The sequence below is a fragment of the Spea bombifrons genome, chromosome 7, assembly GCF_027358695.1.
Source record: "Spea bombifrons isolate aSpeBom1 chromosome 7, aSpeBom1.2.pri, whole genome shotgun sequence".
NCBI classification, from domain to species: Eukaryota; Metazoa; Chordata; class Amphibia; order Anura; family Pelobatidae; genus Spea; species Spea bombifrons.
The window spans coordinates 32,345,714-32,634,071 of record NC_071093.1 but is presented as its reverse complement, the minus strand read 5'-3'; the positions used below and the strand labels follow the sequence as shown (position 1 = coordinate 32,634,071).

The window sequence follows — 288,358 nt, the reverse complement described above, 5'->3', positions numbered from 1 at the left end:
TTGGCTCAATGCAAGAAAAACCTACACATTATCTGTTACTTCCACATGAGAAAGAATGAGTGGAAAAAAAATTGTGGATCATGAACAGAAAATTGTTAGCAAGGGAGGAGGCATCAGTCAAAATAGCATACCTCACAAATTTCTCCCCCAGAGAATCGGGACACCTATTGCAGAGCTTAAGAGGTAATCGCTACTCCGCATGCACAGTAGCACATACCCCTTGAGTTTACCGCTCATTCCGTCCTGAATCTTGCTGTTCTACCTAACTCTGAAAATCATGAGGTAGAGCTCGTCAGGAGAGCGGTATACAAGGGGGAAAAATGGGGCTGTCCCGTGCAAAACGGGACAGTTGGGAGGAATAGAATAGTCAGAGCTTGCGTGGGGCTTAAAAGAAACCCTTCTGCTGTGCGCGTTGCTCACAGCGTTTACTTACCGGTAACATTAAATATGTGCTGATAACAATTAACAAGCTAGATTTATAAGTTACATTTTCTGAACAAGCAAAATGTCTTTGCGTGCTATAATTAATAATTGCTACAAAATAATATGAACAAATTATTCAAAACAGATTAGTATTCACTCATACAATAGCAAAAAGGGTTCGGCTTTTATACACAAGAGCCTTTTTTCCTTTTTCGTTTGTTTCTTTGAACCCAGTTGGATTGGAGTATGCTTTATGGATTGGCATACATTTGTATCTGGCCATTCTTCCTAGAAAGGAAATAATCTCTCCTTCCTGAGCTTAGTTTCAGACTTGAGTTTTAGTGCGATGTAGGCAACATAATCCACGGATATAAAGTTACTAAAATACTCAATTCTTTGTGATGCTTCATTTTGACCAAGTCTGTTTACACATAATATTCATGATATAATATATATAATAAATGAATTCAAATGTACTTAATCGAATTTTCCACAAACTTTAAGTACTTTTACATTTTAAAGAAAGCAAGTTGTCATTTATTTGGCATTGAGTTCTCAAGATTTTGACACTTATGACCTCATCTTTGAACAACACATTCATATTGAGCATTCGGTTGACAAACACTTGATTTTCACACGGCTAGCCTTAATGTTAGTGTTAATTGAGTTTCATAGCAAGTAGTGTATCATATGACAAATTGGAAACAAAAGATGAAGAAGGCCATGTTCCAAGTATATAATCTAGAAGGTGTGAGGTATATTACACAAGAACTGGAAGTGCAAATATCTGAGACAGACCAGTCACACAACTGGATCCCAGTGTAAACATTGTTTAACTATATGGTGGAAGACACCATAGAAGAGGAGTGAGAAGTGGCAGAACTGAAGAAATTAGTCTTAAAATGTATTTTGAGGAACTGGAAACCAGGGGATAGCCTGTTAACCTGGGGTAGGCCATCCCATAGGAAAGGAGCAGCCTCACATGTGAGCATGTAAGATTGGCACAACAGACTTGCGAAGAGTGGAGGGTTTGCAGTTGGGGGAATTGCTATGAAGAGCTTTGTCTGTGATAGTCAGGAATTTAAATTGAATCCTGAAGTATACGGGCAGTGAGTGAAGAGACTGATAAGGAGAGAGGTGTTGGTACAGCAGTGGGTAAGGGAGATAAGACTGACAGCAGCATTCACGATGAATTGTAGACGGGGAAGATGAGTATGAGGGAAACCAGCTAAGTCTAGGTTTCAGTAATCAAGATAGGAGTATGATCAAAAGCTTTGGTTGCATCATACAGACCAAGTTTGTGAGGAGCTTGAAGATGAAGGCAGGATAAACAGCATCAAAAGTGGCAGATCGGTCCAGAAGGAATAGAGACTCCAGTGAGTTAACTGTTGGACACTTTTGTAGCGTTTTCAGTAGAGTATTGATGGTGTACAAATTGAAGAGGGTCAAGTCATTAGTGCACATCTGAGCCATTAAAGACAGCCCATAGATATTTGAAATCAAGCCAGTTTCCAAGCCATTAAAGCATGTTTACCTTCTTCTTTGGAATGAAGAAGAAAATGCTCAGATCTTAAAGTCGTGAAAGAAAAATTACCGTTCTTGCCCATGGTTAACACTTTTTCTTCATAACAGTAATTGAAAGTATTTTTACTGGTCGTCTTTCTGTTCATACAACTTCAAGAAGTTGTAGGGGAATCAATGATAGCCCCTCCAGTTGTCAGGCCCTTTATTTCATTTCTGAGGATCACTTGTGCTGTTGTGCATTTTCCTTTGCAGTTCAATTAAACTGATCCTATTTTTAATACCAACAAGCATGCCTAGCAATGTTCACGGTCAAGGAAGTATGTCCTTTTAGGAAGTCCAATTTTGGAGTAATATCCATTATTAAAGGACAACTGTAGTGGGGGGGGGAAAAGTTTCCTTAAATCCATTAAACACTAATAACAAAATAATAAATACAAGGATATAGGGAATATCTTTTTTCAGCTCCCACGCTCCCCATATAGCTTGCTGGACGCATCCTTATTGAATAACATATCAGTCGCATCCATGTATTAAGTGATTTAAAAGTCATGCACAAACTGGCTGCCACCAACAGACAACATGGCCACCGCTTTTCGTTGTAAAAGGGGACGGGCATCTTTGGTCTCATGAAACCAATATGACATTCAGTATGAATATCCCAAGCATGCTATATAGGGAGTATGGGACCTGGAAAAAGGTATTTCCTAAATCCTTTACTTAGCCATATAACCATATATTAAAAAATTATAAACAAACAATAGGTATTGGCAAGAGGCATACACAAGCAAAACATACAATGTCATATCTATACGAAGAGAGCATTTAACATATTCATAGATCAAGGGCTCAGAAGTATCACTGGTACTTTTGTTGAGTTATCTTCCATACATTGTGACCTTCTTTTGGTGCATGCCCCCCAACTGTCCTGATTTGGGCGGGACAGTCCCGATTTTGGGTCTCTGGTAGGGTGAGAAGAGAGCCGTTCTCACCTCAGGTGCAGCTGTGGGGGGCGCACAGCCGCCTGATCAGGAGCTGCAGGACTAGTTGGGAGATCACATTAGGGAGCGAGAGGCCTGTCACTTCAATAGCCTGCGCGTAGAGCAGGTATGCGTAAGGGCAGTGTATGTGTATATGTGTGTGTGTGTGTAAGGGCACTATACGTGTATATGTATGTTTATGGGGAGGTGTGTGGAAAGGCAGTGTGTATGGAGAGTCGTGTGTAAGGGCAATGTATGTGTATATGAGTGTTTATGAGCAGGTGTGTGTAAGGGCAGTGTATGTGTATGTGTGTGTGTGTGTGTGGAAAGCATATGTGTGTGTATGGACAGTTGTGTAAGGGCAGTGTATGTGTATATGTGTGTGTAAGGGCAGTGTATGTATATGTGTGTGTGTGAGGACAGTGTATGTGTATATGTGTGTTTATGGGCAGGTGTATGTAAAGGCAGTGTGTAAGGGTCCTGGGAGGGAGGCTAACATTAGCCTTTTTTAATAAAAAATGCCTAGTCATGTGGACACCTGGCTGGCTGAGCATCATGAGAATTGTAATTCACAGCTAACATCTACTGTTAACACGCTGCATTTTAGTCAGCACAGTCATGCATATTAAAAATGAAGAACACATCGAATTCCCATGTTGGGAGGTATGTTGGTGGGTGTGAGCGCATCACCATATTCAACGGCCCTAAACATCACAATAACATGTATGAAAGCAGCAGATATGCTTTGATGCATAACATTCTGTATATAAAATTATCTTCTAAATGACTTTCTCTGTTACATAAATAATTATCAATGCCACATGATCACATAAAACACCAGGGTAACCCCCCAGCCTTGCCTCTAACTATACCTTCATGCCTAGAGCATGGAATGGGTTAATCCGACAATTAAGAATGTGCTCCTAGTGCTGTTGGAGGGAAGTTGATGGTGTTGCTATCAGCCAAAAAGAAAATCTTGTTGCTAATATTCCAAGCAGTGGATGGAATTGTGGATTGCAAACTGTAGGATTCTGTTTTCAAGTCATTTCCCGTTTCCGCAGATTGGATGAGTACTCTGAGTCAATATAGACTTTTACGTAAAATGGAGGTGATGTCAAAAGTAGAAATTATATCAAAGGCAGAGAGAACGCTGACTCTAAAAAGGAGAAATTAGTTCCAGAAACATGACATACCTAGAAAGATGTGTAAAATAACCCTGTAATCCACATTTTCACAATTGGCAATTCCCCAACGCAGGGCTAAATGTCTTTACTGAAATTTGTCCCACAATATTTTTTTGTGTATTTTAATAAGATTCGCTAATTTTATGGGAGGTCTGACGTTCAAGGTAATTTCGGGGGAATGGGCAACATTATATACCTCTATCCTGTGGCACACTAAGGATGAAAAAATACAGAAAAAGAATGAAGCAATTGCCTAATTTATGCTGGTTCACACATTACAGCCTCTCAGCCTCGCCTAACAAACCTTCACTACTGTTTTTGGTAATAAATGGAGACACAGAGTGTAGAAGAAAAAAGAGGAGGAGGTGAGGGGATTCCCAGTGCTGAGCGTTTGGTACCTAATAGTGTTTAGAATAATTTATAAACCAACATTGTTTAACCTCTGTGCCACCAGAGGTCTCATTACTGGATTATTGGTGGACCCTCTGGTGTCCGTGAGCGAAATGGAAAAACGAGAGCAGCATGGATGTGGATGTCTCCTAACTCCTACAATGCTTAACCCCTTGAGAGTGATAAGGATGAGAAAACATAATGAGCTATGAGTATCTGTGCTTCGGAAGAGTTACAGAATAAAACCCAGTGGTGGGCGTCAGAGTGTCCCTAGTGTACTTCCTTTGGGGTATAACTACAGTATCTTCTTCCACCCAACCCCCTTTCAATGTGTCAGGCTGATGTTTTGCAGCTGGCTCCTGGACATCGGCCAGAGGCTGCTCCTAAACTTTGTGGATGGAAACTGAGACAGGATGGGGAGACATTGATGAGGAGGGGGAGCATCAAATTCCTAATTTATCTCTTCACAAAAAAGAAATAGTAAACTGAAGGTGAACCCGGACTCAATAACTCAACCAGGGACTAGAACCCAGTGTATAAAGTAGCTGGTCCACCTTTACTTGAGGTGATGCTATCTTTCACTAATGTATAGATGTGGCTAAAACATAAGATTTTACCTATTTATTCTACAAGCACAATCTCTAGTAAATAAAGAAATGAAAAGATACAGTTCCTTAAGTTCTCTACACATAAAGTGCAGTGAATTTAATCACCATGCAAGCAGAGCTCACTCACCAGCCGCACATGTATAGATTAAAAATATAAACCTGAACCAAAGTTAACACTGTTTATGTGCATTTGTTGGCAACATTGGCTGCTATAAAACCTGGGAACTCTCCAGGTTTGACCCAGACTCTCTGGGTGATTCCTGCTTTCCCTGGGTCTCCAGGTCAGTTTTTGGCTATGCCCTCTCCCCACCCTATACCTCTCCCAACTACATTCAAACTGAAGGTGCTTGGAGCTAGCCCTGCCCCCTCAGAACTAATCCCTAAGAAGAGGGAATGCTCCAGGTAGCCGTAGCATGCATGTTCCCAGGTATGGTTAAGGGTTAAGCATGTCTTACTTTCTTCTGTTTTGTTAAAAAGGCTAGTAAATGGGAGACCATGATTAAAAACAAGCATCTCGTTTTGGCCATTTCTAGTCTAATTAACCTGCAGAGTTTTGGGGGTAGTACTGCGAGTATTTGGGGGATAAACATCTCATGGCATATTTATCTGTATTAGAAATTCAAGCTTTTAGTTTGTACAGGATGTAGCAACAATGCAAGTATTTCTCATTGTGGAAGAACTGGATCATATTGCAGGACACTGATATCTCAGTTTGAAGATTTGACTTCACAGTCTGGAATTCCTTTGGCGAAAGAACACAGAAAAGCTCAAGCTCAATCGCTAGATTTTCGTTTGTGTCTTGTTTACAAACTGATGTTGCCAATAGGCTCAAAACAAATAAAGATAAAGGAGCTGATAAGATACATCCTAGAGATTTAAAAGGTGACACTGGCAATGTTAGGCATCGGTGTGACAGCTTTACGGGTGTTTACACATAATTTTCTGGCGATGCTAAGGTCAAATATGTACGGATGGTAAAATGTGTAGAAGGTTCCAAACCGCTAAGCCAAAAGACACATTCTACTATTTCATCTGGAATAGGTGATCTGTTTATAGGTTTGTTTATAACTGCAGCACATACTGTGAAGGTTCATAGGATCCTCGTGTGATGCTTGTGAGATTGTAATTGATTGCCAGATGCTTTTATAGGAACAAAAACCCATCAACAGAGCCCTTTGACAGGAGCGGCAGCTTTCAGGATAGATTCATGGATATGGAGCAGCGCTTCTGCACCTCTCTATCTGCGTTATTCTGGCCTCTCAGTGCACTTCTGCAAAACGTCGGAGCAATGTGGATAGCCCCCTTACGCTGAAGAGAAGTGGATGAAGAAAGAAGACACGGAAAGAAGCAGACAATGAAACAAGACAGAAGACAGAAGAACAAGAAGAGGCAAGAGAAGAAGCGGCGCTGCAGGATCGAAGACAGAAGACAGTCGGCAAGGAAGATAGGAAGACATTGAGAGAGAGTGATAATGGATGTGGACGTGGTTTCGGTGGGAGGTGGCAGTGTTTCATGGGTGGACCCAGGCAGCACAATGTCTTGGGTCAGCCCTGCCCATCAAATTTATAAGAGGAGTGAATAGGTAACACACTGGAGACAGGTTTAGACTTGCCATTGGACATATTGGACACATCCCCGATGGGCCATTGCCTGATGACCTCTCCTCCTACTGTCAGTCTAATAATGTAGTGTGTGACCACCATGCCCGCAAGCTACTCTTCACATATAACATGATAGTGTAAGGGTGCATGTACCCAGGAGTCTACAACATGCCTGCAATCTAGTGAATACTGGCTTTAAATTGCCAGGGCTCATTTTACATCCCCGTTCAGTTTTAACAGATGAGCTTCTCCTAGATTTCTTCCTAAAACTCAGTAGTAGAAACAAAGCATGTGTCACTGTGAGAAGAGGAGAAGGCTCTTCTAATTGTTCTTATGGGTTTTGGGGTTTCTGGAGACACAACATTTTTGTAAATACAAAAAATAAAATATATATATATTTTAATGTTAATTACCAGCAAGGAGTAAAATCTGTAGCTCCCTCCGTTTGCAAAATGGCAGAGTGCAGACAAATTAAATAACACCAGGTTTTGTGAAGGAACATGAGAAAAAGTAAAAAAGTTAAGCAAAGTTTGGTATGTTTGGTGTTTCTAAGGAATCAATCGATATTTTTTTTTAACCAAGTCCAAAATGATTTCTGAAACATGTATCACTCATTAGAGAACAAACTGATGGCTGTGAAAGATCCCTAAAAAGTGGATTCCAGAAGCAACTGTATGATCCCAACTATTGATATGGACTGGTATGTTGGTTATAGGGAGCCAATATAATGAGGGAAATTAAACATGCATTGACTGGGCATCCTATATGATCTGCCTTCAAATTCCATGTTTCTCTATAATATACTGTATGTAGGTGGCAAGTTGCTATTCAGACCTGAGGGATGAAATACTTATTCCAACAGCTACTGACATTCCAGCTGACTGATTTTTTTCCATCCCTGCTTCAGACAGAGAAGACAAGTCTTCTGTAAGTGAGATCAGATGAATAGTTCTTTACCATTCTTAGTGTGAGTGAGGGCTTGGACACTGAAGAGTGATCTGTCATAGTCTCTCAGATAAGATGCAGTTCAAACCATGTTTCTTAGGTTAACAGCTGCTTGTAGAAATAATTTAACTCATTCTGTCCCATAACGTGTACTGAATGTCAAAACAGTTGTACAATTTGATTCTTGCAGTAATATCTCACCAAGGTACATTTGTCTTTAAACCTAGATCTGGCAGTTCACAAATAGTTTTGATGCAGTCATACAGTGCATATTTTATAAGAATTTCCAGGTAAAGACAACATCCTAAAAACTGTTTGTCCAATAAGAGCGATTACCACAAAACTCAATAATTATTTTTTTTGCAAATTGCAAACTAGGTGGTTCCTGTATCAATAACAAAGAGTTACACGGCATAAAACACATTAAAGGGCTGTTGTACTAAGCTGCAATAACCAAGTTAAATCTTTGTAGTTCCTATGTCACTGAGCGGAGTGCATTTATCATACTGCTTTAAGTCACCTTACTGCATACAATCCGCATCACACAGTGGCATGGATTATTCTGGAGATGGACCCACAAGGACTGGTGGCAGGACATTAACCTTATGTCCCATTTCCTTCTAAGGTTAAGCCTTGGGGTAACTGTCGGCCTACAGGACTTTTGCTGGGGTAAATTATCATAGAAACTATGATATCATATAGGAATTATATCATTTTTGTCATAAGCCAGAATTGGGACAAGGAGAAAAAATCACAAGAGGAATTCAAAGGATAAAATGGGTTTAGTTCAAAAGAAATGGAGATTTCATGGTGATGGTTCAATGTTACCAACAAGCAAAGTTTTGTAGAAAGGAGGCAAAGATTAGATCCCGGTCAGTAATGATACTCGGTTTGGAAACAGGAGAAACCAGAAAGTTATCCACAGACAAGCAACTTGACTTGTTGACTGGGCAAATGGAATAGTGGGTAATTATAGGAGTTCCCCATGTTACGTAAAAGCTAATTTGAGCGGAACTTACAGATCATCATGTTAGGAATTACCTGATATTGAGTTGAAGAAAAACATGGAACCACTGAGTTAAAGCTAAATACACAAATTGTCAAAATACAAACTGTTACAGACCATTCACTCCAATGACAACTTAAAAGCCACAACTTAAAAGAGTTGGGACTAAACCAAGGCTGCAAAACTCCAGTCATTTGAGGGCCTGCAAACAAGCAATACTTTTTGGATATCTTAGCATGAGCACATGTATTATGTTCCATATTGCTCTTACAATAGGGTACAGTGAAAATTATTTAACATACGTTAAAACATACTGGTACAGAAGCAAAAGAGGGCATGGCTCTTGCGAGCTTAAAATCTATTTAGTGATTGGGGAGGTAGAGATACAGTAGGAGAGTACTGCTTGGGCAAGGATGGGTTGATTGTGGTGAGGGTGATATGGAGAACAATGTTGATGTAGCTGGATGGGCATCTCAATAAAAAATGCATTAAACTGTTGGTTTTCATTCAAGGATACAGAGAATTCCTGGCGTGTTTGCGGCCCTGGAGGACTGGAGTTGTGCCACCCTGGACTAAATTCACGGATTGTTGACATGTCCTTCTTCATTTCACCAAGTGCGATGTGATACAAAAACCAGCAGCAGGAAGAAGTATGATGGAGTAAAGAGTTTGTAGGTCGAACTGGTGTTTTAACTTTTGGGGCCGCATGCCGCCATATCCCGGCACGCTACATCATAACGGCACGCAGCACCTTTTACTGAAGTCTATCGAGAGTAAATAGCTCAGTTGGGCAAATCAGAGATCTCTCTTGTAACCATCCCATTGTTCGGCTGGGCACTGAATATCTTGATCACCCAAGAGAAACTGCCTCCCTAGGCCTGGGCCTAGTCGGTCAAAGCCGGGACCCGTCACTGGGTCGAAGTCACATTTCTAGCATACAGGAATTGAAGAGGCTCCTTTACATTAGATTCAAATCTAACTTCTTTAAACTAGATTCAAATCCAACTAAAGCACACAGACATTTATTAAGATGTGATATATCGGAAACTATTTTCTCTAATTAATCATTTTCTCTATCTTCTTTAACGTTATCTTCAATGTGTACTGCATTCTTACTACAGCATATTATAGGCAGCTTTCTAGAGGCCCCACAACCTTCCAATAAAAATTCCTTTAAATTCACATTTGAGTTCCATTATAACTCCTCAGCGCTTTTACATAACGTTCTATATTCAACAAGATCTCGAGCCAAAAGAGCAAAGACTCATACTACATCTGCCAAAGCTTGCTTTTCAGATAGCTTCCCCTTCACTCTTACTTGCAGAGAAAGACTCAAAAAGTGAGATTTGGGACATTTATCGAGTAAAAGAAATGATAGCACTACATGGGAGCAAAGGATACTTCTCATCATGAGTGTCACAAACATCTTCCAAGTTATCCATCTTCCAAGTTACCCGTACTGTATCCAGTGTTCTGTAGTCTGACTAAATGTAAATGAGTAAATCCAAACCACCTGGGTTTTTCTGCCTGGCTAAGGCTTATGGAAAGTTTGTGAAGGAAAAGTGGTTTGAGGGTTAAACTTACAGTTAGTGACATCAGCTTGTGATAGGAGCCAGATGGGAGCAGTTTGGGAAAGGAGAGGGAGGGCAGGTTTGGAGGGGGAGAAACAGGGCAGGTTCAGAAGGGGAGAGGGAGGAATTTTGAACTCTGATTCTATTTGGGCTGGGATTGTAGAGGACTGGATTCCCCCCCTCTCAGCTCCGAGCTGCTTCCTTCTATTCCAGCAGCTGAGCCCTTCATCACTCTCTTTGCCAGAACCAAAGGAAGCAAGGAGACCACTCTGCCCTGCAGAGCATCTAAGAAGTCCCTGGAGTAGAACATGACTGGCACACGCGTGTGAGGCTGACCAGTTAGCGGCTATCACTCCAACTCAGGGGTATGCATGGCGGGGGGCACTGGGTTCACTTATTGGAATTTAATGGGTAGATCATTTTATGAGGAATATGGTTTCAATAGGACGATGCATGTTTTGTGAAAAGCTATGTTTTGTTGCAATTCAAACCCAAGACTTCATACAACAATACATATAATAATAAACATTCAACTGCATAAAGATGCATGGTAATTGATACGATTATATACATTTTATGCAGAGAATGCCAAGTAGTTTCTTTTTTTCTTTATTCTTTTTTGTTAGTTTGTTATAATGACATAAAATGTTATTGAGTAATGTAGGATGTTATATGCTATATACTATTAAACAGTGCTGTCACGGTATATAGCAATATGGAATTCTGTAACATTCAATGCAGGATAATATATTTTTATTCAGCACGATAGAGGCAGGGTGACAAACTATTTTACAGTAACATAATGAATGGCGTAGAGATATTCTTATTTTCAGATGCTATATAGAGGGATGCTCAGTGATATAGATACAATAGATACATGCAGAGAGATGGCGAGCAATATAGCTTTATTTATTTCCATACAGAGAGATGCAGGTAATATACTTATCGGATGACCTTTTACGAGTGTTGACCCAGAGACTTGTGAAATATTAACCCTTTAATAGCTCACCCTGAAGATTCTATGGTAGCGGCTCTGTAATGGGGGTCACCAAATGGTTCACCAAATGGTTCTAATGACAGTCCTTAAGTGGTCTGAATGAGTTCACATGCATTCAAGCAGGGATTTCAGAAAATACAGTTAGGACATCACATTTCTCAATGCTTTGATAGCAGTGTAAAATAAGAAGCAACTGGCTCCAGACTGGCCATTCTGCCCCAATTTTAGACGCTGAAATTGGGACAGAAACTCCGAGGCTCAGGGTAAAACACCGTTGAGTTACGGTCAGATATATATCTGTATTTCGTTTTGTACAGAGAGAATCGTTAATTGATTATTTCTATTTGATCTATTACAGTCATTATATCTGGATAAATCTGACATTGCTTTTTCAGTTAATATTTGGTGCTGCTGTATTCTTCACATTACTCTGGTGATGAATGGAGATAAGTACAGAGTATGCCAATGTTGATCTTCCTTTATTAGAATTAGCTTAAAATTATACTTAATGACCAATAGGTTGCCTGATTGTGATGGGAGTTATGGTACGCCTCATTGTACACTGCTGTGGAATATGATGGTGCTATCATGATCTCTTTTCACCTAACAAGGTGCCATCTATGACATCTGTTTTTGCTGTATGTAACTTATGGTTTAAGGCAGTAAGATCATTTGTGAGCTATAATGACATGGCCAATGTAGTGCCAGCTTTCTGGTTAGATCTCGAGACATTTGATGCACATTTAATGGATCTGGCTCCCGCTATAATCATTCATTCTCACTTAAAGGTGATTGATTGGTTAATTAACTTGCTATGTGCCTGTCCAATATACAAGCGGTAATAAGTGAAAACAGAAACATACTTCAATGAAAGTAACCAGATACAAAACCCAACATAAAAAAAATGATAGAATCAACATTATATGTTTAACTTGTCTGTGCTTTATAATTGCCTAAGCCTGTTTAGGAATTTTATCAAGGCAAACTATAAGAAAAAGTTTAATTTTCACCTTTCGCATACTCCCTATTCTCCAGTGAGTATGATGCATGTAGACACACAATGCACTGGCATACCCCCAACATTTTGCATGTCCAAATAGGGACCCCTATGTTTGGGGGTGTGGCAGGAGGTGGGGCCAGCTGCAGAAGTGGGCAGGGAGAAAGCGCGGCTACCTGCCCCCCTTGACGCCTCATGACGCTAAGTGGGAGCCTCAATGAAGGTACTGCTGCAGGACATGCCTGCGTTGATTTTGCGACTCCTTCGGTTAGTGAGGGGAGATCAGAGATTCTTTACAACTGATTCATGCTACCCCCTGTCTACAATAGCAGGACATTGAGGGGGCCTCACAGGAGAGCTGGACAGAACCCTAAAATTGTGACTGCCTTGCAAAAACTAGGACTGTTGGGAACTATGCACTGGTTACTAATCAAAAGTTACTAATTATCACTCACAGGTATACAGATGGAAATGATATCAGTAATAATAATTAGCAAGAAACTTGATATTAATGTATTAAAGAGCACCAGAACTATACACTTGCAGCATTTGGAATGGCTACAGAGGGGCAGTTGAATTGGTATGAATAGGTTGCCGATCTCTACCAAGTCTTTTTATGTGACTGTGACCTGTTGGTAGCTACTTATGCTAAGAAAGCTATTTAGAAAAAATCAGACTTTTTATTTACAGAATCTGAATCACAATTAGACTGAGTATTATGCTGTTTCCAAATACATAATTGTGTCTTTTAAGGCTGTAGAACTGCAAGATACAGAACAAATATCTTCTTATGAAAAATATATAATTATATATATGTATTTATATAATAGTGTAATGTTGAAGAATCGTTCTACAGAATATAGGCTTCTTCTGAAAATGAAGAAGACATTTGAATTTAGTTGTGTCGCCGTATAATCAGGTACAGATGATGTTCCCTAAAAAATATTATTCTGTGTGAACACTCTAGCGTGTGTGTTCTGTGTATTGTATTCTGGGAAACACATTTTGTACACAATTTAGAAGTTCACATTTGTAAATACTACGTTATATATTGTAATGACCTTTTACTTAGTGTTTCCCTCCTCCCTAAAGCCCGCATAGTCTACATGTTGTATTTAAACCAGTTGTGACCCTGGCCACTTCTTGGCTGTACTCAATTATCGAAGGAAATGTTTATACCAACTTTATAAACATTTCGCATTATACGCTGTAGGAACATGAAGAAAGATAACTTGGAAAAATTAACTGTCAAGAATGCATAAAAAGGATTAATGTTTCAAAGGATTAAGGATTTTTGTTGTTTCGTTCTATTTTTTTTTGGAGCGGTTAAGATTTTCTCCACTTTTTGCTAAACTGACAAGTGTAGAAGGCAGCAGCTTCCCATAAATGGAGCGTTTTCAGTGGCAGAGAAAGGCTGGCATCTGAATGAGGCGTTGCAATCCCATATCCCAGACACCAGGGTAACCCTATCATTGCGGGGACAATATGTCACTCTTTTATTATAAACTGCAATTGTTATCATTTTATTGATACTTAAGGTTTACGGCTTATTGAGCTTATATAGCTCACTGCTCCATCTATACGTCTTCTTAATGGTTATTATAACCATTTCATGAAATGTAATATTACAATGACATAGTAGATGTAATGCTTAGAAATGATCCTGCAGCAGCTATGTACTAAAGATAATATTTCACTACCTTGGCAACTTTCACAACACAATCAACATCTGGAAATAAGCAAGGCTGTGTATTAAGAATGTCATTATCAGTTCAAACCAGCAGAGGGCAGCATCTCATGCTGTAATCTCCCACTGGAACTACTGGGTATTACTGGGTACCCTGAACACGCTTTTGTGAATATGAATGATCTGTAATATACAAACTCTAAGTCAAACTCTGGACAGTAGTATTGGGGTTGATATAGAGTATGATTACAGTAGCCTAAACCTTTTTCCAAAGGAAAATAGGATCATTGTGGCCTGTTAGCCACCTTTAAAAGCAGCAGGAGTGACCATTTGTAGATTGGAAACAGTAACAATGCCAATCATCTCCTTTGGAGCCTTATTTTCCAACTAATGTAAAGGTAAACCTTTGAGCTTTGTGACAACTAAGTTAAGGCTGTGGATGTGTGATGAAGTGGAGCTATTAAAAAGTGTGGTGGTGATAGATGAGGGGGATAGAGTAAGTGAGTGTGTATGTGAGTGTGTATGTTTGTGAGTGTGTATGTGTAAGTAATTGTGGGTGATTGTGTATGTGTTTATATGTGTGTTAGTGTGTCTGTTAGAGTGTATATGTGTAAATGCGTCTTATATGTGTTATTTACCAACAAGGGTTGGGGGCAAGGGAAGAGCGGGCCACTCGGCTTTACCTGCCCCAGGCTAGACAAGATGAGAGGCTACAGAATCAACTACAGGTACATGTAGTCTCACTGTGGCCCCTGAGTCTGATAAAGCAACTTGATGTTTTGTTAGTCATTGACTACATTGTCTATCTTAGCTCTGTCCCTCGCAATTGTCCCAGATCGGTGGGCAGCGTTGAACCCATTGTGAATATAAAACGTGTTTTGCTGTGGCATTTTCAAATTGATATCTGTAAGGTTCTGAGGTTATGTTATTGTCATTGAATTTCTCTTTACTGGTGAAGGTTTTGTTCTTGTGTTATAACATGGTTAGTACATCTTGTTGTTAACATCACATTTCTCCCTTGATTTCTGACCTAGTTTTTGGAAGTATACTCAACCATACTAACATAGCAACCATATGAATAATACTCAAATATACCAACCACAAAAATACATTTTTACATTAATTTGTTGTCTAGGCGCAATAGTTAGGGCATCTCAGGGTGCTCTGATATAACTGCATGACTACGTTGGATGGAACTATTGATATATGTTATACTTATCTATACCTAAATGTAAAAAGTTATTTATCAATTTAGTGATTATCTGTAAATAATATACTTAGATTTTATATATCCCCTGCCGCTACCATCACAATGTAGACTGAACACATTGAGACTTTCATTGTAGTAGTAAATGCCACCATAGGGATGAATGAGATTCAGCTCTTCTCCAGATGTGAAGGGAGGGTGTCTATAGGATAAGCTGACCAGATCATTGAGTGCTGGTATCTTGACAAGCACAACTGAGATGTTTTATGAATCCCTCAGAAAAAATGGATGCTTCCCATTGAATTCCATCACACACTGCTCAGCGCTGGATATACAACTGGTAAATGCACATACAGTTTTTGTAAAACATGCTCATCAAAGGAAACGGTGAGGCCACCATGATTTGTTTAAAAGAGAACAGTCTGGATATTCCCACAGTACAGAAAAGGAAAAGACATTGAATATGATAAACTTCTGAGTGTGTAGTGCATAGCCCCTCTCTAAAAAATTTTTCCAATACTTCCAATATAATGCCTGATGGAAAGCATTTTTCAGGGAGTCATTGAAGTCCTTAAACCTAAGTACATATTTCTTTACTTAAGTGATCAGCAGACTGTCAGTAAAAGGAATACTTAGATGAAGGGAAACCACGACTAAAGGGAAGAGGTATATATGAATGGATGTGGGATGGATACTCATTGTATGCTATGTCTTTTGAGAGAATAAATGAGTTTCATTGGCAAAATGGGAAAAAATCTTTAAACATATACCTTATGCTGAAAGATAAAGGAGCGCCTGATTAACATTTACAGTATATTTCCAAAGAAACAAAGCTTAGTACAAATACATCACAGCACCTCGCCAACGTATGTATAACATGATAAAGGTTTTCCAGCTGCAGTCCCTAGCAGACCACCATGCTTGGCTTAAAGGGAATTATTACTTGACATTTGTGAACATTTGAAACACATGTATTTGTGACTTCCCTTCTAATGTGCACATAAATACTTTCTCACACCCTGACCAAATGTTGCACAAATGTTGGAAACAATTTTTTGCTGGGAATGCAAATGATGTTCATGAGTTCATCCTTGAATTGACTATGTAGTATTAATGCCCACCCCTTACTAATGTATCTGCAAGAAGGGGTGAGCTGGCCCGGCATAATGCATAATTCAATAGGTTATGGGACTTTCAGGACCTCACACTGAGTATGGTCCATACAGGACCGTCCAAGCTATTTTGGGAGTAGACAGATGAAAATGTAATTAAACTTTCCTTTCATCTCCCTCTTTATTGAATGAATCCCATCATACATTACCAGGAATTAATTTAGTTTTTGCAACGTGGGGGCCCATGTACCCAGCAGGCAGGCACACACCAATTGGGAGGTACTATTAGCCACTGGCCCAGCGGTCATTTGCCCAGCTTGCCCAATAGCCATTTGCCCAGTGTGCCCAATGACCAGTCTGTAGGTGGTTTATTCTTTTCACTGCAAACCCAGGTACATCCTAGACATTTTGGCAGAATTTAGGGAGCCCGCTTTGGGAGCAGGCTAAACTAAAGGCATGGAAGAACAGTGATCAGTAATACCGGGGAAAAGAATGGAATTAATTTATATTGATGTGGTAAGAAGAAATTACTCTGGGATAATAGGATGGAAATGTCCCCAGTAGAGGAAATGAAAAGCCATTGTGTAATAGTGTCTGTCCTCCCCTCAGCCCCTGCTGAGTAAATGGTCCCACAGTAAAGACCCAGAGACACATGTGCAATGCATCATCTGTGCCGATGAACAGCTGGGCCCTGTTAACATGCTCCTTATTTCTTTGAATTTGACATTCTTCAGAACTCCTCATCTGCTCGGCACATTTCATCCTTGTCTATAGCCCTATGTAAAGTAATTAAACATGGACAAAACAGATGAGGCATGACCTGTGTACCCATAGAGAAGGAAGATCAAAGCAAGGGTGAAGCCATGGAAAACAAGAAGATCTGTCAACGTTATTAGTTAACTCTTTCCAAACAATAATGATCTCTTCCAATCATTTATTAAGTACTTCAGTAGGACATGTTCAATGATGGTGAGGTACAAGGATATCTGGAATACAGGGAAACATAGCTGAAAACTCTTGCCATTTTTAATGTCTGCCCCTTGTCTTAAATGTACATCTTGACCTTTTAGTATATATAGTCCATTCAGTGACTTTCAGAAAGATCACACAAGGTTGATAAGATGGTGGCATGTTTTAGGGACAATCTAGCAACTGTAGAAGGCCATCATTTTCTTCTCTGCAATCGACAGACACCACACCTTACTATGTACTGGATATACGTGTATGGAACCAAGACGGCACTGCGTGAATGAACTCAAATGTCCTGCATTTTGAGTTTCCTAATGTAAATTACCGTACTAGGAACACAGTTAATGTGTCAATGTGATGTCACACCGATGTGTTTGTACACCATAATCAACTAATTGACCGATTATTTATTGGCAGCTAAAAATGAATTTAGACCCAGTATCTCCTCTAAAGACATGCTGGGACATTTGTTTGTAGAAAGCTACCCTGGAATTTGAAAAAGTGAATTTAAGGATAACAGTCATGTGGTGATTTCATTTATCATCGCAGAGGCAGTCAGAAGCAGTGATTAAGGATCGAGGATTGGTAGCTTCTAGACTGGCTGAGCAGTAAGAGTCCAGATAACCAGTAGGACAAGAGATTCTTCATTCTTGCATTAGGGTGGCCTGTATTCCCACAGTGTTTATGTTATCCATTATAAAATAATATTAGTCAGAGTCATTTTAATTATGGCAAGAAGAAAGAGCCAGATGAGCCAGTGGTTGTTGTATCTTCTGTATAAATATTTCCTTTCCAGCTCTTTTTATATATATATATATATTTACTGTTGATTTAACAGGTCAGGAAAGGTTAGTCTCTGTTTACACAAAGAGGGATTCACTGGAGATGCTCGGCTTAGTTAGAAAAACAGGCTTATTGACTGCTTTAGTTCTCTGCACGCCTCACTAAAAAACTATTAAAGACCTGAAAATGCTCAAGATTGGGCCCTGATAATCAAAATATCGGTGCATTAACCCATTGTAAGGATAACAGACCTCTGTTTCAATATATGTCATACACAAACTTTAGTTGCTAACATTCATGGGCTGTATAGCAAGTATGAGAACAAAACGGATCCAGATCGTACTCCTTGTGGCCATATGTTGAACTGAAAATGCTATTTTAGTTAAGCTAGAGGTGATTAGCCCAAACACATAGAGATAGAAGACAGGAATCTTGTTTGGTGATACAGAAACAAGGATAGGCAAAATGTCCATGCAAGGGCACCAGTGTCAATGGCAAAGGTTGTGAAGGTCCATAGAACATCATTAAATTGTCCACCGCAAACTCCAGTAATTGTGCACCACAGACTCCATGAGCAATGTTGGAGCCTGCCTCTGTACAGAAACATTCTATTCAAATTATGATCATTCCATAGTTTTTCTCACAAACACTACTTATTTTGTGTGGATAAAAAATACAACATCCAATGCTCTGGAAGATTTTGGAGTAATATGTCACTTTCCATGACAATGTTGTCTGCACAATGCTCATTTATTTGTGACAAATTGACTTTAGTAGTCAATAATTCTATAACTCCATGAATGAAGTTTAAATCTTTCTTGCGCAACTTTCACACTGGAAGTACTACAATAGAACCAGGCCTAGCAAATATCATTTTGTTAAGGAAGATGTCCCATACAGCCCCACCAACAAAGAATAGATTTTAAAGAGTACTCCCAATGAAATCATGAGACCCTCTGGAAACCTCACCATGGCCAGCACTGAACTGGCTGGGGGGGGAGTATACTGCACATGTGTAATAATAACAATGAGGTACGTCCTGCTGGGAGCCATGGTTCGATAAAACAATGCAATTAGTGGGGATTCTGATTAATTCCTTCTATTCATTTAAGAGGAAAAAATCATATCATGGCTGGAGTGTCCCCTCAAGATGCGGGATGGTTGTTGGGCTTTCAACTGCCATCCCCTGTTGAATAACTTAATACCTTCTCTAAAGTACAGGAGTACAGGACAACACACAAAACAAAGGACCATGGGGACCAATCTTCTTGCCAGGTTAAATTACAAGACTGGGACTCACTAAGCATTTAGTCGCTATGTTAACTCACAACAAAATATAAATGTTTTAGATTGTCTGTCTTACACACTGTAAACCATATTTCTATCTCATTGAGAGTAAACATAGGCAAGCAACAAACAAAATATGGTCTGTTCTTGATTATTAAAACACAAACACATTCTTATAGTGAGATGTTCTTTGTTTAATGCATTCCCTATGTAATTACTAAAATATTTCCATTTTATGTAATTAATTTTTTTCCTGTGTGTACATTCTTGGATACCCACCCAGATTGTGGTACTAATGACACATTCCAGCCACTTTTTTTGTATTTTCCGAGTACTGTAAAGGAAGTTCTGTAAATTATTATTCTGTATGGAAAAGGGCTCTAATTGCCCCATACTCTGAGGACATTTCTAATTTGAGAGGTGTGAAGCGTCTGTGCTGGCATAGAAAGGGACTGAGGTAATGTCCTACTTTAGCACACAGGCTGGAAAGCAGGCTAAGTGGCCCAGTATAGACGTGGCACTTAAGGATGGTTGAAATCGCTATGGTATTTAATACACAACCAGTGCAGATGTCAAGAACATTAAAAATAATTGGCTAGAACATCTAGGATATTAATACAGAATGACATGTGTCCAAAGTGTACAATCTTTAGCTTCATATTTGCATTTTACAGTAACATGTTGTAGTGAGTTGATGTTTTCCCTAATTCTTTCTAACATTGGATCTATAGTGTTAGAATCATTCTATAGAAAACATAAGACTTCTGGTTCAACCCATGTGCTACCAGACAAGAGGATTTATTCCATGGTCAACTAAATGTTTTAGGAAGTATTTGTAGTAAGTAACATCAAGGACTTTATGAAAAGGGATTCTGGTATAAAGTTTTAAAATGGGTCTTATTACCACAGCATCCAATGGAATGGGCCACCCAAGAGGAAGATTCCAATTGTTGCTATGGAGATAAGACTAATATAAACCGTTGTACCAGAATTTCTTTTAATACATCATGCCCCCTCAACTCCCATCACGTGAACTTCTTCTTTCACAAAGCTTATAACTATACATGCAGAGAAGATCTCCTCATTTGTTTCATGTCTCTTAAATTAAAAAAATGAGCTCATGCCTCCTAAAATAAAACCATATTATAAGGTTATCCTGAGGAAGGACGTTCTCAAAACATTTATTTTGTCTAACCGTCACATATGGTTCTCTCTGTGGGTTGACTCTCCCCAAACAAAATCACTCCACTTAAAAATTAGCTTAGTTACAATCAAATGTTCTTTAATGAGAAACAGGCATTGTATGACCTCCTATAGCTGCAGCAATTCACAGTAATTTTAAAGCATGTTTTGGGAATTAGGAAACTCACAAAAGGTTTATTGTTGGTATTTATTAGCAAACAGCAACTCCAATGTGACAGAATCAGAGAGTGCTTAATAGTAAAGCAGGGACATATACATGAAGGCCGCGATTAACATAAATCTCTGGAACTATAACAGGAATGATGGATGTTTATTGTAAAAGTAATGTTACCAGAAAACATAATCGTTCCAAAATATTATCCTAAAGTATTGCCTGGTTTTGGAGATGCTTGGGGTAAACAAATCTAGAATCTAGAACCTTTAGGGATATAAAATGGTTTTATGATCCACCCATATAGTTTCCACAATTATGAGTACTACTAAATAAAATCTTAGCGTTAAAGAGATTTCCGCCTTACCATACCTTCGTATATTTCGGCAGTGGAAGATAAAAGTACAGAAAGAATATGCGCATTTGACAATACCCGTCCACTGCAACATTTTAGTAAAATGTCTTTTTTTTCATCCTTAATTTTAGTTTCAAAATTTGGTGCTCTTCAACATCACTTGGCAAGATGAGGGAGCGTGGCATCGTGCCGTTGGTGGCTGTATTGTGTCTTGTGCTCTCAGGGATGAACAGAGTGGATGCACAGGAAGGTAGGTGTGAAATTATATGACCCGGGCCTGAAGAAAGGTAAGGCAGGGCTGTGGAATAACCGTAGAAGAGCTGAAAATCGGGATTTGCAATGAGGTGCGGAGAAATGCTTCAAAAACCGGATTTAACCACCAAGTCCAAGAATCTGTTTTACAAATCTAAAACCGTGTTCCATCTGTGTTAATTAATGTCAGACTGTTATCTTTGCCTGCAGAGCCATACAGAATAACTATGCAGCATTAGATGCTATCAGGCAGATCTGAAGGCTCTTTTAGCAAATGTGTGCTATAGGCGGAATAAGAGGAAATTAAGAGTAAGTGAAGCCTAAGAAGAGTAATCTTCTTGTCATGAAAGGCTATCAATCAGAAAGAATGATCCAATAAAACAATTATGAAATGCACACGTCTGTGCGTCTAAAGTCTGATTAGAAGACGACCTTGAATATAAGGGATATTTTTCAGAGCATCTTATAATCGAGCAAATGCGGTACATGAATTACGGTGACTTCATATATTTTATTGCATAAAGAAAATCATTCAATACATAAGGGTAAGGAAGTTAATGCATCAGCCAAATCATGACCCAAATCTATGACTCCTTGGTTTGAAAATATAGCATCAGATCGATGACATTTTCTTGTGAAACAACAATAGACATAAAACTCAGTAGATTATGTGGATTAGTGGATTGCTATGACAATACATTAGTGTGCTTCGACCAGACTCAAGGTGATGCCAGATGCAGCATGCACTCCCTTGACTTGCTAATGAATTTGTAATTCCATGATGCTACATCTCTGTAACACACAACCCTTTGCCATGGAGATTACATAATTCATGAGGTTCAAGAGAGAACATCCAATAGATGCAAATTCCACCCAAGTGCCTTGCAGATGGTAGGTGTCCCATACACTTCAATCATGGCCGACATCAGCTAATACCTTTTAGCTGTCTCAAGATGCATGTTTATTGTGAAAAGCACCAGTCTGTTCCATTGTTGTCTACCAAAATATTCTCTGTGATGGTTTTTTGCATTTCAAACAGTGATGACTCTGATCAGAAACCAACCATTGATCACTGCGCAAAGCTAGTGTCCACATTTACTAATTTCATTAAAGTATTTAATTACAATTGCATATCTTTTGATGAGTAAGTAGAGTATAATTAGATAGAAATTGCACACAAACCTATTCTAATATACATAGCATATTAACTGATATATAACTTTCTTGGATTCTCGATCATTGTTGGGCACCATGTAGCCTGTTTTGGAGAATGCAGTCCTATTAACCTTCAGTTCATCAGGTAGCTGATTTGGGACTTGTAGTTTATCCAAAGCATGTGTCCATTAATCGGAGTAAGCTGATAGCAGTAATCTTGTGGCTGAGTCGGAGGGTAATGGTTTGGCAGGAGATGTGTTTTGTCTTGTAGTTGTAAATCCCATTTTAATTCAGCGGCGTACGGTAATTGCTATTCTGAGTTTCCGATTTATTAACAAGTAATTTATACATGATGAGCTCAAGTAAATATTGCAAGCTCTGAAATTAGCATGCAATCACTGTATTGATCATGGTTGTTTCTGATTGGTCATCACCGGTATTGTCATTTATGCCTTAACAAGATTCTGCATTAATTGGTTGAATAACTGCCTTACCAGATCTAATTTCATTGTTTATTGCGACAGATATAGTATTTTACAGAATAATGTACTATATATATATTTAAAACACATTACAACCTTTAGTAGCGCTGTAAAGTATAACATTGTAATTTAATACTATGGTTATCTAAAAGTGACCAGGTTATCTAGCAACCGATAGCTCATAATATAAACCTTTTAGCCAACATACGGTATTATCCACTGTAAACTAATTTAAAATAAACCTTTAGAAGTAACCCAAAGGACCCATTTACTACAATGTTAAATGTTAAAACCATTGAATACCGTAAATAAATGTAAAAAACAAGAAAAAAAAACATATAAACCACTAAAAAAATATATTTTTAATTATTAAATACCTTTTATTAATACATTTATTGTTATCACTCTCTGGTTCTGTGAGTGTCTCTCTCAGGAAAATGCTGTAGATACCTGCATTAAAGCAAAATCATGTTTCATGCATAAGAGAGGATTTGTAAATCTATACATACAGTAAACAAATTACAATAAATACTTATTATCCTGTTTTAAGTAAATAGCCAATAAGTGATCTGGTAACTCCTATCCAAACAGAATGCAGAACGCTGGTTTTAAATGTCACTGGTATGTAATGTTATATCATTTTTGTTGTATGTTGTGGCTGTTGAGGATATTTTCCGTTTTAGCTATACATGCTGTCATCTCGTTCCTGCTGTTAGCTACATCCTATAGCTATGGATCATAAGCTCAGTGTCCATTTTATTCTGAGAGTAGACAACAGCTAGAGGTTTCAGAACAATAATGTTTTCCATCTCCATTTTTAGAAATACATGACAATGCGTATAGCCAACAAATAGGATCAGCATGCAGTTTAAGGCCTCTACATACATTGGCCATACCATTTAATATATAGAATTATTATTCATTACAAGACTTTGGTCATTTTCACTGATCCACACAATCACCTTTTAATCAGAAACACTTGTTTCAACATCTTATTGCAGAATGGAAAGCATAGCATTGGACCTGTAGCTAAGCAGGAACTGGCAATGCACATTATAATATCCTCAGCTTCTACTGCATCATGTTTCTTAATGAGTTTTCAGAGAAACATGTATACACTGTACATCAGCATGTTACCACCGCACTTAAATTAACCCTTTCAATGTTTGCATTTCTTTTTTCCTCTATTCTTTTTTTTTCTTCCACAATCCTAAATCCCCACCACAAAAAACTTAACTGTTCCATCAAACAATACCAGACTCTGCTGACCTGGTTATCCTCATTGATGGCTCAAACAATGTTGGAGGCAATGATTTTGCTGTCCTTCGTGACTTCTTGGTGAATTTTGTCGAGAGGCACTTTGAAATAGGAAGAAGTCAGATGCAAGTGGCAGTGGTACAGTTTAGTGATGATGTCAAAATAGAGTTCACCTTGGATGAACATTCTACCAAAGATCAGCTCTTAGAAGCTCTGAGGAATCTACGTCCCAGTGGTGGGGAAGAGTCAAACTTGGGGGCTGCCCTTGAGTACGTGGTGGAAAACCTTTTTACCACTGCCGCTGGCAGCCGGAAAGAAGAGGGAATCCCCCAGTCCCTGTTGATCATTACTGCTGGTCCATCCACTGATGAATTCATAGAAGCATCCAATAATTTGAAACTTAACAACGTCTTCACATTTGCCATTGGTGTGGAAAGGGCAGCTACCACAGAGTTGCAGGATATTGCATCCCATGGAAGCTTTGTATTTGTTGCTCCCCAGTTCCAGTCGCTGGGTGATGTGGAGAATCAGCTCGCCACAAACATTGCTCTGGTAGCTCAAAGGACCATAGTCCTAGAAGCCCCAACCACTAGGATTGAAGGTAGGTAGGAGTCATGATGGGACCTGGAGGGAACAGTAGCATTGCGATTGAACTTCATCATGAAATGCATGCTGCTCTACAGACCTTGGATCAGCTGAGCTAAGTGGTTAATTTCAGTACAAGCAGTGGAGAGCGGAGACTCTGAGGGCCACAGCTAACCAATGGCCTGTTAATATAGCTGTAGAAAAATTAATTTGCCAGACAACATGCTACATACACTCTATCCGGTCCTTACCAACATGCATTTGTTGTATACAAATGCAAGGAAACAAACATAAGAAGCTCAGAAAGGATTTAGTCAGTGTGAATAAGCTGTCCAAGGTCCCTTCGACTACTCTAGACTCCCTGTTGTCTACATTGGGAATTGCATGTTAAAACAGACACACATTTCTGAAAAAAGTCTCCATACCTTCAACTCAGAAGAGCCCATGGGGATATTACTCCTTTGCTAGTATATTTTCAAACAATATATATTTGAACCCGTTATAGTTCCTAGTATACATTCAAAATAAACATCAAAAAGCCGTTTCCTCACAGTTTTAGGGGCTTTCTTCAGGGAAAGTCGCTGTTATTATAGTGATGCTACTTTGCCAGAGAAGATTTTTATGTAAATTGAACTTTTTTAATTCATATTTTGGGGATTTATATGCTTGACATAGCTATCTTTCAGGTGAAGTTACAGATTCTAATTATATTTATTATTTTGCAGTTGTTGAGGTGAACAGGAGAGACATAGTATTCCTGATTGATGGTTCCACTGCTATGGGAGCCAGCAGCTTTGCGGCAGTTCGTGAGTTTCTCATTAAAGTATGCAACAGGCTAGAAATTGGCCCTGATCTCATTCAAGTTGGATTGGCGCAATATGCCCGTGATGCCAGGCCTGAATTCTACCTAAACACCTACAGCAATAAGAAGGAGCTGGTGGCACAGTTAAAGAAAGTGAAGATCATGAATGGTGCACCAATAAATACGGGAGCTGCCTTGAACTTTGTGCAGGCAAATTTTTTTACTCCAGCTGCAGGAAGCCGCAAGGAACAAGGTGTCACACAGCTCTTGGTCCTCATCACTGGAGGACAGTCAAGAGATGACATTGTCCAGCCATCTCGGGAGCTGAAGGAGGCTGGCATTCTTACCTTTGCTGTAGGAGCCAGAAATGCTGATCTAGCAGAGCTTGAGCAGATTGCTTTTGTTTCCTCTCTGGTTTTCCAACCCACAGATTTCAAGACAGCACCTCTACAGGGTATAATGCCTTCATTTCTGACGCCTTTGAGAACACTCTCCGGTGCTGTGATCATTGAAGGACCAACAGAAGGTATGCCACTTTTTCTCTGCCTTCCATTAATAATCTGTGGAATGTAAAAATGATTCTGAATTGAGTTATATTTTAATTCAGATTTCTAAATCATCATGGAATTAGATTACTCAGGTCTAGGCTAGTTACTCCAGTGTGTGACAGAGTGTATGCAGTTCTACATATGTAATCAAATGTTTCAATAAGATGAATTAATGATGATTGCCTGTGCCAACCAACATTGTTGCTGATAATATAAGCCATTGGTTGGCCTTTAGGACCAGACTTGAAGACCACCACTGAAATGTTTAGCAAAACAAATCATACCCGTACATGAGCAAAAAAGCATAATAATTAGGAGTGTTTTAATCACAGTCTTACAGACCTTGTGACAGTCTAATTACACGTACCACAAAGTAAAACCTTTACTTAAAATGCGTATTTTTATACAAGCAAGATATGTACGTTTAGGATATTATCAGCCACAGCAACTGCTCATTAGAAACAAATCAGTTGGGGTATATCTCTAACAACACTCACGCAAAAATAAAAGTAAACAAAGATGGAGAATATCTATATATGCCATCAAAAATGGTCTCCCCCAACAAAGTTTTCCATACATTTCAGTTATGTCCAGATACTTCAATGGACTATCGTAAAGTTAAAGCTTTAAGAACTTGTGACAACATGCTGGCCAGAAGTAGCACACCGTACAAATGAGTGCTGACTGCATCTGTCACATTCATTGTACATAATATCTTTATTTGCAAAATAGAGTTTTAGTTTATGCCTAAGTGTACCCCTGATGCTGACATATCTTTATGAAGCCCTCCTTGCAGTACCTTGCTCCTTGTTAGTCTAATATAAAACATGGATTTCCAAATGTGGGAAGGTTGTGGTTGAACGATGCTTGGATGAGCCATATGACAAATATAAAAAGACTTAAGTTTGAATACGGAATTAAGCAGGGGTGGGAAAGAACCTAAACGTTTAAAAAGGTGTGATAGTATTTCACCGTTAACATATTATGTAGCAAAATAGACAAACGGCATGAAAACAAAACTGAAACATGCAGCATTAAGATTTCCTTTCCTCTATCCTCTGTCTCTTTTATTGTAATTTCTCTCAATCTTCTCACATCTCATCTAACTAGTTCCAACCTCATCATTTGTGATATTTTGTTCTTGTAAAAATTGCACTAAAACGGAAATTCCATTTGGGACATAGTTCTCCAAAAAGTTGCAAAAACATTTCAACAAGATTTATTTCTAAACGTTATAATGTGGAAAGTATGCGATAATATGGAGAAACCAAAGAAAACCAATTAAAAGAAGAAATATTGAACCAAAATCAAATCAAACTAGTGGTCCATTGGTATAATGCTTACCTCACATGGTTCTTCCACTTAGATTAAATACCAAATATAGCCAATATACCAGTACTAAATATTCTGAAATGTTTTTCATTGCAAGAATAGAACATATTAGCAAAAACAAGCATAAACAGCTTAATGTCTCTGGAGCAAAATGTAATAACACATCGTTTTCTAAATCCATGTTTCATTCTTAACTCATGAACACCTGCCCATGTTCATACATTAGATTGTAAAGTGTCAGTGAAACTATGGTAATCCTATACATTGTGTATTGACATTTTTTACTGTATAAGTACATGTGATTACAATATCTAGTAGATGAAAGTACTTCTCCTTCACTGTATTTTCTAGACTCCCTTTCCTCTTTCTGTACGCATTCTTAGCTTTATGTGTCTACGTTGTGTAAACACATGGATTCATTCATCTTGCTCTGCTGAATTTGCTGTGATGTCATGTTTATTGTTTTCTATATCCTCCACCCTACCACTTACAGTAATAAACCAAAGAGATATCGTCTTCCTATTGGATGGGTCTGTCAACGTTGGAAATGCAGACTTGCCTTTCGTGAGGGACTTTATCATCAATTTAATTAACAAGCTGCATATCGGCCCTGAAAGCACTCGAATTGGCCTTGCCCAGTTCAGTGACACTGCTAAGACTGAGTTCTATCTAAACACTTTAACTTCAAAATCTGATCTTGTGTCCCGCGTGGGGCAGCTGAAACTCATGGGTGGGGATGTCCTGAACACTGGGTCAGCTCTTCAGTCCATCATTCAAAACCACTTCACAAGCAGTGCAGGCAGCAGGTTGAATGAGAAGATTCCACAGCTCCTGGTCGTTCTGCTGGCTGGGAAGTCCTCAGACAGCATTCAGGCAGCTGCTAAAGAAGTTTTGAATTCTGGTGTCCTGACCTTTTGCATCGGGGTGAAGAATGCTGATAAGGCAGAACTGGAAACCATTGCGTTCAATCCAGACTTGGTTTATGAGATGGAGGCGTTCAGTTCTTTGCCTGGTTTTAGTCAGCAGATGCTTACACCTCTTTCAACGTACGCTAGAGAAATTACAGACGTGACAGGTAATTCTCTGCTCCCTCCAAGTAGTTTTGTCTGTTGAGTATGGAGGCCTCTCTGTAGATCAAGATGTTTAAGATTATATCCCATGAGTAAGAGTCTTTAAGTCAGACTTGAAAGTGTATAGTACAACAAGTTAAAAAAAATAACAATAAATCAAACCAATTTTTAAAAGCAACATAAAACATACACCTAGGTTTAGCCAAAAGTAGGTATCCTAACTTCCAGAAAAGTGAGGCTTGGTAAATAAAACTTAACTATTAATTAATGTTAGAATTAAAAGCATAAATAACCATCTTATCAGATGTTTTACTTAGGAGATGATGTAATGTACGACCTGCAGTAATGCAGTAGGGAATCTACTGTACCTAAATTGATGAAGAGATGAGTCAAAAATAAATTAAATACCCTGGTATCTGCAAATAGACATCACAGAGTACGCCCATACCCTGTAACATCTATTTGCAGGTATCAGGGTTACTTTTGTTAAAACTACAAATGAACACCTCATTTGATATGAGAGACCATAAAAATATGAATATGTCCCAGTTATCCTGAAGCCTAATCTCTCATAAAAAGAATCAAGTATTTTCTGATTGTTGGATTTAAAATTCAATTGTCAATAACATACTTTTTCTTCAAAGTTCAAAGAACAAGGGATTTTCTTGTTTAATTTTCTGTAGATATGACACACTACTGGAGGTTTTGTTGGCCTACAAAACAGCTTCTTTGGATAAAAGTATCAAAAAACACAAAATAAATTACAGTGGTAATAAAGCTACTTAATCAATGTACAACTAAACCCAACATTGGAGTCAGTATTTATTACCTTACTGAAGATGTAATGACTGGTTGGAGACTATGTTTACAATAATCACAGCTCCTTGGGTTATGGTAGTTGTTAAAGAACAGCTGATGGTACTTGTCCAAAAATCAAACACCCTGGTTATCTCAAAATATGTTACTGATTTACTCCAATTTCTCCTGTTTCCTTTCTATAGCTGATCAAAGTGCAAAGAAAGATATTGTGTTCTTGATTGATGGCTCAAACGATGTCAGGGCCAGTTACCCATCATTTAGGAGCTTCATTGAGAGAATAGTGGAATATCTTGATGTGGGTGTGGATAAAACACGTATTGCAGTCATCCAGTACAGTGATTCTGCCCAGCCTGTCTTTTATCTAAACACCTACTCAGACAGTCAAGGCATGGTGAGTTCCATCAGAGCCATGGCACCCATTGGAGGATCTTCACTGAACATCGGTTCTGCTTTAGACTTTGTCACCAGGAATGTCTTTGTGAGTTCTGCTGGTAGCAGAGCAGCTCAAGGGGTGCCGCAGTTCTTGATCCTGCTGACAGGCGGCAGGTCCAGTGATGATGCCAGTCAACAAGCCTCAATTCTTAGAGCTGGTGGTGTCGTGACCTATTGCATCGGAGTTGGCAGAGCTGACCAGGCAGAACTGCAGTCAATTGCCTTCTCTCCTGATTTTGTTCTGTTTGTTCCTGATGTTGCACAGCTGCAGACTGCCTACCAAACAATCTCCCAAAGAGTAAGCCAGATAACCAGAAAGGAAATTCAGACTATGGTCAGCGCATTGCCAACTGGTAAGGATAATGAAAATGATGTTTGTATTAGGATTGCACTTCTTGTGTAGACTGAGAGTAGTAAAACTAGTAATACCATGCATTCTTTTCACGTTTTAACCTTGATCAAATGTTTATCCCACATTACATTATCTACAGTTTGTAACCAAGCAGGCACAAAGTTAAATACAATAACTTAAATACAAATATTAGTGAAGTAATTTAACTATTTGCTCTGTTGGGCTACATTGAACTAATCAGACAGAGCAGAATCAGGTTCCAGCAGAGCTGAGCTCTTATTATTATTTATTATTTATTGTTTTATATAGCACCATCAAATTCCATAACGCTGTACAATGGGTACACAGGAAATACCAAGTAGTATGTAACATTACAATTTGACTTACAGAAACAACAGGTGAGGAGGGCCCTGATCAAACCAGCTTACAATATAGAGGGAGTTAGGGTGTATTAGACAATAGGTAAAAGGTGCCATTGCTAGGGATGGACCAGCCACACTTCTCTTTATTAGTTGTATAGTCACCACTGCTCTTGATATAAGTAAGTGTGTACTACTTCCTAGTAATGTTATTTGATACTTGAAACTTTGGACTGAGCGTTAACCTTAGCATTTTATCTGTATTTTTACAGTTAAAGAAAGCAAAAGGGACATCTTATTCATCATTGATGCCTCTAGCAATGTAGCTGGTAAATTTCCATTGGTACGTGACTTTGTACTTGGAATCATTGAGTCCCTCAATATTGGCCAAGATGACACCCGTGTTTCTGTGGCTCAAGCTGCTGAGAATGTCAAAGTGGACTTTAAGTTCGACTCATTCCCTTCCAAGCAGGAGGTTGTTAATGCTGTAAAAAGGATGAGGTTGAAACCTGAGAAAAATTTCAACATAGGTGCAGCTCTCGAGTATGCCCACGACAACCTCTTCACGCCAGAGTCTGGCAGCAGAATTCTGGAAGGTGTCCCACAGTACTTAGTTTTGCTGTCTGCGAGTCGTTCAGAGGATAGTGTAGAGGCACCAGCAGCCAAGCTGCAAAGAGCAGGTGTGGTAACGTTTGCCATCAAGGGTTCTTCTACTGCCGATGCTGAACAATTGGAGAAGATTGTCCTGGCCCCGCAATTTGTGGTCTCAGCAGATGCCCTGACAGAACTGGCCACAATTCAGCCACAATTTACTTATCTGCTGAAGTCTGTGGAAAAGCCAACAGTAATTACTTGTAAGTACCTAAATCTTCAAATAACAAGTGGTAAATATATATACACAAGCTATATGAACAAGAAACATTGAACCATTAAACAGTTTTCCCCATTTGATTTAACTGTGTATTTGACGAGGAATTTACAGATCTCTGGTCAGATCTCACCTAGGGTATTATGCACAGTTCTGGAGAACCCCATCTCCAGAAGGACATTGACATATTGGAGAGAATTGGTAAAAAAATTGCAAAATGTTTGCAGGATAAAAATGATCAGGGAAAATTTTGGGATCTTAATATATATAGTTTCTAGGAAAGAGGGGTGAAATGTAATTTCAAAGATTTTAACACTTAAAGTGATTATTAAAAAAGAAAGAATTGAAATAATATTGAAATGGTTTATGTTTTTGTCCTGTTTTGTTAAAGATGATATAAACAACAGAAAAGATATTGTTTTCCTGCTTGACGGCTCTGATGGTGCCAGATCTTTCTTCCCATCGCTCCGTTCATTTGTTCAATCTGTCGTGGACCGGCTAGATGTGGGTCAGGATAAGACACGCGTGGCAGTTGTTCAGTACAGTGATTCCGCCAGGCCAGATTTCTTCCTTAACACCCATTTCGATCGTCAATCAGTCGTCAATGCTGTGAGACGCTTAAATCCAATTGGAGGTTCTCCGCTGAACACAGGCAGAGCTTTAGACTATGTTACCACAAACGTCTTTACCCCTTCAACTGGTAGTCGGGCAGATGAAGGAGTCCCACAATTCTTGATCTTGCTGACCACTGGCAAGTCAAGGGATGATGTTTCTGGACCAGCTAGAGCACTCAAGAGTAGTGAAGTTGTTCCAGTTGCCATTGGTGTCAACAGAGCTGATGTGACTGAGCTGCAAACCATCTCCTTAGTTCCCGATTTAGCCTATTCGTTCTCTGATATTACTCAGCTGGGAAATGCATACCAAACCATCACAAGCAGAGTGTCTGAGCTTAACAGAGGACAAATAGAAATTCTGAAGCAGAGTGTCCCATCAGTGCCTTCCGCAGGTAAGTCTTTCTATGGCCAAAAAATCTCTTTGGACATGCATAATGCAGAACTAAGAAGGTTTAAGGTTTTGCAAAAGCTAGAAAAAAGGTGGCCCAGATGACCCGAATGGTAAATGGAGAATTTGTGACAGTGACATTTTTTCTTTGCGTGTACTGACCCAAAGCTGCTGATAAACTACATTTTATAAGCTTTAAGTCAAAAATCCATAAAACACTTGCACTGCTATAAAAGCTGACAGTTCAAATAAACGTGGCAGCATTAGATCTTTAATTGTCGAGAGTGAATTGAGAGAAACTCATTTTTGTACTAATTACAAAATATACAATGGACATGCGTGGTATTTTGAACTGTTGTTCATCTGTTCTAATTCTACAAATATATTTGTCACAGGAATCAAGAAGGATGTGGTGTTTCTTGTTGACGGCTCAAGGGAGGCCACTCGCGACTTTGACAACGTAAAGGAGCTAATCAGAAGGATTGTTGAAAGAATGGACGTGAGTACAGACAACACAAGAGTGGCTGTTGTCCAGTATAGTGACGATGTTAGGGCTGATTTCGTTCTGAATGAACATTCCACCAAGGATGAGGTTCAAAGTGCAGTGAGGAATCTGAGACCCAAGGGAGGTAATGTTGCAAACACTGGAAGAGCACTGGAATATGTTTCAAGGAACATATTCACCAAGCCTACTGGAAGCAGAATAGAAGAACAAGTTCCACAATTTCTCATTCTTACGTCATCTGGTCCTTCTGCTGATGATGTTGAAGAGGGTGCAAGACAGATTAAGGAATCTGCCCTGGTTCCATATTTCATTGGAAAGAACATAAATTCAGAAGAGGCCAGGAAGATAACTCTGGGTCAAGAGTTTATATACCCTGTGTCCTCATTCCGTGAGTTGCCCAGTTTGGAGGGGAAACTTGTCACATCTGTCACCAACCTAAATCCAGAACAGATAACCTTAATCTATGAAAGACAAGTAACACCTGGTCAAGGTAAGGAATATTCTGTTGCTTGGTTGAATTGAACACATATCTATGCATTTTTGCCTAAAAAGGAATACTAAGAAATGAATGAATAAACCAAAAGTGAACCCAGAACAAATGGTTGTTACCGACTGCTAATAAAGTCACACTAAGTAAAGACCGTTATAAATGCATAGTGTTAGACTGGGCATAATAAAACTGATAATATCATGCTTTGTTAAAAGTTCCATGGGAACAAAATGTAGCGCTATGGTTTAATACAGACATCTGGAGACACTAACTAATTTGGCACTTGTCTTGGCTTTCATACCTACTTCATCAGCTTTGAAGATGTGAGTGAGTGAGTTGGTGGACTATGCATCTCTCACGCTAAGCTAAGATTAGATCCAAATGTCAGAAAGGCAGTGTTAAAATGGAAAAAAATGTTTTCATTTTAGCCCTTGAAACTAATCCTAGTTATCCTAACTTTTTTCAGCAAGTCACAAACTGTCTTTGATAACAGGTTTCTCTTAGATGTGATACTACCCTTTCAATGTTTTCAAGGCATATAGTTTAGTAAAGGCTACTAAAAATCTAGATTATCTGAGACTATTTTCTTAGTCTGTTGACTTTTAGTATGACTTGTCTTATAAATGGTGCAAGGCAAAAGTGACAGGAGTACATCTAGAAGAAGGAGGAGGTATTATTAGTAAACTCAAGAGCAGTTAGCAGTTTGCTTTTTACTTGTTGTTTTAAGGCAAAACATCTCATACTTGGAGTGTACTAAAAATGTGGGCATTCTAGTAGGCAGTGCAGGGGTAAAGAGACCCAAGAGACCACGTTTTTCTTTTTGTGATGTTCTGTTTTGCATATTGTTAATGTTTTGAGCTTTGCTATTATTATATTTATTAAAAGGCACCAATAACTTAAAAAGCCCTTGGCAAAGCTCATGATTAACTCAAATTGAGACTAACCTATACATAAGGTAAAGAAGGAGTCCTAACCAGCGGTATCTATTGGTTAGGTGCTATTCTAGGCCTGGCCCAGGGCAGCAACCCACCTCCCTAGCAGCCACCCTCTCAGTGTGAAATGATGTCATATTCGAGTGCTCCTTCTTACAAAGACCTCAGATAGCAGTTTAGCAGCTTAGTGTAAATGGGAGACCCCTAATTTCCCCAACCAGCCCCCTGAGCAGCGGCACACATAGGAGCCAGATTTCCCAACTGCCCCAGGCCTAGTTGGTTCAAGTACACCACTGGTTCCAAGTCCATTCCTTGAGTACCACCAGTGGATTAATTATTACTGGATAATGCCACCTATGTGTATCTGAATTAGTCCTGAACATTTGTACTTTTCAGAGTAGCTGACCCCTGGAGTTGTGGTTTTTCTTATTTGTTGTTTTTTTTATATATATCTCATTAGTACCTGATGGAGAGAGACGGGATATAGTCTTCTTGGTTGATGGCTCTACAAATACAGGATCTGATGGACTGGTGCGCATTCGAGACTTCATATATAACATTGTACAGAACTTGCCAATCGGAGCTAATAAAGTCAGAGTTGGCGTGGTTCAATTCAGTAATGATGTCTTCCCAGAATTTAAGCTAAACACCTACTTAAACAAACCTAGCATGCTCCAGAACATCCGCCGCTTCCGATATGTTGGAGGGACACCTACAAACATTGGGAAAGCTCTGGACTACGTTATAACAAATCTGTTTGTAACGGCTGGTGGGAGCAGAATAGAGGAAGGAGTACCACAACACCTCGTGCTTCTGACTGGTGGAAAGTCACAAGATGATGTGAGGAGTTATGCCAGACTTCTTAGAGATGCCAATATCAAATCCCTTGCAGTGGCAACCAGTAATGCTGACAGGACAGAGTTGGAAACCATCATTTCTGATCCCCGATATTTATTTACCATCAGAGAATTTACTGACCTTCCTAGAATACAAGATGTCCTGCTTAGGTCTTTTGAAGGCCCAGTTGAGCCTACTTTAGCGCCACCAGAAATCCCATCTGTTTGTAAGTATCTTTGCTTTGTTTCAGCACTGAAATAGCCAATATAAAGAATATGTAGGTTTACCTATAGCCTAAGGATTATCAAAATGACTAATGCTGCTTTATAAAACATCTACAATGGTCCAGTTCTTTAGGCCACACCACTAGACATACAATAGTGGGACGGAGAAAAGACACAATGGCTATTGGGATTTTAAACAGGAAGAAAGGGTTTGCAGGTTTCAGTTAATTGTGATATTCATTAATCAGTATTATTCGATTTTGAGGTTGAACATCTCAAATGCAACTGTAGGGAGAGGCATGTGGATGTGCAAAGTAAGAAATACAATCAATAAATCATTCATGTGTACAAACAGGGCAGACAAGATGAGCCATATGTTAGTCCCACCTTAAGTCGAATTATGCATTTACACTCAACGGCAGCCACAAAAGGGCATTTATTTTCCATTTAAGAAAACCATGTTTTAGCTGCGTACTGTAACTACACAAACTGCACACTAGACTCTCTGCTATATTGTTAAAAAGAAAACTATTGTATCTGTAACATTTTCTTTCTGTTTCAGCTGGGAGGAAAGAAGCAGATATTGTATTCCTTGTGGACGGATCTATTAATTTGGGAAGAGATAACTTTAAGGAGGTTCTTCAGTTTTTTTCTGGCATTGTAGATGCTATTTATGATGAAGGAGATTCCATCCAGATTGCACTGGCCCAATACAACTCTGATGTGACCGATGAATTCTTTCTGAAGGAATACACAGATAGAGACGCCATCATGGAAGCTGTAACAAAAGCTGAATACAAGGGAGGCCGCGTAGCCAGCCTCAGCGCAGCCATCCGTCACTTGCAGGATAAACATTTTGTACAACCAGCAGGGAGCAGAATTGGAACTGGGGTTCCGCAGATCGCATTCATAGTCACCGGAGCTAAGTCAGTTGATGAGGGTCAGGCTGCAGCTTTGTCTTTGGCAAGTAAAGGTGTTAAAGTCTTTGCCATTGGAGTGGGCAGCATTACCACTGATGAAGTTTCAAAAATATCAAGTGATGCACCAAGCGCTTTCCGAGTGCCTAATGTCCAGGAACTGTCTGAACTGAATGAGCAGATCCTGATTACCCTTGACACTGCTCTGACTACTAAACCATCTGTTTTGTGCCCAAGGGGAGATGTTACTAGAGGTAGGTAAAATAGTGGCTTCATTCCAGTTGGCATTCATTACAGAATGGTGCAGATAGCCTCATATTTTATTCTGTATAGCCCAAGCATATAATGTCCACAGTGTGTGATTAGATATAATGTTCTCTACTTGACCCAAATAAAACAGTTCACAATTAATATTTGAATGAGCCATGTCCATATACATCTGTAAAACCATCATTTAATATAGGATATCTAACAAAGCATTGATTAGCCAGCCCTGTTAGAATCCATTGCTCCATATGGACAATCGGCAGGGAGTGTTAACTATAGAACAGGTGTATGTATCATGCAGTTTCCCATCCTTTCTGATAAAATTGTATAATACTGAACTAATTTATCAATACCGCCTATGTTAGTAAAAGTCATCTCCTGTAGAGTGGTGGGTTTTTTCAGAACTGTAGTCAATTAGTAGCTGGAGAACACAGAACTTCATAAACATGATTATTGGAAAGACGATAAAAAATAATTTGAGATTACCCCAAATTATTATTACCCTCTACCCCAACCTCACTTTGGATGTGATTTTATTTTAAGTATACATCTAAATAGTTTCCTCGTGCCCATATTACCACAAATCATATTTTGATGACCTTTAAATGCCTATATTACTCTTATTTTCAAAAAATACACATTATGCTCTTAAAACTGTACAGGAAAAAAACACTAATCTAATTTTGCACCCAATGTTTATTATTTGAGAACAGTATAATTTGTGACCATGAATGTAAATTAATACAATGTTTCATTGGTTGTAGACTGTAAATTGGAGGTGATTATAGGATTTGATGTGTCTGAAGTCATCCCCGGACAAAATATCTTCTCTGCACAGAGAGGACTGGAGTCTAAATTGAGGCAGATCCTGGAACGTATCTCTAACATGCAAAGCATTAGCTGCTCTGGCCAGCAGAAACCATCAGTGAAAGTTTCCATCTTGGCCCAGGGCAGAACAGGAGCAGTGGAAGCGTTTGACTTCTCAGACTATCGTCCAGAGTTGGCTGACAAGCTTACGGCCATGGGCACTCGTGGGCCATTTGTCCTGACGGACCGGACACTGCAGACATACCTGGCAAAATTCAAGACCGCTGGAGATGATAGTAGTATCAAGGTGAGGAGCTGACACTTTCTGCTTTGTTAGCACAGTGTGGCACAACTCCAGGCCTCAAGGGATTCAAGCATGGCCACATTGTTTACTACCACACCTTGAGCACATACATCTCATATAAAATAATGAGAATAATAATTCTGTATAATGTTGACATAGCTCTTGCTGTAAAACATACAAGCATTTAAAAAAAAAAACTTCCAGAGACTAGACTGCAAATACAATAAAGATTTTAGGATGCCCATATAATATATTCTGAAAAAATATTGTACTAAGCTATTATTTTGTGTACAATTTAAATATCCAGGACAATTTTATGAAATATCCTTGTGAATATGTATTAATTTTTATAGTTATTAGCAAATTCTTACCTGATTATATGCACAGACAAGACTAATCTTCTTGTTTTCTAGGTTTAAATGCTGAGTATGGTTTTGGTATTTTATATGGAGCCCTGTTGGAGCAAAATGGAACTCAGCGGGACCTAAACATAGCTTTTAGTCATGTATATATATGAATATGCACACAAGCTTTCATGTAATGTTTGCTTGTTGTATTTTGTCATCCATGACATGATTTTCTGGATGTTCCACAGGTGGTTATTCATATGACAGATGGCGCGGACGCAGGAATGGCTGAACTACAAGAAGCATCAGCAGTTCTTCAGGGTGCAGGTACGGAACAACTGTGCATGGCGCTTTCTACGGGACGTGAATACGATCTGGCATGACACTTTATTTTTACTGTTTCTCCATTTCACAGGTGTAAGGGCACTGCTATTTGTGGCACTGGAAAATGCTCAGAAATTTGATCAAGTGATGCAGTTAGAGTTTGGCAGAGGCTTTACATACAACAACCCACTGAGACTGAACCGAGTGGATCTGGATTATGAGATCATAGAAGAATTGGTGAGGCAATGCTACCAAAACATCAAAAAACGAAGTCAATGTTATGAGGCTATACCAGTTAAAATCGACATGCTAGTTCACATCCAGTATATTATCAAAGTACTTGAACAGACTAGGCCATAGCCATGACCCTTCGTATCAACTAGCGCACACATCTCAACAACAAGGAATTACTGAAAAGTGTGTTTTTTCCTACTTACTTTATCTGACAATCTTCAACTTTTGCAAAAAGTTTCTCATGTCTTGTTATTACCACTTGTAATAATAGGTCTACAGTCTAAAATATACTCAAATTAATCTTTACCTATATACATAACTAGTTTTTTCCAGACTAAGATGAAAGTGGTCTTCCTTGCAGGATAACATTGCAGAGAAAGGATGCTGTCATGTGCCTTGCAAGTGCTCTGGACAAAGAGGTGACATTGGAAGTCCTGGCCCCTTTGGGCCAAAGGTAACTTTTAAGATACATTTCATGAAAGTACTCTGTGATGGGTGGAATTGTTGGTGATCATTGGTGAAAGTTAAAATGATTTTGTTGTGTGGTTTGTGTTCCATCTGGCTTTTAATAACTCATTGCTCTACCTGAGGTGGGATGGGGACGTACGTGGGAGTCAGTGGAACTGGGAAGTGAGTGGTAGATTAAAACACAGCTCCGGAAGCCTGTTAATCATTTGTTTGCCTCTGGGGCAAAACTAGAGTACTTCCACATTTAGACTGCGTGGAGATAGTAATAGTGCTCAAAGTACTGAGGTAACATCCTTAAGTGAGTCCAGTGGTCACTCAATTGATGATGAAACTATGTTATGTCCTTCCATTTAGGGTGTTTCCGGCCTTAAAGGTCACCAAGGATTCCCTGGTGAAGAAGGAGGACCGGTAAGTTTATTTATATGATAAAATGTTAGGGGTAAAAAAACCTGCCCCTCCTTTACCTACTTGCACATGCACATCTCCAATTATTTTCAGATCTTTGCACTTCTTTTCTCTCACATTTCTGGGTTTTTTTTTCATTGAAACCCATTAATATATTGGCATTTTTATTTTTTGGTAGGGAGAGCGTGGACCTCCTGGCGTCAACGGAACTCAAGGTTTCCAGGGCTGCCCAGGGCAACGAGGGCCAAAGGTAATCGTCATCTTACTAATTTACTATTTTGAATAGTTCATGTGCTTGTAAACAATTATTTTTCTGTGTCTTTAACATCATGAAGGTAATATAATGTTTCCTCTGTTATTAGGGATCTCGTGGATTCTCTGGAGATAAGGTAAGATGTATTTTAGATTTTTAATCCTAAGGTTTTCCCCATTTAAGGTTAATGAGTTAAGATAGCAACACCCATCATTGCTGTTTTGTTACGTAGAATTTAATGAATGTAATTACGTAGAATTTATATTTGTAACCCTTAATAGGAGAGAGTAACTCAAATTGTATATAGTTCACCCAACTTACTTAATATTTAATTGACAAATCTTTTTGAATTTGTATTTTATTATTTAAAGAAGAAGTAGGTATTATAAACAATTGAAATACTCAGTCACAGCACTTGCTATCTTTGAAGCCACAACTCCAGGCCAAAGGTATTATCCACGAACGTTATTTGATAGGCAACGAAGGTTATTGTTTAGGGTTTTGGCAAAGTACTGGTCACAGCTATAGCCACCTGCAGGCTTTTTGAACCACATAACATTTCTCAGTGTTGTGTACAGTAAATGCATAATTCACATTAAGGTCAGGACCCGTTGGAGGAGCCCATTTTCCGGAAGAGACCGTGTGGCAACTGCCTGGTATTTAGTGGGACTAATGTTATTCTGTACCTCCCAGTCCTGCCACCTTTTGACTCATGGCTATTACATGGCTGGAACCACAAAATTCAACCATAATGATATATTGAAAAAAACCAACAGTTTCCTACACTAGCCTGAGAAACTCGCCATTAACCATTCTTTACCACCCACTGGTTGAGGCTTTGTAACATATATAATTAAGAGACATTCCACTATAATTTGGTTTTCTTCCACATTTGACTTTGAGCCAGTTCTTTATCCTGTACTGTAGTATAGAATTAAAAAAAACTTAAATCCATTCTTTTTTTTAAAAAAAAAAAGTTAAAAATGTTTTCAAAATGAACACTCAAGCTTCTACAGTTCTTGCCACTAAATTCCTCATTTAACACCTAAAGTTCTTGTGCAAAGAAAATAATAATTAATACCATAGCATAGCATTTATTGATTGCCATGGTGATGAGACTCCTTATCAAACTTTCCAGACACTTTGAGATATTTTATTTTCGAAATCTCTTGCATTGTGCTGTTCCTTTTAGTGTGGTTAAAACTAATCAATTATTGGATTTCTTCAAAGGGTGAAGTTGGAGAAATTGGCTTGGATGGAATTGATGGAGAAGATGTAAGTTTTCCTCAATGCTTTAAACTGAACTGTGATTCACTTTTAAATATATGTTACTAGGCCAGACCACCCAGTGTTTAAGCATTCTAGAAAATATAATTAAGACATGCGTCCTGACACCAGTTGAATAAGCTTCTGTTTCTAACAAAGAATATTTTGCCAACATTTCACATGATAACGTTTAATTTAGAGCCGTATCTGGCTTTCTGTAGAAGGTGCTTGGGAGAATTAGTAACGTTTGGACTAGCGAGATACCTACTGTTTATAGCACAGTGAAAGATTCTGGAAGACGTTAAAGAGATAACAAGAAAGGTCGGGAAACTGGAAGAGCAACATGTACAGATCAAGGAACAGGGCGTAAACATTATGTCGGACAAAAATATCAAGCTTTATGAATATTGGCATCCGCACAAGACATGATTATTATCACAGAAAGCTGCGTTTAATACTATGTTTTCATTAGACTTAAACCCATTATGGAAATAATAACCACTGTGTTTCAAATGCTTAGGGAAAAAGAGGAATTCCTGGACCTTCTGGTGACAGAGGAAGCCCTGGATCACGGGTAAGTTCATCTTTTATATTACAGTATATTGATGTTGACCAACGAAAAAGCGCTTCCAGTGAAAATACGATTTCATTATTTTTTTGTTAACTTGTATAAGTATGCATCATGATTCTTTCTGCTAATAGGGTGAGAAAGGCTTGAAAGGACATAGAGGAGAGAGAGGAGACGCTGGACTTCGAGGCGATCCTGTAAGTAACTTGTGGAAACCCAAGATGCGGCAGCATCTTTATTTCTTTACATATTTGTTTAAAATAACTGTTCCCTTGCAGTGGTGGTACAAGTACGAGATTTCAAAGGGATAAGTGCTATTACTTAATTCTTGATGGAGGTGTTTTCCATCGCACTTTTTTTCCCATCATACCTAATTTTACTTGGCAAGTATTCTCAACAAAGACTGTTACAGAACTGTTGAACATGTCTAAAATATGGAATAGAAATGAAACAAAGGGATATTTTTGTAGCTTAACTTGACTTTAATGAAGGGTAAATTTGAAGTAGCACGGGTGAAGTTGAGCTAGTCCATAAATATACATCGTTACCCACATCAGTAAAACAGCAGATGGCTACATAGAATGACTCCGCCATAAAACTCATTCAGTATTTGTAGGTCATGAACGTTTTCTCACAGCAATACATAGAATGTGATGTTATTAAGCTGTGTTAAACTGAAGCTAATGTACTACTGTGTGAGGCTCCACATAATTACATAGGGATTTAGCAAGGTTTGGTCTTTTTGGAATAAAACCCTTAGTCAATGTAATTTCGTGGTAGATAATTCTGCGTGAAATACATCATATGAGCACCCATTAGGATGGGAACGTTCTGTTGTGTGTTTGGTTTTAAATATACTATTATTTGTAGCTATGTCCATTTCCTGCTTTTTCAGGGTGAGTCAGGCACAGACTCAACACAAAGAGGGTCAAGAGGACCAAAAGGAGAAACTGGGTCTGTGGTAAGTTCCTCTAATCACTTGTTGTGCTGGTCTACTTTGAGGGGAAAGTGCAATTTTGTCTTGGATTAAGTAAAGCTGCTATATCGGATGAGGATATCACTGGACTACCAGTGGACTTTCAAGGTGGTCCTCAGAATGTTAGTGAAATGGTTAGGCTTGGTATTACATTAAAGCTGTCATTGAATCTATTTATCATATTTTTGGTAAATGCACATGTTATGCAATATGTAGGTGGTCCATTGAAACCTGTGCATTTTAAGGGATGTTGTGGCATGCTAGAATATGTAGATATTATTATTAACATTTGCACATGCTTGTCATTATCAGGGAGAGCCTGGAAGAGATGGTCCAGTTGGAGCCCCAGGGGGACCAGGCAAAACTGTGAGTATTTTATAAAATGCACAAACTGATCAAGAATTCGGCGAAAATTGTTTTGACTAATGTGAATAATGATTAAATTAAAATTTGACATAATGTGAATTATGATTAAATTGGTGTCTTATTTAGAGTGTCCGTGTGACCAAATACAGGGGGCACACAGTTAAATTGTTGTGTGATCTGCTACCAATTTTGATGATGTCTTAGTCCATTTAATGTTCCCTGCACTTTGCATTGTCTGTATTCTTTTTCATCTTCCTAGATAATTCTGTGTTCATTTTTTTTGCTAGGGTCCTGTTGGCAGAAGGGGGCCTCCAGGGGTTAAGGTAAGTGTTGACAAAGATGCACTATGGACATATTTACAAGCTCTGAAAAATGTTTTATCTATAAAACTTTGTATTCTGTTTTTATGCTATATCTTTTTGTTTTTTGACAACCCAGACCCTATTTAAAGACAGATTTGGAAATGGGGGTTATGTAAGGAACACCAAAACATAGAATCTGATAGCAGAACCTGATGTCTCCATTCCGTTGCATTCTCTAATCTGTTTTTATCTTTGTACAGTGACTATTTCACTATTATCATAGTGTATCATAAATGTGTACTTCTCAGCCCCAACCTCTAAACCATATTGTATATTTCAGGGTAATATAGGTAATGCTGGCCTTGCAGGTGGTATTGGTGAACTGGGACTCAGAGGACCACAGGTACTGAAATGTAATTTTATGGTTAAAATAACTGCTAATTTAATGCAATCTAGATATTTGTGTCTTACTTCATCATGTCTATTGCACACAGGGTCCACCAGGACAACAGGGAACTCCGGGTACACGTGGAGAGCAGGGCAGCCCTGGGCCAAGAGTAGGTCTAAAAAGCTCTTTCTTTCATGGTGATTTAAAATATTACTAAAAATCTGAATCATGCGGACCTATATAGCTAATAAATTACATAATCAGCATCCCCTTTTTGCCATAATATATAATATAATAATACATAATACATAATATATCATATTTTGCTATATGGCCCCATCTGCAATTTAGAGTCTACATATGTACTCTCAAATGTAATCACCCCATCTTTTTCATGGGGGCATCATAAAAGATCATGGCATAATCATAAACCAAGTTCTAATAAGCTTGTGTGTCTAATGTGGAATTCAGTTATTCCCTAAAAGAACTGGGGTGATCGAAGGGATGATAAAAAAAGGAAGACGGTCCAGATGTTTTGCATTCCAAGACGGATATGTATTGTCTTAGAACAGATGAGAGCTACACCATAATGAGGTTGATAAAAGGACAGCGAGAAGGAAGTGTATATTTTTTGTAAGACAATTCTTCTCTACATTCTCATAGGGACCAGGCGGCACTCCTGGAGCTCCTGGTGATCGTGGCCGAATTGGACAACTTGGACGCAAGGTTTGTATCCAGTTGGCAATACCATCCCCCTCCCACACTCTTCCTTCCAAGCAAAAGATATATTACAATATTTGTTTGGTATTTTATAAAGACTGTAATATTTGGGAGAGTTCTTTATTACTGTTTTAGAAACTATGACCATACAGTGGCATACTAAAAATACAAAGAAATTTGGGAGTCTGTTACTCTTTTCCATCATTTGACAATTAGTCACAAGGGTTTAGGAACATTTATTATAGTCATATACTGAAAACAACAGCCCTACTACATTCATTAAGCACGACGGTAGCAGACCCATTAGCAACATAATGCATTGGTAGACAGGTATGTTTTAGCTTTGTGTTTGTTTTATGTTTCTTATTGGTTTTAAAACTTAAATATTACCTTTTGCCAAATTCTGAAAATGCCTATATATTTCATGAATTAACTTTCAGGGTGAACCTGGAGATCCAGGACCCGTTGGATCCGAAGGACCTGCTGGCCCACGAGGAGAGACAGTAAGCAGATTTCATATGCTTTATTGCTATGCAGGTACTGTTCACATATCCACACAGGGATTTATGCAAGTTCTAATGATTCTGTATGAATAACTCAAGAAAATTCACTTAAAGCATAGTTGCATATAAAGGAGGGATGTACACCAGATTAATTATATAGAGACCCGCACTACTCAAAGGACATTATTCTGAATTTCAGGCCGTATTCCATTTAAAGTTTAATACATTTGATTTTTTTTTAGATCAGTTAATGCTTCCAGAAAATGGAAAACAATCTGATCACGGGACAACAAGCTTTTTTAAACATACCATAATGTGCTAAAATATAAATTACCAGCTTTGTAATGTGTGTCTTTATGTTTAAAGGGGGACGATGGGCGGGATGGAGTTGGAAAACCAGGACTTAAGGGCAGAAAAGTAAGTAGAGATGTGTCCTACTGTATCTGGAAGACCTGTGCTCTACAAACCACATACAACTATCCACTTCGTGTTATCTCCCAAGAGCCTAGCAGACTGTCTGAGGTCTATGTGTAGCCCTCTCTGGCCATTAAAGATTCCCATGAACCTTATTGCTTGTACATTCATGCTATAGTGCTAAGTGTTAGCTGACTGATTTTTCCTACCAACAAGCATCTTTAGCATAACATTTTTTTAATGTTAGGTAAATTGATTTTTAGTAAAAATAAATAATACAGATTGCAATTAGTGCATGGCCGGGTAAAAGTATACTATAAAATTAATATATCCGTATCATATCAATGCCATCCACTATGAAAAGGATTCACACTGCACTTTCAATTGTGTTCTTTTCTAGGGAGAGACTGGATTCCCAGGATACCCAGGATCAAAGGTAATATTTAGTAAATGAAAAAATAATGAACTTAAAAAGTTTTTGCCACTCTAAACTTAACTTAAAAAAGTTACTAGTACAATTATTGATATTGTACTACTTTTTTGAGCTAGTTCAAATATTTAGCTGGGTATTTACTCAAAGGGATTAAGGATAGTTTGGGTTCTACTTGTTTGGATCTATGTTTTGTAGATATTGCTAACATTTGAACCCTCTACTTGGGTGGGAAGGATTTTCAGTGAAACTTGTCTAAATTGACCACCATGACGATATAAATAAAGGCCCAGTGTCTGCCATTTGTTTAATTGCCCTTTGAACAAATCACTAAATCCTTCAGCACATAATAACATGAATAGATGATATATATATATAGAGAGAGAGAGAGATAACAAATACAATAAATTTCCACGCATTAACAGCATTGCAATTACAGGGAGATCCTGGCGACAGAGGAACAAATGGAGAGCAAGGACCTAAAGGAAACAGAGGCCGTAGGGTAAGTGATACGTCACGAAGCAATATGAGAACCATCTACGCTGTACAGGGTTTGATTTTGCCTAACAACTGTATTGGTGAAATTGGTGATTACCATGCATGGCATTGTTGCTAGTGATCATTTCAGGCATCTCCATGCAGGATTGTGTAACGTCCGAACTGTCATTTGTTTTACATTAGGGCAACGCGGGTGATCCTGGTATACTCGGAGTAAAAGGAGACCAAGGCTATCCCGGGCCAGTGGTAAGTTACCTTGCTTATAGAGGTGGCAGCGTTTCATGAACAGGTCTCTTTTTATTTTTCTTGGCGTGTACCGGTAATTACGAGCATTGAAAGATGTTTAACCCCTTAAGGACAATGGGCGGTCCCTTAACCCATTGAAAAAAATGCATTTTGAGCCCGTACATGTACGGGCTTTGTCATTAAGGGGTTAAGGTACTTCATTAGTGCTTTTTCACTCCAGCATCACTGTATCCAGTTGGTAATACCATCCCCCTCCCACACTCTTCCTTCCAAGCAAAAGATATATTACAATATTTGTTTGGTATTTTTTTTTAAATACAGTAAAGGCACAGCCTGATAATTACCTGATCAGTGCACCAAATCTGCCAGGGAACAGAAACACCTTTCAGCCACTGGCATGTTAGATGCCTGCCAATGACAGCGGTTACCTGCATTCACCTTTATGACTGGGTTCATTTACAGTGTCAGTAATGGGCAAAGCTAATATGCTTGGTATTGTGCTGTACAAATGACGTAGGTAAACTGACCATGGTGCAGGTGAAGCACAAGCCAACCTATCTCTGGGGGGCCCACTGATACAGGTGGGTGTTTATGCTGGCCTGCGATCGTTCCTTCATGCTTGAGTTCACACTGGATGTCCCAATAGTATTGAGGAGCAAGTTATAGTTTTTTCTTTCAGTGCCTCTCTAAACTGGAATTTAGAAGGAACTGTCCCTGGTTTCAAGTTATGCATTTGTTTTATGAGCACATATTGTCAATATTTAACAAATTGCAAAAAAATATCTTATTTTTGGGATAAGGCAACTCATGGTAAGAGGGCCTTTAAGCTCATCATTTCAAACGAGCATGTGTCCATGAAACTATGATGTAAAAAGAGACATTTGCTAACCGAAAGAAAATGTGTTATTATTTTAGGGACTGAAGGGAGAGCGAGGAGGCTCCAGGGATGTAAGTATGAGAACCTACTTTATTTTATTTCTGTGTATCATCATCTCTGACAATTTCTCACACGCCTTCATTTTTGCTTCAGCAATGTGCCTTGGTGAAGAATATAAAAGATAAATGCCGTAAGTACCTTTAGCTTTCTCTTAAACCCAAGTACTACTGGTTTGCAGGGTTTTTATTTCAATAAAGTATCCAATACTCATATCAAATACATGGGTATGCGTCTAAGATGTACACCTCCAGGCCCCAATGTAGGGTTTCCACCTCCCTAGTTCATATATATTTACACACACACACACTGCATGTAGTTGCTTGCCCAGATAGGAAAGAACTTCATGTAGGTCCTTTACCATGGCATCACTTTAGACAGCCACCTTGTTTTCATATGCGGTCCAGCTTTGCAAACTTCCAAGCATTTCAGTGGCTGTGGCCGGAATCATGTCTAGTAGGTAGGACTTTGTTTAGATATATATGTAACTTCACGACCTATTCAAAAATGTTCATTGGTAACAAGTATTTTGCCTGCACACATGCATTTATAAACATATACGGTTAATGGGAGGTCACAAAAGCAGAAAAGACAGATGGTTGAATTGAAGGTCCCAAGGATAGACTGTCCCACCAAATGCTTGAAATATGCCAAACATATATGTCTATAAAATAAAATTCTATTAGATCCTTATTTGATGGTCTGAGTTCACAACATAGAATGTACCTGACGTGTCACCTGTTCTGCAGCCACTACAAATGAGATTTATTGATTTGTATGCAATGTACAGTAATCACAGAAAAATGTCTTCCTATAGAAAAAATAAAATAGAGAGAAAAATATTAAGAGATAAAATATATTGCTAAAGAAATCCAAAGTTCCAACTATGCCTGACAGTATTTATGATTAACTTACTTCATCCCCAGTTCACGCAAAGTATTCAGACATGTCAAAAGCAATAGTATTTGGTGCTTAAAAAACAGATGTTTCACAAATCTATGTTTTAATTCGTCATGACTAACACATTCTCTCCTGCTTTCTCCTTACAGCTTGCTGTTATGGTAAGTGAATTCAAACACCTCCATTGTAGCCATAAAGCTAAAACCAAGCACCATTTGCTTAAAGTGCAATGTTTAAGGGCACCTGGAGAAACTTTTAGACCTTTCTCAATTCATCATGGTAAATCTTCTACCAATGCTTGGTTCCCACTTCACCAGTTCCCTGCATAAAATGTTTCTGATGTATTAATTCATTGCAATGGAACTTGGTTTAGAAATACAGTAGGATTGTATCACAACCAAGTTCAGATTCAAGCTGAAAGTAGCCCATAATGTTAGCACTGGACTTTGCAAGCTGAGCACTAACAAGAAATCCTACAGATCTGATAAAAAGGGTTTCAAGGTGTGTTTAATACCTTAGTTATAATAGTAAGAAAGCTACCAGGTTTTCTGATAATTAATAGTCTTGTTGTTATATGGAAGCCAGCAGACCAGTTGGGGAGATGCTATTTTTTAGACTTTCTGGGCTTGCCTCTTAAAAACGTTAAATGTGTACACATAGCTACAGAAAGACGATCTCTTTGGGAAGTGTCCAGACACATATAGTAACATTTTTAATTTCTCCACAGGTCCCAAGGAGTGCCCTGTTTTCCCCACTGACCTTGTATTTGCTGTGGACATATCTTCTGATGTAAACCGCAACCAATTCAACAATATGAAGCAGTTAATGCAGAGGGTTATAGACCAGCTATCCATTACAAATAGCAACTGTCCTAGAGGGGCCCGTGTTGCAATGCTAACCTACAACTCTGATGTCATAACTGAAATCCGCTTCTCAGATGCTCTGAGGAAGCCTGCACTTCTTGAGAGAATCCGTAACATGCAGATCACGCAAACAACCAAGCAGCGCAACCTGGAGAATGTCATGTCTTTTGTGGCACGGAATACATTTAAAAGGGCACGTGGAGGGTTCCTGATTAGAAAGGTTGCAGTGTTCTTCAGTAATGGACCCACAAGAGCATCTCCGCAACTTAATGAAGCTGTACTGAAACTGTATGACGCTGGGGTTTCATCTGTCTTCCTTACCAATAGAGAAGATAGGCCGTTGACAAATGCCCTGCAGGTAAGTTCAGCGATGAATTTACATTTCAGACACTACTCATGGAAGAATGTTGGACTAACTTAATAGATTGGTTCTTATATATAAGTAGATATGTACAAAAGAGAAATGGATACTTGGCTTTATAATTGTGCTGTCACTGCAAGGCGAAGTAAGAAATAAGGTTTGTGACTGATTGTGTTTCTGTACCCCTTAGGTCAATAACACTGTTGTGGGCCAGGCCATAGTGCTCAGTGCTGGTGCAGCTCAGTTTAATGCAACCATTCGCAGAGTTTTGGCATGCCATGTCTGTCTGGGTAAGTGCTATTTTTTAAACACTATTTAAAACAGACTATTTAATCTTAGCGTTTCTGATACTACTGACTGAGAAGGTTAAAAACTGCACAACTTACTGTTACTTGCCCTTAGCTTGTTACTTTTCTTAGTCTCTTCAAGTTGGTAGAAAAAAAACTCTTGTGTTCAATCTTCTTTTCATAGATGTATGTGAGCCTGATAGCTCATGTGGCGTTAGTCCTCCTAGAGGAGACTTACGTCTGAGACGTTCAGCTGCCACTGATGTTGATGTGGACCTGGCCTTCCTGCTTGACAGCTCTGAGTCCACCACACCAGCTCAATTTGCAGAGATGAAGAAGTTTGTAGCCTATGTTGTTGGTCAGTTTGAACTTAGCTCTGATCCCAAATCTTCACTGCACCATGCCAGAGTCTCTGTGTTCCAGCATGCACCATATGAGTACCTGAGTAACAAAACCATCCCACCTGTGCAAGTAGATGTTGGGCTAACTGAATACACCTCCAAAGAGCAAATGCAGACCTTTATCCAAAGTAAGATGACCCAGCTTTATGGAACACGAGCACTGAACAGTGCCATCAGATATGTAGTAGAAAATGTGTTAGACATTGCTCCTAACCCAAGAGCCATGAAGGTCATATTCCTCATCCTAACTGGAGAAATAAAAGCTGACGAACTTAAGCAGCTACATCAAACAGTCGTTGAAGCCAAATGTAAAGGCTACTTCTTTGTTATTCTAAGCGTGGGGAAGAAGGTAAATGCTGGTCAGTTGTACACTTTGGCCAGTGAACCTCATGATGTTTTCTCCAAGAAGGCAGACAAACCATCTGAGCTGCATGAAGAGACACTGCTGAGATTTGGTATACAGCTACCAGGATTCATTAGCAGTAAGTATTGGGAAAGAATACTTCCATCATTCAGCTGTTTTAAGAAGAATGCTCTAATGTGTTCCATCAAAATTATATTAGGGACATCATCATGTTACTACGTTCATAATCTATTATAACTTTAACAGATTACTCCATGGTGTTTTTTTATTTTATTGATTCATAGGTGAGAATGCATTCCATCTCTCTCCCGAAATCCAGAAGCAATGTGATTGGTTCCAGAATGACCAGCCAGTGAAGACCTCAGTCCAACAGAATGAGAGTCTCGGAGATCTGTGAGTTCAAGCATTTATATTATGTGTTATGAAACATGTTCTGTAGTAGCATGCATACAGAAAGCAAACTAGTAATTTATGGTATTATACGCAACAGTTTTTTTTCCTAATAAAGCCTACATTTATTATTTACCTTCATTTATTTGGTAGACTTAATGGTTTATCTAAATAAAAAGGCATTAAACTGTACGATTATAGTTTCCCTTGCGTTTGGATCCTCACACATATTGCCCTTTAGATGTGACATTTGGCTGCTCAGTCTTTTACTAAAAAATATTTTTGTAGGATTGGAAAAGTTTAGCTCCCAAATATCACTATATATTTTGAAGGGCAACCCCCAGTGGGTTTCTCAAGCAAAAGAAGGGCTGAACTGGTCTTTCAATACCCACATTGTATATGCATTATGCACAATCAGCTAAAAGTTTCTTGTATAGGGATATAAGGGGTTTAAATGCTCCTCCAGACTCCTTCCCTTTATTGAATATAAAATTATATAAATAAGAAGAAGATAGGTCATGGGGTGATACCAAGCACTAACCTGGGAAAAGGTCCAACAAATTCAAAAGCTGTTTGGTACTAAACTAAATTTCCTGAATCTTTATGCTTTAGCACAGGTGGTCTGAACTGAGACTTTATTTAAATAATGTTTATTTAAATTGTGTAATTTTTAGCTATATATTTGTGAGAAGTTGATGACATTGAGAGAAATCCCCTTAATGAACCAAAAACATTTTAAAAATTCCAAACTGTTGCCAAATTGTCATAATATATGTGCATTCACTATTATGTTTCTACTTCAGAACACTCACAGCTGTAGTACCAGATGAGATGATGTCCAGTCAAAGGCCCGAGGTTCTGACAGTACGTACAACCACAGAAGCACCGGCAGGTAACTCTACATATAACAACCTTCCTCTCTTTGTTGTCAGGTAATGCATAGTCATGAAAATAATCCAGCTTTGCAGACCAGAAATATCCCCAGATTCAAAACAAATTTTATTTTCAAAGGAGTGTAAGTGGGTGTTCAGAAATATGTGATCTGCAACTGATATTGATTCTTTACAAAACAGTACTCTATCACCTTATAATTTAGGGTATTTTTAGATGTCTTTTAACATTAAAATACAGCTTAAATATTATGCTTTCAACATTTAAGTCAGCCAACGGTTTACATTTTTTTAGAACTCAGGCAACCAAGTCACATTGGACCTTTTATGCCTGTAAGCAAAATGCAATGACATTGAAAGGTGCTGTGTTGAATGTAACATTTCACTTCTTCCTAAAGATATTACTTTATCAACACAAGATACAGGAACGTCAAGGACTGAGCTCCAGGTGTTGGATGTGACAGAGAACAGTGTACATTTGAGCTGGGCCAGCTCAGATCCCAATCAACCTCACCTCTATGATCTAAGTGTGACATCTTTGAGTAATCAAGCCCTAGTCCTAAAGCAGAATGTCACAGGCACTGATAGGATCATCGGAGGGCTAAAAAGTGGAGAGCAGTACCAGGTCACCATAAGTGGGCACCACCAGACTCTTGGGATGGTCATCTACCAAGCAACATTCAAAACCAGTAAGTATCACCGCATCTTCAGGGTCTAATAATTGAATCCAGTAGAATAAATAATTAAACACAACATGCAAATAATATTACTCAGACACAACAAGACTGTGCCACCAATTAACTGTGATGAGGTTTCATTACTTATTTTGTCTATCCTGCAGGTAATCCTCCACCCAAGCCAGTAGCTGTAGATAATACTCACCTAGCTGGGAGTACAGACCCACTGGACAGCCCCGAAATAGGTGAGAACAAATAGTCTAGGTTTTAAAAGAAAGATGACTGATTTTCACAGATAGTAACATTGACTTGGAAACAAAATATTTTATTCTACTGTAGTTTTAATGAGTACAAGGTCTGGCTTCAGACTTACAAACAATATGAAACCATTTTGACTATACACATTCTAATAGGTTCTATAATTTCATGTTAATATGAATCTTATTACCTTTATGACTTAAAGATAGGTAAGGGGTCTCAACATTAGGAGCCATTCCCTTCACACTTTAAACAGTACATCTTAACTCCAGTTGGGAGCTTAGTGCATCTTCCTTCTTCTAGACTTACATTAATGCATTAATGTTTTTGAGCAATACATCTCATAGCTCTATCAATAATACTGCATTACAATATTTTAGCAGGGCTGAAAATTCCATATGTCAAAGTAATGATCTTGCATTTAGCAAATAAGTCTAGAGTGTCGTACTATTCTTCTATGCTCAGCTATTCTTCTATAGTATGGCACGGTGCTTCTGGGGGTGAGGGCACAAGAACCAGGCTTAAGCAGCTGGAATGTCCTTGTGGTGCCCTTCCAGACCCAAGCAGGAACCTGTGTCTCCAAGGGTGTATTGGTTGTTGCAGTGGTTGGTTCTTCCACATTCACTGTATGTTGCTTACTAAAGGGTTAATATTTTGTAACATCTCAGGGGCAGCACTTTACAAACCTACATCTCAGGTATGGCATTGCTTTCTTTCCAGCAGCAGGGGGGTAATGAGTCCAGCCCCCCCAACCTACAAGCAGCCTGCTTCTGCTTCTCTTTAACTGCTACTTTTAACCATCTGCACACTCTCTGAAATTCCGCTTTAACAGATCCTTGTGGGCTAGATCTGGACATGGGCTCCCAGTGCAAAGATGTTGAGGTTAAATGGTTCTTTGACAAGACAAACAAGATTTGCACTCAGTTTTGGTATGGTGGGTGCAATGGCAATGCCAATAAATTTGACACAGAAGCTGAGTGTCTCAGCAAGTGTCGAAAGATATGTAAGTATCATCTGTTTGGATAAATCCTAATACTTTTTTTCCTTACTCGTAAATTGCACTTTTTCATTCTTAACCAAACACATTTCTTACTTCTCAGCTGGCACCAATTTGCAGCCACCAAGGACCACAATAATAACATTTTATTTCAGGGTTCTTTTTAAACCTTCTGTAAACCAGAGATCATAGTTGTCATGTCCCGGCCACATCATCAGCTTATAAATGCTGATTATTTCCTGAATTTCCACACATTTCCATCTCTATCCCTTTTCAGATGTATATACATAGTTATATTCATTTAAACCAGCCTGTCAGTTATTATATTGAATCTGGGTACATTAATATATCTTAAGCTAACTTATTTTCTACGCCATGTTACACTCTTAGAGTTGTGTTAGATAACATTACACAGACACTGGGAAGAAAGCTGTCTTAGATACACCTAGGAGACGCTACCCATCCATGTCGCTAACATCATCATTTACTCGGTGTCCTATGTACATGCATAATTTCAACAATAAAACCATTTGTAATTATATAAATATTGGGAAGATTGATATTTTTTCAAATTAAAACATTGTGGAGGATTCTATGGGGTTTTTATAATGATAAACACAATGTGCCACCTTTTCTTTCAAGAATATGGCCTGATTGTGTGTCAGTTTAATGTGTGAAACAAGCCGAACAGAAACATGGCTGCCACACATGCTTTTAGCACCCCTTTCTTCCTCATTTCACCTCCCACCGTTTGGCTTTAAACCCGTCTCTTAAGCTTTTGTTTTCTTAATCTTCATTATTTACCATTCAACTAGTGCCTCACATATTACAACAACTATGTCACTTCTACCTATGTTCCTAGTTAACGTTAGGCCCCAATGTTTGTATGTATGTATATATACATATATATAATACTGTATATATATACATACATATATATATATTGTTCACTAGTTTAGTACATTTTGGTACAGAACATATGAATATTCTGAATAACGAGTCAACAGAGATTACATTTCAGTTTTTGTTCCAAGCCAGCTGCATTATTTTTCTTGAATTTTCTTATTCTTTTACTAACCATTTTTTTTCATTTCTTCTAGATCAGTTGGTGCCTGGGGTTTAGTTCAATCACCTAAATATAAACCTTAAATATTGTGACATATTTCCCTTTTTTTTTTTTTAACCATTATTTTCCAGTCTTTAAATCATTCTGACTTTACCATGCACTAATTACTAATTGAATACATTTATTTTCCTCGACAGTGATCCAGAAAACTGTTCGGACACCAGCTTCAGAAGAGAAACAACTGCCAGGTAATTACTTCAGACGCTCATCAAGGAGGGCAAAGACTTCCAAACTACCCAGAGACAGGAGGCATCCACTACCCAAAGATCGTCCTTTTATGAAACGGACTTTAAAAAAAAAAGATTTAAAAATCAACACATTGATGGATCTGGGTAAAGAACCATCAGTTACCGACTTAAACCCTTAATGTTTCTATATCCGGATACTCAGGTCACCAGACTACTCCTGTGTATAGTCACAATACCAATTGTTCTACTTCCAAGGTTGAGATGTTAGCAACTATGTGATTTTAGGTTTCTTCCATCATTTATAAACAGTACCTTAAATAATCCACAATATTAAAGAAAGAAAGTTTATTTCCACATAAGCAGAGACTCAATATGCTAGGCAGTTTGGCAGTTTCATGGAGTTGGTATCCAGTAGTTGGCTGGCATAGTTGATTACAGTAATTTTTTGGAAGACATACGCATCAAGTAACTCTTGTAGGAAAGGTCTCTGATCTATCTGCAGTGTTAGTGGTAAACAGTTGTGATCATATGTCTTAACAAAGAGGAAGCTGTTGATCGTCAAGCGTGTTACTGAAATTCTGAAGTGTGCGCAACTTAGGACTGCGCGCACAATTCCCAAAAATCCTCCAAGACCTCTTCATGGTCCCAAAGCTGGGAAAGAGTTAATGCAAAATCTGCTTTCCATTTTTTTCTTTTTTTTTTGGAAGTGGGGGAGACTTCCTTTGTTTCTGTCCCAGCAGAGTATTCCCAAGGAATTGTTTCAGTAAATACAAAACACATATGTGAAAAAAATCTGTAGCTTGTTTTCGCAAATATTTCATTAAAATGATTCATGGATCTGTTTTCAGTTTTGGTCATGTAAGCTGGTCCCAAACAGATGCAAACTCAATAAAAAAAAAAAAAAGAACAAAAACGATAATAAATTAAAGCACATGTGATGTATAATACTTGCGCCATTTGTAAAAGCTTCGAGAGAGAAGGCTTCTCAGATCTCAGACATTTTCATTGCTTAAAGAGAGGCAGGACATTTTATTAACACTAGGTATTAGTCGCTAAACAGGATCACATACATGAAATGAAACAATAATTCTAAGGTTCTAAGGTTGTGTTAACTTTTCAGGCTTATTTAAAGATTTTGCTCATCTGGTATGAAGACATTTTGTTTATGGAAGGTCCAGACTCCGCTACCCGGAGACATTTATAATACAGCTGAATCTATATATTTGGCCTGGTAGATGTAAAAGAATGAAAAATGACATTTAAATGCTATTTAGGAGTTCCATAAAAAGTGATCATATAAAGGTTTGTTTTTACATTGGAGTAATATAGTGGTAAATTATAGCTACCTGGCACCTTCCAAAGCTCCATGATCCAAAATGATATATATAATCGAGATACAATATTATCTCAAGAAAACCCTTGATTCCTTTGATGTTGTAAACTAAGTGAAATATAAATTTCTTTGGTAGAACACACAATTGTTGGCACCAGTATATTCTTAGTCAATAACTGTTTTTCATGTATTCACTTGGCTCTTTATTGTAAATTCTTGGCATAGGTTAACAAACCAAGATAACCTTCAGACATGTATTAAACGACAGATCATGGAAATCAGTGAGACCTATTTGTATGATAAGAAACATTTGTAAAAATAATTGGATGGTTTTATTTTCTAAACCACACAATTGTAAGTGAAGACGAGAAGAACCATTTCAAGCACAGTTAGTTTCTCCTGCAAAAAGTGTTGGTTTGATCAATGAGAAGACATTCAAGAAGTCAGCGTATTTTAGAAATATATTTTGCTGGACCAACTCTGCCTTAATTGCAAGAGAAACCATAATGGCTTATTTATTTTAAATGTCCCCATTCCACAGCTCTGTGGGAAATGATGGTGCTTATCAATAAATAATGTTTCAGCTCACTGACATACGTACTTTTTAATGAAAAATCTCCTTCTCCCAACAACCTTATTTACCTAACTTTTTGTATGGGTTAGTAAATATTATAACACAAGCCAGGAAGGTGTGTGATATGACATAGTATAAACACCATAACAAGGATATGAGTTCAAATGCATCAATGAAAAGGCTAGCACCATATATTTTACAGATTAAATATGGTTTTGGACAAAGTGCAGTTGTACAGCAATCTCTACTTTCCCCTTGGAAGTAGTTGAATACACTAGCGATATGGGATATCTGGTCTATGGGTGGACAGAACCAGTGCTGGCACATAAATAAACATTCTGGTGTTAAGATCTTTTTATACAGCTATGCCCCTTCATTTAAAGATGAGTTATTTGATCTGGAATTATATATATTTTCTACAAATTACCTGGTCCCATCGCATAAAGAGCCATTAAGCCATATCTACGTATTATAAGAGTCTATGAAAGCCAGAAGCATATGTCAGGGTTCTCATTCAGTTTAAAGCAATATATACTGTAAGAACAATCCCACCTATGACATCATCTTTCCATCATGGATGTAAACTATAAAATGATGCTTGAACAATCTTGAAATTGGACCAGGAACATCCTAAGCATGTTTTCTCATCTATAACGGCTACGTGTATGAATATGTATTCATACATATGTGTATTTTATAGCATATAGCCCTCGGTATACACACAATACAGATCATCCATATAAATAATGGTTGCATCTTTTATAATGAAGAATAAATCCCTCCCAGTACCCTGTAACTTAAGATACATATATATAAATCCATATACCTCAATGTACTCTGGAGTCTTTTTATATAGAGAGCCAAGGCATTACGCAGAATATGTTATTACTTACACGTCTTCATTCACATATGTTACTGGCCACGTATGGAGAAAGTACCTTGGCACAGTAACAGCTAACACCTTAAACACCGGAAATGCGTGCATCGGTATTCCAAAACTATGCGTCATCTGCCGGTCAGGCATTCAGATGCCAAAAGTATATTTTTATTGCCTAAGAGATAAAACATTTACATAACGAGCCAAAACTAGATTAAAACCAGGCCTCGCTGTATCAGATTTAGACTTGAGATGGAATTTCTTTCTTTATGGTGAAGGCAAATTTTGGATCAAATCACCTTTGGGGAGTGTCCATAGCAGTCACAATTTCAAGGATTTATGACAAAGTGGAACGTATTTGGTTTCAGTAATCAAATTGATGGGAATAACAGAGCCAAGTGGTAATCTAATTGAGATTATGCATTAGGCACAGAGTTACCAAGCATATTAATAGTGTACTTCTTGTAAATGTCGGACGTTTTGGCTGCGGAGCCCGGCGGTGCTATTTTCTATGGGGTTTTTTGGTCTTTTTAAAAAGAAAAAAAAATCATCTCCTAGCTTTTCCTAGGTCAGAGCTTTTTGAAAGTGAATAAACAAGTTATCGATTGTTAGATTTTCATGTGTTGTAAACTAGAGTGAATAGATTAGGTCATTTGCAATTTAAATACCTGATCCTTTATTTATTTGATGGGGAAAAAAAACTTGTAGTCTATAAATTATTTGTACTTTATCTATAAATGAAGGGGATACATATCTGAAACTCCATGGCTTTGATAATTAAGAATAGAGGTTCCGTCGGTAAAGCTTTGTACAATGTCTAATGCCCAAAAAAAATATGAATTTGTATTTTTATTGAGTGTGGTTTTATATTGCTTATAGGTTTAGAGATCTGTAATTTGCAGAAAGAGGAGGGAACCTGCAGGAAATTTGAACTGAAGTGGCACTATGACAAAGAAACCAAGAGCTGCACCAGGTTCTGGTATGGTGGCTGTGGAGGCAACGCTAACCGGTTCAACACACAGAAAGAATGTGAAAAGACCTGTATCCCAGGTAAGAGCTTCCACCAACATATTCTCATAAAAGCTTGCGATCTAATGTGTCTGTTTACATCATCAGGATAGGTAGTGGGGTACCAATCACATGTAAGGGACTTTTATGATATAATCATTGTTTTAACCTTTTACTACTAGTATAAACCTAAGTTTTCCTTAGTAGCCTGAAGCCAAAAATGCTCACACAGCTTGTTTTCTGCAGCCGAGGCAGCCAAGTCCTTCCTTTGGGCAAGCAAGCAACCAAGAATTAAGAATCCCTATAAAAATACAAATGGTTTACAGTCTGACATTGATTAAAATATCTAAACAGGAATAATATGTCTGATGTACATTTAAAAATGTTAATTTAATCAGAGTAAATGGAACATTCATTTTTATAATCTTGAACTGTTTAGTTCAAACAAGTCAAATGTTTTTTTTACAGTCTCTCAAACCAATAGCATTATGGAAGTAAGGAGGTTTTTTTATTATACTAATTAGGATGATTTTCACAAACCATTAGTTTCATGAGACCATGAGCGGTCGGCTACCAAGTAGTCTTGTGTCTGAAATATACCAAGCAGTGGGTAGAGTTGATCTTAGTTTAAGTTCATTCTTCAGTGCCCCATGCTTGAAAACCATGTAATGACTTTACTGGCTGCATATTCCTCTCTGGAAAACCAGGATCACATCCATCATTCTCATCAGTTATATTTTTGTGTGGGTATAACAAATTCTTTAGTTAAAATAAAATTAGTCTGAATCATTGTTAGGAGATGACTCATTAAACATATTCATACATGAGAAAATAGGCTTTATTTATGGAGGCCAAACAGAAGCCAATGTGGAGGAATGAAAGCTCCAATCACAGTTTCCTTTTCTAAACATTCTAAACATACACATCCATTATTCCCTCTCAATCAAATTTTAATTTACCAGTCACTGCACTGCTCCTCTCACTTTTAATCACCCTCTTTTTTTTACTCTTTACAGTGCCTTTGAATCCCGCTGTGGTCTCTGCTATTGGAACATAAGGAGATCACAGAATTACCTCTCTTGGGGAGACAGCCCACCATGTACTGCCCCTCTTCTTACAGTCAACCCTAGCCAGCTAACCCCCTCCACTGGGTTAGGGGCTTACAGGATTTATCAATATGGTGCTAATTCTTCTGTGGACTTGGTGACAACTGCTGCTGGCATCTTAAACCCTTTCACTGATGGAGAGAGAGCAGCTCCACTCCCTGTTGCTATGTGGAGCAACGGTCGTTGAGTCTCTGCAACAATGAAAGGGTTACCTGGCACTTACATAGCAGCTAGTACTTTTAAGGTTTTACCCTTTCTTTATGGCACACATGCAACCCCAGCTGCCTATCCAAAAACACCTTACCCTTCTGAACAACTCCTGATGCCACCCTGAACTGCTTCATGTTTCAGCCTCTCCTTTCACTGCTCCATGCTCCAGAATAATATTAAGTTCTTCACTATCAGGGTGACTTACAAGTTGTGAGTTCCACTTGCAGTGAAAGAGTCAAGTAGAAGAATATTGAGATCTCCTATAGTATAAAGCACTTAACTTTCACATGCCTTCTCACCTGCTCAGCATTGCATAGTGAATGCACATGTCCTCGCCTTAAGCTCTACTGGTGCCTTGGAAAAAAGACCTGCCCTGCCAGTGTCTCTTGCAATGCACTGCACAGCTATGGATTGCAGGTATCACTGGCAAAAAAGGGTTTAAGCCCTTTAGGTTTTACCACTTTTTAAAATGTAGAAATTGCATTTGGTGGCCTTATGGCTCAGTCAATGCACTGCCGCAAAAGCCAATATAGAAGAATGCAACTTTTCTACTTTTGGGTATATTTTTTCTACTTTGGGGTTGGAAAGCTATAAAATTGGTAATGGGGGCATTCATGTTCTGATATGTTTTATGATTTTTTTAAATAAATGGAGTTGTTACAAAACATGTTTGAATAAAGGCTGAAGAGGTGTTACATGTCTGTGTCTTTCTTCCTTTTTAGATTTGCAAGAACTTGGTATTTGCACACAAAAAAAATTCAATGAAGCAAACACACTGGGGATTAAATTACTAGGCATTGACATAACCTAACCTGTATATGTAATACGGTACTAAGAAAGCACCATAGCATCTACCCTGGTGCTGACTGTACAGAATAGCAGATCTTCACAAGTTGGCTTGTAGAAAGTAATTAAAAAATGCATTTAACCCTTTAAGATCATGTGGTAGGAGGTGTTACCCCTAGATCAAATGTTCAAGTCAATGTCCGAGTTGACTTACCGGTAACTGGAAAATCTGTCAACACATGAATCCAAGATCAAGCCTATGAAGATGCAAACTTGTAGAGGACAAGAGTAAGGTCATAACATAAATTACAATGTTTTTGTGTATATGGGTCATTTACTAAGTCCAAAGACTGTTAGCACATTCCCCTGGTGACTCTGATTGTGTCCCTGATAGGAAAGACACAAGATAATTATATACCAATGGTTTAGGAATGTGAATTCACTACAACCTGGAGGTGAATCACTGCTCCTTGGCAGCATCCATACTGCTCTAATACATTAATGAAACATTAGATTTCATAATGGTGTTTATTTATCTAGTTGTACAACTTGAAAATATTACATTTGTACAGAAAAAAAAGTTAAAACTAATTACTGGGGATTGTTTGAGATTTAAGCTTCTACAAGATAACCCACAATCATGATGTGGAAAAAGTAGGGTGAGGCAATAGTTAATAGGGTGCAATTTTGAGGAAGAAAACAAGCTGTTTTAAAATGCAGAACATTACAAGGAGTGCAGGGCCTGAGAGGAGAAGGCTCAACGGTAATGTGAGAAGCAGCCGGCAGTGATTTAAAACATACTTTAACGTTTTAAACGTCCTTTAACGTCCTTACATACATGAAATAAAACAGGGGGCTATGCATGACTCATCTTTATTGAGGTGGACATTGTGAGGCCAAACAGATGGAGAAATTAATTTTAAACTTGAGATATAAGGCGTTGAATAGACCCATCGTCCTAGTGGTATGAAATGCGACTAAACTAATGTCCCCTGAGTCAGTGTGTCCAAGAGCTATTCTTCCCATGAGTCATGTCATCCTACACTTAGATTTGAGAACCTCAGAACTTCTTCCATGAGTCACTGTGTTTGTGGGTTGACAAGATGTTTGCTTCCTCAACCTACAAATGTACAAGAATGCTGTCAATAGAAATGGAGTATAATAAGAATCATATGTAGTAAAGTCAACCATGATTCCAAGATATATTCATTGTTTGAAAACCATTCCATGATACAGAGCATCTGTTGGTGGTTGTGTTAGTAGCCAAAAATCTCAGGTGATACAGGCTACCAAAAAAATGATTTAGAATGAACAGCTCACTTAAAAGGACTACCAAAAAATGTATTTAGAATAAACGGCTCACTGAAAGGACAAACTGGAGAGAATGGTATTGTCCAAGCAAATTCCAGAAGTGGAAGCAGAAGTGACACGGTCCTTTGATCAGATCAAGAAGGTCACAGGGGAATCACAATCTGATTGAAGCTATGCTTGTGTGACTTCCAGGTCATTATTTAGATTTAACCCACTTTATGCTTTAAGGCATGCAATGTCATCTAGAGAGTTGGTTAAGCATCATGGGATTTGTAGACCATATCCAGGAGACGCTCATGGGTTGTTTTCATCTAAATTTTAGGGTTACTCGACTACCTCTTGTCCCGGTTGGCTTATAATTGGCTAATTCTTTAATGTTACAGTTATTGTACTCAGCCAAAAGAAATCCTCAGAGATGGAAAAGTGAACTTTTTTAGTGTTTAACTCACGAGTGCTGAAAGAGTTAAAACTACACACGAGAAATAAAAAAAATGGGAATATCTGTGTGAGAGTTTGTTTAACATTAGAGAAAGAGAGAGAATGAGAGGGTGGAGGGGTTAAAAGGAGCTAATGGAAAACTGAAATGCTTTCCAAGATCAGCTTATTAAAAAAAGTAAGGCAGGAAATGGAGTTCTCTCTATACATTGTTATGCCCTTGTTGCTATGGAAACGTCTCAATAAAACAACATGATTTTCTAATTTTTATCCAAAAACTGTAAATCAGCTTAAAGAGTTGTGTGAACTGCTCTTTGCTGTAGAAATGTCCAGGGATATTCATTCACATCATTCAGGTAATCAGTACAATTGAAGAATAATAGACAAGTTCGCATTATACAACTAAATCCTGTATTTGTCCTACAATAAATTTAAATGCAAAGAGGCCCATAGCAAAGGGGGTCACAGGTACACTAGGCTTTCAGGCAAGACCATCCATTTGGTCCAAGTATGAACATAGGAAATTCCCAGGGCAGGCTACATGAAGCTCTCCCTATAGGGTCCGGGCTAGCGGCACATAAGGCTATTGGTATATGCATGTAGAGAAGGGCTAGCTCCAAACCGACTTTGGTGGGTGGTGAGTCGCAAGGATTGGGAAGGAAGTGGGTGTTAAATAGGAGGGGGTACCACAACAATACGTCATGCATGAAACGGGATGCATGGAAAACTACAGGGCAGTATTGATTTAGTTATACGTCTCTTCAATTACCACTTTCTAACACAACTTATTTATCACAACTTACCCCTACATGAAAACAGGGCCTAGTTGATTCATTAAACGATTCAAGTTTGAAAGAGCACAAACATACTGAAAATAATCAATATATTGCAAGAATATTTGATTTATATGTTACGTTATTAATTATGGTCTATTTGGTAGCCTACATTAGCATCTGAATCAAACGGGTTAGGTTTTCTTTTTGTTGAGGAGCATGATTTGTGGTGGATATATTGTTCGATGGGAGCCGAGAATATGAAAGTTAAGATAAGGTGGTTACATGTCATTTTCTATGCTATCAGATAACGCGGAATAAATAATTGCTATCTTCTATAAACTATCATTGTGCTATTTATAACATATATATATATATATATATGCCCCTTTTATTTGTGCCACCCACAACAATGTCAGGAAATGAGTCTATTCCTGCACGCCGTGTGGTTCAGCACAACAGACAATAATTGCGTGTATGGCTATCATCCCAGCACAGCGGATTACACACTATCAGTATCAGCTATCTCCCATAGTGACTAAGTGGCTTGTATCTCTGTGCCAAAGGATATTTAAATACGCGTCATTACTCTAACAGTAAATAAAAGAAAAATAATCAATAATGTGTATCGTTATTTCCAACACACGCAATACTTGGACTGCTAACTTTTACTGTAGAATCCCTTGACCCATTTACACATTGTGGCAAGCTATCGTCACAATCGGGCTCAGGATCCTACCCTGTGTCTCTAGAACAAGGCCTTTAACTTTGTTAAATCTCCAGACTATGGATATACGGTATGTAATTCATATGATCAGAATGTCACCGAGCCCCTGGCCACATTTTGCTCTTTATATAAATAGTTTGTTTTGGACTTGCGCTGCTGTATACAGATCAGCCTCTGTTCTTTGAGCAGAGGGATTATCTAATGTGGGAGTTTAGAATAGCATAAAACAGTAACATTTGTGTGTGACATAGGCATCCTGCGTTAATCTAATGATTTATTAATTGACCTCAGCCATGCAGTATTCTGTCCTTATGTCTATAAATCTCTAGACTAAGCAACCATAATTTAGTGTCAATTGTTTGCATCATTTCATTGTATTTTATCCTTTATTACCTCCAGAAAATTATATTAACTACAATAATGGGGTAGATGGTGAGGGGTATATGTTCACAGAATTTATCTCTCCACTCTTTGCATGGGACAGTCCCAATGATGGCACTCTATCAGACTGTGGGATTGAGATCCCGAATCCCATTGTCCCGCCCATCTCTCAGCAAGACAGCGGGATTCGGGATCTCAATCCCACAGTCTGATTTAATTCTACTGTGTCTGAGAACTCACTTCCCCATGATGCTTAAGATACCATACTGGCTGAGAGAGTCATGAGAAATGTAGTTTTAATTAATCTACCCTGCGTCTGCAGCATGCAAACTGTGTGTCTGCCCAGGCGGGGACTCTTCACCTGAAAAGGACCAGCTGCCAAAGTGAGGAGGAAGAGACCAGCGAGAGGGTGAGGAAGACAGCAGACCAAACCTACTGTTTCTTCCTCCCCTGTTGTTCAGTGGCCCCCCGGCCATGTCTATACTGCAAATGATACCAAACCTTAAACACTCCTTTCTAATATTAAAAGTTTTATGGCTCCTATTCAATTTGTCTCTTCCAGCATACTTGTACATCTGGTGATAACATTTTCCCTTTGTTCCCACATAAATACACCTAGGGTCTGCTGCCTTTTCCTTTTATTATTATAATATAATTTTACATTGAAGATGTATATGGAATGCCTTTTTTTAACACAAGGCATGGCATATAGTTCAAGTCACCAAAGCCTAAGGTACAGGTGTACCTGAAACCAATATTGTCCGTCTAAAATTTTACTAATAACATATATGGCATTAAGTCCAATTCTGACGCTAATCTTCATGAGGAATTTCAGTAGCTGGAACCTTGTGGATTTTAATGTTTTACTGTATTTTGCATCTGATAACTTCCCTATATTCTTAAAAAGTTACCAATACCACAGGTGTTATTTGTTTTCTCTTACCCATTTAGATAATTTCTGGGTCAAGCCAAACCAGGGGCAAGCCATGAACCCCCAGTTGTAGGGTGGTAGCAGTGTGCCACATAGAGCATGAGCTGTGTCAGTTGCACTGATGATGGGAGAGTGAGAGAGATAGCGTATGAACGTCGGTGTGTATTATTATTCAGGTCTATGGTGTCTGAGAGTGTGTATTTGTATATGTATGATGGTAGAGTCAGTATGTACTAGTGTATGATCTGAGCATGTGTTAGATATGATGTTAGCGTGAGTGTGTGTTACTGTATGCCATCACAGTATACATGTGTTAATGTATTTAATTGTTATTAAATGGTGTTAATATATGCAGTATGCATGAGAATAGCAGGGGAGTAGCTAGAAACCACAGGCAAAAATTGACCCCTGGGGTCTCCAATTTCACTAAGCAATATGTCCCACTGTCAGGAACTGGGTCCATACAGACGTCTGTACTGCTCCAAAGCGCCCAAGGATGGAGAAATGCAGGGATTCCACGTGCAGAAGCGGAGTTACAGAATAGGGCCTGGTGCAGGGCGACTGCACTTACCCGGGTGGTGAGCATCTAGGGTTGTGCAGCCACATACTAGCGCCCTGACATAGCAGCGGATGTTGTCCAGAACGAAGCAAAGTGATATCCTGCAGGCACCCTGGAGCAGGCATGAGACACAGCACTAGAATCATGTGCGGGATGCTTCAGGCTGGGAGTCTGAAAAGCTAAGCAGAGTACAGGAGAAACATAGCAAGCAAGGGGGACAGAGCAAGGAGCATAACAAACAAGGCATACATAAATACAGGACTATGTGATAATAATTGGGGATTCCGTCACATCATATGGCCATACTATGCTTAGCCCACCACTACGCCAAAGTACTCCAATATACGGTGCGTCCTAACGCTAAACCCTGCCTACAGAGGTACTAAACAAACCAAACATGAAATCTAAACACATATCAGAGAGACATACCTGTAGACTGCAGACTGAGACAAACACAACGGGTGGGGCACACCTTATAAAGAACAGAGCTGAAGCAAAGTGCAGAACTGGAATCAAGGAATCAGAAGCACAGAACAAAGCATATGGAAATCTACGAATGGACCACAGCAAAGGGGAAACTCTAGCAAGACGGGGGAACAAGAGAAGCAGCTCCGCAGCCTGAATGGAGCCTGACACCCACAGTGCCATCTTTACTATAAACAGCTTGTTAGCTGCACATTTGCCCCAAGCAGCTTATCAATGGCATCCTAAACCCCAAACATTGTATTTGTGCCATCTTTGCACCAGCTTGTCAGTGCCCCCAAACAGCTTATATATGCCATCATTGCCTTCAAGCAGCTTGTCTGTGCCATCATTGTTCCCAAACAACATGTCTGTGCCCTCTTTGCCCATTGCCCCCCTTACATCATATACTCTGGCACAAATATGTTAACACACGTACACAAATTACGCACACATACACATTCGCTTCTTACACACTCCGTCTCACCCCACTTACACATAAATGCTCACACACAATTACATATCTATGCTCAAACACACAATTACACATCCATGCTCACACACACACGATTACACATCCATGCTCATACACACAATTATAGATTCATGCTCACACACTCACACACACAATTGCACATTCATGCTCACAAACACAATTGCACATCCATGGTCACACACAACTACACATCCATGCTCAAACACACAATTCCACATGCATGCTCTCACACAAGTATACATAGGCATACATGCTTACATACATACATATATACATCAAACAAGCATACATGTGCCCGCATAGCAGGTGTTAGTAGACTATGAAGTAATGAGTATTTTTTTGAAGGCATGGGAGGGGGAGTTTGCACCAGTGCCCAATCATTATAAAGATAGCCCTGGCCAAGATCCATGCTACTTCTAATAGCAGACTGGGAATAAGTGATTATCTTCCTAAAATAAAAAAATAAACTGAACCAAAATTATGATAACCTTAAAAATTAGGTTATCAAAATGAAAAGTCATCAATCCCATGTGGACTAAGGGAACTATGTAGCACACATTTCATCTAAATGTAGCAGATATATAGTTACGTTACGTTATCTATATAGCAGAATTTGTATAGAGATTCACTGGCCCCTGTTTCAGGTTGGTTCTGTTTTATGAACATAGTTTTGCAGCGGTATTTTATATAAACTGGAGAACTTGGCAAAATTGTCTACTATATGGGTGTTCTATACTGTTTATACATAGTGAAAATGCTGGGATATGTTGCACACAACATCTGCTCTCCAAGCTTTCCATTTATTGTCTTTCTGAGGGCTGAGTGATTGATGGTGTCTTTATTTCAAACAGATTCCTGATGTTTTTTAATCTATGTTCCCTGGAAAATACTTTGTAATAGGTTGAAACGTTTACAGTACATTGCATGTTCTTACCACTGCCACAGGGTACAGTGAAGTACCAGGGCTGTCTTTATGTGACCTGGGACAAGTTCCCACCCATAACATCCCCCAGTCTAATAATGTCTGAATAAAGAAGTAGGGGTCTGTACAGCAGAGGACACAGACCTCTTCATTAATGCTTCAAGATCCACAATGCATAATGTCTAAAATTGAATTTATTCCCCAATACAATGAAGGTATCTCACTAGATTAAAAATGTGGTTGGTAATGAACGAAAGAGCAAAGTGGTAGCTCTTAGTTCCTCAAAGAATGGAAGTGGTCAGCCAAGATAATGATAGCTGCCGTCTGAAGATCCATAACCAGCGTGGAGCACAAATGTTCAAAATGGTCCTAAGCGTTTCACAGATGCCCTGTCCACTTCTTCAGGGACATGCACAAGTTTGTGATATCTTTTAGGAGACTATCATTTACTGTCACGTGAGCTTATAACATCTCTTTGACCCTTTGATCATATATATTTAATAAGGAAAGTGTAAACTGCTTTGAAAGCTTATGAAAGATCTTTGAAAGCTTATGTGACTCTACCTCTTATTCTATGAACACTGATCCACAAGGGTGTCACAAACTTCTACCTTCTCTTGGATATGAAATAGCTATTTCTGTATCATTTAAATTACCTGATATTTGCAACAATGCACAGTATGTGCTTATAACCAATGTTTTTTTTAGCCTAAAGGAATAAGTGCAGTATAATGCCAGTAAAATTGGCTCAAGCATATAAGGGCAAAATGCCAGTAAAATTTCCTCTAGGGCATGGCATGATCAATTATATTTAAGAGGGTATTTCTTTCTGCTGTGGCCCATAATGTCTCCCCATATTATCAACAAATCCTAATGTGTAGCCTAGGTCTCTTTGTGGTTCACAAGCTTCCCAATTATAGGAGAGGCTGTGTTTTCCAAATGATCTCTCCTTAATTATTATAAATTATTATAGACTGAAATGGACCTTTAAACATACTGAAATATGAAATGTAGAATTTAGAAAGCAGCTGCATTACGCTAAATCAAGTATTGTATCATTTATTACAAAATCACATACAGTTTATCAAGAAGACCAACTTTGAATGTAAATGACAATAAATATTTGTGAAAAATAAAATCTTCTGGAAAGAAAAATCATTACAAACAAGCTTTTAAAATATTAAATCATTTTATCTTGACTGGAGATGCCTCTCTCTATCTTACATTGAAACAGTGCTTGAGCATCCACCTTCCTTGCTAGAGTTCATTTAACTGTTAGCAAGGTAAGAGTAATAATTGATTGTATATAGGATTGTATATAGGATTTCACTCTTGGGATTTTCAGATGGAGAGCTATTTCTGGTGTCACATATGCTTTAGTGTATGCCGTTTATTGATGCCGGTGGCTCCAATTTTGGAGCAAAAACTGTTCAGGAACTCTTCTGTGTTTTTATATTGGTTAACATATCTCACAGTAGTGAGATATCCTATGTGGGCACCTGGATTTGACCTCATGGGACATGTTTATAAACGAGCAAACCTTAAGTTTGAAACGTAGAACAATTCCATGGGAACAAATGGCATGACCCCCTTTTATCACATTCCACCAGAACTTTTCATTGAAATATTAAATTAAACTATGGAACTGTGGACAAATGTTTGTTATTAGAATAAAACATATTCTATCTACAGGTATTACCAGCTCCTTGGATGGACTTTTGCCTGTGCAAAGTCATAGTAATGTAGATCTTCTGTGATCCCCAAAGCAGTTTTTATATTAACTCTTCTCTGGTGACCTTCCCATTCCTTGGTTAAACTTCTACACAACTATGTAGCATCCAACACTAAATATGCCTGTGTGAGGCTGTTTTGTTGTTAATCTCATTGTGGAAATAATTTGCTACATGCTTTCAGTCTGCTGGAGGTACAGACCACTCTCTGAGATTTTGATTTTTCATGTGTTTAGCCAAGTTATATCATAATTGGCTTCATTCATCACACTAACTAATCCCCACTCATATTTATTGTTACTGTAATGAACAAAAGATGATCAACTATAGCAGATCATCTAATATGCCTTTTACTCTAATGAGCTAATCTCATACATTTGTTTAATTTCAAATCATCACATATCAGTTCCAAATTCTATTGTAACATGATAGTCATGAGCCGGTACTTACTATTTAAAACACAGATTATAAAACCAGACAGCTGATTCGATTTAATAGTTTGTATGGTCTAATCCTGGTGATCCAGTATGAGAGAGTATTGAGATGTCTCTTCCTGAATCCTTAGCCAACTATGTCATGGTAATGAAAATAAAGCTAAATGTGGTGTCATACATGGTGCCCTTATCAGCTGTATGGACCACATGTAGCTGGCACTCTCATTCATGCTCCACTGCTAACTAAACAAAAAAGAACAGATTAGTTATTCTATTTAAGAGGAACTGCATATACCACTCACTGCAGAAAATATATTAAAAACACGAAATGTCTACATCCCAGGCAAGCATTGTAAAAATATTGATTTCTTTGCAATTTGTCTATACGTTGCCTATAAAAATCAACTATTTGTAAAATATTTAGGCCATTTGTTCCTCGTTCCTTAATAGGTTTGTACACCCTTAGTCTGTTCCAGTCCAGTAGTGCAAAAAGTCCAGACAGCAATTCCACATATGACATTCTCTAAACAAGACAGCGTTCTGCACCTTCACTGTACATCTAGATTTCATCTCCATCTTGTCTGGAAATTTCATAGAACCTTAAACGCCATCTCATCTTCATCATGTCCAGCAACATTTCATTACTCTAAATTAAAAATTATTTTACACAGTACCAGCTTTTGGTGCTCTGGGTGGTGGGATCTAAAAAATGCGCTAATAAGGAGAGGTAAAGTTCGGGCTAAAGGTGGGATCATTGTGGACAAATGATGGTGCAGTATTGGCAGGCAGTGGGCACAGTGCATCTGAATGATGTCTATCATATGAGTTAATGACATTTTCATGTGAATGAGAGATCTGTACAGTGGCGGTGAAGGAATGTATGATATTGTGCTATTTCTAAGCAACTAAACTACTGTAAGGAATTGTTGGGGTGTGAGTGAGCTAACATATGCTGTACTCTCCAAAATTGTGACTAGCTACTACTGCCAGTCAAGGACTACAGTGGAGAAGAGAAAGGCGTTATCAGCATCAAGGACTGTGGAACCTTCAAATGTCTGGCTTTCAGTTGACTACCTTGTTTGGTAAAGAGCAACACATTTATTATTATTAACCATGGTGCAGGGCTTGGCACTCTCATTCGTTTTTGAGTTTTTATAACCACAGCATGGAACAAAACTGCTAACAGTTAGTTAGCAAGTCCAGACTCAGGGAAAATATGTTTTCACTGTATGCACTACTAAATTCAAAATAAAAAGTTTAGATTTACATGTTCATAGCAGCTAACTAACCAAGAACATATACAAAATGTATTCTTGCCTGCTGTGCACATCTAGTGGTCATTATCAATTGGATTCCGTGTATGATGTCTGAAAGGCCAGTCTGGCACAAAGTGGAGAAGGCAGTGACTGGTTTATACTTTTAGTGCACAGTTGTTCCAAATAGCCCATGAGTAATGATCCAGTCCAGTGCTCAAGAGGTTAAATAATTGCCATCTGTTTTTAATCCGGTGAACTTTATAGAGACACCAGAAAGCCTTGGCTTGTCCCTCACAGCTTCCTTCTGCATAAATTTATCTCCCAGCGTTTGGCAGATCTTACTCTATGGTTTTAATTACTATTTTTTCCTATGAGAAGTAGGAATTTTCACAATCTGAACCCTTGCCGGGATTAGAAGAGACAAATGGTGTGACGCTAACACACATCTTTATGCAGTGCTTCAGTTATAATCCCATGTCTGGTAACTGTATCTAAGCAACGTCTCACTGCAGTATCTCAGCAGCAGAGCAACTGCAACAATCCAGCATCTACTCACTGCAGCAACATAATAGGAGAGTGTGTGTAGGTACTTGTAAGTGTACAGTGTTAGAGTGAGTGTGTGCTTGTCTATGGTGTTGGAGGGTGTGTGTAAATCGTGTGAGAGTAAGATTGTGTAAATGTGAATTAGTGTATAGTTTTTTAGTGTGTGTCACAATAGCTTTCGAGTGTGTGCTACAGTAAGTGTTAGCATGCGTGTGTGTCAGCCTCGAGTACCCGAGATAAGCCTAGGGTTAGAGGCCCCTGGCAGAGTAGAAAATAGGGAAGATGAGGAAGGAGGAGCAGGAAAAAGAGTACGTTTATGAATAAGAGTGAACATGTGTGTGTTAGCGTAGGGTGTTAGGGTAACTAGGTTTTAGAGCATGATTATGTGTTAGTATGTCTGTGTTAGTTATGAAGGAGGCTAAAGAAACACTGCACCATGGTCTGAAGTGAGTCTTGGTTACAGAAACCCAAATTGTATTAAAACTAATAATAACAACAAACATTTGCTTTCATATTTTGGTGTCTATACCCTCTGCAATTTTACAAACACAGATGCCTACGGAGTAGTAGATCCAGGGTGTGGCAGCATAGCCCTATCTTGGCTTCACTCTCTGTTCAGTAGTCAGCACTCTAGCCAACCATAAAATGCCTAGTGTGTATTCCCAGCATGGTGAGTCTGTGCCAAAGAACAACAGAGCCATGAACATGAGACACAAGTTCCCAGGGATCATTGGCATCTCACTTCTATCCATATTAACTGTTTTTAGGAGAAAATCTACATTGCAATTGCTCCTAACACGTTTGTGTGTTGAAAGAGTTTAGTACACAAATGTAAAGGGTGCAGAAAAATTGTTGATTTCTAAGTAGGAAGCACAACATAAAAGAGAACCTAGAAACTGGGTAGCAAAATGAAATGCAGAAAAAGACTGGGGAAAAAACTTTCAAAGAAGATATGCATAGATCATACAGTATGTGTCTTTATTACATTATGCCATCATGTCAGACAGAATGGGTAAAATATTAAGTTAACAAAAGATGAAAAGAGGTTTGGTTTTCCCTGGCTATACAATATACTCCCTTAGTGAATTGTGTGAAAGTACATATATTGGTTGCCTATGGGGCAATTAGTTGACTGCAAAGAATGTTGCTGCCTACTCCTGCATAAGACTTTGTGTCTTGCAAATATTGGGGTGATTATTTGGTCCCTAATTAAATATTTAATTAGCCAGTGACTACTTACAATTGCATAGTATCTCTAGATTGAAAGCTTGTTTGATCAGGGCTCCCCACGCCTGTTATTTTGTGTAGTCAAATTGTTATGTTATATACCACTTTTTATGTCCTATCTACCCATTGTACAGTACTACAGAATATGATGATCCTTTATAAAACAATAAATAATAATATTTTGAATCAGCAGAGAAACACTGAAGACATCCAGCTTTGTGGGAAAGCCCAGACAAACAGTCCTGAACATAGTGGCCCCAGATTTAACATCCAGGATCCCCAAGCAAACTCAAACAATGCTGGCCAAACATAGCACGGAAAGGACTGCATGGAACACCAATAGAGAGAGGCGTAGAGAGGATCCAGTCAGGTTAGAAGAGTTGATTCTATCCCTAAATGCACATGATCTTAAGCAGACTATGTTAATATGTGTCATTTTGGGCCTTAAGAGCAATATTTGGTCTCAAAAAGTACATATACTGCATGCTGCATACCATGTTGTTCATGAAAGTTAGATATCGATATAGTAGAGATCTTTTAAATTTACATTACCTGAAACAGATCTGTGTTCATTGAAAAAAGTGATAACCTGGCCGTGAGAACAAAATCTATCAATCAAATTACTTATTTTGGCTCCAAAACTAGTAATGCTAATCTCATAATTATTTTCAGGAATTGGGATTCTGGACAATCCCTTTGACCCTGATGTTCCCTAAGAGATTACATTGTCTGCCCAGAGTACAGGCTGTACATAGCACATAAAAATATCTTTATTATGGCTTTCCAGAGCACTCACTATACTTCATTTAATTAGTGACTCAGTGTTCTAAATTAACAAAGATCAGTTGCATTTAGACTCCATAATCTATCATTCACATGGGCTCAGCTTCAACAAGGCTGGCATGTTCTAATCCAAATTCTAATGCTTTGATTTATTTATTTTGTTTATCTATTTTAATTAGGTCTTTCTAGTTCTCTTTTTCAGAAATGAAATTGAGAGAATTGGACCGCGCTCAGCAATTGTCTTGAGTAAGACTTTTCACATTAATCTGAATGTTAATGGGCAAAGTCTCAGATCTGCCCAGCTTCTGGGTGATTCTTTTACTACTGTAATGCTGTCTGAATTGGTGTGTTTCTGACCAGCAGCTGAAATCCCTGTATTTATAGAGAAGAATTCAGAGCATCATAACTTCCCACCAATGGTGGTCACAGTTAAAATCATTTGCTACCATCAGAAAATCCATACAATAGAATCTTGGGCTATTGAAGAATTAATGTTTGGATATTCTAAGACTTTTATTTATTAAAGTGGGAACTTACAAGGGAGTTGCAGTTTCACCTCACCAACTTATCTGCCTTATGAAGGTCCAAGCTTATTTAGCTTCTGCTGAAGAAAACCTTGGGTTGTCCTTCATTAAATTCAGCTAAGGTGGGAAGGATGCTTGAACGTTACCTTTTTAACTTAAGTATGAATTATTCAGGACATCCTCTTCTTGCAGTAAAAGCTTGCCATTTGAAACTCCCACTTTAGAGCATAAACCTCACAGGGTCAGCTTATTTAGAAAGAAGCTGGTATGGATGAACGCATCAGAGGTTCACAGCAAACTAGATATAACTGTGCAGCATTCTAAACCCCTGTTAAGAATCATATATTGCGTATCCCACCCAGGAGAGCACTAAATAAGCAATATATTTTATGATTTTGTTTTTTTGTGGATAACACTTCCACATTCTTAATTTAGAGATTGTCAATGCATATAAATGCAGTCTTCACCATATGACTCTAGTGTGTGTGATCTAGGTAAGTGGTTTTCAACTGAGTTCCTCAAGAGACACTACCGGTGCATGATTTAGTAGTTACTATTCGATTAGGGGAATTAAAAGACTGGACCTTTGGTGTGTCTTGAGGACAAGTTTGGCAACCACTCGTCTAGGTACAGTAATCAACTCCCATTACATTATTTAATTGTAAATTTAATTTGTATAGCCATAGCAGATACTGTAGCACTTTTACAATCAGAGTTAATAGAATCATTTAATAGAGTGGGTGTATTTTGGGCTTTTATTCCACCAAAACACAGAAGCCACTTTGCCTTTTGTGGTTATGTGGTAAGACAGGGGCGTCCAACATGCGGCCCGCGGGCCAAATGCGGCCCGCGAGACCTCGAGGTGCGGCCCGCGTAAGATCGGCAGCCAGGGTAACCGATCTTATGCGAGCCGCACCTCAAGCCCTGCTACTTACTTGTGGGAGGGTCTTCTGGACCGTGGAGTTCACGTGACATCCTACTTCCTCTGTGCTTTAGCAGAGAAGGCAGAGGGAGGCCGCGCCCCCTGCTGAAGTTTGTAAGCGGCATCGAGGAGTTGCAGTGCAGGTAAGGGGGTGGGGAGGGTGTTTGAATGAGTGTGTGTGATTGAGGGAATGAATCTGTGAATGAATGATTATATGAATAAATGAGTGTGTGTGTGTGTGTGATAGCATGGATGTGTAAGTGCTGGAACCTAGGCATGATGGGACTGTGATTGCTGTTAGCAATCACACTCCTATCATGCCAAGTCAGCCAGTACATGCTGAAACCTGGCCAGCTGCCCCCCTTGTGTATTGATGCTGCCAGCAGTATGGGGTCTGCACTTACAGCCACCCTGTACCAGCATGTACTGGCTGACTTGGCATGATAGGAGTGTGATTGCTAACAGCAATCACAGCGAGCACAGTCCCATCATGCCTAGGTACCAGCATTTACTGGTTGCCTGGGTTGCCAGCATTTACTGGTTGCCAAGTCATATTGCTAATTTTGTCCAGTTGTGTGTTACCTACTTTTATTAAAAATGTGAGTTTTTATTATTATTTTTAAAGGTGGGTGTCATTTTCGGTTTTGGCTAAGGGAACCCTGAATGTTTTGGTCCAGAATTTTCATTTTAGTTCATCCCTAGAATAAATCTAGGGAATCCTGAATTTGTAGTCGCAAAACTTTCTAGGCCCAGAAATCAGTGAGAGGAAGAGTAAAGGTTTTGTGTCCTTTTACTTTATTTTAATCTGCATATTTTATTAAAGGCCATATTTTTTGTCACAGTGAAAAATGAGTGCGGCCCGCGCACGTATACAGTTCTGATGAAGTGGCCCACTGCAGAAAAAACTTGGACACCCCTGTGGTAAGATATAGCGTGGCCACCTAATGCATGTGGCTGGATGGTGAAATGCAGCTTCAACTGTATCCGATAAGGCAGCAGACCTTTAATCACATATCAGGCAACAGTTAAGGAAATCAGTATCTGTCTGTTTTTGTATCTATAAATAACTGATGCTCGCAAAAAATTGCCAACTAAAACTAGTCTGATTTTATTGCAATTAATATTTAACTTCCAGTCTTCTGCTCTGTCCAGCCGTGAGTAACAAAAATTGTAGACACACATACACTTGCGTTCTGTGCCCCTTGACACTATTTCTCAAGTAGCATGAAGTAAATTCTACGATAATTAATTTGAAAGTATGATATTATTCTGGTCATAAAACTAATAAACGTAAATATTGGATATAGGCGCTAGTCCATTGTGTCTTCATGTATCAGCATATAAGTAGTTAAGCGTAAAGCTGAGTGTAGCGTTTTTTGGCTGCTCTGGCTGTTTTTCCATGGAGAATCTGCCTGTGGTTTGGATCTGACACTGTGCTGGCTGGATTTTCAGAGCTACACACAGAGGAAGAGGAGACTGAGGGTGAGTAAGTATTTCTGCTCAATAAGCCAAGTACAGTGACAGGAGAGGGAGGAGGGAGCTGACAATCACATGAGAATGTGATGTATTCCACAGAGCCCTATGTGCTTGGCTCTTCCTAACATCCAGTACATTTTGCACTTCATTTTTCTAGTTTGTTTTACATTTAGTCATATATGAAAGAAGTTCAGACATAGTGGGGTATATGCAGGTATGTTTGCAGGTGCGAAAAACTTTTTAACTCCCTGATATCACTGTACATTATAAACCCCAGTAAGCTCCTTGCGCATAATGCATAGTTTAATACAATTACACATACACACTCATGCTAATACGCACTGCCTCTAACACACACACATTCATGCTAACACACATTTCTCTATATATATTGTACATACTCCCTCCCTAACTCCCCGATCCTCACTCTCTCCTTCCTTACTTGACTTCCGCTCTTACCCTCTCTCTCGTGCGGGCGTTCCCGCTGACGTCGGTGGGTGTCAAGACCCCACTCCCCGACCTGGAGGATTCGGGTCTTTACCCGGAGAAGCGGTGCTTCCGGTCAAACCCGGAAAGTTCCCAAGTATGGTTAGCACACTGGCGATCCCATATACAGAAGAATATTGACCTAATGGAAAGAGTTCAGATGAGGGCTAATAAAATGATAACAGAATCTCAATAGGCATAGCTTGGAAGAGAGAACTTAAAAGAAGTGAGAACTTGATGGAATTTAGGAAAGTATGGAAAGGAAGTCTATTTAAAATGAGAAATGACAGAACAAGAGACCATAGTCTGAAACCTCCCTTTAGAAGTAGTAGAGGGTAATACAGTGAGAGAATATGAACATGATAAGACCAAGGGCGTATTAAGGTCTGTACATCAGGAGAGCATTTCCCTACTGAAATACGAATGGACGGTTCTTGCAGAGAATCCAACAAACAATATTTTGGATTTTTTAATATTTCTTTTTAACGCACTGTATTTGTGAAGCAAAAAGGGATCAAACCCGTGTCATATGGAATAAAAACAATATTACACACAATGTCAAACAGAAGACTTAAACAAGAACCAGAACATGGGGAGGGTGTGTGTGAGGATTCTGGCTTCTCTTGGGATCTGTCTCAACATAAGAGGCTCGGCAGACAATCACTGCTCTATACTGACACTTGTCAGGCCGAAAAAAAGACATTACACAGAGCCTTTTGTCATACTGTATTGGTTCCAGGTTGTTGGCTGTTTGTCTCTTGTAATAATTGTATGTGGAACACAGCAGGATCTTTTAAACACCATTCTTGTTTACATAAAGATGTAATTGCTAAACATTTTGTGTGAAAAAGCAAGCGAACCTCTAACTAACCTTTAAAAGCAAATCTTTGGATTTATACAGTTTTCCTTCATAGGACCGGCTTTTTTTTTGGAAGGCTTGTTCCACATTCCTCTCCAAGAACTGTTCACAATTTTTCTCCAAAAAATTGCTAGGTTTGGGGAGCACACTATATTTTCTCAGAACAATATAAAATACCAAGAAAACACCTTTACTTTTGCATCTTTTTATTTATTTTCAATGAGACAGAAAAATATACAACTGCCAATACAAGTGTGGGTCCTAAAAAACAAGGTTCTTGATAACATCCACTATTGTAGCAGTTCTTAAAATGAATCAAAAGGAATGTCCCGGGACCCTGCCATACTTAAATATTTTTTTCTTTTTCACTCAAGGCCGTGGTCCGCATGTGAATTGAATCCTTTAGTCGTCACCAATTATTCCAGTAGACTCTACATAAGATTTGGCTGAACAAGGACGAAGTCTCTTTACCTTGAGTCGACCAAGATTTGTTAGCAAGTAAACCCAAACAGAAACAACTCAATAAAACAACATGCCCACCATAATGTATAAAACAAACAAACATATTTTTCACCACAAAACCCCTTCAACTATTTGCATAATTTTCTGTAACCATGTTTAAAGCAGATCAAGGGGAAAGTGTATGTTTATACCTTGTCAAAGAGTCTTTTTATTCATTATCTTAATTACAAGCAGAGAGATGTCCTCTTGACCCAACAGAACTTTGTCAACGCTTTCAGCATGTACTTGGACAGATAACTTAATTCCTGCCTCGCAAAATGATCCACCACCTTGCCAAATGTTAGACTCAAGCACCCTGGCTGAAGTAAACTTTTTGACAGAACGCCTGCTAAAGTCTTAAAGTCGCTATACTACTGGGTCATAATACAGCCCCAACAAACAAGGTGCCACCAGTATCATTGGATTGGGAAGGAAGAATTCTTCTCGCTGCTCAGCATCCTGAATCCACAAATTTAGCTAAACCATGGGTTAAGCGCTGGTTTATTTCTTTTTTTATAGTTTCTAATTCTCTTACAAGACAAAGAAACAAATGCACATATCCTGGTGAGTGGAAATAATTAAATTCTTTGGGATCCAAGGGGACGTATTCACACAGATGTTTCCAGAGGCTTAAGCACAGCACCTGCATGAACATCACTACTGGGCCTCCAAAGTGTCCCGTGGGACAAAGCACTTACAACATTGTTTTACAAAACGGAGGAGGCTGATAGCTCTGCTGGTCCCTAAAACCTAAAGGCTGAACATCAGAGAACAAAACTCATAAAAGGTTCCCATCAGAACAAGACCATCCAATTTAAACAAAAGTTGGAAGCAGGCAAAGTAAATCCCGAACGGTTAAAAGATCTACGAACAGTCAGTATATATAAAAACATGGGTGGGCCAGATTTTACTGGCTTTATTTCTCCAGGGATGGTTTCTGGGTGCATCATAAGCACAATATACATCGATATCCTGTTTCTTGTATTATTTTTTAAAGGTGCTCATCCATTTAGACAAAATCATAACTGCCCTGACTACTATGTTAATCAGATGTGTCGGTTTATCCTTTCCTCTAAACATTCAAAAACATAAAACAAATGACATGACACATGTTGGGTCACATAATAATTAAAGAGACACCCCAGCCATCATATAGAATAAATAATCAACATTTTATTTTAATATGCATTCTACTTTAGGGTCCTTTAAACTGATCTTGAAATAAAATATGAGGTAAAACTATTTCTGGGAAGGCTTTTGGCATGAAAGAATCCTGGAGAAATATTTAAAAATATTTATTTACGGGTATTACATGCTGCAGCAGAGTAAGTGGAACAGCACCTTTAAAAGAAAGATCGAACATGACACACACATCACGGGTAAGATGGGAAAAGCCTTTCTGACGTTTTTCCTAAAAAATGGTGGGCGACACGAGGGGAAAAAAATAGTCATAATATTGATGGAACAAGTAACTGTATAATTACAAGTTGGAAAACTGAATGGATGTAGCGGAGGCTGGTGAGGTATAAATAAATGTGTAGGAGCTGTAGGTCAATAATCCTGTAAAATAGACATTATTATACAAAACTCAATTTATTTTCACTTATTTTTAGCTTTGAGTAGGGTGCAATTTTCAGTAGAATATTGGAGTAGGTCTTCCACTCTTTCAATCTCCCTAAATCTTCATATGGATGGTATTTCTATATTTTTTCGTGGTAGCCTTTCATATGATCTGTTTTTTAATTCCTTAGATGCTGTTACCCCAACAACTTTCTTTGGAAGACATTAAGAATGGTGATTGTAAAAACAGGATCAAGAATGAGAATACAAAGGAAAAATTGAAACAACCTTTTCATATAATTTGGTTTCTAGAACTCAAATCCTGCATTTTTATAAATTATACCATTTACAATTAATCTTTGAGAACAGTGACTACAACGAGAAGGATTCATTCCAGGAAAGCCACCTACATACAGTATGTTTACCACCACGCAATAGGTGTTCTGGGAACTGAGCAAACCCTAGAACCAATGTTCCCTCTAATTTTTCTTAGGTGGTGTGCGCAGAAAATTTCTCTTGTGCAAAAATTTTCCCAGAGCCAAAATTTTGTGCGCACAATATGCTTCTGCAAATGTTAAATTTAAATTGTTATTTTTGGTACAGCTCGCTCATGGTTAATAACACTACATTATAGTGTGATAATGTAGTATTAGTTACACAACAGTATTACTTACTGTAATGTTTTTTTAAAGGTGAAATTCTCACTGCATAAGTAAATTATGAGCGAATCACGAGCGGAGGCTCCAGGCCCCATAAAGGATAAAAAAAAATTGAGAAAAACTGTTGTCCGCAGGGGCGTACCTAGAGTATTTGGCACCTGGGGCGGAACCTGTATGTTGGACCCCCACACACACTTTAAAACTGCATAGCTTCTATCATTAGGCAAACATTGACAGGGGTACAGCATAACTGTCATCATTATTTACTAAGGCAGACATTGACGGTGGTACAACATAACACCTATCACTATATACTGAGGCAGACATTGACGGTGTTACATCATAACTGCTATCATTATATACTGAGGCAAACATTGTCGGTGGTAAAGCATAACTGCTATCATTATATACTGAGGCAAACATTGACGGTGGTACAGCATAACTGCTAACATTATATAGTGAGGCAAACATTGACAGTGGTACAGCATAACTGCTATCACTATATACTGAGGCAAACATTGACGGTGGTACAGCATAACTGCTATCATTATATACTGAGGCAAACACTGACAGTGGTACAGCAGAAGATCTATCACTATATACTGAGGCATGCACTGATGGTGGTACAGCATAACACCTATCACTATATACAGAGGCACACATTGACCGTGGTACAACATAACACCTATCACAATACATTGAGCCAGACATTGACAATAATGCAGCATAACCCCAATCACTATATACTAAGCCAAAAAATGATGTGGTGTAGGCCTACCACTTTAGTGTCTACTATATATATATATATATATATATATATATATATATATACACACACACACTAATATATATATATATATATATATATATATATATATATATACTATATATATATCTATATAGGGATGCACCGAAAAAAAAAACCACTTTTATTAAAAGTAACACACCAAAATTAGACAAAAAAAAATCAATAAATATATATATATATATATATATATATATATATATATATATTAACAGCAATCACACTCCTATCATGCCCAGGCTCTAGCATGTACTGGTTGCTTGGACATGATAGGAGTGGGATTGTTGTTAGCAAATATATATATATATATATATATATATATATTAATATTATCACATTTTTCTGTCCAATTTTGGTGTGTTACTTTTAATAAAGGTGTGGTTAACACACCAAAAAAAAAAAAATATAATTGCTAACAGCAATCTCACTCCTATCATGCTCAGGCAGCCAGTACATGCTGGAACCTGAGCATGATAGGAATATGATTACAGCCTCCCTATGCCATGCTATTCCCCCCCCACACACACACTTACACATCCATGCTATCACACACACACTCATTCACAAACATTCAGTTTAAACTACAGCATAACACCCATCAGCATGGCATAGGGACACTTACTAATTCACTCTCACAGAATGTTTTCCTAATGTTTTTCTCTGTCACTTTCACTTTTCCTCCTCTTCGTTCTTCCTCTTCTGTGTCCTCTCCTTCCAGTGCAGTGGAGGCGGTGGGCGTGGCTTCAGTGCTGTGCGCCGGGGTATGACATCAAATCCCGATGCACAGCATCAGTTGCCGCGCATCGCAAGGGAGCACGATCGGATGTCTGCATTAACAGACCTCCCGCTCCCTTGATTTTTTTTAAGACGGTTAGAGGGAGATCCTTGATCTCCCCAACCAAGCTTGCTCCTCTAGCGACGGACATTACTGTCCGTCTCTGGAGGGGGTGCCGTGCGCCTTCGGTACGCTACTGGTTGTGCGGACAATTTTTGTTCGTGTCCGCTCCCTCTGAAAGCTATGTACCACAGCTTAGAGGGAACACTGCCTAGAACTCTTGTAATGTTCACCCTTTAATGGCCATGGTCAAGATCCTACATACTGCCAAAAAAAGGTTAACACTTAATTAAGTCACCTGCATTGAAGCATGGATATCAATCATAACATAATGGTAGCAAAAGTACGTGTTGGGAATCTTATATATAATTACAGCAGTGTAGAATAAGGAGACGGTTCCAAACTGTGTGACCCTGGGAATCTGACCCATTCAACCTGAAACTGGGGCAAAAACCCTGAGATTCAGGATCAAACCATAAGAGTTCCCAGGTATGTTAGTTTGACTGCAATGTGCATGCAGCATTAGGGCTCATTGCCAGGGATTACATTGAGACTTATTTGCATTGCATGGCAACTAAAACCTCTATAATACTAATCAACTGATTGCATCTTTATCAACATATAAAACAGAAAAGCTGCATTTTTTCACATTATTTTGGCTGCTTAGCAATACTTGCAATGATTTATTTACACATCCTCCGTCTGTCCATACTTCCTGATGTGATGTTTAAAATTCTCTCCTAAACATTCTGGCTAAGTTCTCTGTATAATTAAAACCATTTTATCAGACTCTCTCTCTTTTTTGGGTCAGAGGTTTGCAAAATGTCCGTGTCTGATTTAATTACAATTGATTTAATTACAATTAATTAGAGATCAACTCAAATTTGTGGAAGATAGATGCTGTGCCTCATCTAATTAGTAGAGGTTCATGGCCAACAATAGTATCTGTGTTTTTAGATATCTAGTATTATCTGTTTATTAGTTTGGTTAGTGAATGTACAGTATTACTCTTATCCTATACCAGGGCCACCAAATTATAAGGACACTCGAGCCGAGAGGTTGGTTTAACTGTCCCCCTTGCAAACTCGAGCTTGATCACTCAGCTCTTTCACCAGGGCATTGCACTAGAGCCCTGCGCGGGACTGCTTTTTTAATCCTGCTCCTGCTGATTTTTTGCCCAATCCTGCCCGCTTCCGCAATGTGGGTGTTCCACTCCCGCCACATTTGTGGCCAATCCCACCCGCTCCCGCCACATTTGCGGCTAATCAAGCCCACCTCCTTACCTGAACTGCAGATTTCCCGCGCAGTGCTGCAAGGCTGCTCTCGAGTTGCTCCCTCACAGCATCTCTTCTCTTGCTCCGCCCAGGAACAAGACGGCAGGAACAAGACGGAGTCACGTTAAGTGACGTCACATCACGTGACTCCGTTTTGTTCCTGGGAGGAGCAAGACAGGAGACATTGTAAGGGAGCAGCGCGAAGGCAGCCTTGCGGGATTACTGGGACCCGCAGGTACAGTGCCTGACCGCCCGCTCCCCAGCAAGTCCACCCGCGCCGGCAAGTTTTTTGGCGGGTCCCGCCAAACCCGCCTCTTAATGCAGTCCTCTACATTGCACTATTGGCAATAGGCCTCATTTCCTCACTAAGCCTCTTCCAATGATGTCATGCCGTCAGGTCCCCGAAGCACCTCCGCAGTCCCCTATGTCGGCTCTATGCGACATCCCCGTCGGAAACCAAAATGGCGGTCACGTGTATCGTATAGCCTCCACTCTGCCCTAACCCAAGATTGCAACCGCATGTGTAACAGGACACCTATACCCCCTTACTGCCTACAACTCCCAGACTCACGCCATAAGAACAGTGTCGGATAGCATTATTGGTCCACTAACACTAAGGAGGCATGGCCTACAACAGGAGTATCCTCTGATCCCTGTGGGGATTGCAGGAGAATCTGTAGCAACACCATAGCAACGCACACCTGAAGGTATTTTCTCTCAGTCTGTGATTACCAGCTGCCTATTTAAACCTGCTTGCTGCAGTACTCATTGCTTCTTCATTCTGGAAGCTTCCTATGTGAATTATCCTGTTACAGTCCTCTATTATTGTTATATGCTATTCCTGTGTATCAGACCACTGCGTGTGACCTTGTTTCTGATCCTGTGCTGCCAGCCCTGACCACTGCTTGTGACCCCGTTTCTGATCCTGTGCTGCCAGCCCCGACCTTTGCTTGTTTCCCCGACTCTCCTTTTTGGATACTCCTTGCCGGTACCTCATATCTGGACAATTATTGCCCTCGTGCACAAGTCTCACCCCCTCGTTTGTGCTTATATCATCATTCAACTGAGGCGGTGTATATATTTGCACGAGTGAGCTGTTTATCTTCCTGCATCTGGACTCCATCCCTGAAGGTAAGGGAACTCCGGCATTATACCTGAACAGGGAAGCTCTGGGAAGCCTCACCTGTGAAGTTCCTTTGTATGCATTTTTTGCTACAAAGGCAGGTAGCGTGGAGGCGTCAAAGGTGGAAGTGTCAGGAGTGGTCTGGGCCTACCGCCGCACAGACCATCATTCCAGGACTGTGGCAGCTGCCAAGAGGGCTCAAGGGGAAGCATTTCACAAAAGCCTAGGCCCTTTTGCCTTGCATGGCATTCCATCTCTGTAATTGACCTTCGCTATAGTCTGACAACAAGGCCGGTCTTGGTATTCTGGTGTAGGGTGACATGCTTCTTGCCCGTAGCCCTATCTGGTCTTGGACCAGCCCTGGCTAGCAAGAAGACACATCTCTGCACCCATGGTAAATATGAGCCAAGTATGCTGTGAAAAATGAAACCTTTATTAGCTATCCCTTTGATCGTTTCTGGCCAATCAAACCTATTCACAGTGTGTTGAGACACTAGAGACACACACCCTCTTTAAGGTTGATTGGAAATTCTTAATTATTGCCCTGGTGGTGGAAATGGACACTTTCAATGCTTTTACTATTTTCTTATAGCCACTTTCCATTTTGTTAAGCTCTACAACTTTTTGGTACTCATCACAGCTATATACCTTGGTCTTACCCATTGTGATCAATGCTTAAGGGATTTTGTTATCTAATATTTATACCCCTGTGAAACAGGAATTCATGGTTGAACAATTTCCTGTTCCTAGTCACCCAGGTGTACTAAAAATGTGAATATACTTCAAATATATTTTTCTCATATGAATTCAGATGGGTGCCAATAGTTGTGCCACACATATATTTAACTTTTTTTTTTATAAGAGTATTGTTTTTTAAGAAAATAATTTTTCACAGCATTCTTTCGTATTTAGCAAGGGTGCCGATATTAGGGGAGGGCACTGTAGGTTTTGTTGCAATAAACAGGATGGATTAAGTGAACTTCTCCTGCAAGAGGAGCTGAGTTGGTCTTGCATACTGCATAGGTCAAATAAGTGAGATGATATTTGAAAAAAGTATAGATGATCAAAGGCCAGCTGAACTATTTGTTCAGGAGAAGCTCAGTGGATTGGGCCATTTAAAATACACCAGGGTGTTGAGGTGTTTAAGCTCCCTGCACAATCCTGGGTTAGTTACACTAACCTCAATGCACGACGCACCCAACATACTCTGAGATGTGCCACAGGGCAAGCTGACATACAACTATAATGGGAACTATCAATTGTTTTCAGACTTATTGTAACACACAACTTCATTGGGATATTTATTTCATGTTCCACTGCACTGTAATTAATCATAAATATATTTAAAAGATTGCCATATGACATCTTAAAGCAGAGATCTACAAATCCATTTCTACACATTGTCTTTTGCACAGCCATGAACACAAAAAAGGAAAATATTACTTAAAACCTGATTAATGTGTCAGTGGTGTATAGATGTGTCATAGATGTGTTTAAATATAATTACCCAGTGGCAATATAATTATATACCATTTTCTAATGAATGCAATTAATTTAAAAGAATACGTTTCTTTTACAGACTTGAAGCCGGCACTGCCCTGTGGTTGCTGCTAATCAATCTTTCCAACACATTGTAGCCTTCCTCCAGAATCATTCAAAACCTCAAACTGGAGGCTATGGTATGACTCCAATTCACTCAACTGTAACCTACAAAATGATTCATCAGTTCCTCACAAACATTGCAACATAAGCAACACCCCAACCTCCAATACTGAGGAAAATATCAAATTATACCCTTAAAGACATTAGATAATTTGGATGCAGTAAAATATGAAAGTTGCTCATGGTGCCATTATAGGGAACTTCAAACACTTTGATATTTGTTTTCCAAAACCACCATAAGAAAGCTTTACCCAATATTTATTGGTTTACAATTCATTTTTTTGCAGAAAACTTCAAGGAATCAATCAAAATAAAGATTTATAAGTACTCATTGCGAAATCAATGTTGATATGATCTACATTATAACTCCACCATCTGCTGAGTTTCTCATATAATATTTTTGTAATGGACGCAATAACTTTATTTCCCTTTGCATAAGTAAAGATGCCCTAATTTAGCTGATTTAACCTAACCTTAAAACTTGCTAACTATATTCCTCAGAGGCTGTCCTCATATGGAAAAAGGGGAGGCAGGTGGTACCAGCAAATAGGAGTAGTCAGAGGTAGTCAAATCCTCACTTCCCACCAACCTAAGATCAAAGGAAGCCCTAGGGACCTGGTTACAATGCATGAACCTGCTGAACACCGCCATTATAATGGGAAATGATGCTCCTTCTCAAAAGCACTCAGTGGCTGCGCAGGCATGGGTGCATACAATAATAATCTTCCAATGATTTTAACACTCAGCTTTGTACATTAATGAACCCAGTGGCACTCTATTGACACACTATGTGGAGGCCCCTGCATGCTATCACCCACAATAAGATTCCTGAAGATACTACTGGCTACTAGTAGAACCCCTCTCCAGAAAAGTAAAAATACGTGTCTCTTAATTCACATTAATAGGGAGTGCATAACTAGTTAGCCTTCCAATACTAATAGAATACAAACCTTTCACTGTTCATTCAATGAATATGCCTAGATGCACAGGATTTTTGTTTGGTTTACAATACAGAGGTTTAATCCCAATAATAAAAATCCATATAATACAAACATATGAAAATCATAAGACTAACTGGAAAAAAATATCTGAGGGGTTATTTCTAATGCACGTTAGAGGGAACGAATGCTTTCATCCTCTTCCAAATGTAAAGGGCTCAGAGATAATTAATAAAGCGGTTACAGTTTATACAATGGCTGAGAAACATGTGAGACCCAGCTGTTCTCAGTGCAATTTAATGTGTTGTCTTCAAACAGCTGGTGAACCTATGGTTCTTGAAACCCACATCCCATTTTCTAGGAGTTTTTTTTGTGTATAAACGAGTTATAAAATCCCACACCAAAAATCAGTCACAATAATGTTCATATAATCTGCAGTTGATGCACTAACAAAATGGACTGAGCTTGTGTTAATCATCATCCATGCCATATGCTGAAGTTTAACACAATCACTATTCCCCAAGCATTTCATTTTGTAGAAGGAAAGCCACTAGGGCCTAAGGTAAGCATATGTCCAACATGGTATTTCCCAGTAATAGCATCACAGAAATCTAAATGCCAGAAAGGTCCAGGCCACCTCACCCATAATAAAGAATTATACCTAAGACTGCAACAGTCCAGGTCGGAAGAGCCCTTTCTAAACTACTTTAGGAGCGTGAAACTGAGGCTGCCTGCACGCTGTGCAAGCAACCAGACAGCAAGCTGAAGGAGAGGTAAGCAGGGGCATTGGGATGTATGTATGTATATCTGTTTGTATATATGTATGTATATTGTTCCATATGTACATGGAAATCTGTATTTCAAGTTGAACACTGCACATACTTAAGATTGTGTCCCACTTGCCTGGATTCATTTAACACTTAGTCTACTGATAAATGCCCAAAGATTTTGTACTGGTCATTTTATTCAATCATATTACCGGTAATCATTTTGCTTAACATGCATGTGAAGTAGAACAACACCTTTTAATTACTTCTTATGAATGTCACCACCTTTTAATTAGTTCTTATGAATGTCAATTTTATTTACTTTCATATACAATTAATGCTGAAATAAACCCAACATGTCTCTTCTAGTATTCTCATTTTTTCTGGTCCAAGAAAAAAATGGACTGAGTGCCCAAGAACCACAACAAACAATGATATGACCAAAGTCCAATGGCACAGCATCAGCCCAGACATACTGTTTAATGAATGCCCCCCACTTGAATATTAGCAAAGGAGACATTCATTAGTGCTCATTCACTAAAGGGGATCATGTTCCACCAGAAGCAATCAAGACGCTGACCTGGATAGGCTATTTATATTCCATGTGTCAAACCGCGAGGTGAAATATTCAACTCATCTGTAGTGAATAAACGTCATTAAACATGGCTCTATCTGGCTCATATCAAATAGTCAAGGTATGCTTCAAACCACTGTAGAAAGGAGAAAATCCAATTAACAAAACCATCAAAAACTGGGATTTTTAGTGATCGTGGTTGCAAATTGTATTGTAATACGATGTAACTATAGAAATGCACTGGCTGTATTGCAGCATTCTAAGTGCTACATATCTGATGGGCTATATGAGTATCTGCTCAGTGTCCAATACCAGCCTTTAGAGCTGGCTATTCAATCCTTACAACAGGTAATGTCACAAAAAAAACCCAAAACCAATCTTACACTTTGGTCAACGTAATCATAAGAATGAGACACTAAATGCACTAAACATGTTTTAATGGATCACATTGCTACTGAAAGCAGCACTGCTCCAATTTCTATGCGGTATGAGGTAACGGTGCCTGTGTGCTTCTACGGAAGTCTTATATCACAACCTGTGATGCCACACACTCTACGTTCCGAAGCAGGGGATTTAATTTGTTAAATTAGGCAGCAGTGAAATGTGGGTCCTGCTAAAAGCTCCTGAGGATCGAGATTACAGGGTTGTTATTAAATCAATCGTTCCACAATTAAGCAGTAGAGATGAACTTATCCAAGATAAAGTGGAGTTCTAGGATTCTGGCAAGGCTGAAAAAAGTCCAAAAAGACTTTTGTGTGTTTATAACATCAAATGCCCTTTGAGTACTAAGGAACATGAACTTTAATAAGATACAACATACAGTCCCTACAAAAATCAATTTTTTTTAGAACTTAAGCTTTGGTAACTATTTTTTAAGAAAAAATGCAGTATATAAATATGTATATGTAATGTCTTGACTTAGTAGAAATGGGGTTTGTGACCATGATATGTGTCGTTGTTCTGCTTTTCTTTTTGTTCCTTATTTTCATCTATGAGCGGGAAGGGTATGCTAGTTCTCTAGGAAAGCCACGTAGTCAGAGAGTCTGGCCAGCTGCTGCTCATTGTGGATCAGACAGTGGAGCTGAATCTGCATGGGGAGGAAAAAAAACTCACTTAGACTCCAGCACCTCCAGCAAAACTGTACGCTGTATTACTGTGCTTAATCCCCTCCTTTTACTAGATCTGCAGGGCTTTAGGAAAGTATGAACAGAATCGCAGACAGGGAATTGCCGCTCTGCTTCTAACCCACGAGAAGCTCGGCAACAGTGCAAGGGTGGTGGGTAGACGCCCTGTGTTATATTTAGCAATGGATGGGTGGGGGGTAATCAGGAGAGGATGTGACCTCATTCTTCATGATGTTCAGAAGTTTTTTCTTTAAAATAAAACACAGAGCCTTTCTAGCTTTTTTTACTTATGCATGGGAGGCTGTTAACTGAAGTTTTTTATATATATATATATATATATATATATACACATACATATACACACACACTATATGACCAAAATTATGTGGACACATGGCTATCATACCTATATGAGCTTGTTGGATATTTAATTCCCAAACCATGGCCATTAATATGGAGTTACCCCCCTCCCTTGCAGCTTTAATAGTCCCCACTCTTCTGGGAAGGCTTTCCACAAGATTCTGGAGAGTCTCTGTAGGAATATGTGCCCAATCAGCCATAAGAGCATTGGTGTGGCCAGGCACTGATGCTGAAACGAGAAGGCCTGGCTTACAATCAGTAGTCAAATTAATCAAAAGACTTGCGGGCGCGGGTGGTCTTGCTGGTGCTGCAGGCGGGAGCGGGCGGTCAGGCACTGTACCTGCGGATCCCGGTAATCCTGCGCAGTCCCGCAAGGCTGCCTTCTCGTTGCTCCCTTACAGTGTCTCCTCTCTTGCTCCACCCAGGAACAAAACGGAGTCACGTGATGTGACGTCAACTTCCCGTGACTCTGCCTTGTTCCTGGGCGGAGCAAGAGAAGAGACACTGTGAGGGAGCAGCGGGAAGGCAGCCTTGCGGGACTGAGCGGGAAATCTGCAGTTCAGGTAAGGAGGTGGACGGGATTGGCCACAAATGTGGCGGGAGCGGGCAGGATTGGCCACATACGTGGCGGGAGCGGGCGGGATTGGAAAACCCACATTGCGGGAGCGGGCAAAAAATCAGTGGGATTAAAAAAGCCATCCCGCACAGGGCTCTAGTTGGAAGCATACGATTGTCTAAAATGTTTTTGTATGGTGTAACATTATCCCTACCTTTCATGGAAACTAAAAAGCCTAAAACTTGAAAAACAGCCACAGACCACTAACCCTCCTCCACCAAACTTTACAGTAGGCACAATGCATTTGGCACATAACATTCTCTGTGCATTCGCCAAACTCAGATTAATTCATCGGACTTCCAGCGGCGGCATGCTTGGCCACCCCAGCTAACGCTTGTCATTGCATATAATGATCTTCAGCCTGTGTACACCTGCTCGGCCTAATCTACGGATTGTGCTGATGTTGCTTCTAGAGGCAGTTTCGTACTCTTTTTAGTGAGTTATGATACAGGGGTCAGGTAATTTTCCGCTGCTAGGTGCTGCAACCTAGCTTTTTAATGCAGTATGAAGATTCACAGTATTGTTTCTATATTGTTACTGCTACAATGCATTTGTTAGTTAAAATATAACTAAGTAAATAAAGCTACATGAGCAGTGGACATTATTTTTTTCAGCTACTGAGTATTGATACTGCACGTACATATAGATAGATTTGTGAGCTGAATTAATGCCAGTGAATTCTAGATCAGCAACAGCAGAGGATAAACAGCACCACCTGCCTGCTTTTTTAGATATTACAAAGCAAGAAGCAGAATCCGCCTGCTCCAAGACCCCTGAACAAAAGATTAGGGATTACAATAGAAGATTGACATGCACAATACTTCTAAAAAGCCTGACAAAACTTCAGTAGCAAGGAAACTATCGCTGACTAAAAAAGTTACTCCTGAACACCTTAGATTTGAGTAATAAATACACAACTCTATGGAATTGGGTGTTATGGTCCAAGCTGAGATTCCTGTACATTTACTTTAAAATAGTTGAGATTGTTTATTTTTATTCAGCCATCTCTGCCCATGCACACTGGCCTGTTTGTGGCGCTTGAAACTAGGATGCAATTCCACGGCTCTTTAACATACAAACAACAATTAAAGTCTTCCCAATTCTGCCCATCCACAGCTTACAGTATAAACACATACCTCCCAACATTTAAAAATGTGAAAGAGGGACACTTTTTTTTTAATCTCGCAGAACTCACCGATACAAGCAATTGCACTTTACAGTGCAATTGCTTGCATCACCACTTAAAACACATTTTGTTTTTGTCAGCAGTCATGCATATTAAATATAACCAACACATTGAAATGAATTCTCATGTGGCTCAGCCAGACATACTACGTCCATGATGCTGGCTGAGCATCATGGGAATTGCAGCAACAGCAGGGGCGTACCTAGAGTATTTGGCACCTGGGGCGGATCCTGTATGTGGCACCCCCCCCACACACACACACTGCATAGCTTCTACCATTATATACCGGCGCAGACACTGAAGGTGGTACAGCATTACTGTTATCATTATATACTGGGGCAGACATTGACGGTTGTACAGTATAAAACCTACCACTATATACTAAGGCAGACAATGACGGTGGTACAGTGTAATCCCTATCTCTATAAATTGTGCCAGACATTGACAATAGTGCAGCATAACTCCTATCACTATATACTAAGCCAAACATTGATGTGGTGTAGGCCTACCACTTCATTGTCTGGCTTAGGGATGCACCGAAACGAATTCTGGACTGAAACGGAAAATGCAGCATTTACCTGGCCGAAACCGAATATGACCCCCCTACACCATAAAAAAAATCTAACACTTTTATTTAAAGTAACACACCAAAATAGGTGTATCTATATATATATATATATATATATATATATATATATATATATGATTGTTAACAGCAATCACATTCCTATCATGCCCAGGCATAGCCAGATTCCAGGATGTACTCGCAGACTTGGCATGATAGGAGTATGATTGCCCTATCTACCCCTTCTCACTCCCTTCTCCCTATCTACCCCTATCCCCCGTCTCACTCCCTTCTCCCTATCTACCCCCTCCTAACTATCTACCCGCTCCCTCTTTGAAGTTCATTTACCTTTCAGGAGTCGTGCAGTGGGGGTGCAAGGCCTCTGTCTCCCAGCTCTGCAACTGTATGGAACAGTATAGAGTTTTGATGTACTTTAGAGCATAATTATATAATGAAAAATACATTGGAAATGGTACAGCATAACACCCATCACTCTCACACACTTACCAATCCACACATATACAAATCCACACATACACCAATCCACACATATACTAATCCACACATACACTAATCCACACACATACCAATCCACTCTCACTGAATGCTTTCCTACCTTTCCTCTTTTCAGCTCCTTTTCCTCCTCTTCCGGTTCAGAGGGCACGGACAGCGGTGGGCGCGGATTGCAAGGGAGCAGTATCGGAGGTCTTTAACAGACCTCCGGCTCCCTTGAGTGATTTTAAGCCGGGTTCAAGGGAGATCCCTTGATGTGGACTTTTGGTTGCTTATCGGAGCAATCACAAGGCTATCGGGGTAGGGGGTTGTGTTGCTGACATGTCTCAATATCGAGGCATGTCAGCAACACAGCTTATGCTTAGGAAGCGATTCCCATCGCTTCCTAAGCTGTTTTAGCCGGCGCTGCTGCAATCTTTGATGATCGGTGCGGCGGCCATTTTTCTTCTGGGGAGGGCTTTCCTCCCCGGATGCACGGGCATTGTCGTTATACACTTCTGCAATAGCTTTATGTGCTTTTAGTTCATTCTGTCCCTTCTCTAAAAAATGTTTGTGTTTTTTTTTTTTTTTATCTCCCCTGATTATCTGTACAATTTCTTATTCTACAAAATTGACCTCTCTAAATATTCAAAATCCATGTAGAAAAGTAACAACTTGACTTCTATATATGCACGTTAAGATCTACTTTTATTATAAAAAGTACATGTATCTATCCTCCTTCTTGTATATACACCAACGAGCCATAACATTATCACTTCTGACAGGTGAAGGGATTAGCACTGAAAACAAGATTATCATGGCGCCTGTCAGTGGGTGGAATATATTAGGCAGCAAGCGAACATAACGTCCTCTAAGTTGATGTGTTAGAAGCAGGAAAAATGGACAGGCTTAAGGATATAAGCGACTTTGACAAAGGCCAAATTGTGATGGCTGGACGTCTGGGTCAGAGCATCTCCATATCTGAAGCTCTTGTGCAGCGTTCCTGGTCTGCTGTGGTAAGAAGCAGTAAGTATCAAAAGTGGTCCAAGGAAGGGAAAGCAGCGAACCGGTGACAGGGTCATGGCTGGCCAAGGTTCATTGAGGCAAGTGGGGTGCCAAGCCTGACCCTTATGGTCAAATCCAACAGACAAGCTCCTGTAGCTCAAATTGCTTGGACAGTGAATATTGGGAAACCTTTGGTCCTGCCATTCATGTGTGTGTTACTTTGACATGTACCACCTACCTAAGCATTGTTGCAGACCATGGACACCCTTTCATGGACACTGACAAAACTGCCTGATAAGCATGATAATGTGCCCTGCTACAAAGCAAAACTGGTTCAGAAAAGGTTGAAGGAAAACAACAAGAAGTTCAACAATCACCTTGTAAGCTTCAATGGTTTCACTCAAATGCCTGTGAGGTAGTGAGGCATTTAGTGGCACCGAAAACCCAACCCACGGACCATGTATGTTTAAAAACTAAGCATTCCAGGGTATTTCAAATGCTGGTATTTTAACTATTTCCATGCACACATTTTACCACCAGCATTTATCAAAGTTTCAGTAATATTTGTGGTTTTTCTGTACAATATATCTTGAATGTGTGTGTTTTTAAGTTGTCCTAAAAAAACCCAAATGGAAACATCAGGAGTACATCTTGAAAGCCGTAACATTCAATGAAGGTATAAAAGAAAACATAAACATAGATAACATAGTAATGGCGCGTATTCGTTGCTGGCATATTAGTGACCACTATATACGAGAAAAATAAAATGTCAATAAAATGACAAAGTATTCCCATGTGTGTTTTAGACTTGAAGTTATGACATAGAATAATGTTAGTCAGAATGCAGGTTCCAATTTCAATGCTAATACACAATCGCACTATTTGGGTCCAGCATTTAACGTTATATCGTCATCCTTCCCCGTGTGTTAATTGGTACATGTGGTATCAATAGAACTAACTTTGTGTTTAACTGCCCGTTGCATAGGATAGATGTGTATATCAAAGCAACCATCTCACCGTCCTTTCTACTGGAATCATTTATTCCCCGGCCCTATGATTTATGTAAGCAGATGATACACATTGCAGAGCCTCTCGTCCCTCTCACTTTTCGTTTGATGAGACGTTAGCCCGTTTAGAATTAAGCTAAAAGGCAGTCTAAAATTTGCAGTCTACCGGGGAAGCACTAGCAGCGAAACACTGCGCGCCCCAGTGTCTGCAAGCACCACCCCCCGGCACACACGATGGTACTTACGCTTTCCTTGCATGCACTGAAAGCATTAGAACGGAAGCGACACCAACAAAATGGCTACCGTTGAAAGACGGGCATGTATTTGCACTTTGGTCTCTAGTAGTTAGAACAACTCTGACTTTGGATACATTGACAGGTTTGAACCCGGAAGAGGAAGGCCGGTGTCAGTGGTTCGAGACGGGAGGCCCTGTGGGCTTGCGGGGAAAATGCCAGTGGCCGTGATGGCGGAAAACCCGGTCTCCTTCCAGAGGTTGTTGGAGCAGTGCGAGGAGCAGGAACTTGAGGTGAGGCGTTTAGTGTTCCTTCATTATACGTAAGGGAGCTGGCAGGACGGCGGTTCTCTACCGTAGCTGTACTCCGGTGGGTGGCAGATCGGGAGCTATGGTTGCAAATCGGTGGTAACGCTGCTGATTTCATGGGCTGTGTTTAGATGCATTTAGCTACAGAATACTCTCGTTTGTATAGTACATAGTGAAGCGCTCTACGTCTTTTGTGTACGTTTAAGTGTGACATCATGTCTGGAACTGCGTTACCTCTAGTGGCATTAGTAGTTTTATTTTCTCTAGGTGATTCTGGGCTGATGTTATTTTTCTGTCAAGTGCACATATATTTACATTATGGTTTAAAACTGCATTATGTCTGTTCAGGCTCCAGGAGGTATTGCAACACCCCAGGTGTACAGTCAGCTTCTAGCGCTATACCTTCTACACAATGACATGTAAGTTATTCTTCCTAGCTCTCTGATATTATATGAAAGATACATCTATGCTGCAGCTGTAACGTACTAAATAATACACATCTGTGCAGCTGTTCTAACCATTTTATATTTTAAATATATTTTTTTGTTCTGGTTGTCTTCTGCAACTACTGATTGCTCTGCAAGCACAACATGATGACCCATGTTACATTCGGGGACATTAATATATTTCATGATGATTCTTGCTTCATCACATCTGTGAAAATGAGTATTGTGAAAATGAGTAAAAATATAAAAATGCTTTTGGAAATCACAATTTCTTCATTTTACAACATAACTCACAAAGATACAATTCATTGTTTAGATATCATTTTCTGTGTGGTTTTTATAGATTCAAATTGTGAGATGGCCGTTGGCAGGGCTCATACGGATTCATTAGTGAATATGTGTTAATGCCCTATAAATTCAGGGATTTCCCCACAGTGGTGATAAAGCTTATGTTCAGATTGTTTAATGTTACTACAGCCACTTATTTTACTGGCAGAAATATGCTAATGAGCCATTGTGTGTTCACTGAGGGCCTCTTTGTGATGTCACAGTAGCTGTGCAGTAGTCAGCGTGATTTCCACAGACCATTCCAGTCTGCAGTTAGTGTTTGGAGTGTGAAGTCGTGACTACTGCAAGACCCCCCATATCTGAATATAGATAGATTTAAGATGTGGAAAAACGTTAATATGGAAGAGGAGGAGATAGAAGAGAAGGAGGTGGAAGAGGAGGAGATTGAAGGAGACGAATTTGAAAGAGAGATGACCCAGAAGAGTGGAAGCAAACCTATAAGGAGGAGGAGCAGCCGCCGCTTATTCAAGCGAAAGCGACCGAATTCCACTATCAAACGGTTCCTGACCTTTGCCATGCCCATGTTCTGTCTTAGATTCCTTTTCAGTGACCCGAATGAATTTTTCATGACAAAATTCTTCCTTGGTGCTGGAGCTGGGGGTATGATTGGCACTGGAATCTACTTTTTGTTGGTACATCCAATGAATCTATATCAAGAAAATAAGATAAACCTTCTATATGGGATATCAGGAACCTTTGCCATCGGATGGGGTACATCTTCTCACTTTCGCTGTGCCACAATCATGATGGCACCAAATATTTTGGGCAAAGAAGGCCGTGCTTACCTGGTGATGTATGTACTGCAGTCTATTTTTGATGGACCTGTCAGCAACCTGCAGCATAACATGGAGGATGTTGCAAAATCCATTGGGTGCACGGTGGAGCTCCAGATAAACCACACAAAGTTGTCCTGGAAAGTTATTATAAACCCTTTCAGAAAGATAATTGAAGACTTGGTAAAAGGGGCAAAAGAACTTAAAAATGACACCAGCGGCATAAAATCTGTTTTTAAGGAGACAGATTCTGAGGTGCAGAGCTCTGAAGGCTATGATAAAAAGCTTGAGGAACAGAAAGAAAAGGAGACAAAAGAGGAAAACAAGACTCTTGACACTCTGCAGAAGTTCAACCTGAAGTCTATGCTGCGCTGTGAGTTCGTTATTGAAAAAGGTATTGAGAAATGCCGTGAGTGGTTTGCCAAGAAACATGACGATTGTATGAAGGCCATTCCCCTACCTGTCCTTAACCATCTCTTGTGCCTTCCTATGCAATTCAAATTTTTGTGCAATATCATGAATGTTGTAAATACATGGTGCAAGAAGAAGATCCCTATGGAAGCCAATTTTGGAACAATCTATGATAAGGTCAATGCGACTATGAATGGAATGGACGATGGCTTTGCTAGCAAAATAGCAATCGTTAAACAAGAACAAAGCATGTTTCTTGGCATGAACATTTCTAAAAAGGAGATCACAGAGGAGATTACAGAGACATTAGAGCAGAAGAAGTTAGGTATGAGGAAGGTTGGGTCCTTTGTCCGTGTTGTCATTTCCTGCACATTTGTTTTCATCTTTATCTCTGCCTACAAGTATTGCCACCAGTACAACACCAACATTAGGTTTGATAACGCCTATGTAACAACCTTCTTCAGGCAGATTGATGCTCGCAGGAGGAAACGGAATAAGAGACACCTTCTACCCCTGAGGAAGGGAGAGCGCAAGAGCTTTGTGTTTCCCTGGAATCCAGCGGTTCAGGACCTTGAGATGAAGACAACAATGATGGAGTTTTTCCAGTGTGTTCCCATGCTCACCTTCCTCATCTTAGCCTTAACTACAGACTGGATCCTTTATCACCTATTCCAGATTATCCGGAAACATTCGCACATCTCGTATGTGTTCTCCAGTCACCACAAACTGGAGGTCCTGGTTGGAGGTGATACTTTTATTTCCAAGATATTAAGGCGTACGATTGGTAACCTCAACAGCTCTTCTGCCACCATGCACCTGAGTAATAACACCATGTGTCTATTAAATCCGATTCGGATGTCAGTTGAGGGCTATCTGTGGTCTTGCCTTCCTGTGGTCGGACTCCTGTCGCTCTGCTTTGTCCAGGTGTATATTGGCCGTCTCCGCAGAGTGATTGCTGCCTTCTTCTTTCCAAAGAGAGAAAAGCGGCGCGTTCTGTTCCTTTATAACGAACACCTGAAGAAGCGGGCTGCATACGCAGAAATAAAAAGGAAACAGATCATCCGCAGGGCCAGAGCGAACAGACTTGGGCTGAAAAGCTTTGCTTCTACCCTGCACCGTTATTTGAGCTGGATGCGCCCGTTCATTCGCAGACGCTGTATTGTGTGCAGTTCTAGTGAAACCAAGGACTCGTATGTGTGCGAGATAGCAGACTGTGGCACAGTATACTGCAGGCAGTGCTGGAGAGATATGAAGCGCTTCTGTTATGCATGTACACCTCATGAAGACTCCGTCTCTGACAGCGAGAGTGATGAGGATGAATTGGAATGATCCCAGGAATTCCACCTGCATATGTTTACCACCTATATGCAATAAACATTCTGGGGTCACCTGGTGGCAATACAAAAACCAATAACAAATAAAACTAATTATAATTGGTATCTTATTTAGTGTTTCTGGTGATAGTGTTACACAAAAGGTGACGTTGCCACCTCAGCGTATTGCAATTAGATTTTTTGCTGTTCTGAGTTTCGGAGAGAAATGTAGACAAAGATACAATATGAGGAGAGCAAAACATACCAGCAACGTGTCCCAGTCCTAGATCTAGGGCTGCAACTAACGATTATTTTAATAATCGATTAGTTGGCCGATTATTTTTTCGATTAATCGGATAAAAAAAATGAATGTAAATTTTTCATTTATTTAAAATAATTTACTAAACAAATGATGTTAAATACAAACTTTGATAAAATGCATTTCTTGTCTTTATTTCCCAACCAGCCCCCCAATATATGCACATTTGAGCCCCAGGCTTGCTACGCTGCCTCCCAGACATGCCATGCTGCCCCCCCACATATGCCACGCTGCCTACCACAGCACTCCACGCTGCCTCCCACATCTGCCACTCCACGCTGCCTCCCACATCTGCCACTCCACGCTGCCTCCCACATCTGCCACGCCACCTCCCACATCTGCCACTCCACTCTACCCCCACATGCCACTGTGCCTGATACGCCTTATACCCCCTGAAACACCACTCCATCCTCCCCAGACATGCCACCCTGCCCTCCCCACATATGCCACGCCATGCTGCCTCACACATCTGCCACTCCACAATGCCTCCCACATATGCCACGCTGCCTCCCACATCTGCCACTCCACGCTGCCTCCCACATCTGCCACTCCACGCTGCCTCCCACATCTGCCACTGTGCCTGATACGCCTTATATCCCCTGATACCCCACTCCATCCTCCCCAGACATGCCACCCTGCCTCCCAGACATGCCACTTCTCTACCCCCAGATATGCCACTCTACCCCCAGATATGCCTTATACACCCTGATACACCACTCCGTCCTCCCCAGACATGCCACACTGCCCTCCCCACATATGCCTTATATACTGTATATGCCTTATACCCCCAGATATGTAACTTCACTGCCCCCAGGATTTAGATTCCCCTAAATTAACCCTAAACTCCCCATTAACCATCACTGCCCCTAAATTAACCCTTAACACCCCCTTAACCACAGCATCCCCTAAATTAACCCTAAAGACCCCATCAACCACAGCATCCCCTAAATTAACCCTAAACACACCATTAACCACAACTGCCTCAAATTAACCCCAAACACCCCATTAACCATAGCTGCTCCTAAATTAATCCTAAACACCCTATTAACATAACTGCCCCTAAATTAACCCTAAACACCCAATTAACCATAACTGCCCCTAAATTAACCCTAAACACCCCACTAACCATAACTGCCCCTAAATTAACCCCCACCTCCCCTAACTTTCAGTAGCCCAAATATATATATATATATATTACATACATATATACACATATATATATATATATACATACATACACACACACATACACATATATATATATACACACATACATATACTTACAGTTAGATGACACAGCCATGTGGTTCTGGCCTGGAGAAGGAAGGGGCGGGGCCAGTTGTCACAGTGATTACAGGGAGGGGGAGTAAGTAGGAGCTGCTGCTGTGAGACGGTGAGTCAGACTAAACGGATTATATAATGAGGGGGATTTTTCAGAGCGTTTGCTCTGAAAAAACCCTCATTTTCTAATCGATAATAATCGATTCAACTAATCGATAATGAAATTCGTTGCCAACGAATTTCATTATCGATTATTATCGATTTTATCGATTAGTTGTTGCAGCCCTACCTAGATCCTTTCTTCCCCCACAGTCCTTCTTTTCTAGGAGCTGAGAACGGTAATGAGGGTATCATAGTGTTCCAGAACAGAAATTGCCAATAGTGTGTATAGAAACAACAGAAACCAGAGAATTGGTTTATGAGATAGATTGTGCAGATATTTTCAAGTGCCTTAACAATGTACCTACATATCACTAGGCCACAGTCACATAAAATATTTTTAGCTCCATCTCGAAAACAAGTATCCCTCTCCTTGTTTAATTTGTTTACAAATAGTTATAGTTTGTGTTGGGAACATTGGGTAAATTTAACTAGTCTATCTACCGATATTTGTTTTTTAATATTTTTCTATGTGCCACTGTTAAATATCCCCATTGCATACCTCTCGGGTTTCCCATCTTCAGACACTGTACTTTGTAGCTGCCCCACTGTCTTAACTATTTTGTGCGGGGTCATCATGGCCAGTCGGGGAAATCCTCTAATCTCCACTGGCTGGCCCAGGGAGCTGTATTGGATATCTGTGTGTTGTGTTGCGATCAGGTGTGTATGCCCAGTTCTAGTGTAGCAGACCTGCTAAAGAGGCAGCATCAAGGCAGCTCTCCTTTCAGCGGTATAGTTCTAGAGCCATTGTGTGTAGTGCAGAGTAAGTGTGTGTATATATAAAAATATATATATATATATATGTGTGTGTATCTATATATTACACACAGAGCGTATTGGCCCGATTATAGGCCACACCCTAAAAGTTTGGTGAGAAAAGGGAAAATTTATTTTTAAAGAAAAAATACTAAGCAGAATGGTGAAACAGTATCTTATCTAATGAACAGGAATACGTGTATTCTAACATGTTTGGTATCTATTATGCAGTTAGTCAGCATAGGTTATATGCAAATAGCAACTTAACCCCTTGGCTGCTAAGCCATTTCCCACCCTGGTGCTAAGCTGGTTTTCGGCATTTTGGTGTATCTCACGTTTAAAGCGTTTCAAGTAAATTTCTTGGGAACAAACTATACAAACCAAATATTGTTTTTTTCAGCACACCCAGCAGATTCCAAATATACCATTTTTATATGTGTATGTCTCATTAGGTTTGCAAAATACAGCCAAAAATGGGAAAAAAAGTTTAATTTTTCACTTCCAACTCAATAAAAACTAGTTTGTAATGTTATTTTTCTAAACTCTAATATCAAAACCTGTGTTGCTAAATATTTGTAGTAGGTAAGCGGTCTAAAATAAACAGAAATTGAGAACAGTAGACTGTGTTTTTCTAATATTTTATTGCTAAAAGTTAAATTTATTAGACTATCACAAAAAGACATCTTTAAATTTAATGCATGGCTGCGACAATTAAACAGCTCTAGCTGCCCGGGATGTTAAAATATGCCAACAAAACTATATATTTTTAGAAACTACACCCCCAGCTGCAGCAAATGAGATCTTATTTGTATTTGTATCACAAATCTGACGTGCACAACAAATAAGTGAATATCACACTAATAAAAATTTTAAAAAAATAAAATTAAAAGCAACAAGTTCATTTATGTCTTGCGCACTCCAGGTTTGTCCTAGAAACACATGCAGCCCCTCATTTGATGCGTCAAGGGGTGTAGTTTCTGAAAATATATACTTTATGTACCATAATTTAACTTCCCAGCTGTCTAGAGCTGTCTAAATGCAGGCATCACCCCTAAATGTTTTAAGACAATTTTTTAACAAGATTCTCCAATCTGCCATTTCTGAAGTTAAAGTGCTCTAGACATCTGGGAAGTTAAATTAGGGTACATATAGTACACATTTCAAGAAACTACACCCCTTGGAGCTTCAAATGAGGGGTTACATGTATTTCTAGGACAAAAGTTGAGTTCACAAATAATGATGGAATGTGTCGCTTTGGCTAGAAAATATGTTTTTTCTAACTATAGCGGCATGTTCATTTGTGTCTTGCGCACTCCAGGTTTGTACTAGAAACACACGCAGCCCCTCATTTGATGCGCCGAGGGGTGTAGTTTTTGAAAATATGTACTTTTATGTGCCATAATTTAACTTCTTACGTGAGCAGTAATGCCACATCAAGGCTTCAACCCTAATTACTGACCATTCACACGCTTTTCATATCTCCATTCACTCGCAGAAGCACACACCATACTATCCGTACATTCACTCACAAAAGCACACACACACCATTCTTTCCCCTTACAATCCCAAAGAAATGATCGTAAAGGGAGAAATAAAATCACTTTTACAGCAAAAATAAGTTTTGCAAGGGGCTCCAGGGATGACATGGTTAACTTACGTACTACAGGCTAAACGGCTGATTTTAATAATATTTGCAGTTCATCAGGGTTTAAAAAAATTACCTTTCTCTACCATTGGCTAAATTTAACCCCATGATCAAAAAGGGAATGTGACTTTTTATAGCTACATGATCACTGTGGTAACATTGGCTACCACAGTGATCATTTAGCTAGAATACTTAAACTTTTTTTTTTTTTTTTTTTTAAGCTAAACTAGTTAATGTTTAGATAATTTAATTTGGGGGTCTCTGGGCAATTTTGATCTTTATTTATCTGCCTTTAGAGACTCCCAAATCATTTTTTTTACTTTTTTTGTACTTTTTTATTTTTTTAACATAATATTTTTATTTTTTTACAAGCATTATACCGTTGGAAAGGTGAAGCGATTACCTTTCCAACGGTATATGTTGGGGGTCTGTAGCTGCTTAGATGCCTGAGATACAAGCATCTAAGCAGCATGCCCCCATACCGTGAAAACGGACAATTGTCAGTTTTCAATAAAGTTGCGCGGTGACGTCATCGCGTCATTACGCGCGACGTCACCGGCCAGATCGGGTGGTCCCAGTGATGCCCTTCAATATGAGGGGCAGATCGCCGGGATAGGTGGTGATGGGGGTCCACAGACCTCCATCAAGGTAGGAGAGTGCTAGTGACGGCATGGTGCCGTCGTTAGCACCTGACTGGGACTGCTAGCGACGGCACCATGCCGTCGTTAGCAGTCAAGGGGTTAAAATGGCTTTTGGTTTTTCATGTGCACCCCCCTTAATTCATAATACACCTTACTTTAATTTCCTTCTGCCCCTTCCCTGATATGACATTCTGGTCCCTAGATATCCCCCCCCCCCTTACCAATGCACCCCAAGACTCCCTGGGCTCGACAAATCCTAGGTCGCCATGGCGACTGAGAATTTTGTCCTGACGCCTAGGTCAAGGACGTCCAACGTCCAGCCCGCCGGACTTCAATGTGCGGCCCGCGTGAGCAAGACCAGACTGGCCCTTGTCACCGTGCAGCACGGTGTAAGTAAGCCGGCCCCTAATAAAATTAAAGCGGTCTTACCACCTCACACCGTGCTGCTGAGTGGCAGTGCCTTAGTGAGGCTCTTCGTCCCACCTCTTTCAAGACTTGACGCTCAAGGGGGCTGGGTTCACAGAAGAGTTCTTTGTGACTGGGAGAGGATCTTCACATCGTAAAAAAAAGATAAATATATATATTTAAAAATAAATATATGTGTTTGTGTGTGTTCGAGGAGAGTGGGAAGGATTCCCTTGGGACATTAATTTTTGTTGTTGAAAATAAAACTGTTAGTTTAAAAAAAAAATCCTGGCTCCTAACTTTTTTTGCTGGCTCCTAGATTCAAAACAAACTTGTCAAGCCCTGATATATATATATATATATATATATATATATATATATATATATATATATATATATATATATATATATATATATATATATATACACACACACACACACACGTGCACAATCACTGGCCACGTAATTAGGTACATCTGTTCAATTGCATGTTAACACAAATAGCTCATAAGCCGATCATATGACAGCAACTCAATGCATTTAGGCATGTAGACTAGACTATTATTTTCATAATCGATTATTTTTTCGATTAATCAGGTAAAACAAACTATGCAAATTTTTCGTTTATTTAAAATAAAAACGTATCATTTACATTAAGATGTGCCATTAACACTTATCTCTTTATCACAATGGCATTTCACAATTTGCCTTATTTTACTGACATAATAATTAAAGCTATATTTTAACAAGAACCCAAAAAATACCAAAAAAAGCTTTACTAGTAAATATTCATGTAAACTATTTTTGCCCAGTTATGCGCACCTCACCCCCAGCTTTCCTCTCTGCCCCAGAAATGCCTTATACCCCTATATGCTACTCTGCCCCCATAAATGCCTTATACCCCCAATATGCCACTGTGCCCCCCCGATATGCCTTATAGCCCCCTATATGACTTTTACCCTTGATATGCCACCATGCCTCTGATATGCCTTTTACCCCTATATGTCACTGAGATGCCACTGTGCCCCCTGATATGCCTTATGCCCCCCCCTGATATAAGAAAAACTGACATCTCTAAAATAGGTATAAAAATATTGACAAAAAAATAAATACACAATACAATATAAATAAACTTACCAGTGCACCCCTAGACTTGTCCCCTGTGCTTCAGGCTCCCTGGTATCTAGTGGGGGCAGCCGGAGGAGGTCTGGTTTAGTAGATGTGATTTGTAAATCTAATTTTATATTTCTTACTGCAGCAAATGAGTGATTGTTTGGCAACTGATGCTTGTATGTTTTACCAGGAATAATGCCAGATATCTCTGGAAAAGAATACCACCTGCCATCAAATCTGTAAGTAGTGTGTGCTTATAGCTTTACTGTGCAAAACATACTTACTTTACTATAAGAAACGAATGCCCTATTTTTTATTTTTATTAGATAAAAAGATAAGCAGTACTGCAGCGCAGGGCAATACATGTACAGTACTACTTCAGTTAACGGAAAGCTCAAGAATACAGTAAAAGCCGTGTACAATTACAATTCCAGACATGGCACGTGTGGCTAGCACATTGGTGGAATCAGGGAAAATGAAAAAATGCCGGTGCGCTAAGCTAGTCTCAGGCTCAAATAATACAATCGTTTTTTGTATACATTAGTGGAATTGGCCTGGGGAAATAGGGAAGTGGAGTGGGTGAGGGGGTTGAAGGAGATGGAGATAGTCCTCAGCCTCTAGACTGTCCATCAGAGAGCACTCTCTCAGCATGCTGTGGATAAGCATGCGGCGGTCAGACTGTGACCTGCTCCCTCCTCAACACCAGGCGGTTCCTGACAAACCATAGAGCGTCCTTTACACAGCACACGAGACGCCAAGCGTTATCAATTGCGCAGACCTTCCCCGGCTGTCAGGGAGGAGACAACAGGTGAGGAGGGCCCTGCTCAAACGAGCTTACAATCTAGAGGGGTTTCGGGTGTATTACGCAATAGGTAAAAGTGCCGTCGTTAGGAATAGACCACCCACACTAGTAAAAGTATTGCAGGAGAGGGATTTAATTTATATACAGCCCAATTTGAAATGGCTTTTTAAGCAAACTATTTTAAATTCAATATGAGCAGAGCTTTTACTTTTTTATTCTTTAGGTATATCGTAGAGAAGGTAATATTTTGAGATGCTGCAGTCTGTAAAAGTCACTGTATTTCTTTTTTTGCAGGCCAATGCAGAGCTGGCTGGGATTTGGGAGGTGGGACAAAGGATCTGGCAGAGAGACTTCCCCGGAATCTACTCATCCATTGCTGCCAACCAGTGGTTAGAAAACATTCAACCAATCATGGAGGCTGTAAGAGGTATAGCACTGTTGTCCAGTGAATTCTGAAATAAAATTGAAAGTATAGGTTACTCCTGGTTTGTGCCTTTACATCAGGGCTCGACAAATCCCAGGCGCCAGGTTTTGTCAGCCTCTTACATCCAGAAAAAATTGTGGATGTAAGAGGCTTAGTCACCACACGGGGGCGCTGCTGCTGTCTGCCCAGGAGTCTGGGCAGACAGGACAGCCACTCCGAGCCCGCCCCCGAGCCTGAGATCACTCCCACGGAGTGATCCTGTAGGCTGAAAACGCGGTTGCTGGAAAAGCAGCACTTGTGTTTTCAGCTGCCACAGGCAGCTTCAGGGAAGGGGTTTGTGTGTTGATTGGGTCCCCACACAAGTCTGGGGACCTCACCCAACACCCCCCAGCTGCCTGATTGCTCCATGGGAGCGACAGTGCAGCATTAACCCCTTCAATGCCGCGATCGCTGCATTTAGGGGTTAATTCCCGTATTGGGGGCTTTGCTGCTGGTGGTCTGCCTGGAAGCCCAGGCAGACCAGCAACAGCAAAAATGAGCCCCCACAAGCCCTTTGATTCCTGTAGGTATAGAAGCCTACAGCAGTCATCAGAGACTCCCCCTGCAATGGCTGGTCTATAGACCAGCAATTTCTTCCCAGCTGCCAGAGGCAGCTTCAGGGACCGGGGAGAGGGTTCTTTGGTCTCCACATGAGTGTGGAGACCAGCCCCAACACCCCCCTGCTGCCTGATCGCTCCATGAGAGTGATAGTGCAGCGTTAACCCCTTCAATGCCACAATTGTGTATGACACATTTGTGGCATTGCAGGGGTTAACATTTGTCCCCACAAGCTTGTGGGGACTACATATCTGTCAATGCTGTGCTCCAATGGAACATCAGCATCGAAAGAGTTAAAAAAAAAAAATTAAACAAAATAATTATATGTGTGAAAGTTTAGACCATTGGAGAAAATTGCAGAAACCAATGTAAGTTTGGTATGCGGTTGACCCCAGAAGTGGCCAGTTAAATACAGTGTGAAGCAATGTTAATGAACACACTTCTCCTATATTATTTCTCTTTCTGTTAAATGCAACACGGCAGCGTGCCTTTGGCTTGGTGTCTCCTTTTATACCCAGGCAACCAGTAAATGCAGGAACCTAGGCAAGATGGGACTGTGATTGCTGTTAGCAATCACACTGCTATCATGCCAAGTCAGCCAGTACATGCTGAAACCTGGCTGGCTGCCCCCCTTGTGTATTGATGCTGCCAGCAGTATGGGGTCTGCACATCACCAGCATGTACTGGCTGAGTGATGGATGCTTACACTGTTTCAGTTAAAATGTGAGTTTCCTAGACTTTCAAAGAACACTTTATCAAACCTGAGGAATATATAGTTTTGATTATATTTCATTAATAATTGATGAAATATAATTAAAAAAAAAACATAGGGCTCGACAAACTCTAGGCGGCAGGTCGCCATGGAAACCACGGATCTCCCTTACAGCTCAAAACTAAGGTAGCACGTAAGTGTGCTCCCTATGTGGCATCGGGCATGATAATTGTTACTGTCAAGAAAAAAAATATTTATGGATTCCATATAGGGCTGCAACTAACGATTATTTTAATAATCTATTAGTTGGCCGATTTATTTTTTCGATTAATCGGATAAAAAATGCAATTTTTTTTAATTTAAAATAATGTAATAAAAAAACGTACAATTTACACTTTCATCTCTTTATTGCAATGGCCTCTCTCTATTCACCTTCTTATTTTACTGACATAATAATAAAAGCTACAAGAACCCAAACACGGTGTTTCTCAAACTAGGTTTTAATACAAAGTTATTAGTAAATATTAATTCATATGTTAACTATTTTTCATATTTAATAAAAACTATGAGAAAAAAAGCCTTGTTTAAATTTTTTTTATTTACCAAACTGCCCCCGGTTATGCACATCAGACCCCCAGCTTGCCACTCTGCCCCCATATATGCCTTATACCTCTTATATGCCAGATTCCACTATGCCCCCTGATATATGCCAGTGATATGCAACTGAGCCCCCTGATATACCGTTTACCCCAAGATGTTTTATGACCCCCTGATATGCCTAATATCGATATGCCCTAAACCCCCTATATGCCCTGAAATTCATAATACCCCCCATACACCACTATAACTCACCCATACACCACTCTGGCTCCTCCCCCTCCCATACACCACTCTGGCTCCTCCCCCTCCCATACACCACTCTGGCTCCTCCCCTCCCATAATCCACTCTGCCTCCTCCCCCTCCCATACACCACTCTGCCTCCTCCCCCTCCCATACACCACTCTGCCTCATCCCCCTCCCATACACCACTCTGCCTCCTCCCCCTCCCATATACCACTTTGCCTCCTGCCTCCTCCCATACTCCACTCTGGCTCCTCCCCCTCCCATACACCACTCTGGCTCCTCCCCTCCCATAATCCACTCTGGCCCCTCCCATACTCCACTCTGGCTCCTCCCCCTCCCATACACCACTCTGGCTTCTCCCCCTCCCATAATCCACTCTCCCTCGTCCCCCTCCCATACACCACTCTGGCTCCTCCCCCTCCCATACTCCACTCTGGCTCCTCCTCCTCCCATACATCACTTTGCCTCCTCCTCCTCCCATACATCACTTTGCCTCCTCCCCTCTCCCATACACCACTCTGCCTCCTCCCCTTTCCCATACACCACTCTGGCTCCTCCCATACTCCACACTGCCTCCTCCCCCCTCCTATACTCCACTCTGCCTCCTCCCCCCTCCTATACTCCACTCTTTCCTCCCCTCCTATACTCCACTCTGGCTCCTCCCACTCCTATACTCCACTCTGGCTCCTCCCACTCCTATACTCCACTCTGCCTCCTCTCCCCTCCCATACTCCACTCTGCCTCCTGTCAGCAACGGAGGCTCACAAGACACCAGGGAGCCGGGTAGAGAGGCAGCGTGGCGTATGGGAGGGGGAGGAGCCAGAGTGGTGTATGGGAGGGTGGCTCCCATACACCCCTCTTACTCCTCCCCCCTCCCATACACCGATCTGCCTCTCTACCCGGCTCCGTTACTGTCAGTGACTTTCACTGCAGCTTGATAGAAGCCACAGTGTAAGTGAAGGTGAGTAACGGAGGCTGTCTGTGCGATGCAGACACTCACAGGCTGACAGCCTCCGTTACTCACCTTCACTTACACTGTGGCTTCTATGAAGCTGCAGTGAAAGTCCCTAACGGAGCCGGGAGAGAGGCACAGTGATGTATGGGAGGGGGGGGGAGACGGAAGTGAGAGACCGGCCGACAGTGAGGGGAATCTAGGTCCCCTGCAGCGTTGTGGGGGATCTGGATTCCCGTGTTATAATCCGATCTCTGTTTGAGATCGGATTATTATAAGGAGGGGAGTTTTTCAGAGCATTTCAAATCAATTCGATTAATCGATGATGAAATTCGTTGCCAACGATTTTCATAATCGATGATCGATTTTATCGATTAGTTGTTTCAGCACTAATTCCATATATTGAACCAAATCACTGGAAAATGTGCTGAAATATAATAAAAAACATAGGGCTCGACAAACTCTGGGCGCCAGGTCGCCAAGGAAACCATTCCCTGGCGCCCAGTGTTAAGCAGGGCTGACATATTCGGTACCCTACGCTTTCCTGCAGGGGCATGGTATAACGGGGCTTATGTAACGGGGCCCCCCCTACAGGAAAGGAGAGGAGTCCACATTAGCGAGGTGCGTAGTTGTATACTACGCCTTGATTCATTTCATAGTTTTACAACTAAATGATTCAGTAGTCCTACTACTGATAAATGCCCAAAGATTTTGTACTCGTCATTTCATTCAATCATATTAATCATTTTGCTTAACATGCTTTAATTAGTTCTTCTGAATTTCAATTTATTTTACTTTCATATACAATTAACGCTGAAATAGCCCCAACATTTCTCTTCTAGTATTCTCGTGTTCTGCGGTCTCCGTCATAGAAGCCCTGGTCGAAATGCTGGCAGCAGATCCAGGTCTCTTGCAGCTCTGCTGGCAATCTTATAGTCAGACCTCTATTTAACTGAACATATAACAACCAAACAGCTCTGTCTATATTATTGCGTTATTTTTCTTGCAGATCTGCGGGGTATTCTCCTCTCTGGAAGCTGGGGAAGGTCTGCGCGATGCGCGTAAACAGCCTCAGCTGCTGCCTGCACTTTCGCCGGCGCTCGGTCATAGAAGCCCCAGTGGAAGTGCCGGCAGCAGCAGAGGTTACCAGACAGGAGGATCCAGGTCCCCTGCGGCGCTGCAGGGGATCTGGATCTTAGACTTGTAGTCGTCCTCGATTATAAGAGGAGGGGTATTTTTCAGAGCATTTGCTCTTAAAAAAAAAACAAAAAAAAAAAAAAACCCTTGTCTTATAATCAAGAAAAGATGGTATATGGAAACGGGTATTAGCTGGATTAATGTCTCGTCACAAAAATGAAAGAGATGTGGGAAAGAATATAGAGAAAATACACAGCATACAGTCTTGCTGCGATTCCCGTGACTGTTAACTGGTATATCTTTGTCTTAAGTCTGTTTTTTCTTTGTTTTGTTTTGTCTATATTTGAAAATGTATTAAAGATTATTAAATAAATCATGATTTGTCATTTTTCCACTTCTGCAATAGCTTTATGTGCTATTAGTTCATTCTGTCCCTTCTCTAAAAAATGTTTTTTTTTAATCTCCCCTGATTATCTGTACAATTTCTTCTTCTACAAAATTGGCCTCTCTAAATTTTAAAAATCCATGTACGAAGGTAACAACTTCTATATATGCACGTTAAGATCTACTTTTATTATAGTACATGTTTTTATCCTCCCTTGCTTATACACCAATGAGCCATAACATTATCACAGGTGAAGGGAATAACACTGATAAGATTATCATGGCACCTGTCAGTGGGTGGTATATATTAGGCAGCAAGCGAACATAACGTCCTCAAAGTTGATGTGTTAGAAGCAGGAAAAATGGACAGGCTTAAGGATCTAAGTGACTTTGACAAAGGCCAAATTGTGATGGCTAGACGTCTGGGTCAGAGCATCTCCAAATCTGAAGCTCTTGTGCGGCGTTCTTGGTCTGCTGTGGTAAGAAGCAGTAAGTATCAAAAGTGGTCCAAGGAAGGGAAAGCAGTGATCCGGTGACAGGGTCATGGCTGGCCAAGGTTCATTGAGGCAAGTGGGGTGCCAAGCCTGACCCTTATGGTCAAATCCAACAGACAAGCTCCTGTAGCTCAAATTGCTTGGACAGTGAATATTGGGAAACCTTTGGTCCTGCCATTCATGTGTGTGTTACTTTGACATGTACCACCTACCTAAGCATTGTTGCAGACCATGGACACCCTTTCATGGACACTGACAAAACTGCCTGATAAGGATAATAACGTGCCCTGCTACAAAGCAAAACTGGTTCAGAAAAGGTTGAAGGAAAACAACAAGAAGTTCAACAATCACCTTGTAAGCTTCAATGGTTTCGCTCAAATGCCTCGATAGTGAGGCATTTAGCGGCACCGAAAACCCAACCCAGGGCTTTTGAGGACATCTTTGAAGCCGATCAATTCGGTTTACCGCATCAAATCATGTATGTTTAAAAACTAAGCACCCCAGGGTATTTCAAATGCTGGTATATTAACTATTTCCATGCACACATTTTACCACCAGCATTTATCAAAGTTTCAGTAATATTTGTGGTTTTTCTGTACAATATATCTTGAATGTGTGTGTTTTTAAGTTGTCCTAAAAAAACCCAAATGGAAACATCAGGAGTACATCTTGAAAGCCGTAACATTCAATGAAGGTATAAAAGAAAACATAAACATAGATAACATAGTAATGGGGCGTATTCGTTGCTGGCATATTAGTGACCACTATATGTGTGTTTTAGACTTGAAGTTATGACATAGAATAATGTTAGTCAGAATGCAGGTTCCAATTTCAATGCTAATACACAATCGCACTATTTGGGTCCAGCATTTAACGTTATATCGGCATCCGTCCCCGTGTGTTAATTGGTACATGTGGTCACCATAGTCCTGGGGTGATCATTAATTGCCTTCTAAACTATGTTACATCAAGCGTCTGTCGCCATACAATATTCGGCTGATGTCCGGGAGAGGGGCCACATGAGGCAGCATTAAAGCAACATTGTTTGTGTAAGGAAAGCATTTATAGATCGCTTTTTACACCCATTTAAAGTCATGGCGTGCCTAGGATACCAACTGTCGCCAACAGGATGTTTTTCTGTGCTATGAGAGGTTAAACACTGCAATATTTTTAGTAACGTTTATTCTTTGGTTGAACATTGTAAATGAAGGATAATTGTACTCAAATATATATATATATATCTATGTGAATATATATACATATATTTGTATCTATGTATGTGTGTGTGTACACACACAAACTCCAAAGAGGTATCAATAGAGGTAACATTGTGTTTAACTGTCCGTTGCATAGGATAGTTGCGTATATCAAAGCAACCATCTCGGCCAAATTTATCTTCACCGTCCTTTCTACTGGAATCATTTATTCCCCGGCCCTATGATTTATGTAAGCAGATGATACACATTGCAGAGCCTCTCGTCCCTCTCACTTTTCGTTTGATGAGACGTTAGCCCGTTTAGAATTAAGCTAAAAGGCAATTTGCAGTCTACCGGGGAAGCACTAGCAGCGAAACATTGCGCGCCCCAGTGTCTGCAAGCACCCCCCCGGCCCACACGATAGTACGTAGTCGTACGCTTCCCTTGCATGCACTGAAAGCACTAGAACGGAAGCGACACCAACAAAATGGCTACCGTTGAAAGACGGGCATGTATTTGCACTTTGGTCTCTAGTAGTTAGAACAACTCTGACTTTGGATCCATTGACGGGTTTGAACCCGGAAGAGGAAGACCGGTGTCAGTGGTTCTAGACGGGAGGCCCTGTGGGCTTGCGGGGAAAATGCCAGTGGCCGTGATGGCGGAAAACCCGGTCTCCTTCCAGAGGTTGTTGGAGCAGTGCGAGGAGCAGGAACTTGAGGTGAGGCGTTTAGTGTTCCTTCATTATACGTAAGGGAGCTGGCAGGACGGCGGTTCTCTACCGTAGCTGTACTCCGGTGGGTGGCAGATCGGGAGCTATGGTTGCAAATCGGTGGTAACGCTGCTGATTTCATGGGCTGTGTTTAGATGCATTTAGCTACAGAATACTCTCGTGTATATAGTACATAGTGAAGCGCTCTACGTCTTTTGTGTACGTTTAAGTGTGACATCATGTCTGGAACTGCGTTACCTCTAGTGGCATTAGTAGTTTTATTTTCTCTAGGTGATTCTGGGCTGGTGTTGTTTTTCTGTCAAGTGCACATATATTTACGTTATGGTTTAAAACTGCATTATGTCTGTTCAGGCTCCAGGAGGTATTGCAACACCCCAGGTGTACAGTCAGCTTCTAGCGCTATACCTTCTACACAATGACATGTAAGTTATTCTTCCTAACTCTGATATTATATGAAAGATACATCTATGCTGCAGCTGTAACGTACTAAATAATACACTTCTGTGCAGCTGTTCTAATCATTTTATATTTTAAATATATTTTTTTGTTCTGGTTGTCTTCTGCAACTACTGATTGCTCTGCAAGCACAACATGATGACCCATGTTACATTCGGGGACATTAATATATTTCATGATGATTCTTGCTTCATCACATCTGTGAAAATGAGTATTGTGAAAATGAGTAAAAATTTAAAAATGCTTTTGGAAATCACAATTTCTTCATTTTACAACATAACTCACAAAGATACAATTCATTGTTTAGATATCATTTTCTGTGTGGTTTTTATAGATTCAAATTGTGAGATGGCCGTTGGCAGGGCTCATACGGATTCATTTGTGAATATGTGTTAATGCCCTATAAATTCAGGGATTTCCCCACAGTGGTGATAAATCTTATGTTCAGATTGTTTAATGTTACTACAGCCACTTATTTTACTGGTAGGAATATGCTAATGAGCCATTGTGTGTTCACTGAGGGCCTCTTTGTGATGTCACAGTAGCTGTGCAGTAGTCAGCGTGATTTCCACAGACCATTCCAGTCTGCAGTTAGTGTTTGGAGTGTGAAGTCGTGACTACTGCAAGACCCCCCATATCTGAATATAGATAGATTTAAGATGTGGAAAAACGTTAATATGGAAGAGGAGGAGATAGAAGAGAAGGAGGTGGAAGAGGAGGAGATTGAAGGAGACGAATTTGAAAGAGAGATGACCCAGAAGAGTGGAAGCAAACCTATGAGGAGGAGGAGCAGCCGCCGCTTATTCAAGCGAAAGCGACCGAATTCCACTATCAAACGGTTCCTGACCTTTGCCATGCCCATGTTCTGTCTTAGATTCCTTTTCAGTGACCCGAATGAATTTTTCATGACAAAATTCTTCCTTGGTGCTGGAGCTGGGGGTATGATTGGCACTGGAATCTACTTTTTGTTGGTACATCCAATGAATCTATATCAAGAAAATAAGATAAACCTTCTATATGGGATATCAGGAACCTTTGCCATCGGATGGGGTACATCTTCTCACTTTCGCTGTGCCACAATCATGATGGCACCAAATATTTTGGGCAAAGAAGGCCGTGCTTACCTGGTGATGTATGTACTAGAGTCTATTTTTGATGGACCTGTCAGCAACCTGCAGCATAACATGGAGGATGTTGCAAAATCCATTGGGTGCACGGTGGAGCTCCAGATAAACCACACAAAGTTGTCCTGGAAAGTTATTATAAACCCTTTCAGAAAGATAATTGAAGACTTGGTAAAAGGGGCAAAAGAACTTAAAAATGACACCAGCGGCATAAAATCTGTTTTTAAGGAGACAGATTCTGAGGTGCAGAGCTCTGAAGGCTATGATAAAAAGCTTGAGGAACAGAAAGAAAAGGAGACAAAAGAGGAAAACAAGACTCTTGACACTCTGCAGAAGTTCAACCTGAAGTCTATGCTGCGCTGTGAGTTCGTTATTGAAAAAGGTATTGAGAAATGCCGTGAGTGGTTTGCCAAGAAACATGACGATTGTATGAAGGCCATTCCCCTACCTGTCCTTAACCATCTCTTGTGCCTTCCTATGCAATTCAAATTTTTGTGCAATATCATGAATGTTGTAAATACATGGTGCAAGAAGAAGATCCCTATGGAAGCCAATTTTGGAACAATCTATGATAAGGTCAATGCGACTATGAATGGAATGGACGATGGCTTTGCTAGCAAAATAGCAATCGTTAAACAAGAACAAAGCATGTTTCTTGGCATGAACGTTTCTAAAAAGGAGATCACAGAGGAGATTACAGAGACATTAGAGCAGAAGAAGTTAGGTATGAGGAAGGTTGGGTCCTTTGTCCGTGTTGTCATTTCCTGCACATTTGTTTTCATCTTTATCTCTGCCTACAAGTATTGCCACCAGTACAACACCAACATTAGGTTTGATAACGCCTATGTAACAACCTACTTCAGGCAGATTGATGCTCGCAGGAGGAAACGGAATAAGAGACACCTTCTACCCCTGAGGAAGGGAGAGCGCAAGAGCTTTGTGTTTCCCTGGAATCCAGCGGTTCAGGACCTTGAGATGAAGACAACAATGATGGAGTTTTTCCAGTGTGTTCCCATGCTCACCTTCCTCATCTTAGCCTTAACTACAGACTGGATCCTTTATCACCTATTCCAGATTATCCGGAAACATTCGCACATCTCGTATGTGTTCTCCAGTCACCACAAACTGGAGGTCCTGGTTGGAGGTGATACTTTTATTTCCAAGATATTAAGGCGTACGATTGGTAACCTCAACAGCTCTTCTGCCACCATGCACCTGAGTAATAACACCATGTGTCTATTAAATCCGATTCGGATGTCAGTTGAGGGCTATCTGTGGTCTTGCCTTCCTGTGGTCGGACTCCTGTCGCTCTGCTTTGTCCAGGTGTATATTGGCCGTCTCCGCAGAGTGATTGCTGCCTTCTTCTTTCCAAAGAGAGAAAAGCGGCGCGTTCTGTTCCTTTATAACGAACACCTGAAGAAGCGGGCTGCGTACGCAGAAATAAAAAGGAAACAGATCATCCGCAGGGCCAGAGCGAACAGACTTGGGCTGAAAAGCTTTGCTTCTACCCTGCACCGTTATTTGAGCTGGATGCGCCCGTTCATTCGCAGACGCTGTATTGTGTGCAGTTCTAGTGAAACCAAGGACTCGTATGTGTGCGAGATAGCAGACTGTGGCACAGTATACTGCAGGCAGTGCTGGAGAGATATGAAGCGCTTCTGTTATGCATGTACACCTCATGAAGACTCCGTCTCTGACAGCGAGAGTGATGAGGATGAATTGGAATGATCCCAGGAATTCCACCTGCATATGTTTACCACCTATATGCAATAAACATTCTGGGGTCACCTGGTGGCAATACAAAAACCAATAACAAATAAAACTAATTATAATTGGTATCTTATTTAGTGTTTCTGGTGATAGTGTTACACAAAAGGTGGTAGTAGTAGAAGGTTGCAAGCTCATCCAGTGCAGGAAGCTAATCATGGATGAAAGGTTGTCCCCTCAGCGTATTGCAATTGTTCTGAGTTTCGGAGAGAAATGTAGACAAAGATACAATATGAGGAGAACAAAACATACCAGCAACGTGTCCCAGTCCTAGATCCTTTCTTCCCCCACAGTCCTTCTTTTCTAGGAGCTGAGAACAGATATGAGGGTATCATAGTGTTCCAGAACAGAAATTGCCAATAGTGTGTATAGAAACAACAGAAACCAGAGATAGATTGTGCAGATATTTTCAAGTGCCTACATATCACTAGGACACAGTCACATAAAATATTTTTAGCTCCATCTCGAAAACAAGTATCCCTCTCCTTGTTTAATTTGTTTACAAATAGTTATAGTTTGTGTTGGGAACATTGGGTAAATTTAACTAGTCTATCTACCGATATTTGTTTTTTAATATTTTTCTATGTGCCACTGTTAAATATCCCCATTGCATACCTCTCGGGTTTCCCATCTTCAGACACTGTACTTTGTACCTGCCCCACTGTCTTAACTATTCTGTGCGGGGTCATCATGGCCAGTCGGGGAAATCCTCTAATCTCCACTGGCTGGCCCAGGGAGCTGTATTGGATATCTGTGTGTTGTGTTGCGATCAGGTGTGTATGCCCAGTTCTAGTGTACCAGGCCTGCTAAAGAGGCAGCATCAAGGCAGCTCTCCTTTCAGCGATATAGTTCTAGAGCCATTGCGTGTAGTGCAGAGTAAGTGTATGTGTGTGTGTGTGTGTATATATATATATATATATGTGTGTGTATCTATATATTAAACACAGAGCGTATTGGCCCGATTATAGGCCGCACCCTAAAAGTTTGGTGAGAAAAGGGAAAATGTATTTTTAAAGAAAAAATACAAAGTGGAATGGTGAAACAGTATCTTATCTAATGAACAGGAATATGTGTATTCTAACATGTTTGGTATCCATTATGCAGTTAGTCAGCATAGGTTATATGCAAATAGCAACTTAAAATGGCTTTTGGTTTTTCATGTGCACCCCCCTTAATTCATAATACACCTTACTTTAATTTCCTTCTGCCCCTTCCCTGATATGACATTCTGGTCCCTAGATATCCCCCCACTTACCAATGCACCCCAAGACTCCCTGGGCTCGACAAATCCTAGGTCGCCATGGCGACTGAGAATTTTGTCCTGACGCCTAGGTCAGGGGTGTCCAACGTCCAGCCCGCCGGACTTCAATGTGCGGCCCGCGTGAGCAAGACCAGACTGGCCCTTGTCACCGTGCAGCACGGTGTAAGTAAGCCGGCCCCTAATAAAATTAAAGCGGTCTTACCACCTCACACCGTGCTGCTGAGTGGCAGTGCCTTAGTGAGGCTCTTCTTCCCACTTCTTTCAAGACTTGACGCTCAAGGGGGCTGGGCTCACAGAAGAGTTCTTTGTGACTGGGAGAGGATCTTCACATCGTAAAAAATATATATATATTTTTTAAATATATATATATATATATATATATATATATATATATATATATATGTGTGTGTGCGTGTGTGTTCAAGGAGAGTGGGAGGGATTCCCTTGGGACATTAATTTTTGTCGTTAAAAATAAAATCCTGGCTCCTAACTTTTTTTGCTGGCTCCTAGATTCAAAACAAACTTGTCAAGCCCTGATATACCGTATTTGCTCGATTATAAGACGAGGTTTTTTTCAGAGCAAATGCTCTGAAAAATACCCCTCGTCTTGTAATCGGGGTCGTCTTCTAACCAGACCTCAAATAGAGGGGGGTGAGAGGGGAGAGAGAGGGGGGGGTGAGAGGGGAGAGAGAGAGCAGAGGGAGGTGAGAGGGGAGAGAGAGAGGGGTGGGAGAGAGAGAGTTTGTGTTAGTTAAATGTGTGTTAAATGGGGGCATAGGGCATTTCTGGAATGCCTTATACCACTATATGGCACTCTGGCATTTAGGGGGTTAAAAGGCATATTATGGGGCAGAGTGGGATATAGGGAGGTATAAGGCATTTCAGGAGGCAGAGTGGCATTAAGGGGGCATTTAATAGAGCACTCTGCCTCCTGAAATGCCTTATACCTCCCTATATGCCACTCTGCCCCATAATATGCCTTTTAACCCCCTAAATGCCAGAGTGGCATATAGGGGTATAAGGCATTTCTGGAGGCAGAGTGCTCTATACAATGCCTTTTAACCTCCTTAATGCCACTCTGCCTCCTGGAATGCCTTACACCTCCCTATATGCCACTCTGCCCCATAATATGCATTTTAACCCCCTAAATGCCAGAATGGGATATAGGGGTATAAGGCATTTCTGGAGGCAGAGTGGCACATAGGGGGTCAAAAGGCATACCATGGGGCACAGTGGCATATAGAGGGTTAAAAGGCATATCATGGGCCACAGTGCCATATTGGAGTGGCAAGCCTGGGGGCAGATGTGCGTAACTGGGGGACAGGTTGGAAAATACAAGGAAATAAAAACAAAAAATATTTTTCTCAATCATAGCTTTTATTAAAAAAAATAGTTTACATGAATTAACATTTACTGATAAAACTTTTTTCCTTTAGGGTCGTCTTATATTCAGGCTTTTTCTTTTTTTTTCCTAAGTTAATATTCAGATTTTCGGGGGTCGTCTTATAATCGAGCAAATACGGTATATATATACACACACACACACACGTGCACAATCACTGGCCACGTTATTAGGTACATCTGTTCAATTGCTTGTTAACACAAATAGCTCATCAGCCGATCATATGACAGCAACTCAATGCATTTAGGCATGTAGACTAGACTATTATTTTCATAATCGATTATTTTTTCGATTAATCAGGTAAAACAAACTATGCAAGTTTTTCGTTTATTTAAAATAAAAACGTATCATTTACATTAAGATGTGCCATTAACACTTATCTCTTTATCACAATGACATTTCACGATTTGCCTTATTTTACTGACATAATAATTAAAGCTATATTTTAACAAGAACCCAAAAAATACCAAAAAAAGCTTTACTAGTAAATATTCATGTAAACTATTTTTGCCCAGTTATGCGCACCTCACCCCCAGCTTTCCTCTCTGCCCCAGAAATGCCTTATACCCCTATATGCTACTCTGCCCCCATATATGCCTTATACCCCCGATATGCCACTGTGCCCCCCGATATACCTTATAGCCCCCTATATGACTTTTACCCTTGATATGCCACCATGCCTCTGATATGCCTTTTACCCCTATATGTCACTGAGATGCCACTGTGCCCCCCTGATATGCCTTATGCCCCCCCCTGATATAAGAAAAACTGACATCTCTAAAATAGGTATAAAAATATTGACAAAAAAATAAATACACAATACAATACAAATAAACTTACCAGTGCATCCCTAGACTTGTCCCCTGTGCTTCAGGCTCCCTGGTATCTAGTGGGGGCAGCCGGAGGAGGTCTGGTTTGGTATATGTGATTTGTAAATCTAATTTTATATTTCTCACTGCAGCAAATGAGTGATTGTTTGGTAACTGATGCTTGTATGTTTTACCAGGAATAATGCCAGATATCTCTGGAAAAGAATACCACCTGCCATCAAATCTGTAAGTAGTGTGTGCTTATAGCTTTACTGTGCAAAACATACTTACTTTACTATAAGAAACGAATGCCCTATTTTTTATTTTTATTAGATAAAAAGATAAGCAGTACTGCAGCGCAGGGCAATACATGTACAGTACTACTTCAGTTAACGGAAAGCTCAAGAATACAGTAAAAGAAGTGTACAATTACAATTCCAGACATGGCACGTATGGCTAGCACATTGGTGGAATCAGGGAAAATGAAAAATGTCGGTGTGCTAAGCTAGTCTCAGGCTCAAATAATACAATTGTTTTTTGTATACATTAGTGGAATCGGCCTGGGGAAATAGAGAAGTGGAGTGGGTGAGGGGGTTGAAGGAGATGGAGATAGTCCTCAGCCTCTAGACTGTCCATCAGAGAGCACTCTCTCAGCATGCTGTGGATAAGCATGCGGCGGTCAGACTGTGACCTGCTCCCTCCTCAACACCAGGCGGTTCCTGACAAACCATAGAGCGTCCTTTACACAGCACACGAGACGCCAAGCGTTATCAATTGCGCAGACCTTCCCCGGCTGTCAGGGAGGAGACAACAGGTGAGGAGGGCCCTGCTCAAACGAGCTTACAATCTAGAGGGGTTTCGGGTGTATTACGCAATAGGTAAAAGTGCCGTCGTTAGGAATAGACCACCCACACTAGTAAATGTATTGCAGGAGAGGGATTTAATTTATATACAGCCCAATTTGAAATGGCTTTTTAAGCAAACTATTTTAAATTCAATATGAGCAGAGCTTTTACTTTTTTATTCTTTAGGTATATAGTAGAGAAGGTAATATTTTGAGATGCTGCAGTCTGTAAAAGTCACTGTATTTCTTTTGTGCAGGCCAATGCAGAGCTGGCTGGGATTTGGGAGGTGGGATAGAGGATCTGGCAGAGAGACTTCCCCGGAATCTACGCATCCAGTGGTCAGAAAACATTCAACCAATCATGGAGGCTGTAAGAGGTATAGCACTGTCGTCCAGCACATGGTGAATTCTGAAATAAAATTGAAAGTATAGGTTACTCCTGGTTTGTGCCTTTACATTATATAGTGGTGTTTTTTTTTTCTTTCAACGGACCTCTCTTGGTCTCTTGCTGCTGTATTCTCCAAACAAAGAGAAGAGAGGATTTTTTTGTGCCACTAAGTACTTAGTTCCACTGCCCTCCTTTACTGCATGGTGTAAAATATCAGGTAACGGCAACATTCTGGTATGGTTTGGCCATGAGTGTCTCATAGGGTGAAAGTTTAGACCATTGGTGAAAATTGCAGAAACCAATGTAAGTTTGGTATGCGGTTGACCCCAGAAGTGGCCAGTTAAATACAGTGTGAAGCAATGTTAATGAACACACTTCTCCTATATTATTTCTCTTTCTGTTAGATGCAACACGGCAGCGTGCCTTTGGCTTGGTGTCCCTTGGTGTCTCCTTTTATACTCAGGCAACCAGTAAATGCTGGAACCTAGGCAAGATGGGACTGTGATTGCTGTTAGCAATCACACTTAGGGCTGCAACTAACGATTATTTTAATCGATTAGTTGGCCGATTATTTTGTCGATTAATCGGATAAAAAAATACATTATTTTAAATTGAAGAAAAATTGCAATAAAAAACGTACAATTTACACTTTCATCTCTTTATTGCAATGGCCTTTCTCTATTCACCTTCTTATTTTACTGACATAATAATAAAAGCTACAAGAACCCAAACACAGTGTTTCTCAAACTAGGTTTTAATACAGTTATTAGTAAATATTAATTCATATGTTAACTATTTTTCATATTTAATAAAAACGGAGAAAAAAAGCCTTGTTTAAATTTTTTTTTATTTACCAAACTGCCCCCAGTTATGCACCTCTTACCCCCAGCTTGCAACTCTGCCCCCATATATGCCTTATACCTCTTATATGCCAGATTCCACTGTGCCCCCTTATATGCCACTGAGCCCCCCGATATGCCACTGTGCCCCCGATATGCCTTATACTCCTTATATGCCAGTGATATGCAACTGAGCCCCCTGATATACCTTTTACCCCCAGATTTGTTTTATGCCCCCCTGATATGCCTAATATCGATATGCCTTATACCCCCTATATGCCCTGAAATTCACCCATACACCACTCTGGCTCCTCCCCCTCCCATTCTCGACTCTGGCTCCTCCCCCTCCCATTCTCGACTCTGGCTCCTCCCCCTCCCATACTCCACTCTGACTCCCCCCTCCCATACTCCACTCTGGCTCCCCCTCCCATACATCACTTTGGCTCCTCCCCCTCCCATACATCACTTTGCCTCCTCCCCCTCCCATACATCACTTTGCCTCCTCCCCCTCCCACACACCACTCTGGCTCCTCCCCCTCCCACACATCACTTTGCCTCCTCCCCCTCCCGTACATCACTGGCTCCTCCCCCTCCCATACATCACTTTGCCTCCTCCCCCTCCCATACATCACTTTTATTTTCAGTTATTTTGGGTGCTCTCAGGTCTGTCTTAGAATTCCCATATAAAGCATGAGAATCCATAACAGAGCCAGGATCTCTGATCCCATCTTCCTAACCATGCTGTGAGAGGCACAGAGACCTCGTAATAGACACTACGCAACTGCTATTATCAATCATGCAGACATAACTGTGCATTATTAAAACACTAAACTAGTAACCATCCCACCCTATGCCTTGCAACTGCAGCTTCCCCATCAGTTCTCTCAAACACAGAGCCCCCATCGGCCCTTGACTCAAAATAATAATATCTGCACATAGGTAAAACACTGGGTGCTTTTTGTTCATATTTGCGTACAGTAACCGAAAGGCATTCCTCCTGGTATATGGAAGCCAGTACTGGTCACTTAGTTATTTGTTTCCACCTCTGTCTTCCTTTAAATAGTGATTAAAAATAGCTTTTTGAGTGCATTAGGATAGTTCCCTCATTAAATGTTCATGTGCAATATGCTGCATTTATCTACCTCTTCAGAAGGCTCTATCTGAGCCCTGGGGTAAAAGTGAAAGACAGTATTTACCACGGCTGACACTGGACTTACCAGACAGTTGTCTCCTAATAACTGAAACATTGCTCAGGCTTCAGAAATACAGTAGACGGGCATGACGGCTGTTTTAAAAATGGGCTCTTGCATATTCATGTATGGCCCATTAGATGACCCATTTAAGATGTGGAAAACGTTAATATGGAAGAGGAGGAGGTGGAAGAGGAGGAATTTGAAGGAGACGAATTTGAAAGAGAGATGACCCAGAACAGTGAAAGCAAACTTATAAGGAGGAGGAGCAGCCGCTTATTCAAGCGAAAGCGGCCGAATTCCACTATCAAACGGTTCCTGACCTTTGCCATGCCCATGTTCTGAAAATGTTTCAACATTTGGAAGCAGTTTTAGAGGCATTTAAGAACTTTGGTAGATTGTCATGGTTTAATTATGATGAGATTTTCAGGCAAACGCTAGCGGTGCATAAGAACCTACAGTGGGGAATGAAGGACGTAGGAACATGGGTTAGTGTTTTGCTTCCTCAAAAAAATGTTTCTAATTTTAGGCCGCAAGGGGTTAATGCACAGCAGATGCGTCAAAAAGGTATATGCTGGTCCTTTAATGATTCCCAATGTAAGTGGCCTAACTCATGTAGGTTTAGGCATGAATGTAGCTACCCAGCTGTCAAATGTTTTCGTAGGGGACAGGGGAAAGGATCAGTTTCCAAAAAGCGGAGATGCCGGTGAGACAGTTAAATCTGCTCCCCTTTTTAAACACTTATCCAAACAAACGGATGGCTAAACTGCTACATGATGGTTTTAAATTTGGCTTTAATATTCCGGTTTTTAAAGGTGATAACTTATGCTGGGTTAATAACCTGAAATCGGTAGAAGGTAATCTGACGATTGTTGAAGAAAAGATTAAAAAAGAAATTTTGCTTGGGAGAGTTGCGGGCCCCTTTCAATTTCCTCCGTTTGACAATTTTAGGTTGTCGCCTTTGGGTTTGGTTCCAAAGAAAGAAAAGGGGTCCTTCAGACTAATTCATCACCTTTCGTTTCCAAAAGGAGGTTCTCTTAATGATGAAATTTGCACAGCTGATTTTCCCGTTCATTATGCTAGCTTTGATGACGCTTTGATGTGGGTGAGACGGTTTGGAAAAAATGCTTTGCTTGCTAAGGTGGACATTGAAGCTGCTTTTCGGCTTTTGCCTATTAACCCGATTTGTTTTCCTTCTTTAGGTTTTCATTTTAATGGTCAATTCTACTTCGATAAATGTTTGCCGATGGGGTGTTCCATTTCTTGTTTTTATTTTGAAGCTTTTGCTTGTTTCTTAGAATGGGTGGTCAAGAAAGTTTCGGGCCTTGATTCTGTGGTCCTTTATTTAGATGATTTCCTGTTTATTGGTAAGGCGGATAGTTTAGATTGTTTACATTTGTTGAATTCGTTCTTTGTTTTATCAGAGTTTTTTGGTATTCCGTTAGCACATAAGACAGTTTTTCCGGCTACTTCTTTATTATTTTTAGGTATAGAGATTGACACGGTTAAGATGTTATTTAAGTTACCTAAAGAAAAAGTGGTTAAATTGCGTGTTATGATTAATGTAGTTTTATCGGCTAAAAAGGTGACAGTTAAATGTTTTCAATCTTTACTTGGTTTATTGAATTTTGCAGCTAGGATAATCCCTATGGGAAGGGTTTTTTTCCAGACAGATGGCTAAAGCTATTGCCGGGAAGAAGATAGGTTTTCACAGAGTTAGGGTTACTAGGCAGGTTAAGGAGGATTTGTTAATATGGAAGTTATTTCTTAAAAAGTTCAATGGTGCCGCCATATGGCAGCATGATTTTATCACTAGTGATGATTTAGAATTTTTCACAGATGCAGCGGGAGCATCTGGTTTTGGAATTTTCTGGCAAGGGAAATGGGCTGTTGCTAAATGGCCTATAGATTGGTACGAAGCCGGTTGGACTAAAAATTTAGTATTGTTGGAGTTGTTTCCAGTAGTTGTGGCTCTTGTATTTTGGGGTCCTGCAGGGAGTAACAGAAGGATTTTGTTGAATTGTGATAAAATGGGGGTAGTCTGGGTGGTTAACACTTTGAGAGCAAAATCTTTACCAGTCATAAGTTTATTAAGGCGCTTAGTTTATTTGTGTTTTGTTAATAATATTTGGTTGAAAGCCAAACACATTCCGGGGAAAAACAACAATATAGCTGATGCTCTTTCGCGCTTTGATTTTAAGCTGTTCAGGGAGCTGGCACCCCAGGCAGAGAAGGAAGGGCTGCAGGTTCCACCGTGCATATGGGAATTGACTTCTCCCAGGTAAGAAACTTAATTGCCAGATCTTTATCAAAAAGCACATGGGCCAGCTATAGGTGGTCATGGCGTTTATGGTCAAATTTTGTTCAATCAAACAAAGTAGATTTGTTTGATGCCAGTTTTGGATCTAATTAAGAAAGAAAATTTCCGTGTTTGTTGGGTATATCTTTTTTCTTCAATTTAGCAGCTAAGCAACATGTTTTTAAAGATTTTTTAGTGAAACAGATTTTGAAAGGCTATGGTGGTAGAACTTGTATTCAAGACTTGAGAAGACCTATTTCTTATGAGTTACTGCATGATTTAGTGAAAGTAGTGGATGATATTTGAGTCTTGCCTATTCAAAACGGCTTTTACTATTGCCTTTTTGGGGGCTTTTAGATTAGATGAGCTAGTGGCTATTAATAAAAAGGGTGGTTCAGGTTTACAAATCTTAGATGTTATTTGTGGCGTTAGTTTAAAAAAATTTCTGAGGTCATCTAAAACTGACAAGCGGGGTAAAGGTTGTTGGATAGTCCTACAAAGGGTTAATGGTAATGGTATTTGCCCTGTGAGGATGTCTGAGGCTTTTATGGCTCAGCGCCCTAAGGTCTCTGGTAACTGGCTTGTTCATGGTTCAGGACAACTGCTTACAAGATTTCAATTTAACAGTGTGTTAAAAAAATGTTTGTTCGCTTTGTGTCTGGGTGCTGAACATTATTCTTCTCACTCTTTTAGAATCGGAGCAGCGACAGAGGCTGCTAGGTTAGGGCTGGATACTTCCATAATTAAGATCATTGGGAGATGGGAAACAGACCGTTTTAAAATATATGTGAGACCGGAATTGTTATGAGTTGGCTAACATTTTTCTTTTTCAGGTCATTCTCCAAAAATATTGTGGATCATTGGACACTCCTTTGTTTTCTGGGCTCAAAGAAGAGCAGAAATAAGAAAGGGAGGAGAAAACCTGAACTTATGCTGCAGAGGAGGAGATTGAAGGAGACGAATTTGAAAGAGAGATGACCCAGAAGAGTGGAAGCAAACCTATAAGGAGGAGGAGCAGCCGCCGCTTATTCAAGCGAAAGCGACCGAATTCCACTATCAAACGGTTCCTGACCTTTGCCATGCCCATGTTCTGTGTTAGATTCCTTTTAAGTGACCCGAATGAATTTTTCATGACAAAATTCTTCCTTGGTGCTGGAGCTGGGGGTATGATTGGCACTGGAATCTACTTTTTGTTGGTACATCCAATGAATCTATATCAAGAAAATAAGATAAACCTTCTATATGGGATATCAGGAACCTTTGCCATCGGATGGGGTACATCTTCTCACTTTCGCTGTGCCACAATCATGATGGCACCAAATATTTTGGGCAAAGAAGGCCGTGCTTACCTGGTGATGTATGTACTGCAGTCTATTTTTGATGGACCTGTCAGCAACCTGCAGCATAACATGGAGGATGTTGCAAAATCCATTGGGTGCACGGTGGAGCTCCAGATAAACCACACAAAGTTGTCCTGGAAAGTTATTATAAACCCTTTCAGAAAGATAATTGAAGACTTGGTAAAAGGGGCAAAAGAACTTAAAAATGACACCAGCGGCATAAAATCTGTTTTTAAGGAGACAGATTCTGAGGTGCAGAGCTCTGAAGGCTATGATAAAAAGCTTGAGGAACAGAAAGAAAAGGAGACAAAAGAGGAAAACAAGACTCTTGACACTCTGCAGAAGTTCAACCTGAAGTCTATGCTGCGCTGTGAGTTCGTTATTGAAAAAGGTATTGAGAAATGCCGTGAGTGGTTTGCCAAGAAACATGACGATTGTATGAAGGCCATTCCCCTACCTGTCCTTAACCATCTCTTGTGCCTTCCTATGCAATTCTCATTTTTGTGCAATATCATGAATGTTGTAAATACATGGTGCAAGAAGAAGATCCCTATGGAAGCCAATTTTGGAACAATCTATGATAAGGTCAATGCGACTATGAATGGAAAGGACGATGGCTTTGCTAGCAAAATAGCAATAGTTAAACAAGAACCAAGCATGTTTCTTGGCATGAACATTTCTAAAAAGGAGATCACAGAGGAGATTACAGAGACATTAGAGCAGAAGAAGTTAGGTATGAGGAAGGTTGGGTCCTTTGTCCGTGTTGTCATTTCCTGCACATTTGTTTTCATCTTTATCTCTGCCTACAAGTATTGCCACCAGTACAACACCAACATTAGGTTTGATAACGCCTATGTAACAACCTACTTCAGGCAGATTGATGCTCGCAGGAGGAAACGGAATAAGAGACACCTTCTACCCCTGAGGAATGGAGAGCGCAAGAGCTTTGTGTTTCCCTGGAATCCAGCGGTTCAGGACCTTGAGATGAAGACAACAATGATGGAGTTTTTCCAGTGTGTTCCCATGCTCACCTTCCTCATCTTAGCCTTAACTACAGACTGGATCCTTTATCACCTATTCCAGATTATCCGGAAACATTCGCACATCTCGTATGTGTTCTCCAGTCACCACAAACTGGAGGTCCTGGTTGGAGGCGATACTTTTATTTCCAGGATGTTAAGGCGTACTATTGGTAACCTCAACAGCTCTTCTGCCACCATGCACCTGAGTAATAACACCATGTGTCTATTAAATCCGATTCGAATGTCAGTTGAGGGCTATCTGTGGTCTTGCCTTCCTGTGGTCGGACTCCTGTCGCTCTGCTTTGTCCAGGTGTATATTGGCCGTCTCCGCAGAGTGATTGCTGCCTTCTTCTTTCCAAAGAAAGAAAAGCGGCGCGTTCTGTTCCTTTATAACGAACACCTGAATAAGCGGGCTGCATACGCAGAAATAAAAAGGAAACAGATCATCCGCAGGGCCAGAGCGAACAGACTTTGGCTGAAAAGCTTTGCTACTACCTTGCACCGTTATTTGAGCTGGATGCGCCCGTTCATTCGCAGACGCTGTATTGTGTGCAGAAACCAGAGAATTGGTTTATGAGATGGATTGTGCAGATATTTTCAAGTGCCTTAACAATGTACCTACATATCACTAGGCCACAGTCACATAAAATATTTTTAGCTCCATCTCGAAAACAAGTATCCCTCTCCTTGTTTAATTTGTTTACAAATAGTTATAGTTTGTGTTGGGAACATTGGGTAAATTTAACTAGTCTATCTACCGATATTTGTTTTTTAATATTTATTTTGCTATGGTCTTGCTGCCTTTGGAGTATTACTGCAGCGATTCAGTTTTCTATGTGCCACTTTTAAATATCCCCATTGCATACCTCTCGGGATTATTTTTTCGATTTAATCAGGTAAAAAAAAACTATGCAAACTTTTTGTTTAAAATAAAAACATATAATTTACATTAAGATGTGCCATTAACACTTATCTCTTTATCACAATGACATTTCACGATTTGCCTTATTTTACTGACATAATTAAAGCTATATTTTAACAAGAAACCAAAAAATACCAAAAAAAGCTTTACTAGTAAATATTCATGATATATAGACAAACGGGGCGCATAGATATGTGGGGAAAATAAAAATAAAACGAATATAGTGTAATAAGTTCAAAAATAAAAACCAAAATAAGTGATATAAGTTGCACTTTTTCCTCGTTTCGTCAGGACTCATAACGGCCGATATTCGTGATCAGTAAGTATGTAAAATAAATAATTTATCAAATCAGAAAATGTATCAAATGTTCTTATTTCATTCAATCTTTTCAATTTGCAGGGATATATCAACAGAGCTTCGAGGGACCCGCAGAGGAAAAGAGCAGACGGGCAGAATCAAGGTAGAAGACATCTGTGAGTGTGGTTTGGACTCTGTCCAAGATTAAGTGAGAAAAAGAAACAATGTTAGCAACTTAGTTGCAATGTTAATCAGTACCAATTTAGAGATCAAATGTATTAAATGAGTATGTTTCTTTTTTTCTCGTAGGTATCTATCACATTGGACAGAACCCCCCTCGGGGAAAAAGAACATAAGAGGGAGAGAGAGATATAAATGAGAGTATATAGATAGTAATCTCATTAATTGATTAATTGGCTAAGTGCCATCGTGACTGTGTTACTAACAACCTTCTGTTCTATGGTTAACCCATAGATGGAATGAAATTGCATAAAGGTGATGTTATGTAAGGAAGAGAAATGTAATCTTATATAAGAATGTATAAATAAATATATATATGAATAAGAACTGTATGAAAAATAAACTTGAGTAAAAATATTATTATAAAAACAATATATATGCTTGTATGAACTGTATATGTGAACAGTATGATAAAATAAACTTAAAACATTTTTATATGTGTGTTTGTAAATAAATTTTTTAATTTAAAAAAATGGATATGTCTAGTTCTACATTTAAACCGTCTTTTTTGTAGGTTTGAAATTTGTATATCCATTCCGTTTCTTTTTTTGATAAAATTTCTTTCACGTCTCCTCCCCGCCAATGGGGGGGATACTAGATCAATCCCTATTACTTTAAAATCAGGAAACGAAAATTTGTTACATTTCACGCAGTGTCTTGGGACACTGTGCTTCATATTGTTATTTCTTATTCCACCTAAATGTTCAAGACCCCTTACTTTTAGTTCTCTAGATGTGCGTCCTATGTACTGAATTCCACACTTACATTCTAATAAATACACTACATTCTTTGATGTGCAGTGTATAAAATGACGGATGTTATATTCTTTTTTCGTTATAGTGCATTTGAATGAGGTAGTTTTTTTTGTCTTGTAGGTGGCAAGTTTTGCAAAGTTTGCATATGCCACATCGGTGAAAAACCCACAGGTTTATAGGTTAAAAAATGGTCTTTATTTATTCTTTCATTTGGAAGAGCGCTGGGGGCTATTAAGCTCTTTAGGTTATTTAATTTTTTATATATGATCTTAGGTTTTTCTGGAAGGAAATTTTGCAGTACGCTGTCACCCTGTAGAATTGGCCAACATTTTTCAAACGCCTTTTTTATTTTAAACGATTTGTCATTATATTGAGTAATAAAAGCGAAATTGAATTCCTCTGTTTTTTGTATTCGTTTCTCTTTTTTATGCAACATCTTTTCTCTTTTCATATCCTCAGTTTTTACTAAACTATCCCTTAACAGTTCGTCGGGGTAATTTTTCTCCTCAACAGTTCGTCCGTTGAGATATTTTACATTTTCAGAATCTGGACTTTATAAGGACTTGATGAATACTCCTTGTGAAAGAAACTGCTTTTACGCATAACCCACCAGTTATGCCTATTCGTTTGTAAGTTTTTAATCTATATTTATTAAACCAATATCTATTTTATTGCACTATTTTTCGTTTCCTATTGTTTATGCAGAAATTCCAAGACGGTATAAAGTCTGGATTTTCGATGAGCGATCACTCCTAAGTACACTTGTGAGTGCAACTTATATCACTTATTTTGGTTTTTATTTTTGAACTCATTACACTATATTCGTTATATTTTTATTTTTCCCACATATCTATGCGCCCCGTTTGTCTATATATCGTGTGTTTTAACACTTGTGAGGAGTGTTGATCTACGGGAGCAGCAAGATCTGTAGGGTACTGTATATTATATTATTTTACATTTGAGACTCACCCACTCGTGAAGGTGTTCTTTTTTTCATTTTATATTGTCACTAGTAAATATTCATGTAAACTATTTTTGCCAAGTTATGCGCACCTCACCCCCAGTTTTGCCTCTCTGCCCCAGAAATGCCTTATACCCCCTATATGCTACTCTGCCCCCATATATGCCTTATACCCTCCTATATGTCAGAGATGCCACTGTGCCCCCTTATACCTCCTATATGCCACTCTGTCCCCTAAAATGCCTTGTACCCCGATATGCCACTGTGCCCCACCTGATATGCCTTATAGCCCCCTATATGACTTTTACCCTTGATATGCCACCATGCCCCTGATATGCCTTTTAACCCTATATGTCAGTGATGCCACTGTGCCCCCTGATATGCCTTATAGCCCCCTTTATGCTACCGTGCCCCCTGATATGTCTTATGCCCCCCTGATATAAGAAAAACTGACATCACTAAAATACCGTATTTGCTCGATTGTAAGATGAAATAGGGAAGTGGAGTGGGTGAGGGGGTTGAAGGAGATGGAGATAGTCCTCAGCCTCTAGACTGTCCATCAGAGAGCACTCTCTCAGCATGCTGTGGATAAGCACGCGGCGGTCAGACTGTGACCTGCTCCCTCCTCAACACCAGGCGGTTCCTGACAAACCATAGTGTCCTTTAGACAGCACATGAGACGCCAAGCGTTATCAATTGCACAGACCTTCCCCGGCTGTCAGAGAGGAGACAACAGGTGAGGAGGGCCCTGCTCAAACGAGCTTACAGTCTAGAGGGATTTCGGGTGTATTACGCAATAGGTAAAAGTGCAGTCGTTAGGAATAGACCACCCACACTAGTAAAAGTATTGCAGGAGAGGGATTTAATTTATATACAGCCCAATTTGAAATGGCTTTTTAAGCAAACTATTTTAAATTCAATATGAGCAGAGGTTTTACTTTTTTATTCTTTAGATATATAGTAGAGAAGGTAATATTTTGAGATGCTGCAGTCTGTAAAAGTCACTGTATTTCTTTTTTTTCTTGCAGGCCAATGCAGAGCTGGCTGGGATTTGGGAGGTGGGATAGAGGATCTGGCAGAGAGACTTCCCCGGAATCTACTCATCCATTGCTGCCAACCAGTGGTCAGAAAACATTCAACCAATCATGGAGGCTGTAAGAGGTATAGCACTGTCGTCCAGAACATGGTGAATTCTGAAATAAAATTGAAAGTATAGGTTACTCCTGGTTTGTGCCTTTACATTATATAGTGGTGTTTTTTTTTTCTTTTCTTTCTTCCCTCTCTTGGGGAGCGTTGCAAAACAATTACTAGATGGAGCTGTCTTGCTGCTGTATTCTCCAAACAAAGAGAAGAGAGGATTTTTTTGTGCCACTAAGTACTTAGTTCCACTGCCCTCCTTTACTGCGGTGGGTTTATTGCATGGTGTAAAATATCAGGTAACAGCAACATTCTGGTATGGTTTGGCCATGAGTGTCTCATAGGGTAAAAGTTTAGACCATAGGAGAAAATTGCAGAAACCAATGTAAGTTTGGTATGCGGTTGACCCCAGAAGTGGCCAGTTAAATACAGTGTGAAGCAATGTTAATGAACACACTTCTCCTATATTATTTCTCTTTCTGTTAAATGCAACACGGCAGCGTGCCTTTGGCTTGGTGTCTCCTTTTATACCCAGGCAACCAGTAAATGCTGGAACCTAGGCAAGATGGGACTGTGATTGCTGTTAGCAATCACACTGCTATCATGCCAAGTCAGCCAGTACATGCTGAAACCTGGCTGGCTGCCCCCCTTGTGTATTGATGCTGCCAGCAGTATGGGGTCTGCACATCACCAGCATGTACTGGCTGAGTGATGGATGCTTACACTGTTTCAGTTAAAATGTGAGTTTCCTAGACTTTCAAAGAACACTTTATCAAACCTGAGGAATATATAGTTTTGATTATATTTCATTAATAATTGATGAAATATAATAAAAAAACATAGGACTCGACAAACTCTAGGCGCCAGGTCGCCATGGAAACCACGGATCTCCCTAACAGCCCAAAACTAAGGTAGCAGGTAAGTGTGCTCCCTATGTGGCATCGGGCATGTTAATTGTTACTGTCAAGAAAAAAAAATCTTTATGGATTCCATATATTGAACCAAATCACTGGAAAATGTGCTGAAATATAATCAAAAACATAGGGCTCGACAAACTTTGGGCGCCAGGTCGCCAAGGAAACCATTCCCTGGCGCCCAGTGTTCAGCAGGGCTGACATATTCGGTACCCTACGCTTTCCTGCAGGGGCATGGTATAACGGGGCTTATGTAACGGGGTCCCCACAGGAAAGGAGAGGAGTCCACATTAGCGTGGTGCGTAGTTGTATACTACGCCCTGATTCATTTCATAGTTTTACAACTAAATGATTCAGTAGTCCTACTACTGATAAATGCCCAAAGATTTTGTACTCGTCATTTCATTCAATCATATTAATCCTTTTTCTTAACATGCTTTAATTAGTTCTTCTGAATATCAATTTATTTTACTTTCATATACAATTAACGCTGAAATAGCCCCAACATTTCTCTTCTAGTATTCTCGTGTTTTACGGTCTCCGTCATAGAAGCCCTGGTAGAAATGCTGGCAGCAGATCCAGGTCTCTTGCAGCTCTGCTGGCAATCTTATAGTCAGACCTCTATTTAACTGAACATATAACAACCAAACAGCTCTGTCTATATTATTGCGTTATTTTTCTATTGCGTAAACAGCCTCAGCTGCTGCCTGCACTTTCGCCGGCGCTCGGTCATAGAAGCCCCAGTGGAAGTGCCGGCAGCAGCAGAGGTTACCAGACAGGAGGATCCAGGTCCCCTGCGGCGCTGCAGGGGATCTGGATCTTAGTCTTGTAGTCGTCCTCGATTATAAGAGGAGGGGTATTTTTCAGAGCATTTGCTCTTAAAAAAAAAAACAAAAAAAAAAAACCCTTGTCTTATAATCAAGAAAATATGGTATATGGAAACGGGTATTAGCTGGATTAATGTCTCGTCACAAAAATTAAAGAGATGTGGGAAAGAATATAGAGAAAATACACAGCATACAGTCTTGCTGCGATTCCCGTGACTGTTAACTGGTATGTCTTTGTCTTAAGTCTGTTTTTTCTTTGTTTTGTTACTTGTATTTGTTTTGTCTATTGATATTTGAAAATGTATTAAAGATTATTAAATAAATCATGATTTGTCATTTTTCCACTTCTGCAATAGCTTTATGTGCTATTAGTTCATTTTGTCCCTTCTCTAAAAAATGTTTTGTGTTTTTTTGTTTTTTTTTTTTTATCTCCCCTGATTATCTGTACAATTTCTTATCCTACAAAATTGGCCTCTCTAAATTTTCAAAATCCATGTACGAAGGTAACAACTTCTATATATGCACGTTAAGATCTTCTTTTATTATAAAAAGTACATGTTTTTATCCTCCCTTGTTTATACACTAATGATCCATAACATTATCACAGGTGAAGGGAATAACACTGATAAGATTATCATGGCGCCTGTCAGTGGGTGGTATATATTAGGCAGCAAGCGAACATAACGTCCTCAAAGTTGATGTGTTAGAAGCAGGAAAAATGGACAGGCTTAAGGATCTAAGTGACTTTGACGAAGGCCAAATTGTGATGGCTGGACGTCTGGGTCAGAGCATCTCCATATCTGAAGCTCTTGTGCGGCGTTCTTGGTCTGCTGTGGTAAGAAGCAGTAAGTATCAAAAGTGGTCCAAGGAAGGGAAAGCAGCGATCCGGTGACAGGGTCATGGCTGGCCAAGGTTCATTGAGGCAAGTGGGGTGCCAAGCCTGACCCTTATGGTCAAATCCAACAGACAAGCTCCTGTAGCTCAAATTGCTTGGACAGTGAATATTGGGAAACCTTTGGTCCTGCCATTCATGTGTGTGTTACTTTGACATGTACCACCTACCTAAGCATTGTTGCAGACCATGGACACCCTTTCATGGACACTGACAAAACTGCCTGATAAGGATAATAACGTGCCCTGCTACAAAGCAAAACTGGTTCAGAAAAGGTTGAAGGAAAACAACAAGAAGTTCAACAATCACCTTGTAAGCTTCAATGGTTTCGCTCAAATGCCTCGATAGTGAGGCATTTAGCGGCACCGAAAACCCAACCCAGGGCTTTTGAGGACATCTTTGAAGCCGATCAATTCGGTTTACCGCATCAAATCATGTATGTTTAAAAACTAAGCACCCCAGGGTATTTCAAATGCTGGTATTTTAACTATTTCCATGCACACATTTTACCACCAGCATTTATCAAAGTTTCAGTAATATTTGTGGTTTTTCTGTACAATATATCTTGAATGTGTGTGGTTTTTAAGTTGTCCTAAAAAAACCCAAATGGAAACATCAGGAGTACATCTTGAAAGCCGTAACATTCAATGAAGGTATAAAAGAAAACATAAACATAGATAACATAGTAATGGCGCGTATTCGTTGCTGGCATATTAGTGACCACTATATACGAGAAAAATAAAATGTCAATAAAATGACAAAGTATTCCCATGTGTGTTTTAGACTTGAAGTTATGACATAGAATAATGTTAGTCAGAATGCAGGTTCCAATTTCAATGCTAATACACAATCGCACTATTTGGGTCCAGCATTTAACGTTATATCGGCATCCGTCCCCGTGTGTTAATTGGTACATGTGGTCACCATAGTCCTGGGGTGATCATTAATTGCCTTCTAAACTATGTTACATCAAGCGTCTGTCGCCATACAATATTCGGCTGATGTCCGGGAGAGGGGCCACATGAGGCAGCATTAAAGCAACATTGTTTGGGTAAAGAAAGCATTAATAGATCGCTTTTTACACCCATTTAAAGTCATGGCGTGCCTAGGATACCAACTGTCGCCAACAGGATGTTTTTCTGTGCTATGAGAGGTTAAACACTGCAATATTTTTAGTAACGTTTATTCTTTGGTTGAACATTGTAAATGAAGGATAATTGTACTCAAATATATATATATATCTATGTGAATATATATACATATATTTGTATCTATGTATGTGTGTGTGTACACACACAAACTCCAAAGAGGTATCAATAGAGGTAACATTGTGTTTAACTGTCCGTTGCATAGGATAGTTGCGTATATCAAAGCAACCATCTCGGCCAAATTTATCTTCACCGTCCTTTCTACTGGAATCATTTATTCCCCAGCCCTTTGATTTATGTAACCAGATGATACACATTGCAGAGCCTCTCGTCCCTCTCACTTTTCGTTTGATGAGACGTTAGCCCGTTTAGAATTGAGCTAAAAGGCAATTTGCAGTCTACCGGGGAAGCACTAGCAGCGAAACATTGCGCGCCCCAGTGTCTGCAAGCAACCCCCCGGCCCACACGATAGTACGTAGTCGTACGCTTCCCTTGCATGCACTGAAAGCACTAGAACGGAAGCGACACCAACAAAATGGCTACCGTTGAAAGACGGGCATGTATTTGCACTTTGGTCTCTAGTAGTTAGAACAACTCTGACTTTGGCTACATTGACGGGTTTGAACCCGGAAGAGGAAGACCGGTGTCAGTGGTTCTAGACGGGAGGCCCTGTGGGCTTGCGGGGAAAATGCCAGTGGCCGTGATGGCGGAAAACCCGGTCTCCTTCCAGAGGTTGTTGGAGCAGTGCGAGGAGCAGGAACTTGAGGTGAGGCGTTTAGTGTTCCTTCATTATACGTAAGGGAGCTGGCAGGACGGCGGTTCTCTACCGTAGCTGTACTCCGGTGGGTGGCAGATCGGGAGCTATGGTTGCAAATCGGTGGTAACGCTGCTGATTTCATGGGCTGTGTTTAGATGCATTTAGCTACAGAATACTCTCGTGTATATAGTATATAGTGAAGCGCTCTACGTCTTTTGTGTACGTTTAAGTGTGACATCATGTCTGGAACTGCGTTACCTCTAGTGGCATTAGTAGTTTTATTTTCTCTAGGTGATTCTGGGCTGATGTTGTTTTTCTGTCAAGTGCACATATATTTACATTATGGTTTAAAACTGCATTATGTCTGTTCAGGCTCCAGGAGGTATTGCAACACCCCAGGTGTACAGTCAGCTTCTAGCGCTATACCTTCTACACAATGACATGTAAGTTATTCTTCCTAACTCTCTGATATTATATGAAAGATACATCTATGCTGCAGCTGTAACGTACTTAATAATACACATCTGTCCAGCTGTTCTAATCATTTTATATTTTAAATATATTTTTTTGTTCTGGTTGTCTTCTGCAACTACTGATTGCTCTGCAAGCACAACATGATGACCCATTTTACATTCGGGGACATTAATATATTTCATGATGATTCTTGCTTCATCACATCTGTGAAAATGAGTATTGTGAAAATGAGTAAAAATATAAAAATGCTTTTGGAAATCACAATTTCTTCATTTTACAACATAACTCACAAAGATACAATTCATTGTTTAGATATCATTTTCTGTGTGGTTTTTATAGATTCAAATTGTGAGATGGCCGTTGGCAGGGCTCATACGGATTCATTTGTGAATATGTGTTAATGCCCTATAAATTCAGGGATTTCCCCACAGTGGTGATAAATCTTATGTTCAGATTGTTTAATGTTACTACAGCCACTTATTTTACTGGTCGGAATATGCTAATGAGCCATTGTGTGTTCACTGAGGGCCTCTTTGTGATGTCACAGTAGCTGTGCAGTAGTCAGTGTGATTTCCACAGACCATTCCAGTCTGCAGTTAGTGTTTGGAGTGTGAAGTCGTGACTACTGCAAGACCCCCCATATCTGAATATAGATAGATTTAAGATGTGGAAAAACGTTAATATGGAAGAGGAGGAGATAGAAGAGAAGGAGGTGGAAGAGGAGGAGATTGAAGGAGACGAATTTGAAAGAGAGATGACCCAGAAGAGTGGAAGCAAACCTATGAGGAGGAGGAGCAGCCGCCGCTTATTCAAGCGAAAGCGACCGAATTCCACTATCAAACGGTTCCTGACCTTTGCCATGCCCATGTTCTGTCTTAGATTCCTTTTCAGTGACCCGAATGAATTTTTCATGACAAAATTCTTCCTTGGTGCTGGAGCTGGGGGTATGATTGGCACTGGAATCTACTTTTTGTTGGTACATCCAATGAATCTATATCAAGAAAATAAGATAAACCTTCTATATGGGATATCAGGAACCTTTGCCATCGGATGGGGTACATCTTCTCACTTTCGCTGTGCCACAATCATGATGGCACCAAATATTTTGGGCAAAGAAGGCCGTGCTTACCTGGTGATGTATGTACTAGAGTCTATTTTTGATGGACCTGTCAGCAACCTGCAGCATAACATGGAGGATGTTGCAAAATCCATTGGGTGCACGGTGGAGCTCCAGATAAACCACACAAAGTTGTCCTGGAAAGTTATTATAAACCCTTTCAGAAAGATAATTGAAGACTTGGTAAAAGGGGCAAAAGAACTTAAAAATGACACCAGCGGCATAAAATCTGTTTTTAAGGAGACAGATTCTGAGGTGCAGAGCTCTGAAGGCTATGATAAAAAGCTTGAGGAACAGAAAGAAAAGGAGACAAAAGAGGAAAACAAGACTCTTGACACTCTGCAGAAGTTCAACCTGAAGTCTATGCTGCGCTGTGAGTTCGTTATTGAAAAAGGTATTGAGAAATGCCGTGAGTGGTTTGCCAAGAAACATGACGATTGTATGAAGGCCATTCCCCTACCTGTCCTTAACCATCTCTTGTGCCTTCCTATGCAATTCAAATTTTTGTGCAATATCATGAATGTTGTAAATACATGGTGCAAGAAGAAGATCCCTATGGAAGCCAATTTTGGAACAATCTATGATAAGGTCAATGCGACTATGAATGGAATGGACGATGGCTTTGCTAGCAAAATAGCAATCGTTAAACAAGAACAAAGCATGTTTCTTGGCATGAACATTTCTAAAAAGGAGATCACAGAGGAGATTACAGAGACATTAGAGCAGAAGAAGTTAGGTATGAGGAAGGTTGGGTCCTTTGTCCGTGTTGTCATTTCCTGCACATTTGTTTTCATCTTTATCTCTGCCTACAAGTATTGCCACCAGTACAACACCAACATTAGGTTTGATAACGCCTATGTAACAACCTACTTCAGGCAGATTGATGCTCGCAGGAGGAAACGGAATAAGAGACACCTTCTACCCCTGAGGAAGGGAGAGCGCAAGAGCTTTGTGTTTCCCTGGAATCCAGCGGTTCAGGACCTTGAGATGAAGACAACAATGATGGAGTTTTTCCAGTGTGTTCCCATGCTCACCTTCCTCATCTTAGCCTTAACTACAGACTGGATCCTTTATCACCTATTCCAGATTATCCGGAAACATTCGCACATCTCGTATGTGTTCTCCAGTCACCACAAACTGGAGGTCCTGGTTGGAGGTGATACTTTTATTTCCAAGATATTAAGGCGTACGATTGGTAACCTCAACAGCTCTTCTGCCACCATGCACCTGAGTAATAACACCATGTGTCTATTAAATCCGATTCGGATGTCAGTTGAGGGCTATCTGTGGTCTTGCCTTCCTGTGGTCGGACTCCTGTCGCTCTGCTTTGTCCAGGTGTATATTGGCCGTCTCCGCAGAGTGATTGCTGCCTTCTTCTTTCCAAAGAGAGAAAAGCGGCGCGTTCTGTTCCTTTATAACGAACACCTGAAGAAGCGGGCTGCATACGCAGAAATAAAAAGGAAACAGATCATCCGCAGGGCCAGAGCGAACAGACTTGGGCTGAAAAGCTTTGCTTCTACCCTGCACCGTTATTTGAGCTGGATGCGCCCGTTCATTCGCAGACGCTGTATTGTGTGCAGTTCTAGTGAAACCAAGGACTCGTATGTGTGCGAGATAGCAGACTGTGGCACAGTATACTGCAGGCAGTGCTGGAGAGATATGAAGCGCTTCTGTTATGCATGTACACCTCATGAAGACTCCGTCTCTGACAGCGAGAGTGATGAGGATGAATTGGAATGATCCCAGGAATTCCACCTGCATATGTTTACCACCTATATGCAATAAACATTCTGGGGTCACCTGGTGGCAATACAAAAACCAATAACAAATAAAACTAATTATAATTGGTATCTTATTTAGTGTTTCTGGTGATAGTGTTACACAAAAGGTGGTGGTAGTAGTAGAAGGTTGCAAGCTCATCCAGTGCAGGAAGCTAATCATGGATGAAAGGTTGTCCCCTCAGCGTATTGCAATTGTTCTGAGTTTCGGAGAGAAATGTAGACAAAGATACAATATGAGGAGAACAAAACATACCAGCAACGTGTCCCAGTCCTAGATCCTTTCTTCCCCCACAGTCCTTCTTTTCTAGGAGCTGAGAACGGATATGAGGGTATCATAGTGTTCCAGAACAGAAATTGCCAATAGTGTGTATAGAAACAACAGAAACCAGAGATAGATTGTGCAGATATTTTCAAGTGCCTACATATCACTAGGACACAGTCACATAAAATATTTTTAGCTCCATCTCGAAAACAAGTATCCCTCTCCTTGTTTAATTTGTTTACAAATAGTTATAGTTTGTGTTGGGAACATTGGGTAAATTTAACTAGTCTATCTACCGATATTTGTTTTTTAATATTTTTCTATGTGCCACTGTTAAATATCCCCATTGCATACCTCTCGGGTTTCCCATCTTCAGACACTGTACTTTGTACCTGCCCCACTGTCTTAACTATTCTGTGCGGGGTCATCATGGCCAGTCGGGGAAATCCTCTAATCTCCACTGGCTGGCCCAGGGAGCTGTATTGGATATCTGTGTGTTGTGTTGCGATCAGGTGTGTATGCCCAGTTCTAGTGTACCAGGCCTGCTAAAGAGGCAGCATCAAGGCAGCTCTCCTTTCAGCGGTATAGTTCTAGAGCCATTGTGTGTAGTGCAGAGTAAGTGTATGTGTGTGTGTGTGTATATATATATATATATATATATATGTGTGTGTATCTATATATTACACACAGAGCGTATTGGCCCGATTATAGGCCGCACCCTAAAAGTTTGGTGAGAAAAGGGAAAATTTATTTTTAAAGAAAAAATACAAAGTGGAATGGTGAAACAGTATCTTATCTAATGAACAGGAATATGTGTATTCTAACATGTTTGGTATCCATTATGCAGTTAGTCAGCATAGGTTATATGCAAATAGCAACTTAAAATGGCTTTTGGTTTTTCATGTGCACCCCCCTTAATTCATAATACACCTTACTTTAATTTCCTTCTGCCCCTTCCCTGATATGACATTCTGGTCCCTAGATATCCCCCCACTTACCAATGCACCCCAAGACTCCCTGGGCTCGACAAATCCTAGGTCGCCATGGCGACTGAGAATTTTGTCCTGACGCCTAGGTCAGGGGTGTCCAACGTCCAGCCCGCCGGACTTCAATGTGCGGCCCGCGTGAGCAAGACCAGACTGGCCCTTGTCACCGTGCAGCACGGTGTAAGTAAGCCGGCCCCTAATAAAATTAAAGCGGTCTTACCACCTCACACCGTGCTGCTGAGTGGCAGTGCCTTAGTGAGGCTCTTCTTCCCACTTCTTTCAAGACTTGACGCTCAAGGGGGCTGGGCTCACAGAAGAGTTCTTTGTGACTGGGAGAGGATCTTCACATCGTAAAAAATATATATATATTTTTTAAATATATATATATATATATATATATATATATATATATATAGTGTGTGTGTGCGTGTGTGTTCAAGGAGAGTGGGAGGGATTGCCTTGGGACATTAATTTTTGTCGTTAAAAATAAAATCCTGGCTCCTAACTTTTTTTGCTGGCTCCTAGATTCAAAACAAACTTGTCAAGCCCTGATATACCGTATTTGCTCGATTATAAGACGAGGTTTTTTTCAGAGCAAATGCTCTGAAAAATACCCCTCGTCTTGTAATCGGGGTCGTCTTCTAACCAGACCTCAAATAGAGGGGGGTGAGAGGGGAGAGAGAGAGCAGAGGGAGGTGAGAGGGGAGAGAGAGAGGGGTGGGAGAGAGAGAGTTTGTGTTAGTTAAATGTGTGTTAAATGGGGGCATAGGGCATTTCTGGAATGCCTTATACCCCTATATGGCACTCTGGCATTTAGGGGGTTAAAAGGCATATTATGGGGCAGAGTGGGATATAGGGAGGTATAAGGCATTTCAGGAGGCAGAGTGGCATTAAGGGGGCATTTAATAGAGCACTCTGCCTCCTGAAATGCCTTATACCTCCCTATATGCCACTCTGCCCCATAATATGCCTTTTAACCCCCTAAATGCCAGAGTGGCATATAGGGGTATAAGGCATTTCTGGAGGCAGAGTGCTCTATACAATGCCTTTTAACCTCCTTAATGCCACTCTGCCTCCTGGAATGCCTTACACCTCCCTATATGCCACTCTGCCCCATAATATGCATTTTAACCCCCTAAATGCCAGAATGGGATATAGGGGTATAAGGCATTTCTGGAGGCAGAGTGGCACATAGGGGGTCAAAAGGCATACCATGGGGCACAGTGGCATATAGAGGGTTAAAAGGCATATCATGGGCCACAGTGCCATATTGGAGTGGCAAGCCTGGGGGCAGATGTGCGTAACTGGGGGACAGGTTGGAAAATACAAGGAAATAAAAACAAAAAATATTTTTCTCAATCATAGCTTTTATTAAAAAAAATAGTTTACATGAATTAACATTTACTGATAAAACTTTTTTCCTTTAGGGTCGTCTTATATTCAGGCTTTTTCTTTTTTTTTCCTAAGTTAATATTCAGATTTTGGGGTCGTCTTATAATCGAGCAAATACGGTATATATATACACACACACACACACACGTGCACAATCACTGGCCACGTTATTAGGTACATCTGTTCAATTGCTTGTTAACACAAATAGCTCATCAGCCAATCATATGGCAGCAACTCAATGCATTTAGGCATGTAGACTAGACTATTATTTTCATAATCGATTATTTTTTCGATTAATCAGGTAAAACAAACTATGCAAATTTTTCGTTTATTTAAAATAAAAACATATAATTTACATTAAGATGTGCCATTAACACTTATCTCTTTATCACAATGGTATTTCACAATTTGCCTTATTTTCCTGACATAATAATTAAAGCTATATTTTAACAAGAACCCAAAAAATACCAAAAAAAGCTTTACTAGTAAATATTCATGTAAACTATTTTTGCCCAGTTATGCGCACCTCACCCCCAGCTTGCCTCTCTGCCCCAGAAATGCCTTATACCCCTATATGCTACTCTGCCCCCATATATGCCTTATAGCCCCCTATATGACTTTTACCCTTGATATGCCACCATGCCTCTGATATGCCTTTTACCCCTATATGTCACTGAGATGCCACTGTGCCCCCTGATATGCCTTATGCCCCCCCCCCGATATAAGAAAAACTGACATCTCTAAAATAGGTATGAAAATATTGACAAAAAAATAAATACACAATACAATACAAATAAACTTACCAGTGCACCCCTAGACTCGTCCCCTGTGCTTCAGGCTTCCTGGTATCTAGTGGGGGCAGCCGGAGGAGGTCTGGTTTAGTAGGTGTGATTTGTAAATCTAATTTTATATTTCTTACTGCAGCAAATGAGTGATTGTTTGGTAACTGATGCTTGTATGTTTTACCAGGAATAATGCCAGATATCTCTGGAAAAGAATACCACCTGCCATCAAATCTGTAAGTAGTGTGTGCTTATAGCTTTACTGTGCAAAACATACTTACTTTACTATAAGAAACGAATGCCCTATTTTTTATTTTTATTAGATAAAAAGATAAGCAGTACTGCAGCGCAGGGCAATACATGTACAGTACTACTTCAGTTAACGGAAAGCTCAAGAATACAGTAAAAGCCGTGTACAATTACAATTCCAGACATGGCACGTGTGGCTAGCACATTGGTGGAATCAGGGAAAATGAAAAAATGCCGGTGCGCTAAGCTAGTCTCAGGCTCAAATAGTACAATCGTTTTTTGTATACATTAGTGGAATCGGCCTGAGGAAATAGGGAAGTGGAGTGGGTGAGGGGGTTGAAGGAGATGGAGATAGTCCTCAGCCTCTAGACTGTCCATCAGAGAGCACTCTCTCAGCATGCTGTGGATAAGCATGCGGCGGTCAGACTGTGACCTGCTCCCTCCTCAACACCAGGCGGTTCCTGACAAACCATAGAGCGTCCTTTACACAGCACACGAGACGCCAAGCGTTATCAATTGCGCAGACCTTCCCCGGCTGTCAGGGAGGAGACAACAGGTGAGGAGGGCCCTGCTCAAACGAGCTTACAGTCTAGAGGGGTTTCGGGTGTATTACGCAATAGGTAAAAGTGCCGTCGTTAGGAATAGACCACCCACACTAGTAAAAGTATTGCAGGAGAGGGATTTAATTTATATACAGCCCAATTTGAAATGGCTTTTTAAGCAAACTATTTTAAATTCAATATGAGCAGAGCTTTTACTTTTTTATTCTTTAGGTATATAGTAGAGAAGGTAATATTTTGAGATGCTGCAGTCTGTAAAAGTCACTGTATTTCTTTTGTGCAGGCCAATGCAGAGCTGGCTGGGATTTGGGAGGTGGGATAGAGGATCTGGCAGAGAGACTTCCCCGGAATCTACTCATCCATTGCTGCCAACCAGTGGTCAGAAAACATTCAACCAATCATGGAGGCTGTAAGAGGTACAGCACATGGTGAATTCTGAAATAAAATTGAAAGTATAGGTTACTCCTGGTTTGTGCCTTTACATTATATAGTGGTGTTTTTTTTTTTCTTTCAACGGACCTCTCTTGGTCTCTTGCTGCTGTATTCTCCAAACAAAGAGAAGAGAGGATTTTTTTGTGCCACTAAGTACTTAGTTCCACTGCCCTCCTTTACTGCATGGTGTAAAATATCAGGTAACGGCAACATTCTGGTATGGTTTGGCCATGAGTGTCTCATAGGGTAAAAGTTTAGACCATTGGTGAAAATTGCAGAAACCAATGTAAGTTTGGTATGCGGTTGACCCCAGAAGTGGCCAGTTAAATACAGTGTGAAGCAATGTTAATGAACACACTTCTCCTATATTATTTCTCTTTCTGTTAGATGCAACACAGCAGCGTGCCTTTGGCTTGGTGTCCCTTGGTGTCTCCTTTTATACCCAGGCAACCAGTAAATGCTGGAACCTAGGCAAGATGGGACTGTGATTGCTGTTAGCAATCACACTTAGGGCTGCAACTAACGATTATTTTAATCGATTAGTTGGCCGATTATTTTGTCGATTAATCGGATAAAAAAATACATTATTTTAAATTGAAGAAAAATTTGCAATAAAAAACGTACAATTTACACTTTCATCTCTTTATTGCAATGGCCTTTCTCTATTCACCTTCTTATTTTACTGACATAATAATAAAAGCTACAAGAACCCAAACACAGTGTTTCTCAAACTAGGTTTTAATACAGTTATTAGTAAATATTAATTCATATGTTAACTATTTTTCATATTTAATAAAAACGGAGAAAAAAAGCCTTGTTTACATTTTTTTTTATTTACCAAACTGCCCCCAGTTATGCACCTCTTACCCCCAGCTTGCCACTCTGCCCCCATATATGCCTTATACCTCTTATATGCCAGATTCCACTGTGCCCCCTTATATGCCACTGAGCCCCCGATATGCCACTGTGCCCCCCGATATGCCTTATACTCCTTATATGCCAGTGATATGCAACTGAGCCCCCTGATATACCTTTTACCCCCAGATTTGTTTTATGCCCCCCTGATATGCCTAATATCGATATGCCTTATACCCCCTATATGCCCTGAAATTCACCCATACACCACTCTGGCTCCTCCCCCTCCCATTCTCGACTCTGGCTCCTCCCCCTCCCATACTCCACTCTGGCTCCCCCCCTCCCATACATCACTTTGGCTCCTCCCCCTCCCATACATCACTTTGCCTCCTCCCCCTCCCATACATCACTTTGCCTCCTCCCCCTCCCACACACCCCTCTGGCTCCTCCCCCTCCCATACATCACTTTGCCTCCTCCCCCTCCTGTATATCACTGGCTCCTCCCCCTCCCGTACATCACTGGCTCCTCCCCCTCCCATACATCACTTTGCCTCCTCCCCCTCCCATACATCACTTTTATTTTCAGTTATTTTGGGTGCTCTCAGGTCTGTCTTAGAATTCCCATATAAAGCATGAGAATCCATAACAGAGCCAGGATCTCTGATCCCATCTTCCTAACCATGCTGTGAGAGGCACAGAGACCTCGTAATAGACACTACGCAACTGCTATAATCAATCACTCAGACATAACTGTGCCTTATTAAAACACTAAACTAGTAACCATCCCACCCTATGCCTTGCAACTGCAGCTTCCCCATCAGTTCTCTCAAACACAGAGCCCCCATCGGCCCTTGACTCAAAATAATATCTGCACATAGGTAAAACACTGGGTGCTTTTTGTTCATATTTGCGTACAGTAACCGAAAGGCATTCCTCCTGGTATATGGAAGCCAGTACTGGTCACTTAGTTATTTGTTTCCACCTCTGTCTTCCTTTAAATAGTGATTAAAAATAGCTTTTTGAGTGCATTAGGATAGTTCCCTCATTAAATGTTCATGTGCAATATGCTGCATTTATCTACCTCTTCAGAAGGCTCTATCTGAGCCCTGGGGTAAAAGTGAAAGACAGTATTTACCACGGCTGACACTGGACTTACCAGACAGCTGTCTCCTAATAACTGAAACATTGCTCAGGCTTCAGAAATACAGTAGACGGGCATGACGGCTGTTTTAAAAATGGGCTCTTGCATATTCATGTATGGCCCATTAGATGACCCATTTAAGATGTGGAAAACGTTAATATGGAAGAGGAGGAGGTGGAAGAGGAGGAATTTGAAGGAGACGAATTTGAAAGAGAGATGACCCAGAACAGTGAAAGCAAACTTATAAGGAGGAGGAGCAGCCGCTTATTCAAGCGAAAGCGGCCGAATTCCACTATCAAACGGTTCCTGACCTTTGCCATGCCCATGTTCTGAAAATGTTTCAACATTTGGAAGCAGTTTTAGAGGCATTTAAGAACTTTGGTAGATTGTCATGGTTTAATTATGATGAGATTTTCAGGCAAACGCTAGCGGTGCATAAGAACCTACAGTGGGGAATGAAGGACGTAGGAACATGGGTTAGTGTTTTGCTTCCTCAAAAAAATGTTTCTAATTTTAGGCCGCAAGGGGTTAATGCACAGCAGATGCGTCAAAAAGGTATATGCTGGTCCTTTAATGATTCCCAATGTAAGTGGCCTAACTCATGTAGGTTTAGGCATGAATGTAGCTACCCAGCTGTCAAATGTTTTCGTAGGGGACAGGGGAAAGGATCAGTTTCCAAAAAGCGGAGATGCCGGTGAGACAGTTAAATCTGCTCCCCTTTTTAAACACTTATCCAAACAAACGGATGGCTAAACTGCTACATGATGGTTTTAAATTTGGCTTTAATATTCCGGTTTTTAAAGGTGATAACTTATGCTGGGTTAATAACCTGAAATCGGTAGAAGGTAATCTGACGATTGTTGAAGAAAAGATTAAAAAAGAAATTTTGCTTGGGAGAGTTGCGGGCCCCTTTCAATTTCCTCCGTTTGACAATTTTAGGTTGTCGCCTTTGGGTTTGGTTCCAAAGAAAGAAAAGGGGTCCTTCAGACTAATTCATCACCTTTCGTTTCCAAAAGGAGGTTCTCTTAATGATGAAATTTGCACAGCTGATTTTCCCGTTCATTATGCTAGCTTTGATGACGCTTTGATGTGGGTGAGACGGTTTGGAAAAAATGCTTTGCTTGCTAAGGTGGACATTGAAGCTGCTTTTCGGCTTTTGCCTATTAACCCGATTTGTTTTCCTTCTTTAGGTTTTCATTTTAATGGTCAATTCTACTTCGATAAATGTTTGCCGATGGGGTGTTCCATTTCTTGTTTTTATTTTGAAGCTTTTGCTTGTTTCTTAGAATGGGTGGTCAAGAAAGTTTCGGGCCTTGATTCTGTGGTCCTTTATTTAGATGATTTCCTGTTTATTGGTAAGGCGGATAGTTTAGATTGTTTACATTTGTTGAATTCGTTCTTTGTTTTATCAGAGTTTTTTGGTATTCCGTTAGCACATAAGACAGTTTTTCCGGCTACTTCTTTATTATTTTTAGGTATAGAGATTGACACGGTTAAGATGTTATTTAAGTTACCTAAAGAAAAAGTGGTTAAATTGCGTGTTATGATTAATGTAGTTTTATCGGCTAAAAAGGTGACAGTTAAATGTTTTCAATCTTTACTTGGTTTATTGAATTTTGCAGCTAGGATAATCCCTATGGGAAGGGTTTTTTTCCAGACAGATGGCTAAAGCTATTGCCGGGAAGAAGATAGGTTTTCACAGAGTTAGGGTTACTAGGCAGGTTAAGGAGGATTTGTTAATATGGAAGTTATTTCTTAAAAAGTTCAATGGTGCCGCCATATGGCAGCATGATTTTATCACTAGTGATGATTTAGAATTTTTCACAGATGCAGCGGGAGCATCTGGTTTTGGAATTTTCTGGCAAGGGAAATGGGCTGTTGCTAAATGGCCTATAGATTGGTACGAAGCCGGTTGGACTAAAAATTTAGTATTGTTGGAGTTGTTTCCAGTAGTTGTGGCTCTTGTATTTTGGGGTCCTGCAGGGAGTAACAGAAGGATTTTGTTGAATTGTGATAAAATGGGGGTAGTCTGGGTGGTTAACACTTTGAGAGCAAAATCTTTACCAGTAATAAGTTTATTAAGGCGCTTAGTTTATTTGTGTTTTGTTAATAATATTTGGTTGAAAGCCAAACACATTCCGGGGAAAAACAACAATATAGCTGATGCTCTTTCGCGCTTTGATTTTAAGCTGTTCAGGGAGCTGGCACCCCAGGCAGAGAAGGAAGGGCTGCAGGTTCCACCGTGCATATGGGAATTGACTTCTCCCAGGTAAGAAACTTAATTGCCAGATCTTTATCAAAAAGCACATGGGCCAGCTATAGGTGGTCATGGCGTTTATGGTCAAATTTTGTTCAATCAAACAAAGTACCGTATTTGCTCGATTATAAGACGAGGCAAATGCTCTGAAAAATACCCCTCGTCTTATAATCGGGGTCGTCTTCTAATCAGACCTCAAATAGAGGTCTGATTAGGAGACTAAGATCCAGATCCCCCGCACCGCTGCAGGGGACCTGGATCCTCCTGTCGTCGCCCCCCCTCCCAATTTAACGCCCCCCCACACACACACACACTTACCGGTGCTTCCGGAGGTGAAGTTGGCAGCGGGGGTTTGTATGCGTCCGTCGCAAATACCTTCCCCGACTGTCAGAGATTAGAGTTCCCCGCACCGGTGCGGGGAACTCTGATCTCTGACAGCCGGGGAAGGTATTTGCGACGGACGCATACAAACCCCCGCTGCCAACTCCACCTCCTTCCGGCTGCCGCGGAATGAGACGTCAACCCGCTGCCCCAGCAATACAGCAGGAAATTGGAAGCACCGGTAAGTAAGTGTGTGTGTGTGTGTGGCATTTCTGGAATGCCTTATACCCCTATATGCCACTCTGGCACTTAGGGGGTTAAAAGGCATATTATGGCATATTATGGGGCAGAGTGGCATATAGGGAGGTATAAGGCATTTCAGGAGGCAGAGTGGCGTTAAGGGGGCATTTAATAGTGCACTCTGCCTCCTGAAATGCCTTATACCTCCCTATATGCCACTCTGCCCCATAATATGCCTTTTAACCCCCTAAATGCCAGAGTGGCATATAGGGGTATAAGGCATTTCTGGAGGTAGAGTGCTCTATACAATGCCTTTTAACTCCCTTAATACCACTCTGCCTCCTGGAATGCCTTATACCTCCATATATGCCACTCTGCCCCATAATATGCATTTTAACCCCCTAAATGCCAGAATGGGATATAGGGGTATAAGGCATTTCTGGAGGCAGAGTGGCACATAGGGGGTCAAAAGAGGGTTAAAAGGCATATCATGGGCCACAGTGCCATATTGGTGTGGCAAGCCTGGGGGCAGATGTGCATAACTGGGGGACAGGTTGGAAAATACAAGAAATAAAAACAAAAAAAATCTTTTTCTCAATCATAGCTTTTATTAAAAAAATTAGTTTACATGAATTAACATTTACTGGTAAAACTTTTTTCCTTTAGGGTCGTCTTATATTCAGGCTTTTTCTTTTTTTCCTAAGTTAATATTCAGATTTTGGGGGGTCGTCTTATAATCAGGGTCGTCTTATAATCGAGCAAATACGGTAGATTTGTTTGATGCCAGTTTTGGATCTAATTAAGAAAGAAAATTTCCGCGTTCGTTTATAGATAGGTGTTTGTTGGGTATATCTTTTTTCTTCAATTTAGCAGCTAAGCAACATGTTTTTAAAGATTTTTTAGTGAAACAGATTTTGAAAGGCTATGGTGGTAGAACTTGTATTCAAGACTTGAGAAGACCTATTTCTTATGAGTTACTGCATGATTTAGTGAAAGTAGTGGATGATATTTGAGTCTTGCCTATTCAAAACGGCTTTTACTATTGCCTTTTTGGGGGCTTTTAGATTAGATGAGCTAGTGGCTATTAATAAAAAGGGTGGTTCAGGTTTACAAATCTTAGATGTTATTTGTGGCGTTAGTTTAAAAAAATTTCTGAGGTCATCTAAAACTGACAAGCGGGGTAAAGGTTGTTGGATAGTCCTACAAAGGGTTAATGGTAATGGTATTTGCCCTGTGAGGATGTCTGAGGCTTTTATGGCTCAGCGCCCTAAGGTCTCTGGTAACTGGCTTGTTCATGGTTCAGGACAACTGCTTACAAGATTTCAATTTAACAGTGTGTTAAAAAAATGTTTGTTCGCTTTGTGTCTGGGTGCTGAACATTATTCTTCTCACTCTTTTAGAATCGGAGCAGCGACAGAGGCTGCTAGGTTAGGGCTGGATACTTCCATAATTAAGAGGATTGGGAGATGGGAAACAGACCGTTTTAAAATATATGTGAGACCGGAATTGTTATGAGTTGGCTAACATTTTTCTTTTTCAGGTCATTCTCCAAAAATATTGTGGATCATTGGACACTCCTTTGTTTTCTGGGCTCAAAGAAGAGCAGAAATAAGAAAGGGAGGAGAAAACCTGAACTTATACTGCAGTCTATTTTTGATGGACCTGTCAGCAACCTGCAGCATAACATGGAGGATGTTGCAAAATCCATTGGGCGCAAGGTGGAGCTCCAGATAAACCACACAAAGTTGTCCTGGAAAGTTATTATAAACCCTTTCAGAAAGATAATTGAAGACTTGGTAAAAGGGGCAAAAGAACTTAAAAATGACACCAGCGGCATAAAATCTGTTTTTAAGGAGACAGATTCTGAGGTGCAGAGCTCTGAAGGCTATGATAAAAAGCTTGAGGAACAGAAAGAAAAGGAGACAAAAGAGGAAAACAAGACTCTTGACACTCTGCAGAAGTTCAACCTGAAGTCTATGCTGCGCTGTGAGTTCGTTATTGAAAAAGGTATTGAGAAATGCCGTGAGTGGTTTGCCAAGAAACGTGACGATTGTATGAAGGCCATTCCCCTACCTGTCCTTAACCATCTCTTTTGCCTTCCTAAGCAATTCTCATTTTTGTGCAATATCATGAATGTTGTAAATACATGGTGCAAGAAGAGGATCCCTATGGAAGCCAATTTTGGAACAATCTATGATAAGGTCAATGCGACTATGAATGGAAAGGACGATGGCTTTGCTAGCAAAATAGCAATCGTTAAACAAGAACAAAGCATGTTTCTTGGCATGAACATTTCTAAAAAGGAGATCACAGAGGAGATTACAGAGACATTAGAGCAGAAGAAGTTAGGTATGAGGAAGGTTGGGTCCTTTGTCCGTGTTGTCATTTCCTGCACATTTGTTTTCATCTTTATCTCTGCCTACAAGTATTGCCCACCAGTACAACACCAACATTAGGTTTGATAACGCCTATGTAACAACCTACTTCAGGCAGATTGATGCTCGCAGGAGGAAACGGAATAAGAGACACCTTCTACCCCTGAGGAAGGGAGAGCGCAAGAGCTTTTTGTTTCCCTGGAATCCAGCGGTTCAGGACCTTGAGATGAAGACAACAATGATGGAGTTTTTCCAGTGTGTTCCCATGCTCACCTTCCTCATCTTATCCTTAACTACAGACTGGATCCTTTATCACCTATTCCAGATTATCCGGAAAAACATTTGCACATCTTGTATGTGTTCTCCAGTCACCACAAACTGGAGGTCCTGGTTGGAGGCGATACTTTTATTTCCAGGATGTTAAGGCGTACTATTGGTAACCTCAACACCTCTTCTGCCACCATGCACCTGAGTAATAACACCATGTGTCTATTAAATCCGATTTGAATGTCAGTTGAGGGCTATCTGTGGTCTTGCCTTCCTGTGGTCGGACTCCTGTCGCTCTGCTTTGTCCAGGTGTATATTGGCCGTCTCCGCAGAGTGATTGCTGCCTTCTTCTTTCCAAAGAAAGAAAAGCGGCGCGTTCTGTTCCTTTATAACGAACACCTGAATAAGCGGGCTGCATACGCAGAAATAAAAAGGAAACAGATCATCCGCAGGGCCAGAGCGAACAGACTTTGGCTGAAAAGCTTTGCTACTACCTTGCACCGTTATTTGAGCTGGATGCGCCCGTTCATTCGCAGACGCTGTATTGTGTGCAGAAACCAGAGAATTGGTTTATGAGATAGATTGTGCAGATATTTTCAAGTGCCTTAACAATGTACCTACATATCACTAGGCCACAGTCACATAAAATATTTTTAGCTCCATCTCGAAAACAAGTATCCCTCTCCTTGTTTAATTTGTTTACAAATAGTTATAGTTTGTGTTGGGAACATTGGGTAAATTTAACTAGTCTATCTACCGATATTTGTTTTTTAATATTTATTTTGCTATGGTCTTGCTGCCTTTGGCTTTTCGGCTTTTGGCCTTTTAGCTTTTCGACTTTTGCCTATTAACCCGATTTGTTTTCCTTCTTTAGGTTTTCATTTTAATGGTCAATTCTACTTCGATAAATGTTTGCCGATGGGGTGTTCCATTTCTTGTTTTTATTTTGAAGCTTTTGCTTGTTTCTTAGAATGGGTGGTCAAGAAAGTTTCGGGCCTTGATTCTGTGGTCCATTATTTAGATGATTTCCTGTTTATTGGTAAGGCGGATAGTTTAGATTGTTTACATTTGTTGAATTCGTTCTTTGTTTTATCAGAGTTTTTTGGTATTCCGTTAGCACATAAGACAGTTTTTCCGGCTACTTCTTTATTATTTTTAGGTATAGAGATTGACACGGTTAAGATGTTATTTAAGTTACCTAAAGAAAAAGTGGTTAAATTGCGTGTTATGATTAATGTAGTTTTATCGGCTAAAAAGGTGACAGTTAAATGTTTTCAATCTTTACTTGGTTTATTGAATTTTGCAGCTAGGATAATCCCTATGGGAAGGGTTTTTTCCCAGACAGATGGCTAAAGCTATTGCCGGGAAGAAGATAGGTTTTCACAGAGTTAGGGTTACTAGGCAGGTTAAGGAGGATTTGTTAATATGGAAGTTATTTCTTAAAAAGTTCAATGGTGCCGCCATATGGCAGCATGATTTTATCACTAGTGATGATTTAGAATTTTTCACAGATGCAGCGGGAGCATCTGGTTTTGGAATTTTCTGGCAAGGGAAATGGGCTGTTGCTAAATGGCCTATAGATTGGTACGAAGCCGGTTGGACTAAAATTTAGTATTGTTGGAGTTGTTTCCAGTAGTTGTGGCTCTTGTATTTTGGGGTCCTGCAGGGAGTAACAGAAGGATTTTGTTGAATTGTGATAAAATGGGGGTAGTCTGGGTGGTTAACACTTTGAGAGCAAAATCTTTACCAGTAATAAGTTTATTAAGGCGCTTAGTTTATTTGTGTTTTGTTAATAATATTTGGTTGAAAGCCAAACACATTCCGGGGAAAAACAACAATATAGCTGATGCTCTTTCGCGCTTTGATTTTAAGCTGTTCAGGGAGCTGGCACCCCAGGCAGAGAAGGAAGGGCTGCAGGTTCCACCGTGCATATGGGAATTGACTTCTCCCAGGTAAGAAACTTAATTGCCAGATCTTTATCAAAAAGCACATGGGCCAGCTATAGGTGGTCATGGCGTTTATGGTCAAATTTTGTTCAATCAAACAAAGTAGATTTGTTTGATGCCAGTTTTGGATCTAATTAAGAAAGAGAATTTCCGCGTTCGTTTATAGATAGGTGTTTGTTGGGTATATCTTTTTTCTTCAATTTAGCAGCTAAGCAACATGTTTTTAAAGATTTTTTAGTGAAACAGATTTTGAAAGGCTATGGTGGTAGAACTTGTATTCAAGACTTGAGAAGACCTATTTCTTATGAGTTACTGCATGATTTAGTGAAAGTAGTGGATGATATTTGAGTCTTGCCTATTCAAAACGGCTTTTACTATTGCCTTTTTGGGGGCTTTTAGATCAGGTGAGCTAGTGGCTATTAATAAAAAGGGTGGTTCAGGTTTACAAATCTTAGATGTTATTTGTGGCATTAGTTTAAAAAAATTTTCTGAGGTCATCTAAAACTGACAAGCGGGGTAAAGGTTGTTGGATAGTCCTACAAAGGGTTAATGGTAATGGTATTTGCCCTGTGAGGATGTCTGAGGCTTTTATGGCTCAGCGCCCTAAGGTCTCTGGTAACTGGCTTGTTCATGGTTCAGGACAACTGCTTACAAGATTTCAATTTAACAGTGTGTTAAAAAAATGTTTGTTCGCTTTGTGTCTGGGTGCTGAACATTATTCTTCTCACTCTTTTAGAATCGGAGCAGCGACAGAGGCTGCTGGGTTAGGGCTGGATACTTCCATAATTAAGAGGATTGGGAGATGTGAAACAGACCGTTTTAAAATATATGTGAGACCGGAATTGTTATGAGTTGGCTAACATTTTTCTTTTTCAGGTCATTCTCCAAAAATATTGTGGATCATTGGACACTGCTTTGTTTTCTGGGCTCAAAGAAGAGCAGAAATAAGAAAGGGAGGAGAAAACCTGAACTTATACTGCAGTCTATTTTTGATGGACCTGTCAGCAACCTGCAGCATAACATGGAGGATGTTGCAAAATCCATTGGGTGCAAGGTGGAGCTCCAGATAAACCACACAAAGTTGTCCTGGAAAGTTATTATAAACCCTTTCAGAAAGATAATTGAAGACTTGGTAAAAGGGGCAAAAGAACTTAAAAATGACACCAGCGGCATAAAATCTGTTTTTAAGGAGACAGATTCTGAGGTGCAGAGCTCTGAAGGCTATGATAAAAAGCTTGAGGAACAGAAAGAAAAGGAGACAAAAGAGGAAAACAAGACTCTTGACACTCTGCAGAAGTTCAACCTGAAGTCTATGCTGCGCTGTGAGTTCGTTATTGAAAAAGGTATTGAGAAATGCCGTGAGTGGTTTGCCAAGAAACGTGACGATTGTATGAAGGCCATTCCCCTACCTGTCCTTAACCATCTCTTTTGCCTTCCTAAGCAATTCTCATTTTTGTGCAATATCATGAATGTTGTAACTACATGGTGCAAGAAGAGGATCCCTATGGAAGCCAATTTTGGAACAATCTATGATAAGGTCAATGCGACTATGAATGGAAAGGACGATGGCTTTGCTAGCAAAATAGCAATCGTTAAACAAGAACAAAGCATGTTTCTTGGCATGAACATTTCTAAAAAGGAGATCACAGAGGAGATTACAGAGACATTAGAGCAGAAGAAGTTAGGTATGAGGAAGGTTGGGTCCTTTGTCCGTGTTGTCATTTCCTGCACATTTGTTTTCATCTTTATCTCTGCCTACAAGTATTGCCACCAGTACAACACCAACATTAGGTTTGATAACGCCTATGTAACAACCTACTTCAGGCAGATTGATGCTTGCAGGAGGAAACGGAATAAGAGACACCTTCTACCCCTGAGGAATGGAGAGCGCAAGAGCTTTGTGTTTCCCTGGAATCCAGCGGTTCAGGACCTTGAGATGAAGACAACAATGATGGAGTTTTTCCAGTGTGTTCCCATGCTCACCTTCCTCATCTTATCCTTAACTACAGACTGGATCCTTTATCACCTATTCCAGATTATCCGGAAAAACATTTGCACATCTTGTATGTGTTCTCCAGTCACCACAAACTGGAAGTCCTGGTTGGAGGCGATACTTTTATTTCCAGGATGTTAAGGCGTACTATTGGTAACCTCAACAGCTCTTCTGCCACCATGCACCTGAGTAATAACACCATGTGTCTATTAAATCCGATTCGAATGTCAGTTGAGGGCTATCTGTGGTCTTGCCTTCCTGTGGTCGGACTCCTGTCGCTCTGCTTTGTCCAGGTGTATATTGGCCGTCTCCGCAGAGTGATTGCTGCCTTCTTCTTTCCAAAGAAAGAAAAGCGGCGCGTTCTGTTCCTTTATAACGAACACCTGAATAAGCGGGCTGCATACGCAGAAATAAAAAGGAAACAGATGATCCGCAGGGCCAGAGCGAACAGACTTTGGCTGAAAAGCTTTGCTACTACCTTGCACCGTTATTTGAGCTGGATGCGCCCGTTCATTCGCAGACGCTGTATTGTGTGCAGAAACCAGAGAATTGGTTTATGAGATAGATTGTGCAGATATTTTCAAGTGCCTTAACAATGTACCTACATATCACTAGGCCACAGTCACATAAAATATTTTTAGCTCCATCTCGAAAACAAGTATCCCTCTCCTTGTTTAATTTGTTTACAAATAGTTATAGTTTGTGTTGGGAACATTGGGTAAATTTAACTAGTCTATCTACCGATATTTGTTTTTTAATATTTATTTTGCTATGGTCTTGCTGCCTTTGGAGTATTACTGCAGCGATTCAGTTTTCTATGTGCCACTTTTAAATATCCCCATTGCATACCTCTCGGGATTATTTTTTCGATTTAATCAGGTAAAAAAAAACTATGCAAACTTTTTGTTTAAAATAAAAACATATAATTTACATTAAGATGTGCCATTAACACTTATCTCTTTATCACAATGACATTTCACGATTTGCCTTATTTTACTGACATAATAATTAAAGCTATATTTTAACAAGAACCCAAAAAATACCAAAAAAAGCTTTACTAGTAAATATTCATGATATATAGACAAACGGGGCGCATAGATATGTGGGAAAAATAAAAATAAAACGAATATAGTGTAATAAGTTCAAAAATAAAAACCAAAATAAGTGATATAAGTTGCACTTTTTCCTCGTTTCGTCAGGACTCATAACGGCCGATATTCGTGATCAGTAAGTATGTAAAATAAATAATTTATCAAATCAGAAAATGTATCAAATGTTCTTATTTCATTCAATCTTTTCAATTTGCAGGGATATATCAACAGAGCTTCGAGGGACCCGCAGAGGAAAAGAGCAGACAGGCAGAATCAAGGTAGAAGACATCTGTGAGTGTGGTTTGGACTCTGTCCAAGATTAAGTGAGAAAAAGAAACAATGTTAGCAACTTAGTTGCAATGTTAATCAGTACCAATTTAGAGATCAAATGTATTAAATGAGTATGTTTCTTTTTTTCTCGTAGGTATCTATCACATTGGACAGAACCCCCCTCGGGGAAAAAGAACATAAGAGGGAGAGAGAGATATAAATGAGAGTATATAGATAGTAATCTCATTAATTGATTAATTGGCTAAGTGCCATCGTGACTGTGTTACTGACAACCTTCTGTTCTATGGTTAACCCATAGATGGAATGAAATTGCATAAAGGTGATGTTATGTAAGGAAGAGAAATGTAATCTTATATAAGAATGTATAAATAAATATATATATGAATAAGAACTGTATGAAAAATAAACTTGAATAAAAATATTATTATAAAAACAATATATATGCTTGTATGAACTGTATATGTGAACAGTATGATAAAATAAACTTAAAACATTTTTATATGTGTGTTGTTTGTAAATAAATTTTTTAATTTAAAAAAATGGATATGTCTAGTTCTACATTTAAACCGTCTTTTTTGTAGGTTTGAAATTTGTATATCCATTCCGTTTCTTTTTTTGATAAAATTTCTTTCACGTCTCCTCCCCGCCAATGGGGGGATACTAGATCAATCCCTATTACTTTAAAATCAGGAAACGAAAATTTGTTACATTTCACGCAGTGTCTTGGGACACTGTGCTTCATATTGTTATTTCTTATTCCACCTAAATGTTCAAGACCCCTTACTTTTAGTTCTCTAGATGTGCGTCCTATGTACTGAATTCCACACTTACATTCTAATAAATACACTACATTCTTTGATGTGCAGTGTATAAAATGACGGATGTTATATTCTTTTTTCGTTATAGTGCATTTGAATGAGGTAGTTTTTTTGTCTTGTAGGTGGCAACTTTTGCAAAGTTTGCATATGCCACATCGGTGAAAACCCACAGGTTTATAGGTTAAAAAATGGTCTTTATTTATTCTTTCATTTGGAAGAGCGCTGGGGGCTATTAAGCTCTTTAGGTTATTTAATTTTTTATATATGATCTTAGGTTTTTCTGGAAGGAAATTTTGCAGTACGCTGTCACCCTGTAGAATTGGCCAACATTTTTCAAACGCCTTTTTTATTTTAAACGATTTATCATTATATTGAGTAATAAAAGCGAAATTGAATTCCTCTGTTTTTTGTATTCGTTTCTCTTTTTTATGCAACATCTTTTCTCTTTTCATATCCTTAGTTTTTACTAAACTATCCCTTAACAGTTCGTCGGGGTAATTTTTCTCCTCAACAGTTCGTCCGTTAAGATATTTTACATTTTCGGAATCTGGACTTTATAAGGACTTGATGAATACTCCTTGTGAAAGAAACTGCTTTTACGCATAACCCACCAGTTATGCCTATTCGTTTGTAAGTTTTTAATCTATATTTATTAAACCAATATCTATTTTATTGCACTATTTTTCGTTTCCTATTGTTTATGCAGAAATTCCAAGACGGTATAAAGTCTGGATTTTCGATGAGCGATCACTCCTAAGTACACTTGTGAGTGCAACTTATATCACTTATTTTGGTTTTTATTTTTGAACTCATTACACTATATTCGTTATATTTTTATTTTTCCCACATATCTATGCGCCCCGTTTGTCTATATATCGTGTGTTTTAACACTTGTGAGGAGTGTTGATCTACGGGAGCAGCAAGATCTGTAGGGTACTGTATATTATATTTTACATTTGAGACTCACCCACTCGTGAAGGTGTTCTTTTTTTCATTTTATATTGTCACTAGTAAATATTCATGTAAACTATTTTTGCCAAGTTATGCGCACCTCACCCCCAGTTTTGCCTCTCTGCCCCAGAAATGCCTTATACCCCCTATATGCTACTCTGCCCCATATATGCCTTATACCCTCCTATATGTCAGAGATGCCACTGTGCCCCCTTATACCTCCTATATGCCACTCTGTCCCCTAAAATGCCTTGTACCCCGATATGCCACTGTGCCCCACCTGATATGCCTTATAGCCCCCTATATGACTTTTACCCTTGATATGCCACCATGCCCCTGATATGCCTTTTAACCCTATATGTCAGTGATGCCACTGTGCCCCCTGATATGCCTTATAGCCCCCTTTATGCTACCGTGCCCCCTGATATGTCTTATGCCCCCCTGATATAAGAAAAACTGACATCACTAAAATACCGTATTTGCTCGATTGTAAGATGAAATAGGGAAGTGGAGTGGGTGAGGGGGTTGAAGGAGATGGAGATAGTCCTCAGCCTCTAGACTGTCCATCAGAGAGCACTCTCTCAGCATGCTGTGGATAAGCACGCGGCGGTCAGACTGTGACCTGCTCCCTCCTCAACACCAGACGGTTCCTGACAAACCATAGTGTCCTTTAGACAGCACATGAGACGCCAAGCGTTATCAATTGCACAGACCTTCCCCGGCTGTCAGAGAGGAGACAACAGGTGAGGAGGGCCCTGCTCAAACGAGCTTACAGTCTAGAGGGATTTCGGGTGTATTACGCAATAGGTAAAAGTGCCGTCGTTAGGAATAGACCACCCACACTAGTAAAAGTATTGCAGGAGAGGGATTTAATTTATATACAGCCCAATTTGAAATGGCTTTTTAAGCAAACTATTTTAAATTCAATATGAGCAGAGGTTTTACTTTTTTATTCTTTAGATATATAGTAGAGAAGGTAATATTTTGAGATGCTGCAGTCTGTAAAAGTCACTGTATTTCTTTTTTTTCCTTGCAGGCCAATGCAGAGCTGGCTGGGATTTGGGAGGTGGGATAGAGGATCTGGCAGAGAGACTTCCCCGGAATCTACTCATCCATTGCTGCCAACCAGTGGTCAGAAAACATTCAACCAATCATGGAGGCTGTAAGAGGTATAGCACTGTCGTCCAGAACATGGTGAATTCTGAAATAAAATTGAAAGTATAGGTTACTCCTGGTTTGTGCCTTTACATTATATAGTGGTGTTTTTTTTTTCTTTTCTTTCTTCCCTCTCTTGGGGAGCGTTGCAAAACAATTACTAGATGGAGCTGTCTTGCTGCTGTATTCTCCAAACAAAGAGAAGAGAGGATTTTTTTGTGCCACTAAGTACTTAGTTCCACTGCCCTCCTTTACTGCGGTGGGTTTATTGCATGGTGTAAAATATCAGGTAACAGCAACATTCTGGTATGGTTTGGCCATGAGTGTCTCATAGGGTAAAAGTTTAGACCATAGGAGAAAATTGCAGAAACCAATGTAAGTTTGGTATGCGGTTGACCCCAGAAGTGGCCAGTTAAATACAGTGTGAAGCAATGTTAATGAACACACTTCTCCTATATTATTTCTCTTTCTGTTAAATGCAACACGGCAGCGTGCCTTTGGCTTGGTGTCTCCTTTTATACCCAGGCAACCAGTAAATGCTGGAACCTAGGCAAGATGGGACTGTGATTGCTGTTAGCAATCACACTGCTATCATGCCAAGTCAGCCAGTACATGCTGAAACCTGGCTGGCTGCCCCCCTTGTGTATTGATGCTGCCAACAGTATGGGGTCTGCACATCACCAGCATGTACTGGCTGAGTGATGGATGCTTACACTGTTTCAGTTAAAATGTGAGTTTCCTAGACTTTCAAAGAACACTTTATCAAACCTGAGGAATATATAGTTTTGATTATATTTCATTAATAATTGATGAAATATAATAAAAAAACATAGGGCTCGACAAACTCTAGGCGCCAGGTCGCCATGGAAACCACGGATCTCCCTAACAGCCCAAAACTAAGGTAGCAGGTAAGTGTGCTCCCTATGTGGCATCGGGCATGTTAATTGTTACTGTCAAGAAAAAAAAATCTTTATGGATTCCATATATTGAACCAAATCACTGGAAAATGTGCTGAAATATAATCAAAAACATAGGGCTCGACAAACTTTGGGCGCCAGGTCGCCAAGGAAACCATTCCCTGGCGCCCAGTGTTCAGCAGGGCTGACATATTCGGTACCCTACGCTTTCCTGCAGGGGCATGGTATAACGGGGCTTATGTAACGGGGTCCCCACAGGAAAGGAGAGGAGTCCACATTAGCGAGGTGCGTAGTTGTATACTACGCCCTGATTCATTTCATAGTTTTACAACTAAATGATTCATTAGTCCTACTACTGATAAATGCCCAAAGATTTTGTACTCGTCATTTCATTCAATCATATTAATCCTTTTTCTTAACATGCTTTAATTAGTTCTTCTGAATATCAATTTATTTTACTTTCATATACAATTAACGCTGAAATAGCCCCAACATTTCTCTTCTAGTATTCTCGTGTTCTGCGGTCTCCGTCATAGAAGCCCTGGTAGAAATGCTGGCAGCAGATCCAGGTCTCTTGCAGCTCTGCTGGCAATCTTATAGTCAGACCTCTATTTAACTGAACATATAACAACCAAACAGCTCTGTCTATATTATTGCGTTATTTTTCTTGCAGATCTGCGGGGTATTCTCCTCTCTGGAAGCTGGGGAAGGTCTGCGCGATGCGCGTAAACAGCCTCAGCTGCTGCCTGCACTTTCGCCGGCGCTCGGTCATAGAAGCCCCAGTGGAAGTGCCGGCAGCAGCAGAGGTTACCAGACAGGAGGATCCAGGTCCCCTGCGGCGCTGCAGGGGATCTGGATCTTAGTCTTGTAGTCGTCCTCGATTATAAGAGGAGGGGTATTTTTCAGAGCATTTGCTCTTAAAAAAAAACCCAAAAAAAAAAACCCTTGTCTTATAATCAACAAAATATGGTATATGGAAACGGGTGTTAGCTGGATTAATGGCTCATCACAAAAATTAAAGAGATGTGGGAAAGAATATAGAGAAAATACACAGCATACAGTCTTGCTGCGATTCCCGTGACTGTTAACTGGTATGTCTTTGTCTTAAGTCTGTTTTTTCTTTGTTTTGTTACTTGTATTTGTTTTGTCTATTGATATTTGAAAATGTATTAAAGATTATTAAATAAATCATGATTTGTCATTTTTCCACTTCTGCAATAGCTTTATGTGCTATTAGTTCATTCTGTCCCTTCTCTAAAAAATGTTTTGTGTTTTTTTGTTTTTTTTTTTATCTCCCCTGATTATCTGTACAATTTCTTATCCTACAAAATTGGCCTCTCTAAATTTTCAAAATCCATGTACGAAGGTAACAACTTCTATATATGCACGTTAAGATCTTCTTTTATTATAAAAAGTACATGTTTTTATCCTCCCTTGTTTATACACTAATGATCCATAACATTATCACAGGTGAAGGGAATAACACTGATAAGATTATCATGGCGCCTGTCAGTGGGTGGTATATATTAGGCAGCAAGCGAACATAACGTCCTCAAAGTTGATGTGTTAGAAGCAGGAAAAATGGACAGGCTTAAGAATCTAAGTGACTTTGACGAAGGCCAAGTTGTGATGGCTGGACGTCTGGGTCAGAGCATCTCCATATCTGAAGCTCTTGTGCGGCGTTCTTGGTCTGCTGTGGTAAGAAGCAGTAAGTATCAAAAGTGGTCCAAGGAAGGGAAAGCAGCGATCCGGTGACAGGGTCATGGCTGGCCAAGGTTCATTGAGGCAAGTGGGGTGCCAAGCCTGACCCTTATGGTCAAATCCAACAGACAAGCTCCTGTAGCTCAAATTGCTTGGACAGTGAATATTGGGAAACCTTTGGTCCTGCCATTCATGTGTGTGTTACTTTGACATGTACCACCTACCTAAGCATTGTTGCAGACCATGTACACCCTTTCATGGACACTGACAAAACTGCCTGATAAGGATAATAACGTGCCCTGCTACAAAGCAAAACTGGTTCAGAAAAGGTTGAAGGAAAACAACAAGAAGTTCAACAATCACCTTGTAAGCTTCAATGGTTTCGCTCAAATGCCTCGATAGTGAGGCATTTAGCGGCACCGAAAACCCAACCCAGGGCTTTTGAGGACATCTTTGAAGCCGATCAATTCGGTTTACCGCATCAAATCATGTATGTTTAAAAACTAAGCACCCCAGGGTATTTCAAATGCTGGTATATTAACTATTTCCATGCACACATTTTACCACCAGCATTTATCAAAGTTTCAGTAATATTTGTGGTTTTTCTGTACAATATATCTTGAATGTGTGTGGTTTTTAAGTTGTCCTAAAAAAACCCAAATGGAAACATCAGGAGTACATCTTGAAAGCCGTAACATTCAATGAAGGTATAAAAGAAAACATAAACATAGATAACATAGTAATGGCGCGTATTCGTTGCTGGCATATTAGTGACCACTATATACGAGAAAAATAAAATGTCAATAAAATGACAAAGTATTCCCATGTGTGTTTTAGACTTGAAGTTATGACATAGAATAATGTTAGTCAGAATGCAGGTTCCAATTTCAATGCTAATACACAATCGCACTATTTGGGTCCAGCATTTAACGTTATATCGGCATCCGTCCCCGTGTGTTAATTGGTACATGTGGTCACCATAGTCCTGGGGTGATCATTAATTGCCTTCTAAACTATGTTACATCAAGCGTCTGTCGCCATACAATATTCGGCTGATGTCCGGGAGAGGGGCCACATGAGGCAGCATTAAAGCAACATTGTTTGGGTAAAGAAAGCATTAATAGATCGCTTTTTACACCCATTTAAAGTCATGGCGTGCCTAGGATACCAACTGTCGCCAACAGGATGTTTTTCTGTGCTATGAGAGGTTAAACACTGCAATATTTTTAGTAACGTTTATACTTTGGTTGAACATTGTAAATGAAGGATAATTGTACTCAAATATATATATATATATATATATCTATGTGAATATATATACATATATTTGTATCTATATATGTGTGTGTGTACACACACAAACTCCAAAGAGGTATCAATAGAGGTAACATTGTGTTTAACTGTCCGTTGCATAGGATAGTTGCGTATATCAAAGCAACCATCTCGGCCAAATTTATCTTCACCGTCCTTTCTACTGGAATCATTTATTCCCCAGCCCTTTGATTTATGTAACCAGATGATACACATTGCAGAGCCTCTCGTCCCTCTCACTTTTCGTTTGATGAGACGTTAGCCCGTTTAGAATTAAGCTAAAAGGCAATTTGCAGTCTACCGGGGAAGCACTAGCAGCGAAACATTGCGCGCCCCAGTGTCTGCAAGCACCCCCCCGGCCCACACGATAGTACGTAGTCGTACGCTTCCCTTGCATGCACTGAAAGCACTAGAACGGAAGCGACACCAACAAAATGGCTACCGTTGAAAGACGGGCATGTATTTGCACTTTGGTCTCTAGTAGTTAGAACAACTCTGACTTTGGATACATTGACGGGTTTGAACCCGGAAGAGGAAGACCGGTGTCAGTGGTTCTAGACGGGAGGCCCTGTGGGCTTGCGGGGAAAATGCCAGTGGCCGTGATGGCGGAAAACCCGGTCTCCTTCCAGAGGTTGTTGGAGCAGTGCGAGGAGCAGGAACTTGAGGTGAGGCGTTTAGTGTTCCTTCATCATACGTAAGGGAGCTGGCAGGACGGCGGTTCTCTACCGTAGCTGTACTCCGGTGGGTGGCAGATCGGGAGCTATGGTTGCAAATCGGTGGTAACGCTGCTGATTTCATGGGCTGTGTTTAGATGCATTTAGCTACAGAATACTCTCGTGTATATAGTACATAGTGAAGCGCTCTACGTCTTTTGTGTACGTTTAAGTGTGACATCATGTCTGGAACTGCGTTACCTCTAGTGGCATTAGTAGTTTTATTTTCTCTAGGTGATTCTGGGCTGGTGTTGTTTTTCTGTCAAGTGCACATATATTTACATTATGGTTTAAAACTGCATTATGTCTGTTCAGGCTCCAGGAGGTATTGCATCACCCCAGGTGTACAGTCAGCTTCTAGCGCTATACCTTCTACACAATGACATGTAAGTTATTCTTCCTAACTCTCTGATATTATATGAAAGATACATCTATGCTGCAGCTGTAACGTACTAAATAATACACATCTGTGCAGCTGTTCTAATCATTTTATATTTTAAATATATTTTTTTGTTCTGGTTGTCTTCTGCAACTAGTGATTGCTCTGCAAGCACAACATGATGACCCATGTTACATTCGGGGACATTAATATATTTCATGATGATTCTTGCTTCATCACATCTGTGAAAATGAGTATTGTGAAAATGAGTAAAAATATAAAAATGCTTTTGGAAATCACAATTTCTTCATTTTACAACATAACTCACAAAGATACAATTCATTGTTTAGATATCATTTTCTGTGTGGTTTTTATAGATTCAAATTGTGAGATGGCCGTTGGCAGGGCTCATACGGATTCATTTGTGAATATGTGTTAATGCCCTATAAATTCAGGGATTTCCCCACAGTGGTGATAAATCTTATGTTCAGATTGTTTAATGTTACTACAGCCACTTATTTTACTGGTAGGAATATGCTAATGAGCCATTGTGTGTTCACTGAGGGCCTCTTTGTGATGTCACAGTAGCTGTGCAGTAGTCAGCGTGATTTCCACAGACAATTCCAGTCTGCAGTTAGTGTTTGGAGTGTGAAGTCGTGACTACTGCAAGACCCCCCATATCTGAATATAGATAGATTTAAGATGTGGAAAAACATTAATATGGAAGAGGAGGAGATAGAAGAGAAGGAGGTGGAAGAGGAGGAGATTGAAGGAGACGAATTTGAAAGAGAGATGACCCAGAAGAGTGGAAGCAAACCTATGAGGAGGAGGAGCAGCCGCCGCTTATTCAAGCGAAAGCGACCGAATTCCACTATCAAACGGTTCCTGACCTTTGCCATGCCCATGTTCTGTCTTAGATTCCTTTTCAGTGACCCGAATGAATTTTCCATGACAAAATTCTTCCTTGGTGCTGGAGCTGGGGGTATGATTGGCACTGGAATCTACTTTTTGTTGGTACATCCAATGAATCTATATCAAGAAAATAAGATAAACCTTCTATATGGGATATCAGGAACCTTTGCCATCGGATGGGGTACATCTTCTCACTTTCGCTGTGCCACAATCATGATGGCACCAAATATTTTGGGCAAAGAAGGCCGTGCTTACCTGGTGATGTATGTACTAGAGTCTATTTTTGATGGACCTGTCAGCAACCTGCAGCATAACATGGAGGATGTTGCAAAATCCATTGGGTGCACGGTGGAGCTCCAGATAAACCACACAAAGTTGTCCTGGAAAGTTATTATAAACCCTTTCAGAAAGATAATTGAAGACTTGGTAAAAGGGGCAAAAGAACTTAAAAATGACACCAGCGGCATAAAATCTGTTTTTAAGGAGACAGATTCTGAGGTGCAGAGCTCTGAAGGCTATGATAAAAAGCTTGAGGAACAGAAAGAAAAGGAGACAAAAGAGGAAAACAAGACTCTTGACACTCTGCAGAAGTTCAACCTGAAGTCTATGCTGCGCTGTGAGTTCGTTATTGAAAAAGGTATTGAGAAATGCCGTGAGTGGTTTGCCAAGAAACATGACGATTGTATGAAGGCCATTCCCCTACCTGTCCTTAACCATCTCTTGTGCCTTCCTATGCAATTCAAATTTTTGTGCAATATCATGAATGTTGTAAATACATGGTGCAAGAAGAAGATCCCTATGGAAGCCAATTTTGGAACAATCTATGATAAGGTCAATGCGACTATGAATGGAATGGACGATGGCTTTGCTAGCAAAATAGCAATCGTTAAACAAGAACAAAGCATGTTTCTTGGCATGAACGTTTCTAAAAAGGAGATCACAGAGGAGATTACAGAGACATTAGAGCAGAAGAAGTTAGGTATGAGGAAGGTTGGGTCCTTTGTCCGTGTTGTCATTTCCTGCACATTTGTTTTCATCTTTATCTCTGCCTACAAGTATTGCCACCAGTACAACACCAACATTAGGTTTGATAACGCCTATGTAACAACCTACTTCAGGCAGATTGATGCTCGCAGGAGGAAACGGAATAAGAGACACCTTCTACCCCTGAGGAAGGGAGAGCGCAAGAGCTTTGTGTTTCCCTGGAATCCAGCGGTTCAGGACCTTGAGATGAAGACAACAATGATGGAGTTTTTCCAGTGTGTTCCCATGCTCACCTTCCTCATCTTAGCCTTAACTACAGACTGGATCCTTTATCACCTATTCCAGATTATCCGGAAACATTCGCACATCTCGTATGTGTTCTCCAGTCACCACAAACTGGAGGTCCTGGTTGGAGGTGATACTTTTATTTCCAAGATATTAAGGCGTACGATTGGTAACCTCAACAGCTCTTCTGCCACCATGCACCTGAGTAATAACACCATGTGTCTATTAAATCCGATTCGGATGTCAGTTGAGGGCTATCTGTGGTCTTGCCTTCCTGTGGTCGGACTCCTGTCGCTCTGCTTTGTCCAGGTGTATATTGGCCGTCTCCGCAGAGTGATTGCTGCCTTCTTCTTTCCAAAGAGAGAAAAGCGTCGCGTTCTGTTCCTTTATAACGAACACCTGAAGAAGCGGGCTGCATACGCAGAAATAAAAAGGAAACAGATCATCCGCAGGGCCAGAGCGAACAGACTTGGGCTGAAAAGCTTTGCTTCTACCCTGCACCGTTATTTGAGCTGGATGCGCCCGTTCATTCGCAGACGCTGTATTGTGTGCAGTTCTAGTGAAACCAAGGACTCGTATGTGTGCGAGATAGCAGACTGTGGCACAGTATACTGCAGGCAGTGCTGGAGAGATATGAAGCGCTTCTGTTATGCATGTACACCTCATGAAGACTCCGTCTCTGACAGCGAGAGTGATGAGGATGAATTGGAATGATCCCAGGAATTCCACCTGCATATGTTTACCACCTATATGCAATAAACATTCTGGGGTCACCTGGTGGCAATACAAAAACCAATAACAAATAAAACTAATTATAATTGGTATCTTATTTAGTGTTTCTGGTGATAGTGTTACACAAAAGGTGTTAGTAGTAGAAGGTTGCAAGCTCATCCAGTGCAGAAAGCTAATCATGGATGAAACGTTGCCACCTCAGCGTATTGCAATTAGATTCTTTGCTGTTCTGAGTTTCGGAGAGAAATGTAGACAAAGATACAATATGAGGAGAGCAAAACATACCAGCAACGTGTCCCAGTCCTAGATCCTTTCTTCCCCCACAGTCCTTCTTTTCTAGGAGCTGAGAACGGATATGAGGGTATCATAGTGTTCCAGAACAGAAATTGCCAATAGTGTGTATAGAAACAACAGAAACCAGAGATAGATTGTGCAGATATTTTCAAGTGCCTACATATCACTAGGCCACAGTCACATAAAATATTTTTAGCTCCATCTCGAAAACAAGTATCCCTCTCCTTGTTTAATTTGTTTACAAATAGTTATAGTTTGTGTTGGGAACATTGGGTAAATTTAACTAGTCTATCTACCGATATTTGTTTTTTAATATTTTTCTATGTGCCACTGTTAAATATCCCCATTGCATACCTCTCGGGTTTCCCATCTTCAGACACTGTACTTTGTAGCTGCCCCACTGTCTTAACTATTCTGTGCGGGGTCATCATGGCCAGTCGGGGAAATCCTCTAATCTCCACTGGCTGGCCCAGGGAGCTGTACTGGATATCTGTGCGTTGTGTTGCGATCAGGTGTGTATGCCCAGTTCTAGTGTACCAGGCCTGCTAAAGAGGCAGCATCAAGGCAGCTCTCCTTTCAGTGGTATAGTTCTAGAGCCATTGTGTGTAGTGCAGAGTAAGTGTGTGTATATATATAAATATATATGTGTGTGTATCTATATATTACACACACACACAGCGTATTGGCCCGATTATAGGCCACACCCTAAAAGTTTGGTGAGAAAAGGGAAAATTTATTTTTAAAGAAAAAATACTAAGCAGAATGGTGAAACAGTATCTTATCTAATGAACAGGAATACGTGTATTCTAACATGTTTGGTATCTATTATGCAGTTAGTCAGCATAGGTTATATGCAAATAGCAACTTAACCCCTTGGCTGCTAAGCCATTTCCCACCCTGGTGCTAAGCTGGTTTTCGGCATTTTGGTGTATCTCACGTTTAAAGCGTTTCAAGTAAATTTCTTGGGAACAAACTATACAAACCAAATATTGTTTTTTTCAGCACACCCAGCAGATTCCAAATATACCATTTTTATATGTGTATGTCTCATTAGGTTTGCAAAATACAGCCAAAAATGGGAAAAAAAGTTTAATTTTTCACTTCCAACTCAATAAAAACTAGTTTGTAATGTTATTTTTCTAAACTCTAATATCAAAACCTGTGTTGCTAAATATTTGTAGTAGGTAAGCGGTCTAAAATAAACAGAAATTGAGAACAGTAGACTGTGTTTTTCTAATATTTTATTGCTAAAAGTTAAATTTATTAGACTATCACAAAAAGACATCTTTAAATTTAATGCATGGCTGCGACAATTAAACAGCTCTAGCTGCCCGGGATGTTAAAATATGCCAACAAAACTATATATTTTTAGAAACTACACCCCCAGCTGCAGCAAATTAGATCTTATTTGTATTTGTATCACAAATCTGACGTGCACAACAAATAAGTGAATATCACACTAATAAAAAATTTAAAAAAAATAAAATTAAAAGCAACAAGTTCATTTATGTCTTGCGCACTCCAGGTTTGTCCTAGAAACACATGCAGCCCCTCATTTGATGCGTCAAGGGGTGTAGTTTCTGAAAATATATACTTTATGTACCATAATTTAACTTCCCAGCTGTCTAGAGCTGTCTAAATGCAGGCATCACCCCTAAATGTTTTAAGACAATTTTTTAACAAGATTCTCCAATCTGCCATTTCTGAAGTTAAAGTGCTCTAGACATCTGGGAAGTTAAATTAGGGTACATAAAGTACACATTTCAATAAACTACACCCCTTGGAGCTTCAAATGAGGGGTTACATGTATTTCTAGGACAAAAGTTGAGTTCACAAATAATGATGGAATGTGTCGCTTTGGCTAGAAAATATGTTTTTTCTAACCATAGCGACATGTTCATTTGTGTCTTGCGCACTCCAGGTTTGTACTAGAAACACACGCAGCCCCTCATTTGATGCGCCGAGGGGTGTAGTTTTTGAAAATATGTACTTTTATGTGCCATAATTTAACTTCTTACGTGAGCAGTAATGCCACATCAAGGCTTCAACCCTAATTACTGACCATTCACACGCTTTTCATATCTCCATTCACTCGCAGAAGCACACACCATACTATCCGTACATTCACTCACAGAAGCACACACACCATTCTTTCCCCTTACAATCCCAAAGAAATGATCGTAAAGGGAGAAATAAAATCACTTTTACAGCAAAAATAAGTTTTGCAGTAAAAATGCAAGGGGCTCCAGGGATGACATGGTTAACTTACGTACTACAGGCTAAACGGCTGATTTTAATAATATTTGCAGTTCATCAGGGTTTAAAAAAAATTACCTTTCTCTACCATTGGCTAAATTTAACCCCATGATCAAAAAGGGAATGTGACTTTTTATAGCTACATGATCACTGTGGTAACATTGGCTACCACAGTGATCATTTAGCTAGAATACTTAAACTTTTTTTTTTTTTTTTTTAAGCTAAACTAGTTAATGTTTAGATAATTTAATTTGGGGGTCTCTAGGCAATTTTGATCTTTATTTATCTGCCTTTAGAGACTCCCAAATCATTTTTTTTACTTTTTTGTACTTTTTTATTTTTTTAACATAATATTTTTATTTTTTTACAAGCATTATACCGTTGGAAAGGTGAAGCGATTACCTTTCCAACGGTATATGTTGGGGGTCTGTAGCTGCTTAGATGCCTGAGATACAGGCATCTAAGCAGCATGCCCCCATACCGTGAAAACTGACAATTGTCAGTTTTCAATAAAGTTGCGCGGTGACGTCATCGCGTCATTACGCGCGACGTCACCAGCCAGATCGGGTGGTCCCAGTGATGCCCTTCAATATGAGGGGCAGATCGCCGGGATAGGTGGTGATGGGGGTCCACAGACCTCCATCAAGGTAGGAGAGTGCTAGTGACGGCATGGTGCCGTCGTTAGCACCTGACTGGGACTGCTAGCGACGGCACCATGCCGTTGTTAGCAGTCAAGGGGTTAAAATGGCTTTTGGTTTTTCATGTGCACCCCCCTTAATTCATAATACACCTTACTTTAATTTCCTTCTGCCCCTTCCCTGATATGACATTCTGGTCCCTAGATATCCCCCCCCCTTACCAATGCACCCCAAGACTCCCTGGGCTCGACAAATCCTAGGAATTTTGTCCTGACGCCTAGGTCAAGGGCGTCCAACGTCCAGCCCGCCGGACTTCAATGTGCGGCCCGCGTGAGCAAGACCAGACTGGCCCTTGTCACCGTGCAGTACGGTGTAAGTAAGCCGGCCCCTAATAAAATTAAAGCGGTCTTACCACCTCACACCGTGCTGCTGAGTGGCAGTGCCTTAGTGAGGCTCTTCGTCCCACCTCTTTCAAGACTTGACGCTCAAGGGGGCTGGGCTCACAGAAGAGTTCTTTGTGACTGGGATCGTAAAAAATATATATATATATATTTAAAAATAAGTATATGTGTGCGTGTGTGTTCGAGGAGAGTGGGAAGGATTCCCTTGGGACATTAATTTTTGTTGTTGAAAATAAAACTGTTAGTTAAAAAAAAAAATCCAGGCTCCTAACTTTTTTTGCTGGCTCCTAGATTCAAAACAAACTTGTCAAGCCCTGATATATATATATATATATATATATATATATATATATATATATATATATATATATATATATATATATATATATATATATATATATATATATATATACACACACACACACACACGTGCACAATCACTGGCCACGTTATTAGGTACATCTGTTCAATTGCTTGTTAACACAAATAGCTCATCAGCCGATCATATGACAGCAACTCAATGCATTTAGGCATGTAGACTAGACTATTATTTTCATAATCGATTATTTTTTCGATTAATCAGGTAAAACAAACTATGCAAGTTTTTCGTTTATTTAAAATAAAAACGTATCATTTACATTAAGATGTGCCATTAACACTTATCTCTTTATCACAATGGCATTTCACAATTTGCCTTATTTTACTGACATAATAATTAAAGCTATATTTTAACAAGAACCCAAAAAATACCAAAAAAAGCTTTACTAGTAAATATTCATGTAAACTATTTTTGCCCAGTTATGCGCACCTCACCCCCAGCTTTCCTCTCTGCCCCAGAAATGCCTTATACCCCTATATGCTACTCTGCCCCCATATATGCCTTATACCCCCGATATGCCACTGTGCCCCCCGATATACCTTATAGCCCCCTATATGACTTTTACCCTTGATATGCCACCATGCCTCTGATATGCCTTTTACCCCTATATGTCACTGAGATGCCACTGTGCCCCCCTGATATGCCTTATGCCCCCTCCGATATAAGAAAAACTGACATCTCTAAAATAGGTATAAAAATATTGACAAAAAAATAAATACACAATACAATACAAATAAACTTACCAGTGCATCCCTAGACTTGTCCCCTGTGCTTCAGGCTCCCTGGTATCTAGTGGGGGCAGCCGGAGGAGGTCTGGTTTGGTATATGTGATTTGTAAATCTAATTTTATATTTCTCACTGCAGCAAATGAGTGATTGTTTGGTAACTGATGCTTGTATGTTTTACCAGGAATAATGCCAGATATCTCTGGAAAAGAATACCACCTGCCATCAAATCTGTAAGTAGTGTGTGCTTATAGCTTTACTGTGCAAAACATACTTACTTTACTATAAGAAACGAATGCCCTATTTTTTATTTTTATTAGATAAAAAGATAAGCAGTACTGCAGCGCAGGGCAATACATGTACAGTACTACTTCAGTTAACGGAAAGCTCAAGAATACAGTAAAAGCCGTGTACAATTACAATTCCAGACATGGCACGCGTGGCTAGCACATTGGTGGAATCAGGGAAAATGAAAAATGTCGGTGTGCTAAGCTAGTCTCAGGCTCAAATAATACAATTGTTTTTTGTATACATTAGTGGAATCGGCCTGGGGAAATAGAGAAGTGGAGTGGGTGAGGGGGTTGAAGGAGATGGAGATAGTCCTCAGCCTCTAGACTGTCCATCAGAGAGCACTCTCTCAGCATGCTGTGGATAAGCATGCGGCGGTCAGACTGTGACCTGCTCCCTCCTCAACACCAGGCGGTTCCTGACAAACCATAGAGCGTCCTTTACACAGCACACGAGACGCCAAGCGTTATCAATTGCGCAGACCTTCCCCGGCTGTCAGGGAGGAGACAACAGGTGAGGACGGCCCTGCTCAAACGAGCTTACAATCTAGAGGGGTTTCGGGTGTATTACGCAATAGGTAAAAGTGCCGTCGTTAGGAATAGACCACCCACACTAGTAAAAGTATTGCAGGAGAGGGATTTAATTTATATACAGCCCAATTTGAAATGGCTTTTTAAGCAAACTATTTTAAATTCAATATGAGCAGAGCTTTTACTTTTTTATTCTTTAGGTATATAGTAGAGAAGGTAATATTTTGAGATGCTGCAGTCTGTAAAAGTCACTGTATTTCTTTTGTGCAGGCCAATGCAGAGCTGGCTGGGATTTGGGAGGTGGGATAGAGGATCTGGCAGAGAGACTTCCCCGGAATCTACGCATCCAGTGGTCAGAAAACATTCAACCAATCATGGAGGCTGTAAGAGGTACAGCACATGGTGAATTCTGAAATAAAATTGAAAGTATAGGTTACTCCTGGTTTGTGCCTTTACATTATATAGTGGTGTGTTTTTTTTTTCTTTCAACGGACCTCTCTTGGTCTCTTGCTGCTGTATTCTCCAAACAAAGAGAAGAGAGGATTTTTTTGTGCCACTAAGTACTTAGTTCCACTGCCCTCCTTTACTGCATGGTGTAAAATATCAGGTAACGGCAACATTCTGGTATGGTTTGGCCATGAGTGTCTCATAGGGTAAAAGTTTAGACCATTGGTGAAAATTGCAGAAACCAATGTAAGTTTGGTATGCGGTTGACCCCAGAAGTGGCCAGTTAAATACAGTGTGAAGCAATGTTAATGAACACACTTCTCCTATATTATTTCTCTTTCTGTTAGATGCAACACGGCAGCGTGCCTTTGGCTTGGTGTCCCTTGGTGTCTCCTTTTATACCCAGGCAACCAGTAAATGCTGGAACCTAGGCAAGATGGGACTGTGATTGCTGTTAGCAATCACACTTAGGGCTGCAACTAACGATTATTTTAATCGATTAGTTGGCCGATTATTTTGTCGATTAATCGGATAAAAAAATACATTATTTTAAATTGAAGAAAAATTGCAATAAAAAACGTACAATTTACACTTTCATCTCTTTATTGCAATGGCCTTTCTCTATTCACCTTCTTATTTTACTGACATAATAATAAAAGCTACAAGAACCCAAACACAGTGTTTCTCAAACTAGGTTTTAATACAGTTATTAGTAAATATTAATTCATATGTTAACTATTTTTCATATTTAATAAAAACGGAGAAAAAAAGCCTTGTTTAAATTTTTTTTTATTTACCAAACTGCCCCCAGTTATGCACCTCTTACCCCCAGCTTGCCACTCTGCCCCCATATATGCCTTATACCTCTTATATGCCAGATTCCACTGTGCCCCCTTATATGCCACTGAGCCCCCCGATATGCCACTGTGCCCCCGATATGCCTTATACTCCTTATATGCCAGTGATATGCAACTGAGCCCCCTGATATACCTTTTACCCCCAGATTTGTTTTATGCCCCCCTGATATGCCTAATATCGATATGCCTTATACCCCCTATATGCCCTGAAATTCACCCATACACCACTCTGGCTCCTCCCCCTCCCATTCTCGACTCTGGCTCCTCCCCCTCCCATTCTCGACTCTGGCTCCTCCCCCTCCCATACTCCACTCTGACTCCCCCCTCCCATACTCCACTCTGGCTCCCCCCTCCCATACATCACTTTGCCTCCTCCCCCTCCCATGCATCACTTTGCCTCCTCCCCCTCCCACACACCACTCTGGCTCCTCCCCCTCCCACACATCACTTTGCCTCCTCCCCCTCCCGTACATCACTGGCTCCTCCCCCTCCCATACATCACTTTGCCTCCTCCCCCTCCCGTACATCACTGGCTCCTCCCCCTCCCATACATCACTTTGCCTCCTCCCCCTCCCATACATCACTTTTATTTTCAGTTATTTTGGGTGCTCTCAGGTCTGTCTTAGAATTCCCATATAAAGCATGAGAATCCATAACAGAGCCAGGATCTCTGATCCCATCTTCCTAACCATGCTGTGAGAGGCACAGAGACCTCGTAATAGACACTACGCAACTGCTATAATCAATCACTCAGACATAACTGTGCCTTATTAAAACACTAAACTAGTAACCATCCCACCCTATGCCTTGCAACTGCAGCTTCCCCATCAGTTCTCTCAAACACAGAGCCCCCATCGGCCCTTGACTCAAAATAATAATATCTGCACATAGGTAAAACACTGGGTGCTTTTTGTTCATATTTGCGTACAGTAACCGAAAGGCATTCCTCCTGGTATATGGAAGCCAGTACTGGTCACTTAGTTATTTGTTTCCACCTCTGTCTTCCTTTAAATAGTGACTAAAAATAGCTTTTTGAGTGCATTAGGATAGTTCCCTCATTAAATGTTCATGTGCAATATGCTGCATTTATCTACCTCTTCAGAAGGCTCTATCTGAGCCCTGGGGTAAAAGTGAAAGACAGTATTTACCACGGCTGACACTGGACTTACCAGACAGTTGTCTCCTAATAACTGAAACATTGCTCAGGCTTCAGAAATACAGTAGACGGGCATGACGGCTGTTTTAAAAATGGGCTCTTGCATATTCATGTATGGCCCATTAGATGACCCATTTAAGATGTGGAAAACGTTAATATGGAAGAGGAGGAATTTGAAGGAGACGAATTTGAAAGAGAGATGACCCAGAACAGTGAAAGCAAACTTATAAGGAGGAGGAGCAGCCGCTTATTCAAGCGAAAGCGGCCGAATTCCACTATCAAACGGTTCCTGACCTTTGCCATGCCCATGTTCTGAAAATGTTTCAACATTTGGAAGCAGTTTTAGAGGCATTTAAGAACTTTGGTAGATTGTCATGGTTTAATTATGATGAGATTTTCAGGCAAACGCTATGAAAAAGAAGCGGTGCATAAGAACCTACAGTGGGGAATGAAGGACGTAGGAACATGGGTTAGTGTTTTGCTTCCTCAAAAAAATGTTTCTAATTTTAGGCCGCAAGGGGTTAATGCACAGCAGATGCGTCAAAAAGGTATATGCTGGTCCTTTAATGATTCCCAATGTAAGTGGCCTAACTCATGTAGGTTTAGGCATGAATGTAGCTACCCAGCTGTCAAATGTTTTCGTAGGGGACAGGGGAAAGGATCAGTTTCCAAAAAGCGGAGATGCCGGTGAGACAGTTAAATCTGCTCCCCTTTTTAAACACTTATCCAAACAAACGGATGGCTAAACTGCTACATGATGGTTTTAAATTTGGCTTTAATATTCCGGTTTTTAAAGGTGATAACTTATGCTGGGTTAATAACCTGAAATCGGTAGAAGGTAATCTGACGATTGTTGAAGAAAAGATTAAAAAAGAAATTTTGCTTGGGAGAGTTGCGGGCCCCTTTCAATTTCCTCCGTTTGACAATTTTAGGTTGTCGCCTTTGGGTTTGGTTCCAAAGAAAGAAAAGGGGTCCTTCAGACTAATTCATCACCTTTCGTTTCCAAAAGGAGGTTCTCTTAATGATGAAATTTGCACAGCTGATTTTCCCGTTCATTATGCTAGCTTTGATGACGCTTTGATGTGGGTGAGACGGTTTGGAAAAAATGCTTTGCTTGCTAAGGTGGACATTGAAGCTGCTTTTCGGCTTTTGCCTATTAACCCGATTTGTTTTCCTTCTTTAGGTTTTCATTTTAATGGTCAATTCTACTTCGATAAATGTTTGCCGATGGGGTGTTCCATTTCTTGTTTTTATTTTGAAGCTTTTGCTTGTTTCTTAGAATGGGTGGTCAAGAAAGTTTCGGGCCTTGATTCTGTGGTCCTTTATTTAGATGATTTCCTGTTTATTGGTAAGGCGGATAGTTTAGATTGTTTACATTTGTTGAATTCGTTCTTTGTTTTATCAGAGTTTTTTGGTATTCCGTTAGCACATAAGACAGTTTTTCCGGCTACTTCTTTATTATTTTTAGGTATAGAGATTGACACGGTTAAGATGTTATTTAAGTTACCTAAAGAAAAAGTGGTTAAATTGCGTGTTATGATTAATGTAGTTTTATCGGCTAAAAAGGTGACAGTTAAATGTTTTCAATCTTTACTTGGTTTATTGAATTTTGCAGCTAGGATAATCCCTATGGGAAGGGTTTTTTTCCAGACAGATGGCTAAAGCTATTGCCGGGAAGAAGATAGGTTTTCACAGAGTTAGGGTTACTAGGCAGGTTAAGGAGGATTTGTTAATATGGAAGCTATTTCTTAAAAAGTTCAATGGTGCCGCCATATGGCAGCATGATTTTATCACTAGTGATGATTTAGAATTTTTCACAGATGCAGCGGGAGCATCTGGTTTTGGAATTTTCTGGCAAGAGAAATGGGCTGTTGCTAAATGGCCTATAGATTGGTACGAAGCCGGTTGGACTAAAAATTTAGTATTGTTGGAGTTGTTTCCAGTAGTTGTGGCTCTTGTATTTTGGGGTCCTGCAGGGAGTAACAGAAGGATTTTGTTGAATTGTGATAAAATGGGGGTAGTCTGGGTGGTTAACACTTTGAGAGCAAAATCTTTACCAGTAATAAGTTTATTAAGGCGCTTAGTTTATTTGTGTTTTGTTAATAATATTTGGTTGAAAGCCAAACACATTCCGGGGAAAAACAACAATATAGCTGATGCTCTTTCGCGCTTTGATTTTAAGCTGTTCAGGGAGCTGGCACCCCAGGCAGAGAAGGAAGGGCTGCAGGTTCCACCGTGCATATGGGAATTGACTTCTCCCAGGTAAGAAACTTAATTGCCAGATCTTTATCAAAAAGCACATGGGCCAGCTATAGGTGGTCATGGCGTTTATGGTCAAATTTTGTTCAATCAAACAAAGTAGATTTGTTTGATGCCAGTTTTGGATCTAATTAAGAAAGAGAATTTCCGCGTTCGTTTATAGATAGGTGTTTGTTGGGTATATCTTTTTTCTTCAATTTAGCAGCTAAGCAACATGTTTTTAAAGATTTTTTAGTGAAACAGATTTTGAAAGGCTATGGTGGTAGAACTTGTATTCAAGACTTGAGAAGACCTATTTCTTATGAGTTACTGCATGATTTAGTGAAAGTAGTGGATGATATTTGAGTCTTGCCTATTCAAAACGGCTTTTACTATTGCCTTTTTGGGGCTTTTAGATTAGGTGAGCTAGTGGCTATTAATAAAAAGGGTGGTTCAGGTTTACAAATCTTAGATGTTATTTGTGGCGTTAGTTTAAAAAATTTTCTGAGGTCATCTAAAACTGACAAGCGGGGTAAAGGTTGTTGGATAGTCCTACAAAGGGTTAATGGTAATGGTATTTGCCCTGTGAGGATGTCTGAGGCTTTTATGGCTCAGCGCCCTAAGGTCTCTGGTAACTGGCTTGTTCATGGTTCAGGACAACTGCTTACAAGATTTCAATTTAACAGTGTGTTAAAAAAATGTTTGTTCGCTTTGTGTCTGGGTGCTGAACATTATTCTTCTCACTCTTTTAGAATCGGAGCAGCGACAGAGGCTGCTAGGTTAGGGCTGGATACTTCCATAATTAAGAGGATTGGGAGATGGGAAACAGACCGTTTTAAAATATATGTGAGACCGGAATTGTTATGAGTTGGCTAACATTTTTCTTTTTCAGGTCATTCTCCAAAAATATTGTGGATCATTGGACACTCCTTTGTTTTCTGGGCTCAAAGAAGAGCAGAAATAAGAAAGGGAGGAGAAAACCTGAACTTATACTGCAGTCTATTTTTGATGGACCTGTCAGCAACCTGCAGCATAACATGGAGGATGTTGCAAAATCCATTGGGTGCAAGGTGGAGCTGCAGATAAACCACACAAAGTTGTCCTGGAAAGTTATTATAAACCCTTTCAGAAAGATAATTGAAGACTTGGTAAAAGGGGCAAAAGAACTTAAAAATGACACCAGCGGCATAAAATCTGTTTTTAAGGAGACAGATTCTGAGGTGCAGAGCTCTGAAGGCTATGATAAAAAGCTTGAGGAACAGAAAGAAAAGGAGACAAAAGAGGAAAACAAGACTCTTGACACTCTGCAGAAGTTCAACCTGAAGTCTATGCTGCGCTGTGAGTTCGTTATTGAAAAAGGTATTGAGAAATGCCGTGAGTGGTTTGCCAAGAAACGTGACGATTGTATGAAGGCCATTCCCCTACCTGTCCTTAACCATCTCTTTTGCCTTCCTAAGCAATTCTCATTTTTGTGCAATATCATGAATGTTGTAACTACATGGTGCAAGAAGAGGATCCCTATGGAAGCCAATTTTGGAACAATCTATGATAAGGTCAATGCGACTATGAATGGAAAGGACGATGGCTTTGCTAGCAAAATAGCAATCGTTAAACAAGAACCAAGCATGTTTCTTGGCATGAACATTTCTAAAAAGGAGATCACAGAGGAGATTACAGAGACATTAGAGCAGAAGAAGTTAGGTATGAGGAAGGTTGGGTCCTTTGTCCGTGTTGTCATTTCCTGCACATTTGTTTTCATCTTTATCTCTGCCTACAAGTATTGCCACCAGTACAACACCAACATTAGGTTTGATAACGCCTATGTAACAACCTACTTCAGGCAGATTGATGCTCGCAGGAGGAAACGGAATAAGAGACACCTTCTACCCCTGAGGAATGGAGAGCGCAAGAGCTTTGTGTTTCCCTGGAATCCAGCGGTTCAGGACCTTGAGATGAAGACAACAATGATGGAGTTTTTCCAGTGTGTTCCCATGCTCACCTTCCTCATCTTATCCTTAACTACAGACTGGATCCTTTATCACCTATTCCAGATTATCCGGAAAAACATTTGCACATCTTGTATGTGTTCTCCAGTCACCACAAACTGGAAATCCTGGTTGGAGGCGATACTTTTATTTCCAGGATGTTAAGGCGTACTATTGGTAACCTCAACACCTCTTCTGCCACCATGCACCTGAGTAATAACACCATGTGTCTATTAAATCCGATTCGAATGTCAGTTGAGGGCTATCTGTGGTCTTGCCTTCCTGTGGTCGGACTCCTGTCGCTCTGCTTTGTCCAGGTGTATATTGGCCGTCTCCGCAGAGTGATTGCTGCCTTCTTCTTTCCAAAGAAAGAAAAGCGGCGCGTTCTGTTCCTTTATAACGAACACCTGAATAAGCGGGCTGCATACGCAGAAATAAAAAGGAAACCGATCATCCGCAGGGCCAGAGCGAACAGACTTTGGCTGAAAAGCTTTGCTACTACCTTGCACCGTTATTTGAGCTGGATGCGCCCGTTCATTCGCAGACGCTGTATTGTGTGCAGAAACCAGAGAATTGGTTTATGAGATAGATTGTGCAGATATTTTCAAGTGCCTTAACAATGTACCTACATATCACTAGGCCACAGTCACATAAAATATTTTTAGCTCCATCTCGAAAACAAGTATCCCTCTCCTTGTTTAATTTGTTTACAAATAGTTATAGTTTGTGTTGGGAACATTGGGTAAATTTAACTAGTCTATCTACCGATATTTGTTTTTTAATATTTATTTCGCCATGGTCTTGCTGCCTTTGGAGTATTACTGCAGCGATTCAGTTTTCTATGTGCCACTTTTAAATATCCCCATTGCATACCTCTCGGGATTATTTTTTCGATTTAATCAGGTAAAAAAAAACTATGCAAACTTTTTGTTTAAAATAAAAACATATAATTTACATTAAGATGTGCCATTAACACTTATCTCTTTATCACAATGACATTTCACGATTTGCCTTATTTTACTGGCATAATTAAAGCTATATTTTAACAAGAAACCAAAAAATACCAAAAAAAGCTTTACTAGTAAATATTCATGATATATAGACAAACGGGGCGCATAGATATGTGGGGAAAATAAAAATAAAACGAATATAGTGTAATAAGTTCAAAAATAAAAACCAAAATAAGTGATATAAGTTGCACTTTTTCCTCGTTTCGTCAGGACTCATAACGGCCGATATTCGTGATCAGTAAGTATGTAAAATAAATAATTTATCAAATCAGAAAATGTATCAAATGTTCTTATTTCATTCAATCTTTTCAATTTGCAGGGATATATCAACAGAGCTTCGAGGGACCCGCAGAGGAAAAGAGCAGACAGGCAGAATCAAGGTAGAAGACACCTGTGAGTGTGGTTTGGACTCTGTCCAAGATTAAGTGAGAAAAAGAAACAATGTTAGCAACTTAGTTGCAATGTTAATCAGTACCAATTTAGAGATCAAATGTATTAAATGAGTATGTTTCTTTTTTTCTCGTAGGTATCTATCACATTGGACAGAACCCCCCTCGGGGAAAAAGAACATAAGAGGGAGAGAGAGATATAAATGAGAGTATATAGATAGTAATCTCATTAATTGATTAATTTGCTAAGTGCCATCGTGACTGTGTTACTGACAACCTTCTGTTCTATGGTTAACCCATAGATGGAATGAAATTGCATAAAGGTGATGTTATGTAAGGTAGAGAAATGTAATCTTATATAAGAATGTATAAATAAATATATATATGAATAAGAACTGTATGAAAAATAAACTTGAATAAAAATATTATTATAAAAACAATATATATGCTTGTATGAACTGTATATGTGAACAGTATGATAAAATAAACTTAAAACATTTTTATATGTGTGTTGTTTGTAAATAAATTTTTTAATTTAAAAAAATGGATATGTCTAGTTCTACATTTAAACCGTCTTTTTTGTAGGTTTGAAATTTGTATATCCATTCCGTTTCTTTTTTTGATAAAATTTCTTTCACGTCTCCTCCCCGCCAATGGGGGGATACTAGATCAATCCCTATTACTTTAAAATCAGGAAACGAAAATTTGTTACATTTCACGCAGTGTCTTGGGACACTGTGCTTCATATTGTTATTTCTTATTCCACCTAAATGTTCAAGACCCCTTACTTTTAGTTCTCTAGATGTGCGTCCTATGTACTGAATTCCACACTTACATTCTAATAAATACACTACATTCTTTGATGTGCAGTGTATAAAATGACGGATGTTATATTCTTTTTTCGTTATAGTGCATTTGAACGAGGTAGTTTTTTTGTCTTGTAGGTGGCAAGTTTTGCAAAGTTTGCATATGCCACATCGGTGAAAACCCACAGGTTTATAGGTTAAAAAATGGTCTTTATTTATTCTTTCATTTGGAAGAGCGCTGGGGGCTATTAAGCTCTTTAGGTTATTTAATTTTTTTATATATGATCTTAGGTTTTTCTGGAAGGAAATTTTGCAGTACGCTGTCACCCTGTAGAATTGGCCAACATTTTTCAAACGCCTTTTTTATTTTAAACGATTTGTCATTATATTGAGTAATAAAAGCGAAATTGAATTCCTCTGTTTTTTGTATTCGTTTCTCTTTTTTATGCAACATCTTTTCTCTTTTCATATCCTCAGTTTTTACTAAACTATCCCTTAACAGTTCGTCGGGGTAATTTTTCTCCTCAACAGTTCGTCCGTTGAGATATTTTACATTTTCAGAATCTGGACTTTATAAGGACTTGATGAATACTCCTTGTGAAAGAAACTGCTTTTACGCATAACCCACCAGTTATGCCTATTCGTTTGTAAGTTTTTAATCTATATTTATTAAACCAATATCTATTTTATTGCACTATTTTTCGTTTCCTATTGTTTATGCAGAAATTCCAAGACGGTATAAAGTCTGGATTTTCGATGAGCGATCACTCCTAAGTACACTTGTGAGTGCAACTTATATCACTTATTTTGGTTTTTATTTTTGAACTCATTACACTATATTCGTTATATTTTTATTTTTCCCACATATCTATGCGCCCCGTTTGTCTATATATCGTGTGTTTTAACACTTGTGAGGAGTGTTGATCTACGGGAGCAGCAAGATCTGTAGGGTACTGTATATTATATTATTTTACATTTGAGACTCACCCACTCGTGAAGGTGTTCTTTTTTTCATTTTATATTGTCACTAGTAAATATTCATGTAAACTATTTTTGCCAAGTTATGCGCACCTCACCCCCAGTTTTGCCTCTCTGCCCCAGAAATGCCTTATACCCCCTATATGCTACTCTGCCCCCATATATGCCTTATACCCTCCTATATGTCAGAGATGCCACTGTGCCCCCTTATACCTCCTATATGCCACTCTGTCCCCTAAAATGCCTTGTACCCCGATATGCCACTGTGCCCCACCTGATATGCCTTATAGCCCCCTATATGACTTTTACCCTTGATATGCCACCATGCCCCTGATATGCCTTTTAACCCTATATGTCAGTGATGCCACTGTGCCCCCTGATATGCCTTATAGCCCCCTTTATGCTACCGTGCCCCCTGATATGTCTTATGCCCCCCTGATATAAGAAAAACTGACATCACTAAAATACCGTATTTGCTCGATTGTAAGATGAAATAGGGAAGTGGAGTGGGTGAGGGGGTTGAAGGAGATGGAGATAGTCCTCAGCCTCTAGACTGTCCATCAGAGAGCACTCTCTCAGCATGCTGTGGATAAGCACGCGGCGGTCAGACTGTGACCTGCTCCCTCCTCAACACCAGGCGGTTCCTGACAAACCATAGTGTCCTTTAGACAGCACATGAGACGCCAAGCGTTATCAATTGCACAGACCTTCCCCGGCTGTCAGAGAGGAGACAACAGGTGAGGAGGGCCCTGCTCAAACGAGCTTACAGTCTAGAGGGATTTCGGGTGTATTACGCAATAGGTAAAAGTGCCGTCGTTAGGAATAGACCACCCACACTAGTAAAAGTATTGCAGGAGAGGGATTTAATTTATATACAGCCCAATTTGAAATGGCTTTTTAAGCAAACTATTTTAAATTCAATATGAGCAGAGGTTTTACTTTTTTATTCTTTAGATATATAGTAGAGAAGGTAATATTTTGAGATGCTGCAGTCTGTAAAAGTCACTGTATTTCTTTTTTTTCCTTGCAGGCCAATGCAGAGCTGGCTGGGATTTGGGAGGTGGGATAGAGGATCTGGCAGAGAGACTTCCCCGGAATCTACTCATCCATTGCTGCCAACCAGTGGTCAGAAAACATTCAACCAATCATGGAGGCTGTAAGAGGTATAGCACTGTCGTCCAGAACATGGTGAATTCTGAAATAAAATTGAAAGTATAGGTTACTCCTGGTTTGTGCCTTTACATTATATAGTGGTGTTTTTTTTTTCTTTTCTTTCTTCCCTCTCTTGGGGAGCGTTGCAAAACAATTACTAGATGGAGCTGTCTTGCTGCTGTATTCTCCAAACAAAGAGAAGAGAGGATTTTTTTGTGCCACTAAGTACTTAGTTCCACTGCCCTCCTTTACTGCGGTGGGTTTATTGCATGGTGTAAAATATCAGGTAACAGCAACATTCTGGTATGGTTTGGCCATGAGTGTCTCATAGGGTAAAAGTTTAGACCATAGGAGAAAATTGCAGAAACCAATGTAAGTTTGGTATGCGGTTGACCCCAGAAGTGGCCAGTTAAATACAGTGTGAAGCAATGTTAATGAACACACTTCTCCTATATTATTTCTCTTTCTGTTAAATGCAACACGGCAGCGTGCCTTTGGCTTGGTGTCTCCTTTTATACCCAGGCAACCAGTAAATGCTGGAACCTAGGCAAGATGGGACTGTGATTGCTGTTAGCAATCACACTGCTATCATGCCAAGTCAGCCAGTACATGCTGAAACCTGGCTGGCTGCCCCCCTTGTGTATTGATGCTGCCAACAGTATGGGGTCTGCACATCACCAGCATGTACTGGCTGAGTGATGGATGCTTACACTGTTTCAGTTAAAATGTGAGTTTCCTAGACTTTCAAAGAACACTTTATCAAACCTGAGGAATATATAGTTTTGATTATATTTCATTAATAATTGATGAAATATAATAAAAAAACATAGGGCTCGACAAACTCTAGGCGCCAGGTCGCCATGGAAACCACGGATCTCCCTAACAGCCCAAAACTAAGGTAGCAGGTAAGTGTGCTCCCTATGTGGCATCGGGCATGTTAATTGTTACTGTCAAGAAAAAAAAATCTTTATGGATTCCATATATTGAACCAAATCACTGGAAAATGTGCTGAAATATAATCAAAAACATAGGGCTCGACAAACTTTGGGCGCCAGGTCGCCAAGGAAACCATTCCCTGGCGCCCAGTGTTCAGCAGGGCTGACATATTCGGTACCCTACGCTTTCCTGCAGGGCATGGTATAACGGGGCTTATGTAACGGGGTCCCCACAGGAAAGGAGAGGAGTCCACATTAGCGTGGTGCGTAGTTGTATACTACGCCCTGATTCATTTCATAGTTTTACAACTAAATGATTCATTAGTCCTACTACTGATAAATGCCCAAAGATTTTGTACTCGTCATTTCATTCAATCATATTAATCCTTTTTCTTAACATGCTTTAATTAGTTCTTCTGAATATCAATTTATTTTACTTTCATATACAATTAACGCTGAAATAGCCCCAACATTTCTCTTCTAGTATTCTCGTGTTTTACGGTCTCCGTCATAGAAGCCCTGGTAGAAATGCTGGCAGCAGATCCAGGTCTCTTGCAGCTCTGCTGGCAATCTTATAGTCAGACCTCTATTTAACTGAACATATAACAACCAAACAGCTCTGTCTATATTATTGCGTTATTTTTCTATTGCGTAAACAGCCTCAGCTGCTGCCTGCACTTTCGCCGGCGCTCGGTCATAGAAGCCCCAGTGGAAGTGCCGGCAGCAGCAGAGGTTACCAGACAGGAGGATCCAGGTCCCCTGCGGCGCTGCAGGGGATCTGGATCTTAGTCTTGTAGTCGTCCTCGATTATAAGAGGAGGGGTATTTTTCAGAGCATTTGCTCTTAAAAAAAAAAACCAAAAAAAAAAAACCCTTGTCTTATAATCAAGAAAATATGGTATATGGACATGGGTGTTAGCTGGATTAATGGCTCATCACAAAAATTAAAGAGATGTGGGAAAGAATATAGAGAAAATACACAGCATACAGTCTTGCTGCGATTCCCGTGACTGTTAACTGGTATGTCTTTGTCTTAAGTCTGTTTTTTCTTTGTTTTGTTACTTGTATTTGTTTTGTCTATTGATATTTGAAAATGTATTAAAAATTATTAAATAAATCATGATTTGTCATTTTTCCACTTCTGCAATAGCTTTATGTGCTATTAGTTCATTCTGTCCCTTCTCTAAAAAATGTTTTGTGTTTTTTTTTTTTTTTTTTTTTTATCTCCCCTGATTATCTGTACAATTTCTTATCCTACAAAATTGGCCTCTCTAAATTTTCAAAATCCATGTACGAAGGTAACAACTTCTATATATGCACGTTAAGATCTTCTTTTATTATAAAAAGTACATGTTTTTATCCTCCCTTGTTTATACACTAATGATCCATAACATTATCACAGGTGAAGGGAATAACACTGATAAGATTATCATGGCACCTGTCAGTGGGTGGAATATATTAGGCAGCAAGCGAACATAACGTCCTCAAAGTTGATGTGTTAGAAGCAGGAAAAATGGACAGGCTTAAGGATCTAAGTGACTTTGACGAAGGCCAAATTGTGATGGCTGGACGTCTGGGTCAGAGCATCTCCATATCTGAAGCTCTTGTGCGGCGTTCTTGGTCTGCTGTGGTAAGAAGCAGTAAGTATCAAAAGTGGTCCAAGGAAGGGAAAGCAGCGATCCGGTGACAGGGTCATGGCTGGCCAAGGTTCATTGAGGCAAGTGGGGTGCCAAGCCTGACCCTTATGGTCAAATCCAACAGACAAGCTCCTGTAGCTCAAATTGCTTGGACAGTGAATATTGGGAAACCTTTGGTCCTGCCATTCATGTGTGTGTTACTTTGACATGTACCACCTACCTAAGCATTGTTGCAGACCATGGACACCCTTTCATGGACACTGACAAAACTGCCTGATAAGGATAATAACGTGCCCTGCTACAAAGCAAAACTGGTTCAGAAAAGGTTGAAGGAAAACAACAAGAAGTTCAACAATCACCTTGTAAGCTTCAATGGTTTCGCTCAAATGCCTCGATAGTGAGGCATTTAGCGGCACCGAAAACCCAACCCAGGGCTTTTGAGGACATCTTTGAAGCCGATCAATTCGGTTTACCGCATCAAATCATGTATGTTTAAAAACTAAGCACCCCAGGGTATTTCAAATGCTGGTATTTTAACTATTTCCATGCACACATTTTACCACCAGCATTTATCAAAGTTTCAGTAATATTTGTGGTTTTTCTGTACAATATATCTTGAATGTGTGTGGTTTTTAAGTTGTCCTAAAAAAAACCCAAATGGAAACATCAGGAGTACATCTTGAAAGCCGTAACATTCAATGAAGGTATAAAAGAAAACATAAACATAGATAACATAGTAATGGCGCGTATTCGTTGCTGGCATATTAGTGACCACTATATACGAGAAAAATAAAATGTCAATAAAATGACAAAGTATTCCCATGTGTGTTTTAGACTTGAAGTTATGACATAGAATAATGTTAGTCAGAATGCAGGTTCCAATTTCAATGCTAATACACAATCGCACTATTTGGGTCCAGCATTTAACGTTATATCGGCATCCGTCCCCGTGTGTTAATTGGTACATGTGGTCACCATAGTCCTGGGGTGATCATTAATTGCCTTCTAAACTATGTTACATCAAGCGTCTGTCGCCATACAATATTCGGCTGATGTCCGGGAGAGGGGCCACATGAGGCAGCATTAAAGCAACATTGTTTGGGTAAAGAAAGCATTAATAGATCGCTTTTTACACCCATTTAAAGTCATGGCGTGCCTAGGATACCAACTGTCGCCAACAGGATGTTTTTCTGTGCTATGAGAGGTTAAACACTGCAATATTTTTAGTAACGTTTATTCTTTGGTTGAACATTGTAAATGAAGGATAATTGTACTCAAATATATATATATATATATATATATCTATGTGAATATATATACATATATTTGTATCTATATATGCGTGTGTGTACACACACAAACTCCAAAGAGGTATCAATAGAGGTAACATTGTGTTTAACTGTCCGTTGCATAGGATAGTTGCGTATATCAAAGCAACCATCTCGGCCAAATTTATCTTCACCGTCCTTTCTACTGGAATCATTTATTCCCCGGCCCTATGATTTATGTAACCAGATGATACACATTGCAGAGCCTCTCGTCCCTCTCACTTTTCGTTTGATGAGACGTTAGCCCGTTTAGAATTAAGCTAAAAGGCAATTTGCAGTCTACCGGGGAAGCACTAGCAGCGAAACATTGCGCGCCCCAGTGTCTGCAAGCAACCCCCCGGCCCACACGATAGTACGTAGTCGTACGCTTCCCTTGCATGCACTGAAAGCACTAGAACGGAAGCGACACCAACAAAATGGCTACCGTTGAAAGACGGGCATGTATTTGCACTTTGGTCTCTAGTAGTTAGAACAACTCTGACTTTGGATACATTGACGGGTTTGAACCCGGAAGAGGAAGACCGGTGTCAGTGGTTCTAGACGGGAGGCCCTGTGGGCTTGCGGGGAAAATGCCAGTGGCCGTGATGGCGGAAAACCCGGTCTCCTTCCAGAGGTTGTTGGAGCAGTGCGAGGAGCAGGAACTTGAGGTGAGGCGTTTAGTGTTCCTTCATTATACGTAAGGGAGCTGGCAGGACGGCGGTTCTCTACCGTAGCTGTACTCCGGTGGGTGGCAGATCGGGAGCTATGGTTGCAAATCGGTGGTAACGCTGCTGATTTCATGGGCTGTGTTTAGATGCATTTAGCTACAGAATACTCTCGTGTATATAGTATATAGTGAAGCGCTCTACGTCTTTTGTGTACGTTTAAGTGTGACATCATGTCTGGAACTGCGTTACCTCTAGTGGCATTAGTAGTTTTATTTTCTCTAGGTGATTCTGGGCTGGTGTTATTTTTCTGTCAAGTGCACATATATTTACATTATGGTTTAAAACTGCATTATGTCTGTTCAGGCTCCAGGAGGTATTGCAACACCCCAGGTGTACAGTCAGCTTCTAGCGCTATACCTTCTACACAATGACATGTAAGTTATTCTTCCTAACTCTCTGATATTATATGAAAGATACATCTATGCTGCAGCTGTAACGTACTTAATAATACACATCTGTGCAGCTGTTCTAATCATTTTATATTTTAAATATATTTTTTTGTTCTGGTTGTCTTCTGCAACTACTGATTGCTCTGCAAGCACAACATGATGACCCATGTTACATTCGGGGACATTAATATATTTCATGATGATTCTTGCTTCATCACATCTGTGAAAATGAGTATTGTGAAAATGAGTAAAAATATAAAAATGCTTTTGGAAATCACAATTTCTTCATTTTACAACATAACTCACAAAGATACAATTCATTGTTTAGATATCATTTTCTGTGTGGTTTTTATAGATTCAAATTGTGAGATGGCCGTTGGCAGGGCTCATACGGATTCATTTGTGAATATGTGTTAATGCCCTATAAATTCAGGGATTTCCCCACAGTGGTGATAAATCTTATGTTCAGATTGTTTAATGTTACTACAGCCACTTATTTTACTGGTAGGAATATGCTAATGAGCCATTGTGTGTTCACTGAGGGCCTCTTTGTGATGTCACAGTAGCTGTGCAGTAGTCAGCGTGATTTCCACAGACAATTCCAGTCTGCAGTTAGTGTTTGGAGTGTGAAGTCGTGACTACTGCAAGACCCCCCATATCTGAATATAGATAGATTTAAGATGTGGAAAAACGTTAATATGGAAGAGGAGGAGATAGAAGAGAAGGAGGTGGAAGAGGAGGAGATTGAAGGAGACGAATTTGAAAGAGAGATGACCCAGAAGAGTGGAAGCAAACCTATGAGGAGGAGGAGCAGCCGCCGCTTATTCAAGCGAAAGCGACCGAATTCCACTATCAAACGGTTCCTGACCTTTGCCATGCCCATGTTCTGTCTTAGATTCCTTTTCAGTGACCTGAATGAATTTTTCATGACAAAATTCTTCCTTGGTGCTGGAGCTGGGGGTATGATTGGCACTGGAATCTACTTTTTGTTGGTACATCCAATGAATCTATATCAAGAAAATAAGATAAACCTTCTATATGGGATATCAGGAACCTTTGCCATCGGATGGGGTACATCTTCTCACTTTCGCTGTGCCACAATCATGATGGCACCAAATATTTTGGGCAAAGAAGGCCGTGCTTACCTGTTGATGTATGTACTAGAGTCTATTTTTGATGGACCTGTCAGCAACCTGCAGCATAACATGGAGGATGTTGCAAAATCCATTGGGTGCACGGTGGAGCTCCAGATAAACCACACAAAGTTGTCCTGGAAAGTTATTATAAACCCTTTCAGAAAGATAATTGAAGACTTGGTAAAAGGGGCAAAAGAACTTAAAAATGACACCAGCGGCATAAAATCTGTTTTTAAGGAGACAGATTCTGAGGTGCAGAGCTCTGAAGGCTATGATAAAAAGCTTGAGGAACAGAAAGAAAAGGAGACAAAAGAGGAAAACAAGACTCTTGACACTCTGCAGAAGTTCAACCTGAAGTCTATGCTGCGCTGTGAGTTCGTTATTGAAAAAGGTATTGAGAAATGCCGTGAGTGGTTTGCCAAGAAACATGACGATTGTATGAAGGCCATTCCCCTACCTGTCCTTAACCATCTCTTGTGCCTTCCTATGCAATTCAAATTTTTGTGCAATATCATGAATGTTGTAAATACATGGTGCAAGAAGAAGATCCCTATGGAAGCCAATTTTGGAACAATCTATGATAAGGTCAATGCGACTATGAATGGAATGGACGATGGCTTTGCTAGCAAAATAGCAATCGTTAAACAAGAACAAAGCATGTTTCTTGGCATGAACGTTTCTAAAAAGGAGATCACAGAGGAGATTACAGAGACATTAGAGCAGAAGAAGTTAGGTATGAGGAAGGTTGGGTCCTTTGTCCGTGTTGTCATTTCCTGCACATTTGTTTTCATCTTTATCTCTGCCTACAAGTATTGCCACCAGTACAACACCAACATTAGGTTTGATAACGCCTATGTAACAACCTACTTCAGGCAGATTGATGCTCGCAGGAGGAAACGGAATAAGAGACACCTTCTACCCCTGAGGAAGGGAGAGCGCAAGAGCTTTGTGTTTCCCTGGAATCCAGCGGTTCAGGACCTTGAGATGAAGACAACAATGATGGAGTTTTTCCAGTGTGTTCCCATGCTCACCTTCCTCATCTTAGCCTTAACTACAGACTGGATCCTTTATCACCTATTCCAGATTATCCGGAAACATTCGCACATCTCGTATGTGTTCTCCAGTCACCACAAACTGGAGGTCCTGGTTGGAGGTGATACTTTTATTTCCAAGATATTAAGGCGTACGATTGGTAACCTCAACAGCTCTTCTGCCACCATGCACCTGAGTAATAACACCATGTGTCTATTAAATCCGATTCGGATGTCAGTTGAGGGCTATCTGTGGTCTTGCCTTCCTGTGGTCGGACTCCTGTCGCTCTGCTTTGTCCAGGTGTATATTGGCCGTCTCCGCAGAGTGATTGCTGCCTTCTTCTTTCCAAAGAGAGAAAAGCGGCGCGTTCTGTTCCTTTATAACGAACACCTGAAGAAGCGGGCTGCATACGCAGAAATAAAAAGGAAACAGATCATCCGCAGGGCCAGAGCGAACAGACTTGGGCTGAAAAGCTTTGCTTCTACCCTGCACCGTTATTTGAGCTGGATGCGCCCGTTCATTCGCAGACGCTGTATTGTGTGCAGTTCTAGAGAAACCAAGGACTCGTATGTGTGCGAGATAGCAGACTGTGGCACAGTATACTGCAGGCAGTGCTGGAGAGATATGAAGCGCTTCTGTTATGCATGTACACCTCATGAAGACTCCGTCTCTGACAGCGAGAGTGATGAGGATGAATTGGAATGATCCCAGGAATTCCACCTGCATATGTTTACCACCTATATGCAATAAACATTCTGGGGTCACCTGGTGGCAATACAAAAACCAATAACAAATAAAACTAATTATAATTGGTATCTTATTTAGTGTTTCTGGTGATAGTGTTACACAAAAGGTGTTAGTAGTAGAAGGTTGCAAGCTCATCCAGTGCAGAAAGCTAATCATGGATGAAACGTTGCCACCTCAGCGTATTGCAATTAGATTCTTTGCTGTTCTGAGTTTCGGAGAGAAATGTAGACAAAGATACAATATGAGGAGAGCAAAACATACCAGCAACGTGTCCCAGTCCTAGATCCTTTCTTCCCCCACAGTCCTTCTTTTCTAGGAGCTGAGAACGGTAATGAGGGTATCATAGTGTTCCAGAACAGAAATTGCCAATAGTGTGTATAGAAACAACAGAAACCAGAGAATTGGTTTATGAGATAGATTGTGCAGATATTTTCAAGTGCCTACATATCACTAGGCCACAGTCACATAAAATATTTTTAGCTCCATCTCGAAAACAAGTATCCCTCTCCTTGTTTAATTTGTTTACAAATAGTTATAGTTTGTGTTGGGAACATTGGGTAAATTTAACTAGTCTATCTACCGATATTTGTTTTTTAATATTTTTCTATGTGCCACTGTTAAATATCCCCATTGCATACCTCTCGGGTTTCCCATCTTCAGACACTGTACTTTGTAGCTGCCCCACTGTCTTAACTATTCTGTGCGGGGTCATCATGGCCAGTCGGGGAAATCCTCTAATCTCCACTGGCTGGCCCAGGGAGCTGTATTGGATATCTGTGTGTTGTGTTGCGATCAGGTGTGTATGCCCAGTTCTAGTGTACCAGACCTGCTAAAGAGGCAGCATCAAGGCAGCTCTCCTTTCAGTGGTATAGTTCTAGAGCCATTGTGTGTAGTGCAGAGTAAGTGTGTGTATATATATAAATATATATGTGTGTGTATCTATATATTCCACACACACACAGCGTATTGGCCCGATTATAGGCCACACCCTAAAAGTTTGGTGAGAAAAGGGAAAATTTATTTTTAAAGAAAAAATACTAAGCAGAATGGTGAAACAGTATCTTATCTAATGAACAGGAATACGTGTATTCTAACATGTTTGGTATCTATTATGCAGTTAGTCAGCATAGGTTATATGCAAATAGCAACTTAACCCCTTGGCTGCTAAGCCATTTCCCACCCTGGTGCTAAGCTGGTTTTCGGCATTTTGGTGTATCTCACGTTTAAAGCGTTTCAAGTAAATTTCTTGGGAACAAACTATACAAACCAAATATTGTTTTTTTCAGCACACCCAGCAGATTCCAAATATACCATTTTTATATGTGTATGTCTCATTAGGTTTGCAAAATACAGCCAAAAATGGGAAAAAAAGTTTAATTTTTCACTTCCAACTCAATAAAAACTAGTTTGTAATGTTATTTTTCTAAACTCTAATATCAAAACCTGTGTTGCTAAATATTTGTAGTAGGTAAGCGGTCTAAAATAAACAGAAATTGAGAACAGTAGACTGTGTTTTTCTAATATTGTATTGCTAAAAGTTAAATTTATTAGACTATCACAAAAAGACATCTTTAAATTTAATGCATGGCTGCGACAATTAAACAGCTCTAGCTGCCCGGGATGTTAAAATATGCCAACAAAACTATATATTTTTAGAAACTACACCCCCAGCTGCAGCAAATGAGATCTTATTTGTATTTGTATCACAAATCTGACGTGCACAACAAATAAGTGAATATCACACTAATAAAAAATTTAAAAAAAATAAAATTAAAAGCAACAAGTTCATTTATGTCTTGCGCACTCCAGGTTTGTCCTAGAAACACATGCAGCCCCTCATTTGATGCGTCAAGGGGTGTAGTTTCTGAAAATATATACTTTATGTACCATAATTTAACTTCCCAGCTGTCTAGAGCTGTCTAAATGCAGGCATCACCCCTAAATGTTTTAAGACAATTTTTTAACAAGATTCTCCAATCTGCCATTTCTGAAGTTAAAGTGCTCTAGACATCTGGGAAGTTAAATTAGGGTACATAAAGTACACATTTCAATAAACTACACCCCTTGGAGCTTCAAATGAGGGGTTACATGTATTTCTAGGACAAAAGTTGAGTTCACAAATAATGATGGAATGTGTCGCTTTGGCTAGAAAATATGTTTTTTCTAACCATAGCGACATGTTCATTTGTGTCTTGCGCACTCCAGGTTTGTACTAGAAACACACGCAGCCCCTCATTTGATGCGCCGAGGGGTGTAGTTTTTGAAAATATGTACTTTTATGTGCCATAATTTAACTTCTTACGTGAGCAGTAATGCCACATCAAGGCTTCAACCCTAATTACTGACCATTCACACGCTTTTCATATCTCCATTCACTCGCAGAAGCACACACCATACTATCCGTACATTCACTCACAGAAGCACACACACCATTCTTTCCCCTTACAATCCCAAAGAAATGATCGTAAAGGGAGAAATAAAATCACTTTTACAGCAAAAATAAGTTTTGCAGTAAAAATGCCAGGGGCTCCAGGGATGACATGGTTAACTTACGTACTACAGGCTAAACGGCTGATTTTAATAATATTTGCAGTTCATCAGGGTTTAAAAAAATTACCTTTCTCTACCATTGGCTAAATTTAACCCCATGATCAAAAAGGGAATGTGACTTTTTATAGCTACATGATCACTGTGGTAACATTGGCTACCACAGTGATCATTTAGCTAGAAACTTTTTTTTTTTTTTTTTTAAGCTAAACTAGTTAATGTTTAGATAATTTAATTTGGGGGTCTCTAGGCAATTTTGATCTTTATTTATCTGCCTTTAGAGACTCCCAAATCATTTTTTTTACTTTTTTGTACTTTTTAATTTTTTTAACATAATATTTTTATTTTTTTACAAGCATTATACCGTTGGAAAGGTGAGATACAGGCATCTAAGCAGCATGCCCCCATACCGTGAAAACTGACAATTGTCAGTTTTCAATAAAGTTGCGCGGTGACGTCATCGCGTCATTACGCGCGACGTCACTAGCCAGATCGGGTGGTCCCAGTGATGCCCTTCAATATGAGGGGCAGATCGCCGGGATAGGTGGTGATGGGGGTCCACAGACCTCCATCAAGGTAGGAGAGTGCTAGTGACGGCATGGTGCCGTCGTTAGCACCTGACTGGGACTGCTAGCGACGGCACCATGCCGTCGTTAGCAGTCAAGGGGTTAAAATGGCTTTTGGTTTTTCATGTGCACCCCCCTTAATTCATAATACACCTTACTTTAATTTCCTTCTGCCCCTTCCCTGATATGACATTCTGGTCCCTAGATATCCCCCCCCCCCTTACCAATGCACCCCAAGACTCCCTGGGCTCGACAAATCCTAGGTCGCCATGGCGACTGAGAATTTTGTCCTGACGCCTAGGTCAAGGGCGTCCAACGTCCAGCCCGCCGGACTTCAATGTGCGGCCCGCGTGAGCAAGACCAGACTGGCCCTTGTCACCGTGCAGTACGGTGTAAGTAAGCCGGCCCCTAATAAAATTAAAGCGGTCTTACCACCTCACACCGTGCTGCTGAGTGGCAGTGCCTTAGTGAGGCTCTTCGTCCCACCTCTTTCAAGACTTGACGCTCAAGGGGGCTGGGCTCACAGAAGCAGGGCCGGACTGGGACTGAAAAGCAGCCCTGGAAAAATTTGGAGACCAGCCCCATATAGTTTATCTCACGGTCGCGCTCTTTAACCACACGCACCCCTTATACACACCCGACTCACACTATTCGCCATTCTTTTTATCTCATTATTTGTATTAAAATGCCAGAAAGCAAAAGTGTTAAAAGGCCCTAATAAATTAAATACATTACACAAAATGGGATCAAAACATTTACTACTGCGAACATTTTAGATGAAAAAGTTCAGTGGAACAAAACAGTGATCACATTATTCTTCACGATATTCTGGTAAGAAACTTTTGTTTCTTTATTAATTCATGTAGACTATTTTTTTCATATTTAATATAAGCTATGATTGAGACATGTTTTTTTTTTCCTTTTATTTGCCAACCTACCCCCGAGTTATGCACATCTGCCCCCAGGCTTGCCACTCTGCCCCCTGATATGCCTTCTAACCCCCTATATGCCACTCTGCCTCCAGAAATGCCTTATACCCCCTATATGCCACTCTGTCCTATGATATGCCTTCTAACCCCCTATATGCCACTCTGCCATATAGGGGTCAAAAGGCATATCATGGGACAGAGTGGCATATAGGGGGTATAAGGCATTCCTGGAGGCAGAGTGGCATAAAGGGGGTTAAAAGGAATATCATGGGGCACTCTGCCTCCAGAAAAGCCTTATGCCCCCCTATATGCCACTCTGCCTCCCCGATATGCTTTGTACCCTCCTATATGCCACTCTGCCCCATGATATGCCTTTTAATCCCCTATATGCCACTCTGCCTCCCTGATATGCCTCAATCCTCCTATATGCCCCTCTGCCCCGTGATATGCCTTTTAACCCCCCTTTTGCCACTATACCTCCAGATATGCCTTTTGACCTCCTATATGTCACTCTGCATCCAGAAATGGCTTATACCCCTATATGCCACTCTGTCTCATGATATGCCTTCTAATCTCCTATATGCCACTCTGCCATATAGGGGGTTAAAAGGCATATCATGGGACAGAGTGGCATATAGGGGGGTATAGGCATTTCTGGAGGCAGAGTGGCATAAAGGGGGTTAAAAGGCATATCATGGGGCACTCTGCCTCCAGAAAAGCCTTATGCCCCCCTAAATGCCACTGTGTCCCATGATATGCCTTTTAACCCCCATATGCCACTCTGCCTCCCTGATATGCCTCAACCCTCCTATATGCCCCTCTGCCCCGTGATATGCCTTTTAACCCTCTTTTTGCCACTAAACCTCCAGATATGCCTTTTGACCTCCTATATGTCACTCTGCATCCAGAAATGCCTTATACCCCTATATGCCACTCTGTCCCATGATATGCCTTCTAACCCCCTATATGCCACTCTGCCATATAGGGGGTTAAAAGGCATATCATGGGACAGAGTGGCATATAGGGGGTATAAGGCATTTCTGGAGGCAGAGTGGCATAAAGGGGGTTAGAAGGCATATCATGGGGCACTCTGCCTCCAGAAAAGCCTTATGTTCCCTATATGCCACTCTGCCCCATCATATGCCTTTTAATCCCCTATATGTCACTCTGCATCCAGAAATGCTTTATACCCCTATATGCCACTCTGCCATATAGGGGGTTAAAACGCATATCATGGGACAGAGTGGCATAAAGGGGGTTAAAAGGCATATCATGGGGCACTCTGCCTCCAGAAAAGCCTTATGCCCCCCTATATGCAACTCTGTCCCATGATATGCCTTTTAACCCCCATATGCCACTCTGCCTCCCTGATATGCCTCAACCCTCCTATATGCCCCTCTGCCCCGTGATATGCCTTTAACCCCCTTTTTGCCACTATACCTCCAGATATGCCTTTTGACCTCCTATATGTCACTCTGCATCCAGAAATGCCTTATACCCCTATATGCCACTCTGTCCCATGATATGCCTTTTAACCCCCTATATGGCAGAGTGGCATATAGGGGGTTAGAAGGCATATCATGGGACAGAGTGGCATATATGGGTATAAGGCATTTCTGGAGGCAGAGTGGCATAAAGGGGGTTAAAAGGCATATCATGGGGCACTCTGCCTCCAAAAAAGCCTTATGTTCCCCTATATGCCACTCTGTCCCATCATATGCCTTTTAATCCCCTATATGTCACTCTGCATCCAGAAATGCCTTATACCCATATATGCCACTCTGGCATATAGGGGGTTAAAAGGCATGTCATGGGACAGAGTGGCATATAGGGGGGTAAAAGGCATTTCTGGAGGCAGAGTGGCATATAGGGGGACACACTTACATACACACACATGCCGATTTCATTCAAAAAAATATTATACATTTTGTACAAAAAAATACATTACTTTACTCACCTTCTACTTCTCTTGACTTCCGTCACACTGTTCTCTTCTCTCTCTCTCCTGACAGGATGTCACTGACCTGACATCCGGTGCTGCAGCAGTCTAAGTGCGAGGGGCGGAGCTTCCACCCCTCACGCTGCTCCCATCATTATGCAGCCATCAGACTGCTGGGAATGTAATCTAAACGGCCGGTGCGTGCTGATGCCCCCGGCCGGAGCTACTTTAACACTTTTTTTTTTTATTTATACGGTAAGCAGGATCGGCTCGCCATATAAAGTAAAAAAAAAAAAAAGTATTAAAGCAGAGCCGGCCGGCAGCATCAGCACGCATTGGCCGTTCAGATTACATTCCCAGCAATCTGATGGCTGCATAGTGATGGGAGCAGCGTGAGGGGTGAAAGGTCAGTGCGAGGGGGCGGAGCTTTCACCCCTCACGCTGCTCCCATCACTAAGCGGCCATCGCACGCGGCTGCTGGGTGCCGATGCGGCCGGCCGGCGATACTGTAATACATTTTTAAAATTTAATATGGCAAGCCGGACCAGCTTGCCATATTAAATTAAGAAAAAAGTATTATAGTAGCGCCGGCCGGCCGCATCAGCACCCAGCGGCCGCTAAGGTCCCAGCCCGCCCCTGGTCCCAGCCCACGGACCTGCCGGCCCACCGGGAAATTTCCCGGTATCCCGGTGGGCCAGTCCGGCCCTGCACAGAAGAGTTCTTTGTGACTGGGAGAGGATCTTCACATTGTAAAAAATATATATATATATATATTTAAAAATAAATATATGTGTGCGTGTGTGTTCGAGGAGAGTGGGAAGGATTCCCTTGGGACATTAATTTTTGTTGTTGAAAATAAAACTGTTAGTTAAAAAAAAAAAATCCTGGCTCCTAACTTTTTTTGCTGGCTCCTAGATTCAAAACAAACTTGTCAAGCCCTGATATATATATATATATATATATATATATATATATATATATATATATATATATATATATATATATATATATATATATATATATATATATATATATATATATATATATATATATATATATATATATACACACACACACGTGCACAATCACTGGCCACGTTATTAGGTACATCTGTTCAATTGCTTGTTAACACAAATAGCTCATCAGCCGATCATATGACAGCAACTCAATGCATTTAGGCATGTAGACTAGACTATTATTTTCATAATCGATTATTTTTTCGATTAATCAGGTAAAACAAACTATGCAAGTTTTTCGTTTATTTAAAATAAAAACGTATCATTTACATTAAGATGTGCCATTAACACTTATCTCTTTATCACAATGACATTTCACGATTTGCCTTATTTTACTGACATAATAATTAAAGCTATATTTTAACAAGAACCCAAAAAATACCAAAAAAAGCTTTACTAGTAAATATTCATGTAAACTATTTTTGCCCAGTTATGCGCACCTCACCCCCAGCTTTCCTCTCTGCCCCAGAAATGCCTTATACCCCTATATGCTACTCTGCCCCCATATATGCCTTATACCCCCGATATGCCACTGTGCCCCCCGATATACCTTATAGCCCCCTATATGACTTTTACCCTTGATATGCCACCATGCCTCTGATATGCCTTTTACCCCTATATGTCACTGAGATGCCACTGTGCCCCCCTGATATGCCTTATGCCCCCCCCTGATATAAGAAAAACTGACATCTCTAAAATAGGTATAAAAATATTGACAAAAAAATAAATACACAATACAATACAAATAAACTTACCAGTGCATCCCTAGACTTGTCCCCTGTGCTTCAGGCTCCCTGGTATCTAGTGGGGGCAGCCGGAGGAGGTCTGGTTTGGTATATGTGATTTGTAAATCTAATTTTATATTTCTCACTGCAGCAAATGAGTGATTGTTTGGTAACTGATGCTTGTATGTTTTACCAGGAATAATGCCAGATATCTCTGGAAAAGAATACCACCTGCCATCAAATCTGTAAGTAGTGTGTGCTTATAGCTTTACTGTGCAAAACATACTTACTTTACTATAAGAAACGAATGCCCTATTTTTTATTTTTATTAGATAAAAAGATAAGCAGTACTGCAGCGCAGGGCAATACATGTACAGTACTACTTCAGTTAACGGAAAGCTCAAGAATACAGTAAAAGCCGTGTACAATTACAATTCCAGACATGGCACGTGTGGCTAGCACATTGGTGGAATCAGGGAAAATGAAAAATGTCGGTGTGCTAAGCTAGTCTCAGGCTCAAATAATACAATTGTTTTTTGTATACATTAGTGGAATCGGCCTGGGGAAATAGAGAAGTGGAGTGGGTGAGGGGGTTGAAGGAGATGGAGATAGTCCTCAGCCTCTAGACTGTCCATCAGAGAGAGCACTCTCTCAGCATGCTGTGGATAAGCATGCGGCGGTCAGACTGTGACTTGCTCCCTCCTCAACACCAGGCGGTTCCTGACAAACCATAGAGCGTCCTTTACACAGCACACGAGACGCCAAGCGTTATCAATTGCGCAGACCTTCCCCGGCTGTCAGGGAGGAGACAACAGGTGAGGAGGGCCCTGCTCAAACGAGCTTACAATCTAGAGGGGTTTCGGGTGTATTACGCAATAGGTAAAAGTGCCGTCGTTAGGAATAGACCACCCACACTAGTAAATGTATTGCAGGAGAGGGATTTAATTTATATACAGCCCAATTTGAAATGGCTTTTTAAGCAAACTATTTTAAATTCAATATGAGCAGAGCTTTTACTTTTTTATTCTTTAGGTATATACCGTATTGGCTCGAATATAGGCCGCACTTTTTTCCCCCGCTTTAAGTGGGGGTGCGGCCTATATTCGGGGTCTAGCGCCCGACGCCCGGGACATGCAGTCCCGGGCGCCGGGCAGGCAGCGGGGTTAAGATACAGATCCCCCGCAGCGGTGCAGGGGACCTGCATCCTTCTCCCCGATATGCTCAGACAGCCTCCCCTGCCGGCACCCCCCCCCCCCCGTGGGAAGTGCTGGCAGGGGAGGCTATCTAAGCGTTTTACCTCTGCCCACCCCCGACTTACCGGAGCAGACTCCCGGGTGTCATCTACGCAATACGCGCATGCAACTTCCGGTACCGGAAGTTGCATACGCGTATTGCGTAGATGTCCCTCGCCGGCCCCGCAAGACACCCGGGAGTCTGCTCCGGTAAGTCGAGGAGGGGGGGGGGGCAGAGGAGGACAGCGGCAGCGTATCGCGGGGAGGGAGGACAGCGGCAGCGTATCGCGGGGAGGGAGGACAGCGGCAGCGTATCTCGGGGAGGGAGGACAGTGGCAGCGTATCTCGGGGAGGGAGGACAGTGGCAGCGTATCTCGGGGAGGGAGGACAGTGGCAGCGTATCTCGGGGAGGGAGGACAGCGGCAGCGTATCGCGGGGAGGGAGGACAGTGGCAGCATATCTCGGGGGGGGGAGAGGACAGAGTGGCAGCATGTTTTTTTTGGTGCTTTTTTAAAGAAAAAAAACTTTTTCTTTAAAAAAGCACCAAACTTTTAGGGTGCGGCCTATATACGGGGGCGGCCTATATCCGAGCCAATACGGTAGTAGAGAAGGTAATATTTTGAGATGCTGCAGTCTGTAAAAGTCACTGTATTTCTTTTGTGCAGGCCAATGCAGAGCTGGCTGGGATTTGGGAGGTGGGATAGAGGATCTGGCAGAGAGACTTCCCCGGAATCTACGCATCCAGTGGTCAGAAAACATTCAACCAATCATGGAGGCTGTAAGAGGTACAGCACATGGTGAATTCTGAAATAAAATTGAAAGTATAGGTTACTCCTGGTTTGTGCCTTTACATTATATAGTGGTGTTTTTTTTTTCTTTCAACGGACCTCTCTTGGTCTCTTGCTGCTGTATTCTCCAAACAAAGAGAAGAGAGGATTTTTTTGTGCCACTAAGTACTTAGTTCCACTGCCCTCCTTTACTGCATGGTGTAAAATATCAGGTAACGGCAACATTCTGGTATGGTTTGGCCATGAGTGTCTCATAGGGTAAAAGTTTAGACCATTGGTGAAAATTGCAGAAACCAATGTAAGTTTGGTATGCGGTTGACCCCAGAAGTGGCCAGTTAAATACAGTGTGAAGCAATGTTAATGAACACACTTCTCCTATATTATTTCTCTTTCTGTTAGATGCAACACGGCAGCGTGCCTTTGGCTTGGTGTCCCTTGGTGTCTCCTTTTATACTCAGGCAACCAGTAAATGCTGGAACCTAGGCAAGATGGGACTGTGATTGCTGTTAGCAATCACACTTAGGGCTGCAACTAACGATTATTTTAATCGATTAGTTGGCCGATTATTTTGTCGATTAATCGGATAAAAAAATACATTATTTTAAATTGAAGAAAAATTGCAATAAAAAACGTACAATTTACACTTTCATCTCTTTATTGCAATGGCCTTTCTCTATTCACCTTCTTATTTTACTGACATAATAATAAAAGCTACAAGAACCCAAACACAGTGTTTCTCAAACTAGGTTTTAATACAGTTATTAGTAAATATTAATTCATATGTTAACTATTTTTCATATTTAATAAAAACGGAGAAAAAAAGCCTTGTTTAAATTTTTTTTTATTTACCAAACTGCCCCCAGTTATGCACCTCTTACCCCCAGCTTGCCACTCTGCCCCCATATATGCCTTATACCTCTTATATGCCAGATTCCACTGTGCCCCCTTATATGCCACTGAGCCCCCCGATATGCCACTGTGCCCCCGATATGCCTTATACTCCTTATATGCCAGTGATATGCAACTGAGCCCCCTGATATACCTTTTACCCCCAGATTTGTTTTATGCCCCCCTGATATGCCTAATATCGATATGCCTTATACCCCCTATATGCCCTGAAATTCACCCATACACCACTCTGGCTCCTCCCCCTCCCATTCTCGACTCTGGCTCCTCCCCCTCCCATTCTCGACTCTGGGTCCTCCCCCTCCCATACTCCACTCTGACTCCCCCCTCCCATACTCCACTCTGGCTCCCCCCTCCCATACATCACTTTGGCTCCTCCCCCTCCCATACATCACTTTGCCTCCTCCCCCTCCCACACACCACTCTGGCTCCTCCCCCTCCCACACATCACTGCCTCCTCCCCCTCCCGTACATCACTGGCTCCTCCCCCTCCCATACATCACTTTGCCTCCTCCCCCTCCCGTACATCACTGGCTCCTCCCCCTCCCATACATCACTTTGCCTCCTCCCCCTCCCATACATCACTTTTATTTTCAGTTATTTTGGGTGCTCTCAGGTCTGTCTTAGAATTCCCATATAAAGCATGAGAATCCATAACAGAGCCAGGATCTCTGATCCCATCTTCCTAACCATGCTGTGAGAGGCACAGAGACCTCGTAATAGACACTACGCAACTGCTATAATCAATCACTCAGACATAACTGTGCCTTATTAAAACACTAAACTAGTAACCATCCCACCCTATGCCTTGCAACTGCAGCTTCCCCATCAGTTCTCTCAAACACAGAGCCCCCATCGGCCCTTGACTCAAAATAATATCTGCACATAGGTAAAACACTGGGTGCTTTTTGTTCATATTTGCGTACAGTAACCGAAAGGCATTCCTCCTGGTATATGGAAGCCAGTACTGGTCACTTAGTTATTTGTTTCCACCTCTGTCTTCCTTTAAATAGTGATTAAAAATAGCTTTTTGAGTGCATTAGGATAGTTCCCTCATTAAATGTTCATGTGCAATATGCTGCATTTATCTACCTCTTCAGAAGGCTCTATCTGAGCCCTGGGGTAAAAGTGAAAGACAGTATTTACCACGGCTGACACTGGACTTACCAGACAGCTGTCTCCTAATAACTGAAACATTGCTCAGGCTTCAGAAATACAGTAGACGGGCATGACGGCTGTTTTAAAAATGGGCTCTTGCATATTCATGTATGGCCCATTAGATGACCCATTTAAGATGTGGAAAACGTTAATATGGAAGAGGAGGAGGTGGAAGAGGAGGAATTTGAAGGAGACGAATTTGAAAGAGAGATGACCCAGAACAGTGAAAGCAAACTTATAAGGAGGAGGAGCAGCCGCTTATTCAAGCGAAAGCGGCCGAATTCCACTATCAAACGGTTCCTGACCTTTGCCATGCCCATGTTCTGAAAATGTTTCAACATTTGGAAGCAGTTTTAGAGGCATTTAAGAACTTTGGTAGATTGTCATGGTTTAATTATGATGAGATTTTCAGGCAAACGCTAGCGGTGCATAAGAACCTACAGTGGGAATGAAGGACGTAGGAACATGGGTTAGTGTTTTGCTTCCTCAAAAAAATGTTTCTAATTTTAGGCCGCAAGGGGTTAATGCACAGCAGATGCGTCAAAAAGGTATATGCTGGTCCTTTAATGATTCCCAATGTAAGTGGCCTAACTCATGTAGGTTTAGGCATGAATGTAGCTACCCAGCTGTCAAATGTTTTCGTAGGGGACAGGGGAAAGGATCAGTTTCCAAAAAGCGGAGATGCCGGTGAGACAGTTAAATCTGCTCCCCTTTTTAAACACTTATCCAAACAAACGGATGGCTAAACTGCTACATGATGGTTTTAAATTTGGCTTTAATATTCCGGTTTTTAAAGGTGATAACTTATGCTGGGTTAATAACCTGAAATCGGTAGAAGGTAATCTGACGATTGTTGAAGAAAAGATTAAAAAAGAAATTTTGCTTGGGAGAGTTGCGGGCCCCTTTCAATTTCCTCCGTTTGACAATTTTAGGTTGTCGCCTTTGGGTTTGGTTCCAAAGAAAGAAAAGGGGTCCTTCAGACTAATTCATCACCTTTCGTTTCCAAAAGGAGGTTCTCTTAATGATGAAATTTGCACAGCTGATTTTCCCGTTCATTATGCTAGCTTTGATGACGCTTTGATGTGGGTGAGACGGTTTGGAAAAAATGCTTTGCTTGCTAAGGTGGACATTGAAGCTGCTTTTCGGCTTTTGCCTATTAACCCGATTTGTTTTCCTTCTTTAGGTTTTCATTTTAATGGTCAATTCTACTTCGATAAATGTTTGCCGATGGGGTGTTCCATTTCTTGTTTTTATTTTGAAGCTTTTGCTTGTTTCTTAGAATGGGTGGTCAAGAAAGTTTCGGGCCTTGATTCTGTGGTCCTTTATTTAGATGATTTCCTGTTTATTGGTAAGGCGGATAGTTTAGATTGTTTACATTTGTTGAATTCGTTCTTTGTTTTATCAGAGTTTTTTGGTATTCCGTTAGCACATAAGAGAGTTTTTCCGGCTACTTCTTTATTATTTTTAGGTATAGAGATTGACACGGTTAAGATGTTATTTAAGTTACCTAAAGAAAAAGTGGTTAAATTGCGTGTTATGATTAATGTAGTTTTATCGGCTAAAAAGGTGACAGTTAAATGTTTTCAATCTTTACTTGGTTTATTGAATTTTGCAGCTAGGATAATCCCTATGGGAAGGGTTTTTTTCCAGACAGATGGCTAAAGCTATTGCCGGGAAGAAGATAGGTTTTCACAGAGTTAGGGTTACTAGGCAGGTTAAGGAGGATTTGTTAATATGGAAGTTATTTCTTAAAAAGTTCAATGGTGCCGCCATATGGCAGCATGATTTTATCACTAGTGATGATTTAGAATTTTTCACAGATGCAGCGGGAGCATCTGGTTTTGGAATTTTCTGGCAAGGGAAATGGGCTGTTGCTAAATGGCCTATAGATTGGTACGAAGCCGGTTGGACTAAAAATTTAGTATTGTTGGAGTTGTTTCCAGTAGTTGTGGCTCTTGTATTTTGGGGTCCTGCAGGGAGTAACAGAAGGATTTTGTTGAATTGTGATAAAATGGGGGTAGTCTGGGTGGTTAACACTTTGAGAGCAAAATCTTTACCAGTAATAAGTTTATTAAGGCGCTTAGTTTATTTGTGTTTTGTTAATAATATTTGGTTGAAAGCCAAACACATTCCGGGGAAAAACAACAATATAGCTGATGCTCTTTCGCGCTTTGATTTTAAGCTGTTCAGGGAGCTGGCACCCCAGGCAGAGAAGGAAGGGCTGCAGGTTCCACCGTGCATATGGGAATTGACTTCTCCCAGGTAAGAAACTTAATTGCCAGATCTTTATCAAAAAGCACATGGGCCAGCTATAGGTGGTCATGGCGTTTATGGTCAAATTTTGTTCAATCAAACAAAGTAGATTTGTTTGATGCCAGTTTTGGATCTAATTAAGAAAGAGAATTTCCGCGTTCGTTTATAGATAGGTGTTTGTTGGGTATATCTTTTTTCTTCAATTTAGCAGCTAAGCAACATGTTTTTAAAGATTTTTTAGTGAAACAGATTTTGAAAGGCTATGGTGGTAGAACTTGTATTCAAGACTTGAGAAGACCTATTTCTTATGAGTTACTGCATGATTTAGTGAAAGTAGTGGATGATATTTGAGTCTTGCCTATTCAAAACGGCTTTTACTATTGCCTTTTTGGGGGCTTTTAGATTAGGTGAGCTAGTGGCTATTAATAAAAAGGGTGGTTCAGGTTTACAAATCTTAGATGTTATTTGTGGCGTTAGTTTAAAAAAATTTCTGAGGTCATCTAAAACTGACAAGCGGGGTAAAGGTTGTTGGATAGTCCTACAAAGGGTTAATGGTAATGGTATTTGCCCTGTGAGGATGTCTGAGGCTTTTATGGCTCTGCGCCCTAAGGTCTCTGGTAACTGGCTTGTTCATGGTTCAGGACAACTGCTTACAAGATTTCAATTTAACAGTGTGTTAAAAAAATGTTTGTTCGCTTTGTGTCTGGGTGCTGAACATTATTCTTCTCACTCTTTTAGAATCGGAGCAGCGACAGAGGCTGCTAGGTTAGGGCTGGATACTTCCATAATTAAGAGGATTGGGAGATGGGAAACAGACCGTTTTAAAATATATGTGAGACCGGAATTGTTATGAGTTGGCTAACATTTTTCTTTTTCAGGTCATTCTCCAAAAATATTGTGGATCATTGGACACTCCTTTGTTTTCTGGGCTCAAAGAAGAGCAGAAATAAGAAAGGGAGGAGAAAACCTGAACTTATACTGCAGTCTATTTTTGATGGACCTGTCAGCAACCTGCAGCATAATATGGAGGATGTTGCAAAATCCATTGGGTGCAAGGTGGAGCTCCAGATAAACCACACAAAGTTGTCCTGGAAAGTTATTATAAACCCTTTCAGAAAGATAATTGAAGACTTGGTAAAAGGGGCAAAAGAACTTAAAAATGACACCAGCGGCATAAAATCTGTTTTTAAGGAGACAGATTCTGAGGTGCAGAGCTCTGAAGGCTATGATAAAAAGCTTGAGGAACAGAAAGAAAAGGAGACAAAAGAGGAAAACAAGACTCTTGACACTCTGCAGAAGTTCAACCTGAAGTCTATGCTGGGCTGTGAGTTCGTTATTGAAAAAGGTATTGAGAAATGCCGTGAGTGGTTTGCCAAGAAACATGACGATTGTATGAAGGCCATTCCCCTACCTGTCCTTAACCATCTCTTTTGCCTTCCTATGCAATTCTCATTTTTGTGCAATATCATGAATGTTGTAAATACATGGTGCAAGAAGAAGATCCCTATGGAAGCCAATTTTGGAACAATCTATGATAAGGTCAATGCGACTATGAATGGAAAGGACGATGGCTTTGCTAGCAAAATAGCAATAGTTAAACAAGAACCAAGCATGTTTCTTGGCATGAACATTTCTAAAAAGGAGATCACAGAGGAGATTACAGAGACATTAGAGCAGAAGAAGTTAGGTATGAGGAAGGTTGGGTCCTTTGTCCGTGTTGTCATTTCCTGCACATTTGTTTTCATCTTTATCTCTGCCTACAAGTATTGCCACCAGTACAACACCAACATTAGGTTTGATAACGCCTATGTAACAACCTACTTCAGGCAGATTGATGCTCGCAGGAGGAAACGGAATAAGAGACACCTTCTACCCCTGAGGAATGGAGAGCGCAAGAGCTTTGTGTTTCCCTGGAATCCAGCGGTTCAGGACCTTGAGATGAAGACAACAATGATGGAGTTTTTCCAGTGTGTTCCCATGCTCACCTTCCTCATCTTATCCTTAACTACAGACTGGATCCTTTATCACCTATTCCAGATTATCCGGAAAAACATTTGCACATCTCGTATGTGTTCTCCAGTCACCACAAACTGGAAGTCCTGGTTGGAGGCGATACTTTTATTTCCAGGATGTTAAGGCGTACTATTGGTAACCTCAACACCTCTTCTGCCACCATGCACCTGAGTAATAACACCATGTGTCTATTAAATCCGATTCGGATGTCAGTTGAGGGCTATCTGTGGTCTTGCCTTCCTGTGGTCGGACTCCTGTCGCTCTGCTTTGTCCAGGTGTATATTGGCCGTCTCCGCAGAGTGATTGCTGCCTTCTTCTTTCCAAAGAAAGAAAAGCGGCGCGTTCTGTTCCTTTATAACGAACACCTGAATAAGCGGGCTGCATACGCAGAAATAAAAAGGAAACAGATCATCCGCAGGGCCAGAGCGAACAGACTTTGGCTGAAAAGCTTTGCTACTACCTTGCACCGTTATTTGAGCTGGATGCGCCCGTTCATTCGCAGACGCTGTATTGTGTGCAGAAACCAGAGAATTGGTTTATGAGATAGATTGTGCAGATATTTTCAAGTGCCTTAACAATGTACCTACATATCACTAGGCCACAGTCACATAAAATATTTTTAGCTCCATCTCGAAAACAAGTATCCCTCTCCTTGTTTAATTTGTTTACAAATAGTTATAGTTTGTGTTGGGAACATTGGGTAAATTTAACTAGTCTATCTACCGATATTTGTTTTTTAATATTTATTTTGCTATGGTCTTGCTGCCTTTGGAGTATTACTGCAGCGATTCAGTTTTCTATGTGCCACTTTTAAATATCCCCATTGCATACCTCTCGGGATTATTTTTTCGATTTAATCAGGTAAAAAAAAACTATGCAAACTTTTTGTTTAAAATAAAAACATATAATTTACATTAAGATGTGCCATTAACACTTATCTCTTTATCACAATGACATTTCACGATTTGCCTTATTTTACTGACATAATAATTAAAGCTATATTTTAACAAGAACCCAAAAAATACCAAAAAAAGCTTTACTAGTAAATATTCATGATATATAGACAAACGGGGCGCATAGATACGTGGGAAAAATAAAAATAAAACGAATATAGTGTAATAAGTTCAAAAATAAAAACCAAAATAAGTGATATAAGTTGCACTTTTTCCTCGTTTCGTCAGGACTCATAACGGCCGATATTCGTGATCAGTAAGTATGTAAAATAAATAATTTATCAAATCAGAAAATGTATAAAATGTTCTTATTTCATTCAATCTTTTCAATTTGCAGGGATATATCAACAGAGCTTCGAGGGACCCGCAGAGGAAAAGAGCAGACAGGCAGAATCAAGGTAGAAGACACCTGTGAGTGTGGTTTGGACTCTGTCCAAAATTAAGTGAGAAAAAGAAACAATGTTAGCAACTTAGTTGCAATGTTAATCAGTACCAATTTAGAGATCAAATGTATTAAATGAGTATGTTTCTTTTTTTTCTCGTAGGTATCGATCACATTGGACAGAACCCCCCTCGGGGAAAAAGAACATAAGAGGGAGAGAGAGATATAAATGAGAGTATATAGATAGTAATCTCATTAATTGATTAATTGGCTAAGTGCCATCGTGACTGTCTTACTGACAACCTTCTGTTCTATGGTTAACCCATAGATGGAATGAAATTGCATAAAGGTGATGTTATGTAAGGTAGAGAAATGTAATCTTATATAAGAATGTATAAATAAATATATATATGAATAAGAACTGTATGAAAAATAAACTTGAATAAAAATATTATTATAAAAACAATATATATGCTTGTATGAACTGTATATGTGAACAGTATGATAAAATAAACTTAAAACATTTTTATATGTGTGTTGTTTGTAAATAAATTTTTTAATTTAAAAAAATGGATATGTCTAGTTCTACATTTAAACCGTCTTTTTTGTAGCTTTGAAATTTGTATATCCATTCCGTTTCTTTTTTTGATAAAATTTCTTTCACGTCTCCTCCCCGCCAATGGGGGGATACTAGATCAATCCCTATTACTTTAAAATCAGGAAACGAAAATTTGTTACATTTCACGCAGTGTCTTGGGACACTGTGCTTCATATTGTTATTTCTTATTCCACCTAAATGTTCAAGACCCCTTACTTTTAGTTCTCTAGATGTGCGTCCTATGTACTGAATTCCACACTTACATTCTAATAAATACACTACATTCTTTGATGTGCAGTGTATAAAATGACGGATGTTATATTCTTTTTTCGTTATAGTGCATTTGAATGAGGTAGTTTTTTTGTCTTGTAGGTGGCAAGTTTTGCAAAGTTTGCATATGCCACATCGGTGAAAAACCCACAGGTTTATAGGTTAAAAAATGGTCTTTATTTATTCTTTCATTTGGAAGAGCGCTGGGGGCTATTAAGCTCTTTAGGTTATTTAATTTTTTATATATGATCTTAGGTTTTTCTGGAAGGAAATTTTGCAGTACGCTGTCACCCTGTAGAATTGGCCAACATTTTTCAAACGCCTTTTTTATTTTAAACGATTTGTCATTATATTGAGTAATAAAAGCGAAATTGAATTCCTCTGTTTTTTGTATTCGTTTCTCTTTTTTATGCAACATCTTTTCTCTTTTCATATCCTCAGTTTTTACTAAACTATCCCTTAACAGTTCGTCGGGGTAATTTTTCTCCTCAACAGTTCGTCCGTTGAGATATTTTACATTTTCAGAAACTGGACTTTATAAGGACTTGATGAATACTCCTTGTGAAAGAAACTGCTTTTACGCATAACCCACCAGTTATGCCTATTCGTTTGTAAGTTTTTAATCTATATTTATTAAACCAATATCTATTTTATTGCACTATTTTTCGTTTCCTATTGTTTATGCAGAAATTCCAAGACGGTATAAAGTCTGGATTTTCGATGAGCGATCACTCCTAAGTACACTTGTTAGTGCAACTTATATCACTTATTTTGGTTTTTATTTTTGAACTCATTACACTATATTCGTTATATTTTTATTTTTCCCACATATCTATGCGCCCCGTTTGTCTATATATCGTGTGTTTTACACTTGTGAGGAGTGTTGATCTACGGGAGCAGCAAGATCTGTAGGGTACTGTATATTATATTATTTTACATTTGAGACTCACCCACTCGTGAAGGTGTTCTTTTTTTCATTTTATATTGTCACTAGTAAATATTCATGTAAACTATTTTTGCCAAGTTATGCGCACCTCACCCCCAGTTTTGCCTCTCTGCCCCAGAAATGCCTTATACCCCCTATATGCTACTCTGCCCCCATATATGCCTTATACCCTCCTATATGTCAGAGATGCCACTGTGCCCCCTTATACCTCCTATATGCCACTCTGTCCCCTAAAATGCCTTGTACCCCGATATGCCACTGTGCCCCACCTGATATGCCTTATAGCCCCCTATATGACTTTTACCCTTGATATGCCACCATGCCCCTGATATGCCTTTTAACCCTATATGTCAGTGATGCCACTGTGCCCCCTGATATGCCTTATAGCCCCTTTATGCTACCGTGCCCCCTGATATGTCTTATGCCCCCCTGATATAAGAAAAACTGACATCGCTAAAATACCGTATTTGCTCGATTATAAGATGAAATAGGGAAGTGGAGTGGGTGAGGGGGTTGAAGGAGATGGAGATAGTCCTCAGCCTCTAGACTGTCCATCAGAGAGCACTCTCTCAGCATGCTGTGGATAAGCATGCGGCGGTCAGACTGTGACCTGCTCCCTCCTCAACACCAGGCGGTTCCTGACAAACCATAGAGCGTCCTTTACACAGCACACGAGACGCCAAGCGTTATCAATTGCGCAGACCTTCCCCGGCTGTCAGAGAGGAGACAACAGGTGAGGAGGGCCCTGCTCAAACAAGCTTACAGTCTAGAGGGATTTCGGGTGTATTACGCAATAGGTAAAAGTGCCGTCGTTAGGAATAGACCACCCACACTAGTAAAAGTATTGCAGGAGAGGGATTTAATTTATATACAGCCCAATTTGAAATGGCTTTTTAAGCAAACTATTTTAAATTCAATATGAGCAGAGGTTTTACTTTTTTATTCTTTAGATATATAGTAGAGAAGGTAATATTTTGAGATGCTGCAGTCTGTAAAAGTCACTGTATTTCTTTTTTTTCTTGCAGGCCAATGCAGAGCTGGCTGGGATTTGGGAGGTGGGACAAAGGATCTGGCAGAGAGACTTCCCCGGAATCTACTCATCCATTGCTGCCAACCAGTGGTCAGAAAACATTCAACCAATCATGGAGGCTGTAAGAGGTATAGCACTGTCGTCCAGAACATGGTGAATTCTGAAATAAAATTGAAAGTATAGGTTACTCCTGGTTTGTGCCTTTACATTATATAGTGGTGTTTTTTTTTTCTTTTCTTTCTTCCCTCTCTTGGGGAGCGTTGCAAAACAATTACTAGATGGAGCTGTCTTGCTGCTGTATTCTCCAAACAAAGAGAAGAGAGGATTTTTTTGTGCCACTAAGTACTTAGTTCCACTGCCCTCCTTTACTGCATGGTGTAAAATATCAGGTAACAGCAACATTCTGGTATGGTTTGGCCATGAGTGTCTCATAGGGTAAAAGTTTAGACCATAGGAGAAAATTGCAGAAACCAATGTAAGTTTGGTATGCGGTTGACCCCAGAAGTGGCCAGTTAAATACAGTGTGAAGCAATGTTAATGAACACACTTCTCCTATATTATTTCTCTTTCTGTTAGATGCAACACGGCAGCGTGCCTTTGGCTTGGTGTCTCCTTTTATACCCAGGCAACCAGTAAATGCTGGAACCTAGGCAAGATGGGACTGTGATTGCTGTTAGCAATCACACTGCTATCATGCCAAGTCAGCCAGTGCATGCTGAAACCTGGCTGGCTGCCCCCCTTGTGTATTTATGCTGCCAACAGTATGGGGTCTGCACATCACCAGCATGTACTGGCTGAGTGATGGATGCTTACACTGTTTCAGTTAAAATGTGAGTTTCCTAGACTTTCAAAGAACACTTTATCAAACCTGAGGAATATATAGTTTTGATTATATTTCATTAATAATTGATGAAATATAATAAAAAAACATAGGGCTCAACAAACTCTAGGCGCCAGGTCGCCATGGAAACCACGGATCTCCCTAACAGCCCAAAACTAAGGTAGCACCTAAGTGTGCTCCCTATGTGGCATCGGGCATGTTAATTGTTACTGTCAAGAAAAATAATATTTATGGATTCCATATATTGAACCAAATCACTGGAAAATGTGCTGAAATATAATCAAAAACATAGGGCTCGACAAACTTTGGGCGCCAGGTCGCCAAGGAAACCATTCCCTGGCGCCCAGTGTTCAGCAGGGCTGACATATTCGGTACCCTACGCTTTCCTGCAGGGCATGGTATAACGGGGCTTATGTAACGGGGTCCCCACAGGAAAGGAGAGGAGTCCACATTAGCGTGGTGCGTAGTTGTATACTACGCCCTGATTCATTTCATAGTTTTACAACTAAATGATTCATTAGTCCTACTACTGATAAATGCCCAAAGATTTTGTACTCGTCATTTCATTCAATCATATTAATCCTTTTTCTTAACATGCTTTAATTAGTTCTTCTGAATATCAATTTATTTTACTTTCATATACAATTAACGCTGAAATAGCCCCAACATTTCTCTTCTAGTATTCTCGTGTTTTACGGTCTCCGTCATAGAAGCCCTGGTAGAAATGCTGGCAGCAGATCCAGGTCTCTTGCAGCTCTGCTGGCAATCTTATAGTCAGACCTCTATTTAACTGAACATATAACAACCAAACAGCTCTGTCTATATTATTGCGTTATTTTTCTATTGCGTAAACAGCCTCAGCTGCTGCCTGCACTTTTGCCGGCGCTCGGTCATAGAAGCCCCAGTGGAAGTGCCGGCAGCAGCAGAGGTTACCAGACAGGAGGATCCAGGTCCCCTGCGGCGCTGCAGGGGATCTGGATCTTAGTCTTGTAGTCGTCCTCGATTATAAGAGGAGGGGTATTTTTCAGAGCATTTGCTCTTAAAAAAAAACCAAAAAAAAAAAACCCTTGTCTTATAATCAAGAAAATATGGTATATGGAAACGGGTGTTAGCTGGATTAATGGCTCATCACAAAAATTAAAGAGATGTGGGAAAGAATATAGAGAAAATACACAGCATACAGTCTTGCTGCGATTCCCGTGACTGTTAACTGGTATGTCTTTGTCTTAAGTCTGTTTTTTCTTTGTTTTGTTACTTGTATTTGTTTGTCTATTTATATTTGAAAATGTATTAAAGATTATTAAATAAATCATGATTTGTCATTTTTCCACTTCTGTAATAGCTTTATGTGCTATTAGTTCATTCTGTCCCTTCTCTAAAAAATGTTTTGTGTTTTTTTTTTTTTTTTTTATCTGATTATCTGTACAATTTCTTATCCTACAAAATTGGCCTCTCTAAATTTTCAAAATCCATGTACGAAGGTAACAACTTCTATATATATGCACGTTAAGATCTTCTTTTATTATAAAAAGTACATGTTTTTATCCTCCCTTGTTTATACACTAATGATCCATAACATTATCACAGGTGAAGGGAATAACACTGATAAGATTATCATGGCACCTGTCAGTGGGTGGTATATATTAGGCAGCAAGCGAACATAACGTCCTCAAAGTTGATGTGTTAGAAGCAGGAAAAATGGACAGGCTTAAGGATCTAAGTGACTTTGGCCAAATTGTGATGGCTAGACGTCTGGGTCAGAGCATCTCCAAATCTGAAGCTCTTGTGCGGCGTTCCTGGTCTGCTGTGGTAAGAAGCAGTAAGTATCAAAAGTGGTCCAAGGAAGGGAAAGCAGTGATCCGGTGACAGGGTCATGGCTGGCCAAGGTTCATTGAGGCAAGTGGGGTGCCAAGCCTGACCCTTATGGTCAAATCCAACAGACAAGCTCCTGTAGCTCAAATTGCTTGGGCAGTGAATATTGGGAAACCTTTGGTCCTGCCATTCATGTGTGTGTTACTTTGACATGTACCACCTACCTAAGCATTGTTGCAGACCATGGACACCCTTTCATGGACACTGACAAAACTGCCTGATAAGGATAATAACGTGCCCTGCTACAAAGCAAAACTGGTTCAGAAAAGGTTGAAGGAAAACAACAAGAAGTTCAACAATCACCTTGTAAGCTTCAATGGTTTCGCTCAAATGCCTCGATAGTGAGGCATTTAGCGGCACCGAAAACCCAACCCAGGGCTTTTGAGGACATCTTTGAAGCCGATCAATTCGGTTTACCGCATCAAATCATGTATGTTTAAAAACTAAGCACCCCAGGGTATTTCAAATGCTGGTATATTAACTATTTCCATGCACACATTTTACCACCAGCATTTATCAAAGTTTCAGTAATATTTGTGGTTTTTCTGTACAATATATCTTGAATGTGTGTGTTTTTTAAGTTGTCCTAAAAAAACCCAAATGGAAACATCAGGAGTACATCTTGAAAGCCGCAACATTCAATGAAGGTATAAAAGAAAACATAAACATAGATAACATAGTAATGGCGCGTATTCGTTGCTGGCATATTAGTGACCACTATATACGAGAAAAATAAAATGTCAATAAAATGACAAAGTATTCCCATGTGTGTTTTAGACTTGAAGTTATGACATAGAATAATGTTAGTCAGAATGCAGGTTCCAATTTCAATGCTAATACACAATCGCACTATTTGGGTCCAGCATTTAACGTTATATCGGCATCCGTCCCCGTGTGTTTATTGGTACATGTGGTCACCGTAGTCCTGGGGTGATCATTAATTGCCTTCTAAACTATGTTACATCAAGCGTCTGTCGCCATACAATATTCGGCTGATGTCCGGGAGAGGGGCCACATGAGGCAGCATTAAAGCAACATTGTTTGGGTAAAGAAAGCATTAATAGATCGCTTTTTACACCCATTTAAAGTCATGGCGTGCCTAGGATACCAACTGTCGCCAACAGGATGTTTTTCTGTGCTATGAGAGGTTAAACACTGCAATATTTTTAGTAACGTTTATTCTTTGGTTGAACATTGTAAATGAAGGATAATTGTACTCAAATATATATATATCTATGTGAATATATATATATATATTTGTATCTATGTATGTGTGTGTGTGTACACACACAAACTCCAAAGAGGTATCAATAGAGGTAACATTGTGTTTAACTGTCCGTTGCATAGGATAGTTGCGTATATCAAAGCAACCATCTCGGCCAAATTTATCTTCACCGTCCTTTCTACTGGAATCATTTATTCCCCGGCCCTATGATTTATGTAAGCAGATGATGATACACATTGCAGAGCCTCTCGTCCCTCTCACTTTTCGTTTGATGAGACGTTAGCCCGTTTAGAATGAAGCGAAAAGGCAATTTGCAGTCTACCGGGGAAGCACTAGCAGCGAAACATTGCGCGCCCCAGTGTGTGCAAGCACCCCCCCCGGCCCACACGATAGTACGTAGTCGTACGCTTCCCTTGCATGCTCTGAAAGCACTAGAACGGAAGCGACACCAACAAAATGGCTACCGTTGAAAGACGGGCATGTATTTGCACTTTGGTCTCTAGTAGTTAGAACAACTCTGACTTTGGATACATTGACGGGTTTGAACCCGGAAGAGGAAGACCGGTGTCAGTGATTCTAGACGGGAGGCCCTGTGGGCTTGCGGGGAAAATGCCAGTGGCCGTGATGGCGGAAAACCCGGTCTCCTTCCAGAGGTTGTTGGAGCAGTGCGAGGAGCAGGAACTTGAGGTGAGGCGTTTAGTGTTCCTTCATTATACGTAAGGGAGCTGGCAGGACGGCGGTTCTCTACCGTAGCTGTACTCCGGTGGGTGGCAGATCGGGAGCTATGGTTGCAAATCGGTGGTAACGCTGCTGATTTCATGGGCTGTGTTTAGATGCATTTAGCTACAGAATACTCTCGTGTATATAGTACATAGTGAAGCGCTCTACGTCTTTTGTGTACGTTTAAGTGTGACATCATGTCTGGAACTGCGTTACCTCTAGTGGCATTAGTAGTTTTATTTTCTCTAGGTGATTCTGGGCTGGTGTTGTTTTTCTGTCAAGTGCACATATATTTACATTATGGTTTAAAACTGCATTATGTCTGTTCAGGCTCCAGGAGGTATTGCAACACCCCAGGTGTACAGTCAGCTTCTAGCGCTATACCTTCTACACAATGACATGTAAGTTATTCTTCCTAACTCTCTGATATTATATGAAAGATACATCTATGCAGCAGCTGTAACGTACTAAATAATACACTTCTGTGCAGCTGTTCTAATCATTTTATATTTTAAATATATTTTTTTGTTCTGGTTGTCTTCTGCAACTACTGATTGCTCTGCAAGCACAACATGATGACCCATGTTACATTCGGGGACATTAATATATTTCATGATGATTCTTGCTTCATCATATCTGTGAAAATGAGTATTGTGAAAATGAGTAAAAATTTAAAAATGCTTTTGGAAATCACAATTTCTTCATTTTACAACATAACTCACAAAGATACAATTAATTGTTTAGATATCATTTTCTGTGTGGTTTTTATAGATTCAAATTGTGAGATGGCCGTTGGCAGGGCTCATACGGATTCATTTGTGAATATGTGTTAATGCCCTATAAATTCAGGGATTTCCCCACAGTGGTGATAAATCTTATGTTCAGATTGTTTAATGTTACTACAGCCACTTATTTTACTGGTAGGAATATGCTAATGAGCCATTGTGTGTTCACTGAGGGCCTCTTTGTGATGTCACAGTAGCTGTGCAGTAGTCAGCGTGATTTCCACAGACCATTCCAGTCTGCAGTTAGTGTTTGGAGTGTGAAGTCGTGACTACTGCAAGACCCCCCATATCTGAATATAGATAGATTTAAGATGTGGAAAAACGTTAATATGGAAGAGGAGGAGATAGAAGAGAAGGAGGTGGAAGAGGAGGAGATTGAAGGAGACGAATTTGAAAGAGAGATGACCCAGAAGAGTGGAAGCAAACCTATGAGGAGGAGGAGCAGCCGCCGCTTATTCAAGCGAAAGCGACCGAATTCCACTATCAAACGGTTCCTGACCTTTGCCATGCCCATGTTCTGTCTTAGATTCCTTTTCAGTGAGCCGAATGAATTTTTCATGACAAAATTCTTCCTTGGTGCTGGAGCTGGGGGTATGATTGGCACTGGAATCTACTTTTTGTTGGTACATCCAATGAATCTATATCAAGAAAATAAGATAAACCTTCTATATGGGATATCAGGAACCTTTGCCATCGGATGGGGTACATCTTCTCACTTTCGCTGTGCCACAATCATGATGGCACCAAATATTTTGGGCAAAGAAGGCCGTGCTTACCTGGTGATGTATGTACTAGAGTCTATTTTTGATGGACCTGTCAGCAACCTGCAGCATAACATGGAGGATGTTGCAAAATCCATTGGGTGCACGGTGGAGCTCCAGATAAACCACACAAAGTTGTCCTGGAAAGTTATTATAAACCCTTTCAGAAAGATAATTGAAGACTTGGTAAAAGGGGCAAAAGAACTTAAAAATGACACCAGCGGCATAAAATCTGTTTTTAAGGAGACAGATTCTGAGGTGCAGAGCTCTGAAGGCTATGATAAAAAGCTTGAGGAACAGAAAGAAAAGGAGACAAAAGAGGAAAACAAGACTCTTGACACTCTGCAGAAGTTCAACCTGAAGTCTATGCTGCGCTGTGAGTTCGTTATTGAAAAAGGTATTGAGAAATGCCGTGAGTGGTTTGCCAAGAAACATGACGATTGTATGAAGGCCATTCCCCTACCTGTCCTTAACCATCTCTTGTGCCTTCCTATGCAATTCAAATTTTTGTGCAATATCATGAATGTTGTAAATACATGGTGCAAGAAGAAGATCCCTATGGAAGCCAATTTTGGAACAATCTATGATAAGGTCAATGCGACTATGAATGGAATGGACGATGGCTTTGCTAGCAAAATAGCAATCGTTAAACAAGAACAAAGCATGTTTCTTGGCATGAACATTTCTAAAAAGGAGATCACAGAGGAGATTACAGAGACATTAGAGCAGAAGAAGTTAGGTATGAGGAAGGTTGGGTCCTTTGTCCGTGTTGTCATTTCCTGCACATTTGTTTTCATCTTTATCTCTGCCTACAAGTATTGCCACCAGTACAACACCAACATTAGGTTTGATAACGCCTATGTAACAACCTACTTCAGGCAGATTGATGCTCGCAGGAGGAAACGGAATAAGAGACACCTTCTACCCCTGAGGAAGGGAGAGCGCAAGAGCTTTGTGTTTCCCTGGAATCCAGCGGTTCAGGACCTTGAGATGAAGACAACAATGATGGAGTTTTTCCAGTGTGTTCCCATGCTCACCTTCCTCATCTTAGCCTTAACTACAGACTGGATCCTTTATCACCTATTCCAGATTATCCGGAAACATTCGCACATCTCGTATGTGTTCTCCAGTCACCACAAACTGGAGGTCCTGGTTGGAGGTGATACTTTTATTTCCAAGATATTAAGGCGTACGATTGGTAACCTCAACAGCTCTTCTGCCACCATGCACCTGAGTAATAACACCATGTGTCTATTAAATCCGATTCGGATGTCAGTTGAGGGCTATCTGTGGTCTTGCCTTCCTGTGGTCGGACTCCTGTCGCTCTGCTTTGTCCAGGTGTATATTGGCCGTCTCCGCAGAGTGATTGCTGCCTTCTTCTTTCCAAAGAGAGAAAAGCGGCGCGTTCTGTTCCTTTATAACGAACACCTGAAGAAGCGGGCTGCATACGCAGAAATAAAAAGGAAACAGATCATCCGCAGGGCCAGAGCGAACAGACTTGGGCTGAAAAGCTTTGCTTCTACCCTGCACCGTTATTTGAGCTGGATGCGCCCGTTCATTCGCAGACGCTGTATTGTGTGCAGTTCTAGTGAAACCAAGGACTCGTATGTGTGCGAGATAGCAGACTGTGGCACAGTATACTGCAGGCAGTGCTGGAGAGATATGAAGCGCTTCTGTTATGCATGTACACCTCATGAAGACTCCGTCTCTGACAGCGAGAGTGATGAGGATGAATTGGAATGATCCCAGGAATTCCACCTGCATATGTTTACCACCAAATGCAATAAACATTCTGGGGTCACCTGGTGGCAATACAAAAACCAATAACAAATAAAACTAATTATAATTGGTATCTTATTTAGTGTTTCTGGTGATAGTGTTACACAAAAGGTGGTAGTAGTAGAAGGTTGCAAGCTCATCCAGTGCAGGAAGCTAATCATGGATGAAAGGTTGTCCCCTCAGCGTATTGCAATTGTTCTGAGTTTCGGAGAGAAATGTAGACAAAGATACAATATGAGGAGAACAAAACATACCAGCAACGTGTCCCAGTCCTAGATCCTTTCTTCCCCCACAGTCCTTCTTTTCTAGGAGCTGAGAACGGATATGAGGGTATCATAGTGTTCCAGAACAGAAATTGCCAATAGTGTGTATAGAAACAACAGAAACCAGAGATAGATTGTGCAGATATTTTCAAGTGCCTACATATCACTAGGACACAGTCACATAAAATATTTTTAGCTCCATCTCGAAAACAAGTATCCCTCTCCTTGTTTAATTTGTTTACAAATAGTTATAGTTTGTGTTGGGAACATTGGGTAAATTTAACTAGTCTATCTACCGATATTTGTTTTTTAATATTTTTCTATGTGCCACTGTTAAATATCCCCATTGCATACCTCTCGGGTTTCCCATCTTCAGACACTGTACTTTGTAGCTGCCCCACTGTCTTAACTATTCTGTGCGGGGTCATCATGGCCAGTCGGGGAAATCCTCTAATCTCCACTGGCTGGCCCAGGGAGCTGTACTGGATATCTGTGCGTTGTGTTGCGATCAGGTGTGTATGCCCAGTTCTAGTGTACCAGGCCTGCTAAAGAGGCAGCATCAAGGCAGCTCTCCTTTCAGTGGTATAGTTCTAGAGCCATTGCGTGTAGTGCAGAGTAAGTGTATGTGTGTGTGTGTGTATATATATATATATATATATATATATATATATATATATATATATATATATATATATATATATATGTGTGTGTATCTATATATTACACACAGAGCGTATTGGCCCGATTATAGGCCGCACCCAAAAAGTTTGGTGAGAAAAGGGAAAATTTATTTTTAAAGAAAAAATACAAAGTGGAATGGTGAAACAGTATCTTATCTAATGAACAGGAATACGTGTATTCTAACATGTTTGGTATCCATTATGCAGTTAGTCAGCATAGGTTATATGCAAATAGCAACTTAAAATGGCTTTTGGTTTTTCATGTGCACCCCCCTTAATTCATAATACACCTTACTTTAATTTCCTTCTGCCCCTTCCCTGATATGACATTCTGGTCCCTAGATATCCCCCCACTTACCAATGCACCCCAAGACTCCCTGGGCTCGACAAATCCTAGGTCGCCATGGCGACTGAGAATTTTGTCCTGACGCCTAGGTCAGGGGTGTCCAACGTCCAGCCCGCCGGACTTCAATGTGCGGCCCGCGTGAGCAAGACCAGACTGGCCCTTGTCACCGTGCAGCACGGTGTAAGTAAGCCGGCCCCTAATAAAATTAAAGCGGTCTTACCACCTCACACCGTGCTGCTGAGTGGCAGTGCCTTAGTGAGGCTCTTCGTCCCACCTCTTTCAAGACTTGACGCTCAAGGGGGCTGGGCTCACAGAAGAGTTCTTTGTGACTGGGAGAGGATCTTCACATCGTAAAAAATATATATATATTTTTTAAATATATATATATATATATATATATATATATATATATATATATATGTGTGTGTGTGTGTGCGTGTGTGTTCAAGGAGAGTGGGAGGGATTCCCTTGGGACATTAATTTTTGTCGTTAAAAATAAAATCCTGGCTCCTAACTTTTTTTTGCTGGCTCCTAGATTCAAAACAAACTTGTCAAGCCCTGATATACCGTATTTGCTCGATTATAAGACGAGGTTTTTTTCAGAGCAAATGCTCTGAAAAATACCCCTCGTCTTGTAATCGGGGTCGTCTTCTAACCAGACCTCAAATAGAGGGGGGTGAGAGGGGAGGGAGCAGAGGGAGGTGAGAGGGGAGAGAGAGAGGGGTGGGAGAGAGAGAGTTTGTGTTAGTTAAATGTGTGTTAAATGGGGGCATAGGGCATTTCTGGAATGCCTTATACCCCTATATGGCACTCTGGCATTTAGGGGGTTAAAAGGCATATTATGGGGCAGAGTGGGATATAGGGAGGTATAAGGCATTTCAGGAGGCAGAGTGGCATTAAGGGGGCATTTAATAGAGCACTCTGCCTCCTGAAATGCCTTATACCTCCCTATATGCCACTCTGCCCCATAATATGCCTTTTAACCCCCTAAATGCCAGAGTGGCATATAGGGGTATAAGGCATTTCTGGAGGCAGAGTGCTCTATACAATGCCTTTTAACCTCCTTAATGCCACTCTGCCTCCTGGAATGCCTTACACCTCCCTATATGCCACTCTGCCCCATAATATGCATTTTAACCCCCTAAATGCCAGAATGGGATATAGGGGTATAAGGCATTTCTGGAGGCAGAGTGGCACATAGGGGGTCAAAAGGCATACCATGGGGCACAGTGGCATATAGAGGGTTAAAAGGCATATCATGGGCCACAGTGCCATATTGGAGTGGCAAGCCTGGGGGCAGATGTGCGTAATTGGGGGACAGGTTGGAAAATACAAGGAAATAAAAACAAAAAATATTTTTCTCAATCATAGCTTTTATTAAAAAAAATAGTTTACATGAATTAACATTTACTGATAAAACTTTTTTCCTTTAGGGTCGTCTTATATTCAGGCTTTTTCTTTTTTTTCCTAAGTTAATATTCAGATTTTCGGGGGTCGTCTTATAATCGAGCAAATACGGTATATATATACACACACACACACACACACACGTGCACAATCACTGGCCACGTTATTAGGTACATCTGTTCAATTGCTTGTTAACACAAATAGCTCATAAGCCGATCATATGACAGCAACTCAATGCATTTAGGCATGTAGACTAGACTATTATTTTCATAATCGATTATTTTTTCGATTAATCAGGAAAAACAAACTATGCAAATTTTTCGTTTATTTAAAATAAAAAAGTATCATTTACATTAAGATGTGCCATTAACACTTATCTCTTTATCACAATGACATTTCACGATTTGCCTTATTTTACTGACATAATAATTAAAGCTATATTTTAACAAGAACCCAAAAAATACCAAAAAAAGCTTTACTAGTAAATATTCATGTAAACTATTTTTGCCCAGTTATGCCCACCTCACCCCCAGCTTTCCTCTCTGCCCCAGAAATGCCTTATACCCCTATATGCTACTCTGCCCCCATATATGCCTTATAGCCCCCTATATGACTTTTACCCTTGATATGCCACCATGCCTCTGATATGCCTTTTACCCCTATATGTCACTGAGATGCCACTGTGCCCCCTGATATGCCTTATGCCCCCCCCGATATAAGAAAAACTGACATCTCTAAAATAGGTATAAAAATATTGACAAAAAAATAAATACACAATACAATACAAATAAACTTACCAGTGCATCCCTAGACTTGTCCCCTGTGCTTCAGGCTCCCTGGTATCTAGTGGGGGCAGCCGGAGGAGGTCTGGTTTAGTAGATGTGATTTGTAAATCTAATTTTATATTTCTTACTGCAGCAAATGAGTGATTGTTTGGTAACTGATGCTTGTATGTTTTACCAGGAATAATGCCAGATATCTCTGGAAAAGAATACCACCTGCCATCAAATCTGTAAGTAGTGTGTGCTTATAGCTTTACTGTGCAAAACATACTTACTTTACTATAAGAAACGAATGCCCTATTTTTTATTTTTATTAGATAAAAAGATAAGCAGTACTGCAGCGCAGGGCAATACATGTACAGTACTACTTCAGTTAACGGAAAGCTCAAGAATACAGTAAAAGCCGTGTACAATTCCAGACATGGCACGTATGGCTAGCACATTGGTGGAATCAGGGAAAATGAAAAATGCCGGTGCGCTAAGCTAGTCTCAGGCTCAAATAATACAATCGTTTTTTGTATACATTAGTGGAATCGGCCTGGGGAAATAGGGAAGTGGAGTGGGTGAGGGGGTTGAAGGAGATGGAGATAGTCCTCAGCCTCTAGACTGTCCATCAGAGAGCACTCTCTCAGCATGCTGTGGATAAGCATGCGGCGGTCAGACTGTGACCTGCTCCCTCCTCAACACCAGGCGGTTCCTGACAAACCATAGAGCGTCCTTTACACAGCACATGACACGCACATGAGATGAGCGTTATCAATTGCGCAGACCTTCCCCGGCTGTCAGGGAGGAGACAACAGGTGAGGAGGGCCCTGCTCAAACGAGCTTACAATCTAGAGGGATTTCGGGTGTATTACGCAATAGGTAAAAGTGCCGTCGTTAGGAATAGACCACCCACACTAGTAAAAGTATTGCAGGAGAGGGATTTAATTTATATACAGCCCAATTTGAAATGGCTTTTTAAGCAAACGATTTTAAATTCAATATGAGCAGAGGTTTTACTTTTTTATTCTTTAGGTATATAGTAGAGAAGGTAATATTTCGAGATGCTGCAGTCTGTAAAAGTCACTGTATTTCTTATTTTGCAGGCCAATGCAGAGCTGGCTGGGATTTGGGAGGTGGGACAGAGGATCTGGCAGAGAGACTTCCCCGGAATCTACTCATCCATTGCTGCCAACCAGTGGTCAGAAAACATTCAACCAATCATGGAGGCTGTAAGAGGTATAGCACTGTCGTCCAGTGAATTCTGAAATAAAATTGAAAGTATAGGTTACTCCTGGTTTGTGCCTTTACATTATATAGTGGTGTTTTTTGTTTTTTTTCTTTCAACGGACCTCTCTTGGGGAGCGTTGCAAAACAGTTACTAGATGGAGCTGTCTTCTCCAAACAAAGAGAAGAGAGGGTTTTTTTTTTGTGCCGCTAAATACTTAGTTCCACTGCCCTCCTTTACTGCATGGCGTAAAATATCAGGTAACAGCAACATTCTGGTATGGTTTGGCCATGAGTGTCTCATAGGGTAAAAGTTTAGACCATTAGAGCAAATTGCAAAAACCAATGTAAGTTTGGTATGCGGTTGACCCCAGAAGTGGCCAGTTAAATACAGTGTGAAGCAATGTTAATGAACACACTTCTCCTATATTATTTCTCTTTCTGTTAGATGCAACACGGCAGCGTGCCTTTGGCTTGGTGTCCCAGGCATACACCTCAATCTCTGCTGACGATTTTGCAGCCTTTGTTGGTCTTCCAGTAGAGGAAGCTGTGAAAGGTGCGTGCTGTGTACTAATTAAGCATGTGATATTTCTAAGTAATTCATAAGGTGGTATGACCAGTGCTGTTTACTAGTGATGTTGCATCTGTCATGTTGTCCAGAAACTAAGTCGGCATTAAGAGACATTGGAAGTGAATCAGTGTGTCATTCGACAGAAAACAAAAGAAGTGGTTCATGTGCCAACGTGATTAAAAAAAAAAAAAAAAAAATGACACAAAATATCTTGTAAACACAAAATGTAAAAAAAAGTATACTGTATTTGCCAGAATATAATTGGGGTTAAGCACAGGGATGCACAATTTTTTTTTTTCTCCTTTCATTTAGCCCTGCTGTGGGCAAGCATCAGGGTTAGGATCCAGATCCCTCGGAAGCTCTGCAGGGGACCTGGATCCTACTCTCCGGCAGCCGGTAAACGTCTGCGTGATGCAAGTAGACAACCTCCGCTGCCGGTACTTCTGGAAGATTGGCATAGAAGCCTCGGTGGAAGTGCCGGCAGCGGAGGTTGTCTAGGCGCATCACGCAGACATTCACCGGCTGTGGCGATGCGCGTAGACAACTTCCACGGCAGGCACTTCTGCCGGTGATTCACAGTCATAGAAGCCCCGGCGTAAGTGCTGGCAGCAGAGGTTTGCCTTGAAACAAAATCTAATTCGTGTGGGTACATTAAACATGAAAAAGGTGAATTGTGAACAAAAATGTGGTAAAAATGTCTGTTACGAAGGGGTTGAAGTAAATGTACAGAAAACCTGGGTTGGAGCATGCCACGCAATGCTGTATACTTGTGTATGAAACACACAATATATATATATATATATATATATATATATATATATATGTAACATTTTAAGGAGAGATGATTCCATGATTTGACAAATTGTATGCATTGCACTTGCCAATTTTTGGTGATCTCTTGTGATTTGTTCAGGGGTCTTGGAGCAGGGCTGGCAGGCTGATTCTGCTTCTCGCATGGTAATGCCCAAGAAACCAGGTAGGTGGAGTTCTTCTTCATCCTCTGTTGCTGGTGTTACTTCAGATCATATATCTATCTATAGGTCTATGCAGTAAAGTAACAGCAACTACTGGAGGGGTACCTATGTTTGGCTTCATAAGATAAGTGCAAAGCAAGTTTCCCTCGATTTACTTTTATGTGACGACATTTCAGTATTAAAAATTCAGAGAAGACTATGCATCCATACTATGCAAATAATGCTAGTTTGCTATTATTATTATTATTATTTAATGCTCTATATCGCACCAACATATTCTGTGGCACTCTACATTGGGTAAACATGACATAACATGTAAATGACATAATTCCACTTACAGAAACAAGAGGTAAAGAGGGCCCTGCTCAAGAGTTTACAATCTAGAAAATATATGCCCCTAATTGCTAGCCTATCACCAATGATTTATTTGTAAATGCTTCTCCCCACACATGAGAGCTGTTTGTGTATAAAGATATGTGTACACCCTCCTTGTATACACCTATGAGCCATAACATTATGACCACTGACAGGCGAAGTGAGTAACACTGATAATCTTGTTAATCATGGCACCTGTCACTGGGTGGGATATATTAGGCAGCAAGTGAACATTTCTTCCTCAAAGTTGATGTGTTAGAAGCTGGAAAAAGTGGACAAGCATAAGGATCTGAGCAACTTTGACAAGGGCCAAATTGTGATGGCTAGACTACTGGGTCAGAACATCTCCAAAACTGCAGCTCTTGTGGAGTGTTCTCTGCAATGGTCTTCAAAAATGGTCCGAGGAAGGGAAAGGTGTGAACCAGTGACAGGGTCATGGGCAGCCAAGGAACATTAATGCATGTGGAAGGCGAAGGCTGGCCCTTATGGTCAAATACAACAGATGAGCTAGTGTAACTTAGATTGCTGAAAATGTTAATGCTGGTTCTGACAGAAAAGCTGATCCCTGTCCTGAAAACACCTACAATGGGCATGTGAGCATAAGAACTGGACCACAGGGTATGAACCACATTTTCTTTTACATCACATGGATGGCTGGGTGCATGTGTGTTGGTTACCTGGAGAACACATGGCACCAGGATGCATCCACGGAAGCCCCAACCTCACAACTTAAAGGACCTGCTGCCAACAACTTGGTGCCAGATACCTAAGCACACCTTCAGAGGTCTAGTGGAGTCAATGCCCCGAAGGGGCAAGCTGTTTTGGGGGCAAAAGGAGGCCCTGCACAATATTAGGCTGGTGGTCCTAATGTTATGGGTAATAGGTGAAAGTAATAAACCTTGGCAGACATGCTTTATTTTAAAGAAACTTAACTCTGTATCTTGAAGAATGAGATCATGTGTTCTGACTTTTTTTTCCTTTCCCACACAGATTCAGCTCCCCTGTCTCTGATTCCCAATGAGCAGCAGCTGGCCAGACTTACTGACTACGTGGCTTTCCTAGAGAACTAACGCATCCTTCCCATCGGAGATGAAAATAAGGAACACAAAAAAGAGAAGCAAGAATCCCTCCAAATTGACCACACTGGGCTCTAAAACCCCACCTGTGATAAGCTGGCTTATTCATTTTATGAGCTGTACTTTGGCCAAAAGGGGTTAATGTGCATGCAGGGGGGTGTTATCATGAAATGGCTTATGTTGTGTGGCTTAACCCTTTGCTGACCCCTCTGACAGTGACAAAAGGGAAAATATTAAGAAAATGCTTTGGTTTTCTTCAAACCTGATAACCTAGTTAAGAAGCTTGAGATCTGTAAAGTGGATTCTTGGAGAGACTTTGTGGCAACATCTTATGGTTAATTTTCCTAAGTAGTCCTCATACAGTTAAATGTCCTCTATAACACACAGAATCCACTATGGACTTTTTTCCAGCATTGCCACCCCCCCCCCCTCTCGGATATGTACCTCTACTGCTAAACAGGGGAACGGTCGATTTTGTTAACGTCCTTTCCCTCCTCCTGAGCTTTCAGCAGGACCACAAGGTGGCGCTGCGTAGCTTCATTAAATCCCTCTGCATGAAGGAGAGGTCAAATGTTTTAACACACAAACACTGCGTTGGGATGGTTACCTCGTAGCAGTGTCATTTTTGCCACAATGTAGCCTGGTGTTAGACATTGTTTAGTAAGAATTTGACCCATTAAACAGTGTTTAGTACATAAATCAACCTGTGTCTCATTATTCTTGACCAAAATGTGTAATATTGATTGCATTTTTCTTAAATTTTCTGATCAATTGCAAGGGTTAAATACACTCTAAAGGCTGGTATTGCTCGGGCACCCTGGGCACATGGTCATAGAAATTATTTAGAACTTCAAATGCTGCAGTCCAGCCAGTGCGTTGCATTTCTATAACTTTGTCTTAAAACAATTTGCAACAGAGATCAAAATGCCATACATCGTAAAATCTGGCCTGCAGGAGGACCAGATCTTCTTCTGCAAGGGTTAGGGCCACTGGAACAGTTGCTAGAGGAGGGGGGATGCTCAAAAGCTACCTAACTCCTCTCCTTTCCAGAAAAGCTAGACCTTTTTTAGAGGACCTGGCTCCACCATGGCTTTCCAGTGTTCAAAATTCATGTCCGGTGTCCTTCTCAGTTTGTATTACTCAAATCAAATTTCAAAACGTGAAAAAAAAATCATGTGCTCTGTGCAAACCGGGTGGAATAAAAACTAAATACAAAGTGCTCCCCATGGAAGCCCCAGCCCTTCGGCTGGTGTGATAAATGTATCCAGTATGCACAGCACACGGAGCCAAAAGGCTGGGGCTAGTGCATGTAGGGGTCTCAGGTACTCACTTGATCTTAACCAAAAGGCTAAGAAGCGACAACTCTAACTAGAGCTCTTGGCACCTTGGGCACAGTCTTGCCCCCTCACAGACACTGCATCCCCTGGTAGTGCAGGGGTATTACTGCCAGGTGACCTTCATCCACCCCATGTTTTTGAGCACATGAAGGGCAGCTGTGTCTTGTCCTGTTTTTAGTTACAGCCCTTTAATTCTACTAAGGTGGCCTGGATCTTGGGGATTTAGATTACGGTGATGCTAAGAAATAACAGGGCTATTGTAGCAAAAACCTACCCTGTTTCTCATTCCATCGCATTTTAAGAATGGGCATTATTTAAAAACAAAAATACAATTGTCTGTTAAAATGAAATAACGTTTTCATGTAATTTCTCTTCCAAATAACAATTCCTGCTTAGGCATCACATTGTAAAAGTGGTTTTATAGGTTGAAGACCAAATTCTAATATTAAGCAGTTCCTGACCTTTGCCCAGCCCATGTTCTGCATTCACTTTCAGTGACCCAAAAGAATTTTAAAACTTTTCTTTTTAAATCTTCAATGTAGCATATTCTGCTGTATATTATGCCAAAAATAGGGCTAAATGAATAATGATGATAAAAGAAAATACATTAAAATTGCTGTCTGAAGTTGATATTTCCACTGAACACACAGACTACCCTGTGTGCCTCTTGTGGCACCTCATACTGTATATTTCTGAATCATTCCTACATAATGAAGGAAATTACTGGTTTCCTCAAATATACATCACAGCCTGTCGCAAAACTCTACACAACTAAGATGGTGCTTAAATTAGCGGATAAGGGTAAAAGATCGTTCATGCAATCGTTTGAACCCAGCTATATATTATTATCCATTGGATACGTTCTATCACATACTAGCTGTTAATAAGTTTAATGAGAAGATATTTGTCGCTGAATTGAAATACCAACTTGATCTCCATTTCATTCATTCATTCATTTACTTCATTGCTGGACATAAGGTGGGTCTGAGACTACGCCTTGTCTGACACCTCTCCCTTGCCTGGAGCTTGGTGTCTGCATCTTATCCATCTATATTTTGCTTCTGATAACAGAATGCTTTGCTTTCATCAGTTGACAGCTTTAGCTGATGGTACGTGGACGCGGAAGTTATTAGAGCCATGGCTTAGTTATTGATTTTAGGTATTGATGTTTGAAGCTTGAGCGTCTGCAAGTTGTTGATTTTAAGGTTGAATCCATTGATTTGATTACGCATAGATTTAGCAATAAATACCCTTCCTCATTGATTTTAGATTTAGCCAGGATTCCAAACTCAAAAGCTTGTTTGAAGTCTACAGACGTGGACGATATCTCTTACTGTCTTCCCGTCTGCAAGATAATATTGACAAAACTATTTCAAGTTACGCTACTTTAATTAGAGATATATGACCTAATTACTAAGTATGTGAGAGATTTTTTTTTTTAGTATAGTTCGAGTTTTTTTAAATAAATTGTACAAACAGTTGAAGTATTAACAATGAATAAAAGAATATTTATAAAATATATAAAAACAATTCTATTTATTAATAACTTCAAGAGGATTATTATCTATGTGCTCACCAATTTATATTATGAAATGCTTAAAATAAATGTTAGAAGGTCTTTGGTTTTGATTGTTATTATTGATTATTATTATTATTCATTATAATGCACTAACATATTCTATAATATTGGAACATTTAAATATGGAGGATTAACCAAATAAATCTTATACAAATCTCAAAAAGTTATACTGAAATGTTTTTTTTTTTTATTTTTTAGCACTACTGCAAGAAAGATAGACACATATTATATGTTAAAAAGAAACTAAATATAAATTGGGGAAACAAAATACGTGCAAAGAAAATTGGACCCTTCCAATATGTTTACTACATTAACTGATTATTATTATTATTATTATTAGTTTTGTAAATACACTGAAAAGGGAGTGTATGGTGACTGTTGGAACTACCGTATATAATAATAATATTTATTATTGTTATTATTATTCAAATTAAAGATATCCTTCTTCTGTTAAGTAAATGCTTCACTTCCCCAAGTTTGGGGAACCAATAAATGAATCTTAAAATAGAGGGTCAGAGGCTTAGATCTAGTGTATGCAAATTGTATTTTCTTGAAAGAGTGGGAGATAAGTGGATGAACCTCCCAGCAGAAGTGGCACAAGTTAATACAGCAAGGGAATTTAAACATGCAGAAGACAGACTATCCTAAATCTAAGACAAGACCAAAGACTGATTTAAGGTCCCAGCCTTTACAGCAGGAGAACTGTAAGTCCAGATGGGCTGAAAGCCCAGGATGCCATGTTGTCCATCGCGTATTCTGCATGGTAGGAACACAGCAATGAAGTAATTATTCATTGATATACATAATCTGAGATATCCCGATAATGTGTTTAAAATATTTAAAAAATCTCTCCACGTCTGCAGGCCAAGTTGGATGGCGGTGATGGCTTCCTAGCTATTAGGATATGTCAAGCCCTGTAATGAATATTCAATATGGGCTCTGAAGTGTTTAAAATGATTCAGCTGTGTACCATGTGCCGTTACAAGGATTACAGAGGAAATGTGGGTCATACTAGGAATAAGGCTGCTGTCCATAAAATAGGGTGTATGATCAAATACTATTTGATTTGTGAAAGCACACAGAGAGATTTAGGTAGAGAGAATGCGCTGTGTAAAGCATAGGGTTATGGTTACTCTATATATAGAACATTTATTCTACATGTATTTGCTCTTTTACTGGCATCTCATTTAAAATGACATTTTGTGTTTAGAACAGTACGGCTTTATAGGAAAGTGGAGAAGTGTTCTCTTTAATTGGATGCAGAATGACGGATACACGTACAGAGCTGCCATTTCTATTCTGTCAAATTCTGGGAAATCCTTTGTATCGTACAAAATTCTTGCCATTTTAAACCCTTAAAATAATGTAATAATAGCTTTGTGCACGGTGTCGTTTCTCTCATTGTGTTATTAAAGAAGGGAGTAACAGTCCCCTGCAGCCGGTAATGGATTCTGTTCTATGCCGACTTGGCCTAAGCTCAGAGTGACAGGTCCAAGGGGCAGCTTGCTCTCTTCTGCTCCCTAGGGGACCAGTGACAAGGGGGATCTCTGATCTCCTCAACCTGCTGTTTACTGTATGAAGGACTATGAAGCTGAGTCAGAACAACCTCCATAGCATTTTACTCAGTGCCACATAACTTTAAGAGATACCCTGGCAATGGGTTTTAGTGGTGGAACCCACCAATACATTTCGTCCCGTTGATGATGTTGATATAACTTATGAAAAGGAGCTAACCCTATTTGCATGTTTTCATTTTATACACAGTGTTCCATTCAAAACTACTGACATATCAGCTTTGTCCATCACCAAAAGCCAAGATTCAACAATTAGTTCTATAATTACATGCTAGAATAGCCCAAGTCATGTTAAGATTAATGGAAGATTAATGCTTTGATATGCGTCCATATACGCCTAGGCATACATAATTCTTGTTTTCATGTAACTTCCCAATGTTTTGCCTGCTTTACTTATCTTCACTTATCAGAAGTGGTGAGTAAAAGTGTCAAGTGAGAGATGTGTTCCTGATTTACGCTTACGCCTGTTTTGTTTCAACATTTAATGAAATAGGGTTATAGACGCATGCTATAGATCAGGTTACAGAATACAAAGCATTCTGAATTCTGAAGACAAGGTATTAACTGAACGCTTAAATAATTTTTTTTTTTTTTATATTATGTGTGTTATATTTGCATTAACATAATATATTTATTTTCACTACCCTCCCAGTCTCCCAAGAAGCCTCTTTAATCCTACCTTTAAATGAGCTTTGCGTTGCCAGTGCATAAATCCAGTAGTATGTTTACATTCACTAACATACTGACATGCACACAGTAACTTACACACATACGCACGCACAGTCGCACACACAGTAAGATACGTACACATACCTTTTTTGCTCTTCTGCAGAGCAAATGCTCTGAAAAATAACCATTGTCTTATATTTGAAGTCATCTTCTAATCAGACCTCAAATAGAGGTCTGATTACAAGACTAAGATCCAGATCTGCTGCAGTGCTGCAGGGGACCTGGATCATCCTTTCTGGCAGGCAGTGGAGGTCTGTGAGATGCCGGCAGACAACCTCAGCTGCTGCCGGGGCTTCTATGACGGAGCGCTGGCGTCACACAATCCGGTACTCATTCATAGAAGCCCCGGTCAGAAGTGCCGGCAGCAGCAGTGGAGGGTTAAAAGGAGTATCAGGGAGGCAGAGTGGCATATAGGAGGTATAAGGCATAAATGAGGGGCAGAGTGGCATGTAGGGGCTAAAAGGAATATCAGGGAGGCAGAGTGGCATATAGGGGCATAAGGCATATCTGGCAGCAAAGTGGCATATCAGGGAGGCAGATGTGCATAACTGGGGGCAGTTTGGCAAATTAAAAAAAATTCTCAATCATAGTTTTTATTAAATATGAAAAAATAGTTTACATGTGAATTAATATTTACTAGTAAAACTTTTTTCTTATAGGATAGACTTATATTGAGTCTTTTTCTTTTTTCCAAAATTATTTTTTAGTCTTATAATTGAGCAAATACGGTATAATCTCACATTGTCAACCTTGTTTAAAAAAAAAAAAAACAGCTTCTCATTGCCAACCTTGTCCCATAACAGCTTCCCATTGCCAGCCCTGTTCCAAAAACATTGTCCTATTGCCAATCCTGTCCCCAAAACAGCTTTCCATTGCCAACTTTGTCCCAAATAGCATCTTTCCAGTGCCAACCTTGTCCCAAAAAGCAGTTTCCCAATGCCAGCCTGGTCCCTAAACAGCTTCCCAGTGCCGACCTTGTCCCAAAAATCTCCCCATTGCCAACCTTGTCGTACCTACCGTCTCCGACGCGGTCCCTCGTTGGCCTCCCGTGCCTGGGCAGCTCTCTCGCTATGACGCACGCACGTCCTCTCCGTGTGACGTGCGGTTCGGAGTACACAATGCGAACCGCCGTGAGCCACCCACAAAGCAGCAACGTTCCCCGGCGAGCTGCCGCGGCGTGTCAGCAGCACTCGCGGAGTTATAAGCAAGGTGCTGCAACACGTCCGCGACGCTCTGCCGCGGGAGGTGTGTGACAGTACTCGCGGGTTTAGCACACGATCTTCTATAGTGTGTAGCGCACCAACGCCATTCTATGGCGCCGGTTGCGATGACATCACGTCCTCGCCTATTGGCCCATTGTCCGTTTTCCCGCCATTTTCCCTTATTTAAACATACACCCATTTACCCACAATGCCCGTTCAAAGAGTCACTGTTTGTTACTCTGGGTGCTTGTTTTCTGCATTATTCTCCTGTTCGCCTATGTTGTGTACCAGACCTCGGATTGTGTTTTGACCTCGCTTCCGTGCTGCCTGCCCCGACCTCGGAAACTCCTGGCCACGATTTACTGCCTCTGCCCCTGTATTGTGGGTACATTATCTGTGTTATCCAGTTTCCTAGTGCCAACTTTGTTTCGAAAAATAGCTTCCCTTCGCCAACCCTGTCCCAAAAACAGCTTCCCATTGGCAACTTTGTCCTTTAACAGCTTCCCATTGGCAACTTTGTCCCAAAAACAGCTTCCCATTGCATTGTCCTGGATTGAGGCTGCTCAGGGCCCATGACATGAAGTCCCGAGACATGTGATCACCCTAATTCATGTTGCCTGCATTTGAGGGCCAAGAAATGACATCTGGCGCTCAGACTCAGTCAGTGTGTTGGGACTGAGGAAGCATGGCCTGTCAGCTCAGCCATATACCCGGCCGAGGTTCCTTCATTTTGTAATATAATGTATTTTTAAAAGTGATTCTACATGTATAAATATACTTCTGTACTGTCAGCAAGAGAAAGCAGGCAGCAGAAAGCGATTCGAGGGGAAGTTAACATAATTGTTCACCGTGTACTTTTCATATCAGTAAGGTTTGCTTAATTGTCTTAAAGTGGTTAAAATAACATATGCAGGCTCTTTAAAATAGGTGTGATTTGCTGGACATAACACTAGGGGGCACATGTGTGCAGTAAATGGAATACAACATGCCTAAATAATCGAACATGTTCCATGGATGCAAAACACAAAACTGATCCCCCTTTTTAAGCAGATTTATTTAGCCATGAGTGTAGTATAATACAGGAAGTTAAGCTCTTCAAATATTCTTGAGACGTTTGACTACATTTTATTATTCAAATAATGATTTATTAAAGTGCTTTTTTTTTAAATATGATTACATTTTTCAATATTAACTTGCATTTACTTTTCTTATTCACCGGTTTTAGAGTAAACTTACAACATACTTACAGAGGAAATCTGGGGATTTTATTATGCTAATAAAGTATTTATGTGCAGAATATAGAATTTCCCAGGGCAGAATGTGGAAGTGATACTACACATGGGGTATCCAACTACTTTAGTGTTACGAGTCACAGTGTGAAGTCATGTCAATCAACAGCTTAATGCAACAGTCCACAACACAGTAGGGCCTGACAGCAATTTCTTGCCTTTGGTACCACATTGGCATAGGTGACTCCTAATCTCAGCTTGTTACCTGTATAAAATCAGATTCCAAACTCTCCACCATGGCCAAGACCAAAGAGCTGTCCAAGGATGTCAGGGACAAGATTGTAGACCTACACAAGGCTGGAATGGGCTACGAGACCATCGCCAAGCAGAAGGTCACAACAGTTGGTGCGGTTATTCGTAAATACGTATTTCACTGAGTAAAATGCAAATCAATTTCTAACTTATTTGAAATGCGTTGTTCAGGATTTTTGTTGTTGTTATTTTGTTTCTCACTGTTCAAATAAACTTACCATTAAAATTATAGACGGATCATGTCTTTGTCAGTGGGCAAACGTACAAAATCAGCAGGGGATGAAATATTTTTTTCCTTCACTGTAGTGTAGCTAATTGTTCTCACCTTCTTTTATTCACTCTTTTTTTGTAAGAGCGAATCCGCTTCCAACCAAAGGGACAGAAACGCATCAAGAAAAGAAAGAAGAGACAAGGCAAACAAGTATTTGTAGCATAAACATTTTAAAAATGATTTTTAATACACTTGAAATGTTCACATTAATATAAACACAAGTACATAGGGTTAATTAGTAAATTAAACTGTAAAACGTAAACTTTAAGAGGAAAGTTACATTTCCATTTTAACGTTTTTTTGTACGGTCCCTCAGCCTGGAAGAAGAAGAAAAAAAGGTGTGCATTGTGTACTTTAATGAATCTGGAATTCCAGTCCGTGAATAAATGGTGTGTAGCTTTCTGAATTAAAAGATGGACAGCAGTGGAATGTAGAATAAGCTTAGCATGCGTTAAGTATCCCCCTTTTCTACAAGAGGATGTGCTCACGCTTGTTCTGCCTTTGGAGTCTGGCATATGGTATTTAAGAAAAAGAGTTTAGGCTTCAGAAATGGTAATGCTTTTTTTTTTTTACAAAAGTTTCTGTGGGGATTACTTCTATAAAGAAAATGAAAAGAATTCGGGGATAGGGACAGGAATGTTAGGGGTATGGATATAGGAGAATGGAGGGTGCTAAATCACTCAGAGAAATAAAAGAGCATGGCATTTGTTAAAAAGCATATCAAGCAGCAGAGAACAGAAGAATTGGGGATGTTGAAGGAAGATACAGATGGTAATTTATGAAATCTTTCAGCATTTGAACATTTTTAGTATACAATTGTGATTAGCTTATATTTTGTTCTTTCGCCCTTATTTTTCTTAGTCTTCTCTCCTTAACCCTTTAAGACCTACCCCTAGCTTCTTTAATTCACTATAACACACAAATAAAACAGGGTAACCAGATATCCTCTTTTTCAGTAGATAGTACCACCATCAGAGCTAGACAAAAGTTTGAGTGGGACTTTGTGAGATTATTGCTATACACTTTTAAAACTGGTAGAATACATACGTTTAAGTGAGTTTCATTGCTGAGAAGCACCGTCATATACTTCTTAGGAAAGAATGTTGATTATTATTCATTTTTATTTCATGCATAGTTTGGAGTTCAAACTATCTTAGTGGTAGTAGTAGGTATACTAGTTGGATATTTTGTAGAAGTCACCCTGACTACCAATACTCAACTACTCTCCACCTTTACTGAATTAACACAAATGTTTAGTAACATGGAGTATACTATATATAAAATATTCAACAGTGTGAAAAGAATGAGAACATCTCTGTAATGTTCCATTTGCTTTCATGTGGCCGGACATCTCAAAATGTGTATTAAGTCAGAAGAAAACATTTTGGGAGTGTATCTCACGGGAATCACCACTTGGCATGTTTAGATTTACATTTAAAAATAAAATGTTAATTTATTTCTGATTCACAGCTTTTAGTAAACTGTGTTCTTCTTATTTGTTTAATCTTTTAGGGTAGGCAGTTTTACTCCCCTTGTTAATGTTTTATGGTTTTTAAGTTAAAGTATGTCTTTGAAGTCTTTTAGTTGTAGTGGAGTCTTTCTGACTCTGCATGACTCTGTCTGCGCACGTGGCTGTAGATGTGAAGATTTTGTTGCTCCCACACTTGAAAGAGGAATTGTTAACGTTATATTTAATAAATTGTTTGCCTTTGTCCTAGCTCCTCAGAGATAAGGTTTATTATCAATGTATTACTCTTTGGTTCCCCCACTTTAATCTTGTATGCTTTATTTATCATTCGCTCTGACAATGTAACTTTAACCCTACACAACCTCTTCTCCTTCTCACTATCTGCCTCCTTACCTACCCATGCTCTACCTTGCTTTCTTGGTAAGGTAGGTGGGAAATCCCACCCTGGCCCTACATCTCCCTCCACCTCCAGTCCCAGCCCTCCATTCCTCTGGCCACATCCTCCAACAACTTCATGGTTTGGGCCACCTCAATTGTTAGGATGTATGTTGTATCGATTGGCTCTGTTCTCCCCGCTTTCTGGTCTTCTCTACCTTTCAATATTATAAGCACAACAATAATCCTCAATGGACAAACTGGTGCAACAATGCTACTCCCCCAACATTATTTCCATTATTTCTCCTCTTAAACAATCATTGTTTTTATCCTTATTCGTCCCCCACTGACTTTTTCTCTCCTATCTCAGACTAAATCTCATGGAGTGATAGTAGCCCAAGCTACTATTTTGTATATAACCTTGTTACACTTTCCCTTTGCCTGCACAAATCTCCCTCTACCTTCAAATGTTTGGCTACCCCAACTAACAATTTGGCTAACATTTTGTACAAAAAAACATAGACAAAAACTAGCTGTTACCTTCAGAGGTTAAAAAATACTTAATGTTTCAGCTGAGTGCAGTAAACATGAGGAAATAAGAAACCATATCAATATTGTGTGGTACCTCGAGGCCCTTTTGGACATACTAGGTTCTCAGGTGGCATTTAAACCTAAATTATTATTATTATTTTTTATTGGTTTTATATATCGCCATCAGATTCCATAGAGCTGTACAATGAGTGGACAGGACACAACAATTTGACTTACAGAGACAACAGGTGAGGAGGGCCCTGCTCAAACGAGCTTACAGTCTAGAGGGATTTAGGGTGTATTACACAATAGGTAAAAGTGCTGTTGGGGATAGACCAGCCACACTATTAAAATGATTGCGGGAAAGTTGAGCTAAAGGAATATGGGAGGGCGTTAATGTGCTATGTTGTAAGCGTCCTTAAAGAAGTGGGTCATGATGGAGAAAGGTGGATAGGCCTTTTTCCGTGGCTTTCTTTCCCAGCGTCTTTGGTGAGTGCATGTGTGTTTTGAGAACACAGAGTAATACATATTAAACCTGTAGGAGGTTTTCTCTATAGTAAAGAAGATTTTGGCTTCTTCCTCCTGTGTGAACTGGCTTTTAAGATAAATGCCAGCCTGCCACTAGTATAGACATGTACCTTCTAATCCCTTTAACAACAATTGGCCGATTAGTAGGTGCCCTCTCCAGATCTCTTCATTGGGATCCATTTTCACCATGGCTGACTGTAAAATAGATGACGCGGAGACAAAAGAATCAACTTAACGTCACCAAAAGATGGAGAAGCTTCATAGACAGCTATTTGGAATGCTGACTAAACCTCCCTTGAAGTTACATAAAAAGCTGGCTCATGGTCTACCTAAAACACAATACTTTGGCTATTTAAATTGTACATATTTTCCCCCTACAAAAAGGCTGAAGTTCTTCATTAGGTGGGAGCAACGGTACAAAGTAGGCTCAAGCTATAGTTATCCAGAAATGTTGAAGGATATGAGATGCCAGACCGTGCAAAAAAAGGAAAATAATGCTTTAATGTGAAATATACACATTTTCATTCAACAGTCAGATCTTACAACAGGGACATGTTTTCACAAGTCTATCGTCAGTATGACGGGGGGGGGAATGGTTTATTGGGGTTAAACAATGAACTAGGAGGGGCACTTTGCTGGTTATGATTGGCCAATGTTTCAGAAATATGGCATTGCTATGTATCCCCAGAGGCAGTGGTAATGGACAAACTTGGGGTGTGAGCAGAATTCAGTAAGGGAAAATAGAAAATGCTGGCAGACGTAAAAGGAAATTTCTGGAAAGACACAGACCTTAAAGGGGAAATCTGGAAAATGAATGTTTATATGACTGTGGAAGGAAAGCACTGATTAAATCAGCCTGATGAGATGTGCTGGAATGGAGAACACCCCTTCCTAAATAGGGGCTCCTCTGTCCCCAGAGATAACATCTAACTACAACTTGCTAACAAGGGAAACAAGAATCAGGCTGTTGAGAGCACACAGAAAGCAAGCTTTCTAACAGCTTGTGGAGAACGAAGTGATGGACACCACCACACGGTGAGAGAGAGTTCTTCTTTCTTCTGTCATCAGAATGACAGTAACACAAAGGCATCATCAGGATGCCTTTCATCCAGACACTTCCTTACTTCTCCTTTTTGACTGCTTTTATCCGGCGGAGAACTTCAGTTCCATATTCACGAAAAATAAGAAACAATTACTGGTACTATGAAATGTCTTGTCTGTTGTATAATTGTGTAATTGTTCATGTTTTAGTGTGCATTATAATTGAGCACAGAAAATTCTGACAGATGGGGAAAATGAGTTCATCAATTTTATTATTATTATTATTATTATTATTATTAATAACGTTGGAATTCAATATTTTATTAATTCTTTGATTTTTTTTTGTTAATGGAAAGATCCTTTCCCATATCTATATTACATTGATATATTTTTTGTTATCGGAGATTAGATTGTACGAGAATTTCCTTTATAAAATTTGCACACTGTTTTCTAGAGTCGTAAACGAGTTTATTGCTCCCAAAATGTTAAACAAATCTGCCAGACCTTAATGTTTTTTTGTGAAGGGGATGACAATTTTCTCCATACAGAGCTTCAGTTTCAATCTTACTGCAAAATGTTACAGTGTTTACAATTTTTTAATAGGGTCTGTAATTGCTGCCAGAAAAAAAAATGGGCCGCTCATGAAAGCAGAAATAAAGTGGAAAATGTTATTAGTTCTTTGATTTTGGGGGGGTGACCCACCCAACTTAATTTGTTTTTTAAGACCTGAGAACCCTTCATGATCATAAATCTACATAGCCACTTAATATCCTCCAAGGATACTAAAAAAAAGATGTATAACTGACATTTCTTCCCATTATGGAGGAACCTTTACAAACACTGATTATTAAATGTGCCATTTGGATGGTTTTCTTTTTTTGGTTGCAGGCCACATTACTAGAGCTTCCACCATAAACACACTTGCTACGTTTTCCTCTACTAAAGTACAAAAGATCGTTCTTTCCTCTTTCCAAATTACCGTGTTCTTTAAGTCCAACACATGGGAAATGGAGCAGTTGCAGTTTCTCGGCTGGAAATACTGGAACGTTTATAAAAGGAAGTGGACTATATCTCTGGGGAGGCGGAAATGTAACTTGTTCTCTATTGTTTTTTGGGACCAAGTACATCACGCTAAATAATCAATCATATAAATCATAAAACTGTTTCCAAAACAGTGTTGGTGGCTGGTGTGAAACAAATGAACTTGTAACACAAGCAATGACCCAAAAAATAGGTATTCAATGATTAACAGTATACTTCTACACTTGTTTCTCACACTTCTCCTATTCCTGTTCCAAATTCACCATCGCCATCTTTCTAACACAATTAAGTGACCCTATGTTTTTAGTCCTTACAAATTAACCCCTTAAGGACAATGGGCGGTCCCAAAACCCATTGAAAACAATGCATTTTGAGCCCGTACATGTACAGGCTTTGTCATTAAGGGGTTAAGAAAGCTAAAATGAAACTTGCCGCCACGACCCTTTCATCCATGTCATGTTCTCTCTCATGCACCAGAAACCATATCATATTGTCATACATGCTAAAAGAAAAGATTTGGTATAATGACACATTGTGATGACTGATATAATGAATTGTGTGGTCAGAATGACATGCTCACCCACGATCGGTTAATTAAAATTAGCGCAGATTTCTGTTGCTTGTGGAATTGACTCACATTATTCCCAGTCTTCCATGGCTACTGGTTTTGTTGCTGGATGCAGTTCAGTTACAAAAATTATGCTTGACACAAAAAGGTTTGGAGAACATCCGTTTTAATCAATGTGGAGTATTGTGCTATATATACAAAGCTCAAGAGCTCTATAGCATTTTGGGGGCTACTGTTTTATTTTAGATACACAACTGACAGAATTGATGCTTTAATATGGTGAAGGGCATATTTAGCTTCTAGAATGTAACTTTACTAAAAGCCTTTAGCTTTTAACCAATTTAGCTGTCCAAACTACAGATAGCAGTGTTTAGATAATTTAGAACGTTCCCAAGCAGGATTTTAGAAGATTTTAATACTTTCATACTTAAAAGATTTCTAAAGTAAGTGTGGGACATAAACTGTATAACCAGAGCGTTCATCTAAAGGATCTTGCCTTGTTTCTAGCTGTTTTCTGTGTCTTGATTATTCAAACAAATGGATAGAAATAAGAAGTTGAATTTCAAAATGGTGTCCAAAACACGTTTTCATTTTGACCCAAACAGAAGTGCGCCAAGTCATAAAAACCTTATCAGACATTCAATGTAAGGAATCATCTTGCATATACAGTACTTGCCTACAAATAAACCTCTTGGTTGGTGTACCAACATTTTGTTCAGTGTTACTATGTTTTATTTTGGTGATGCACTCAGCAATGAAACCACCCAAATAATGAATGATCTCAAAATGACAGAAACCACTGCATAGCAAAATAGCGTTGCTGTCATTCCTTGACACCTAGCTGAACTGGTTTAATTTTTAGGGGAAAGGCCTATTAATGTCTGAACAATCCTATAGGAAATGAAACGCGTGGCATACATGAATAAGGTCTATCAACCTATATATAGGTGATTTGTGATTTTACTTAACGTCTCAAATGATGCAACGAAGCTCAAGCCCTAAAACACCAAGTGTAGGACTGCAGCGGGTAAACTGGAATTCCAAAGTCCAGCGTTGATCCCACTACACTTTTACAGCCCAGGGTGCGATTTCATTACGGAAATGCTCTTCAAATTCTGAAGAATACTTTTTCGGATACCCTTACAACTTCAGAGTGTCCAGGACAAGTGAGATTTGAAACAGCTGGTTGGCACAAGTGTTCAGTCACTTCACAGAACATATGTGATGGGTTCTTTAGAAAATGAATCTTCCCAAGGGTCTTACTGTTGGCGTAGTTAGAAAATCCCCATGAAGGTTCATGAGACTTCTAGTAGAAATAATTCCCTCACAAATAAGTTGGAATTTTTACACATATATATATATATATATATATATATATATATATATATATATATATATATATATATATATGTGATACCTACCTTCTAGTATTTTCCATGATGGAGTACATGATGGAGTACAATGTACGTAAACCCACTGAGGGACAGTTATAAGTGGAGTAGTAAAATTATATATTTGGCTCGACGGCCATAGAAACCAATAGAACTTTTTCCAAATTAACTTTTATTTATGTGTCTTAACTAGAGTTTAGTATTTATGAATAGTTATGTATATATTTTACATACTTTCTGTGACACTATAAAGAGAATACAACACCCGGCCAGTTCTTATAAAAGAAATATGGGACAGGATGGAGAGGGTGTCCAGCTGTTTCTTATGAATTTGTGAAATACTGCTTGCTGTCCATGGGTGAATGTGATATCGTAAACATGGTCTGTATAAAATCAGCCCTGCTGCTGAACATCAGCTGACATTGCAATTTCTCATTGGCCATTATCATCCGTCTGATTTGGCATCCAATGTAACTTCCTTGGAGAAAACATTATCACCATTAACAGGGGTTCAGCTGGAATGATTCAAGTCGCGCAGTAAATCGCTTACCCCTGTTTGCTGTTCCTTGGCAAGAAGTCAGCGGCTTCGCCTCTGTCAGGTCATACTGGCAGCTTTTACAAATGAGGACATGTTACTCTTGCATCAGGTATGAGTCACTGAAGACAACTATCGCAGCTCTTGGCTCCAACGTAGATATAAATGTTTATTTTTCACATGTGCCGTGTGCGTCAGGCAGAATGTGGATCAGGTATTCTGTGGAATGCATCAAATGGCCTCGAAATAATGACAGGAGGCACCTACAAAAATATGTAAAAGAACATAAAATTCAATAAGTACAATATAAAATATCTTAGATCTATAATGCTAGCCTCTTGATAAGAATCCATGCTAATGTGTTTGCTGATAAGAAACACATTAGACCATTAGTTCTGTCATGTGCTTAAAGGCACTCAATTAGTTTCAGCTGCAGTTCATACATACAAGGTGAGTGGGTGCTTTTAAGCAGGGAACCCTCAACTAACTGTGACTTTATTGTTCAGTTGCTGTGTCCCTAAATTACCTGTGCGTCACAAATTAGTTGAACTCAAAATTTCTTGAAGGGACACTCTAATGCCCCACGCAGCCTCCTTAACAAAGAATGCATATAAAAGTACTTTACAAATAACTGAATATACATTTTTCAACCATTTAAAAAAGTTTGTACCTTTAGCAGAAAATGCAGAGTAAAGCCCCCTCCATGGCTGCAGCCAATCAGTGGGAGATAAGCACTCCCATCAAAATCAGAACTCCCAGAACCCTCACCCATCCAATGCTGAAGCTGACTGTTGAGTCACATGAAGAAAAAACAAAAGTATATATTCTGTGTACAATAGTTATACAGTATCTCACAAAAGTCAGTATACCCCTCACATTTTTGTAAATATTTTTCAGCACTGCCTTAACCCTCTCGGGCATGGAGTTCACCAGAGCTTCACAGGTTGCCACTGGAGTCCTCTTCCACTCCTCCATGAAAACATCAAAGAGCTGGTGGATGTTAGAGACCTTGCGCTCCCCCACCTTCCGTTTGAGGATGCCCCACAGATGCTCAATAGGGTTTAGGTCTTGCTTGGCCAGTCCATCACCTTTACCCTCAGCTTCTTTAGCAAGGCAGTGGTCATCTTGGAGGTGTGTTTGGGGTCGTTATCATGTTGGAATACTGCCCTGCGGCCCAGTTTTCAAAAGGAGGGGATCATGCTCTGCTTCAGTATGTCACAGTACATGTTGGCATTCATGGTTCCCTCAATGAACTGTAGCTCCCCAGTGCCGGCAGCACTCATGCAGGCCCAGACCCTGAAACTGAGCTGCAGCACGGTGGGCAAGACCACACAGCGGTTTCACAGGACAGGTTCCACTCAGAACAGGCCTCGCCACGGTCAACAATTCTCAGAGAGTTCTTTGCCATGAGGTGCCGTGCTGAACTTCCAGTGACCAGTATGAGAGAGTGGAGGGAGCAAAAACACCAAATTTAACACACCTGCTCCCCATTCACACCTGAGACCTTGTAACACTAACGAGTCACATGACACTGGGGAGGGGAAATGGCTAATTGGGCCCAATTTAGACATTTCCACTTAGGGGTGTACTCACTTTTGTTGCCACGGTTTAGACATTAATGGCTGTGTGATGAGTTATTTTAAGGGAACAGCAAATTTACACTGTTATACAGGCTGTACACTCACTACTTTACATTGTAGCAGAGAGTCATTTCTTCAGTGTTGATATAATAAAATATTTATATATATATATATTGAGAGAGAGAGACTTTCTATTGTAACCTTTTTGTATCCCCTTAATTAAAAATTACAATATCAACAATGGTTACTTCACATCTGCATCTAGATCAAACAGTATCTGTTTTTGTTTTTTTAAATTTGACTATTTGACTGTTTATTATGCTCCTGTTTGTGATGCCCACATTTACTCTATACTGACCGACCACCTCCAACAATAGATCATTAGGGTCACTCTTAACTCCTGCATGGTAAATCCCACCAATGATTACTGCTTCCTACCTCCATCTGACAACCTCAGTGGTCGACTCCTTCTTAAATGGCAGACCACCTCCCCCTCTTCTACAACGTGACCACCCAAATTCTGTAGCACCTGCAGAACACTCGTATGAAACCAACGTCATTAACGAGTTTAAAAGGTTTAATTAACCATAAACTAAAAACATTTCCATACTATGCCCTGTGAAAATTAGAACACGTGTTTATATTCATGACAAGCAAAGATTCCCAATCTAATCTCTTGCTGATTGCTATTGATTTGTAAGTATTTGTGGAATGAAGAACAGTATCGTAGTGTCTCATTTTTGTTACAGGCACCTAGGGGGTTCCTTGACAGAGATTAAATAAGGACCCGAGCTCTTCATGGGAACCATTTAATATAATTAAAATATGTTCCATTTATTTGTTTTTACTGTAACCAAGGTCAGGCTCATTAAGTATAGCATATGTATTAATTTAAAATGACCTTTAGACTGTGGGGTGACATTAATCAGTATTAATCAAGCTGTCATTGAAATAATTCAAATCAATATTGTGCACAAAATATCTTAACTAGCAAGACTTGAAGACCTTTTGCCTATGACATACTGTATGTAGATTTTAAAGCCCATGGGTTAAGTTAACTTATAACACTCCGTGGCTGAATTTGCTTAGCACTATAGAAATGTTGAAAGCAAGAAGTTACGTTAGCAGTATCACAGCCTCTAATATAAATGCATAGTTACATATTAAATGTAACTTTTTTAATAGAAAACCTCATTCAATGTTCAATTCATTAGAGAAAGTATGTTTCACAATAGTGCTTAGTGTCAGTAAACAGCTGTTAAAGCCATGTCAATATTATCATATCAACTATACTGTATAGTTTTTGGTACCCATTTCAAAAAGGACATATATATATATATATGGCTAGACTTTTAGCATCTATGAAAGATGGCTCATAATTAGATTAGTAAACTAATACAGTGTGTATACGATTTTAGTTACAAGTTAAATCTATCCTAATTATGTTGTTTACATTTGAAATTAAAAAAGAGAACATAATTTTGTGCAGATGGATAATCACGTCAATTCGAAGAATTCTCTTGGGGACAATTTAATTAACTGTGCAGCTCAAGAGAACACAAGGTCATCCCTTCAAAAAGAGATTCTGCATTCAAACACTCAAATGTTTCTTTAGAGTAACAAAATTAAAGAAATTGAGATTTACTGCTTAAAATGTCCCAGCTGCCATTGCCTATAGGCAAAGCTTAATGCACTGGGCACGTTTTAGTGAATTGGTGTTATAGGAGAACACTAGCCCTATTTTCATGTTAAATGAATAATGCTTTAATTTTGTATGGAATTGGGACAGGCATTCTTTGATTACTGGGGTTAGAAAAGGAGTTTCATTCATCTGAGTTGTTGCAGAAATGAACACTTATGTTTTGCTAGCATACATGTTAATTTATGTTTATTTTACTATTTGGCATTGTATTCTTATTACAACGTTGTATTATTATTACAATATTATGTTATGTGCATACCTGGGAACTTCCCAGGTCAGGCTACCAGGAGCTCTCCCTTTCCTAAAGGAGTGGCTTCATGAAAGGGAGCATGGTTAGCCACACATCAGCCACTCCAAAGGTGAATATAGCTGCCCATAAGTGTGGGGCTTGCCCCAGTTAGGAGAGAGAGGCCTGGGGAAGAGGCACTATGGTTATGTGATGCACGGTCCACCTCCAATTAGGTATATATAAAATAACAATGTAAAAAATAGTGAGTAAGTATAGTATTTGCTGCTTATAATGTAGAGAAAAAAAATTGCAAGCTAAAATGTGTCTTGACCATGGCACTGAAAGGCTTACTAATAAAAATAATGGATTCATTTACAAATCCAATTTGAAAGTTGAGAAATAGTGGGCATAATTCAATGATCCATTTAAATCTTCACTGGTATTAATGGTTAATTAATTGACTAAACTCCTAGCCAGGGCCGGCCCTATAATGGGGCAGACTGGGGCAATTGCCCCAGGCGGCACTTTAGAAGGGGCGGCACTTTGCCGCCCCAAGCGCTTTTTTTTTTTTTTTTTTGAAGCGGAGGAGAGAGAGAGGGGCACTGAGTGGTTTTCGCTTACCCGCTCGGCGCCCCTCTCTCTCCTCTGCGGCGAGCCTCCCTGTTCGGTTCCGGCTTGTAATGCAGAGCGCCGGAAGTGACGTCAATTTCCGGCGCTCAGCATTACAAGCCGGCACCGTGGCAGAGCAGGGAGACTCGCCGCAGGACTCTTTAAAGGTAAGTACCGGGGGGGCGGGGGTAGATAATGGCGTCGGCGAAGTTTAAAATGGGCGGGTGGGGGGGCGGCGTTTTAAACTTCGCCCCAGGCGGCGTTAAGTCTTCGGCCGGCCCTGCTCCTAGCGGAGAAGTGGATTTTACACTCTGACTACTGGAAAAAGCCATTGAAAATTTCTACCTACCGCTAACTACACCTCCAACCAGAGTTGCCTATAGATGGATGCATAGGGTTCACCACACCCGGGCGTTGTGAATGGCAGGGGCACAACGGGCAGTGAGTTCCGTGCTAGGGGTAAAGTCTTCTTCTGCAAAAGGGAGGGCGTCGAAGGCAGCCTCTCCCCCATTTTCCCATTCCTCTAATAAGGTGGGGTGTGCTCGGAGGGTCTAGCCTTTTGAGGAAGCGCTCGGAGGCCTGGTTCACAGAGAAGAGGACAAAGAAATAAGACACAGGGAGAAGTATCAGAAAAAAGAAGACAAAAGAACAAGATGTGGCAAAAGAAGAAGTGGAGCTGTGGTACAGGAGACAGGAACATGAAAGCGGTTGGTGGAGAAAGTAGGGAGACATAGAGAGAGAGAGAGAGAGAGTATGTTAGAGAGTAAGTGAGTGAGACTGTGAGTAAGAGTGAGTGAGAGTGTGGGGGACCATGAGAGACAGAGTGAACAAGCAATAAAATAGAAATGAAAATGATGATAATGGGAGAAGGGAGTTATGTTGAACTACTGTTAATGACTGGCTTAGCGTATGGTGATGGGAATAATGCTGTACCACCGTCTGTATCTGGCTTGCTATATAATCATATGAGTCCTGTTTTGCCACCGTTTGTGTCTGGCCTGCTATATAATGATAGGAGCCATGCTGTACCACCATCAGTGTATGGAGCACTATAGGATCAGAGTCATGCTGTACTGCTGTCTGTCTCACTATAGGGATCATGCTGTAAATGTTTTTTTTTTTTAATAAAAAATGAGTGTGGCCCACGTACAAATTCATTTCTGATGTAGTGGCTCACTGCAGAAAAAATCGGACACCCTTGCTTTAGAGAAGTATAAAGAACTGTAGAATGTGGAAATAAACACACTGCACATGGATAAAGCAAAACAAAAGTATACTGGTGGCAGTTAACCCTTTCAGAACCAACACATGGGCCGTATCTTAAAAAAGCCCCAAAGATAATAATGATGACTTATGAAAACTCACAAAGCAGGTTCATTTTTTTATACATTTTAATTGAGACTGTAGGTAGCTAGCGACCTTTTGACACTAAACATCTATTGGCTACATTGAAAATGTAGCCATTTATGGAGCCTGGCAAAAAGCACAGTAAATTAACCAGATCCAGTAGCTCTGATCACTAATTCTATACCAAATGTACAAAATCAAGCTTTCCAATATATTTTTTGAACAGACTGGAGCTTCTGTCCTGAAGAAGGACTAATGCCAAGCCTGTGAACTCTCCCCTTATTTAATTACATGGTCTGTTACCAGGTGGCCCAAGGCCAACTCCTGCTGCCAGAAAACAAAGTTCTTTTCTTTGTGGGCTGTTAGCAGGACATACCTATGCACGGAGAACGCTGCTCAGTTACTTACCTGGCAGTTTGTCAAGAGCACTAGATATTCTGTGTATGCGCAGGGAGCGTACGTTCAGAAGCTTCCAGTGTTTTCCCCCTGGTAAATTTAACATTGAACCCATCTGGCACCGCACCATACAATGACATGAACATGTTCGCATTACTTTTACAATTTCTATCTGTGCTGATACTTTCCGCAAGGGGATCTTAAATATTTGCATTATGCATATATATATATATATATATATATATATTAAGATGGGGACTAGAGCATCTCTATAAGTAAACCATTTTTTAAACAGTTTCTAGTTTTCAACTGAATTGGGAATTGAATATTCAGCACCAGGATGAGGTCTGTTTTGATTGCTTTTTTTTACTTTGTGCACGTCATTTTATCAGTGTTGGATACATGAAGGTTTAAAATTTAAGTGGAATTCCAAGTGAGGTGTGCAATATGTTCTCTTAGAATATTAAAACATTTTGGTCTGCTTATCTTAAACTGTTATGTACATTTACAAAGCTATCTCATATCTCCAGAGTAACACTGGTTTTATGAAGATATAAACACGTGACCTTAAAGGTGAGAACATCAGTGAGCATGCACATCACAGCTTTAAAATCTGCTGTACAGACAAAAGTTTGAGAAAAGACACATACCAACCCAGGGCATAATTACTCAAGTCAAACAAGACACAAAGTCCATCAAGTTCAAGCCTTCCAACTACCATATCTCTTGATCTAGAAGATGGCAAAACTGATTACACTCTTATCCAGTATTGTCTCAAAGTGGTAAAACCAATCCTTCTTGTCTCCAAAGGCAAACAAGTTTTTTTCCTCTGGATCAACATTAGCTAAGCTAAAGTTAAATTTTTATAACCTTGACTGTCCCTGGAAAGCACCAGATCTTTTTAAAATATTAACTGAATCCACCAAACACACGTTAAGTGTTAAGTAAACTTGGCCTGTCCGACAGATGCTATTATAGTGTAAATGAATCTAAGTAATTGGCTGGCTATGTTTTTTTGGTCTAGTGTTTCTAGTGTTTTGATCAAACTGTATCTTTGGGACTTCAAGCACCTGCTTGTTAATATGTGGACCCGGTAGCAGTACTTACCCCCAACACAACGCCATAACTTGCTTACTTAAGCATCAATAATTATTATTAGTTATAAAACCCCAACCGATTCTGCAGTGCAAAAAGTTAGAGACAACATTAAATTAACAGAGACAGAAGGTATAGAGGGTATGTGACCAAATGTATGTGGACACCCCTCATTGTTATTGACTTTAGGTCTTTCAGCCACACCTTTTGCTAACAGGTATATAAAATCAAGCTGTCATCTCCATAGACAAAGATTGACAGTAGAATGGGTTGTACTGAATTGCTCAGTGATTTTAAGCGTGGCCATGTTATTAGATGTCATCTTTGCCATTAGTTAGTGAACTTTCTGTCCTGCTAGCTCTGCTCCGGTGCTATTATTGTGAAGTGGAAATGTCTAGCAGTAACAACACCTTAGCCATGAAGCGGTAGAATACGCACACTCACAGGGAGGGACTGGCGAGAGCTGAAGCGTGTAGCGTGTAAAAATCTCTTGTCATCCGTAGCATGTCACGCTACAGAGTTTCAAACCGCCTCTGGAAGCCACATCAGCACAAGCTCTGTGCATTAGGAGCTTCATAAAATGGTTTATCATGGCCGAGCAGCTACACACAAGCTTAAGATCATGATGAGGCTGGAGTGGTGTAAGGTGATGCTCATTGGCTGGAGTGGTGTAAGGTGATGATCATTGGCTGGAGTGGTGTAAGGTGATGATCATTGGCTGGAGTGGTGTAAGGTGATGATCATTGGCTGGAGTGGTGTAAGGTTATGATCATTGGCTGGAGTGGTGTAAGGTTATGATCATTGGCTGGAGTGGTGTAAGGTTATGATCATTGGCTGGAGTGGTGTAAGGTACTCCACCAGCAGACTCTGGAGCAGTGGAAACGTATTCTCTGGAGTGATGACTCATACTTCACTATCTGGAAATCTGAAGGATTACTGTGGGTTTGGTGGATGCTCCAGATTGCTAACTATCAGAATGAATTGTATCTACTATACAGTTTGGTGGAGGATGCATAATAGCCTGGGGCTGTTTTTCAGGGTTTCGGCCATTTAGTTCCAATAAAGTGTAATGTTAAAGCAAAGACATTTTAGACTATTGTACACTTCCACTTTTGTGGCACCAGTTTGGGTCAGGAACGCATTATTTCTTGGCTAAATTATGAATCTGAAGTCATGATACGCAAAAGAAGCAGACAAGACAGAATGTATTTTACTCTTAAGAGTTTCAAGAGGAAATTGAATCTAAGCAGTAAGGGTAGGCGTTTGGGTAAAGGAGAAAGACACCCCTGGGCATACCCCAATGGAAAATTGGCCAACATTTCAGCACCAGTTGGACTTCCAACAGGCAGTATTTTAAAAGAATGAAAAATAGCAATTAATACATGTCTCTGTTTGAAATTGTTTTAATAATACAATATTGAGTTCTCAGACTATAGAAATACCTTTGTGGCCTCTAGCTGAATATACTTTTACGCATTATTTTCTATGGGCTACTCGTATTCCCCCATTGTTTGTTATTGTTGTCCTTTCCCTTCTTTGTGATTTTGTTGAGTGCTGTGCATACTGTTTATACTATATAAACATTGTTATACACACTGTATCTATATGACCTTGGCTAGGCAAATAATTCCTTGCATTGGGAAAGTGTGACCTTGGTCCCTGGATGCCTCACCCCATGTCACAAATGCTTGTGTTTAGTGCGCACAATCCCCTTTTAAAGCCTTTGTTTGGGTAATCCATCTGACTCTTTCCTTCGGGGAGATTAACAATATTTAACATGCTGCACTGAAGCTGTTTAGCTAGAGAATGGGTTAAAAACCATTTCTTTGTAATGCAGGTGTTAAAACTCAAAGGGCCTCCTGTCAGATATCCGAGGCAGGCATCAGAGAATAGGAGAGTGAATTCTTGCACTGAATCCCAATGGTTATAAATCATTGCTTTTATAATCCTGACAGAATGCAATACTAGAGGCTTATAGCAAGGAATGAGGACCACTGGGGGCTTTATCCTAACCCAAACACTGCTAATTGATGGCCCAAACGAGATGCTATCAGAGCTGCTTTGAGATTTGCTGTGAAACATGAGGAGCGATTGTACAGATCAGCGTGGCTCGATATTTATAGAGTGATGTGTTATATCAATCAGTAAAGAACTGATCAAGATAAAATCTGAAAGTGCACTGCCAAACACTCCATACTTCAACATCTCCTTTAGTTCATCACATAGCTGGCTCTTGGTAACACTGAGTAGTATCTGTCTGTACTACGTTAACTGTATACTTGATTACTGGACATTCAACACTGAATTAAAATATAAGAAAAAAAACACTTTTCAGAAGCATTTTCATATCCAACAAATGCAAACAGTTATTAGTCCAAACCAAGCACCGTTTTTGGACATCAGTGTAGACAGTTTATCATAAGTTTTAAAGTTACTTCCAGTCTAATGATTTTGTGTCATCAAGTTAAAGGGACACTTCAGCCATCATATACAGTTTAATGCAGTTAATGGCTGAGAGGTTCCTTTCATTTTCAGGGTATCCTTCTTCCGTGCAGAACATGTGTTTGATTGAACACCGGCTCAGTGTACGATGCTGGTGGGGGTCCCATTGATTCCATTGGGATATCTTTCCTGTCACTGATTGGCTGCTTCAGGCAGCCAATCACTGGTGAAGATCCTCTGACCAGCTGCTCCTCCTCCCTAAGGTAAGGTCTATTTTTAAACTTTGTAATTAATTTCATACGGTATGTGTTGTTCAAAGTACTTTAATATGCATTATTTGTTGAGGGGTCCCCCTGGCACATTTGTCCCTTTAAAGCTGTTTCTGGGATTCAGACAATTGGGAAATTAACCTTACAAGTTCCATGTTGTGTACTGCATATATATAGACAGTGCATCTGCTTTAGATAATTAAATGACTTTACATAAAATGCACACCCAAACAAAAGATACATCCACCCAAGGCCACAGAGATATGCAGAGAGCTACAGTTTCTCCGTTACTAATTAAGCCCATAAGGGAATTATAATCAAATTCCTTATGTGATATCTTACTTGGGCTTGAAGGTTCTACAGCAATTGCAGAGATAAATCAGAACAGTTTAAAAGTAATAAAACAGGGGTCCACATATTTCCCTATTAACCCATCAGCAGCCTGTGTCCTTGTGTCCCACGACCACCATTACCCTCCCTACCCTTAATTTGTCAATAGTCCTTGTCTCATACCTAATTTATGGAGTTGGGTTTAAAAGTAAGTGAACCATCCAAGATATAGTTTTTCCTTTAAGGATTGAAGTCAATACATCAGCTCTTTGTTGACTTTACAACACTAACAGGGATAATCTGTAACATATGTTCTTTGAAACATATGTTTTTATTTTCTAATCTTATCACATTTCATTACTTACCTGTTTTCAGATTCATTTATGAGCTCATCACGTCTGCATCAGATACATGGAAACGGACCCATAGAAATGTCCATTTTATCCATGATTTTCTGTCCAGCAATCTTTGAATCATATTATTATCCTTACAGGCAATGCTACCCAGTATATTCACAAAACTAGTTAACGACACACTGAGATTGCTATCTAATTTTGGTAAAGAATATCTATGAATTCTGCTTGGGAGTTGGGGTGAACATATATTTGTTTCGCAATTTGGAAAGTCAAGCCTTCTGTTTCAAGATCATTTTCCTAAGGTTGGCTTTTAGATTGTGCCGTGAGTCTTGAGTCTTACTTAGAACAAATGAATATTCTCACACATTATTTTTCAGTACACCAGAAGATGAATAGAGAGTAGCAGACAACTGATTATTCATTTTTTTTCAGCTCAGGAATCTAACCTCAGGCTTTAAAGATACAGTTTTACTTTTCCTGATTCGGATATTGAAATCTTTCCTAATACTGTTGAATGCACAAACCAGGGCCTGACTTGGGATAACGAGGCAGCCCTGGCACTTTAAGGCCGATGGCTGGATATGATAGACCTCATGTTGCACACATAGTGTATGGCTGGGCATATCTAGCTGGCAGATCGGGATGGGGCGCTGTCGGCCGGCTGCCCACTGTGCATTTGCCCGGTATGCCAGATGTCCAGTCTGGGCCTGGCTCAACCTTATCCCAGAAAATAATTTTCTAATCCTATAAAACTTAATATTATTGATTAAATGAGAATACTGGTTTAAACAACCGTGTTGCACAAGAGTATATCCAAACCATTTCATTATTTGTGATATATTTTTCTTATATGCTTTATTTGAGTTCTGTAATCTTTGTTTTTGTGTTTTAGTCACAATAATTCATCATGAATTAGGGGAGTATTTATTTTAATAATTAATTTCCATATTCCAGGTCTCATATTTCACTTTAATTTGCGTTTGTACTAGTCTTCAACATAGTTTGGATTATGAACGCAGGTTTCCTCCTCCTGTCACTTTACACCCCTGGTCTGTCCTAACCAATTTTCTTCAATGTTGCTGTTGCCTTTGATCTCCATTGCACATCACTAACAGTAACAGCCATGAGTTCAGCGTTATGGGGAAGTATGAAAAACGCAGCAATCTTTTTTCTTTGCAGCTGCAAAGATGAAACGCTAAGGAACATGTAAGACACCCCTCTGTATCCAAGTTTCTCTCATATCAGGCTTAAGACACTGTGCTACTACAACGTAATATGCCTAGCAAGATGATGTTGCTTGGTCAAGTTGCAAACTAAATGATCTATGGTGCATGGAGTTGAACATCTACTGGAGACAGTAATACAAAACTATAATTAACATCCTAGGAAAAAGAAATAGATCCAAGTGGCCACTCTACCCCGAAAGTGTATATATATATATATATCGTATTAATCTTTGTTCACTCATATACATCCAAACAGACATTGATATGAGATTGGATTTGATGTAACTATGACCCCATAGGCATACAGGCATGTGCACAAAAATTGTGGCAGGATACCTCTTAGGAGACATCTGTACATCATTACTTTTTTGCTGCGACAGGAACATCTTCCTGCTACTACATAGGAGATTAGGCTGTTGGTTGACTGTCTGTGCTTACTTCTGGTAGCAGGAGCCATCAATGCTGGCTTTCTGCCAACATATTGGGCGTAATGGTGTTCAGGGCAAGCACCGGTACCGTGTTATTATGTGAATGCCTTATCACACGATTGAGCATGCTCTTCTGGTAGATGTCAGTGCTGACACCCGCCAGAAGGACTTAAGAGGAATTGGGTCATTGTTCAGCAGTCCAAAAAAAATAATCCCAAAAAACAATGATGTAATCAGGCGGTGGATGATTACAAAAGCAGTGGTTTATTTCATCCTTGTAACTAACCAAGCACCAGAAGAACAGTGATATATAGAGGAATACATTGATAAAACAGGTGAGCAACCACATCTCATGTGACCAATTGGAGATGAATACATCTGCTCAGACTTAGTGACGGTAAATTAGTTAACCCTTGGAACACCATAATTCTCAAATCTTAACAAAAAATAAATAAAAAAGGAGTGTAGAAAAAAAAATGTTTTTTTTTTTAAAATAAAACCCTTATATTTATTATTAACAGGGAATTGTGGTTTAAACAAATATATGGTAAAAATTACAAAAACCCTCTGGTCCTTGAAGTATGAAAAAGGACAGGACAGAAAAAGGGGAAAAATTAGATCTAAGAGACTGCTGTTTCAAAAGTATAAATTTATATATTTTTTTGATTATCAATCTTTTTGTACTCATCTACAAAATGTAAGCAGACATTGATATGAGATTATGTCTGGTGTCATCACAGTAGTGAAACCAAGCAGTAAACTTTGACAAGTTGATCCCAATCTTTTCAGCAGCTTTCCTGCGACACATATTTCAAATATACGAGTGGAGGTGCCTAATGCGTATGCATGGCCAGCACAACTACAATAGCGAAACACGTGATTGCATGTAATAGAATACATTGAAATCCATGCAAGTGGACTTAAATGGACATCATAAATATATGCATATTTAGGAACTCAAATGCCCCAATAACAGTAAACAGTGGGTTATAGAACACTGGTTAACGGAACTGGCGAAGGGCTGTTCCCCATCTCACATGCATAACACATGTGGCAAAGACACCAGTTTTCAATTATTTAGAAGGTGAAGGCAAATGATAGATTAATTCATAAATTATGGAACGCACAGGATAATTTACCCATGAAAGCACACTTAACTACTTTTATATGTTGGGAAATAAAGATTGCATACGGAAGACCTCAGAGCGTACTTTTGGAATGCAGAATTAAGTTGACAAATGGTGAAGCGAAGAAGAATTATACTAGTGTTTTAAATATTAGCTTCTGAAAATAGGATAATTGATATGATTATAGATCACCATTTATCAGTAATGGGAGAAACGCCTGTCTGAAACTTCAAGACCATATGATGAAGGGTATGGAAGCTATGTAGCTACTGATGTAAATTACACATGCTGCAAAACCTTTCTGGGGCTTATTTTAATCTAACATAGCTTCAAATCCATGGACGGAGGAACTGCAATAAACACTTGAATTAATGTATTTTACTAATGTGTTAAAAAAGGGGTAGATAGCTATGTTCATATTAGGAACATACTCATATTCTAAAGATAAAAGTGATTTCATACTCAGCTGGTCATCCTGCAGACCATAAAGCCTGCAAAATCATTTATTTAGCTTGACAGCTTGGGTAGTGAGTGACAATGTGATACCTTTCTACATGTGGGGGTTAAAAGTCAGGACAGTGGGAACATAGCCTGTGTCCAGCGATTGCTCATTCTCCTTTTTCGGCACATGCGTAGGGTACCTGTTAAGGTGTATGAAGCACTGTTATGGTGCTTGCAAGCTTTTGCTTGTGCAGACTGCCATCATATTTTAGTTCCAGGCTACCATGGAGTAGGTACATTAGAGAAAAGACCCGAGGCAGTGAGACACATTTCATTTTTTTCTGCAACATTAAACATTCAGTATTACCCCAAATTTGTGTATCAGTTGTCCTACCACATTCAGCTAATTGCTAGTTAACTGAATTTGGTGGGCATTTCTGTCCAAAGATAACGAGTACAAATCCTTGGATTTAACCTACAACCAGCGGACTCATGTCACGAAGAAAGTGGTAACATGGACGTTTGGCGGATTTGTTTACAACACTGAGCAGCTGTGGGTGGTGAGAAGGTGAGAGAGTTATCACTGGTCTAAAGAACACATGGCTTGGTTTGGGAGTTGTGACCTTCCCTTGGTAGGTCAGCAAGGCCATGGGAAGACAGGTGCTAAAAGCTGGTGTCACCATTCCTAAGATACAGTGTCACACGCTTTGCTCATAAACATATGTGTGTGTCTCGGTAATGACTTCCAGGCCCCTCACACACTTTCTCTGATTAGGGAGGCTGAAACATTGTTTTAAAATGATTGCCTAATTATTGACCTTTAACACATCCATTTCCGTGTTTGAATGGCTACTGCAAGGGGCCATTCATAGACTTTGGAGGCAACTAGAGGAGATTCTTTTTATTGTCATTTGAGAAAAGGTGGTAGAAGAACATCATGATTGTCCAACAGTGGTGATGGTAGATTGTGATGTGTTTCTACCACATTTTCTGTGGTGATAATAAAAAAACAGTGAATAACTTTATATAGCAAATACAGCATGGAATTAAATGTAATTGAATAAAAAAATAGACATAAAATCAAAACTTTTCTGTCAAGTGATCTCCCATACACCATGTCGCCGCTGCCTACTGTCTTAAGGATGTCCCTTTTTAATCCAATGAAACCGTGTTGAATACCTTAGTAGCATTCATGTCCCCATTCATGATGTAATCGGTTCATGCGTATGAAGCTGTTCTGTCATTCTGTTATCAGCCAGTGATTTATATGTTGGACAGATATCTTTAATACCAAATCTCTAAAATGCCTAAATCCACCTGCTTTTTATTATGAGTGCTCATGCATCCTATTTTTATAGCACACGCCCTCCATACATCATTTCACAAGCATGCAAACATGGAACACACAATAGTGTATGCAGGATTTTCTGTCTTGGACTGCGAGTATGGGTCCCAGGTGTATTGTTCATATTTAAATTCAATTTGTAAAAAATAGATCATGAGGTAGTCATTAAACTGTTCTAATTTCAAAATACTTCAAAGTGGGAGATTATCAAATTTATTTTTGAATCGCATCATTTTATAAATTAAGATTAAAACAATGTAATATTAGGTAAAAATAAATAAACCTGTGTTCTGTTACAGTTTGGGATGGGGCAGCAGCTGGTTTGTATTCAAGAGCCAACCCTGGCCAACTGGCAAAGGCGCATCCAGCACACAAGCCAAACTATACTCCACTATGTACTGGCCAGTGCTGACTAATAGTTCCTAAAACTGACTAGGAGAGGGAAAAGAAAATGTGAAAATGTTCTGAAATCCAATTGGAAGAAGTCACCTAAGCTACCTTCCGACACATCGACCTCATTACTAATTACAATATTTAATTAGAATCTTTATATATCCAAGATCATGTCTCCTAATGACCAAGAGCGACTGCTAAGGTTAAAACACGCCATTTAGAACAACTGCTAACAAATACCATAAAACCTTCCATCATAAAGTTCCCCTGCTGCCTTTCTGTGAATGAAAGTTTCAGATCTCTATATTCTACAGCGCTTTGACAAAAATGCAAGCTTGCGTGCTTCTTTAGAGAAGATTGTAGTATCAATGACTTTTTAATATGCAAGATGTTATCAAATGCCTAAAACTCATTAATATGAGAGACTGTCATCAAAAGAAGTCACTCCCACAGCTGATCACAGTGACTGTTTGACTTTTTAATTAGAGAGACCGTTTTTAGAAGGCACTTTGACACAAATAATTGGAGCAGCTGCCTTCTACCCATGGAAATTCACTGCCAAATATCGCAAGGTGTTGAGTTGAACATAACCTCCTGAAATAAATGTATTGGAGAAAATTGAACAAATGGACATGAAACGAATGGGGTCCTTAAGGCCCCTATTAACCACGAGAAGGAAAAGGATGCTCACTTCTCCTCCCTTCGCTCTCCATGCAGGGGTGAAATATTAGAGCAGAGGGGCCCGGGCACTCCTCTGTCTTTTCCCACCCAGTGTGTGAAGGGTGGGTCTGAGGTCCTGAACCCCTTTCCTATTGTATACAAGAATAATTCCAACAGTAATCACTAAGAATGTGCTTTACCTATTCATGTAAATGTTGCGTAGAGAAAAATACAAAAAGATGTAATTAGGGAATATAAATCTTTTCTTGTTTTCTTTCATATTATCCTTTTCTACAAATAAGGAAACTACTTCTCACAAAGGTTAGACAATATTATTGTAAGTACTGAAAACCCATTTTACAATGAAAACGCAGTTTCAGATTCATTTAGGAAGCATGCTGGGTGGTCTCTCTCTCTCTAAGTACACAGAAGAGTCGGCCACCAGAAACAGGAAGAGAGAACATAGAACATCCAAGCGCAAAGGAGAGGTGCTGATATCAGAGTGAAAGTAAAAATAAAATGGTTTCTCGTTCGTTATTTATACTTCTAGCTGTAATCGATTGAAAAGCTTGAACCATATGAGTAAAACATTGACATTTCCTGGCGTATCCCGCCACAGGAGCTGACCCTAGTAAGTTAGACCTTTCCTGCTGGGAGCCATTTCTCAGTCTGCCTCTTCTCACACGAGGCCGTCTAAAGGCTATCCGGTGTGCTTAGCATGGAGGTGTCAATATTGGCCTGTTTTCTCCAGACTGTGACAGGCATGGCGGGGAGAACCCCCAACACGCTGGACTTTAATGGTTTCTTAACAAGGGTGGATGCAGCTGTTGGTTGCAGTTAACTATCTCACTTTAACGACAAAACCCATTTGCTGCCATAAGGGATACCATGTAATTTCCAGAAATAAGTTGTAGAATGGAATGTTCAGTGGCATTATGGGTGAAAAACCTGTATTTTTGGCACCTGGGGCAGTCACATCTGGTATTGTTAAATAGATATGGCTTAATTAATACTTAAAACTTTTCTGTTTGAAAATATACATAACTTTGCTTCAGTGATACATATTTACACATCCTTTTTATCATGTGTATTTGTAGATAATGTTGTAGCGTTATTTGTTCCCACGCATTTTACAAGCAATGTAATGTAATATAAGCAGCAGACAGACCTTCACACTAAAAGAGAAGAAGATCAGTTTAGCAGTTGGAGACGTTCCCCCACATCTACATGGTGGATTGACTGAGGGAACTGAAACTGCAGCCCATGTATTAACGTCCTCTCTTCGTAACACAGTAGAGTGATGCTGCTAAGGGTGGTTGAGAATATGACAGCCCCGGCTAATGGTTTACTGTTTACTCTCAAGGGGTGCAAGTAAGGGCATGGTGCGGTACAAGCAATGGAGAACATTAGTACACTTTAGGGATTTTCCCATAGAGCAATTTACTGTGCTAGTAAATGTATGCTGTGGCCATTTTATTCACTATTTGTGGTTACATGTGTAAATGTTTGTGGTCGTATGTGTAAATGCCTCAAAGGAACTTTATGGCGACAAGGTGGGAGGCTCTAGTCATGCCCTGAGTCTTCTAGATAATCTGTGTTAATTGTGTTGAACTTGGACCCTGATTCTCCGCTATGCAAGCAAATAGTATTCCACTTAGAAATGCTGCTTTTCTGCTTTTCTAGTTGCCTCTTCCTGAGTTCAGTCATGCAGAATCACATATATGCAGCACTGTACAGGCTTTCACATCCAATCATTTACAATGAATTTATCTTCCGTGGCTGTGTTCAGGATGGAACCCTTCTTGTACCTGTGCTTACTGCTGCCATTTTAGCCTGCAGAACATAAAGGAGTTGGTTCTGCAGAGTTTTCCCATAAAAACACTCTAAAAGGAAGCTTTAGAGTTTGCACATTTTTGGGATTATGCATAAAAAGTGATTCTGGTGCAACATTTTAAAAGTTGTCGTCTCACTTTTTACAGTTAATACTTTTACCTACAAATCCCGCAGTTGGAGAGGTTTTTTTTTTGCCTTGCACACAGATAAAGTGATAGATTTTCATCTATGTATTAACTACCAAAATAGCTAGCGAAATGAAAACAAAGCATTTCCTAACCTGACTTTTTCCATAAACAGATAAAATCCTTTACTAACTAGCCCAGGATTTTGTTTATTTAGCCTGAAACGAGGCGAGATGCACTAAACGAGCATCGCTACATCTGTATAAACAATATTTTCTCCTCTTATAATCTTTCTTTAACGACAAAAATTTTCATAAAATCAATAAATTCAGTAGAATAAACAAAGAACACACTGTATTTGTTTACAACAATCTGAAATGAAGATTACCACCAAGGAAAGCAATCCAAGGGTCTACAGAGGTGGAGTAATGGTTGGATGTAGAACTCTCAAGGAACATGGTGAATGGTGTATTACTTTAAATTTGACATCGGTCGGACTGCAGTAACAATCAATTACACCATAGGTGGATCCTTCCTTGCTCATGGTATGGATTGATCTTAACAGACTTTTAACCTTGATTTATTTTTCAACTTGTGTAACTGTGTAACTGCATGGCTTTTCTACACAGTCCCTTGTGGTAAATTTGGGTTGGACTATATAGTACAGTGTAGTATTTTGTCTGTCAAGAGTGTTCAGGTCTGCTGTAGTAAAAGAAGAACTGTCAGGGCTCCCCCCAGGTTAAATGTTGCTACCCAGCACTCATGGCAGAAGATTGTGGTGTATGGCCCAGTCCTTGTTGTGCGCCAATTGTGAGATTTTGTTGACAGATAGTCAAAACTCCAACAGAAAGTTAGGTTTTAGTTTTGTACATCTTATGTCACCAGGCTCTCTGGTCTCTGAAAATTACATGTGTCCTGGAAGACATTCAGAAAAGTCAATTGTGAAAATCCTAGCTCTAGCAGGTTTGTTGGGTTTGGGACAGAGCTAAACACATATGTATTAATGTAATCAGAAAGCAAGGTTAAAGTGGATATGATCTTTCAACGGTCCAAAATATTTTGGGTGAATGTCAACCGTTCTTCAGTGATGTCCCTCCAAGTTGTCTGGTCCTGCACCTGTGCTCCTACAAAGATGACTACATCATGAGATGTTCTTACACATTAAGGTCTTCAACAGACTGCTGGATGTAAGTGTGTTTCAGAGAGAGGTTCTTGAAGAGGCCATTCTTTGGGAAGCAAAATCTTTGAACGGAAATTGCAGGAAGTGTTGTTTACACAGGGTAAGGTGGACTCATGACTTCTACCTCCCAGCAGAAGGAGCAAAGGCTAATAAATGGAGGGGATTTGTAAATATTTTGGATAACCCACAGATACTATATATACTACTGTGAATAATAAAAAAGGGCAAACATTCTAGGTCAGAGTAAAGGAAACAACAACGCCTATGTTTATGAATATGTTTCTGGCCAAGGTAGAGCTGAGGCAGTGCACTGGGACAGTATAGTTTTATGTTACTTCAGAGTAGAATTTATGCCTGCTCTGTAGTCTGCTTGGTAATAACTTTAGTTTCTATGGCCCCAGATTGTAACTAGATTTCATGCGAGCGATTTTAGTCTGCAAAGCCCTAGATAAAGTATAAAAAGGATATTTTATTTTGTATGTTTTTTACTTGCAAATTGTTGCACAATTATAATAAAAATGATAGTAACAAAAACGATAAGCATTTTTTTACATGACGATATCAAAATATAATATATCTATATAAGACAAAACTTATTTGTCTTGGTGATGAACAATCCCTTCGGAGTCTCAGACCTTTTTTATGTCATTGTAAAATCCTCGGTTTTACCCATTTATTTGTTTCCCAGTCACATGCTGGTTATTAAAAATGGCACAGAAAAAAGGTATGCAAACAATGCTGGATTAACCATACCTCTCAATTCCAGCAGACAAGACCCTGGCCACATTTCTAGACAAACCTACCGGCCAATGAGAGATGGCCTTTAAACCTCTTTACTGCCGGGTGGATTATTCAAGAATGGTGCCTGTAATTGAGAAGTCCGTAAAATAAGTACAGTCTATCAGAAATGTGCAGACTGGATGAGCCATGTAGTGCTTATCTGTCTTTACAATCTATTTTTCTATTAAGCGAAACCCGTGGTGTTATAGGAGCTCAGACAACAATGTGGTTAATTGCTATTTTTCCACCAGCTTTCATGAAGCATAACATTTCTGTTTGTTTCTTGGAGCTGCATTCCTCCGTTATTCAAGACAGAGATTAGCTTTATCCCTGATGGAGCATTCTGGGGTGAACTGTAGATCATAACCCTCTTGTACCACACAGAGCTGGGTGTATCTGTAATGGGATTATACATTTTTGGCAGAAGGCCTTGGTAGTCTCTGCCAGAAATGTGATGCTTTCAAGTGCCCATGTTCAATTGATGAGCATCTTTTTTTTTTTCAACTGGATGGAGTTATGAAGTTCTTTCCGGGGCAAGGAACAGTTTCATGGTATATTAAGTAGGAGCTTAAATATAGCGCCTGTGCTCCCTCAAACTGATAGCCAGAGCTGTTCTGGTGGTGAATGGGGACCTTGTGTTTGTGGGCAGAGGAGTGGGGATTTGCCGAACCCTCGAAGGATTAATGTTCTGTGTGTATAAAGCAGGAGAAAAGGTGCAGAAAGATGAAGGACTCCTATATAATCCTGTTTAGTCTAAAACCTACACGTGGACTATGGAGTCTAAACCAGTATAGACCTTCAGGGGTATATTCAAGACATTGATTTAGGTTAACTGCTGCTTTACTGAATGGTTCATAAGATGGATGAAAGAAATGAAAAGTAGCTGCCTAGAAACAGATGTTGTATAAAGAATGTGGTCTTATTATGCTGCGGCTAATGCATTCAGTTTCCACTCATAAATGGTGAATGATGGGGAAATATTTTACGAAATTACGATGCAGTTCCTATTGGCTTTATTTTCTTTGAAAATGAATCATGATCAAAACTTTCCGCCCCATGTGAAATTTTGATTTTTTTTGCTTATTTTAAGTTTGGGCTTCTGTAAACCTGATTATATAATTCATCTTTGTCATTATGAAAAGAAGATGAGATGAAAACACGTGATAGACATGTCATCATTTGGTAGACTAAAAAAATCCGACGCTCACAGACAGCAGGTAATTGCTTGCTGCCTCTCAGTGGTTCATAGTTCACCAAGTCTATCGGCCCCCATTAATTTTTAGATATGGGGAAAACTAATAAACACAAGTGGGCATACAGTACGTTTTACTGAAAGAGGACCGCATTTTGCAGGACATTTTAACTTAATTTATTGTGAGTAGTAGTTATGCACTGTGGGGGGCTAAGTGCTCCTAACCCCCAGTGACTGCATTGAGGGGGGCAGTGGAATAAAAAAAAAGAATAAAAAAGACATTAACTCCAACAGTTTACAGAGTTTCTAGGAATGAGCCCCAGCACCCCCCCTCCCTATTTCTCATGTCAGCACAGCCGAGCTTTGGAAGTCACACTCACAAGCTGCTAGCGTTTATCTGTGTGCCGGTATCCTGTTAGGCAAGAGGCGTGTGGTGGCACTAACACAGATGATGGATGGAGCACTTATACCCCATCATTCTACAGCCTCCATGGGTCACTCACACATAAGTGGCTCTGCATTCTTTGTAGTATGATGGGGGTCTGCTGGAGGGTAAATGCAGGCAAAAGGCATCATTACAGCCTTTGTTATTAACGTCTTGCTGGCTGGCCGGCTCTTTCCTAAACACACTCGTCTTCCACTGTAGTTCTCAAAGCGTCGACCGGCAGAGCTTTGATACAGTGGACTATATTTATAATGGTTATTTCTAGACTGGAATCCAGATGTGGGAACCGGTTAAATGTTTTGTTGGTTTTTCTCACATTTAGCGCTCCACATTAGAGTTGTGGTAGCTTATTTATTGATTTATATAGCACTGTCATATTCCACAGCGCTGTACAGTGGGTTAGCAGTAGTTCATCACATTAGAATTTGGACTTACAGAAACACAATAAGAGGAGGACGCTGTTCAAACAACAGTCTAGAAGGGAGTAGGGATATATTGCGCAAGCGGTGAAAATATGGACTAGCCCTACAGCTGTATCCCAGTGTATTATATGCTATGTTTTGCTTGTATATGCCATACATGCGGTTCACTGTCCTTCTTCTGTTTGACTAGCTCTTGGAAAACGATGCCTTAAATTAAAATGAACTCATGTTGTTATTCCTGTAAGAGAGTTCCCCCATCCTTCCAGACCCTTCTCGCATGCTGAGAGATCTATAGCATGGGGGTACCTGTGGATTTCAACACATTGATAGCAGTCATGGATTTTACAAATTCTTTGAGCACTGGTAAGCCTTATGCTTTTGATGATTGATGATTTAGAAGAGAATCTTCCTAGTGTCACATTCACAAAATAATAATATTAATAATAATAATAAAATTATGGAGCTCATCAGTTGCCGGTTTTGTCTAAATCCATGACAAACTAGCTCTCCTAACCTATGGGCACTCCAGGCAACTGCCCAGCTTGCCCAGTCTAATGAATGGACCCACCGATATGCATACACACAGCTCTGTTGCTGCATTACATCATCAGCCCACATTACGGCCAAAGCACATACTCTGTAAACACGTTAGCATCACAGTATGCCCACCCTGTCCTATTGACTTCTCAACTTATCAGACACTGATCTTGTCAATGTTATCACTCATACATACTGACTTGTTCAGAATAGCTACAGTTTGAAAACATAACATCTAATAAACTACTGAGTCTTTTTGGAGTATTAGACAGCAGTCTCAGTATTTATTATAGTAAACCACAGGAACATAAAAACATCTCCATCATGTCCATTACTTCTTTGCCGAACAGCCTGCCTTAGAACGTAGGACTTTGCCTGGTCACATATTGTAATGATTTAACCCAGTACAATCAACAAACATATCAGTCTTAATGTTTACGGAGCATTATAGCTCTAGGCTATACAATTCCACATTAACTTGGTCCCACAATTCTCATGTCGCTGTTTTTCTAGCTACATATTTTAATAAAACAATAAACTCCGTTCTTGTTCATACTAGTTTACATAAGTTCACCTCAGCTTGTTATACCACCTCCAACCTTTATATCTTACCATTAAATTTCTATTGTCTCTTAGTAGCAGCGTGTACTTGCCCAGCCACTACTTGGTCAACGGATAGACCCCAAACTATATTGTCCGTCACAGTGTTTAATGAAAAAAAATATTGCTATACATAAGGGTATTTTCAGCAATATCCCTTTAAATGGAAACATTTTATTTGTGATAATTTTCTTTCAGGGCACTTTAGTATTAATACCTAAGAATAATTAAGAACACAAACTTTTCAGGTTCTTTAAATTTCTTTAAATTGCCAATCTGGCCCCATTATAAACCCAATGGTCAGAATTGTTGTGCCACTCCTGGTCCCCAGATTTAGATGAGATAAGTGTGTGTTCAGCAGTAATACTCATATGACACCAGAAACAAGATGAACCCGAATGCCTTGGATGATGTAGTCATACATTGTTATTACATTAAACTCCTGTTCCCTCATGCATATTCCTTGCTGGCCTTGAAGAAATATAACCCTAGCTAGGGCAGGTGTGGGGCCAAGTAGGGAATGCAAAATTGTGTAAAGGTCTCAGGGGACTCTCACACCCATGCCTGGGAACATCTCTGGAATGTCAATTTCTTGGGGCAGAGACCAGAGGTTTAATTGAGTATATCACCTCTAGAAATAGATGGAAAACCTCATGCTACCAAACATATCCTATTATGGGATACGGGTGATCCTCCAAGGGTGCTCTCCCTTGTATCTCACTCATATCATATGTTGCCCACAATCATATCCCAGCCCTTCACTCTGAATCGACCTTACGGACAGTTTACTCCTGAATTTTCTCAGAGCTCAAGTCCTGATGGATATCAACACTTTGGATTGATGACACTATCCTTCATCAAGACAGATGTTCTAATGAAAAATCAATGTTTCTCATTAATGACCCAATACTTCATCAAGACATATGCCCTAATGAAGAATTGAGTCATCAATCTAAGACTTTTTGGATTAAGCTACTTTCAAGAATTTCACCGTGTCCTGGAGTTTTTCTTATTTTCTTTTGATTTCGCGTGGACCCTTTATTTCCACCCTTCTAGTAAAGGATAGGGTTTACATGTGGTTTACTCTTCACGCTACAAAGGTTCTTGCATGGTCAAAATGAAATAAATACCGGTACTGTTTTAAAAATGCTGTGGCACGACTACAATAAGAAATGAAAAAAATGGTTAATATAAATGCATAATTATTATTATTTTCATGTATTCATGTTGTGAAGCAGATTACATAGAGTATCACAACTAGACTTACATGATAATTAAAGTGAAAAATTAAATACAATTATGTTTCCATGGTGAACTAAGGAACTAATACATTTTGGAGTATCTATTTAAAGTTGAATAGTTGTATATCATTTTTTTCATGGGCAAAAAGCTGGCGAACAATATATGAACCAAATTATTTAAATGTATCCCTAGGAAAATGATTTTGTTATTTATTTTTTCAGTTTCATTAAAGCTGAACACCTGAATCTAAGACTCGTCAATTCTTTTTTATTTTCAGTTATGTGAGTGAGGGTGTTATTTTGGAGATTCCAACAAATGTACCCAAGGTGTCAAGGTGGTAATCCTGCCTACTGTATTTGTAATCATCCGACGTCGGAATGTGGACCAAACTTCATATTCATACAGCTCCTATATCATCGAAGGAAATACATTTCACCAGGGGTGGCCAGATGCATGTTGTAGGGCTTAAGTGCTTTTATTTCACATACATTTTATGTACATAAACTTCCTGTTTTAAAAGCAATTTCTCGTGTAGACGTGTACCTCTGTGTTTTTTTGGCCCACACTAAAGAGAAGATATGACATAGCCCTATACATATCACAGTACTTTCTGGGTTCTAAGCCCATCTAATCCTCGGAGTTATCTGGGCAGAGAGAATTAATTTTTTTGAGCGTATCCATACCATAATCTCTCATCATAAATCTTCCGACTAATTCCCATGGTTGCGCTTTAGAATGTATCTGTAACTTTTCTATCTTGCGCGCAGGGTTAAAATCTAAATTGATATGACAAAAAGCTCTATCTGTTACTGCCTGCAGCAAGACCCTTTAATCCTAGACATTGTGCAGATGTTAAGAGTCTTTTATCTAATATCTCAAAGTTCACTTCAGCTTGAAACGCTGCATTTCTTCACAATTTGGATGAAAATTTCTTTGCGAGTCCTTCATACCCAATACATTATGGAACTGCTACACCACCCTTGTCCGACCAGATATGAGGTCTATCATTATATCCACACTCACTTTACACTTTCCCTTTCCTATTAACCTGTATCTCCTCCAAAAGATAATGTAGCAACAACATGTTTTTCTTCAAAAGACATTCTACACATTCTTTGAGGTGGTTTGTGTAGGTGTTTCCAGTTTATTTTCTCAACATCTTTGTAGTAAAGCTGATGGGTTTACAATTTAGTGGAAAGAAATAGATAATGAAGACAACACTCCTATGGGTCAACTGAGACGTAATAACTGAAGTAAAAGGTCACAGCAGACGTGATATAACAAGGTATCGCTCATGTTTCTACTGATAACTAGGTTTGCATTTCTAATACTAGAAGAAGCAATGGGGTAGAACTGTGCTCTCAATGTTAAGGCTATGTCTTCCAGGGCAGATAGAATGAGATAAGGGTTTTTCTCCTAGTATCAAAGTAGCAATGGCTCCTAAAATGTTTGTTCTGGTACCTTTTCTTCAGAATTCCATGGTTGTACCATTAGCCAGTCACCTAAATATGCCTGTTTGGCTGAGGAATTCACAAACATGTGTTAACCCCTCATACAGAGACTTGTGTTTTTGACTTCAGGAGCCATTTTAAGAAACTTGTTACTGAAAGTACCATTTTCCTCCATGCGTATATGCAATTATCCCTATTTTCCATTTTCGTCTATTCCCAATGACATGAGATCCCCCTGTGCAAGGAATGTCCCGTTCACTGAGATATAGGCTGATCTCATGGCAGGCAGTGTATTTAATCTATCAATATTCTGTAACCCTGCCAAAATCATTACATTATTTCCTAAGTATTAAAATTGTTTTCTCTAGAGATTGCAAACATCCCATTTCCTTGTGGCTTATAAAACATTTCTCCAGGCTGGATCTATGTTAGTTGAATAAAATGTGTTTGGGGATGGTGTGTAATACTTAAAGCTTTTGCCTCGGGGGGATATTAAATATGGAGTATTTACTTTTTTGATTTTTGTTAATACTGAGTTGTAATCACATTGTCAAGTTGATATCATGGAGATGCCTCCTTTGAGAGAGGATGCTCCTTTGCGAAGGGTAAGAAAAATAATGGAATGGGTACACCAGCTGCGGTGGCCCGCCAACAGTAATGGTGTCATTGCTAAATAGGGCTTCGAAAGATCATACTTATACCCATTAGCTACTTGCACTAATGGCATACTGCCCAAGTATTCTTCTTTAGAGGAGAAGTCCATCTTTGGCACCAAAGTCCCTCTTTTTTGAGTTACTCAGTATTTTCTTCTGTGTATGGAAAAAAATACACATCCAAAATGGATGTATAAATGCCATTATGTGAATAAAATACGCTATTCTTTCTCTAACTATTACATATTTAGCTATCGATAGATCTTGAAGTCACATACAGAGTATTGGTAAAGCCACACTCCTAGACACTCCTTTATCCGCACCACTTAAACAAAAGTGTCCCTCTGGCCGTTTCGAATGTCGAAAGGCATGTAATGGAAGATGTATGTGGTTGACATGTAGCAAAATGTTAGATAATGACACATAGCTGGGAACTAAGTGAGCTGGCTCTGAAACTCTTCAAATATTAACCATTTACTTAGTTACAAAAATAAAATCTGTGCTAATGATTGTCTAAAGGTGACAATCAAATTGTTCTAATCAAAAACCCTCACTTGTCAGTAGGGAAATAAGTTTCTTATATCAATGCGGAGGTTTCAGTAGGAAAAGCACTAACTGGGGAGCTCACATATAATTAAATCATTATGTGGTGTAAATACACATATGTGTCCCACACTTTTTATTGGGTATACTATATAAGGGATAATGCCACAATTTTACAATTACAGAAATAATTTTGCAGCATTGCTAGTGCCATGTTACTTGCCTGTGGACCATGAGGGGTCCTAGAGACGTACACATATACTCTATGCCTTGAGTAGAATACAAAGGAGCCCATTCATCCTGACACTATAGGGGTAAAAATAAACAAGGGGTCAAACCTCACATCTGAACATCATCTACTGCAACATGTTAAGAGGTGCCTAAAATTATGCAATATTACCTTTATGTATAGTTTGCAGTCTAGGTGTATGAAAACCTGAAAATAAATGATTGTGTATTTTTTGTAAAGGCACGACTTTTTAAATCATAAAGCATAACTTTTTTTAATGAAGCAAACACTGTGAGAGCAGTGGCAGGTAGGACATATGGGGTGGCACACCTGTACAAGGTCAGGATCCTGATGGCACGCAAGGGCCTCATCCCATGACGTATTTTTCCTTACTTTGCATGCAGGGTCCTATGCCTAGTGGTGCAGGTCTGGGGGGTCCACTGCACAGTGGGTTACTTACAAGGACTTTACAACCCACTTACACAAATTCCATTGCGTTTTACATGTTACCACATATCTTTAAGAGAATGAGCCGCATATGATATCACATCCCAGTAACTGTTCACAGAAGATCATAAATATGGCACTGTTTGTATGGTTGCTAGACCATAGCCCTGTAAAGTCTGCCTGGGGATAAAACAATGATACTGAAAGAAATGCCAAAATACATGAGTTGTTTATCAGTTGAAACCTTCTTAAAAAAAAAAAATCAGCAGTACGGCACCTGCTTGATAAAAGCAGATAATAATTGGTTACTTTCTGGTTTCTGATTTATAAAGACATATCCCTGCGGTAACAGCTGATGAAAGGTCTAGATTACAATGTGAATCACAGGCATGAAATAAGCATGTTCCTGCAGCTCTGCATCTGTACATTTTCCTGCCCCTGCCATGCAATATGACGAGTGATCTAAAAAAACTATTATAATAACCACCAGTTAACAGATGTGAATAATTCTAGAGCAGGACAGGAATAAGCGTGGTCTATGGGGATTTGATGGACCCAATAGTTTAGATGACAGATGGGGGTATGTTATGTATCATGGACACTAATGAATTCAACAAAGTACAGGAGGTAAGGAAATTTCAAAGGAAAACTACAGAACAAATGGTTACGCTCCGAAAATGGAATGTAGCCTGTTCATTAGAAATGTACAATTCATTTTTATGAAAAATCAGCATTGAGTCCATGGGCTAAGGCTGTTAAACGACCAGTGCAGATATTTAAGCGAGATAAGTCATACATAACTTAATTACAGTAATAATTACAGTTCTGAAGCATCAGTAAAAAATTACTAAAAAAACACGTAGGAGGGACACCGAGAAACAGTTTTAGCTGTAACATTTTTTGTAAAAAGATGTTTAATATGGGAAATAACTTGAAAGCCATTTCCATATATGCTAACAGCACTGGAGCTGCAAGAAAAACAAAATGGCCGCCTTGGGCATACCTACCTAGCTGAACTCGACTTGTATATTTCAAAGATCAAAAATGCCGCTGACAGTTGTAACCTTACATTAAATGCATACTTTTAGGATAATGTCCTTTCAGTTAGGTAGCATAACACTGGAACAAGAGGAGACAAGGTATATGGCAAAGGTTATCGCATGGAAGTAAAACTATTTAGTGTTCGCTGTCCATCAGTCTGTCACGTTACACAACGGCTCTAGCCTGTATGATCTTAACAGATAAAAATCATAGGTTCCTCGTGAAAATTCATAATTGATTAAGTGTAAGCACACAATACAATATTGAAGTGTATATTATAAGTTGATATACCAATATAATAATTTTAATTATACTACACAGTACTGCATTTAAAAAGAAAGTGCACCTAATAGAAAATAGGTCATAGAAAAACCAGATTGTTTAAACATATGTAAGTGAACATGCATAGTGTTACAGAGATATAGCCGGATGAGCACACACCCCATCTACGCACATGCATTAAAAACTTCATTATCTTTTCTCTGTTTTGCAGTCTTCCTGTGTGACATGAGGTCACTCGATAAACAATGTTCTGCCTATTAAGCTGCTAGCTGATCTCATCAAAGCAGGGTGTATCTATCTGCATTGTTCAACAAAATGCTTAAAATGATTACTTTAAGACCATCAAAATCCTTAATTACTAGAGATACCTTTCAGATATTTAATAAGGTTTATTAATAATTGAAGTCTATAAATAATTTGTTAAATTTCCTGAACCCTAGTAAATTAGAGTATAATATGTTGCATTAGCCTTTGCTGCGATCCCACTGCAAGCCTTGGAAGTGGAATTTCTGGGGCACATCTGGATTATGGGGTCTTCAAATCTCCCACAGGGGCACATCTGCAAATAGTTTACTTGTCACATTTTGTCGATGATAAAGGGAATCTCATCACAAAACCACCTCAAGTATTTCCTGAGTTGTGAATATAAAGAAACAAATTATGTACCTGTGTCTTAGATACCACGGGACTTTCAGTGTTGGCGTTTTGCAGGCTAGTGTTTGATTAAAGGGAAACTGTACTTCATAATACAGGTTAATTTAAAGTATTTTTACTCACCATTGTTTTTGATTAACATTGTTCTGATAATAGTTCAATGAACCTACCTTTTAGCAATGATGTTCTTCATGCTACCCACTTGTCAAGCCTTCACCTCAGTAGGAACCTTCCTAATAGAAAGTTGCACTGTATGGCCAAGACTGAAGGGATGAGAAAGTCCAGAATGTAGGCCGGTGGGTGACAGCAACACGAAGGACTCTGGAATGTCTGTACAAGGGATTTGGAATGGTTCATTTAGCTGTTAAGGAAATATTGTTGGTAGTGATGTTAGCCTGGCCAGTTTGATCTGAGTTGAAGCACATGCCCTGTGTGTTATCACGCCAGTGTACTGGAAAGGCTCCACACTGGGAAACTGGGCACAACACATTGGGACATTCTGCTAGGATACACAGGGCCTGTCAGCAGCTGGGAACCTTCGGTTTTCCTTCCAGGTTCAGCTGATCTTATTGGAACTATTTGCTCAAATTCCCACCAAATGAGTTATTGAGGAACTTGATGAATGGTGATATTTACATATTTAGCACAAGCACCTTTAGGGGTGCCAAGCTGCACAGTATTAATACATAAACCCCAAAGTGTTTAACAGGGTGGGTTGCCTCTTTAGATGGCGGTACCATAAATCAGTTGGTATCCTACCTAGATTTTGTGCAGGCTTTGATATAAAACATCTCATTTTACAAATATGGATGGCTGGAGTTATTGCAAAATTACAGATGTGACCATGGCCAACTTTGAGGCATAATTTCCCTAAAACTGTCAGTCACTCGTATCACAGTATACATATGTTGTTACTTAAGAAATTCTGCCTGGGTAAACAATGCCAGCTATGTGCATACACATTGTTACCATTATCAATATTTCACCAGTGCTCTGGAGGCTCTGCGACTTATGCCTCTTTGCCCTTCACTCCCTCACCAGTTCATCCTACTTCACATGAGATTTACAAGGCTTTACACTGTTTATATGATTTTGTAACGCACTCCTCTTATGTTTTGTGGAGGAGGAAAGGAGGGGCAGATGGATGAAGGACTTGGTCTGATGATAAACATTAAACATGAGAGGACCAGCTAAGAGAATAGGCAAGGGGGGAGGTTGCCTTCTTTGATGTTAATGGAGGGTTCTGACACTTATTATGGGATGGCTTGGTCTGAAAAGGCTGACATAGACAGAGAACGAGGGTGCATATTAGCTATTGTGTTGCTGACATTTTTGACATTGAGAGGGTCATATTTTAAATATACTCAAAAGACATGTCACATGTAACCTGTTCCACAATCGGACTTACAATGCCATACTGCAGAGTTTATTAGGTTCTAAGACAAACATGAACATATATACTGTAGCTTAATTACCCACAGATACAACTGAGCTGATTCATTTCATATAAAAACAAGTGATATTCATATTAAAAAAAAACAAGAATTATAAAGATGTGTAGGTTTTTATCGATTATGGAAATTGCCATAAATTACAACTGAGCTGGTTTATTTCATTTTAAAAAAGTGATATTCATATTAAAAAAAACAAGAATGATAATGATGTGTAGGTTTTTATCGATTATGGAAATTGCCATAAATTACTGGACCATGGAATAAATTGGTCTTGTAAACCTTAATCTTCCAAGAGTTTCCCACATGCCTCATTATGTTTCAAAGCTAATTGTGAGTTAGATGTTGCTGCATGGTATATGCAGTAGATGAAGGACACATATTGCATTCATTACCTTTGAGAAACATTTCAGCCAAAGCCAAGGTTTTATAGAATTTTAGAAGAACGCATTTCTAGCTCGCCAATTGGTTAAGTGAATTCTATCTAATCTAATTCTATGCTGTTGCATTTGAGCAGTTAGTGATGACCCGTTATCTGAAAAGTGCAGTCAAATGAAATTAACGAACACGCTTGCTTTGTGACAGACTAGACGTGTCGGTGAATAATGTACCGAGATCACAGCCCATTCATAACTAGATACAGCTGCTTGGTACATAGCCTCTGGCTCTGAGAGGCAGCATCCCTGCCAAAGACACAATCATAATTGTGGACAACTCCCCTGCACCAGTTATGCACCTCAGTTAAACAGCAAAGGGCAAGCTTTGCAAATCAACTCAATTTGAAATTAAATGTTGACTCTGCTATCCTAGAATAGTAATTACTACCATGTAGAATTTAGATGGCTAGTCTATAAGGTTGCATAAACTACAACCAGGTGTCAACTTTTTAGATGGTATGATCTTGATGCCCTAAACTGCATACATACAATGTCAATATATAATGTTTGCCCCCAAACAGCCTGCCCCTGCCATCATTTCCACCAAACAGCCTGCCTGTGCCATCTTTGCCCAAATAGCAATATAGATATCAAGTTTTTTCCCCAGTCACCCTTAACTAATAATATTATTGTTATACCATTATTTTATTTATTCCTGCACTTTCATCCCTATCAGCTCTTGTATTTCCTTATGGATAATAATAATACATCACCAACTGATGTGATTATGGTAGCTTGTAAACATTATATAGAATGCATGATTACATGGAGACAGTGAAATTAGGTAGGGCATTTACATACCACAAAATTCAACTGCAGCAAAAACCTCATGGAAAATCACACATGATTTGGGGGCTTTGTGATCTCGATACATTTGTTGGTGATGATCTAACCTGTACCGTGAAACATAGAAATACCACCAGCTGAAATACTTTTTCATGTCACCTCTGAAGCCTTAGCAGCTAACATGCTTATTCAGGACCTGTAAACAAATCCATGACACCTCCCCATGTTAACATTTACACCGACTCGTGTTTTACACTGACTTACAGCTGACCTATTTCAATAATGGATGGAAGAGAGCTCTAAATGTTTTATTGACTTGTGCCTAAAGAATTAAATCTTGGCATTGTATTTCATGCATTAGTGCCTAATGCAGATGCTATAATCAAGGAGCCATATCCAACATCTATTGTATTAACCCAGATATACCGTATATGATTTACTGCCTAAGGCACCTACATGCATATTTTCAGAGCCCACCTATTTGTCTATTCTGGAATCATGCCCTTCCTATGATCTACCACACATCCGAAAGAACTATAGCTGATAGCACTTTCACCTCAAATACAGAACATATTACACAATAGAATATACAAATATATAATGAGACACTTACTTAATACTTCTAAATCACTTGTCCCTTTATACTGGAAAAGAACTATATTTCCCTACTGGAAAAAATATTTAAAGATATCCATTCCTGGATAAATGGAATACCAGCATGGCTTGAAGTGGCTGTCCTGGACTCAGTTTACCCAACTTCCCCACCATCAGTGGATAGATGAGAACTTTGTGGGCCTGCTGTGACTCACCTAATGTAGTCTCTTGGACTGTAGCTTTCAGTTGGTTTCAGTTTATGCTCATGGTGTGGGCTTTTAAACTATTATGTTGCAATCTTTTCTTAGTCACCACTAACATGTCATGAAGACACGCTATTTTTTTTACTTCAAATTATAATATTATGGCTTGCAATCACAAAGCCATTCAATTGAAAGCATCAGTGCTGTGTATTTTTTACACCAACAGTTAATGTGCAATGCAGGTAACCTAAATACCATTAGGGCAAATTAACATATAATTTCTAACGTTGTTCACAATTTTTGCATGTGAATACCTAACATTGGCTGCCAGATGGAAATAAATCCCGGCTGTATTGTGTTAATTTCGGTATACTGGATTCTACTGATATATTGTTGACCTTAAGTTTCTAACCCCATGGGAGAAAAATAAGGCTCACAGGTGAATCTGTCTCATTCATGATGGATGAAGAATGGACAAAAATTTTATGAAAAGCAGATGGAAAAGACAAATTGAGGATGTTGACAGAGAGGCCAAGGAAATACATGGGCCGTCTGCCCCTTCTTTTTACTCATCCACAAATCCACTTTTAATCTACAGACAATGTCTTCTTAGCTAGTCAATCTGTATACCTGTCACAGTCCTCATAGTCCCCCCATAATCTGCTGAAATATAGACCGAGACCAGAACTCAAAGTTCAACCAACCTGAGCACTTGATAAAATAATAGGAAGTACTATATGTAGGGAGATTCTTTGAAGACAAAACGGTCTATATTTCAAGGGGTACAAAAATAAATGGGCCTTGGAGAAGATTATTCTGTCTTCTACCAACTAATTTTCTTTTCATCATCTTGAAGTCTATCACTACCAAAAAATAAAAACCACCAAAGGACTATCCTATCCCAGGAGCCAGGTGAATCAGGCAGGAAGAAGAAAGGTAGCAGTGTGCGACCTTCGAAACAACCTCACTTCTTATTCCTTTGTTTGTTTCCCCAGTATGTTATATGATATCTTTAATGTCTTTATTGACTTTTAGATCTCCATTTGCAGTGGTATGTTTATTTTAAAAACTCACATACGTTGTTTTACAAGGCACAGATCGGCTTAACATTGACTGACAAGCAGGGGCCAGCTAATCGCCTACCACAACGGGCCTATAAACATTTCAGCCATCATCACATCTTTATTCTATACAATATGTCCTTGTCATCCTGTCCACATACAAAAAAATTCCGCTCTAACACAATATAAAAGACATGGGTTTAAAAGGCCTTTGGGGCCAAGGGAAAGTAATCATGTAACCATCTTTTGTGTGCATGGACAGTTTGTTATCACAGGCGTATCCCAGCATCCTCGTTTGGTGACCTCCAAACTCCTCAGATTACACAGGGGAAAAACACTTTAGAACACTGGTTTTCTGGTCTGCATCATAATACAAGAATTTAACTGGCAGAGAAGGGGTAAAGACAGGACAAGTATCTAGCAGTGAATATTGGGATTTTTTCTGTATTAGTTTAATGAGAGGTTATGTATCGGCTGATTAGACCTCCTGTCTGGCTCTTGAGATTGTCATTATGGGGTTCCAGTGGTTTTTTCTTCTATATTTCTATATTTTTGGTAGACGGAGACCTGAAAAGTAAAAATAGACATCGGTAGTAAACCAGTGTTTAATTACTTTACAAAATCATATCTAACAGCCATGACAGATCAAACAATAGAAGGGATTCATGGTACAATTTACCAATAATTTAACCCATTAAGGACAATGGGCGGTCCCTAAACCCATTGAAAACAATGCATTTTGAGCCCATACATGTAAGGGGTTAAAAACATATTTGCACAATGTATTCCACTTTCTATCAAGGTGTGGCATTTTCAGGCCATAGTTGTTCATTCCCTGAGCTGTGAAAAACCTATGTACCAGGGCTATTTTATTGCTAGTTTCAGTGAAATTTTTTTGTATGGATCAAACATGACAGACACATTTTTACTTAATTTTACTTAAAATGCTAACCAAAACCCTTTTATATGCAGTTAGATTTTTTGGCCAGTGCATTACTTACCCCTTTATGGGATCCAAAGTATACCCCAGTCCATACTATGCATACATGGTACTTGTGTGTTTTGTTGCTCAGTTGTATGTAAGGGAAACAAATGTTAGTCAAACTAGTCATAATTTTATGAAAATGTGGTTTTAGATTTAATTTAATGACAAAAATGTAGTCTTTTAAGCAGGAATTCCAGGCTAATGGCTTACGTGTGCTATAAGATTACTCACATATACTCTGGGTAATGTCAGAGAGGAACTGTCACTTTGGAGATAAACCCATAATTGAATCCAGCTCTAAAAACATCTATCACTTATGTAATTATTATTATTATTTCTTTTTAATATCCCATTTTTAAGCAGTTCAGACTGATATTTTCCTGTTATGACGTCACATCTGCCTACACCAAAGGAATACCCGTCGCCGCTTATAAGCCATCATTAAGTATAAATAAAAATACAAAGAAATGTGTAAAGAAACCTTTTTTTGTTGTTTTACCAGATATTCTGTACACAGCCACAGCAGCTGAGGAAAGCTACCTCCCAAATACATTAACTCACTTTAATTAGAAAATGTAAACAAAATCCCTAATAAAATCAGTTTATAAAATATTAGAGAGCTAGAACTAGAATATTTGTGGTATTTTAGCATCCTCACAAACTCTAAACCCAAGTATACTGATCTGACTGATAAAATGCGGAAATGGGCTAAACATGCATTGGTGGTTTTGGACAATTTCTATATTTTACTCCACTACACAATCAGCATGAGACACATACTGTTCAGTGCCTTTAAATACAGTCAACGGAGGCTGCGCCAGCACAATCCCCCAGTGTAAATGGGCCGGTTGGGAGATCAGGGATTAGGTTGGGGCCTAATCGCCCAAAGAGGCTTTCTGTGCCCTGATTTTGTGGCAAGGGACTGTCGCCACCCTTGAACTCTCGCCACAGAACTAGTTGTCCAAGGCCAAAATACATTTCTAGAATCATGCCACGATTGCAAAAGAAACAACTATATACTATATATAACAAACAGCGGAGCCCACAGAGATTATTATTATTTATTGTTTTATATAGTGCCATTATATTCTGTAGCGCTGTACAACGAGTAGACAGGACATAAGTAGTATATAACATAATAACAATTTGACTTATAGAACAACAGGTGAGAAGGTCCCTGATCAAACGTGTGTTAACGTTAATTCATTAAGAAAATATTTTCCCACAAAAACTACTGTATCATTTCTCTGTTTTTTTAAGCATGTCCTGAAAGGCAGTTACTTCAGGGAAAAGGAAAGAAAACTTGATTTATATATTGTATATAGGTATAAGAAATCGTATGGAGAATAATCTGGAACGTGACATTTAATTTTTTTAAAAGTGCACAGACTCCTGAGAGTCACTGCTGAGAATATGCTTAAGCTCCTAAAGTTTCTCCTGTAGCATCAGACTAATGTATTATTAAGCCAGTATGGGTCTTTTCCCAATTTAAGTTGTTGATAAAAACTTTGATTTAAACTTTTTCTTAAGCATATTTGATTATCATCAAATATTTAAAAATACTCCTGATTATTTCCCTCATAAGGGGGGGGGTTGTATTTTAGACATATTGCCTTGTTCATGAAAGGGCCATTAGAATCAAATTATTCCAACTGTATTTTGTTAAATTCTTTCTTAGTCTTCAAAATTAAAAAATGTATGGGGAAATGACATTGGGAATCATTTACAGGTTAACAGTACTATTTTCTGAGTGTAAAATTAGTGTTAGGTTAATAAAATGAGGAGTTAATTAGTAATGCCCTCTGAGGAATTTATCAAAAAAACCACACATAATTTTAAGATAACAAATTATGACCTGAGCAAAAACAGTTCCATATGGATACCTTCCTTCATGTTACATACAAAGCGGCCAATAGAAGGATGTGGAGCTGTTTACCGCTTGGCCACAAAGATTATTTAGTTAATCAGTTGTACAATCCTACCAGGTTCTCAAGTGGTTTATATGTGTTGGATCTCCAGGGATCATCATCATCATTACTTCTAACTAATGTTCACTGAAGGAATGTTTGCTCTACAGAGAGCGCTCATCAACCTTGCAGCCTTCATGGCAATCACGTGAGACTCGTATGAGCACGTTCATGCCTAGTTCAAAAAAGTTTTTAAAAAGGTTGATATGAAAGTATGTTTTTGGTGGATGATGCAAATCTAATGATATGAACTTAATATTTAATCTGTCTCTGTTGTTAATCAATAAACCTGGCAGATGTTTCACTATAGACCATAACCTAGTGATGGGTCATTTTTGTTAGTAATCTCCTAGTCAATGTGTGCAGGAAATGTGTGAGCACAGATTAAATATTTATATAAGGACTGGTCATCTTTCAGACCCACTACTTTAATTGTACAAGAACTTCCAAACAATTCAGCTGAATTAGGTAATCCACTCTGAAATGGCATTTGAAACAGCAAGATTGCTGGACATTTCCATGCAATGGCCTCATTGCTTTCTAAAATTCTTTATTTAAGTCTTCGTCAATGTCAGTACCACGGCACTCACTGGGTTTGACCCTGCCTTTCCAAGTGAAGCCTAGCTTCCCAGTGTTTCTTCTATCTCCAGGCTGAGGAGTAATGTTTGGATAAGCCCACTCTTAGCTCAGTATACCACCCACTAAAGGTTGTCTTTTGGTTGTCATTACAAAGCTGCTTCCACCAACTAGGGAGAGCGTTGGGTAGCCTTGCTGAAGAATGTCTATTGTAAATTAACGTAAAAAACCCACAATCTGATCTTAGAAAAATTAATTTCTGAATACCATAAACATACTGGATCTAATCAAAACATATCTATAAAGATACACTGGGGTTTATTCACTAAAGTACGAGTTTCTCAGAGAGTTGAAAAACTTCAACTTTCCTTTCTGACCATTGAGCTCTGTGAAGATGCTGTATAGAAACTTCCCCCTATAAGGGGGATCTATTTGTGGAATCCACTGTATTTACAACACAGTCCAATTTTCTTGCCCATACATTGATTGGTTGAGAAGCAGAGGTGGTTATCAAAAGGGTCACTGAACTTTGACAACCTACTTAATTTTAAAGACAAGCTGGTGTTCGGGCTGCTGAAGGAAGTCTTGTTTCTGTGAAATGCATCTATAGATTTACCAGATTCTTGTGCTCGGTGGCTAGCAGTGAACCAGCGGGATGTATTAGGCTTAGACTACACAACCGCACACAAGAGTCCAAATGAAGGTGGGTTGATGAACCTTCTTCTTCAGGCAGTCACACACAGGCATTTAAAATGCAAAAGGGGAGTTTTTAGAATCTATATGTAAAAAATAGCCAATTCTGACTGTATGTAATCATGGTATAGTTAAAATGGTATCATTTTAACTATACTTTTCTCCTGTTTTCTCAACGGCTAACACGGTACAAAACCTTTTTATCATGACTGTATGTAATGTAAGGGATTGGCTAAAAACTATTGAAATACAACAGTATAAAAAAAATAATATGCAGGTAATGGGTAAAAGCTTTCCTGTTCAACAGAATATCTTATTTTCATTTAACATATTGAAGCATCTGTTCATGGGGCTTTGGTTTTGTTGACCACATTTATGCACCTTTTATGCAGAAAAGCAGGACATTAGGCAGGTCAGCGGGAAAGCAGGACAGTGCCCACGAAAAACAGTATGAGTTGAGAGATATGTATTCTGAATTATACAATTCTCAATTTAAATGCTTGGTTACATTACATAAAAATATCCCATTCAAAGATGAATCATCAAGTTTTGGGATAATATATATATATATATATATATATATATATATATATATATATATATATTAGATCATTTTCCATTGAAAAATATTCTGTTTTCTACATTATCCATGAACTTAACATATGGAATTTATAAGAATATAAATTGAAAACACACATCATCTTACTACTGATTACTTGTAAAAAAAAACCAAGGGAACAATCATGTATAAAGTACTTTTCCCCCTAATAGCACAATCAATTTTATTGATTAAATTGACCCTCACCGAGGTAAATTAAGGGAGAACTATCACCTCCAGCACTTTAGCCTGACATTCATTTATTAAAACCGCCTTTACCTTGTATGTTTTTAATCCAATTCATTCTTTCGAATATATTTATTTTAATACATCACATTGTATGTTTTTAATCCAATTCATTATTTCGAATATATTTATTTTAATACATCACATTTTATTTATAAAGCGCAAACAGATTCCATAGCACTTGTATTATAGTGGAAGAGTTAAAGTTATCAAAAACATTAAAAACTATAAGATACAAAATTGACATAATTAATACATGTTAAGAATGCTAGTACAGAAGGATAAGAAGGTCCTGCTCTTGTGATGTTACAATTTATTTTGGCAAAAAAAGGTAGCAGGGCTAGGATCTTAATGACATTTTCTGCTCTGGTGCTTTTTTTCCTTCTACCCCATCTTCACAAAAGCTGCCTCCAAAGAAGCACAAAAAATGAAAAACGCAGGAAAATATTTTAATGGGGTGCAATAATCACCCAAATCCTTTGTTTGGTAAACATACGGTGGGTTTCTTAGACATTTAGTATATATATCATCTTTGTTATGCTGGTAACACCATCACTTAGTGGGGTTTTTTTGTATGTTCTATACTGCAGAAATATATTATTTTTGAGAAATAACAGATCTGCTTTAAATACTTTGTAAATTCAATAACACTTTCTCCTTTTCCTCCGTCTGGGTCCATGAAAATGTTCTTTTCCATACTTCACATGTGATTGTGCATGCTCCACACAGCTTCACAGTTATTAATCTATGCATCACTCCAAGCTGATCAGTATGTTATAGATTAACTTCACAGGGTGCATTATATCTATATTGTTATATTTTATGCTTATAGCTTTGTGTGTTATATAGAGTGCTTCACCTTAATCTTCATATGATCTCCCTAGGTCCAGTGAATTACAGGCCATTGTGGGTTAATCTTCTTTCTGCGTGCTTATTTTGGATTATCTCTAAATATTATTAGCACCGAGTATCATTGCCAGAGCTATGGACATACTGAATAATTCTCAGGGATCTTCACTGTCTCTTTCAGTTGATTCCCTATCCCATATTTAGTAACCTATCATTTTATCCAGATATACTTTAGAATATTACCCTTTATAGACATGAAAAACTTTCAACATTGCCTCATACCTCCCAACAACAATTTATTTTAGGACAGTCCGGGTTTTTTGTGCTATTGCAGCTCCTGTGTGGTCACCTCCTGATGCTCTGCAGCTGAGTGCCTCAAAGTGGCTCTCTGGGTTAGATGGGCAGTTGTCACACCGCTAGTCCCACTCCTGTCTCCGGTCCCTCGCTGCCTCTTGCCCCACCCCCCACCAACCCAGGTGTCCCAGTTTGTAAACCTGAAACTTTGAAGGCATTTGACTGTACAAAACAGGGCAAAAAACTGTAAAGCTAAAGTCAAAATATATCAGAGAAAGATCTCTGTTTTTTATTCAGTTGTTCAGCACCTACATATAATGTGCCTTTTCTGATTCTAATATTCTGCAAGGTGGTATTTAAACATTAATTCTAGTGGCTAAATGCATGTTAACTCGTGAATCCAATGGTTATGTTTGAACTATGCAGGTAGAACTACAACGAGCACACAATTAAGGGATTCCCCTCCGCTAGTCTCCCGCTAGCCATTTATGGGTTCAACTGACATGGAACTGTAGGTTTTCCATCCTAATTAAGTTGTGGCATGGTGAAAATAACTTTAAATCATACAATGTTCAAGGGAGCTACAAAATAAAAAACCCATAGTGCCTATTGACTATTAGCCAGACTCTTTTCAAAAAGAAAGACACTAATTAGGAGAAGAAAATGGTGTTGCAGAATAAGAAACCACTTACTACTCAATGCACAATAGTCCATTCAACGATTAAGTTACAGAGCAATAAAACTCTATACCTTATTCCATAAAAACAGGCAACATATGATACCTTGCTCCAGAATAACACACAATGCACTACTTTCAGAATAAGAAATATGGATATAGCCATATTGGCCCAAGAGATTATGGAGTCTTTAGTCAAAGATGATACCTTTTATTTGGCCTACATAAAAACTGCATAGGTTTCTTCTCTTAACCTGGATGCTATTATCAAACATGTAGGGGTAATTTTTATTTATTATTTTGGAACCTTAGACTCATGTTCTTTTATCCGTGAAGAGAAGAGGCCTCTGAGATCCAGGAAGCTTGTGTGATTTTTCAGATTTTTCTGGAATGTCCCAGTAAAATGTATCATCTGCCCCCAAATAACATAACAAGCACTATACCTTTCTATATTATAACAGACCATATATTATACCTGGTAATAAAATAGCAAACCACATACTACTTCCTTTTCCATAAAAATACCTCCCTTCTACATAATCACAGACCACATGCTACACTCTGCTCCATAATAACAGACCATGTGCTACTGTTTCATCATAATAACAGACCATGCACTATACCTTGTTCTATAATAACAAGCCACACATGTGTTGTGATGGAATCAAAAACATAGACTTTTAAAGGTGCAGTTCAGGGTGCCGGTTCAGAATTTTGCGCCACTGACTGTCTGCTCAAAATCAATAGGGGTGCTTTCCGTACAAACACACAGGGGTCTCCTTAGATCCCTGTCTGGAGCGGTCACCATGCTAGCACTAAAGCCCACTGGCAATAAGTATATTATGCATATGATGGCTGTAGAGCCTATAGATTCCTGTCTATATCACCTAATTGTAAACAAGAATGCATCCTACATGTATGAGGCCAATTAAAAAAAATCTAAGCATATTGAGAAATTAGATCTGTAACTACAACCCAAGTACCAGAGTATGTGATTTCATCGCCATCTATGTATAATTAAATACCTACAGATATACTCCATAACTGATGCATTCACTGCATTCACAAAAAGTTCGGACACAGTTGGTCTTCTCAGTCTGATGATAGTAGCAGGTGGAGAAACGAGTTTGCTGTTATTTATACATTTTCAGTTAGGGTTGTAATTATAGATCACTTGTTTCCCAGGACAAATGCTCCCATGAGTTAGCAAAAGAATGTCGGGCGTTCACACACTCCCAGTATCCTTGTGTTCCTTTTTCTCCCTGGTATCCTTTTCTCCCTCTCCACCTCATCCATTACTACATCTACTCATGTCCCTTTCTCCTACCTATGGAGCCTCATTCATCTCCCGCGTCCTGCCTGCTTCACATTCCTTCACTTGTATTTCTGCTTCTAACATCAGGTATATCAATAACATTTCTAAATATTAGTGGGTCCTCTATAGAATACTTTACGTGCCTTTAGGAGCTTGGACATCCCCCTCCCTGCACTGTCCTGGTCCCTGTGGATAGATGATAAATCCCCTACTCTTGACTAGTTATCTGTGGGATTCTCTGTAGATTAGAATGCGCTATTCTGGTTATAAGCAGAGCTTTATTTTCAGTTATTTTGGGTGCTCTCAGGTCTGTCTTAGAATTCCCATATAAAGCAAGGTATGAACATCTAGCTGTGAGAATCCATAACAGAGCCAGGATCTCTGATCCCATCTTCCTAACCATGCTGTGAGAGGCACAGAGACCTCGTAATAGACACTAAGCAACTGCTATTATCAATCATGCAGACATAACTGTGCGTTATTAAAACACTAAACTAGTAACCATTCCACCCTATGCCTTGCAACTGTAGCTTCCCCATCAGTTCTCTCAAACACAGAGCCCCCATCGGCCCTTGGCAACGATCTTTTTCGCTCAAAATAATAATATCTGCACATAGGTAAAACACATTGGGTGCTTTTTGTTCATATTTGCGTACAGTAACCGAAAGGCATTCCTCCTGGTATATGGAAGCCAGTACTGATCACTTAGTTATTTGTTTCCACCTCTGTCTTCCTTTAAATAGTGATTAAAAAGAGCTTTTTGAGTGCATTAGGATAGTTCCCTCATTAAATGTTCATGTGCAATATGCTGCATTTATCTACCTCTTCAGAAGGCTCTGTCTGAGCCCAGGGGTAAAAGTGAAAGACAGTATTTACCACGGCTGACACTGGACTTACCAGACAGCTGTCTCCTAATAACTGAAACATTGCTCAGGCTACAGAAATACAGTAGACGGGCATGACGGCTGTTTTAAAAATGGGCTCTTGCATATTCATGTATGGCCCATTAGATGACCTAGTCTGGATTATCATATATATATATATATTATATATAAGCTCTGAGGGGTTTGTATCTGATGCAGAAAGGCGTGATTTGTAGTGTAATTATTCGATTAAGACCTTCTGGGGCCCCTAGGTCTTC

At 39.9% G+C, this 288,358-nt stretch overlaps 12 protein-coding genes, 4 long non-coding RNA genes and 3 pseudogenes across 19 annotated transcripts; 18 read left to right on the top strand and 1 right to left on the bottom strand.

The window, feature by feature from the left end:
* The first annotated feature begins 10,396 nt into the window (after positions 1-10,396).
* COL6A3 (collagen type VI alpha 3 chain) lies at positions 10,397-60,722 on the top strand. Of its 4 annotated transcripts, none has more exons than XM_053472291.1 (45): positions 10,397-10,594; positions 21,109-21,227; positions 24,125-24,724; positions 25,434-26,036; positions 27,884-28,465; positions 29,462-30,064; positions 30,695-31,276; positions 31,682-32,296; positions 32,688-33,287; positions 34,680-35,282; positions 35,843-36,451; positions 37,229-37,578; positions 38,171-38,249; positions 38,338-38,483; positions 38,842-38,934; positions 39,303-39,356; positions 39,532-39,603; positions 39,716-39,742; positions 40,837-40,881; positions 41,393-41,446; positions 41,575-41,637; positions 42,336-42,401; positions 42,729-42,782; positions 43,070-43,105; positions 43,425-43,487; positions 43,579-43,641; positions 44,136-44,198; positions 44,633-44,695; positions 45,062-45,112; positions 45,510-45,545; positions 45,979-46,041; positions 46,221-46,283; positions 47,199-47,231; positions 47,314-47,350; positions 48,267-48,278; positions 48,845-49,338; positions 49,532-49,631; positions 49,813-50,511; positions 50,678-50,786; positions 51,587-51,675; positions 52,072-52,362; positions 52,515-52,595; positions 54,869-54,919; positions 58,583-58,753; positions 59,728-60,722. In XM_053472291.1, exons 2-45 carry the CDS (start codon positions 21,146-21,148, stop codon positions 59,766-59,768), a joined length of 9,291 nt encoding a protein of 3,096 aa, XP_053328266.1. In that variant the 5' UTR covers positions 10,397-10,594; positions 21,109-21,145; the 3' UTR covers positions 59,769-60,722. The 4 variants fall into 4 exon arrangements, with proteins under 4 accessions (XP_053328266.1, XP_053328268.1, XP_053328267.1 ...); XM_053472294.1 differs by lacking the exon at positions 10,397-10,594 and adding an exon at positions 53,441-53,611 and having other exon boundaries at positions 58,589-58,753; XM_053472293.1 differs by lacking the exon at positions 24,125-24,724.
* On the top strand, positions 48,293-48,757 carry LOC128502455 (uncharacterized). The gene is made up of 2 exons (XR_008355118.1): positions 48,293-48,618; positions 48,654-48,757. It is a non-coding gene; the product is annotated as an uncharacterized LOC128502455 (long non-coding RNA).
* Positions 60,723-89,531: 28,809 nt separating the features above from the next.
* Positions 89,532-95,201, bottom strand: LOC128501784 (uncharacterized). The gene is made up of 2 exons (XR_008355059.1): positions 95,114-95,201; positions 89,532-89,835 (listed from the first exon to the last, which is right to left on the bottom strand). It is a non-coding gene; the product is annotated as an uncharacterized LOC128501784 (long non-coding RNA).
* A 308-nt stretch (positions 95,202-95,509) lies between these two features.
* Positions 95,510-106,520, top strand: LOC128501592 (COP9 signalosome complex subunit 8-like). The gene is made up of 4 exons (XM_053471135.1): positions 95,510-95,629; positions 95,993-96,063; positions 105,445-105,493; positions 106,351-106,520. Exons 1-4 carry the CDS (start codon positions 95,552-95,554, stop codon positions 106,510-106,512), a joined length of 360 nt encoding a protein of 119 aa, XP_053327110.1. The 5' UTR covers positions 95,510-95,551; the 3' UTR covers positions 106,513-106,520.
* Positions 96,462-99,029, top strand: LOC128501591 (E3 ubiquitin-protein ligase DCST1-like). The gene has a single exon (XM_053471134.1). It carries the CDS (start codon positions 96,759-96,761, stop codon positions 98,949-98,951), a length of 2,193 nt encoding a protein of 730 aa, XP_053327109.1. The 5' UTR covers positions 96,462-96,758; the 3' UTR covers positions 98,952-99,029.
* Positions 106,521-109,992: 3,472 nt separating the features above from the next.
* Positions 109,993-111,101, top strand: LOC128501766 (uncharacterized). Its single transcript, XR_008355057.1, has 2 exons — positions 109,993-110,709; positions 110,815-111,101. It is a non-coding gene; the product is annotated as an uncharacterized LOC128501766 (long non-coding RNA).
* Positions 111,102-113,395: 2,294 nt separating this feature from the next.
* On the top strand, positions 113,396-121,625 carry LOC128501683 (COP9 signalosome complex subunit 8-like). The gene is made up of 4 exons (XM_053471249.1): positions 113,396-113,514; positions 113,878-113,948; positions 120,543-120,591; positions 121,447-121,625. Exons 1-4 carry the CDS (start codon positions 113,437-113,439, stop codon positions 121,483-121,485), a joined length of 237 nt encoding a protein of 78 aa, XP_053327224.1. The 5' UTR covers positions 113,396-113,436; the 3' UTR covers positions 121,486-121,625.
* LOC128501675 (E3 ubiquitin-protein ligase DCST1-like) lies at positions 114,353-116,912 on the top strand. The gene has a single exon (XM_053471241.1). The coding sequence runs from the start codon at positions 114,642-114,644 to the stop codon at positions 116,832-116,834; it is 2,193 nt and encodes a 730-aa protein (XP_053327216.1). The 5' UTR covers positions 114,353-114,641; the 3' UTR covers positions 116,835-116,912.
* A 5,232-nt stretch (positions 121,626-126,857) lies between the features above and the next one.
* Positions 126,858-129,446, top strand: LOC128501679 (E3 ubiquitin-protein ligase DCST1-like). The gene has a single exon (XM_053471245.1). It carries the CDS (start codon positions 126,880-126,882, stop codon positions 128,842-128,844), a length of 1,965 nt encoding a protein of 654 aa, XP_053327220.1. The 5' UTR covers positions 126,858-126,879; the 3' UTR covers positions 128,845-129,446.
* A 7,562-nt stretch (positions 129,447-137,008) lies between these two features.
* On the top strand, positions 137,009-145,777 carry LOC128501681 (COP9 signalosome complex subunit 8-like; annotated as a pseudogene).
* LOC128501676 (E3 ubiquitin-protein ligase DCST1-like) lies at positions 138,165-140,527 on the top strand. The gene has a single exon (XM_053471242.1). It carries the CDS (start codon positions 138,257-138,259, stop codon positions 140,447-140,449), a length of 2,193 nt encoding a protein of 730 aa, XP_053327217.1. The 5' UTR covers positions 138,165-138,256; the 3' UTR covers positions 140,450-140,527.
* Positions 145,778-161,440: 15,663 nt separating the features above from the next.
* Positions 161,441-162,959, top strand: LOC128501685 (uncharacterized). Its single transcript, XR_008355052.1, has 2 exons — positions 161,441-162,559; positions 162,665-162,959. It is a non-coding gene; the product is annotated as an uncharacterized LOC128501685 (long non-coding RNA).
* Positions 162,960-165,329: 2,370 nt separating this feature from the next.
* Positions 165,330-174,727, top strand: LOC128501684 (COP9 signalosome complex subunit 8-like). Its single transcript, XM_053471250.1, has 4 exons — positions 165,330-165,448; positions 165,812-165,882; positions 173,666-173,714; positions 174,570-174,727. Exons 1-4 carry the CDS (start codon positions 165,371-165,373, stop codon positions 174,606-174,608), a joined length of 237 nt encoding a protein of 78 aa, XP_053327225.1. The 5' UTR covers positions 165,330-165,370; the 3' UTR covers positions 174,609-174,727.
* Positions 166,404-168,848, top strand: LOC128501678 (E3 ubiquitin-protein ligase DCST1-like). The gene has a single exon (XM_053471244.1). It carries the CDS (start codon positions 166,578-166,580, stop codon positions 168,768-168,770), a length of 2,193 nt encoding a protein of 730 aa, XP_053327219.1. The 5' UTR covers positions 166,404-166,577; the 3' UTR covers positions 168,771-168,848.
* A 5,247-nt stretch (positions 174,728-179,974) lies between the features above and the next one.
* On the top strand, positions 179,975-181,566 carry LOC128502225 (E3 ubiquitin-protein ligase DCST1-like; annotated as a pseudogene).
* Positions 181,567-189,744: 8,178 nt separating this feature from the next.
* Positions 189,745-203,002, top strand: LOC128501682 (COP9 signalosome complex subunit 8-like). Its single transcript, XM_053471248.1, has 4 exons — positions 189,745-189,863; positions 190,227-190,297; positions 201,146-201,194; positions 202,847-203,002. Exons 1-4 carry the CDS (start codon positions 189,786-189,788, stop codon positions 202,883-202,885), a joined length of 237 nt encoding a protein of 78 aa, XP_053327223.1. The 5' UTR covers positions 189,745-189,785; the 3' UTR covers positions 202,886-203,002.
* On the top strand, positions 190,819-193,263 carry LOC128501677 (E3 ubiquitin-protein ligase DCST1-like). The gene has a single exon (XM_053471243.1). It carries the CDS (start codon positions 190,993-190,995, stop codon positions 193,183-193,185), a length of 2,193 nt encoding a protein of 730 aa, XP_053327218.1. The 5' UTR covers positions 190,819-190,992; the 3' UTR covers positions 193,186-193,263.
* Positions 203,003-208,249: 5,247 nt separating the features above from the next.
* LOC128502224 (E3 ubiquitin-protein ligase DCST1-like) lies at positions 208,250-210,321 on the top strand (annotated as a pseudogene).
* Positions 210,322-217,946: 7,625 nt separating this feature from the next.
* On the top strand, positions 217,947-229,843 carry COPS8 (COP9 signalosome subunit 8). Its single transcript, XM_053471246.1, has 7 exons — positions 217,947-218,103; positions 218,467-218,537; positions 225,121-225,169; positions 226,028-226,160; positions 226,597-226,704; positions 227,633-227,695; positions 229,059-229,843. Exons 1-7 carry the CDS (start codon positions 218,026-218,028, stop codon positions 229,136-229,138), a joined length of 582 nt encoding a protein of 193 aa, XP_053327221.1. The 5' UTR covers positions 217,947-218,025; the 3' UTR covers positions 229,139-229,843.
* The last annotated feature ends 58,515 nt before the right edge of the window (positions 229,844-288,358 follow it).

Bases quoted from the DNA above. Each gene is read 5' to 3' on its own strand.
- LOC128501676 (XM_053471242.1), top strand. From the start codon at position 138,257: ATGTGGAAAAACGTTAATATGGAAGAGGAGGAGATAGAAGAGAAGGAG.
- COPS8 (XM_053471246.1), top strand. From the start codon at position 218,026: ATGCCAGTGGCCGTGATGGCGGAAAACCCGGTCTCCTTCCAGAGGTTG. The intron at 218,538-225,120 runs GTAAGTTATTCT...ATGTTTTACCAG, and splicing joins TACCTTCTACACAATGACAT to GAATAATGCCAGATATCTCT. The intron at 227,696-229,058 runs GTAGGTGGAGTT...TTTCCCACACAG, and splicing joins GGTAATGCCCAAGAAACCAG to ATTCAGCTCCCCTGTCTCTG.
- LOC128501679 (XM_053471245.1), top strand. From the start codon at position 126,880: ATGACCCAGAAGAGTGGAAGCAAACCTATAAGGAGGAGGAGCAGCCGC.
- LOC128501675 (XM_053471241.1), top strand. From the start codon at position 114,642: ATGTGGAAAAACGTTAATATGGAAGAGGAGGAGATAGAAGAGAAGGAG.
- COL6A3 (XM_053472294.1), top strand. From the start codon at position 21,146: ATGAGGGAGCGTGGCATCGTGCCGTTGGTGGCTGTATTGTGTCTTGTG. The intron at 26,037-27,883 runs GTATGCCACTTT...TACCACTTACAG, and splicing joins CATTGAAGGACCAACAGAAG to TAATAAACCAAAGAGATATC. The intron at 41,638-42,335 runs GTAAGTAACTTG...CTGCTTTTTCAG, and splicing joins CTGGACTTCGAGGCGATCCT to GGTGAGTCAGGCACAGACTC.
- LOC128501592 (XM_053471135.1), top strand. From the start codon at position 95,552: ATGCCAGTGGCCGTGATGGCGGAAAACCCGGTCTCCTTCCAGAGGTTG. The intron at 95,630-95,992 runs GTGAGGCGTTTA...ATGTCTGTTCAG, and splicing joins GCGAGGAGCAGGAACTTGAG to GCTCCAGGAGGTATTGCAAC. The intron at 105,494-106,350 runs GTAAGTAGTGTG...CTTTTTTTGCAG, and splicing joins TACCACCTGCCATCAAATCT to GCCAATGCAGAGCTGGCTGG.
- LOC128501684 (XM_053471250.1), top strand. From the start codon at position 165,371: ATGCCAGTGGCCGTGATGGCGGAAAACCCGGTCTCCTTCCAGAGGTTG. The intron at 165,449-165,811 runs GTGAGGCGTTTA...ATGTCTGTTCAG, and splicing joins GCGAGGAGCAGGAACTTGAG to GCTCCAGGAGGTATTGCATC. The intron at 165,883-173,665 runs GTAAGTTATTCT...ATGTTTTACCAG, and splicing joins TACCTTCTACACAATGACAT to GAATAATGCCAGATATCTCT.
- LOC128501677 (XM_053471243.1), top strand. From the start codon at position 190,993: ATGTGGAAAAACGTTAATATGGAAGAGGAGGAGATAGAAGAGAAGGAG.
- LOC128501682 (XM_053471248.1), top strand. From the start codon at position 189,786: ATGCCAGTGGCCGTGATGGCGGAAAACCCGGTCTCCTTCCAGAGGTTG. The intron at 189,864-190,226 runs GTGAGGCGTTTA...ATGTCTGTTCAG, and splicing joins GCGAGGAGCAGGAACTTGAG to GCTCCAGGAGGTATTGCAAC. The intron at 201,195-202,846 runs GTAAGTAGTGTG...TCTTTTGTGCAG, and splicing joins TACCACCTGCCATCAAATCT to GCCAATGCAGAGCTGGCTGG.
- LOC128501678 (XM_053471244.1), top strand. From the start codon at position 166,578: ATGTGGAAAAACATTAATATGGAAGAGGAGGAGATAGAAGAGAAGGAG.
- LOC128501591 (XM_053471134.1), top strand. From the start codon at position 96,759: ATGTGGAAAAACGTTAATATGGAAGAGGAGGAGATAGAAGAGAAGGAG.
- LOC128501683 (XM_053471249.1), top strand. From the start codon at position 113,437: ATGCCAGTGGCCGTGATGGCGGAAAACCCGGTCTCCTTCCAGAGGTTG. The intron at 113,515-113,877 runs GTGAGGCGTTTA...ATGTCTGTTCAG, and splicing joins GCGAGGAGCAGGAACTTGAG to GCTCCAGGAGGTATTGCAAC. The intron at 113,949-120,542 runs GTAAGTTATTCT...ATGTTTTACCAG, and splicing joins TACCTTCTACACAATGACAT to GAATAATGCCAGATATCTCT.